Source organism: Megalobrama amblycephala, linkage group LG15 (genome assembly GCF_018812025.1).
Source record: "Megalobrama amblycephala isolate DHTTF-2021 linkage group LG15, ASM1881202v1, whole genome shotgun sequence".
NCBI lineage: Eukaryota > Metazoa > Chordata > Actinopteri > Cypriniformes > Xenocyprididae > Megalobrama > Megalobrama amblycephala.
In genome coordinates, this window is record NC_063058.1 from 13,034,992 (window position 1) to 13,309,490 (window position 274,499).

General features: G+C 37.6%; 3 protein-coding genes across 5 annotated transcripts in view; all 3 read right to left on the minus strand.

Moving 5' to 3' along the window:
- The window catches only part of abtb2b (ankyrin repeat and BTB (POZ) domain containing 2b), a 72,379-nt gene extending 53,760 nt beyond the window's left edge, over window positions 1-18,619 (minus strand). The window contains exons 1-3 of one of the 3 annotated variants that reach the window (XM_048158018.1): window positions 17,461-18,619; window positions 17,127-17,176; window positions 16,644-16,713 (exon numbers count right to left, since the gene is read on the minus strand). Coding sequence is in view for 1 of the 3 variants with exons in the window: in XM_048158017.1 (XP_048013974.1) it covers window positions 11,122-11,977 (856 nt within the window). In the remaining 2 variants the exon portion in view is untranslated. Of the gene's footprint in view, window positions 1-11,121; window positions 12,536-16,643; window positions 16,714-17,126; window positions 17,177-17,460 lie in introns of those variants that run through there. The other 2 variants (XM_048158019.1, XM_048158017.1) reach the window with 2 other exon arrangements.
- Window positions 18,620-20,939: 2,320 nt separating this feature from the next.
- On the minus strand, window positions 20,940-232,079 carry b4galnt4a (beta-1,4-N-acetyl-galactosaminyl transferase 4a). The gene is made up of 20 exons (XM_048158247.1): window positions 229,576-232,079; window positions 170,128-170,240; window positions 126,338-126,439; window positions 103,486-103,581; window positions 96,398-96,488; window positions 96,087-96,187; window positions 85,020-85,087; window positions 61,832-61,910; window positions 42,983-43,049; window positions 36,534-36,677; window positions 36,213-36,322; window positions 35,862-35,962; window positions 35,291-35,364; window positions 31,685-32,978; window positions 31,090-31,448; window positions 27,561-27,714; window positions 24,564-24,636; window positions 22,783-22,936; window positions 22,570-22,696; window positions 20,940-21,078 (listed from the first exon to the last, which is right to left on the minus strand). Exons 1-20 carry the CDS (start codon window positions 229,715-229,717, stop codon window positions 20,964-20,966), a joined length of 3,564 nt encoding a protein of 1,187 aa, XP_048014204.1. The 5' UTR covers window positions 229,718-232,079; the 3' UTR covers window positions 20,940-20,963.
- Window positions 232,080-258,656: 26,577 nt separating this feature from the next.
- Window positions 258,657-272,282, minus strand: tmem86a (transmembrane protein 86A). The gene is made up of 3 exons (XM_048158386.1): window positions 272,123-272,282; window positions 265,436-265,700; window positions 258,657-264,533 (listed from the first exon to the last, which is right to left on the minus strand). The coding sequence occupies exons 1-3, from the start codon at window positions 272,141-272,143 to the stop codon at window positions 264,112-264,114; spliced, it is 708 nt and encodes a 235-aa protein (XP_048014343.1). The 5' UTR covers window positions 272,144-272,282; the 3' UTR covers window positions 258,657-264,111.
- Between the last annotated feature and the right edge of the window lie 2,217 nt (window positions 272,283-274,499).

A 274,499-nucleotide genomic window follows, 5' to 3' on the forward strand; every position in this document is an offset into this window, starting at 1 on the left:
GAGCAGCAGCTCATTTGCATTTAAAGGGACACCCAGCTATAATAAATGATCTGTGGGTTATTTTGAGCTGAAACTTCACAGACACATTCTGGGGACACCAGAGACATTATATTACATCTTGTAAAAGGTGCATTATAGGTCCACATTAAACATACAGTATGACATGCAGGTTTATAAGACAAACTTACAAATGTTGTTGTTAGTTTGTTGTCTAATGCTATACATTTTTAAACATGACTCAAGTGTCCAATTGATTTTTGGGGTCACTGTATCCACTTTGCTTAATTATCTTTTTAAACAACATGAATTAGAATAACTCCTGCATCTTAATCATAAACACCCAACAATAGTGTAATAACAATTACAGACACATGAACCAAAAGCTCACTGTATCTTGTTTAAATGGATTTTGGAGACTATTTTAAGACTTGATTCAGCACTTTACAGACAAAAAAAAATGGCAGATGCAGAATTCAAACCCAACACAGGGGCCATTACTGTGCATATCTCTACAAGCAAGTTTCCATTTACTGCGAGAGCTACCATTTAGAGCAATTAAACGTTACAGTAATGTTTGCAAATGGCTGCTTATCGACAGCAATAAATCCTCCCTGCTGCATCTGAAGACAAGGCGAGAGATAGACGGAGTTTCATTGGATCATTCCAAATGTGAAACAATCAGTCAACGAGAGAGAGAAACAACCACAGGGATAAAAGAAAAAGTGTCTTGTTTGAAAAGAACATTTAAATATGGGTTATCTTATTCATAATTATCATGACAGATGTTGGCACTTAAGCCAAAACGATAAATCATAATATGCAATCGTTGATGGAAGCATATGGACATATTTCTACATGACATATGGTGCATATTATAAATATAAAATCTGCAGTTCTGTTCTTTGTTTATTATGGAATAATTAATTGATTATTTAATTTGTTTAATTTGTGCTGATAATCTCAGGATGCTGTTAAAATCCCAAAATATGGGGTATGCATTAAAATAAAAACAAATAGGCCTACATAATAAAGTTGTAGAACACAATGTTGTGGGAAAAAGAGCTTTGAATGCTATTTTTGTCACCATCAGCTATTTTCGTAGCTGTCTTCTGACAGGTAAATGTGCCTGTGACACGTGAAAACGGAAAAGCACATTTAGTAGAAGAACTATTCATCCATAATCACTCCATTTTACCCTTCTTAAGCGTTCCACTGCTGGAAAATGCAAGACTGCGTTTTCTCCTCACGATAATTCACCCCAACATTAAACTCCTGCACGTGTCATTGTTGGCCATTTTCCCATACTTCCCCTAATTTCCTGTCTGGGGTCAGTGTTGTCATGGCGACAAGCAGAGGATTGACCTATGAGAATGTTTATAGCTGGACCAGACAGAGGCAAGAGCGCCAAAACACAATGCCACGTGCTGACCGGCTTCAATCTGCTCGCTATTCACCCGCCTTTTTCTCCTGCTTTCCAACAATCCTCCAGTACTTTAAACAGGATTATGTCCCAAACTAAATCTTGTGATTCCATAAACAGCCTCAAGTTGTAGCACAGAGACACTCGACACCGCCATCGTTATTGATGCTGTAGTATTTGCATTAAAACCCACAATTCCTCAAACGTTTGTTAACAAAACGTTCTAGTACCGTTACAAAGAGATAGCGTATGATAATTAGCGTATCTACGCTTTCTGCAAATATGACTTGACTAGGCAAACAAGACATTCAAATGCTCTGAGTGAGCTGCCAACCTAGATACTTTTTCCGGGCATCAAAGATGGAGTCTTGACACAAAAGGATGTTCAAGAAATGAAGCTAACTCAGATACAATTATGGGTAATCCCAGAACCACCTCATGAAGTGAGGTCTTCATTTTGATTAATGGTTCACCTAATATTTGTGTGTGATATATATTTTATGCTTAAGAAAGAGAGTATCGTGTTGTTAGCTTAGCCACTCGCTAACATCAAACTCTACTGCAATCAATTGACCATTCGCAAAGACCCGCCCCCTTAGTTACTGTTGCTTTATCCGACAAGCCATGGCGCTGTCACGCCACACAGAGTGAAAAATACATTGCGGAGCAAAGAGGACACTGACAACACGCCGACAGACAAGACAGAGCAGGTTACTTATGATATTAAACAAAGTCCCAGCTTTCAAATTGTGTATTTTTTTTAAGAAAATCAAACAATAAAAAACGTTTTGTGGCTCTTTAATGTGTCGTGACAGATTGCTGTAGCGCCTCAGCTCAAGTGGCTCATGAACCGATCATCTCTTCCTACTAGTTAATTTATAGCATCAAATAAACATGCATGAACATCAGAAGGAATGTTGTTTCAAATGCGGAAAGATGTCAGTACACACCATTTTTCACGTTCAAGTCCACCAAGGTTAATCTTCTAACTCCTGACTACTTTGTCGGACAAAATGGCGGATTCGGCGTTATGATTGGTTAGATCGCCTGTCAATCAAACAACCGGCAAAGGGTCAATTGTGAGTCGAACCTCTAGTGCACTTCTATGTAGTTTCACTCTATATAGTGTGTTCCATTTCAGTCACTTAGGAGGTTCCATGAGAGTTTAACAACTCACAAGTTTTAGCTAATGACTAGATAATGAAGTTAAAGAATGTTTTTAACCCTCTGGTGCTTTTCTGTCATTTTTTGCCCCAAATATTTCACGTTTTGTTTTTATTAGAATTTTTTACTTCAACACAAAAAGTCATGGACATGATTCGAAAAGGTTAAATGGTCGTGAAAAAAATAGTCACACTTGTGTTCCTCGTGTTCAAAAATGACCGCATTGGAAATGAATGGGGGATGGATTTCATCTAGTGAGAACTTTTGGTACTGCGGCCAAACAAAATCTTACTGAAAGCTCATTTTTTGAGATATCAAGCTCAAATTTGGAACACAACTTGTTTAGATTCATGGCTTTGATTTTTTTTTTTTTTGCAGTTTTAGAGTAAAACGTGTTTGTGAAAATACATATCTCATATAAAAATTGAAAATATTATTTTTGTGCATTTTTCATTACAATAAACTTAAAATTCTGTAACTTTCAGGTAACTTTTTTTTTTTTTTTTTTTTTTACTTTTTCACTTCAGCAATAATTTGCCGAGTGTCCTCTTTAAAAAGAGACCAAAATTACGTCTGAATTCAAGATTTATAAGAGTTTAAGTTTGAAATTTCATTTTCAGGTTTATGCTCAAAATGTGAATAAATAAATTATAATAACGGCGTAAATATAATTTAGTACCCCAAAAATACAAAATATTAAATAAAAAACATTATTGAACTAAAATATAGTACATTTCATTTAATTGAAATAAAAAAATCGGTCATTTTTGACCGACACGCGAAGAGTACCAGAGGGTTAAGCAGCTCCCTTGAAATGTTTTTGAACTTGTGCTGTTTTTAGCTGCTAGTAGAAAAGTCTTAGCTTTTTGTACAGCTGGGCCTTTGGTTTTGGCTTGAAGTATGCATAAACAGTGCCACTGACCATGCAAGATGGTGTTTTCCTTATTACTGCCATCCTAAATCCATGAACGATAAAAATAACCTCCACAAGACAAGTGCACTAGCCTGCAGACTTAATATTCAAAAATGAAAGTATATTTCAGGGTTGAAATGTTTCCATCAGAGTAGCCAATATACGAACACAGTGCCAGAAATTCCAGTATCGCCCCGAGTCTTGTTTCACCGCAAATGACAAGGGACAAAGTTCACGTCCTGATCTGGGTCGAGTTCACAGATGTTCTCAACAGTGAGAAGCGAGTTTGAGAAAGCACTTGTTCGGGAGTCAAGTATGAAGATGTTTTCTCCATAAATCACTTAAGCACTCACTACACACTCAACTGCAATGTGAATATCAATAGCAACTATCATCCAGAGAAAACTATACATTTAGTCCACCTCCTGACCTTTATGTTCATTGGATTTTAAATGGGACGCTGGTACAGTGGGCGCCTTGTTAAAAGCATGTGCGTGTTCACAGAAACGGCTCCAGGAAAGAAGGACTAAAGTAAATAGAAAAGAGGCAGAGAGGGGAATGGAGTGCGTGTTGGAGAAAGTGGGAGTGACTTGAGTTGGCAAAGAGAAGTAAGTCTTAAAGACTTCCAGATGTGGGGCTGGTTGGCAGATGATAGAGAAGAACTTTTGTAGCAAAAGGACTATGAATTACTCTGAAAGTACCTAGCTCTGTAGTCCTGTGAGTAACGATACTTCTACCATAACAGTAACTTTAAAGGGAACCTTTCATGCAAAATTCACTTGTACATGGTGTTTAAACATAAATGTGTGTCGGCAGTTTACCATCACATCCTATAATGGTAAAAATCCCCCTTTTTTAATCCCTATAAATCATAAGCAGTGTTGCAGATTGAAGCTTTTTGACGTCACAAATGATTAGGCCCTGCCCACAACTGCTGATGGACTCTACCCTATTAGCATAGACCCCGCCCTCACTGAGCTGTACACTGTCTGCCATGTTTTTCTCATTGCCAGAGCATCTAACAGCAGCATTCAAGTAAGAAATGTATTCTTATTAAAGCTACTAAAGTTTTTAATCAAGAGCAGTGAGTGATTTTCAGTTTTTCTTTTGTTGTTTGATTCATATTAACAGCATATATAGCAGTAGGTATTGTATATTACGTTGCTGTCATATTAACACACAGATTTACATATAAAATGTCTTTACTTGCTGTTTACATTCACAGAAATAACTGACTGTGTTTATGTGAAATTTGTGTGTTTCTGACATACCGTTGTGTGTATTTGACAGTTTAAGCACAATAATATGTGAAAGAGAACTTAGTTTAATACTCACATGACGCGCCGTCTGACAGTCAGCTTTCTGTGCGCCCAGAAAACCAAATATCAGAAGTTTAGACTGATATGGCTTTAAAACACATGCAGATAATAACCTTTTATGATGACGAAGAACTGCAATGTCACGTGAGAGTGAACGCGAGGTAGGGCTGTCAAACGATTAATCGCGATTAATCGCATACAAAATAAAAGTTTGAGTCTGCCTTATATTTGTGGGTGTACTGTGTGTAATTATTATTATATATATATATATATATATATATATATATATATATATATATATATATATATATATATATATATATATATATATATATATATATACAAACACATTCATGTATATATTTGAGAAATATTTACAAGTATATTTATTTATTTATATTTTTATATAATTTATATTATATATAAATAAAAATATTTTGTACATAAATAACATATTTCTCTTAAATATATACATTCATTTGTGTGTATTTATATATATATATATATATATATATATATATATATATATATATATATATATATATATATATATATATATATATATATATATATATATATATATATATATATATATTAATTACACACAGTACTCACACATATATTATGCAAACTTTTACTTTGTATGCAATTAATCGCGATTAATCGCGATTAAGCCCTACGCGATAGAGATGATAATAAAAACCAAACAGATATTTTGTTAGTTTTTGGTATCCAAGGCACAAGCTGTAGGCTCCGCCCTCTTCTGGAAAGCGGGGCGGGGAGCAGCAGCTCATTTGCATTTAAAAATACATGCACGAAAACTGCATGTTTTTCCTTCCACTCAAAAATGGCCATTTACAACATGGTATAATAAATGATCTGTGGGGTATTTTGAGCTCAAATTTCACAGACACATTTTGGGGACACCAGAGACTTATTTTATTTTATCTTGTAAAAATGGTTCCCTTTAAAGTCACTTTACCACTTTCACCTGTTTGCCACCTGATGTCACCTGTTGGAGTTCGGGTTCCTTGACGCTGTCGCCTTTGACTTGCTTAGTTGGGGACACTTGACATTTGACTCGACATTCAATATTCAACAGTATTCTTGACATTTATTCAACAGTGCTTTTGATCTACCTGCATTGACACTATTCTTTAAGAGCTGCTGTGCAGTCAAAATTATATACCAGTTATCACTGTAAAGCTGCTTTGACACAATCTACATTGTAAAAAGCGCTATATAAATAAAGGTGACTTGACTTGACTTGACTTTACTTCATAATGTGATTTTGAGTGAAACAGGTTATTAAATTATTAAAACTGTAAGACGGGACTTCATCCATCAGGAACTAATCTGACTGTGAAAAGTGTTATATGACAGGTAGCTGCAGGGCTGGGGTTGAAAAATAAAAGGACTTGATGATGTCAGCAGAAAATAAAAGTTTTGATGTCATGCCAAACATTCCACTTTCCTTTTCTGAGTCAAAAAGATGTGTTGACTTTAAATCCAAGGGATCAAAAGCAAACTACGCAAACTTATCTTATAAGTGCATTGATCCAATGTTAATCAGGGCTGTTTAAAAAGCATTCCCAGGCACAATAATAGCAGCCAACAATGAATAATCTGGTTGCGGGATGCTTTGCGTACTAAAGTACTGTGAACAAATTCTGAAAGGCCACTGAGTCACAGCTTAAATCACCAATGAGCCACATTTAAGGCATTTGAGATTCAATCTACTGCACTTGACAGAGGAAACGCAGTGGATCAGATGCCCATTCATCAACAGAAATGGAACGCGAGGGTTTTGTGAAGTGCATGCACAGCACTTTGTTAACACGGCAGCCCTGAAAGCACATTGATCCATTGGGTCGTCTTTATGGACCGACCTAATTTGATGCCCACATGGTCATCCCAGAGAAAGTGGGCTGTGTAAGGATTATGCAGAGCTGAGATCCTGACTACCCATGCCAAAAAAGAGCTTTTTTGCTAATGTAGGCTAAATATTGCACCCACACTCCTCTGATCTTTCTTTTTTTGTTGTTAAATTTCCCACTGCTTCAATAATGTCATGGAAATCATTTTAATGTCAGCAGAGTTCTCATAGCTAGACTAGAAGCAATGTTTCGTTCACTTCAACCTGTAACATAGCTGAAATCAGTTAGCATCTTAGCTACACTGTTGGAGCATTTCAATGTTTCATTTCAACTCAAACTTTTGTAAAGAAACATTTGAGGAGTGATTTAAATTCAGAGATATTAATATTGACACAGTGGAGTGATTGAGGGAGAAAATTCCATAATTTTGGTGCAGCAACGCTCAATGATCTACCCCCCATTGAAGCGAGTGGGTAGAGCTGGTCTACAGATAGAGTATATTTGAATGTCATCACTCATATATGAATAGTAGTGGGCCTAGAACGGATCCCTGGGGGTAACCTTGCTTCAAATGGGCAGTAGGAGATCGAAACACCTGCACCAAAATGTAGAACTGTCTGTCTGAAGGCAGGAACACACCAAGCCAACGCAGACGAACTAGTGGCGACGAAAGCAGACTGCGGGGTTGGCTCACGTCGGCAGCGTCTGTGTCCAAAGTTGCCCTGACACACCAAACCGACGCTCGACAGCCGCCGGCCAAGTAGCACGTCTGTTCTGCGCCTGCGTAAGATGAAATGCCTTTTCGTACCAGCAGGTGGCAGTAGCTGAACAGCCAATCAGAATGATCAGATGGCCCGACGGACCGACGAGCTCCAACGCCGAATCGACATGAAGCAGACGAGGACCAACTTCTGCCGACGTTGCGGAACACACTGAGAAAACTTAGTCGGCCGACGAACAAAAACTGCCCGATGGCCGACCGCCGGCTCGGTGTGTTCCTGCCTTGAGAGATATGAAAACCAAGAAAGAGCAGCACCAGAAATACCCACATCTGAAAGGTGAGATATAAGTAGATCATGGGAAACAGTATCAAAGGCGAAGCTAAGGTCAAGTAGCAAAAGTATATAGAGAGAGAACCAGAGTCAGCAGAGAGCAGTAAATCATTCAGTACCTTTACAAGTGCAGTTTCAGTACTATGCAATGGTCGAAAACCAGACTGAAAAGGATCAAAGAGATTGTTTTCAACTAGAAAAGACTGAAGCTGAGAGGCAAGAGTGCTTTCCAGTAATTTGGCAATGAACGGTAAATTTGAAATCGGACAATAATTAGATCAAACTGAGGGATCAAGGTTGGGTTTTTTTAAGAACTAGGGTAACGGCAGAGGTAAGAGATGCATATGAAATGAGAAATAGTTGCAGAAATAAGAGAGTGGCACAATTTTAGGAGAGGAGTAGGTCAAGATGACAGGGTCAAGATGACAGGACGACAAATATAGCTTTCAAAATCAACTCAGAGATGGTTAATGTCTCAGAAATATATCAATAATACTTGATAAGACTACTAAACATTGTTATTGCTAAATATGAACAAACCGTTGAACAAATGAACATATGAACAAACCATTAACAACACCGTAATATTGTGGTGGTGAATTCTGCACAGACAAGCACAACTCTATTCAGAGAATATAAATATATGGGTCATTGATGAATAAGGTTTTTAAAAGTGTAAAATATATATATATATATATATATATATATATATATATATATATATATATATATATATATATATATATATATATATATATATATATATATATATAAAATGGAGATATGATTAATTTTGAAGTTTTATTAAGTGTTGTTGACAATGAGATTGTGGTTTTTATAATCAATTAACACTGCTTTTGTCATTTTTTACAAAATCTGTCACCAAAAAAGTCATTTGGTTTAATCAAAATTTCAGTTATACCGAATGACACTTTTGGTTATACCAAATGACCATATTTTCAAACAATGCTAACAGGCTGATATCTAGCTAGCTAGCAAAAGGACAATTAAACATTTTATATTTAGTACAAGTTTTTAAAATATTACAACATTTTTCATGTTTTATAGCGGTTGCACCGAATGACCTGATGTTTCAGAACATATGTGTATGAGAAAGTGAAAACATGAATTTTTCAAATAGGTACTGTGCTTCACGACTTCATGTGGTCCTGTGCAGATGTCTGAATGATGTCACATCCTGTCACATGATATTGACCGCATGACTTGATCCAAAATGGTCCCTTTATATCGGTTACTCCGAATGACATCAATGAAATTCATTTTTCTACATTCTTTCTCATAACAAAACATCGACTTCTACACATAATTTTAATACATTTTGCAATATGTTGATATATAAGGTTATAAAAATCATGCTAGAATAAAAAATATATACATTTATTACATTTTAAGATATTTTAATCACAAATGAAATGGCTGTATTCGCCTTTGGAAGGTTAAACCAAATGTGACACTTCAAAATCTTTAAAATGCCCTTATATGTAGCAAAATATAATTAAAAACTTTTGAATTCATTTAAAAAAGATACAGTTGTACTGCCTTACATACTTTGGATGTCATATCTTTGTTTTTTATTATTATTATTATTAAGGCCTTTGGACAAGAAAATGTCCCGTCACGTCATTGACCCATACAAGTATACATACTGAATTTCAGGTGCATATCAAACTGTCACGTCAACCACTAATATAAGTTTTGTCCTGAATGACATCACAACAGAGCATAATGAATTCATGAGAAATGGTAATGAAAGCAGGACAGTGGTACATCAGAACTGCTTGTTGTCATATTTTACAGAAATTGTTTGTTTTCCTTTCCTGGTTAGTTAAGATTGGTCTGCTCAAACAAGAAACTAAGTGCTAGTGAAAACCCCACGCTCTGCTGGTAAACCACAGACAAATCAAAATGAAAATACAACTTAGATGATGCAGAACTTGGCAGACCGGGGTAATTCTCAAAACTGGAGAAGAGGAAGTATGTACTGACCTCTTACAGGCAGAATGCTGTAATAATGTGACCTGTGATTTCTGCAAATTAGTTTTCATTTACATCAGACCAAATGGAAAGTTATCAACATTTGTGTGGGTCTACCAACAGATTAGTACAGATAATTCACACCAATTGTAATTTTGCCAGTACAATCATGTCAGTATTTTACCAACATACCATGTACAAGTATTGAAGGTACTTATTTGTCATAATCAACAGGTGTGGCAGTGTTTTTTTGAAGATGAGGATGTATGAAGTCATTTCCCCTCAAGTTCACACAGGTGTCCAAGCACAGGTGCAGTTCGTCATCGTCACATGAATTATTATCATTACTAATGTTCTACTGTTTCACAATCACAATACCCAGTTTGAAACTTTTTTGTATTGTCGAAAAATCTTAAACTCAACATACTCATTGTGAAATGTTTTGATTAAAAAGTGCTTTCTTAAAATTACTCAAACTTAGTTAAATACACACTGTCCAAATCAGTGTTATTTTAGTATCTTTAGTTTTTGTTAATATTTTGAATTAGATTTTATTATATTTTCTGTTTTCATATTAATTTTAAGTATTTTTTTTAAATATGTCTATATCATTTTTATTAAGTTTTAGTTTATTTTTCTACTTCAACTTTAACTAAAGAACAATGTGAAACGTTGTCTTGCCAAATATCTGAAATAAAGTTAGTAATAATAATAATATATATATATATATATATATATATATATATATATATATATATATATATATATATATATATAGCCAACAATACACTGTATGGGTCAAAATTATCAATTTTTCTTTTATGTCAGAAATCATTAGGATATTAAGTAAAGATCATGTTCCATATATTTTGTAAATTTCATACCGTAAATATGTCAAAAATTTATTTTTGTGAGTGGATATGCATTGCAAAGGACTTCATTTGGACAACTTTAAAGGCGATTTTCTCAATATTTTGATTTTTTTGCACCCTCAGATTCCAGATTTTCAAATAGTTGTATCCGGGCCAAATATTGTCCCATCCTAACAAACCATACATCAATGGAAATCTTATTTATTCAGCTATCAGATTATGTATAAATCCCAATTTTTAAAAAAGGACGTATATATATATATATATATATATATATATATATATATATATATATATATATATATATAATATGTGTGACCCTGAACCACAAAACCAGTCATAAGGGTCATTTTTTTGAAATTGGGATTATTGGGGTAATTCCCCACATACATATGATGGATCAACCCTTGTGGGGTTTCAACCACCTTTCAGCAAAATCTACCCACTAAGCCACAAAAAGGAACTGATGAGTGAAACAGTTTTGGAAACAGTAACAGAGAAGTACCTACCATTGGCGTTCTTCCCACAGATGAGATGCTCATAGTGTTGTAGGACACCCCATAGCTCGGCATCATTATTGATGACCCCCTCCAGCGCCTCTGCTGTCAGGACGCAGCCGGGTGTCGCGCCTTCCCTCTCCGCCATCAGCACGCGCACTCCCACCTCCTCCACGAGCGCCTCCATACACGCGGTCAGGCAGATGGCCGCGTACTCGTGGATGCGCACCGCGATCCGAGTGTCCACCATCCAGCGGAAAAACCGTCCCACGGAGAACACAAGCCCACATCGGGCTGACTTTCCCTTGCGCAAGAGCTCTCCAGCGCTCATGTTGTACATAGATATGGCCTTCACAGTGGCCGAGACGCAGTGATCCGCCAGCGCCCAACTGAGCACCAGGCGGATCGCGCTTTGCACCTCGAACCTGGTGCATCTGCAGTGCATGACACTGAGCCGCTGCGCCTCTCTGGAGATGCGGATGAGCGCTCTGCGCATCAGGGTGGCCAGTCTGCGCACAGCCTCCGCGGAGAGCGAGGCGCCCTTCCCCGCACCTTTACGCACGACCCTCCCCACATCCTCCTCCGTCCACGGGAACTCCTCCAGCTCCGGTAAGCGTGGGCACTTGGAGAAAATGTCCTCTGGATCCTCGGGAAGCACTGTGTTGACTGTATCCCAACTGTTGTTCCTGCTGTTCATGGATCCGGAGTAGTACCACCAGTTCCCCCTGTGAGGGGTGTTCATGAACGCCTGCGAGTTTGACTTGGACGACGACAGGCTTAAGGACTTACACGAGTCCCCTGCTCCGTAACCAGAGTCCAGAGTTAAATCCTCCAGAGTTTTCATGTTTGAGAGGTTTGTTCCTGCCATTGCTGCTGGTTCCTTGCGTTTTTTATAAAAAGGAACAGAGCAGAGGAGACTTTCCAGCTGCGCGAAACTCAAGCTGGTTCTACTGGTTCAGCTTCTCTTTGACATTCATGTAGCAGTTTTATGATACACTACTGACCAAAAATATCCGGCGTGAAAGTTTAAAATGTCCAAGTTACATCTTCTGATAAAGAAAATGTTTGGGGAAACTTGCTTACCTCACCAAATGTCCATTCCCGTAAGAGTAGTGAAGTGCGCAGGTTTTCTCGTTTAGCTTAAATATCCAGTTCTTGAAAATAATAGTCCGAACTGGATAGAAAGTTTAGGGTGGATATCCATTAATTGAGTCTAAATCGGACGCTCACTGTTAAAGTAATCCTTACAGATTGGCTTATGCAAAATGATGATGTTCCTTTCTCACCACACGCCTCTTCTTACTGGAAACTCATGACTGAACTGAAAACAGGCGAGCGCGAGAGAGTGTAGTGGTGTTTGATTCGCGAGCGAAACGATTCATTTGAACTTCTGAACGACTCGTTTGAAACGATTCGGAAGCGTTTGTGAATCACTCCAAACTCGCATTAGAGGCGACAAACTAGGCTACAACTCTGACATATTACAACCAACGATTTAAATTTTAGCTTTTAAGAGGTTTACAACAACGCTTTAGCAGGATATGCTACGTAAATATAAAAATACAAGCGAGTAAACAATAGATAGGATTTATTACCGCTACAGAAGCGAACTCAGCTGACAGAATCAAGTCACCGGTGAGTCAATCAATCAAAACTGGGTGGGTTTCTCAGAAACATAAAGTGAAGTCATGAACAGATTATTGTGTTCATATCGTTTTGTTGATTAGGCTATTTATAATCGGATATGGCGCTATATTTGAAACTTTTGATATAAATCATTAGACTAGGCTATTTACATTTTTATGTGTAAACATGTAGCCTTTCTTTAATAGATCTATATTCTACCTAATTTTCATTTTGCCTTCGTTTATACCATAGTTCCCACATCTCTTATTCATTTTCTATGCCTGCAAATAGCCTAAATTATTAAGAGAATATAAAATTGTATTGTATTAAAATCAAAATAGAGACCTGAAAGGATGTTGTTTCAAGTGACTGTGCTAATCAACAAGTCTTAGGGAATTTGCATTAATTGTGTTAGTTTGGGAGATTGCAATGACACACACACACACACACACACACACACACACACACACACACACACACACACACACACACACACACATTCATTATCTCATTTATCAGCTATGTTAGCTTCAGGCTTTTTATAGTTACTTTCATCAAGTCAAAGTGCATTGAAAAGATTGATATGTTTTCATACATTATCATTAACCATATGCCTATTTTTATAATTATTAATTTCGAATCAAGCATTTTGTATTCATGAACGTTTCAATAAAGTGTCAGGCCTGTGTTTTCTCTACATGTCTTGATGTAGGCTACATACACTCAAGAATCTCTTAGTGATAGATAGTTTGCCTAGTGATGAATCATGTGATTGCTGTAAATAACTAAAGGTTTATTCACACAAAGGATGATAAATATAACATGAAGGCCAGCTGAAGTGTCTTGAAATGCGCAGCATTATTCAATGTGTTGACGTAATTTCAACTGAAACAGGAAGACAGGGCGATGTATGAAACAGCCCCGCCCTTTTTTTAAATAGCCAATAGCGTTTCGTTTATATCACAGCTCAGTAAAATCTGTTTCCTTTTAATATCTAACAGTTTATCCTCCTAATACCACTGCGGCGGTTCACGTTATACTAACACGAATACGGACTTCATTCGCGTCAATGGAAATCATATCTGAATCGTTCCCTACTCTCTATATACTGTGTGCCATTCACCATATAGAAACTGGTAAATGTGTGAACAAATGGCCGATTGTCAGCCACAGCTTCAATGTCCGTTTATAGTGTAGGAGGAGGCGGGACTTCAGATTCTAGAGACCATTTGATTGGACAGAAGATTTGATGAGAAGCTGAAGTGCGATGTGATGTCATGAAAATCCGAGATCCATTTTAGCGGAAGTAAGAGACTGTAAGTTTTGAATGCTTATATCTCCTAAATGCGAATTTTGTCATTGTTTTGGAACACACCAGCTTATTCATAACATTAAGGCTAATTTATTCATACTAAAAGCTAAAAAAACACTTTCAGGGGGACTTTAATAATCGTTCTAATTCTATAAGAAAAGCCAAAACAACACAGAGAAACTATCAATCATTCAGAAAGTTTTTCTTCAGCTGATGAACGATGATCAGCCAATCAGAATCCACCCGACTTTAAAGAGCTTGAGCATTTAAAGTGGCAGACGACATAACTGCAGTGCGCGCTAACAGACCATTATCATTTGTTGGAGTGTGGACGCTAATATAGTTATCATTATTGGTGTGAATGGGCCTAAATCGTGAGGCATTATACACTCCTTATAAGGAGTCACTGAAAGCAGTCTCAAAGTCCTCCAGTATGATATTATTTGTCTTGACATCTGAGTAATGTTTACATTGTGCATAAAGCTGCCCCACCCGTGTACACTGCAGGCAGATTCTTTCCCTTTCTCTTATTTTTTCAGAGATTCACAATAGTTTTTTTCACATTTTCTGAGGTTCTCAAAAGCGGAAGTAATAATAGCTGGCTAAATTTCTATAGCAGTGAACGGGAGATATAATTTGCTATAGGAGCCAATCTACAGAATTGGTGTTGTCCCATAACCAAAAAACACATTTAAAAAGCATTTAAGTATTCAAATTTTAGATGTTTACTAAGATCCTTCTATTATCTACTGAATCCCACAATAACATTTAAAGGTGGGATAAGTAGATTTTGAAAAACGCTGAAGCGCTTGCCCAGTCATAAACCTTCATTCCAGTGATATTCTTTAGAGCTCTTTTATAAAGTGTCCCATCTCTCGGTCTGCAGTTCTTTTTTCTTTTTTCAAATCTCCCTTTTGCTCGTTCTCTATCCTCAACCGTCATACGCCCCCTAATGCTGATCGGTTACATGTTTGTTATTGGTGTCGGCCCGACTAACTTCCAAATAGTGTTTTTCTAAATTTACTTACTCCACCTTTAAAATATCAGTAAGCTATATATATATATATATATATATATATATATATATATATATATATATATATATATATATATATATATATATATATATATATAAATCATCATTTATTGGAGTACTTTTAATTGGTCTTTAATTTTTGCAATTTTTTTCCATTGTTGTTTTTAAATATATATATTTATAAAAAACTGTTTATTTTGTATTTTATTTTTAAATCATGAAACTTTATGTAAAAAAAAAAAAAAGTGTCCCGCATTTTCATGTCACTACTGAAACGGTGTATGTTTTAGTCCATTAGCTGAGACTGATTTTAACCACACTTCTACATTTTTGATCAAGAAATATTCCTCTCTCTCATAACCTCCCTTTCAAAGTCGATAGGTACCATCATTTTAAGTTAAATGTGTTCAAAAGTCTGAAAATCTGTGTGTAACTTTAAGGAACGTCACTACCAAACACCTTTTTTTCTGCAATTAAGCAAATGTTTTTTGGCGTTATTCCATAAAATTTAGTTTTTATGTGTGTACAACTGTTCTGAACTGTGCTAGCTAAACATGTGGCTGATTAGCATCTTTGAGCTAGGGTCAAAAGTACCTAAAATTGTCACTACCGAAACAGTCACGACTGAAACATGGTCAAGTTTCAGTTGTGAAATCATTGTTTTTGAGTGTTATTTGATCAAATTTAGTTTTTATGTGTGTACAACTGTTCTGAACTGTGCTAGCTAAACATGTGGCTGATTAACATCTTTGAGCTAGGGTCAAAAGTACCTAAAATTGTCACTACCGAAACAGATAAACGATAAAATGTTGTTGTTTTTTTCTGCGTACAACTGTGCTAGCTAAACGTGCTGATTAGCATCTTTGAGCTAGGCTCAAAGAAATTGTCACGAACAAAACATGTCATCATTGTTTTGGTAGTGACAAAAGGGTTATTTTATTATAAATATAATTGTTACTGATTTACCTGTGAAAGCTTAAAAAAAAAAAGCAAATGTAAATGTAAAATTGTAAATATATTTACAAGGTAGATGTAAACAAAATCTTGATAGGTCAGTGTAACCCTTATTAAATAGACAAATTTGGGGATAGGAAAAATATTCCAAAACTTTCTGAAAATACAATATGAGAATTAACTGCACAATTACTAGAAATGTGTACCTTGGATATTATACAATTTGCATGCATAAAAAAAAAATGTGGAAAAATACATTTTTTTCAAGACATTCCCAAGTCTGATTCCCAGGAGGAAAAAAAGTACATTTCTATAATTTACTTAAAGTGCTCTATTTACGTGCACTAATTTTGTACTTAATATACTAAAAATTCTTCTTTAGTATTTCTTAAGATCATCAACTGTGCTATTTTGAGACACCATGAAATATGAACTTAAATGTGATTTTAACATACTATTTCTGTATTTAAATAACATTACATTATAGATACATTATAGGTTCAACAAGTGTACTATAACTAAATGCTGTCTGTAGAATAGCCCATAAATGTATTCCCATTTGCCCCAGTAGCAAATAAATAAATAAATAAATATATACATACATACCTCCAAAGTGATGTCAAATTTTCGTTACACAGCTGTTGTACCCTCGCAGCATTTTTTGTAGGCCAATTTACTGCAAAGATAATGGCATATACCGCAAAGTATAACGTCATAGTTAAATGTAGGCCTATGGTTTTTTTAATGAAAATATGAAAAAAGATTTGTGATGCTGATAACTGTGGAATAGCTGTGAAAAGGGTCATAGTGTTAGAGAGAGCCCGCACAGGTAAAATCTTGAGTATTAAACACCCACAGAAAGATAATACCAATGGACCCATAATAATCACACTCAAATCATTACCTAAGACCTATTTTGGGTTCATGAATCAGAGTTTGACTGTTCTCCTTGCTTCATGTTCAGTCTTGTGTAACATATTGTACAATTATGTAAGTTGTACATTAACTATCTTGATTAAAAGACGAATGTGCAGTCAAAAAGATATGAGCAGTGGTTTTGATATGATTTATTAGTCTTCAACGACTGACCTGAATTGCAGATGTAACGCTGTACTTGTGCTCCCTCTAGTGGTTGAAAGCTGTTAAGAGAAATTATTAAAATAATTACATTGACATTTGGCAGCTACAGAATTTTATCTTAAACGTGTGTAGCCTATTATGATACTGTTAGCGCGATGATCTGCCTGTTGAGCTACAGGAAGAAAAAAAAAAAATCTAAAATCTCGTTTGAAGATTGTAAACAAACATAGCATAATCCAGATGTTTCAGCTTTAAACTTTATTTTTCAGAAAAATGAACCCAAAAGTGTTAAAATAAAATGCAAACATTCTGAAAAGTTTCTACACAATTTCACAGAAATTACCTTGTAATGCAGATCCCTGTATTAGGCGTAATGTATTAGTGTCTTGTCTTCGTTTTGTTTTAAATAGGCAGCCTGAAAATACATCGAACCAGCAGGAGGAGAAAGAAACTTCTCGATTTACTCTTTTGAAAAGGTGAGGTTTCAAAATCACAAAAGATGGTCTGACCTCTCGGTATTTCAGATATGAAATAAAAACACATAAAAATGTTATGTCAGTTTGTAAACATGAGTATGTTACACATGTTAGGTTACAGCATTGAAACAAATGATACACCATTTCATACACTCGAGCTGCCAGCGACAGTGTAAAAACATTTTCACCTACAAACCTTTCAGATAGGTAGTCAAATAAAATGCTGTCGATTATCACAGAAAACCATTCCGACTCGTTGCCCAGTGTGTAAAAACAAATAAAAATCGCATTTAAAGTAATGTACTTGTAATGTAAGTCTATAGGGCAAGATATTCCAGACGAATAGTTGAAACTGCAGCTGAATTTTTGTGTTTACGCGTTCACGTTTACGCTTTTCTCCAAAACGATTGCTCTTTAATTATTTTTTTTTTTCGCCGAAAAAAAGGTTTGAGCTGTAAAACTGTCTAAATAAATAACCCTTTAGCTGTTGGACTAGTTCAATGCGTCATAATTGCTATGGGTGTATATATATATATATATATATATATATATATATATATATATATATATATATATATATATATAAAACTTATATATATACAGCACTTCGCGGATAGTTACGTCACATTACTTTCTGGTATTTTTTGCGTAACGTACCATCTTTACCTCCTTTATATGGTTCTGACAGCACTCGAAATAAATTATTCTATCACAACTGTCTCATGTTAACATCTAGAATGTTTTAGCAAAGACTTTATAGAAAGACGGCGCACTCGTATTATTATGAATGGGAGAAAGTGCAACTGGCAAAATCAATGGCGGAATAAGTCCCGCCTTCTAATTACGAGCCAATCGCTGATTGGTAAAGTCATCCTGTCACTGCAGCGGCCGTTAAGCTCTGGTTACTATAGAAACAGGGGTGGGCAAACTCGGTCCTGGAGGGCCACTGCCCTGCATAGTTTAGGGCGATTTCAAAACACCGCTTCATGAAGTTTTGAAGCTTTATGAATCTTTTTTTTCGAATCAGTGGTTCGGAGCGCGTATCAAACTGCCAAAGTCACGAGAACTATTGAAATTTCGAAACACTTATGACGTAACAAAGCCTTGTTTGCTGAAATCACATGATTTTGGCGCTCCGAACCACTGATTCGAAACAAAAAATTCGTAAAGCTTTGAAGCTTCATGAAGTAGTGTTTTGAAATCGCCCATCACTACATATTGTTGAATAAAGTCGTTATTTATTTATTTATTTTGGCACACAACAAGTATTCTCGTCAATTTATAATATTAAGGTTGAACCACTGTAGTCACATGAACTGTTTTAAATATGTTTTTAGTACCTTTATATGTTTTTAGGCCTCACTGAGCCATTGGATTTTATCAAAAATATCTTAATTTGTGTTCCGAAGATGAACAAAGGACTTAAGGGTGTAGAACAACATGAGGGTGAGTAATTAATGACATTATTTTCATTTTTGGGTGAACTAACGCTTTAAGCCTACATTTTTAAAACAGCACTGCAGTGTCTTGCCCTATATATCTATTTTACATCTTTTATGTCTTAACACACTTAGGGCTTGACATTAACTTTTTTGCTCACCAGCCACTGTGGCTAGTGGTTTTCCAAATTTACTAGCCACTCTGCATTTTCACATTGATACCATAGGGGAAAAACTGCCATATAGATATTTTTAATGCCATCTCATAATTTGGCAGCAAGTATATTAGGCCGCTGTCACTTTAATACCTGATGCACGGATCCAATATACTGTTACACATAAGTTTTCTTTTTCAACTGTTTACGTTCACTTAAAACATAACTGACTGTTTACATGAATACTCATGAAGACCGGCATTTTAACATTATTTAGTGTGTATTTGACTGTTTAAGCACAATAACAGCGAAGAAGAACTCAAATTAGTTCGGAGAATCGGCTTTGTGTGCGCACTTTAGGTGTGAGCACAAAATCTGAGGAAATGAGTAAAATTATGCACAATACGCGCAATCCCATAACAAAATTCAAGCCCTGTAACACCAACAATATTCATCCGGAGCAAATGAAACTAGTGAGTGAGGGGAGGCGGGTTTGAGTGTTGACTTTCTGTCGGAGAGATGAAAGAGAGAGAGAAAGCGCAGCTGGTATCGTGTATCTATTCTGCGGAAAATGAGTATTGGAAGCGTTATTTTTCAGTATCGATATGTATCGGAAAAAACGATATTTTTGACAACATTACATTACACTTAATTTATTATTTTACAATTGAAAAATGTGTATTATATATAAAATTCAACCCGTCAAAGTGGCTAGTAGGAGAGACTGTGAAATAACTATTAGGAGTCAAAATTATTTTCTGTGGTAAAAGATCAACTTACGAGAGAGAAACACTCCTTTAAAACTGGGCCAAATAATAGGTGAAAAATTCAAGATAATTCTGAATATTTTTTTCCCCCCTAGTATTCATTAATCTCGATAAAACAATGCTATTTAGGGCCTACACAATCCAGACAGCTAAACATCAGGACTCCTTCCTAACCCTGTATGTACTGCCATGTTAAATACGTCAAAGAAAGGCACACAACTTCTGGACTTATACTCTGTAGAAATGGATACTGCATCAATGAAATTAAGTTTAGTCTAAAGTCCAGACTATAACAGCAGTCTGAAAGGTTTCCGCATCTGTGAAACTATAACCAATATAAATGAAACCTCTGTTGAAATCAATTCGAAACGAGGAAAGGAAGCAGCTCAGACAAACAGACAAATACATAGACAAATAATTTCATTGCTCAGCAGGCCGTTCTTGGTCCAGTTGTGTCCAGAAGTTCAGCAGGACTTCGAAAGGAAAAACCACGTGGCCGCCTACAGCAGAAGTCGTAGATCATTTCTACAGTTCAAGTGTAAGAAGGCGTCACATCTGAACAGGAAGTGACATTTACAGCTATGTAAAAGCGGACGTCTAAGTACCAGCGCACATCTAAACCTTCAGACGATCATTTCAGCATGTAATATCTCAAGTGCAAACCATATTTATGTGACCCCAAAAGTGCCTGAGCAGCTAGTTTAGAGTAAAATTCACCCAGCACTGAAACCAATTTCTATCTCCTTTAAATCTTCAATAATCTTTCAAGTTTTGCTTACCAAAAAAAAAGAAGTCCTGACCTAACAGACAGAGATACATACACATACACACTCAGTGAGTCTCTGTCTCTTTTGAGTGTCTTGAGTTGGGACAGCAGCTTGGCACATCATGTGTCCTCATATGAGACGGACCTCACGGAAAGGTCCCAGGTAGAGACACAACGGTTTGGTCCTTTTAAGGTCCCGTTCTTGTGCCGAGTTTGTTTGAAGTCTCTCAGCGAGGTTCAGTTTTATCCTTTAGGAGTTTTACTGGACTGGGAGTTCCACATGCCTCTTTTAGAGTGATAGTAGTGAAAGAAGTTTCTCAGTCTTAACCGCTCAACCTCCAGGCCGTTTTGTAGAACTCTGAAAGAGAGAGAGATTCATTTAATTATATAATGTAATTTCATTTTCACAAAATGTTTTTATTTTTATTTTTTATTATTGTTCATTTATTTATTATTTATAATTAAATGTTTTAATTTTAATATTTAATTAAATTTAGCAAAAATATATTAAATTATTATTATTAACAATGATATTGTTGAACATCCTTATCAAAGCTCTCTCAATTCAATTAAATCATAATTTTAATAATGATATTAATAATGCATTGTTCTATTTGTTATTATTAATAATAATAATTATTATTATTATTGATAATAATACTACTCACAATAATATTGTCACTGTATCTCACTGTTTTAGAATATCTCAATTCAATGTAATTTTATTAATAATTTTTTATCTAACATTATTATTATTATTATTAATAACATCAGTCAAAGCTCTCTCAATTCAATCATAATTTTAATGATATTAATTAAATAACTTCATTTATTATATTATCATATTATATAATAATAATAATAATAATAATAACAACAATAATATTGTTATTGTCAAAATATCTCTGTTCAATATCATAATTTTATTAATAATACAATTATTTTTATTTAACATGCTATTATTATTCTTATGATGATTAGTAGTAGTAGTAGTAGAATAATAATACACATAATAACATCACTGTCAAAATATCTTTTTAATTCAATATTATAATTTAAAAATAAAATAATATTATTAATACAATTATATTTATTTGACAATATTATTTAATAACATTATTATTATTATTATTATTAAATAACATCCCTGTAATCATAATTTAATTATATTAATAATAAAACAATTTATTATTATTAATACTAACAACAACAACAACAACAATATTGTCAGTCAAAATATCTCAATTTCATATCATAATTTTATTTTTATTTTTTTATTTAACACATTATTACATTATATTATTATTATGAATAGTAGTATAATAATAAAAAATAACAATAACAACATCACTGTCAAAATCTATTCCAATTCAATATTATAATTTGAATAATATTAATAAAATATTAACAATATTTTTAATAACATTAACAACATTTAACATTATTATTACTACTACTACTACTACTACTACTACTAACAACTACAATAATAATGTGAGTGTCAAAATCTCTCAATTTATTATTATTATTATTATTATTATTATTATTACTAACAACAGTGTCACTGTCAAAATCAATGTCAAAATTGTAATCCTAAAATTAATAATAAAAAAGTTTATTTTAATAATAATTATATTAATAATAATATCATCATCATCACAAATGATTAGGCTAATTATTGGCCGATGCCTCTTCGCGTGAGCAGCACGAGGCATGTCTGTGACGATGACGCAGGAGCCGGTCGGTCAATCAATCAATCAATCAATCAATCAATCAATCAATCAATCAATCAATCAATCAATCAATCAATCAATCAATCAATCAATCAGTCTTTGTAAAATCCTTCTACCTGTCCAGTAGTTCCCAGTCTTCTCCTCCCCAGCGGTCCTTAAACTCCTCTGTGTTCATCCCACCAATCTTGTCAAAATCTGATTTGTAGATCCCAAACAGGCCGAAGCCGTTTACCTCCCAGTAACCTACAGAGACAGAGACGCATGGTTTTCATCAAAGTACAATGTCACAGCTGTTGTGTTTCTTCATGTGTGTCAGAAGTGCAGTATACCATCAGGCTCTTGCGGTGAGCTCCCACAGCCCAGCCTCATGACAATAGGAGCGAAGGCCAGTTTGCCCTCCACACAGTGTTTCCTGATGTTCTCCAGGATGTTCAGAGGGAAGTGAATGTGCAGGTCACACAGAAACACGATACTGTGACTGTCCTGTAAACACACATGCAGAATCATCCCACACTGGTGCACTTGTGTCATCTTTGTTTTCTAAGTTACAAAACAGCAACTGCTATGAATCACCAGCCACATTAACACAAGGAGGATTACTAGAAAGGCTTTAAACCTCGTCCGACTTGTGTCCGTAAACAGTGACTCACTGGTAGTCACACTCACGTAAATTCTGCATCATGTTGGAATTACCGTAAAAAAAATGTTTGTCAGACCCATAATTTGCATTATATGAAAGGTTTATGCCAATTGATTGTAAAATCAAGACAACCACAACAGAATCTTGCTAGTAAAGCAACTAAATCCTAAACTTTTAGTCTTGATAATGTTGATAATGATGATCATAGATAGTTTTTTTGTTTGGATAAAATGAATGGAGAATATCATGTGATATTGATGTGTTTATTTTGAAAATACAATTCTCATTTAGTCTATTAAAGGATTAGTTCACTTCATAATTCAAATTTCCTGATAATTTACTCACCCCCATGTCATTCAAGATGTTTATGTCTTTCTTTCTTCAGTTGAAAAGAAATTATGGTTTTTGAGGAAAACAGTCCAGGACTTTTCTCCATATAGTGGACTTCAACAGGGTTCAACGGGTTGAAGGTCCAAATTACAATTTCAATGCAGCTTCAAAGGGCTCTACATGATCCCAGATGAGGAATAAGGGTCTTATCTAGCGAAACAATCAATCATTTTCTAAAAAAAAATATATATATATACTTTTTGACCACAAATGCTCATCTTGCACTGCTCTGCGATGCGCCACGCATTACGTAATCACGTTGGAAAGGTCACACTTGACGTAGGCGAAAAACGCCAACCTCCAACTTCAAAATCGTCCGTCATCGTTGTTTCACCTTTTTTTTGTAAAGGCTGTTTGACTTAGTATTTGGACGTTCGCTTTGTAAACATTTGCTCTGTACTTCCACCTACATCACGCATGACCTTTGCAACATGGTTACTCAATGGGTAAAAAATATATACATTTTTTTAGAAAATGAGCAAACATTTCTCTCTTATTCCTCAGCTGGGATCATGTAGAGCCCTTTGAAGCTGCATTTAAACTGCAATTTAGACCTTCAACCTGTTGGTAACTATTGAAGTCCACTATAAGGAGAAAAATCCTGGAATGTTTTCCTCAAAAACCTTAATTTCTTTTCGACTGAAGCAAGAAAGACATAAACATCTTGGATGACATGGGGGCGAGTAAATTATCAGGAAATTTTAATTCTGAAGTGAACTAATCCTTTAATAGGCTCTTTTATCCAAAGATTTATTTTACATGAAAACAGAACCCATGACCTTGGCAATCCTAAATCCATCAGTTGAGCTACAGGAACAATTTATTTGCCATTATGCACACTACGAAAATTAAACATTTCTGAGGATTTCTGAAGATGTGGTCCATGTAACACTTCACAGTTCAGTTTTCAGACCATACACAGTGCAAATGCAAAAATTAAAAAAAGAAACCAAAAGTCAAAAGTTTTCTGTTCTTTTTACTTTTGCTAAACTGTGACTTCAGAAATGATCATTTGAATTAATCCAATGTGTCGTTTTGGTAATTCTGTTGCGAGTCTTAAAGGTGTGAGTGTGTGATTACCTCTATGGTGTCCACACCGATCTGTAACCCGGCAGAACGTTCAAAGTTTCCTTCCCTCCTCAGATACTCGTATCTGTGTCCAAAAACGTCCAGAAAAAGTACAATAGTAACCTCTACTTGTATATGCCAAATACTTAAAATGCTTTTTGAATATACAGTATTATATTAGTTTATTATAATTATATTTTTTATTTTCATTTTTTTATGTTCATATAGTTCATGTAACATATTAATTTAAATACAGTGGGGATCGAAAGTTTGGGAACCCCTTTCAGAATCTGTGAACATGTGAAAATTTTTAACAAAATAAGAGGGATTATACAAAATGCATGTTTTTTTTTTTGTTTAGTACTGTCCTGAGTAAGATATTTTACATAAAAGATGTTTACATATAGTCCACAAGACAAAAAAATGTATTAAAATAACCCCGTTCAAAAGTTTGGGAACCCTTGGATCTTAATACTGTGTGTGGTTACCTGGATGATCCATTTTTTGTTTTGTGATGATTGTTCATGAGTCTCTTTTCTGAACTCTGTTCTTCAGAAAAAATCCTCCAGGACCTGCAGATTCTTCAGTTTTCAAGGATTTTTTGCATATTTGAACCCTTTCCAACAGTGACTGTATGATTTTGAGATTCATCTTTTCATACTGAGGACAACTGAGGGACTCAAACTCAACTATTAAAAAAGGTTCAAACATTCACTGATGCTCCAGAAGGAAACATGATGCAATAAGATCTGGGGGGTGAAAACTTTTTGAATTTAAATATGAAGGTAAATTGTACTTAATTTTTCTTCTGGGAAACATGCAAGTATCTTCTGTTGCTTCCGAAGGGCAGTGCTAAATGAAAAACAAATATATTTCAAGAAAAATGTGGACATCTTCATCCTGTTCAAAAGTTTTCACCCCCCAACTCTTAATGCATCGTGTTTTCTTCTGGAGCATCAGTGAATGTTTGAACCTTTTTTAATAGTTGTGTTTGAGTCCCTCAGTTGTCCTCAGTGTGAAAAGACAGATCTCAAAATCATTCAGTCACTGCTGGAAAGGGTTCAAATATGAAAAATGCTTGAAAACTGATGAATCTGCAGGACCTGGAGGATTTTTCTGAAGAACAGAGCTCAGTTTAACTGCTCAGGACAAACAAGACACTCATGAAGAACCATCACAAAACATAAAAACAGTCGTGGATCATTTAGGTAGCCACAGACAGTATTAAGATCCAAGGGTTCCGAACCTTTTTAACGGGGTTATTTTAATATATATTTTATATATATATATATATATATATATATATATATATATATATGAAGAGCTCTTTTCCAAAACGCGATAAACGCCAAATTAAAAAAAAAAATGAGTTTGTCATGCCATTTTGCTGTGCACTGAACCTATTCTCTGCTCCATCATGTTTCATGCCAAATTGCTATATTTCCTTGTTTAAAATGTACTGCAAGATGCAGTTTCTTTCCAAACCATTATAAGCGCCGAACCTGTTTTTAGCCTAAATGCGATATGTTCTCTCGACCAATCAGAATTTGGCGACCGTTCGATGCAATCTAACATGCCGGTTCTTTGAAGCGAGGGAGTTTGTTTGTGCCCAGTCTTCCAAATGAGTGCTTTCAACTCTGTTAACACTTTTGATGGCCTGGATGAGCCAGTGAGACCTACACCTGGGGACCGGAGTCCGGAGCCCCAACTCGGCTCGGTTCCCGAGATAGAGTCGTTTGAATATAAGGGTGTCTCGGCTCGGCTCGCCTCGTGTGTGTGTGTGTGTGTGTGTGTGTGTGTGTGTGTGTGTGCAAGTGTGTGACCGTATCAGGCGATCAAACAGTTCAGTAAACTGTTTAAAACATATAGTCACCCTTTCAATACTGAGATTCTAGATGTTTTTATATAAAAAGGCTAAAAAAAGGATGGATTTGTAGCGTTTTGAAACAAGAAAAAATAAACTTTGAATTTATAATCAACAAAATTGTTGTTTCATTTAACAATCATTGTTTAACATGTTCAGAATATTAACAAAATGTATAAGTCTAGGTAAAAAAAATTTCATGAAAACTATTAAAATGGATTTATAGCGTTTTGGAAAAGAGCTCCTCATATATATATATATATATATATATATATATATATATATATATATATATATATATATATATATATATATATATATATATATATATATAGAGAGAGAGAGAGAGAGAGAGAGAGAGAGAGAGAGAGAGAGAGAAGGTTTACACATAATGTGTCCATTATGCTTTTTATATATTTATGAAATTTTTTATGTTTAAATACACGGCTTTAACCAGCAGATGTCCTCAACATACTATGTTTTGAGTGAAAAACTAGTGTAGAATAACAGTGATTCTAGAGTATTAAGTTATAAATATGGATATTTTCTTACAAAAATGTATCGCTTTGCTTCAGAAGGCCTTTATTAACCCCATGGAGTCGTATGGATTACTTTTATGATGGATGGATGTGCTTTTTTGGGCTTCAAAATCTTGGTTACTATTCACTCCCATTATAAAGCTTGGATGAGCCAGGATATTTTTTAATATAACTCTGATTGTGTTTGACTGAAAGAAAAAAGTCATATTTACTGTACCTAGGATGGCTTGAGTGAGTAAATTATGGGATAATTTTCATTTTTGTCTGAACACAAACACTGGACACATGCTGTGTGATCTTAGTGTTTGGGATCACAGCATTTGAATGGCTTCAAGTACACAAGTGCAGTATTGGTGCATCCTTGGTAAAGAGAATATCTTGGGTCGCACTAGTTTTAAATCCAGTGTGTCATATATATTTTTAAGTAGACTAAATTATTCCATTTAGTCTCTCAAATAATGTGCTCATAATAATTATACAATAGTTTTCAAAATTCTGTTTAAATAGGTTTAGAAGTTTAGCAGAAGACATGTTAATTATCTACATTTGAACATTTCTATAAAGAATATTATAATTAAATTTGTGTATAAGCAGGTGTTTGTGTACCTTGGAACAGAGCTTTCTCTGAGGGCCTGTTCCACATCCATGTCTTCACTCTGGAAGTCCACGATGATGATGTTGAAATTGTTGTCCTTGGTCTCGCGGTGCAGGAGCTCCATGTCTGAAATGAACTGCTGAACCCAACGAGCCTGATTCTTCACTATAGGAAACACATCAATAAATACATTATTAATAATACATAACATTTATACATCAGTCATATCAAAGATCTTAACAGAGATTTGCTTTTTTATTTGCATCACAAAACAAGTCTGACTTGTATTTAAGTCTGTATCTGTATTTATATGACATAGCTGTCACTGTTGTTTAATATAGTTCTGTTTTTTATATCTATGAGTGAGTGCTATACAAAATGGTTCAGTTTGAGTTTGGGTTTCTGCTGAATAAATCAGAATTATAGATGTATTGTACTGCTTAGGCTAGTTGTGACAGATTCCACGCACAAGAATGGAATTACTGATGAGGCAAGGGACACTTTTTCATCACATATCTGCCAATCAAATGTAATCCACATGCAAAATTGTTCAAATTCATTGCTACACAAAAATAAATTGAAAAATCAAAAACAAGAGTGAAAAACAAATCAGGTCCCCACCTTGATTTGAATTTCAAAATATAGTGGCCCAAAAGGTATTTAGAGACTTAAAGGGGTACTTCAACACTGGCAAAATAGGCTTTCAATACAACTTGGCCGCCTATACAGTAGAAAGGAAAAATTGGAGCTACTTGACTAGAGAAAACAGAGAAAAAAGGCTGTTGCCTTCCCTTTTGCCAAATAGGTAGGAAAACTTCAACACCCATAATGCACTGGCATGTTGCCATCCAAGGCCACTTCCACCAGTCTGCTATGGATACGCTTACCAGAGTCAAATGCCGCCTTGCTTTAGTAGGAAATACTTCTTAGCAAACTTTTAGTCATAAATGTGTTGGCCTGTATTGTTCAAGAATTCATAGAAAAAACGTTTAGCGGTCCAGTGCGTTGTAGGCTGTGGCTAAAGGCTGCAAATAATAGTAAATATGTAGAGAATGCACAACAGAAAATATGAAAAAACCTCAGTGTTGTCAACATTTCAAACTGGATGACCACGAACACAGTGTTTTAGGCCAAACAGAGGAGAAAAACTAAAAAGAAACTGCCGTTCTGTCAGTTCCGCCTAAAGCAAAACGACATCCCGTCCAGGTAATCCTGTTGCCATAGTGTTCCATTTACCAAAATGTAGCTTAAAAAGTAGACATAGCACAAAACAATTTTCATTGATAAACCTTACAATAACTGTTTTGTTAATAACCCTCTGTCGATCCGACTGTCCGTGGGTGGGGATACAAAAATGCGGAATTATAATCTGTAGTTTTCACGAAAGCCCTGAAGCTGTCAGAAGTCTATTTTGCTGACAAATAAATGGGAATTTCTTGAGTAAACAATGTTCATTTATATATATTACCAACATTGTAACAATATAAAGCAGATTGAAAATTGGCAAAGTTACACTATAAGTCGCACTTTAAAATATATGAATGTCAATGCATTACATAACAAACTATCAAACAAGGTCGCATTTAAAGAAAGACTGCATATGCATATTTTAAGTTGTTTTAAGTTTAAGTTGTTGTTTTTTTTGCCGATATATTTATTTACCGTAACATAAGATGCTCATCAGGTACATGTTTTCAGAAAAACAGATAGATATCCACAGGGGCGCCATGAAGGGTTTTAAGGGGGGTATGCGAGACATAATTTTTGGCCCCCTTCTTCCAGATGAATGTTTTTTTTTTTTTTGACATTTAATAAGATATTAACATTTATATTATTTCAAGTAACATTCCCCCTCCACCCCCGAAACACGATTGTTTTTAACCCTTTGACATGTACAATCACACCGGTGTGATTAGAAGGTTCACTGATAATACAAACCTGCTTTCGCGCTTTGGCTGGTGCAAAAAAACAAAAAAAAAACAAAAAAAAACATTGGCTGGCACAGCCAAGAGACAGACGCGCTTAGTGCTCTTCATATAGGCTATCACAACTATTCAGTGTTTTCAAACACATAATGTTTATTTGAGGATACCTTGACAAAGGCTACTAGCCAAAACGTTGGTGAATAAACAAGCTTCAGTGAGTGTGCAGTTGTTTCCCTCTAATTAGACTTATTCGAGGTTTCAAACATAGACATTAAAATGAAGTACTGAAAAAAAGAAGGGAAAAAAAAGTAGTTTTAGTTTTGTAGTTTTTAATGTTTTTTGTTTACTCTATTCTTCTCTCAGTTCACCAGCCACTTAATCTAATTTCATGTACTTCGGGGAATATGGTAGAAATTTACGTGATGTAAATCCGACAGATCCTCTGAATCGCGATGCAAACTCACAGCGCGTGGCTATCGACAAATGTGTTTAAACGACACAACACATTCATGTCCACATATTTGACAATCAGAATATATCATACAATTCATTATATAGTTAAGTTATATATTCAATATTTTGAATAAAAAGGAAAAACTAAATAAGCATGAATACATTCTAATAATGTTCTAAATAAATAACGATCACCTCAAAAAACAACCCCTGGTGGCTAATATATAGAGCCCAAAGAATACAGAGATATCCCCAGCCAACACAACCAAATTCAGGAATAGTGATTCAAGGTTTCTCTGAAGAATAAAGTTAAGTTTTTCAATTGAGGTTTTGCAGCCACACAGAAGACCGCTTGCACTACTTGAATTAGGTCTTTCAACACATATCCACAACCAACAATCATCTCCAATATTTTATTTATTCTTATTTGTATAAGGGCCCATTTCGTAAGGGAAACTTCCTTTTAACGCCTTCATCCCGACTTTTTTTTAATTTTGACTTTTGTGTTCCTTCTTTCCATCTATCCTGTTCTTTTTTATGCAGTTAAAGGTGCTCTAAGTGATGTCACGCGTTTTTAGGCCAAAACATTTTTTGTCACATACAGCAAACATCTCCTCACTATCCGCTAGCTGCCTGTCCCCTGAACACACTGTAAAAAAACGCGGTCTCTGTAGTCGCCACAAGCTCCAAAAACGGCAATAAAAACAAACTGGTGCAGCCTGGACCACGAATCATAATAAACATGCTCCAGCCAATAACCGACAAGAATGATTTTAAATGCGCGTTCATGACTGTTTCAGGAAGCATGGAGGGGAGGGGGAGGAGGAGGAGGAGGAGGGAGGGTCTAGCTAGCTTCTGTTTTGTTTGACAACACTTCGAATGTCAACAGGAAGTTACTCCACCCAGGATCACTTAGAGCACCTTTAATACGTCATGAGCTATATTTTAAAAAGATGAGAGAGCATGCTCACGTTCACTTCTTACTTTCTATAATTCACAGATTTAAATTCTATTTCAATTCAATATTATTAGTTAAAATGTTTGTGTATGTAAGAAAAAAAAAAAATTACACATACACACACAAAAAAAAAAGCATCCTGGGCTCATATGCCTGGCATACTCTGCACCCCCCTAATGGCGCCTCTGGATATCCATTACTTACCTGGCACCACAAAATGCACCATGACATCCTTTCTCCACTGCAGCATCACTGGCTGGCACAGCAGGGGTTTGGCATACACCGTGCCCCACTGTGGGGTGGTGTGGGCCCCACGGGTAGGTGTGCGAGATGGGGGAGCAGGTGGGCTGGCGACAGGGGAAGAGGGAGATGATGCTGTGACCCCTTCTACATTCTCCAGACTGTCTTCTACCCGGCCATGGTGCAACAGCATGTAGATGTATTCGGAAAGACGGACCACTTTACGGCCTCTTTCCATTAGTTCCAGCTCTATCAGGTAACGGTTACCGCGTGCAGAGTCACGCCGCTTTTCTACGTTTATGATTCGGAGGAGAGTGTAAATCCTGAAAAAGATGGAGAGAAAAAGATCAATCAATGGAGCAGGTGGCTGTACGATTACTTGAAATGTATCATCCATGGTGCCTCTGGCTTAGGTTGGAAAATACAAATTTTAAATGTTATTGATGATAATGATATAATATTAAATATTACATCACCAAATAGTTGCAAAGTTAATAATGTATATAATGTCTGAATACCGATGTTTTACCAACTTATCGGACATTAAAATACTTCTCACCCTCCATTGCGTTCATTGAGTTTCTCCATGTACTGCGCAAGTACATCCACCACTTCGCTCTCAGATAGCTGCAGGTTTCCAGACACATTGCACCGAAGATCGTTCCAGTCAGAGCGCAATGTCTCAAAGTCCATGCTGTTGACGGAAAATGTCCTCTGCCAATTAATGGACTCCTCCGCCCACCCAGGGCGAGGCTCCACATCCTCATAGCTGTACTCCGATAGGCCTCCTTCCTCCTCTGGTTCAGGGTCTGTGTCTGGCCGCTGCTGTTGGGACTCAGTAATCTCGGAAGTGTGTAAGTAGGAAGTGACATGGAGAGGCTCGGTTGGAAGCACGTTCTCAGAGGAGTTAGCGGACGGAGGAGTGGGAGCAGGAGGTGGTCGAGAGGTTGTTATGGGCCTCAAAGGATGGGGGTGTTTTTCCCAGACACCTCGTATCCTCCTCTCAAAACGACTCGGGATTGCTGCTCTGTTTGGGGCCATAGGATTTTCCGCTGGCTTGCTGAAGTTGGGGCTAGCTGGAAAGACCTTGTTCTCCTGCATAGGGGACCGTGCAAATAACTGGGATGCACGTAGAGGTCCTTTGCTGAGCTTTGGTTTGGCACTGAGGTTCACCAGCTTTGTTGTTTTGCCATTCTGGTACAGGAAAACGCCAGGGAAGACCTCTCTTGGGTGGCGTGAAACAGGACTTTGCTTCTCCTTAGCAGGTCGAGGTCTTGTGACGTAAATTTTGTTGTCTTCCTTCTTGCGTTCCTTGTTGGTGTGGCTGTTTCCAGGATTGTGGCTGTTGTCATGAGCGTGATTGTTACCTGGGGAAGGGACGGTGTGGGCAGGACTGCTGAGGATTTGCTTGGCTCGGCTGTTGAGAGCTACCAATGAGGATTTCGGCGGGAATAGCAAAGCTGATCGGCTTATTTTGGGAGAACGATCTTCTGACCAACCCTCTCTGAAGTCCCGGCGGTCTCTTTGAACCCAAGTGAGAGAACGACCTCGTACCACACTCTCACTTTTTGGTAACCCCACCTTAGCCTGATGGTCTAGAGTGTCTTGGTCTGTCTTTTGATGTTGAGCCCCAACCACTTGCCTTGCACTTGTGAAAAAGTGCCTTTGCTCTCTCCTCAATGCTGAATTGTCTGACTCTACCTCGTTTCTCTCCAGCATTGTGGGAACAGGCTTATCAGAAGGGCTTAAGGTGTGACTTGATTGGCTAGCTTGGACAGTCTTCTTTGCTGACTGGGTGCCAACAAATTGTGCTTCATCATCAGGATCTGCCCCCTCTTCTTCTTCAAGAAAATCTAAAGCAAAACACCAAAAACACTGAACACTATGAGTATTACACTACCAGTGGAGTAAGGATAGATCATCAGGATAGACTTCTTTCTATCCAAGCAGAGGAGGAACTAAACTTACAGATTACTTTCTGGCAAATGACATCAAAGATTTTTAATAGATTTTGAATGTGAATGATAGCAATACAGATCAATGAATAACAGCTGTTGCATCTGTGAAGAGAGGTACTTTAAAGGCCCTGGTATACTTCAAACAAAGTTCTTTTCGTTCTTCGTTTAGGGGTAAAATGAAGTTCGAAATGCGTGAGCTGCGATATACTGTTATTGAACATCTGACGCCGCCCACACTGCTGAGAGCAACATTTAGATGAATGTGTAAATGCTGTACACTTTCTTCTCAGTAACAAAATAAAAACACAACAAAAATGAGAAAACTGCATGCATTTTTTTTATAGAAAGCATAAGAAAAGTGTCTGATCATAACATGGGTATGTTAGCACGAGCTCTGCAAATTAGCACTCTAGTCACGTCACGTTTATTTATATAGCACTTTATTCAATAGATTGCTTAAAAGCAAGCAGCTTTACAGTATAAAACATGACAAACAATGTCAGTGCCTCATTTCATCAGAAGCACAACTTCATTTTGTACTATAAAGCGCCTATCCAGAGTGTTCATGTTTTCACCCCCGGAGATCTTACCTCAACAAACTCAACAGATCAAATTAGTCAGAGAAGACTTCCATGCGGATGAAGGCGGAGCCTCAGCGCACACCTCCTATTATGTTATCATCACGGACCAATGGTGGCATGAAGGTGTTTTGCAGCTGAAGCAAACTTTTCCTGAAAGCAAACCGTTTTTTTGGCAAACCGTTTCGAACTTCCAAAAAGAACACAAAACGAACTTCGTTTTGGTCTGATTTTGTTCGAAATGACGTCACATCAGTTCGTTCTTCGATTTCGTTAAGTATATCGGGGCCTTAAGGCTGGTCTGGCCCCCTGGCTGTAGAAATTATACACTGCAGCTTAAATCAATCTAATGCATTCCTATAGACCAGGGGTGTCCAAACTTAGTCCTGGAGGGTCACTGTCCTGCAGAGTTTAGCTCCAACTTGCCTCAGCACACCTGCCTGGAAGGCTGAATCCCCAATGGCACATTTCTATGCACTTTTGGTCTTGTGGACTTACAATGGCTGCCGCGTACATGTGTCCGTTAAGTCCATGAGTTTGCGAGCTACGCAGAGGGCTTTACCCGGCAGTCAAAGCGGCATTACATCACGAAAGTGCGGACTCAGAGGAAGACCGCGAGTATTTAGGGTGCCATTTGGGATTCAGCCGAAGGTTCTAGTATGCCTAGTAAGACCTTGATTAACTGGTTCAGGTGTGTATATATATATATATATATATATATATATATATATATATATATATATATATATATATATATATATATATATATATATATATATATAATTATGTAATAATATTTTATTGAAAAATGCACAAAACATTAATATTTATTATTTTTATAGTTTATATCTTAATCTATGATAAATTATACATTGTTTACCAATGAGATATTAGAAAATGTGATTAGTATATTGGTACACTGAATACCTCCAGCACCAATGTACTATCTTGTACTATACCATTACTATGATTTGGAAAATGAGCCTATTTTCAAAAAAAGTGGAGTGTTCCTTTAAGTCCACGAGACCGTAGGGTGTCCCGTTTATCATTTTAGGTTTCAGAAGGGTGCTCGCGAGCGACCTCTCCATTATTATCACTATAATAAGATAAATTCCTATATCTTGCCATCACAGCTCTGAAGCAAATTAAATTTATATTATCAGCTGCATTTTACTAGTATTACAGCGTATTGCATTGCGTTTGTGTTTTAGTGTTATTATAGTCTATTGCATTTCTTCTGTATTGTGTGATATTTTCTTTAACACAAGGGAAGTCTGTTATTTAGCATTAAAGTGGGTGATATTTGTATTATCAGAAGGGATATTTCCCATTAAACCATGTATCTAAGTGTTTTTTTTTTTTTTTTTTTTTCCTGGTGTTGGTATGAATACACATTTTGTCAGCACATTGTTTAGCATTTTCATTTCACTGATGGTGTGACCAGGCCTTAACCCTTTGAAAATAAAAACAACTCCAGCCATTCATTTCATTTCTGGCTCCAACCCAAGGCCATTATCTCCTGATGAATATATCTGCCATGTTCTAATAAGGCAGCTTGTGACGGAACGATGCACTAATGAAGTGTTATTCCTCTTCTGGATCACTGATCACACACACATACAAACTCACCATCAGGATTAGGGAAGAAGAATGGCCTGTCATCTTCCTCCTCATCCATCTTCATGTATTTATAGAAGCCAAACCTTAGAGAAAGAGATAGAGAGAGAAAGATCAAGTCCATGAAAGAGAGAAATACAGTTTTAGAAAACTACATTTATTAATTTCTTAATTTCAAGAAATCTGAGTTAAAGTCAACATGAAATAAAAACAATACACATTTGCTTTCTTGATAAATATCCCTGCTGGTCGTTTTCATTATATTTCACCATATGTGTTTCGATATGTATTTTATTTTAGCAAAATATAATACATTTCTTCATCTCTGAAATGACTTTCTGCTGATGTAACCAAGACGTCACGGGCGGGGAAAAATATTAACCATTAATATCATAGCCTAACATCCAATTTCCAGCTGAATATTTTGTTCCACTTGTAAATATGTTATACAACAGACACTAAATGGGTTGTGAATGTCCTATATCACTCCTAATATGCATTATATACACTCTATATAATTACAGTTAATCAGCCTTTGATTGGAATTAGCATTAGTGTCATTACAATCTATACACAAGCTTACTTCTCCAGATAGATGGGCGACTCTCTGTAGAAGCACTTGTTTTCTCTTTCCATGTGGGTGAGGCGGGTGAAGTCATTGGGATAGACAAAAGAAAGATAAACCTGCGGACAAAACAACCAGGCATGATACCCTGAAAATTAACTTGAAATGTAGGGTATGTTCCAAACATCCCAAACGCTGTGATTGTCTTTTATGCAATTACATTTGTCAACCAAAAGGGGGCAGTAATCACACAGGAAATTTTAGTACACTGCAGCATGAAGTCAATAAGGCAACAGGTGCAAGTACATTGTTAGGCATTTTCTGCTATAGTATTTGGCATGTGTGTGTTAATGTGTGTGTTATACTCACAAACTGAAGGCCTTGATAGCGGGCAATAGGGAAGTCTTTGACCACGTATGTTGGCGAGTAGAGACAGGCAGGCAATACATTTTCAAGATGAGCAGGGTCAATCATGGGGACTATGAAGAGTATTGTGAGAGAGACAGTTCAATTTTACCAGAGGCACATTATCAAATTCATTATTTGTCATGCAGAATGCAAATGCAAAACACAAAAAGGAGAAAGACAATTTCAGTGGAAATAACCTCAAGAGCAACAGAAAAAGAGAGCCAGAAGAATCAAATCAAATGGGAATAGAAAGGGGATCTGAACAGAAAGAGAGAGGCTCACTGTTGAAGAAGGTGTCGCGGGGGTCCGGTTGCAGCATATCGGCGCCGTGTTGGCTGTGGGTGTGGGTCTCTGCTGGGACGGGGCTGTGGCTGGCCAGCGACTGAGGAATGTGATCCACATGGTTCATCTTCAAACTGCTCTCATCTTTCACAAAGAGAAAAATGAGAATGATTAATGGAGATGAAAAGCCATTGTTTATGAATAGGCATTATACAGAAAGACTTTTAAAGGCAACATGAAACAAGAACTCGGAGTATCATAGAGAATCGGGGTTGGGCTTTTTGGCTTAGGCCAGTAAACAATTACCTAGAGCCCTGGCAACTGTTTAGCAACCCCCAGAAACCCCTATTGACTGTCTAATAATGCTTTTGCAACCACCCAGAACACCTTAGAAAGCACCCATAATGCTCCAGCAACCGCCTAACACCATAATAACCACTTATAACACCCTACTAAGTGCCTAATAACACCCTACTGCTTAGCAACCCCTAGAAAACTGCAAATGCCTAACAATGCCCTAGAACCCATTCAGAACACACTAACAACCACCTAACAGCAACTGCACTGCAACACCCTTTAAACCACCCAGAACACCCTGACAAGTGCTTAGCAACACTGTAAAGATTTGCAACTCCCAGAAAACTCCCAACAATGGCCAGGGAACCACCAAGAACACCTCAGCAACTATCTAACAACACAATAATAACTACTTAACTCCCCTCCAAAAAACATAGCAAGTGCCTAACAAAGCCCTAGAAACCACAGAGAACACACTGACAACCACCTGACGCCATAGCAACTGCACTGCAACACCCTAGAAAGAAACCATAACACCATCAACGCCCTAGCAGCCACCCAGAACACCTTAACAATCACTTAACAATCTCCAGACAATCATCCGGAACACTGTAGGAACCGCCTAACAACACCCTGACAACTACCTAACAATGCTCTAACAACCACCCAGAAACCCCTGGCAACTACTTATCAACACATTAGTTACCGTGCAGAACACCCAAACAATTTGGCAACTGCTTATCCTCCTGCAGCCACCCAGAACACCTTAACAATCGCTTAGCAATGTCCAGGCAACCACCCAGAACACCTTAACAATCGCTTAGCAATGTCCAGACAACCACCCAGAACACTCTAGGGACCACGTAATGACATCCTATCAACTGCATAACAATGCCCTAGCAACCACCCAGAACTCTCAAGAACACACCTAACAACCCCCTGGTAACTGCTTACCACCCAGAACACCTTAACAATCACTTAGCAATGTCCAGGCAACCACCCAGAACACCTTAACAATCGCTTAGCAATGTCCAGACAACCACCCAGAACACTCTAGGGACCACGTAATGACATCCTATCAACTGCATAACAATGCCCTAGCAACCACCCAGAACTCTCAAGAACACACCTAACAACCCCCTGGTAACTGCTTACCACCCAGAACACCTTAACAATCACTTAGCAATGTCCAGGCAACCAACCAGAACACTTTAGGAACCACATAACAACAACTTATCAACTGCATAACAATCCCCTAGCAACCATCCAGAACTCTCAAGAACACACCTAACAACCCCCTGGCAACTCCTTACCACCCAGAACACCTTAACAATCACTTAGAAATGTCCAGGCAGTCGGTGCCGATGGCCTCATGGGCAGCACACTGACATGTAGCGGCAATGCGCTTTGGGCAACCCGAGTTTGAGTCCTGGCTAGTGGTCCTTTCCCAATACCGTCCCCCTCTATCTCTCTCCCACTTCGCTTCCTGTCTAATCACTGTCCTATCATAATAAAGGCAAAAACGCCAAATATAAATCTTTAAAAAAAGAAATGTCCAGGCAACCACCCAGAACACCGTAGGAACTGCCTAACAACAACCTGGCAACTGCATAACAATGCCCTAGCAACCACCCAGAACTCTTAATAACACACCTAACAACCCCCTGGCAACTGCTTACCACCCAGAACACTCTAGGAACTGCGTAACAACACCCTATCAACTGCATAACAATGCCCTTGCATCCACCCAGAACTCTCAAGAACACACCTAACAACCCCCTGGCAACTGCTTATCAACACACTAGTGACCATCCAGAACACCCTAACAATCGTATAGTAAACCTTGGCAACCATTCAGGATAGCTTTGACAAATTTACCTGTGCCTACTGTATGTGCTGTCTGTCTGTTAAAGCTCGATAATAATTCCTCGCTAATATGTGGGTCACTCCACATCAGAGGCACCACAGTGTCTGGGTGACAAATGATGGTGCCACCCTTCAAACGACTAAGACCCCTCCACACAAATGAGACAGGCTTTGATGTGCGCTTGAAACGCAAGAGAGAGCAGAGGTGGCTGTTGTCATACACTCTGCTCTTTAATGAGTGTGAGAGATGAACACTGTGAAGTGCTTAAGCTCTGCGTTATGTTCAAAAGGAGTTCACATGAAGGTCAAAGAAACCAGCAGCTGAATCCAAACAAGAACCAAAGCGAAGAGGAACATACTAAAGTATTTAATATTACAACACCACTAATGTACTAAACAAGAACTTTCCATTCAGGCCCTAGGCTATTTTAAAGCACCACAGCAGAACTAGGTGTTCAAAATATAAATTTCTCGCACATGCAAATGAGGCACTGACAATAGCCAGCGGTGGCATGCTCTATTTTGCAGAATGTTTTAGTTGCTCTTACCCTTTCATATATCAAAATGTCCCATGGGTCTTACACCCCTTTGTTTGTCAATCCCAATCTACCCCTATCAAACCCTGAGACGCTGTCAAGACAAACTGAATGAGGTTCTTTATTATGTTGCATATAATAAGCCTTGTATAATATACAATACAATCACAATTCTAAAGGGAATTCATTTCATAGTATTTGACACTTGATGCAAGAAAGCTCTTGTCAGGACTCAATTTTTCACACAAGGCATTCAAGCATAACTCTGACTCTTTTAGGAGAACTGATGGCTTTCACCAGCCCTGTTGCCTAGAGACACATTTACCACAGCCCTCCGTTTCCTACAGTGGTGCCTCTGAAGAACTAAATGTGTAAAAGAAAAGAAACTGTTACATTAACAGTTTACATGAAGTTTTAACAACCAAGAGGAAAATTTTAGTGCTCAGAGGTTACACACTAACTTTCCTTTGAGCATCCTTCCTTTCTCCTAGGATGTCTCCTAAAAATGGACACAAATGAGAATTATATTTAGGGCCAGATTTACTAAATAGGGCAAATTAACGTAAAAACGCAATCAAAGCACAGATGGGAGTGGAACGTTCTGCTGGTGATGTACTGACAATGCTCAAATTAAAGAACACAGACACAGCCAGCTCATTTCCATTACGACCAATGGAAATTAGCGTAGGGTCGCAAGCAAGCAGAGCTCATCAGGTGCAGGTAGTCTACTATAAACACAGGCACATCAAATTAAAATAACGTGGCTTGGCAAACAATACGTTGTACAATTAGCCAGCAGCTATGTAGCCCAAGACTGGTTGCCCACTAAAGCTAAGCAGAGTTTAGCCTGGTCAGTACCTGAATGGGAGACCTCCTGGGACAACTAGGTTGCTGTTGGAAGAGGTGTTAGTGAGGCCAGCAGGGGGTGCTCACCCTGTGGTCTGTGTGCCCCAGTATAGTGATAGGGACACTATACTGTCAAAAAAAAAAAAAAAAAAAGCACCATCCTTCAGATGAGATGTTAAACCGAGGTCCTGACCTCGAAATCCCAGGATGTCCTTCGAAGAAGAGTAGCGGTTTAACCTCGACATCATGGCCAAATTTGCCCATTGGCCTCTGTCCAACATCATGACCTCCCCATATCCCCATATATATATATACTTCATCACTCTGTTTCTTCTCCACCAATAAGCTGGTGTGTGGTGGGCGTTCTGGCGCAATATGGCTGCCATCACATCTTTCAGGTGGATGCTGCACATTGGTGGTGGTTGAGGCAATCCCCCCTATGAAAAGCTTTTTGAGTACCCAGAAAAGTGCTATATAAATGTAACAAATTATTATTAATTATTACTAAATACAGAAAAGTTTTTTTTTTTCGCACTTTTAGTGTACAGACGAAAATGTTGTCAAAAGGATCCCCGTTCACATGGATTCGTGAAAAGGACTAAAAACGCTGTATTCTGCTGCCAGGCCAGTAGTTGGCGATGTCACTTTGTAAATAAACACTACGCGCCTATAGACTGAACATGTCACCGTTTTCACAAATTCGCATTTTTGTAGTTTACACAGAGACAATAACAGTATCGTTTTCAAAAACTTGCACCTTGAAACCCATTTGCAAAAGTTTGCATTTTCAGACCCCCAAAACGCAGCTGTCATGTAAATGAACGGCCAAAACACATAAAAAGCTTTCTGCCACAAAAATAACTGGCCATGCCTTTTCATTGCTAATTTTTCACTGCGCGTCTTTAGTGAATCCTGACCAGTGTTAGGGGTAACGCATTGAGTTACGTAATCAGATTACTTTTCAAGTAACTAGTAAAGTAACATATTAATAATATATAAAGAAATGCAAGTTACTTTTCACATTTATTTACTTACAGCTCTCCCGTCCCCATGTTGAGAGAAATAAAGTGCAGAGGTGTTGTGTGCGCTGTGTAAACATGATGGTTATTGTAGTTCTAGACTAAATTTGCACATGCATTACTTGCACGAAAACATTCAGTATTCCTCAAAATGAATAAAAACAGTGAAATGCAATCTCAGAATTTAACGCAAACCTGTTATAATTAAATATTTTAAATTACACAAATATACTTTATGTATTTAATCTCACTTTATTAACCAATGTCTTTGCTGCTGACCTTCAATTACCTAATTCAACTAAACTAATAAGCGGAAATTACTTTAGATTTAGAAATAAGAGTGTTGAACTCTCTTCTCATGTATCCTGTTTTTCTTTAATCCAGAATGGCAGCACAGCTAAAAGGTTTGTTTGAGCTGTGCCCTCTACTGTACAGGGGTAAATATGCATTTCCTTCAGCCTGAGGCTTATTCATTTCACATTTTCCAAAAATATAACTTTTTTTTTTTTTTTTTTGTAACAATGTAACGCTTTACTTTTCATAAAAAGTAACTAAGTAATGCAATTAGTTACTTTTCTAGGGAGTAGCGCAATATTGTAATGCATTACTTTTAAAAGTAACTTTCCCCAACACTGATCCTGACAGTAGTTTTTTAACACCAAAATAGGGTTTGTGCTGGCGCAAGCGGTTAGTAAATCTGGACCATAGAGTTTAAAGTAAATTAATGTGTCTAAGCATAGCTCAGTTAACTTTGCCAAAGATTAATTTGATGAAAAGTAAGTTCAGACTAAACCGCCCATTTGTTTCCCTGCCTTCGGCCCGAGGCTCTAGGATAGGCTCCAGCATCCCCGGGATCCCACATAGAACAAGTGATTTGAAGAATAGATGGGTGGATAGTTCATATGGAGTTCTCTGAGACATGTGAGATGCCTTATGAAATTCATGAGGAGACGTGAATTTATTTAGGACTTTTTTCTCAGGAGAACCACCTAAAGAGCAGGATACTTCTGGAAAACTTTCAATTTGCTGTCCAATTAATATTATTGCTTTCTAGGAGAAACAATTAAAATATTATGGAGATCTCATTTGTAAATCTTTCCATCTTGAATGTAAAATCTATGAGGACAGAGTGTGTGTGCGCGGTGAACTGCTTGAAAACATATAAGCTCTGCTGTGTTACAAGATGGCATTTGTAATGAAGACACTTCCAAAAGGTTATCCTTGAAGGTCGGCATGATCACCATAGCAACGGTATGCAAGCTACGGATGTTAGCGCTCCATGCCTGATCTCCCTTTGAGAGCAAGATCCGAGTCTTTATAACCTTGTTCTTTTTCCTGTGCCCTTTCTCTCTTTGTCACAACAGCTCTAAGCACATTTTCAATTTTGCTTCACCTCAGGGCACTGAAACCAAAAACGTGTTAAGAGCAAATTATGTCTACTAAACTCATCAATTTTGTGGTGAACTCAGTAGGACGCTATTAAAAGTCTTTGCACATACAACTTTAGGGCATGGAAAACAACTTTAAAGTGTAATGCAGCTAATACATCTAGTCGTTTCAAGCCCGATGGGACACACTGTACCATTCCCTACACAAAGACCAGCGATTTGAAACAGCCTCGGGCAGAAGAAGTCACTGTCATCAATCTCAGTGATCCTGAAAAAGGCACTTTCTTCCTTCTCGACAACTTTCGAAGACACCATACGTTTCATAAACTGTTCACAGCAAAACCTCTCGAGCAACTCAAAGAAAACCATCAAAGACTAAAGGTCAAACTGTCACACCATCAAACTACTCAAACCGTTACAGTGTGGTGGCAGTTCGATAGCTAGTCAATGTTGGTTAGTTTTGAAATTGGTGGAATTTGTAAGAGAGGGAGGGTTACCTGTGTACAAGGAGATGTAGGCGGAATCAATGACCTCATACTTGAGTCCTGGCAGGAAAGGGCGCCACTGTAATAAAGACAAAGAGGGACAGTTAGAGAGAAAGTAGACTCAAGCCTCATATGGCACAGCCAACAGACCGTTCTTAAGGCCCTTTCACACTGAGTGCAACACGATAAAGCTAAGCGAATCGCAGACGAAAGGAGCTTTCAGACTGAATGCGAAATGGCTGATTACCTTCAGCTAATTCGCACCGGCATGATAGGTGGCGCTGACCAAGATTACATTTTTCCTCATGTATGTATCTTGTAGGTTTTCCCATTTGGCTTTAACCTCGTCCACTGCACAACATACAACAGTAAACTAAGGGGTTAGCTCACCAAAAAAGTGAAAATTATCCTATAATTTACTCACTCTCAAGCCATCCTAGGTGTAAATGACTTTCTTCTTTCAGTCAAACACAATTGGAGTTATATTAAAAAATATTCTTTATAATGGGAGTGAATAGAGTTCTTACTAGAACCAGGAAGTATGACCATATTAGCCTGGTTCTGTCAACACTGCATTGGCTCCCTATTAAACATTGTATAGATTTTAAAATCTTGTTACTTACTTACAAAGCACTAAATGGTTTAGCTTCCCAGTACCTAAGTGAGCTCTTAACGCATTATAGTCCTTCATGTCTATTGAGATCTCAGAATTCTGGACAGTTGATAATACCTAGAATATCAAAATCAATTGCAGGAGGTAGATCCTTTTCCTATTTAGCACCTAAACTTTGGAACAGTCTTCCTATCACTGTTCAGGAAGCAGACACACTCTGTCAGTTAAGTCTAGACTAAAACCACATCTGTTTAAACGTGCATACACATAAACCATTATCTACTTCTATAATTCAAATCATGTAAATTGTTAGGCTGCATAGATTATGTCAGCCGGAATCGGGAACACTTTCCATAACACCTGATGTACTCACTACATCATAAGAAGAATGGCGTTTTTTATATTTTTTAATATAACTCCGATTGTTTTTGTCTGAAAGAAATTCATATACACCTAGGATAGCTTGAGGGTAAGTAAATTATGGGATAATATTCATTTCTGGGCGAACTATCCAGCAAAAGCCATCATGATTACAACCTTAAGGGAACCCACCATGAGTTTGGGTCTGTTGCATCAGTCCCTTCTAACATACATCTAAGTGGGTAGTTTTTGGCCAGAAGAAGCTGCAAAGTGGACCTGACAGTCAAAGTCTTTCTGCACATTCAAAAGTCTGGCAACAAAAGACTAAAAAGAAACTATGCCATAATAAGACGTTTCTGATGAAAGTATTGCACAAAGTGACGAAGTCACCTTTCAACAAAGGACATCTCTGTAAAATTAAAATGCAAGTAAGGCCATCAAATCATCAAACCCTTTAGTGTCTGCAGGTTAACGGCTCATCGAAGTGTTGAAATGGTGTAGACAGGAAAAAAGTAGCGATTGAGTCCAATCCAGATGCGATGCCAAGTTTCCGACCTCACTGAAAGTGGAAATGTTGCACAACCGACAAAATATCGTCACATTGCAGTTGAGGCTAGTTAACATAGAAACTCTGATTATGATGGAGATGGGATTGCTTGCTGTTTGATCACATCTAACTGTTTAGGACCATGATGTAAAAGTTGTTGAAGTCAAACTTCACTGGAAGTTTTGAGAACAAAAATGGAATGGAATCAAAAAGGTCCATGTGGAATCATGGGTGTTCATGTATTCAGTGTTGCCAAGTCTGCGGTTTTCCCCGCAAAATTGGGCTACTTTAACACTGTTGCTGCGGGTTGAAGAAACCCCAAATAATATGATATTTAGCCTCTGGGATGCAAATTTTACCAGGGGAAACCCACAAAAAGAGGATTTTACCCCCCGGAACGCAATTTTTACTGGGGGACCTCCCCGAAACGTGATTGGGCTAGTTTTGAGCTAGTTTTTAGTAGCAATTGGGTGGGTTTCGTTGTGAAAACCTGGCATCCCTGCCTGTATTGATTGTGTAGAAAAAACTATTGATGAACAATGAATGCAACTATAGAAGATGGAGGGAAATCTGCTATTTATTCATCTACATTTCATGCAAGGTCACCCTCACTAAACAGATTCACCCATCCAATCACAACACACAGCAGGAAATGAGAGACACACTCACATCAACAGTAGCTTCTTCAGCAGCACACTTACAAACCATCCGACAAGCTACAATTCTTTTAATGACGTTGTGCAATTACCATGTCACTTCTGCTTATTCTCGCTGTAATGAGGGGAGACAGGCCATTTTCCACAGCCAAACACACACAGACTCGTAACATTATTGAGGAACGACCAGTAAAACGAAGATATATGGGTAAATTTCGTGAAAACAATTTCATATCATATTTCACAATTAAGCGCGTTTTACCATCTAATTTTACCCTCAAACTGTCATTATTCTCATTTACATTATTATTTAAAGGTACAGTAGGTGATCTGGGAATGCTAATGTTAGCCTGCTAACATTGAAAACATACGATCTCCCTGCAAATCGGCATCCAAAGCCACGCCTCCTCCAAAACACATGCACGCACACATACACAGCTGCTCTTGGCAAAGCGTCACAAGAGATGGCGTTAAACTACATCATGTCTCCAAAGCACATAACATACAATAATAATGAACATAAACAACTTAAGGCCAATTTACACGAACAGACAAATGCCAACAAACACTGACGAATGCCAACCAACAAGTTGGCCGTTGGATTTAGAATTCTACGGCCATCTTCACACTGCCCAAACAAACACCGACAAACGAGTCACAGAGTCTAACTGGGAAAAATTGAGATCCACAACTGTATACGTGTAACAATGTTAACAATATTGCCAGGCAATTATATTAATAATATAGTATCATATACATTTTTATTGTATTTAAGTATTGAGGCAAAACATAAAAGTACTAACCTGAAATCTGAAGCGCTGTAGCCCTCGATCTGATCGCAACCGATTGCGTTGCAGTTGGTAGCCTATACACCGGTTTTTAATTATTTTTTTTTTTTAGCGTGACCCTTTTTTATTGACGCGACCCATATGCGTAAACAACCATGTGTAGATAAACAGGCCAAAACGAACTCATTTAAAATGATTAACACCATACGTTAAACACCATTTCGTGATGTATTTGGATACTATAGGCTACTTATTTATTATATAAAGTACTTCACACGTGTTCCAGTATTGATGGAAAAAAATAATCCTCTTCACATGAGCAAAAATGTGCTTGGCAACACCACAGTGGAGCAGTGCTATTGCTGAACGGCACGGATTTCACTACGGACTATTTAAATTGAGCCGTAACTTTTTTTTATTATTATGAACAAGCTGCGATGTCACTTTTCCAGTGCTTTGTTGTGTGTACATGAGGCGCCGGCGCGATCAAACAGCAGTCTTTGCAGGGGACTTGTTTGTTGGAAAACTGTTCACACTGCTCAGACATTCCACGACCCAACAAACGCCAATTATACATGTTCAATTGGGTGAAAACAGACACCGACCAACGCCAACAGATGCCAACAGGGGTATCACACCTATCCAACAAACTCCAACAGACGAGTTTGTTGGCGTTTGCTGGCATTTGTCGGCGCGGTGTGAATTGGCCTTTAGAGAGCTTATACCTGACTGCTGCAGATTCGTTTCGGTGTTGATACTGTTGACATGGAAATGCATAATTCCGAGTCTAAGGACATGAACAGCTCCAGTTAGAACGTCATGGGTTGCCGTCTCTTAATTATGGTAGTTATGGCGTGAACGCAGCATATTTCGGTAGGAACTGAAAAAGCTGTTTGTTTGTGGTGCTCCGTGACTGACGTCTGTCTACATAAACTCTGCATAGCATGAAACGCACTGATGACGTATGATGCCTGTGCAAACAGGGTGCATGAGGGCATGAAAAAACATATGACACAGATGATATTGATTGCTATCAGGATATTGAGACTTTGAACCAGTATAACAAAAAATTTTTCTGTAGAGAATCACCTATTGCTCCTTTAATTATTATCATTTTTACATCAACATAAATTAAAATCTGTTCAATAAATTGTACCATCACATATAAATATATATAAACTAAATTAAAATGATAAACACACATTAAATAATATATTTTAATATCTTTTAATAATACAATTTCTTTCTTATCTTGACCCGAAAAAGACTCTTTTTAAAGACTAGTTTTGTGAAATTCACACAAGCATAAATTTAGAAACTAGGTCTAGAATAAAGAATAAAGATTAGAAGCACTCTAAGAGAGATTGAAGCAGCACCCACTAATATCACTTGAAAGTATGATAAAACCCATCGGCAGTTATAAGCTGCCTCTTCGTGATAAATGTAGGTGTCTGGGTTTGTGGACACTATAATCATTCCATATTTTCGAAAAGACAGAAAGACAGAGTGCATGAGAAAAATATGTTTTGTGGCAGAGAAAACAACAAAAGGCTTTGTCCTTGTGTGTTCGTGTCAGTTTTTGACCAAATGCCCTTACAATGATAGTAAAACTTACAATGTAAGAACCTCCCAGGTCCCTAGGAGGATAATAACTTAATAAAGGGACTAAATAATGTGTTCCTTTTTTAGCACTAGGGGACTATAGTAATTATGATGGGCTTAAATTAAACTAAAGAAGTCTATATGCTATGTGCCCATTGAGCTAAAGAAATGCGTGTGCTTTGAATTAGCCGTTCCTGTCTTCACGGTCTCATGTGTCTGATGACATTTTTTTCTGTGAAACAGAGGTCTGATTCACTGGCCTAAAACCTTCAGTGTGAAAAAACAAAAATCAATACAAGAGGGAAAACAACAAAATGTAAGAATATAGCCAGAAAAGTGCAAGTGTAGCTGACAGAATTTTATTATTCTCAGTGCCTGACAAATGCGTACAGTCACATAACATGTTTCTCTTATCAAGAGTTCTGGTAAAGATGAATTCCAGAGAAAGGCAATTCTTACTGAGAAAAAAAAAAAAAAATGTTATTTTAAATAATCTTAAAGGGATAGTTCACCCAAAATGAAAATTCTGTCATCATTTACTTGTTCCAAACCTGTATAAATTTATTTGTTCTGCTGTACACAATGGAAGATATTTGAAAGAATGTTTGTGATGAAGCAGATCTCGCCCAGCATTGATTTTTGTTCCTACTATGGTAGTCAATGGGGGCGAGATCTGCTTTGTTGCAAACATCTTCCTTTGTGCACAGCAGAACTTTATACATGAAAACAATCTTTTATTAAAATATTTTATTATTATTGGAAAAAAAAAAATTCTCCATTCCTCATGACTCAATCAAAGCTCATGGAGTGGCTCAACTCAAGATATTATCATGATAACTTTTCTTGGAAGCTCCACCACCATCATGTCAGCCTAGAGCAGACGGTCAAAGTCAGGAAATACATTCTGAAAATTTCATTTGGAGGCCCTTTTTTGTATTTGCTCAATGCTTTTAGTGAAATGAGAAGCAGCCAGCTGCAGCTAAATCAAACCTAAAGTAGTTTCGAGCACTCTCTCTATTCCGCTCTCTCCCACAGAGTGTGTGCTACGGACTGATGCTTGCTGATGGCTTCACACAGGGGGGCCGTAATTGTTATTTTTGGCATTTGGGATGATAATGTGATGACGTTCATATATTTTACCATGTTTATTCTGCTCTTTTCTAAAACGACAGAAGGTTTTGCACATCTTTTTATGAACTGTTTATGTTTCCCCCCACATACTTACAGCATTGTCTATATAATTAATGGGGATGAATAGCTTTTTTTGTTTTTTTACATTTTCATACGAGTAATACCAGTATTTGTAACATCGCATTATGGGAAACAGTACACAGTGCAGTGTGGTGTATACTGGACATTTTAACAAATATAGCAGAACATTTGAGTATTCAAAGGCAGTTATATAGTTCAAAGCTGCAGTCCGTAAGTTTTGCAATCTCTGTTTGAAACCTGCAATTGCAGTTATTTGCAGAATTATCATCTTTTTTGTGGGTTGTGCATCGGCACGGCTCCTCAGCGTGGATGAATCTAATGTTTGCTGTCAGTCACCACACCGGTGTGGATTCTGTACTTCAGAATCACAGATTGTAGTCTTGAAGTATGACTAAAATAAGAATTTTCACCAGAAAATGTCATTTAAAGAGTAACAAATCTGCCAATTTTGTTCTGACCAACTGAGAAAAAAGCATAAATCGTGCTGCCAATGGTGATTAAATCTAACAATCGTTAGAATTGTTAATGTTAACAACATTAGCATTGCGTGACTATGTGTATTTAGTGTATTGGCATTAGCTGTAGATTTCAATTTCTGTAGCCACTCTGCAGTTTGAACTCTTTTGCTTTTTGGCTACGGGTAAATCTCCAGTTGTCACTGATGATTGTCATTTGGACCTTTCTGGATTACAATCCTCCATAAAAATGATAAATTTAAATATAGCTGCAAGCAGCAATTCGGGGCCAAGCCCCAGAAGGGGCAGTAGCGCAATACGGAGCAGGTAGAGCAAAAACAGCAGAAATTGAATGTACATGCAAAACAGCTGGTTCAGAAGGACAGGTGGAAATGAAATGAAAATCAATAGAAGTTCAGATGAGAATGAACACAGAATGAACTAAAAACACTTGTATCTAATTCAAGAGGAATAAAGATTAGTACAATGCTTATTTGGATAAAAAAGGAATCAAAATGACTCATTACACACAATTGCATAATGACCACCCAACACGGGATTCAAACCCACAACCTCCAGGTCCAGTGTCCATTGCGCATCTCATTGCACCACTGTGCAGGTGATTGTTGGCACAACTGCCGAAGTTCATTAGTTCATATGAAAATGAACTCAAAATGAAGAATTTTAATAAAACTGCACTGAATGTTATATTTAATAACTTTACTTTAGATCATTCTGCAGCTTATCATGCTGTGGCGCAATACGGAGCAGGAAGAGGAAAAACAGCAGAAAATGAACAAACATGAAACAGCTGGTTCAGAATTATGGGCGAGAATGATCTCAGAATGTACAGAAGCTTAGATGAAAATGAACACAGCATGAAACAAAAAGCATTTATTTCTAATCCAAGAGGCAATAAAGGAAACAAAACATACTCTTTCATAAAACCACTCCACCCGGGATTCGAACCCACTATCTTTGGGTACAGGGCTCTTCGGGTACCTGGCTTTACACATTGAGCTACATCATGACACATGTGCAACATGCTGTGGAAGAGAACTTTTAGTGTAAGAAAGAATTTACAAAAAAAGCATTACTTAGCATGCTAACCATATTAGCATGCTAAGCTAACTTAATGCTAATGAAGCTCATGGTTAACTTGATAGCTGAAGAGCCACATTAAAAAGAATGACAACTGGTTAGCATACTAAGCAATTAGCATGCTAAGCTAACTAGCATAAGACAACAAACACAAGCAAGGTCACATTCAGAGACAAATATCTCGGGAACGGTAGCGAATATCAAAATTCCGTTCAGTCATTTCTATGCGGCTCGGTCCAAAGATCATCTGAGCTGATTGTGGACAAAATTGGACAAAATTTGTGGGAGGAGTAGCGAAAAAACTGTTTTTCATTTATTTCAATATGGCAGACAGGGACATTTAAGGAAAATGACAAATGACACATCGTTGGAATTGGCATTAGCCAGGGAATAAAATGACATAAAGCAGACAAATTTTGGATAATGTTTTCAAAAGTTATAAGCAATTTTGCAAAAATCATTATATCTGTGGAACACTAGGTGGCGCTGTGCTGAAACTTCTCATGTACCTTCAGGACACTCTGATGGTCATATGTACCAAATTTTGTGATGATATGTCAAATTGTTTAAAAGTTATTGCAATTTATGACAAAATTCAAAATGGCGGACATGCTTTTCATCCGATGTTGACAAATTCAATATCCCCGGATTCGGCATGGCCCAAGGAATCCATAGACACCAAGATCTTGATTTTCTAATAAAGTGTTCAAAAGTTATTGGCCAAAATAGCCATTTTTCAGATCTCATGACCTATAGGTGGCGCTGTTCCCAAATTCGGCATGGAACCTTAGATCATGGTCTTGATCAAGGGTACCAATTTTTGTTTTGATTGCTCAAAGTTTGGCTGAGATACAGCCTCTATAGCAATTTTGGGTCAACCTTGTTAACTTCGTGACATAACTTTTGAACAAAGATGAATAAAAAAAATCTGTTCAGTCATTTCTGTGCGGCTCAGACCAAAGATCATCTGATCAAAGTCTGGACAAAATTGGACAAATTTTGAAGGAGGAGTAGCGAAAAAATGGAATACTGTACTTTTCAAAATGGCCGCTACTGTAATGGGCGGAGACTTAATGTAAGACTTTGAATAGAATCAGCATGAAGAGACGAATCAGATGTACTAAATTGTATTTTTCTAGAGCAAATGGTTCAAAAGTTATAACCTTTAGAATGTTGAATTTTTGAACTGGTGGTGGCGCTATAGAGTTGGTCCTAGAGACTCCAAAATTGGTCAGATTTCTAGACATGACCATCACTACAAGTGTGCCAAATTTCATCATTTCCTCATGTTCCGTTGATAGGGCTGCCATAGACTCCCATTCGGAAGAATAATAATAAAAGGGAAAACGTACAATTACAATAGGGGCTACAGCCCCTTCGGGGCTTGGCCCCTAATTATCCCAGCTGCTGTGAGAAAAGGCTATAAATGATTCGCCACATGCAGCATCCTCATATGCCATATAGCCTACTAGCTGGGACTCCTTTCTGTTTACAGACGTAACGTAATGACGCAAAGACGAACGGCTGCATGCTCAAATTTCCCGTGGAAACCCACCAGTACCGATTTTATTATAAAACATTATTACAAGCTTACCGTTGTGAATCGGCCTAAGGTAAGGAGATAGTTTTGAACACTGGCTGGTTATGTACTTGCTCAAAAATTTATTTTGGATCATTTTTGACCGAAAAAAAGTTACGGACTACAGCTTTAATGTATAAAAACCTATTATTTCAGTAGTAGAAAAATATTAAAGGGTTAGTTCACCCAAAAATGAAAATTCTGTCATTAATTACTCACCCTCGTGCCGTTTTACACCCATAAGACCTTCGTTGATCTTTGGAACACAAATTAAGATATTTTGGTTGAAATCCGATGACTCAGTGAGGCCTCCATAGCCAGCAATGACATTTCCTCTCTCAAGATCCATTAATGTACTAAAAACATATTTAAATCGGTTCATGTGAGTACAGTGGTTCAATATTAATATTATAAAGCGACGAGAATATTTTTGGTGCGCCAAAAAAACAAAACAAAATAACGACTTATTTAGTGATGGCCGATTTCAAAACACTGCTTCAGGAAGCTTCGGAGCATAATGAATCAGCGTATTGAATCATGATTTGGACCGTGTGTCAAACCGCCAAACTGCTGAAATCACGTGACTTTGGTGCTCCGAACTGCGGATTCGACACACTAATTAATTTATGCTCCGAAGCTTCCTGAAGCAGTGTTTTGAAATCGGCCATCACTATATAAGTCGTTATTTTGGTTTTTTTTGGCGCACCAAAAATATTCTCGTCGCTTTATAATATTAATATTGAACCACTGTACTCACATGAACCGATTTAAATATGTGTTTAGTATATTAATGGATCTTGAGAGAGGAAATGTCATTGCTCCCTATGCAGGTCTCACAGAGCCATCAGATTTCAACAAAAATATCTCAATTTGCGTTCCGAAGATTAACGAAGGTCTTACGGGTGTGGAACGGCATGAGTGTGAGTAATTAATGACTGAATTAAGTGTGATATTATAGGGACAATTAAATTATTTTTGTTAAAAATAGCTTAATGTAGTAACTGAATAATTGTACGGAAACAAATTAAGATACCTGTAATCATATATACACATACAGCACACACACATTGTTATATATACACACACACAATATATATATTAGTGCTGTCAATCGATTAAACAAATTAACTAATTAATCAAAGATTTTTTCTGTAATTAACGCGATTAAAAACATTGAAGTAATAATAATAATTTCACTGTTACTCTCCAAATTAATAAATTAAATATAGATTATAAATTAAATATAGATTAATTCTTATTAAGCTACAATCTTCTCTGTTGTCTTTGTTCTTTGATTAACATTAATGACAGACTCACAGCAAATGGTTCATTAGGCTGCTTTGATTTGACACATCTCATTTTCTCACACCAAGTTCATTTAAAGGCCAGAACACACCAAGTCGACGCCGACAAACTAGTAGCGACAAAAGCAGACTGCGGGGTTGGCTCACGTCGGCAGCGTCTGGGTCCAAAGTTGCCCTGACACACCAAACCAACACTCGACAGCCGATGGTTAAGTAGCACATCTGTTCTGCACCTGCATAAGATGAAATGCCTTTCCGTACCAGCAGGTGGCAGCAGCTGGACAGCCAATCAGAATGATTAGATGGCCCGACTGACCGACGAGCTATGGCGCCGATTCAACATGTTGGGCCTAGTGGGCCCATGAACAAAAACTGCCCAAAGGCCGACCAGCGGCTTGGTGTGTTCCTGCCTTAAGACGTTATTTAACTCATTTAAAACTGCTCTTATGAGGATGCTCGACAAAACAGACATTTTGGCGTAATTCACTGTTATTGTTTGTTCAAGCTATATATATATCTCTAGATGGAACAGGCTGAAAGGTCTTTGACCCAATCTGCTTGCAATCACATCATTCTCTATAGGCCACAGCTGATTATTTCCGCTGTTTCAGTAGCCAATGAGCTTGCTGCTCAACATTCAAATGCTTGTCTATCGTTTGCTGTAGCAGTTTGCAGCGTGCTTTCAGAAACCCTCCACCTTCCCCAGCTCCACCTGCATAGATCTGATATGGGGGTGATTTATGTATGCTTGTACAGCAGCAACATGACTTGTTTGCTCACAGCAGATGGTGATGTGAGGCTTGCATGCAGCTGCTCAGAGTGTTTTGGGTGGTGTGCTGTGTTTGCTTTTCGCCAAACAGCTCTTGGAGTTCAGTGCAAAAAAGTCAATTTTGGTCTCATCAGACTATAGGCATCTTTTGCCAGATGGCATCAGAGTCTTCCAGGTGTGTTTTTGCACAGCGCAAACAAGACTGAGTGTGGCACTTTTCTCAGGAAAGGCTCTTTTCTTTCAGCGCTATGTCTGGCAAAGAGCAAACACATCACACCACCCAAAACACACCATACCCACTGTGAAGCATGGTGGTGGCAGCATTATGTTGTGGGGGTGTTTCTCTATAGTGGGGACTGGGCGATTGGTCAGGATTGAAGGTAAAATGGATACTGTCAAGTACATCCAAATTCTTGAGGAAAGCCTGCTTCCCTCTACTAGACAGCTGAAGATGGGCAGGTCATTCACCTTCCAAAATGACAATGACCCTAAACATGCCACCAAAAGAACAATGCAATGGCTTAAGGATAGGAAGGTGAATGTATTTGCGTGGCCAAGTCAGAGTTAGTTCACCCAAAAATGAAAATAAAGTCATTAATTACTCACCCTTATGTCGCAGTGCCACAGCCTTTGCTGTGCTCACAGAAAAGCAAAAGATGCTTGCGATGCTTTGCTTTAAGAAGTTAGGGGCCGTTCACATATTGCGTCTTTTTCACATGCAAGTCAGTTATTTCAAATGTAGCCACGCGGCAGGCGCGCTCATAATGGAAGCAACGCGGTCGCGACGCGCATGCAGTGCGTTTTCCAGGCGCATCGAGATGAAAAATCAGCAATGGCCTTTCCGTAACAAAACATCAAAATCTCAGCCGAACAGCTGATCATAGCTGTACAGGGTGTTTTATTTTTCATCTTATCTCCATACATATATCTAGTAGTAAAGCTAATGCAAGGGCTAGAAATCAATTTATCCTTTGCTGAAACTTCCCACTCCTCTTGGAGAGCGCAGTTCATGGTTGCATAGCAACAATCGATGCCACGGGAGCACAAGCGCTTTGGAAAGAAGGAGAAGTGGTGCGGCCGCACCTTCCACAAATTTTTAGACGCGATATGTGAACGTCCTTTAGGATTCTTAATTCTAAGTTCATGTTAACTTTAAAAAAAAATTTCAGTGACAGACAGACCTATTCTTCTGTTAATTTGAATACAGAAGGTTTTTATTAAAACTTGAAATGTGATCTTGTATGTACAACAAGGAAAATTATTGAAATTTGTTAATGTTTTTTAAATAAATCTTATTTAAATTTCAGTTTCATTTTGTTCAAAATATCGTGATACGCATCATATCGTGAACTCAGTATCGAGATACATAAAACAAAAACAAAAACTTTTTAACAATATCTAGTGATGACCGATTTCAAAACATGCCTTCAGAGCTTTATCGATATTTTGAGTCAAATTAGTGATTCGGACCACATGTCAAATCACCAAACTGTTGAAATCACATGACTTTGGCGCTCCAATCCCAGAAGCTTCAAGAAGCAGTGTTATCAAATCGGCCATTACTAGATACTGTTAAAAAGTCGTTATTTTGGGGGGTTTTTGGCGCACAAAAAAAATTCTCATTGCTTTATAATATTAAGGTAGAACTACTGTACACACATGAACTAATTTTAAAAATGTCTTTAGTTCAATTATGGATCTTAGAGGAAGTACCATTGCTGTGAATGCAGGCCTCGCTAAGCTGATCAAAAATATCTTAATTTGTGTTCCTAAGATGAACAAAGGTCTTACAGGTGTAGAGCGACATGAGGGTGAGCAATTAATGACATTATTTTCATTTTTGTGTGAACTAACCCTTTAAATACAATAGAAAATCTGTGGATTCACTTGAAGAGAGCAGTCCATTGCCGCTCACCACTGAATTTGACTGAACTTGAGCAATTATGTGAGAAACAATGGGCAAATATTCCCCAATCTAGGTGTGTAAAGCTAGTACAGACATATCCAAAAAGATTAATGGCTGTAATTAAAGCAAAAGGTGGCTCTACGAGTATTAAATCAGGGGACTGATGACTTTTGCAACCCTGTTATTCTAGTTTTTTTTTTTAGTTTTTTTTTTTTTCAGATCAGATACTTTTTCTTGCATTACTTTGATGTTGTAAGGCAAAATTTGTAAATTAAGTTGGAAAAGGTTGTTTTTTGGAATGGGTAACTATTTCAAAGGAGTACAATGATTTTCTATAGGCACTGTATATACAATACTGTCACTCACACACACTAACTATAACTATAAGTAACGTTGCACCTACATGTCAACTAACTTATATTAGAGTATTAGTAGATTGTCTGCTTAATATCTGCTAACACTTTATTTTGATGCTACCCAACAGATATTCTACTGACTATAAGTAACATTACTAGAATATGTCAACTTGTTCTACTAACCCCTTATTCTACTAACCCTATCCCTACTCATACTCAACTAATAATACTCTACTGAGAGTTAACTGACATGTAGGTGCAACATTACTTGTACTCATAAGAATGTCTAAAAGGGGGCCAAAACAAATAAAGTGTAACCAAAATAATTTAGTTGTCCTTATAATATCATGCCAAATATTTTTTCTCACACAACATAAATAGGTTTTGTCCTACATACACACACAGGTGTGTATTTTTCATTTGCGGTGGAGGATGGATGGGTAATGCCGCTTTATTCTGGGCTGGCTGGATAACAAGCAAGTGAAGTGATGTGATTTAGGAGAAGATGAAATGGACTATAAAAGAGCTAGGAGGAGACGGTCAGTCAGAAAGAGTGATAAAGAGACAGACAGTACGTACACTTGACCATGCACAATAAGTATGGATGCACTGATACTGCACTCGTGTGCTCGTATTCATTAAAATGCTCTGATACTGAAACCATGCAACGTGATGTGTACAGAACAGTGTTCGTGTCCAGACAACAGAACAAAAAGAGATTTGGAGATATCAGAGATTAAAAATGTCTATGATTGTTTTCTATATACAGTACAGTCCAAAAGTTTGGAACCACTAAGATTTTTAATGTTTTTAAAAGAAGTTTCGTCTGCTCACCAAGGCTACATTTATTTAATTAAAAATACAGTAAAAACAGTAATATTGTGAAATATTTTTACAATTTAAAATAACTGTTTTCTATTTGAATATATTTCACAAAGTAATGTATCCCTGTGATGCAAAGCTGAATTTTCAGCATCGTTACTCCAGTCTTCAGTGTCACATGATCCTTCAGAAATCATTCTAATATGCTGATCTGCTGCTCAAGAAACATTTAATGTGTACAATTGTACAAAATATTTGTGTACAATATTTTTTTTCAGGATTATTTGATGAATAGAAAGTTCAAAAGAACAGTGTTTATCTGAAATCTAATCTTTTGTAACATTATAAATGTCTTTACTGCCACTTTTGATTGATTTAATGCATCCTTGCTGAATAAAAGTATTCATTTCTTTAATTTCTTTTCAAAAAAATAAAAATAAAAATTCTTACTGACCCCAAACTTTTGAACGGTAGTGTATAATGCTACAGAAGCTTTGTATTTCAGATAAATGCTGTTCTTTTGAACTTTCTATTCATCAAGGAATCCTGAAAAAAAAAAGTACACAACTGTTTTCAACATTGAAAATAATCATAAATGTTTATTGAGCAGCAAATCAGCATATTAGAATGATTTCTGAAGGATCATGTGACACTGAAGACTGGAGTAACGATGCTGAAAATTCAGCTTTGCATCACAGGAATAAATTATTTTGTGAAATATATTTAAATAGTACACAGTTATTTTAAATTGTAATAATATTTCACAATATTACTGTTATTTACTGTATTTTTAATTAAATAAATGTAGCCTTGGTGAGCAGACGAAACTTCTTTTAAAAACATTAAAAATCTTAGTGGTTCCAAACTTTTGGACTGTACTGTATATTGTAATCATTATGTTCACAAAAAAAGTGATGCACAGTACCAGTCTAGGTAAAAATATCACCTCTATCATGTCTTAAACTGAAAAGTTTTCGGAGCATATACACTTGCTAAATGATAACAGAATGTGTTTGCTGGGTCAAACAAAGCATCGACTGGAGCATGTATGGGTGGATTGGACAGAATATTTATTTTCCTTTTCAAAAGTGTTTCAATGACTTAATATCACTGACAAATCAGGCATTTAAATTTCAGAACACACTTCCACAAACCAAAACATCAACTTTAGAATATTTCAAACTTCATTTCCATGGGCTGATTTGATCCAAAAATAAAATGTGGTTCCTTTGTTCCAACCACAGAAAAGTTCAGTATAGGTTACAATTGCATAATCTAAAAAAGTCTTTCCATGTGGAGATGTTGAGAATTAATCTGAGCAAAAATAGATAGATGAAGAGGCTCACGAAAAGACCTCGACTCAGTGCTGGTCAGGTTGAGAACACAATAAGAATTCACCCACTCTTAAAACCCCAAACAGAGGCTTTCAGAGGTATTCGGCTCTCTCAGACCGACTGAATGGAGTGTTATCAAAGCTGTGAGTGAAAGCAGATATGACCAAAACATTCAGTATCTTTAGCCTCTATTATCAATCCTCAGAATAGCCCGTGGACTGAAAAGACTTGTGTAATAACATTTATCAAATTGGACAATAACAGCTGTTTGGCAGTTCAGATAATGGATAGTGGAGGATGCATGATTGCGCATGTTTAGACGGAATAAACAGAATGTGAACTGAAAAGCACTATGTGGTCTGAAATGCATTAAAAAGCTGAAATGCATTAAAAGTGTTTCAAATCCTGTCCTGTTTCCCCTGTTTTGTGTTTAAAGGTGCCCTAGAACTTTTTTTTAAAAGATGTAATATAAGTCTAAGGTGTCCCCTTAATGTGTCTGTGAAGTTTCAGCTCAAAATACTCCATAGATTTTTTTAAATTCATTTTTTTAACTGCCTATTTTGGGGCATCATTATAAATGAGCCGATTCAGGGCTGCTGGCCCTTTAATTGCTCGTGCTTTCCGCCCACGGAGCTCGCGCTTGCCTTAAAAAACATAAAAAAAAAGTTCAAACAGCTAATATAACCCTCAAAATGGATCTTTACAAAGTGTTCGTCATGCAGCATGTCTAATCGCGTAAGTACAGTGTTTATTTGAATGTTTACATTTGGTTATGAACGAGTTTGATAGTGCTCCGTGGCTAACAGCTAATGCTACACTGTTGGAGAGATTTATAGAGAATGAAGTTGTGTTTATGAATTATACAGACTGCAAGTGTATTCACGGCTCTTGTCTCCGTGAATACAGTAAGAAACGATGGTAACTTTAACCACATTTAACAGTACATTAGCAACATGCTAACGAAACATTTAGAAAGACAATTTACAAATATCACTAAAAATATCATGATATCATGGATCATGTCAGTTATTATTGCTCCATCTGCCATTTTTCGCTATTGTTATTGCTTGCTTACCTAGTCTGTTGATTCACCTGTGCACAGATCCAGACGTTTATACTGGCTGCCCTTGTCTAATGCCTTTCATAATGTTGGGAACATGGGCTGGCATATGCAAATATTGGGGGCGTACATATTAATGATCCCGACTGTTACGTAACAGTTGGTGTTATGTTGAGATTTGCCTGTTCTTCGGAGGTCTTTTAAACAAATGAGATTTATATAAGAAGGAGGAAACAATGGAGTTTGAGACTCACTGTATGTTTTTTCCATGTACTGAACTCTTGTTATTTAACTATGCCGAGGTAAATTCAATTTTTGAATCAAGGGCATCTTTAGAGGGATAGTTCACCCAATATGTAAAGCGAAGCGGTGGGTTTTTGTAAAAAAAACTAAAATAACTTTATAAACTAAAATAACTAGATTCCAGCAGATGGTTGTACACATTGGTTTACGCCAAAAGTGTCACTTCTGATGCGATGTATGTTGTAGAATGTTGGAGTAGCGTAAGTTTAAGTGAGAGTAGACGTCTCTTGCGGTTCAAACAAATAGAGCTGGGCAACAAACTCAAGCTCCTCTTCTCTTATATTGAAATCTTCTGACATTTCTCTTTAAAAATTCTTGTTTTAGACTTCTAATTCATGACTGGTGTTTTGTTTTGCTCTATCCTCTGCGCTTCCATGTTTGTCATTGCGTCATGTGTCGAGTCAGAGGTTACTCTTTCACTGTAAACAGCATATGGTTGTTTACTGGAAGCTAATTATTATAGTTTATAAAGTTTTAAATATGGATATTTTTAGGGCTGCAACTAACGATTATTTTGATAAATCGATTAGTTGGCCGATTATTTTTTCGATTAATCGGATAAAAATCCTAATCCTATGAAAACATACAGTCATTTATTACACTACCTGTCATAAAGAGAGAACACAAATATTTTAGGAATCGATCAAAAACTTGTTTGAAACTAAAAAATGGTATTGCCATTTATTAGGAAAATAACAAACTGAAACAACGAAATAATTTGTAAATAATATTCACACATAATATCCAAAAAATCTTAACAGTTCATATTGACTGTATGGCACCTGAAAAAAACAACCTCTTACTGTCATTTCTTTATCCTGTAAATAGGCTATAAGAAACGTCTTACATTTATTTTCAATTAGTTCTCCCTTTACAGTTACTACCATCATAAAATACTTGAATGACATGTTGATTTTTAAATCTAAATTTAACTTTAAACAACAGATATTTCAGCAAAATGAATATTTTTGCGCTGAATATTAATAGTCTCCCTCTCTCCCACGTTCCGTCTGTCTGACGCGGGTGCGCGCCGGCGCTCATTCAGTAAAGTTTGAAGTTGAACGCAGACTGTGAGGACAATCCTTTATGCAAAATGTAAATGCTTGCGTGGATTTGTAACATTTACAGATAAGGATATAGCCGTAGAATTAACATTTTGCGCTGACGCACATGTATCTGTCAAAGCGCCTGACAGGGCAAGCCATTACGCTAATGCATTAGCTTGAAGTTTAAAATAAATAATTGTCATGTTTTGATCAGCTTTGATCTCGTACCTTTCCCGCAGCAGCTCACTCTGTTTCCTCCACTATGTTTAGATACATTTTGGTCCACAGAAATGAGTTATTCAATGCTGTAATTTGACTCTGAAGTCTTCCGTGCACGGGGGGCGGAGCCAAATAATCAATAACGAGAATTGTTGTCGATGATTTTCATTATCGATTTTATCGAATAGTTGTTGCAGCCCTAGATAGTTTTCTTACAAAAACCCATCGCTTCACTTCAGAAGGCCTTTATTAACCCCCTGGAGCCATGTGGTTTACTTTTATGATGGATGAATGTGCTTTTTTGGGCTTCAAAATGTCACGCCCCCTTCATTACCATTATAAAACTTGGAAGAGCAAGGATATTTTTTTAATATAACTCAGACTGTGTTCGTATGAAAGAAAGATAGTCATATACACCAGGGCTAGAGGGTGAGTAAATCATGAGATAATTTTCAGTTTTGGGTGAACTATCCTTTTAAGGACTTTTATTTTGATATGTATTTTCTGTTTACACCCATTAGTCCAGTGTTTCACTACCTGTATTTTGTTCCTATCTGCATCCCAATTCAGAGGCAGCATCCTTCAAAGGACATGCCTTCGAGGTCCGCAACCGAGCGTTGTTAAATGGGACGGTCTAGCCTAAGGAGGACTGCTCTTGTCGTCTAGTAACAGGTCTTGTCTTTTAATGGCTGTAATGTTGCTAGCTTTACTTAGTTCTGTTCCGTGTGTTCAGCTGTGTATATTTGTGTTATTTTATTATTAAAGCCTACTATCTGCATTTGGATCCAGCTCTTCCTTCATGTGCAAATTTAGCCAATTCAAAACTCACCCCGACTTCAACGTGATCCGAGCCTTTGTCGTCCTGCTTGTGGAGAATCTCAAAGTAGTATCGTCTGGAGGCCATGAGACTGAAAGGGAAAGAATGAACATGAAATCTTAATGTCTTTCATTTGTAAGTCCTGTATTTTTATTACTGCATTATCATATCATATTGTATCTTATCATATCCTATAATGTAACATTGTACCAAATCTTATTAAAAGCAATAAAGTGGATTATTACTTTTAGAAAATGGCAACATTAGCCATTTATATGTCCAAAAAAAAAAAAAAAAAAAAAAAAAACAACAACAACAACAACAACAACAACAACAACAAAAAAAAACCCAGCAATGTTCAATACAGTTACATTTATTAAGACTTATAATTGGGAAAATAGTCAAGAGTCGCAACACAAAAACGACTAAATATTAATATAGAATGTAAAACCACGTTTGCATGCATTTCACAATGCCTTCAAACTTACACTCAGAATTTATAGTCTGACCTATTTCAAGTCACCTTCATTTCTATAGTGTTTTATACAATACAGATTGTTTCAAAGCAGCTTTACAGTGATAAACAGGAAAGTAACAATTCAATGATGCAAAAACAATTCAATTCTGCCGTAAAGCAGCTCTTAAGGCCCCAATATATTCAGGGCAAAGTTCATTTTCATTCATCGCTTTGGGGTAAAAATAAGTTTGCAATACGCAGTGGTATACTGTTAGCGATCATCCCGACACCACACACACTGCTGAGAGTGACGTTTAGATGAATATGTAAATTTATGCCGTGTGCTTTCCTTTCAAAAACAACATAAAAACGCAAAAAAAATTACAGCAATAAGAAAACAGTAGTTAAGAAAGCATCATAGTGATGTGGATGTTTGCACGAGCTCTGCAAATGTGGCTCTGAGGCTCCGCCTACTTTGACATGGAAATCTTCTCAGGTTCATTTCTTCTGTTCAGTCCATCGAGGTCAGACGACCGCGAGTAAAAAAACTGGAGAGCCGCTTTATGGTGGAAAATGTATAAAGTGGTATATAAATAAACGTGACATGAATTTTCTTAAGTGCCGCTCTGTCACGTTTATTTATATACCACTTTATACAATAGATTGTTTAAAAGCTGCAGCTTTACAGTATTAACCCTTAAATGCATGACTGTTTTGCCAATCATTCTTACATATTCGGGTCTATATCGACCCGGATCTATATCTAACACGGAAGGATTTCTACCTGTCGCAATAATATAAAACTCCTCTGATATTAGAGTAACAATTACAGAAGAATAAAATAAATCGTATTTTGTTAACTTTTGGAGCTTGAAAGGGCTCAGTTTGAGCAGATATTTTATGCCATGACCACTGTCCTCATCAGAGCTCATTTCCCAGTAAATTCAGCAAATAATGGGCTAGTTTTATGTTTGAGGTCACGAATATGAGCCCATTCGCAATCTCAAACATATTCTCAAAACTATATAATTTTCAACATCTTCAAAATCAATATTTCGATCGCTAACAGCTTCACCAGATTCCAGTAACAGTTACAGTCATATTTGATTGCGTTCAGTACTCGCTCTGCAGTAAATCACTGAGCCATTTCATGTTTTTCTTATTATTTTGTTCTCCGTCTGAATGAGTCGTCACTTCAGCATTGTGTATCAGACATTGCCACCTTGTGGAATAAAGATGAATTGCACTTATTCCGTCATCTAAGATTCAATTATCGTTTGCGACCCTATACAATTTTTACAAAAAATGAATACAAAAATAGGCATTTTTATAATTTTATAATTTTTTTCTTGTTATATTCTTTACAATGAATTGATTGAGGAATACCAAGAAGGTTGATGTCTAACTTTAAAAAATGAAAGAGGAGGAGGGTAGTGAATGACATCCCGGGTCACTAAAGACCCGAGGTATGCATTTAAGGGTTAAAGGGTTAGTTCACCCAAAAATGGAAATTCTGTCATTTATTATTTACCCTCATGCCATTCCACACCTGTAAGACCTTCGTTAATCTTCGGAACACAAATTAAGATATTTTATTTGAAATCCGATGACTCAGTGAGGCCAAAGGTACTAAAAACATATTTAAATCAGTTCATGTGAGTACAGTTCAATATTAATATTATAGAGCAACGAGAATATTTTTGGTTCGCCAAAAAAAAAACAAAAAAAAACAATAAAACGACTTATTTAGTGATGGCCGATTTTAAAACACTGCTTCAGGAAGCATCGGATCATAAATGAATCAGTGAATCAGCTGTTCAGAGCGCCACCGTCACGTGATTTCAGCCGTTGGAAGTTTGACACACGATCTGAATCATGATTCGATACGCTGATTCATTTATGCTCCGATGCTTCATGAAGCAGTGTTTTGAAATCGGCCATCACTAAATAAGTCGCTATTTTGTTTTTTTTTGGCGCACCAAAAATATTCTCGTTGCTTTATAATATTAATATTGAACCACTGTACTCACATGAACTGATTTAAATATGTTTTTAGTACCTTTATGGATCTTGAGAGAGGAAGTGTCATTGCTCCCTATGCAGGCCTCACGGAGCCATCAGATTTCAACTAAAATATTTTAATTTGTGTTCCGAAGATTAACGGGTGTAAAATGGCACGAGGGTAAGTAATAAATGAAAGAATTTTCATTTTTGGGTGAACTAACACTTTAAACATGAAAACAGTCTCAGAGTTGCTTTCAATTAGAATTACAACTTAATTTTCTACTATAAAGCATCTCTCCAGTGTGTTCATGTTTTTACTTGTGGTCGTCTGACCTCTATGGACTGATCAGAAGAAATGAACCTGAGAAGATTTCCATGTCAAAGTAGGCGGAGCCTCAGAGCCACACCTACCTATTACATCATCGCCACAGACCAATGGTAGTTCGAAGATGTTTACCAGCCAGAGCGGACTTTTCCGGAAAGATCGCTTTGGCAAGCTGTTTCGAACTCCCAAAGCGAACACAAAACTAACTTCGTTTTGGCCTGATTTTGTTTGAAATTACGTCACACCAGTTTGTTCTTCGATTTATCTTTATATGTATATATATATATATATATATATATATATATATATATATATATATATATATATATATATATATACCTACAAAATAAAAAAAATACTGTCATTGTTCAGCTGAAATCAGTTCAGTGTTGATTCAGTTCCGTTCAATATCTGTGTAAAGATTACAAATTATGAAATGAGATCAATTTAGCTATAAAAACAGTGAAAACAGTCATGTCATTAGTCTGCATCACAAGTCAGATTGATATCATTTAGAATATTTAATCCAATTTTCTGGTTCCCATGGTCTTTGCTGAGGATCTGTGCTGATGGCTGACCAATATATTGCATTGTTTAGTATTATATATACATCGGCATAACATATATTTATTGTCATGTGTCACATCATATGTCATAATGTATCACATCATAGTTCATAATATTGTAGTGTTTTATATTGCGTCATATTTTGTAACACATCATATTATATATTATGTAATAAGTTTAATAACATATTTTACTGTATGTAGTATGGGACAACACTATATTGTTTTCTGTCATATATCAATTCGTTATGCATTTTTTCTGTAGCATATCATTTAATATCATATAAATAACATGTATATTGTGTTGTATTATTTCATACATCATTTTTGTGTAGCATCATATTGCAACATATTTATCATTATATCATATTATTTCATACTATGTCGCATGGGCTACACTACTGTTCAAAAGTTTAGGGTCAGTAAGATTTTTTGAAAACAGTCTTTTATTCTCACTTACATCAAAAAGAGTAAATATTGTGAAATATTATACAATTTAAAATGAAATTTATTCCTGTGATGCAAATCTGAATTTTCAGGTTAATTATTTCACAGTCACATATCACATTCAAATATGATGATTTGACGCTCAAGAAACATTTCTGATTATTATCAGGGTTGAAAACTGTTGTGTTGCTTCCTATTTTTGTGGAAACCTTGATTCCTTAATTATTTTAATGTATCCTTGCTGAATTTAAATGTATTGATTTTCACCTAACTTTTGAACGGTGGTGTATATCATATAATATTGTATAAGTATCATCTATCGTGTTTTAAATTGATATTAGAGTTTGAACACACCTGTGTTGGTTGTGTATGTGTGAGTTGCTCTCTGTGAATCTTATGCGCTCTGCTATGGCACTCATCTCATCAAAATCACATCTCCTCAAATGGGCCACATCTGCTGTTAGACCAGCACAATTAGAGCCCTGCTTGATTTCACACCTTATTACACCTCCAAATGTGACATTACAAACATCACTCAAGGGTGTGACTCGATCTGTCACTCTCCTATCAATACAGCACTGATGTCATTTACAGAGAACAACACAGTATTTAAAGCACAGCCAAAATCTTTGGGGTGAGGCTCCATATTATTATTTACATGCACTAATTATTTTATATTTGTTTTTTGGTGCCCTGGTAATTTGAGAGATGATATTTGCAACATGAGGCCCCTGATGAGTAAATTTGCTCATGCATATTCATGAGCGCTGCTAATGCATGAGACATAATTCTGCTCAGATGCTAACGCAAATGTCTTGTTTGCTCCAGTGGGCCTATGAAATACTGAGAGCAAATAGAACAGATGTGAGAAAGAGATAAAAATCAAAATGAAGAGAAATGGAGAAACCGCCTACATATAGCTGCTCTATAATGCAGGGTTCAAATTTTAATGACAGAGACCACTATATTATTATTTTCTATTATATTATATACAACAGTTCTTTCTGGTTCTCAAATCTGATTGGCTGAGAGCTGTGCGATATTCTCCCAGTATCAGCATTGGTACCGTTTCACCAATTGTATCACTCCGCTTGCGGAGACTGTCATGGCGGTGGAGCAAATCTACTATATTTTTTTATAAATACTACTGTTGTTTTGTCACAAAATGTAATGTTTTTTTTTTTTTTGGTGAGAATGTGGTTATATAGACCTCAAATATGTGACTCACATATAAACATAGCGCCTATTTTACTATTTGTTTTGACACTTTCGCAGATGCGAGCTCCAGGCCGTCAGCGGCTGTTCAGTGCTCGTGTACCCGCTGAGAACAGCTTAATCTCGGCCAGTCCTTCGGGAATTTGCCACTGGCTCTTATGTAGTTAGTGTTTAAAAATATAATTCATTTGTGGTATATCAAACGGGCAGTCTTTTGTCTTATTAATCTATTACTTGTTCCAGAGAAAAGCAATTTGGGTTAAGGGGAAAATTAAAGTTTATAACTTTATATTTAGGCTATATTTAACTTAAATCCTGTACTGGAGCACTACTTTTGTACATTTGACAGAATTTTTTGCTTGTGTTTATGTTTTTTATACAAATAAATGTGAATTGAATTGAATTGAATTCATTTGATCCACCTGTGTCTAGTTAATTATCTTATCACCTTGTTTAGTTCTCTTTGTTGGTCTCTTGTATATATACCCAGTGTTCTCCTTCACTCCTTGCCTGTTCTCGTTTATGTGTACACGCTGTCATACCTTGTTGGAATCTCCTTTGTTTTATTAAAGTTTTGCTCGTATCGTTATCTTCATCTCTGTCGTTCTTTGATATACAGCAACTGTAACATATATATGCAGGATTCAAATTATAATTAATAATAAAGACCACTCTAATATTATATATATAGTATTCAGACCCTTTGCTGTGACACTCATATATTTAACTCAGGTGCTGTCCATTTCTTCTGATCATCCTTGAGATGGTTCTACACCTTCATTTGAGTCCAGCTGTTTGATTATACTGATTCGGACTTGATTAGGAAAGTCACACACCTGTCTATATAAGACCTTACAGCTCACAGTGCATGTCAGAGCAAATGAGAATCATGAGATCAAAGGAACTGCCTGAAGAGCTCAGAGACAGAATTGTGGCAAGGCACAGATCTGGCCAAGGTTACAAAAAATATCTGCTACACTTAAGGTTCCTAAGAGCACAGTGGCCTCCATAATCCTTAAATGGAAGACGTTTGGGACAACCAGAACCCTTCCTAGAGCTGGCCGTCCAGCCAAACTGAGCTATCGGAGAAGATCCTTGGTGAGAGAGGTAAAGAAGAACCCAAAGATCACTGTGGCTGAGCTCCAGAGATGCAGTCGGGAGATGGGAGAAAGTTGTAGAAAGTCAACCATCACTGCAGCCCTCCACCAGCCGGGGCTTTATGGCAGAGTGGCCCGACGGAAGCCTCTCCTCAGTGCAAGACACATGAAAGCCCGCATGGAGTTTGCTAAAAAGCACCTGAAGGACTCCAAGCTGGTGATAAATAAGATTCTCTGGTCTGATGAGACCAAGATAGAACTTTTTGGCATTAATTCTAAGCGGTATGTGTGGAGAAAACCAGGCACTGCTCATCACCTGTCCAATACAGTCCCAACAGTGAAGCATGGTGGTGGCAGCATCATGCTGTGGGGGTGTTTTTCAGCTGCAGGGACAGGACGACTGGTTGCAATCGAGGGAAAGATGAATGCGGCCAAGTACAGGGATATCCTGGAAAATCCTGAAAACCTTCTCCAGAGTGCTCAGGACCTCAGACTGGGTTGAAGGTTTACCTTCCAACAAGACAATGACCCTAAGCACACAGCTAAAATAATGAAGGAGTGGCTTCACAACAACTCCGTGACTGTTCTTGAATGGCCCAGCCAGAGCCCTGACTTAAACCCAATTGAGCATCTCTGGAGAGACCTAAAAATGGCTCTCCACCAACGTTTACCATCCAACCTGACAGAACTGGAGATGATCTGCAAGGAGGAATGGCAGAGGATCCCCAAATCCATGCTTCTACTAAATACTGAGCAAAGGGTCTGAATACTCAGGACCATGTGATATTTCAGTTTTTCTTTTTTAATAAATCTGCAAAAATGTCAACAATTCTGTGTTTTTTCTGTCAATATGGGGTGCTGTGTGTACATTAATGAGGAAAAAAAATGAACTTAAATGATTTTAGCAAATGGCTGCAATATAACAAAGAGTGAAAAATTTAAGTATAAATTAATATAAATTTAAATATATATATATATATATATATATATATATATATATATATATATATATATTTTAATCAAAATATATTTATACACTGATGTTATTAAATACATATTTATCAAAATATGTATCATCAGGCAATTGTTACAGATCCCTTGTCTCCCGGACTCCATTACCCATGATCCTCCTGTTCTCCACACCTGCACTCACTTCCCTCGTCTTCTCCTCCTCATCACGGATTGCCTGCACCTGTTCCTGATCATCAGCACACCCTTTATATTGGACTCACTCCCTTCACTCCTTGTCTGTCCTATTGTTAAACTAACGTGTATTGTGTGTAAATCTCTCCTTCGTTTGATTAAAGTACCCTGCATTGTGGATATCCGTGTATGCTTCATCTCTACTACACCAGTACCGTAACAGCAATTGCCTGAAAACAAATTTAAATGACACTCTGAGATACAGTAAGACTGGCACTAAGGGGTCTCGTACCCTCATAATTTAAATACTGCAGTAATGTACTGTAAAATTATTGAAAGAAAGGAAACCATCATTTAAACTAGAAAGAGATGAAGAGACAGAAATGAGAATCTGATAAAGTGTGTTGAGTGAATGAGAAAAACAGGAAGTGTGATAAAGTCTGCGGTAAAAGTAGAAAATAGACCCTCTCAGAGGGAAAAGGTGAAATTCTCAAGAGCGAGAGTGGGCCGAGAGCTCTCAGATTGAGAATTACGGTCGGAGGAGGGTGTCGTTGACAGTGCAATTTCCTCGACTTCACACCGACTGATTCGCTCTGCCCGTCTTATATTCCACACTACAATCAATCACAGCAGGTGTGCCGGCATCGTGCCAAAACAAAGAGGACCTTCATAAAGTAGAGTGGAATGCAGGAAATAGGAAGATCTTTCACTGTTCTGTTCTGAAACCTATAGTGAGCTTCCCAGCTAGGCAACATTTTTAGGCCTCACCATCAAAAAGGCTTTAAACTATAAAAAGTCTAAGGCCAAGTTTATTATTAATCCTTAGAAAAAGGCAATCCTAGAACACATATACGAGAAGGTAAATTTTTCATCCAAGACTCCAGAGTAAAAGGAAGTAGAATTAATTCAGTACTTCAGTAACTTCACCTTCAATGTACAGGATTTTTGAGAAAGGGTGACAAATTTTAACAGATTTTGCATCACTGGTCATGTGAATTCACTGCATTAAACAATGGTTTGAAAGTGGATTCTAAACCATTAACAACAGATCTTTTTCAGCCCAAGAAATGTCACCCAAATTTCACTAATGTGACCACACCTTTACTCAGTATGTGTGCTATGTATTTTTTATGCTTCGTAATATACTGAACTGTAAGCTTAGCAACAATTCTAACATCATGCTGACTGAACACAACATAACACACCTATAGAATCTCCATTAATGTATTTTAAGTGATAACATGAAAGTCTACAATGAGATACAGTACAATGTTTTACAGTTTTTAGCTAATGCTAGGGAGTTAACTAATGCTGCGTTTAACGAATCAGAATTTGGATTTTCTCCACCTCCTACTTGGAAATAACGTCTAGAATGTAGCTTGAAGTCGGACATCAGACCTGTGAACTCGGGGCATATTGATGAACCCCGACCTCAGCGAGATGCGTCATTTGACGTCACTTCCAAGATGGGGGCAAGTTCTGCTTCTGATGAGCATAGCGTGGAGCTAACTTATGTCAAACGTTACAAAAAAAATAAAGCGACAGTTCACCCAAAAATGAAAATTATCCCATGATTTTCTCACCCTCAAGTCATCCTAGGTGAATATGACTTTCTTCTTTCAGATGAACACAATCAGAGTTATATTAAATATATCCTGGCTCTTCCAAGCTTTATAATGGGAGTGAATGGTGCCATTTTATTTTTAAGCTCGACTATGTAAAAACAGTTCAGTGACTATAAACAGCTTTTAACGGATTACATCATTTGCTATTCTTCGTAGGTTCACAGTTCATTATAAACGCTTGGAGTTTACTCTGAATCAGCGTGTAGGACTGTCTCAGAGGTGTGTGTGCGTGTGTGTGTGTGTGTTTGCTCATTCACACATCCAGGAGATGATGAATAGAGCCACAGTCAGGCTGAGAGAGAGAGAGAGCGATATAGAGGACAAGCTCCTAATTGTCTGACTAATTGCAAACTCTGACTCAGTCTCTCAGTAACTGTGTCGAGTCGAGCTCAGACATGAAGATGAATGTGAGGAAGAATCTAACAACCTCATTACCGTCACACTCTGTGCCAACAAGATCTGTCACAAGTCATTTTACTTTATTTTGTTGAACAGAACAACACTTCAGCACAGAAACAAACAGCAAAATGCTTATCTGGTTCCACAACGTGGCTTTGACATCAGAAGCAAGTGACAAAACAGAAAATATACAATACAGCATTTGAGCAAAATGCTCAAACTTCAGATTCTTCTCAAACAGAGCGGGCTAGTGCTTTTGTCAATAATTTAGATGGTCTGATGGGTGCTTCGCCTCCCTTAGCAGGATATGAAAAAATAGCCAGGAAAACACAGTGTCTGTACTGACAGCAAAGTCAGATGGGACCACAGTGCTACTGAAGTCTGACTTCACCAGAGTAGATGCTATTTTTAATTTTAAGGAAAAAAAAAAAAAATATATATATATATATATATATATATATATATATATATATATATATATATATATATATATATATATATATGAAATTAAAAATAGCATCTACTCTGTAAAATTATATATATATATTCTTTGCAATAATTGAATTAATTTATTGAGGCTTTTCATTATAATATCAGGACAACTGTATTATCCTGACATTTCTGACTTTATGCACCCTAAAAGTAAAAATGAATTTTAATTCAAAAAATAAAAATATTCTCGAAATAGAAAAGATGTATTAAAGTTAATGTATGTGAAATTAATTTTAATATATTTTTGAAATAAGTTCATGGAAAGGGACTAGTGACATCAATCCAAAAAAGAAAGTCAAGCAAGCTGAACATCACAAACATATATCAAGATATTAATTAACAATGACTTTAAACAAACTGAAAGCGAGGCTACTGAGTGACAACTTAATTTATAGGCTATATTTGCAGCCGTTACTTGAAACAGCATTGCCCCGTTTGCAAATGTTTTGATTCATAAAGTGATTTGGCAGACCTATACAACAGCGCTGTAGGCCTACAGTATGTATGCTTCATCTGAAATTGAGCTTGAGTTGAATCCAGGCAATTTTATAGACTGACTTGCTTAGGCTTTTAAACACAAGTCATTGCTGCAGTGTTGACACCCTTGACTTTGACTTCATCGTTCTAATGAACTCCACAAAGTCCCGGGCAGCGGCACTATCATTAAGATTCACACAGTTTCAGCTCTGTATATTTGTAGCATGCCGTATTAGTGTGAAGTGCGCGGTTTCTGGGATCTCAGCCACTTCACAGCAGACGTCAGACGGATGTCTCCAGAGAGAGTAGGAGTTCAGAATCCAAGGAGCATCAGCTATCATCAATTAACTGCATTACGGTTTAAACTTAAACAGCTCAGGGTCTCTGTGATCCTTTTGGTCTCTAGATATGGCTCAGATCCCTCTTTCAATGAAGGTCTAAGCGTTTGTCATTTTTATTGTCAATTTAAGACATTAGGGCTGAGGAAAAATATTGATTTTGCAATCCTCATTTGAACAATCCCTACTTAAGTTCTTAAAATCCCAAGGCCTGTTGTTAAAGACGCCCTGTGGTGAAAATCAAGTTTTTAATGTTGTTTATATGTTTATGTGGTGTTTTTAACATGCTTTAAGACAAACCATGTGCAAATTCATAAGTCAACAACATTGCTTAGTATTTAAAACTAGTCTCAAACCCATGGTTTGAAATCGCCAGTGTTTCTGACGTCACAAACTACCTTGTAACCAATCACGTCAATGTACAGGCAGGCTTTTGCATATCATTAATTGGCCGCGCAAGGGAGTCTCAAAAGAAGGTTATCGCACTATATTTTTCTGTTGATTTGAAAAATCTGATAGATTTAGCAATATGGTGGTGTATGATGCATATTATAATGTTATGATGAACTATATGCCTTTCTCCATTGACGTTCTGAGTTGTTCAAAGCGTTTCTAAGGAGGACACTGACTGATAGAAGGCAGCTTTCTGACTCGTGAATGTGAACATGGTTTGAGTAACATTAGCAAACTCATAATTAGCTGATTGATAATGTAGTCAAGCAAAACGCTAATCATATTAATTGCCGTTATGTGTCCGACGTTGTAAAAATGAATACCATTGTGCAGTGTTTACCTCAGTAAGTTGACCGAGTGGATCTCGTCTGAGCTCATGCGAGTGAGTGGAGGCGGGGCTAATTATCATATTCATAGATCTGTGTATATTAAATGAGGCAAGGGTGTAGAGTTACATTCAAGCTATTTTAAGGCATTAAGAATTTTTTTTCACAGGAAAAAAACTTTTAAATAAGTAATTTTGGTGATCAAAGATGAGTTTTAAGTGATAAAATTATTGACTACAGGGGGACTTAAATTTTTTTAATTAATATTTTTGCTAATTATCAAACTAGGTTTCCTGTATCTTTCCACCACCACAAGTTGTGAATGTTTGTTTGCTTTTTGTGAAGTTTAATGTGATGCAATACAAAGACTATGTACCACAAAATAATGGCATAATAATAAAATAATGGTGCATTTCAAGTGAAAGACCAACATACTGTACAACACGACCAATGTAGTGTGATTAAAAAACCAAACACTCTTATAGCCAGAATCAGAAACATACAGTGTGAACAGTATAGTCATGATTCACAAACAAATGACTCTTATGAAATGGTTCTTTTTAGTGAATCAGAAATATACCAAGTGAACAGAGCATTTCTGATTCAAAAACTTGTTACTCATATGAGTTGTTTCGTTTAGCAAATCAGAAATATACCATGTGATAAGAGCAATTCTGATTCACAAACTTGTTATGAGCTGATTCTTTTTTAGTGAATCAGGAATATACAATGGGATCAGAACACTTTTGAGTCTGTTCTTTTAGTGAATCAAAAAACCTACAGAACGACCAGTGTACAGTAGATTGATTCCTAAAACAAATGACTCTTTTGAGTCTGTTCTTTTAGTGAATCAAAAAACCCACAGCACAACCAGTGTACAGTAGATTGATTTCTAAAACAAATGACTCTTTTGAGTCTGTTCTTTTAGTGAATCAAAAAACCCAAAGCACACAACCAGTGTACAGTAGATTGATTCCTAAAACAAATGACTCTTTTGAGTCTGTTCTTTCAGTGAAACAAAAAACCTACAGCAAGACCAGTGTACAGTAGATTGTTTCCCGAAACAAATGACTCTTATGAGTCTGTTCTTTTAGTGAATCAAAAAACCCACAGCACAACCAGTGTACAGTATATTGATTCCCGAAACAAATGACTCTTTTGAGTCTGTTCTTTTAGTGAATCAAAAAACCTACAGCAAGACCAGTGTACAGTAGATTGATTCCCAAATCAAGTGACTCTTATGAGTCTGTTCTTTTAGTGAATCAAAAAACCCACAGCACAACCAGTGTACAGTAGATTGATTCCCGAAACAAATGACTCTTTTGAGTCTGTTCTTTTAGTGAATCAAAAAACCTACAGCAAGACCAGTGTACAGTAGATTGATTCCCAGAACAAATGACTCTTATGAGTCTGTTCTTTCAGTGAATCAGAAAACCTACAGAACGACCAGTGTACAGTAGATTGATTCCCAAAACAATTGACTCTTATGAGTCTGTGCTTTTAGTGAACCAAAAAACCTACAGTATGACCAGTGTACAATAGATGAGTCCTGAATCAAATGACTCTAATGATTCTGTTCTTTTAGCAAATCAAAAAAACATAGAGCACGACCAGTGTACAGTAGATTGACTCCCGAAACAAGAGACTCTTATGAGTCTTTTCCTTTAGTGAATCAAAAAACATTCAGCACGACCAGTGTACAATAGCTTGAGTCCTGAATCAAATGACTCTTATGAATCTGTTCTTTTAGTGAATCAAAAAAACCTACAGCAAGACCAGTGTAAAGTAGATTGATTCCCAAATCAAATGACTCTTATGAGTTCTAATTCTATGGGAATATGGAAGTCCACACTACAACTGTAACGTTGGAATTACTCCCATTTTTTTTTTTTTTTTTTTTTTTTGAGCTGATGAACTCTAAAAACACTGACAGCCAATTAGAGTTTAAAGAACAACATCTGCATGTTCTTATGAACAGAATGTTATCATCAGTCGGTGTGAATGCTAATATAGTTATCATTATAGTTATCGTTACAGTTATCAATCCTGGTGTGAATCAGTCTGAAACACCTCACTATATAATTTACAGCATCAGCAGAGAGAGAATTTCTTTGACATGATACCAAAACAGACACTATAACCAAAATATAGTACCTAAACAAATCACAGTTAAATCACTTGAATCGAACTGAGAGCTTGTGAATCTGATGCAAACTGAATCTCTATCGGTATCCATCCCCACAAGTCATACATTGATGTGGCAGGATTTCCAGGCAAAAATGACACAGCACTTTTGTGGAAATGCCAGACGCCTCATTAATTCTTGAATATGCCAACCTCTCTATCTTTCTGCGGTTAAAGGGCAGAAACAGATCTGTCGTGTTTAGGGGTGAGTCACATCCAGTGGAATCCATCTCTGCATCCTCCCTCCGGTCTTTGCCTTTCGACAGGCATTAAGGCCACCTGGTCTTCCCACACACCATTTGTCCTCCAATCACATCATTATCCAATCACATAAGCAGGACTAATCTAATGGAAGGCCCATCAGAGACTTCATGATTTAGGTCTCATGTTCGTCATCCTTATGATGAAAGTGTCTCTGTTTCCCGTAAAAGTACTTTGAGATGATCAAACTTCTAAGAAGATGAGAACATAGAGGAAGCTTTTAATCTATTTTACGACAAAGTAGAAATGTAGCACTTTTTTTTTTTTTTTAGAAAGGACAAATTAAGTCAAGTTCAAAATGACAATTAGTATTAACTCCGGAAACAAATGACTCTTATGAGTCTGTTCCTTTAGTTATTCAAAAAAGATACAGCATGACCAGTGTACAGTAGACTGATTCCCAAAACAAATGACTCTTATAAGTCTGTTCTTTTAGTGAATCAAAAAACATTCGGAACGACCAGTGTACAGAAGATTGATTCCCAAATCAATTGACTCTTATGAGTCTGTTCTTTTAGTGAATCAAAAAACATTCAGAACGACCAGTGTGCAGTAGATTGATTCCCAAAACAAATGACTCTTATGAGTCTGTTCTTTTAGTGAATCAAAAAACATTCAGAACGACCAGTGTACAGTAGATTGATTCCCAAAACAAATGACTCTTATGAGTCTGTTCTTTTAGTGAATCAAAAAACATTCAGAACGACCAGTGTACAGTAGATTGATTCCCGAAACAAATGACTCTTATGAGTCTGTTCTTTTAGTGAATCAAAAAAGATACAGCATAACCAGTGTACAGTAGATTGATTCCCAAAACAAATGACTCGGAGTCTGTTCTTTTAGTGAATCAAATGACTCTTATGAGTCTGTTCTTTTAGTGAATCAAAAACATTCAGAACGACCAGTGTACAGAAGATTAATTCCCAAATCAATTGACTCTTATGAGTCTGTTCCTTTAGTGAATCAAAAAACCTACAGCATGACCAGTGTACAGTAGATTGATTCCCAAAACAATTGACTCTTATGAGTCTGTTCTTTTAGTGAACCAAAAAACCTACAGTACGACCAGTGTACAGTAGATTGACTCCCGAAACAAGTGACTCTTATGAGTCTTTTTCTTTAGTGAATCAAAAAACATTTAGCACGACCAGTGTACAATAGCTTGAGTCCTGAATCAAATGACTCTAATGATTGTGTTCTTTTAGCGAATCAAAAAATATACAGCACGACCAGTGTTCAGTAGATTGATTCCCAAAACAAATGACTCTTGAGTCTGTTCTTTTAGTGAATCAAAAAACATTCAGAACGACCAATGTACAGTAGATTGATTCCCAAATCAATTGACTCTTGAGTCTGTTCCTTTAGTGAATCAAAAAAACTACAGCATGACCAGTGTACAGTAGATTGACTCCTGAAACAAATGACTCTTATGAGTCTGTTCCTTCAGTGAATCAAAAAAACATTCAGCACGACCAGTGTACAGTAGATTGATTCCCAAACCAATTGACTCTTATGAGTCTGTTCTTTTAGTGAACCAAAAATCCTACGGTACGACCAGTGTACAGTAGATTGACTCCCGAAACAAGTGACTCTTATGAGTCTTTTCCTTTAGTGAATCAAAAAACAGCACAACCAGTGTACAATAGCTTGAGTCCTGAATCAAATGACTCTAATGATTCTGTTCTTTTAGCAAATCAAAAAATATACAGCACAACCAGTGTTCAGTAGATTGATTCCCAAAACAAATGACTCTTCTGAGTCTGTTCTTTTAGTGAATCAAACAACCTACAGCACCACCAGTATTTTTATGCTGAGTATCAAGTTGTAAGCTAATTCATGATTGATTCTCGAAACAAATGACTGTTTTGAGTCTGTTCTTTTAGTGTATCAAAAAACATATAGCACAACCAGTGTACAGTATGTTGTTAATCTCCATGTTGTAATAACGTGGTGTGAACATATAGAAAGTAAATAGTTTTTTCTCAGAAAAGATGTTTCAAGAAACAGCTCTTGTTTATGCAGGTTGGAGTTCTTCAGCATAAAAGCATTTACTCAGCTCAACTCGACATAACCAGGCGAGTGCACTCTGAATGGATGCTGGCGGAGAAGTCTGTCTTTTCTTGCGTTTGCTAGATGCGCCGTTAGATAAGATGCCTTATCTAATCAATGCTTTGTAAGGGTGGAAAAGACTCATGTCTGCTTCTACAGGATGAACTATCCTGCTTAAAAAGCAAAGTGCTTAACCTCCGATCAATACACATCATTCCCCTTCTCTTTCTCTATATCTCAAACTCAATAACGGCATTGATTTATGATCAGGGTAATCATGATAAACGGCGTTACAAAAAGTCTTAACAATGCCTACACATTTGTCTTTTTTCACTCTCGCTGGTTCACTCACGCTTTGTGTTATTGAGATAATAGCTCTATTACAAAAAATAGGACATGAAGGTTTGTCTAAAAAGTATGAAGAAATTATGCCCTCTAAGATACCTTGTAAATTTTAAGGCATTGCATTTATCATTCACAGAAAATGCAGTCCCAGAATGCACTGCGATGAGCTCAATGGAAAAGTCTGTTGATATGTATTTTATTCAAGTATTATAAAGAAAAATCAAATCAAAACAAATGACTTATTTTTACTTCAATGTTGCCTGTGCTATGCATTTTTATGCTTCGAGTATCAAGTTGTTATGGCAGTGTTCAAAATTCAAACTCAACTGGACTCGATTGTGGTTCGAGTTTACTGTGCACTTCACAAGCAAAACATATTGTTGTTAGCTTAGCATCATGCTAAATAAACCTCAACTGGAATCAATTGGGGTTCGAGTTTACTGTGCACTTCACATGCAAAACATCTTGTTGTTAGCTTAGCATTGTGTTAAATAAACCTCAACTGGAATCAATTGGGGTTTGAGTTTACTGTGCACTTCACAAGCAAAACATATTGTTGTTAGCTTAGCATTGTGTTAAATAAACCTCAACTGGACTCGATTGTGGTTCGAGTTTACTGAGCACTTCACATGCAAAACATCTTGTTGTTAGCTTTACATTATGCTAAATAAACCTCAACTGAAATCAATTGGGGTTCGAGTTTACTGAGCACTTCACATGCAAAACATCTTGTTGTTAGCTTAGCATTTTGCTAAATAAACCTCAACTGCAATCAATTGGGGTTCGAGTTTACTGTGCACTTCACAAGCAAAACATCTTGTTGTTAGCTTAGCATTGTACTAAATAAACCTCAAATGGAATTAATTGTGGTTCATGTTTACTGTGCACTTCATAAGCAAAGCATCTTGTTGTTAGCTTAGCATTGTGTTAAGTAAACCTCAAGTGGAATCAATTGGGGTTCGAGTTTACTGTGCACTTCACAAGCAAAACATATTGTTGTTAGCTTAGCATTGTACTAAACAAACCTCAACTGCAATCAATTGGGGTTCGAGTTTACTGTGCACTTCACATGCAAAACATCTTGTTAGCTTAGCATCACGCCACACATCACGTTCTCACACAGTGAAAAATACATTGCGGAGCAAAGAGGACAGTGCCAATGTGCCAACAGACAAGACAAAACAGGTTACTTTTGGTATGAAACAAACAAATTCTCAGCTTTCAAATATTGTAATTTTTTAAAAGAATTTCAAACAATAAATACCATTTTGTGTCTCTTTAAAGGATTAGTTCACTTTCAAATAAAATTTTCCTGATAATTTACTCACCCCCATGTCATCCAAGATGTTCATGTCCTTCTCTCTTCAGTCGAAAAGAAATTAAGGTTTTTGATGAAAACATTACAGGATTTTTCTCCATTTAGTGGACTTCAATGGACTCCACTGTTGAAGGTCAAAATTACATTTCCAGTGCAGCTTCAAAGTCCTACGCCTTCCCTATTCTACTTACAAAAAAAATGGAACTGGCGCTGCGTTCGTTCCGTAAGTTGAATAGGGAAGGTGTAGGACATACAGCGTAAGCTTTTTGAAGAATACACAAGTGCAGTTTTTGCGGAACCACTTGGAAGACGATCATTTGTTTATATAAAGCATATAAATTTACATTTTTTTCGAAAATGACTTCAAATTTTTTTCGAGAATGTCTGGTATCGTTTAAAGCCCTTTGAAGCTGCACTGAAACTGTAATTTTGACCTTCAACCGTTTGGAGGCCATTGAAGTCCAGTATAAGGAGAATAATCCTGGAATGTTTTCATAAAAAACCTTAACTTATTTTCGATTGAAGAAAGAAGGACATGGACATCTTGGATGACATGGGGGTGAGTAAATTATCAGGAAAATTTTATTTGAAAGTGAACTAATCCTTTAATGTGCCTTGACAGACCGCTGATTGCGACCCCCCCAAAATAGGTTATCCCCAGGATATGCATGTGTATTATTACTGTTTTGTATATTGTCTTTTGTATTGTATACTGTTGTATGCATGCCTTATAATTAAACTATTAGATAATGTAACCTTCTTGGTATTAAAAATAATCCTCGTTTAACTCTCAACGTACATTTTATGCTTGTTGTATTAATCAGAGTTTGACTGGGTAAACCCAGCCTGATCTGCCGGCGATTCGATTTCGCCCGTCAACTCAGTCTGGAAACCCGTACATTCATTTCTACTGCTTCTGTTACACTTTTGCGGGAACCAATCACAGACTGGCTTTATCCACCTTGCTCACTATTGGCGGGTATAACACGATGACGATAGAGAAGCGACGGCAAGCACAACCGTCAATCCAATTCCTTTTAACCTCTCGACGATGCTGAATGACTTCTTTAGTTTAGCAAACAAATCGCTCGAGTGGGTGTAAATACCACTCACTTTCATGTTTTTTTTTTTTTGCACAACCTGCAAAAATCATTGCTGCTTCTGCAAACCGCTGATCAATGCTACAAACCAATACAAACTAAGCCTGTCTGGAGTTTTCGCGTCGCTCTGCAAAGTACGTCACCCGGATCGTTGATCTGATTGGTTGAAGGACTATCCAATAATTATTGAATAATTATTCAATAATGAATAATGCTCGTTGATCACGCCTCTTGTGCAGTAGAAAATACATAGCAAACTCCCCAGACCAATGTTCAATTTTAAATTGAGCTTGATCTGGTGATAGCCAGACAAAATCAGAGTATAAAGGGACACAAAACTGCCAGCCCACTCTGATCAAGCAAATGAGATTCTTCCAAACAAAGAAACTTTTACAGCTTGAAACTGCACCCTCTTCATTGGTCAAGCCAAATTTGAAAGTTGTGACCTCTTCAGAAGTTAAAAGGACATCATCTCAGAGACCCTCAGGCTCTTTTTGTTGTCGTTTGTGTGGAAAAGAGTCGAGACATCCGGTCTGACCGCAATGCCACGGGACCTCCCAGTGCCAGTGGGACCTCAAATGTACAACAAGCCATGTTGCCACTTTCTGCCTGGGAGAGAAAACTCTTCCAATAACAACCGAGTCAGACTAAAGTTCATTCTTCTTCACTCAACCCGAAAAAACCTGACTGCACCACAATCAAACTACTGAACCATCAAGACTTTCTTCTGAGACTGCATATCCGGACACTCGTTCAAAGGCATAGTGCAAGTATCGTACATTCAACTAGAGGTTTAGTATAAGATGTAGACCCCTTGTTAGCAAGGGAAACTTGCGGGTTTGGGGTCAGGTTCGGATTAATGTTTCATGAATAGCTTCGGGTTCGGGTCAGGATTGTTACTAAGAAAAACTATATAGTTGATAGACGATTAATACTGAATGTTTGTTGGACAAACAGGTTTACTGATTTTAATATTAATTCTGCTACATCAATTTCTATTAACTAATCCAAATATTTATAACTAATTATAATGAGTTATAACCTTATAGGATGGCAGTGAAAATCATATGGACAAAACAATGCAGCTGATTTTATTACACTGGCTGATATTCATCATGAACTGGGTTGTTCTGTGATATCTAATCTGAGGCTAATTATGGATCTCCTTGATTAAAATAAAAGTAATTAAGACATTATTAGTGAGCACCAGTCATAGATAAGCCTTGTAATTCATAGCACACATCACAAGAGATGAACAAAGAATCCTTGGTCTTATGGCAAACATTAGCAGCAAGTTTATTATAATAAAAGATTTCATGTTGGCAAATTTGCTTTTAATCATCTCAAAATCTGCTTAGTGTTTTAGTCTGTTTTCTTGCCTCCACTTTGACTTTCTTAAACATCTCCATTCAGTCTTCATTAAAAAAATACTACCAGAAGGTGCAGAATGAGGGTTAAATGCTGTGTTTTTACTCAGGTCTGGGATCATAGTGTCATTCCCAAGGGTGCACTTCCTCCATACAGGCCCACATCAAGGGCAGTAATAGGTGAAAGATTTACACACGAGAACACTGGATGAATAATGCAGAAAAATCAAATGCTCTTTACAGCCAGCGGTCAAGAGCAGGTGAGGTGTGCTGTGTTCCAGAGGTACAGTTGTGCAGGAAAAAAAAAAAAAAAATGCATTTTTGTTTTTGTTTTTTGGAATATAAAAATAAAATTGTGGTATAGTGTGGACAAAATGTCAGAATATTTTTGTGTAATTTGTATGTTTTTGTTTGTTTGATTGTTTTCACTTGAAAATGTCATTTATTTGAAATGTATAGATCTGATAATATAAAATATTTAAATAATATATTGTACTGTCTGGGAGTAAGATTTTTTAATGTATTTCAAAGAAGTCTAATATGTAAAACAATTGAAAGAGGGGGAAACTCACTTTATGAAATAAATGTTTTTCTCCAATACATGTTTGCCACAATTATTGGCACCCCTAGAAATTCTTATGAGAAAAATATCACTGAAGTATATTCCCATTCATATTTACATTTTTTAGCACATCAGGGTGACTAGGAGCATGGAATTGTGCAGCCATGATTTCCTGTTCCACAGGAGTACAAATATGAGGAAACACAAAGGCCAAATTCCCGTAATCATTCATCACAATGAGAAAAACCAAAGAATATAGTTCTGATGTGCAGCAAAAGATCGTTGAGCTTCACAAAATAGAAAGAGGCTGTAAGAAAATAGCTAAAGCATTGAAAATCCCCATTTCCACTATCATGGCAATAATTAAGAAGTTTCAATCAACTAAAGATGTTACAAATCTGCCTGGAAGAGGACGTGTGTCTAAATCGTCCTAATGCACAGTGAGGAGGAGAGTTTGAGTGGACAAAGACTCTCCAAGGATCACAGCTGGAGAATTGCAGAGATTAGTTGAGTCTTGAGTCTCAGAAAGCCTAAAAAATGATCAAACAGCACCTACTTCATCAAAAGTTGTTTTAAGAAAAATCCTCTGCTCTTATCCAAAAACAATCTCCAGCATATTCAGTTGTCAGACAAGACTGGAACTTCAAATGGGACCGGCTTCTATGGTTGGTTGAAACAAAAAAAAATGAGCTTTTTGGCAGCAAACCCACCAGATGGGTTTGGTGCACACATGGATAAAAAGTACCCTATGCCCACGGTTAAATCTACTGCTGGATCTTTAATGTTGTGGGCCTATTTTTCTGCTGGAGGTCCTGGACATCTTGTTCAGATACATGGCATCATGGATTCTAGCAAATACCAACAGATAAAAAATCAAAACCTGACCGCTTCTGCTAGAAATCTTATAATGGGCAGTGGTTGGAACTTCCATCAGGACAATGATCCAAAACAAACATCAAAACCAACACAAAAATGGGTCACTGAGCACAAAATGAAGCTTCTGCCATGGCCATCTCAGTCCTCTGACCTGAACCCTAAAGAAAATGAGTGGAGTGAACTGAAGAGAAGAAGCACCAACATGGAGCTGGAATCTGAAGGATCTGGAGAGATTCTGCATGAAGGAATGATCTCTGATCTCTTGTCAGGTGTTCTCCAAACTCATCAGGCATTATAGGTGAAGACTCAGCGCTGTTATCTTGGCAAAAGGAGGTTGCAAAAAGTTTTGAATAAAAGGGTGCCAATAATTGTGGCCAACGTGTTTTGGAGAAAAACATTTATTTCATAATGTGATTTTCACTTTTAATTCTTTTCTTGCAATGAAATGTTATAATTTTGTGAATTTTTTGAATGAAAGATCAAAAGGATAAACAATGCAGATTTATTTTCACAGCCGCCTTTGCTCATAATTACTAAGGGTGCCAATAATTGTGGAGGGCACTGTGTATATATATATATATATATATATATATATATATATATATATATATATATATATATATATATGAAGACTTCAGATGCAAAAGCCTCTAAGTGCCATCTGAAATTTTCTTCTAAAATGAGCATTTTTATCAAGCTTGTATGTTTAAGTTTAGTTATTTCACTTTAATGGCAATTAATAGGTCCTTTTCATTGCCATTATAGTTAAATAATTGAACATAAACATACAAGCTTGATAAAAACGCTCATTTTAGAAGAAAATTTCAGATGGCACTTAGAGGCTTTTGCATCTGAAGTCTTCATATATGTATATACACACACACACACACACACACACACACACACACACGTTTTTTTCCCCGTAATTAATTAATCTAATCCACAGCCCTAATATATATATATATATATACCCCAGATGTCTAATATCCTGTACTTACAAACTGAAATGGAATTCCTAAATATAATGGCTTAAATCATCTAGGCAGAGCATTATCTACTAGAGAGCAAATCTAAAAAGGTGTCTCTGTGGTTACTATCTATACACTCAGGTTCATGAAATGAGGCTGGATTAGTTTATGCATTATTAAATACACTCAAGATAAAGGCCAGGCTATGGATCACTTTACAGCCATATGGAAACAAACCCACTGCTAATTCCAGCAGATCCATTTAAAGCCATTATTAATGGCGCATTAGTGTAGAGTGCCGAATTTAAATGGTTTGCTGGCTGTAGCCAGCTTTTTATGGAAATACTAGAAATACGATATGCTAATCGACCGTTCATATACTGCTGATTTGAAGCGGAAAAGGTGTTTCTATCTTAGAAGCGACACAGCTCTTTCTTCGACGTGATATTTAAATCACAGAAGTTGTACGGCTGTAAATGATGTGAGTGCTTTGAGCGGAGCAGAGAAAGGCGATCATTAAAAGCCCGATCAGATAAAGGCCAGCAATTTCCTCCAATTACCAACCCAATCAACACCATCAGGGGTAAAATAACTGCATCAATAGACATGAGTGTGGGCGGTTTGTTTACAAAGGAGGAAATTGAGGCCCTTGATTGGACAATAAAACAGGAAGTGAAACACAGAAACATACACAGTATACACATTTGTGTACTAATGACCAAAATTTGCACAATATACCCAAGTATGTTGTGCAGTTTCCAACAATGCTTTAGACACATGAAAATGACAAAAAATTATGTACTTACTGCACAGACTTGGATGCCTGAGACCTGAACTTGGTAAACTCTCCTGGAGCAGTCCACTCAGATCCCAGCTGAAACACAGAACAGGATTTCTTGATTATTAATGTTGTAATGCATGGATCACGGAACGTACCAAAAGAAGGGGGGGCCCGGGAGGGGGTGGTAATAGAGGGGCGTGGTTTGCAGAACTTCGCACAGTGGATGAGAAGTGCCACGTTTTAACCCTTAAATGCATACCTCGGGTCTTTAGTGACCCGGGACGTCATTCACTATCCTCCTCCTCGTTCATTTTTTAAAGTTAGACATCAACCTTCTTGGTATTCCTCAATCAATTCATTATAAAGAATATAACAAGAAAAAAATCATAAAATTATAAAAGAATGCCTATTTTTGTATTCATTTTTTGTAAAAATTGTATAGGGTCGCAAACGACCCGAGGTGTGTATGAGTGTACACATTTTTTCTGCACAACAATAATTGAATCTTAGATGACGGAATAAGTGCAATTCACCTTTATTCCACAAGGTGGCAATGTCTGATACACAATGCTGAAGTGACGACTCATTTAGACAGAAAACGAAATAATAAGAGAAACATGAAATGGCTCAGCAATTTACTGCAGAACAAGTACTGAACGCAATCAAATATGACTGTGACTGTTACAGGATGAATCTGATGAAGCTGTTAGTGATCGAAATATTGATTTTGAAGATGTTGAAAATTATATAGTTTTGAGAATACGTTTGAGATCGCGAACGGGCTCATATTCGTGAACTCAAACATAAAACTAGCCCATTATTTGCTGAATTTACTGGGAAATGAGCTCTGACGAGGACAGTGATGATGGCATAAAACATCTGCTCAAACAGAGCCCTTTCAAGCTCCAAAAGGTAACAAAATACAATTTATTTTATTCTTCTGTAATTGTTACTCTAATATCAGAGGAGTTTTATATCATCGTGACAGGTAGAGATCCTTCCGTGTTAGATATAGATCCGGGTCAATAAAGACCCGAATATGTAAGAATGATTGGCGAAACAGTCATGCATTTAAGGGTTAAATAAGAAAAAACTTTTCATAATCCTCCATTATAATGCATTTTAATTCCCCCAAATCATTAATGTAGGCTACATAAAGACTTCATCTTAGTCTGTATTGTACATTTTACATCCTAGTCTGTAAGACTGTAGGCCTACTACTTTTTAATATTAGTGCTAATAGTGACCTACTATAAATTAGATGCCAGATATATTATATTTTCTTATAAGCTTAATGTATGACTGGATAATCTGTATTTTCTAGAGATAGATAGAGATCACGGTTCTCCCATGATTCTGAAAACAAAGCAGACAACCAAACAAAATAATAGGTTCTGACAAAATGTTGTTTTAATGTTATAAATGAGTCGATTTATACATGTCTATAAATGTTATGAGTCTATTAAAAATTTTTATTCATTTAAATGAATTAGTTATGTAAACTCCTTTGAAATTAATGAATGAAGGCTTGTTTCATTCAGAGTTTTTGAACGAATTTCATCATATAGTCATATTTCATCAATATACAACCTTTATCAAGCGTAACATTAGTTTCCAGTAGCGGCTCCTGACCGTAAATTTAGGTAGGGCAGATTCTGGGTCTTAGCGCTAGTTTATGCGCACTTTTGCGTTTGCGTTGCGTTATTCGGCCTGAGGGTGGCGCTCTAATGTTGATTGACACATGTTGTTTTAAAATATTACAAGTTGTCAGTGTTTTATTTGTTACACAATACCTAAAACTACTCAAAAATGTTCCCACTCAAATGAGGGAAACATATTTCATTTAAATGAATACGACTTTGCGAAAAGAAAAATATATAGGCCTATTATCGATTTGTTTTTGTAATTTGGAAAATTGTATACTCATCAAACAAAATGGAGTAAGTCTAATCCCAATTTTTCAGCCTTTAAAGTTTATTTAGAATCTGTAAAGTTTTTAAAAAAATCGAAAAGCCCAAACAACTGTGAATTACAGCACACTGCAGTTCCATTTTTCACCACAGATTTACATTGGAAAATTGTGGGGCGCTGTAGAGCTGAGGAGGACTACGAGACGACGTATCATAATACATGCCTGCCGGAGACATACGTTAAATTGTAATATCCTGCTCACTTTACGTCTTAAAACAGTCAAAAAAATCTGAAAAATATTTACAGTTTATTATTGTTTCAGCGTAGGTCTATGTTTGAATGAATATTTTGGTGGGACTTTGCCCCACCTGCCCTTACAGACGAGCCGTGGCTGTTAGTTTCATAGGTAATTTACTCATTTTGATTGCGAATGCCACAATATTGGTGTTTATATGCAGACTATAAACGTTTAGCCCAATATTTCGTATGTTTGCAACAAAGGAACAGCAATATTGTCAGCTGAAAACACTGTGAAGCTGTTTCATATAGCTTACATGAGAGCTACACTCTGTGGATCAGCGGCAGCGCGAAAGCAGGTTTAAATTCATATTCAGGCATGATCGTAACTTCAAAGGTTTAATAGACTGCGGAATTGTTGTCATTTAGGAATAAGATCACGAGTGATAAGATCATCGAGACTGCAATGGACCTGTAGCCTATGTATTTTTGTACCAGAACTGTAGCCTATATCATATTTGTACCAGACCTCAAAAGTTACCAGGGCCCAGGCCCGGGCGGCCCCCCTGGTTCCGCGATCCAGGTTGTAATGTAATTACAATGTATTTACAATGTAATTAACACTGGGCAGGCAATTGCCCAGGCGAATCTCAACATAACACCAACTGTTACGTAACAGTCGGGATCATTAATATGTACGCCCCCAATATTTGCATATGCCAGCTCATGTTCAAGGCATTAGACAAGGGCAGGACGTCGGGATCTCTGCACAGCTGAATCATCAGACTAGGTAAGCAAGCAAGAACAACAGCGAAAAATGGCATATGGAGCAATAATAACTGATATGATACATGATTACATGATATTTTTAGTGATATTTGTAAATTGTCTTTCTAAATGTTTCGTTAGCATGTTGCTAATGTACTGTTAAATGTGGTTAAAGTTACCATTGTTTATTACTGTATTCACGGAGACGAGAGCCGTCGCTATTTTCATTTTTAAACACTTGCAGTCTGTATAATGCACAAACACAACTTTATTCTTTATAAATTTCTCCAACAGTGTGTAATGTTAGCCCGTTAGCCACAGAGCACCATCAAACTCATTCAGAATCAAATGTAAACATCCAAATAAATACTATACTCACATGATCTGATCTATGCATGCAGCATGCATGACGAACATCTTGTAAAGATCCATTTGAGGGTTATATTAGCTGTCTGAACTTTGTTTATGCACTGTATAACTGCACTTATAGTCGAGAGCTTCGGGGGGGCAGGGAGCAAGAGATTTAAAGGGGCCGCAGCCTGAATCGGCTCATTTATAATGATGTCCCAAAATAGGCAGTTAAAAAAAATAATTTAAAAAATGGGGTATTTTGAGCTGAAACTTCACAGAAACATTCAGGGGACACCTTAGACTTATATTACATCTTTTAAAAAGACGTTCTATGCCACCTTTAAAAATATTACATAATTCATTGCTGCCCATTTGTCATGTAGAATACACCAACCAATTGTGATGTGCCACAATAAGCTCAAATTTCATTGGACAATGGAGTGGTAATTTCCCGTTGGTTGGTTGGATGGTTTGTTGGTTGGATGGAAATGTTTTTATATAATCCTCTCTTCACCCACAGGGCAACTGCAGAGATTACCACACCAAACCTCGGTAACTAATGAGTGCTCTTGGAGCAGTGATCCAGAATGAAATCTCCAGCTCTCCATCCCAGCATGCCTCTCTTTAATTGTCATGTGTGTCATGTGTCTCTCACTCTCAATGCTTCTGTTCACATCAAACGATGTAATTAATCATAATGCCTCCTGGATCATTCAAGATCCCTGCTGCCCTCAAAGACGCCTTTCATTCATAACACACACACACAAGCCAACCAAAAAAAGTCCCGATTCCCCCACACTTGCCCCTATTTTCGGCAAAAGGCGTGTTTACTGTCGCACACACCTTACGTGGCTTTTAGAATCAGCACACACGTGTGTGACTCAGCCAATGCTAATTACCTCCACTGCCAAACACAACTTGGCCTCTCACGGGTATTAGAGGACAAAGATGCGTTGTGTATTTGCATGTGTGTGTGTGTTTGTACGCCTGCCTTCAAAGCTACAGTATATTTCCACTTGAAGACGACTACTGTAAAATCTTTCAAATGCGAGGCTGAGAGAAAATATTGGGTGGAAACTTCTTGGTAGCACACTTGCTAACAACAGTTCTTTTAGGTTTAAAGGATTAGTTCACTTCTGTATGAAAATTTCCTGATAATTTACTCAGCCCCATGTCATCCAAGATGTCCATGTCTTTCTTTCTTCAATCGAAAAGAATTAAGGTTTTTGAGGGAAACATTCCAGGATTTTTCTCCATATAGTGGACTTCAGTGGGGATTACCAGGTAGAAGTTCCAAATTTCTCTACGCGATCTCAGACGAGGAATAAGGGTCTTGTCTATCAAAACGATTGTTCATTTAAAAAAAAAATACTTTTTAACCCTTAAATGCATGACTATTTCACCAATCATTCTTACATATTCGGGTCTTTATCGACCCGGATCTATATCTAACACGGAAGGATCTCTACCTGTCGCGATAATATAAAACTCTTTTGATTATAGAATAACAATTACAGAAGAATAAAATAAATCGTATTTTGTTACCTTTTGGAACTTGAAAGGGTTCAGTTTGAGCAGATGTTTTATGCCATCATCACTGTCCTCGTCAGAGCTCATTTCCCAGTAAATTCAGCAAATAATGGGCTAGTTTTATGTTTGAGTTCACGAATATGAGCCCATTCGCAATCTCAAACGTATTCTCAAAACTATATAATTTTCAACATCTTCAAAATCAATATTTCGATTGCCAGCAGCTTCACCAGATCCATCCAGTAACAGTTAGTCATATTTGATTGCGTTCAGTACTTGTTCTGCAGTAAATCGCTGAGCCATTTCATGTTTCTCTTATTATTTCGTTTAAATGAGTCGTCACTGCAGCATTGTGTATCAGACATTGCCACCTTGTGGAATAAAGGTGAATTGCACTTATTCTGTCATCTAAGATTCAATTATTGTTGTGCAGAAAAAATATACTTACACTCATACACACCTCGGGTCGTTTGCGACCCTATACAATTTTTACAAAAAATGAATACAAAAATAGGCATTCTTTTAAAATTTTATGATTTTTTTCTTGTTATATTTTTTATAATGAATTGATTGAGGAATATCAAGAAGGTTGATGTCTAACTTTAAAAGATGAACGAGGAGGAGGGTAGTGAATGATGTCCTGGGTCACTAAAGACCCGAGGTATGCATTTAAGGGTTAACCACAAATGCTCATCTTGCACTAGCTCTGCAATGCGCCATGTATTATGTTGAAAGGTCACGCGTCAAGGTGAGTGTGGAAGTACCGCAGTAGGGCGAAAAACTTCATCTAATTTTCTCCTTCAACTTCAAAATTGTCCAATATCGTTGTTTTACCTTTTTTTTGTAAAAAGAGTTTGGCTTAATCTTTGCTTAATCATTCTTAAAATTTGTCAGGCACAGAAACCTTGCACACTGAGTCAATACAAAATGGAGTCTTTAAGCAGTGAGGATGATTTTGTTGTCCTCTCTCTTCTTAAAAAGAGAAAGAGGAAATATTGGGTCCATCCAATCCTAAGATTGTGTAGAGACGAAGGAGAGTTCCACCTCCTTATCAAGAAGCTGCGTTATTATTATTACTTGTCATACAGTGTTTTGTGCTGCGAGACGAAGTAGATCAACTTGTCAGACGTTCGCTTTGGCGTTCGCTTGTACAGTGGCTCTGAATTGTCAAAACACCTCTCAAAATGCTTGCTACGAATGTAAAAAACGCAGAAAAAGGATCACGAGCCGGGACTCGAACTCGGGTCGCCCGAAGCGCATTGGCGCTACATGTCGGCGAGCTGCCCATGAGGCCATCAGCGCTGAACAAAATTTTATATGACAGAGGAAAGTTTCAGAGGCAGTGTGTAAACGTGATTGATACAACGTGAGGTCATATTTATTTTTTAATGTGCAAAAATTTTGAAATTTTGAAGGACCTTAATGGTATCATTTTCAAAACCTTGCCCCCAAAACGCTGTTGACGCATAAATGACCGACCATAACGCATAAAAAGTTTTCCATTTTTAGTTGTAAACAGCCGTAAAAAACGTGTGTACGGTCCCTCAGTGACAAATGCAATCTTTGTCACGGAATACACTAGTTTGTTTACATAGAGTTCACAGTTTCGTTCTCGTTTCCTTGTAATATCTGAGGTAAATTATATGCCCCAAAGTCACAGAAATAGAAACCGTTCCAAAATAGAATCAACTGTCACTCGTCATGTATCATCATAGCGGCTGGTTAGGACGAGTGTCATAACACGGTCTTGGTGAGGGGAAGATTTTCAGTGAATTACTTAAATATAAATCTCTTTTGCACAAAAAGCTTTTGTTTATCTTCAGAAGACTTCGAATATAGTGCTCAAGACGTGTGGCCCACTTTTGGGGTGCTTTTTTATCATTTCTGGAGGTTGACAGCCCTCATTTTCAATGTAACATATTTAGCATCTTGGGCATGGTATAAGAAAAATAAGTTGCACCGATTCGGAACAGCATTAAGGTGAGTAAAAGATGACAGAACTTCATTTTCGGAGTGAATTATTCCTTAAGATTCTGTAACACAATTTGTCTGGACAATGCAAGTGCAAAGGATAACCTGACAACTGTATTTTTTCATCTTTCAGAGATGGTATTTCTGCTGGTGTTACCCCACTGCTCCTCTCTCCTTTATACCATTCCATCTATTTTTGAGCCATGTGAACTTTCCCCAAACACAGAATTACATTGAAGAAACTCATTTTGTCTATCTGCGACCCTGGAGTATTGAATAGATGGAAAGAGGGCAAACTGAGAAAATACAGGAGCAATGGAGTCACACTGCTATTATACTGAAGCGAGATATTGCACTTTCTTCTTTGTGTCTTTCTTCTCTCTCAGCTCTTTTGTTCCCACTTCATTCACTATTTGTCAAGTAGTCGCCTCAAAATTGAGATGAATCTGTCTGCCTTATTCAGACGAATCTCTTAGAGTTGAAACATTTAAGTGTCGATATCTACACCCATATAAACAATGTGCTTCTCTGTTTCTCCAGCTTGGATGGATTTCCCCATCTACAGGTGACTGGAAAAGGTCTGTCACTTCCGTAAGGAGTCACTCGGAATTCCGGACAGGCTGTGATTCTTTTCTTAGACAAAGAGACGCCTTAGCGCCTCGGCGTTTCAATCGATCACACATCTCTGTGACAGGGTATCGAGTCCTTGCGGGCGTGTGAGCGCCTAGTCCCGTCTGAGCCAGACGTAATCGATACGCCAGTAAACCACACACTCCCTGTACACTCTCACAGGCTTCTGGCCGAGGCGCTAATTGTGTTTTACAAAGCCAATGCTCCCTCACATTGTACAAATCTACACTTCTAAGCACCAAGACCACTGGGGAATAAATCTAAGTGAAATCCACCATGCAGTAGCAGCAAGGCCTTCTGTTTGAGAAAATAGCCACCACTGTTCACAGTGACTCTACCATTCAATGACTACTGAAAGGAGTGTTGATTGATATTTACACTTTAAAGCCTATAAAATTGAATACAGGTTCTTGGGCAAGTATAATATACACAATAGGGATGTGGCCGAAGTCGAATACTTTATTTGGAAAGGCACAGAAAAAGAATAAAGCATTCTACGGAGCCCTTAAGTAAGCAATAAGGTAAGAGAGGCTGTGCTGTATCGTGAATAAGTCACGGCTGAAAAGCGGTTGAAAACAAACAAACAAAAAACGTGAAAACGGTTACCACACAATACAAATATTAAAGCCAAAAAATATGTATCAATGCAACTTTCATGAAGTTAAATCACTAAAAGCCTTCCTTCCGCCGGAAAAAAATAGTCCGTGACCGTGAACAGCAACAGAAGTTACATTATTACGCCATTAGATGGCGGCAAAGACTGTCTTTATGAGTGTGTCACTCAGTAGCAAAGACTTTTATTTTGAAAAGACTGAATTGTTGTGAACACGGAACAAGATGCAACTGACAAATGCTTTGATAGTGCTGTCAGTCACGGGAAAACCCCTTAACTGTTAAAAGGACAAGATAATACATCAGACAGATTTTTTATTATGAACACAGGACTGACCTGAAGGAAAATGCTAAATCTGAATGCAGGTAATAAACTTGTTCAATCGATCTCTTTCTCACAATACTCTTCTAAGCTTCAATGAACAATATCAACTGAGAATATACAGTTTATGTTGCTAAGAGTGGTTGCTAAGGGTGTTGTGTAGTGATACACAGAACTGTTGGGTGAAGCGGTCATAGCCGTGTTTTATCGTGAATAAAACACTGTTACACTTCAGTTTTTATATTTATAGCATGATACAGCAACATTACACGACAAAGAGCGTTGTTTTCCGGAATATCCTGAATAAAACCATCACGACTGAAAATGTGACACTAAGGACCATAGCGCATTTCACGACAACACAATCATGTTTTCGTTACTGAATGATTCAGTATTTTGAAAGAACTGGTTAAGTCAAAGATTCAATAGTTGCGTCCCAAATGACACACTATACACTATGCACTTATACACTATGTACTTATGCACTATGTACTCATGCACTATGTACTCATCTGTGTAGTGCGTGAATTGTAAAAGGTTATTTTGACATACATTAACAATGGAGTCTGATACCCCCTCCCCCTCCGCTACGCAATTAAAGCTGCGACAGTTGAGTGCATGATGTGTCCAACATTCCACACTTTGTTTTTTCCGTTAATTTAGTGCATCATCCGGGTATTTAAAGGTCCTCTAAGTGATGTCACGCGTTTTTAGGTCAAAACATTTTTTGTCACATACAGCAAACATCTCCTCACTATCCGCTAGCTGCCTGTCCCCTGAACACACTGTAAAAAAACGCGGTCTCTGTAGTCGCCACAAGCTCTGAAAACGGCAATAAAAACAAACTGGTGCAGCCTGGACCACGAATCATAATAAACATGCTCCAGCCAATAACCGACAAGAATGATTTTAAATGCGCGTTCATGACTGTTTCAGGAAGCACAGAGGGGAGGGGAGGAGGAGGAGGGAGGGTCTAGCTAGCCTCTGTTTTGTTTGACAACACTTCGAACGTCAACAGGAAGTTACTCCACCCAGGATCACTTAGAGAACCTTTAGGGGCCGTTCACACAGAACGCGTTTTTCTATTCCAATGCGCTACTTTCCCATTGTTTTTCTATGTAAACACGCGCTTGACGGACGTGCATGACCGTTACGCTCGCGCCTCGCGTCTTTTGCAGCACCTCACACACGAGCGCCGCGTTTTTAAGACGCCGTGTCAAGTTAAAAGAATTTCAACTTTTACACGCAGCGCAGCTCATCAATGTCAGTTCCAAAACAGTGGACCAATCAGAAGAACTCGGAGGCGGGGCAAGCGTTGCGAATTGGCATGACAACTGTTTTATATAATGGCAACATGGCGGCGGAGGCGCTCATTATTATCTTATTTTCTTTTTTTCCATGTCAAAACTTGTATCTGTAAATTCTGCAGTTTGCCTATTTCTATTATTTCCGTTATTGTCGTTATTGCATCACGTCTCAAAGGCGCGTCTCGAGACTCTCGCGTTCTATGCTGCGCTTTTTTAGACGCAAAGACGCGTTCTGTGTGAACGGCCCCTTAAAGTGTACTTTTTCATTTTGGAATTTTCAGTGTGAACACACTATTTGCACTATTTATACTTAAAAATGTCATAGAATATTACATAAGTACGCGAATTGGGAAGTACCTAATGATCCATTCATAAACAACTGCATCATTCTTGAATGAATCATCCGTTTGAACGAATCGTTTGAATGAATGACTCAATGATTCACTCATTAAGACGGTCACTTGCCGCCACCTACTGGTGGTTTAGTTTCATGTTTAAAAGTATCATTCTTTCCAATATTTCTTATTTGTATATTCAAAAAAAAAAAAAAAAAGAAAAGAAAAAAAGAAAGAAACAATCTTATAACATTATTTAATGCCCTTTAGTGTCTTATTATTCTAATTGAACAATCAATTTATTGATCCAATTTAATCATTAAAAATGAAAGATCAAGCATACATTTAATAAGATTAGGGGGAAAAATGCCCTTTATAAAAGGTAAAAAAAAAAAAAAAGAAAGCCCTCTGGGTAAATATCACAAATATGCAGATTTAAATATATCAAAGCTGAGTGAACACTGATGAGAATGTTGCTTCAGAATAAATTATTTTTACAACAGAAAAATCATATTTTTGCCCGACAAGCAACTTTTTTACTCGGAAAAGTGAATGACAAGGCTTAATGTTGAGCCCTACACACACATTTTAGTTGTGGTGCTCCTAAACTTTTGCTGGTGCTCCAAATCTTTTGAAGTTGGGAGCAGCAGTGCTACCAAGTAAAAAAGTTAATTTCGAGCCCTGTGCCCCCAAATTATATACAATATAATTACCCAACTATATAATTGCGAGAGGAGGCAAAAGCTTTGAAAGATATTTTTTCCTCACATCTCACATTTTTTCCATCACCATGTCCCTTTAGGGGCTCCATAGAATACATAATTTCCTTTCTGAATGAGGTATTTGGCTTCGGGCACATCCCTAATACACAATGTAATGTACAATATATATTTACTTAAGTAAAACACTTATATAATTAAATTATAGAAATTATATTAAAATGCATATATATATATATATATATATATATATATATATATATATATATATATATATATATATATATATATATATATATATATATATATATGTGTGTGTGTGTGTGTGTGTGTGTGTGTGTGTGTGTTATATTCATCGTAAGCATTAAAACATAGCATTCCCAATCTTAAATCCCTTACCTTTCCCACATAGGCCAGCAGACGTGCATTGAGAGGGCTTTCATCTGAACTCAACCAGAACTCTGAGTTATCATCAGAAGAAACCGCAAACTGAAAATCACCTGGACAAATGAGACCGACAGACACTGTAAGTGGCAGGTAACATTGATCCTTCTTGTATGTGTAGTAGTAGTATACACTTCTTTGATAACAGCTGTGTGTGTGTGTGTGTGATTGTGAGAGAATGTCCCTGTTCTACATTCTGTATCCCGTTTGTCACCATGACAAATATCTACTAGAAATGTTGGCTTTTAATACAAAAGAGCATTTACCATCCTTGTAAGGTAGAATGTATCCAAATATCCTCAGGCCGTAGTTCTTCCATTTGGGAGCCACAGCCAACTTCTTTACAGTAGTTCTCGTCTGGAGAGGTTAAATGTATGAATATGAAATTAGTATGTAAAATATCATTGTGGTGGGGTGAGTGAAGATATATTGGGTCATAATGTGTATAAAAAAAATAAAATAAAAAATCCAACCACGACCCATTATTGGATTTCTAGCAAAAGCGGTCAGGTTTAGATTTTTTATCTGTTGGTATTTGATAGAATCCATGATGCCATGTCTCTGAACAAGATGTCCCGGACCTCCAGCAGAAAAATAGACCCACAACATTAAAGATCCAGCAGTATATTTAACCGTGGGCATGGGGTACTTTTTATCCATGTGTGCACCAAACCCATCTGGTGGGTTTGCTGCCAAAAAGCTCTTTTTTTAGTTTCATCCAACCATAGAAGCCGGTCCAGTTTGAAGTTCCAGTCTTGTCTGACAACTGAATATGCAATTCTCCAGCTGTGGTCCTTGGAGAGTCTTTGGCCACTCAAACTCTCCTCCTCACTTCACATTAGGACGATTTAGACACACGTCCTCTTCCAGGCAGATTTGTAACATCTTTAGTTGATTGGAACTTCTTAATTATTGCCCTGATAGTGGAAATGGGAATTTTCAATGCTTTAGCTATTCTCTTACAGCCATTTTCTATTTTGTGAAGCTCAACAATCTTTTGCTCCACATCAGAACTATATTCTTTGGCTTTTCTCATTGTGATGAATGATTACGGGAATTTGGCCTCATGTTTACATTCCTGTGAAACCGGAAATCATGGCTGGACAATTTCATTTTCATGATCACCCTGGTGTGCTAAAAAATGTAATTATGAATGGGAATATACTTCAGAGATATTTTACTATCTCTAATTCTAGAGGTGCCAATAATTGTGGCCAACGTGTATTGGAGAAAAACATTTGTTTTATAATGTGATTTTCCCCCCACTTTCAATTCTTTTCCTTCAATGAAAGGTTAGATTTTTGCTAATTTTATGAATTAAAGATCAAAAGGATAAACAATGCAGGTTTATTTTTACAGTCATCTTTGATGAGTTTATGTTTAATCCACTGTATGTTTAGATTATCACAGTTTAAGATGGATTTTTTCCCTTCATATTTTAAGCCTGTGTCTGGGATAAGAGTAAAACAATGACATTTTTTACAATAAAATATTTAATGGGGAAAAGGCAAATATAACTAATCAAGACATGACAAAAAAAGTTTAAAACAAAATAAAATAAACAATGATAATTCTGATAGTTGTCAAAAATCAATCACTGATATATAATGATGCCAACTTATGTCATATTGTATTTCAAATGCCTGTGTGAGTTTTGAAGCCGCTCCTGCTGTGTCTATTCAGTTATACACAATGTGTGAGAGACCAGAATCTCTGCTATCTGTCATCTGTTTATAAAATCACAAAGACAGAAAGATGGAGAAAAAGAAACAGAGGAACAGAGAGAAGAGTTTCCGGAGCAGAGAGTAACTGTTTTCACAGTATGCGTCTGTACGTGCTTTTAATTTTGGGTGAGTTCTGTCAGACTTTTTGGGCTGTGATCTATAAAAACAGGCCTGCCAAAAAAAGAATAAATAAATAAATAAATCACAAGGTAAAAGTTGAGGTGGGAGGACTGTGTAGGTGGTCTGAACCAAACAGAATTCACAATGACAGTTCAGGAGAAGCGTACTGTATAATTCCACCCATTACAACCTGCAGGGGCTTTCAATTAAATGAAACCACCCACATGGTGAGAGAGGGTTGAGCTTTTCAGACACACCTTCCAAATCCTGATAATCATCAACAAAAAGGTGGTTCACGATAAATTAAAGGTATAATTCAGAATAACAGAATTGTGACATGGACAGGTGATAGCAAAATAAAACTAATCAAATAATTAAAAAAAAAAAAAATTAAAAAAAGCTAATAAATAAATTATGACATAATTAGGATATGGCTAGGTGATCCCAAAATAAAAGGCATCAAACAAATAAATAAAGTATAGACCCTTTTCACATTTACGGGTTTCTCAGAAGCGGAAGTCGTCATAGTTGGGTAAAATTCAATAGCGGTGAATGAGAGAATACATTAAATATATTTTTTTAGAGAGAAAGATGTAATTTTTACCGTCACTCCCATAGCCGCTGTATTAGAAACACCCTCACAGCAGCGTTAACTCGTTTTTTGTAATTTGATGCAAAGGTAATATAATGATAAGTATAGGCTTATAAATGTATATATGTTATTTTTTTTTTTTTAATTAAAATATAAAAAACTTTTATATATAACTTTTTATATATTATACTTTTAAGATTTATGATATTGATTACTGTTAAAACGCGTCATCACAGTCCATGAAAAGGGTCTATTGGGATATGGCTAGGTGATACCAAAATAAAAGTCATCAAATTTAATTAAATTAATTAATTAATTATGACAGAATTGGGATATGGCTAGGTGAGACCAAAATAAAAGTCATCAAATTTAAATTAATTAATTAATTAATTAATTAATTAATTATGACAGAATTGGGATATGGCTAGGTGAAACCAAAATAAAAGTCATCAAATTGAAGAAAAAAAAAAAATCAAATAAATAAATAAATAATGACAGAATTGGGATATGGTTAGCTGATACCAAAATAAAAGTCATCAAATTTTAATTAATTAATTAATTAATTAATTAATTAATTAATTAAGACAGAATTGGGATATGGCTAGGTGAAACCAAAATAAAAGTCATCAAATTGAAGAAAAAAAAAATCAAATAAATAAATAAATAATGACAGAATTGGGATATGGTTAGCTGATACCAAAATAAAAGTCATCAAATTTTAATTAATTAATTAATTAATTAATTAATTAATTAATTAAGACAGAATTGGGATATGGCTAGGTGAAACCAAAATAAAAGTCATCAAATTGAAGAAAAAAAAAAAAAAAAAAAATCAAATAAATAAATAAATAAATAATGACAGAATTGGGGTATGGTTAGGTGATACCAAAATAAAAGTCATCAAATTTAAATAAATAAATAAATAAATTCATTCATTAATTATGACAGAATTGGGATATGGCTAGGTGAAACCAAAATAAAAGTCATCAAATTTAAATAAATAAATAAATAAATTAATTAATTATGACAGAATTGGGATATGGCTAGGTGATACCAAACTAAAAGTCATCAAATTGTAGAAAACAACAACAACAACAAAAAAAAAAATATCAAATAAATAAATAAATAATGACAGAATTGGGGTATGGCTAGGTGAAACTAAAATAAAAGTAATCAAATTGAAGAAAACAACAAAAAAAATCAAATAAATAAATAAATAAATAATGACAGAATTGGGGTATGGTTAGGTGATACCAAAATAAAAGTCATCAAATTTAAATAAATAAATAAATAAATAAATTAATTAATTATGACAGAATTGGGATATGGCTAGGTGATACCAAACTAAAAGTCATCAAATTGAAGAAAAAAAAAATCTAATAAATAAATGATGACAGCATTGGAATATGGCTAGGTGATACTAAAATAAAAGCAATCAAATAATAATAATAAGTCCATAATTAATTATCAAAACTATATCATTTATAATCTCATAACTTCTAAACCAACAATTAAACTGTATATTTTACTTGTATTAAACAAATACATTTACACTTAAAGGGACAATTCAGTCAAACCTTTATGAACATAAAAGAAGATATTTTGAAGAATGTTGGTAACCAAATCATTTCTAGTCCCACTGACTTCCATAGTATTTTTTTTCTATACCCTCCTGAGAACCAGAAAAAAAGAAGAAAAAAAAAAGTAAAGTTTTGTGAATTTAGTTTTTTTTATTATTATTATTATTGTCATTATATTGTTTGGAGCATAAGAAACAAATGAAAAAAAAAAAACATTTTTGAAAAAAAGTATTTTATTAATATGTTATGCATATATTTTTGTTATTCAAACAAATAACAAGGCATGAATATAAAGGCAAAAACAATGTGTTTTTTTTTTCCATTCACCAATCAATTTTTAGGTTTGAGGTTTTTCTTTAACCAAACATTGTAAAAAGATATAACAGAATTATTTGATATACTATTTTACTTCATGCGCTTTGTGTGTAAAATGGCCATATGCGGGTTTTCCCATTCTGTACAATTCACTGATACATTGTATCTAATTTGCATATTAATGTGTTCTTGGAGCAACATGTAATGAAAAAAGAAGTGTAATAATGGGAGTAACAGTTGGCAACATTTTCATAAGAATATCTAATATTTCATAGGAATAGGAATATTTCATTTCTCCCAAAACGCCTGACTTGCATGCTTTAAGTCCTGGTGTCCATATAAAAATCGGTGTCCTGTTTTGTAACAGAAAGTCATATTCTGATTTGAAACCCCAAAACAATTTCCTGAGATGCTGATTTATGACAATTTGAAAATTAGTCTTATTTAAATGATAATTACAAAACATTATCATATTTCCATAAGGGTGATCACTAAATTAATGTCAGCCATTTTAAAGACCAAGGAGTGAACCTGCTCTATCTGCTTTAAAACTCTGACACATACGGCATCAGAGAAATTTGCTAAAATATAACGTCAACTAGTGGACAAAAGTCTATGCTTGGGTCACAGGAGAGTAATATGGAAGTTAATGGAGACCAGCAACTGTTTGGTTATCAACATTCTTCAAAATATCTTCAACAGAAGAAAGAACTGAAAACAGAATTTTCATTTTTAGGTGAACTATCCCTTTAAAGAACCAATGAAAAAGTTCAACAAGCACAGTTTCATTACTTGCATTAACTTATTTCCTATGAAACAGTGTGAACATTATCTATGCAGGGCATATCGAAGGGCTCATTCCATTTTTTTTTTTTAATAACAGCCAATAGGAGTTGGTATTGGGGGAAGGGCATTTGTATTTAGAGAGCATTTGATTGGATGGAAATCTGGACACACCCTTAAGTGCAGGATTAGTCATCAAAACAGACATGTCCATTTTAAATGCATATATGTCCAATAAAATACTTGTTTTAGATTGCATTTGTCCTTGCAACTCCTACAAAAATCTAATAACACTGGAGTTCTCTTCCACGAAAGAGAAATGGATTTCCCAACTGAGTGTAACATACTGACAAGTTCTTCTAAAGAGCAAATTCCTCCCAACGATCACATAGCCGCATGTTTACCCAGCTTTCTGCTAATATTTACTTTCCACCGTTTCAGTTACGCTTCACTAGGCTCCCCATGCAAATTCGTGGCCGCTGTAGTGCGAGACGTGGGCTTGTGTTTTAAAATGCAAATCTAACCAAACACAACGCTGTCACATTACTCTAAAACTCAATTATGTTTCTCATATCATCACGACAGCCGCCATTTAAACCAAAACAACATGCTTTCAAATATCCCTACTAAAGTTTATGGCACCAATGACCGTATATTGACGCATCATATCTCTGTTTCAGGGATATTTCCCCCTTTTATAGCATTATTCTGTTTCCATTTTGCTCTACAAACTCAATTATAACAGTATCTCATAAATCATACAAGCTAAACAGATACTCAATAATTTATGTGTTGATATTAATAATTAACTTAGTCATCTAAAAACAAATTGTCCTCTTTAAAGCTTCCTGCACTAAAAACTGGCCACAGGGCCAATGAAAAGAGTACAAACTATTTAAACATTTGAATTAATAAATATCTCATTGCAGCTTTACTGTACATTAGTCATATTTCAGAAACCATCGTTTCCAGAATAGATAAGCACAGCAACTGATGGTTTTCGCCTTAAAATATGTTCTCATTGTTTTTCCCTATAAACTTCTGATGTCTCTTGAGATGGGAGTTTGAGTTTTAGCCGCTCCAGGACAATAGACAAACCAATTTCATCTACCCATCACCCCAGAATACATGAATGTGTGATCTGGTCTATGGGAGATTTGAAGTATGAATATGAAAATATTCTCGAGAAAATAACAAAAAGACATATCCAAGTGTTCAAACATCCTTCAAGTTTTAGGATTTTTTTTTTAATGTTTTAGAAAGTACAATGAACCAAAAAAAGTAAGATTCTGCACTAAATTGAGGCCCTGTTTACACTAGTGCGTAAGTTTTGCTATGGTTACGCCTGTTGTTTACAGTACGTCGATGTTTTCGAACCTCAAAAACTTTTGAAAGCACTGCAGAGCCTGTTTTAGTTTGAAAACGTTTCAGTGTAAACGTAACAAAACGGAGACTTTTGAAAACAATCGCGTGGCTGCCCACGTTTGCTCTGCGTATCCTTGACGACCGTGTAAACAATAACATGAAGACTGAACTTTCCTGGCTTTGATGTCATTTTTAGCAGCCATTGTGCAGTTAAACTATGCATTTTTTAAATACTGCAGCCATCTACATGCGCAAGAGGCAACTGTTTACACTTGTACACGCATGCCCAGTGTGCATGAACAGTCATGTGACATGCGTTTTCAGTCATGTAGTGTAGACGGAGCTTGTTTCTGAAATGCTGTGGAAACGCTAGTGTAGACGAGGATCGTTTTCATTTTAAAACGCCATTTTAAAACGAAAATAATCACTAAATAAGTCGTGATTTTGTTTTTTTGGCGCACCAAAAATATTCATATAATATTAATATTGAACCACTGTACTCACATGAACCGATTTAAATATGTTTTTAGTACATTTATGGATCTTTAGAGAGGAAATGTCATTGCTGGCTATGCAGGCCTCACGGAGCCATCGGATTTCAACAAAAATATCTTAATTTGCATTCCGAAGATTAACAAAGGTATTGCGGGTGTGGATAATTCATTTTTGGGTGAACTAACCCTTTAAAGCACAAGATACTTGTTCATACTTGTTTGATACATATTCAAATGATGCTGTAAAATATTATCATTGGGTTTTGTTCTTTTTAGCTTGCTCAATACAGCAAAAGAGGGACAAAAATACCCAAACACTCAGATTTATGATGATAATATAAAGAAAGAAGAATAGTCTCAGACTTTTATATTCATACTCACATGGGGGTAGAGAGGAAAATGCAGGTTCTTCCTGAGCTGAGCGACTGAGGAGCCACACCAGTCTTCAAACACATGGAGGTTCGCTTGACCTTTAAACTGTCAAGAAGACACATGGAAGACCAGAATTAAAATTACTTTCAGAGATACTGGTGAAGTGAACGGAAAAACTGCTGAACCTCATATTGACCAGCACTCACTGTAATATATACTGACCTCAAAAGTTTTGGATCAGCATTTTTTATTATTTGTTTTAAAGAAATTAATAATTTTTTTCAGCAAAGGGTGCATTAAATTAATCAAAAGTGACAGTAAAGACATTTATAATGTTACAAAAGATTTCTATTTCAAATAAACGCTGTTCTTTTGAACTTTCTATTCATCAAATAATCCTTCAATCCAAATAATCCAACATTGATGATAATAAGAAACGTTTAGCAAATCATCATATTAGAATGATTTCTGAAGGATCATGTGACACTGAAGACTGGAGTAATGATGCGGAAAATTCAGCTTTGATCACAGGAATACTTTACATTATACAATGTATTCAAATTAAAAAAAATATTTTAAATTGTAATAATATTTCACAATAACATTGCATTTTTTATTTCGATTTTTCATCAAATAAATACAGCCTTGACGAGCAGAAGAGACTTTCAAAAAAATCTTACATTAGATAGCCTATATATTAGTATGGAAGCCCGTTTCCGCCACAAAAAAAAAAAAAAAAATTGTGAGTTTTTATCTCAGAATTCTGACTTTTTAACTTGCAATTGCGACTTTTTGTCTCAGAATTCTGACTTTTTTCGCGCAAGTTGCGACTTTATATCTCAGAATTCTGACTTTATAACTCGCAATTGCACTTTTTATTCAGAATTCGACTTTTTTTCGCAATTGCGACTTTTTATCTCAGAATTCTGACTTTTTTCTCGCGCACTTTATATCTCAGAATTCTGACTTTTTTCTCGCAATTGCGACTTTTTATCTCAGAATTCTGACTTTTTTCTCGCAATTGCGACTTTTTATCTCAGAATTCTGACTTTTTTCTCGCAATTGCGACTTTTTATCTCAGAATTCTGACTTTTTTCTCGCAATTGCGACTTTTTATCTCAGAATTCTGACTTTTTTCTCGCAATTGCGACAATTTTTATCTCAGACTTTATATCTCAAAATTCTGACTTTTTTCTCGCAATTGCGACTTTTTATCTCAGAATTCTGACTTTTTTCTCGCAATTGCGACTATATCTCAGAATTCTGACTTTATAACTCGCAATTGCGACTTTTTGTCTCAGAATTCTGACTTTTTTCTCGCAATTGCGACTTTTTATCTCAGAATTCTGACTTTTTTCTCGCAATTGCGACTTTATATCTCAGAATTCTGACTTTTTTCTCGCAATTGCGACTTTATATCTCAGAATTCTGACTTTTTTCTTGCAATTGCGACTTTATATCTCAAAATTCTGACTTTTTTCTCGCAATTGCGACTTTTTATCTCATAATTCTGACTCTTTTCTTGCAATTGCGACTTTATATCTCAGAATTCTGACTTTATATCACGCAATTCTGACTTTATATCTCAGAATTCTGAATTTATATCACGCAATTCTGACTTTTTATCTCAGAATTCTGACTTTATAACTCACAATTGTGAGATATAAACACGCAATTGCAAGTTAAAAAGTCAGAATTCTGAGATAAAAAGTCGCAATTAATTTTTTTTTTTTTTTTTGTGGCTTTTTTTTTTAGTGGCGGAAACAGGTTTCCATATATTAGGGCTGTCAAAATTGATTCATTTGTATAATGGGTTTATGTGAAGATTGTTTTAAGTTCACTTAAATTAAAAGTCGTTATTTTTTAAAAGTCTAATAAATGGTGAAATTGATAGCGTTCAGTTATACTGTAATGATGAATTAAATGCTGTCTATAATTAATGTTTTTAAAAAATGAATTTCATAGAGATGTCAGTAGCAGTATTAGTATCAGTGATACTGCCTATATATATATATATATATATATATATATATATATATATATATATATATAAATTAATGAATTAATAAATTAATAAAAGATGCCATTACAACAAATATTTAAAATATACTGTAAATATACAACTTTATGTTGTTTCTACATTAATTTGAAGAGTAACTGAAATAATTACGGCATAAAAATATTAAAAACTCCAATGTTTTTAAATTGCGACGTTTAATTTGTGTGTGTATATATATATATATATATATATATATATATATATATATATATATATATATATATATATATATATAGTATTATAAGTAATATAAGTAATTAGATACTATTTAACACAACATTGTTTAGCCTACATTACTTCTAGTGGATTGTATTTACGCTTCAAAACTCATAAAGGCAGCAAAAGATGCTAAATAGTGATAGATGCTATTTACACTAACAATAGCAGCATTTTCTTAGCTATATGCTATTTACACTAGGTGAAAATAGCGATAGGTTCTATTTACACCATGTAAAAGTATCAGTTCTTTGCAATAAGAGTAAATAGTAATTATATGCTTATCTATACATTATCTTGGCAAATACTATTTGCACCTCAGTATTTTTGTACATTAACAGGATGCAATAATATCATAGAGTGTAGATGATTATATTTTATTAAAATTATTAAATGGATGCTGCCTTATTGGGAGAATAAAAACCCTCCCTACACCTTTAAACACTTTTAATATTATTAAAAACCCGTTTGCAGTTTATTTCCACTTTTAGAACATTATTTTTATTTTTATTGAAAATAAATGCGAGCTTGGCAAAAGGCGGATTCAAAACCGCGTCGATCGCATTAAAAACCAGGTCTGCGAGCCTTAAGCCGCACACACATTTAACGATTGTAAGGCCGATTATTAATGTTAATTGATACTTATAACTGATCATGCTCAAATGCGTCCAATTCGAGCCAGTTGCGTTCAGTCGGCGATTACAGTCGGTGTTCAAATCCTGTTTGTAAGTATTTAAATCTGCTTCAGTCGCAGGAAACAATCGCTGTGTGTTGAGCACAGTCTTAGAATGTTTTAGCTAGTCGTTAAATGTGTGCCCGGCTTTACTCACTTATTGCTGTGCCACTAAAGACATTGAATTCTGTGCGTCTTTTTTAAAACTTGAGTGGCCCAACCAGACATTAGTGGGCGGAGCCAAACAAGGAACGCTATTTGCACTTACAGTAGTGTAAATAGACACTCCGATTCATAAAAGTTGTGTTCATTGGTATAGATTATCATGATGAACAAAACGTGTAAGAATCATATTCTGTTGCTCACAAAGCTTATTTTCTGCAATAATCCAAAAGCCAATGGAAAAAATCCTATTGGGTTTTTGTTAATGGAAACAGGCTGATGCTTAAAAAAATACATCATCTCTGCAGAACTCTATAAAGTTTTATATACATAAATATATATATGAGATTTATAGCTGAATGACACCAGGGACTGAGTCACCAAACTGCTGAAGGTCTGTGAGAAGAAGGGATGTAGATCTAATCCTGTCCCGACCGCCGCTGTGTGACCTCAACAGGACTGATCCGCCACATTTTGATCCACAGGGAGTTAAGCATTAATAAAACACAACAGCAGTTTAGATGACTGGTGTCCTGGCACGTCGTTCCACATGCTCAACGCAACGACTTCAGGCCCCCAAAAAACACAACAAAACACAGCAGAGAACATCAGAGGTGTTACACCCCGAAGCTAAAGGGAGGAAAACGAGAACATTTTCCAGCCTAGCAGAAAAATCTGATCGTTTCAGAAAGCACTCACGGCGCTCACTTCTGATGGGGCGCGTCACAAACGATTAGCATCAGTTAGCATGCTAAAGCACGGATGACCACGTACAATACTGAGAATGCCTGTTCTCGCCGATGTCAGTTAAAGCTTTTTAAGCCCGATAAATAGAACAGACATATTCACATTAGACAGCCGGCTACACTTTCAACCGAGTGTATTTTATTCTCGGTATTTGGTGCCTGTCAGAAGACATTAGACTCGAGCAGACAGAAGAGAACTGGGAGTTATTGTTTATTCCTTGCTGTTGGTGTGAAATTGATTCCTTTCTCTCCCTCGGCGAATTCTCTAAACGCGATCAATATGAGAAGATCAGAAGCACAATTCTGTTACACGCCACATTTGCACATACCGCAGAGACTCCAAATAAAGGCACCTTGGGGTTGAGGTATACCGGAGGAAAATTCATTCACTTTCATGAACTGGAGAAACTTTGGTTGCATCAGTTTGCAGTAAATCTTTGATGTACAAATGTTCCTGACCATCACGGTTGAGGTGAACTCGGTCAGCCCATCAGTTCTGTATTTTATCTAATAGTACTTTCGTAACTGACCTCAGGCACAGGAGGGATGGTTGACTTCTTGCTGAGAAAGCTTGAAGTAGTTGGTGATGCAATTTCAAGGCCTTTCCAGGAGTCATATCATGCAAAAATATCGTTACCTTTGAATTATAAGACTTTTTTGTGAAAGTAAGTTACTCTCATAGGGCCCTATCTTGCACCCAGCGCAATTGACTTTGTACACCGACGCATGTGTCATTCCTATTTTGCACCCGCGCAAAGCGCGCTTTTCCCTCCACAGAAGCACGTCGCTAAACTAGTGAATGAACTTGCGCTCCCTGGGCGGTTCAGCGCAAAAAAGGAGGTGTGTTCAGGCGCATTGCCCGCGCATTGCTATTTTAAGGAGCTGAAAATAGACTGCGCCATAGACCAACTCAAACCTGGTCTAAAGTCAATGGCGCAATATTTTTTTGTTAGAGCACGTTGGTAGAAACTGCGCCTCTGGGCGCGTCCACAGTGCGCGTTGACTTTGCTTATTACACACAGGGATGCGCATCACACAAACATGCCAAATATTAAAAACAAAAGGATTACAGTGTAAAAGAATATTATTGTGTACATAAATATAAAAATGTAATGATGAATAGTCATTGCGTGTATTAGAATTAGGCTACCTATTTTCAATTCAGCCTATTACTACTTATAATGATGAACGAAATTGGCTAATTAATTGAACAATCGTGCCAATACACACACACACATATATATTAACTGACTCATCACGTGTACGCCATGTAAATAGCAATCCGCCATGGCGCGAGCGCATCTCGCTCTTAAAGGGAATGGGAGATGACACTCTGATTGGTTTATTTCACGTTACGCCCAAACCACACCTATGAATAATGAAGCTACTTCAGACCAACCCATTTTAGATTTGCGCTGGGCGCAAGAGCCATTTATCCCGCCGGGAAAATAGCAACAGCGCCGAGACCCGCCCACAAAGTTACTTGTGCTTCGCGCTTTGACACTTGCGTTTCAGATCGTTAAAATAGGGCCCATATTCTCATATTCATAACTTATTTGCATTATGTGATTTTTTTTTTTTAAGTTGTGTACATTTTGGGATATTTTTTAGAAAACAAAAAAGGGTCTATACATAAAGTAGTATGAAATGAGCGCTGTTGAGCGGATTATTAGGCCCCATTTACAGTAGTGCATTTTCGTGCATTTTGACTTTTGTCAAGTCAAGTCAAGTCACCTTTATTTATATAGCACTTTTTACAATGCAGATTGTGTCAAAGCAGCTTATTTATAATTTTTGCTGCACAGCAGCTCTTAAAGAATAGTGTCAATGCAGGCAGATCAAAGCACTGTTGAATAAATGTCAAGAATACTGTTGAATATTTAATGTCAAGTCAAATGTCAAGTGTCCCCAACTAAGCAAGCCAAAGGCGACAGCGGCAAGGATCCCAAACTCCAACAGGTGACATCAGGTGGCAAACAGGTGGCAAATAGGTGTTAAAATGGAGAAAAAAACCTTGGGAGAAACCAGGCTTAATCGGGGGGCCAGTTCTCCTCTGGCGGTTCTTCTCTTTTGCTACAGCTACGCCTATCGTTTACACTACTCCGACCCTCGAAAACTGAGACTTTCAAAAACGCTGCAGAGCCCATTTTATTTTGAAACCACTGGGTTGTGTTTCAGTGTAAACAGACCAAAATGGAGAATTTTGAAAAAGATGTTGTGGCTATTCGCTCTGCATCTCCTTGACGACCATGTAAACAATAACATGGAGACAGAACTGCAATCTTTGCTAGCTTTGTTGTCATTTTTAGCAGCCATTGTGCAGTTCAACTCTGCATTTTCTAATACTCAAGCTACCTACCTACACAAGAGGCAACTGTTTACACTTGTACGCGCATACCCAGTGTGAATGAACGGTCATGTGACGTGTTTTCGGTCGTGTAGTATAGATGGAGATCGTTTTTGAAACGCTGTGGAAACGCCAGTGTAGGCGAGGATCGTTTTCATTTTAAAATGAATTGGCCATTGTGTTCACGCGCTCAACAGATATGTCTGTGATTGGCTACAATGATCAACACATCAAAAACTTGTTGTAAATAGACATCTTTGGCGTTCTTCAGCATTTGAAACCAGGCGTCTATTAGCGGATCCATCTATCAGCGGATACATTAGGGATCCGCTGATAGGCGCCTGCTTTCAAAGGCTCCCGTGTGTATCTGTGTAAACGCTCGGTGAAGAGTATCAACAATGTTTTTGAAGCGTTGATCATTGTAGCCAATCACAGACATATCTGTTGAGTGCGTGAACACAATGGCCAATCAGAGGTGTTTAAGAATCTGCTCACGCTAGGGGAAAATGCTGGTATCGTCACATCTTTCAAATTTCAGTACCGACTTGGTACCGAAGTCTGTACTTTTGACAACCCTATTTCAATGTATAGCTCCTTCAGAAATCTTCAAGGTTGTGACATAACAAGGGCTCCAAAAAAGTCAAACATTTTTGATCCAAATTACTTTTTTAGTTAATTGATTGCTTGATAATGATGGTTGTTCAAAGGTTTAGTTCCCATTTAATGGTGCAAATGTAATGATCCTGATTGTAGTTATGGCATGATATTAGGGGTGTGACGAGACCGGTATCTCACGAGACGATACGAGACTCGAGATTGAGTTCACGAGACGAGACAAGATTTTTACACACTATTTTTAAGAAATCAAAGGCGAAATACATGAAAAAATATTCTGCAGGGGTAACACTTTACAATAAGTCTCAATATTCAAAGTGCAAATAAGACCAAATTTTTCTTTGATACAGAGCTAAGAGATGGTTACAACTACACTGCCCAGCCTAAAATAGTTTTATATTGAGAGAGATTTGCATTCATCAGGGAGCCGCTTTCAAATGTGGGGTATTGAAATCGCGTTTGAATGTGTGTTCACGTTTACTTTCACTTTCAGTGATCGTGCGTAACTCTGTAAATATGGAGCGGCGGCGACCGTTATCCAACTGAATTAAATGTTTTTTTATTTAAATACAAAGCAAAACGACACGAGATCTAGTCACACCCCTACATTATATGGCAAAAACACATATTTAAACACGATTTCCACCTGTTGGAGTTTGGGTTCCTTGCCGCTGTCGCCTTTTGGCTTGCTTAGTTGGGGACACTTGACATTTGACTTGACATTTGACATTCAACAGTGCTTTGATCTGCCTGCATTGACACCATTTTCTTTAAGAGCTGCTGTGCAGCCAAAATCATATACTGTAAAGATGCTTTGACACAATCTGCATTGTAAAAAGCGCAATATAAATAAAGGTGACTTGACTTTCGACAGTGGTACTAGATTTTAAATTGTCTAAAAATGCTTCTCTCTCTCTTTTTTTTTCTTCCCTATCTGTTTTTAATGTATTCATTTATTTTGCATCAATTTCTGTTGCTGTTTGAATTATATTATAAATATAATTTTATAATATAATATAAAAAATATTTCAAATATATAATATAATATAAAAACGTTTGGGGTAATATTGTGAAATAATACAATCTAAAAGAGCTCTGGGTAAAGCAGTGCTAACTATATTGGACCGAACAACAAACCCAAGCAGTGAAATCCATGTTAAAAGACAGCCAATCATAACAGAGATCACTTACATAGAGATCTTAAAGGTACAGTAACAAAAAGTTAGTTCAATCAGAAAAACAAAAAACAAAACCTGTCATCATTTACTCACTACTAACGACTATGGACACTTTCAAAGATATTTAAGATATTTCAAAATATCTCATTTTGTGTTCCAGAGAAGAAAAGTACACAGGTTTGGAATGACGAAGCATTTTATAAGTGGACCTACAATGTTCAGGAAAAAAAATTCCCAAAAAGAGTAAAGGATATGGCCACTTTTCAACTGAATAATGACTTTTTTACTATTGTCTTTTTTGAGCTGCTTTACAGGTGAACTGAATTCTGTTTGCATCACTGAATCGTTATTTTCCTATTTATAACTTTTAAAGCTGCTTTAAAACAACCTGTATTGTATAAAGTGTTATATTGTATAATGTATTGCATAAAGTTATAAATATGGATATTTTTCACTTCAGAAGGCCTTTATTAACCCCCGGAGTCGTATGGATTTCTTTTGTGATGGATGTGCTTTTTTGGGGCTTCAAAATACCAGTTACTATTCAGAATATATTTTAATATAGCTCTGTGTTTGACCGAAATAAAGTAATTTACACCTAGGATGGCTCGAGGGTGAGTAAATCATGGGATAATTTTCATTTTTGGGTGAACTATCCCTTTAAAAGCAGGGATGAAAGCACTGACCACATGGTGATCTAAAACCATACCTATTTCCATCCTATCTTTAACAATGTTACACCCTCAGAGAGGTCTACACTCACCAGGGCCCTCATTTATCAATGGTGCATACGGACAGATTTGTGCGTAGTGAGTGTGTAAGAACAGTTTCACGCAAAGTGTGGGATTCACCAACTTGTACTTAAACGTAGAAATGTGTGTAAATATAAGCACACCTCTGAGCATGCTTACGCAGATAATCTAGTGGTAGAATAGTGACACTACACACAAAAATCATTTAAGAGTGTCACAGTATGCATTAAGCAATCCACATGTCCTGTGTTTCCTTTATTTATAAAACACTCAATGTATCAACTGTCTAGTTTTACACACAGTACGTAATTGGTGTCACTGTAAAAAAAAAAAAAAAAAAAAAAAAAAATTATGGTTAAGTAAATAATACAGAAAAACAAAACAAAAAAACAAATACAAGTTATTTAGTAGTACTCAATTTAAGCTTGTAGAAATTACAGTGTAAACATCAACATTATAAAATTAAGTTAAACTACTCAACTTTTCTGATACTGGTGTTCCCATCATGCACTGGGCCTTGAATAATTAATGAGGTCAATATTTTGCTGTTTTCCAACTATTTTTACACTGTTTTATCATTGCTTTTGTGGTTAGGTTTAGTAACTTAACATTTTGTGACATTTGGAGCTCATTTTCTACTCAAAATGCCACAATCACACTCAAAAATGTTCCATCGAATGTTACCGTCATTGTGTGTTGTGTACCAAGTATTGAGGTCTCTGTGTTCAACTATAGCATTACTTTTAATGTGTAGATATGATGTCTACACAATATCTTTCATATTATCTGCTTAGATGTTTCTAAGTAAAAGCATACACATCAACAGCATGGTTTCATTCAGTGTTATATTGTTTTGTGTAAAATATATTGCAAGAGAGTTTTAAACTAAATAGAAATTACTCAACTTTTTACTGATAAAGTTAAAGTTACTTTTAATTTTACTTATCTTAGCTAAATAGAGTAACCCATATTTGAAATTTACTTAAATAGTTTATGTGTGCAAAAACATTGTAAAAATTAAGTAAACTTTATCTTTATTTTATTTTATCTTGCATTATTAGAAGACTTTGCAAACAATGCACTCCAGAGAGCACGTTTTCCAAGATCATGCTGATCTGCTTGGCAAGAGCTCTCTTTGCTATTATTGCGGTGAGGAAAAAAACACAATCACGTGACTTTTAAAGGGAAGTTTTGTCACCATATATGGTTCATTGGAGGCGTTTCCGAATGCTAATGACCTTGAACGTGAACAAGCATGGCACTTACGCACATGTGGGATTTATCAATAATGATTGCTTACTCATGTGCGTAAGAACTGTGTGCGCACGTTTGATAAATGCAGATTTTCTTGTACTTAGGCACATTCTAAATTTCACTCGTTGGACAAAATATAGAACCTTTTCTACGCACTGTTGATAAATGAGGGCCCTGGAATTTCTACTTGGGGAAATTAAAGTTGCCAACATACAAGAATAGTCTAAAAATTATTTCTGTTTCTGCACATACACAACCACAGTGAATGATATAAGCATCAATAATAGGCACTTTGATTCGAATCTTGCAACTGTTTTATTGTGTATCCTGTTGAATTCAGTGAGTCAGTCTCTCATTTGCGCTGTGAGCTTTTATCCTCAGTACCAGCCCACAAACTAGGCCACAGAGATTAACCCTGCGATTCCACTGCTATAAATAAACATCATCAAGCAGAACATACTGTATTTTCATAGAGTGCCATTCTTGCTTAAACTACAGGGATTTTTATGGGGAGGTTTTGATTAAACTCATTCGCCTTCATGGGTAAATATGGCAGCTGTCTTAAACGTTTATATAATTTTTATGTAATATCTCCTGTGCACTTGATTGATAGCTATAAAAGATTCATTGCTATGCCAAAAAAGTTCTGAAATGCTACAGTAATTGAATATTCCAAGTCTTCTGAAGTCATATGAGAGCTTTGTGCCACAAACAGACTGAGATTTCAAGTCGTTATTCATTGATACTCTTTCTCGCCAGTGAGCCGTTAACTCCACAACCACTGCAACTGGATCAGTGAATCATTGAGTTAAACTTGAAGACCGCATCAATGAAAAGAATTGTTTCCAAAGTGTGACTCATTCAAATCATTCTTTGGAAATGGTTCTTTTCAACCATCAGCAAATCAGAGATTCAGAGCTCCTGCTACATGCACATTTAATCTTTCATAAAGTTTATTCCAATACATAACGTTTACTCCAATTCCAGTCTTGCGCACAGGGGGTTGTATGGATCGGTCATGGCTTTGAATCTGATTTAAGAACCTACTTATACAGTTCTTCAACAGCTCCATGATGTGACTTGGAGAGGCAAGACTGACCTTCTGAACATAGCCAATTCTTCTTATTTCCCTATAGGGGCTAATAAATCAGAAGTCTGGCACATTCACAAAAAACGCCTTATTTCCGCATTGAAAAATAAGGTGGATAGACTAAACACATAATACGCATGTGCATGCCGTCACTGTTTTCACAGATTCACGTTTTTGTAGTTTACGTGCCAATGACAACGATATGATTTTCAAAAACTCGCACTTTGAAACCCGTTTTCAAAAGTTTGTGTTGTAACGATCGGCCCTATCGGTCGATTTTACATTGATTAAAATGGGGTCAGATTATGCTGTGTGAGAGGTTTCGAGTGTTTATAAAGATGAGACAGACAACAGAAATGAATAAATAAAGTGTATTTATAATATTCACAAGGAACTTAAAACAACACAATAAAACGAGAATAACTTAAAAGCAGGGAGTACATTTGCACCATACCCTAAAACAGTACTTAAGAGTCCCAATGTGAAAGTGTCCACCGGTGTATATACAAAGTCCATGGAAAGTGATGTGATTTGCTGGAAAGGCAAATCCATAAAAATAACTCCACAGTCCAGCTAGTGTGTTTGCAATGAGGGGTTAATTGTTTGCCATGCTGCCTCCTTTATGCTGGCTTACTTCCTGGTTCCTGTCATGTGATCAGTCACATGACAGGCAGACCCATGCACATTTAAAGACATACACACATTAAAATAAGTAAGAGGAATATAATGGCTAAGACAATATGTAACCCAATTAAAACTCAAATATATATAAAACCATCATGTTATATATATTGAGTGGATAAAACACATGTCTTATGTGACAGTATCACAGTGTTTTCAGGCCACCAAAATGCTGTTGATGTGTAAATAAACGGCCAAAACGGATATTTTTTTTTTAATTTGAAAACGTCGTCATGTAAACAGCCTAAATAACTGCATTCTATTTTAATATATTTAAATATAAGTAAGCAATATGGTACGAGAGGCTGTGCTTGTTAGGCACGACCCCTTCAGCTGTGACTTATTCACGATACAGCACTGGCCTTGAGTACCTTATTGGTTTTATAAAACGGTTACCACACAATACAAATATTAAAGCCAAAAACATGTATCATTGCAACTTTCATGAAGTAAACTTTCACTAAAAGCCTTCCATACGTCTGAAAAAATAGTCCCTGACCGTGAACAGCAACAGAAGTTACATTATTACGCCATTAGATGGCGGCAAAGACTGTCTTTATGAGTGTGTCAGTCAGAGACTTTTACATTGAAAAGACTGAATTGTTGTGAACACGGAACAAGACGCAACTGACAAATGCCTTGATAGCGCTGTCAGTCATGGGAAAACCCCTTAACTGTTAAAAGGACAAGATAATACATCGGACATTTAAACAGATTTTTTATTATGAACACAGGACTGACCTGAAGGAAAATGCTAAATCTGAATGCAGGTAATAAACTCACTCACTCAATCTCTTTCTCACAACACTCTTCTACATAATACAGTAAGCTTCAACGAACAATATCAACTGAGAACAAACAGTTTACGTTGCTAAGAGTGGTTGCTAAGGGTGTTGTGTAGTGAGACACAGAACTGTTGGGTGAAGCGGTCATAGCCGTGTTTTATCGTGAATAAAACACAGCTATTGACCAATCAGAATCAAAGACAGGAACTAACCGTTTTATTAATGTATATAATTCTTTTCACAACAGAATGATGTCTTCAGGATTTCATCAACTGTTAATTGCCAATAAGTCTGATTGTATGACACCTGTAGAAACCATAAAGATGTCATTCAATACACTCAAGATTTGAATCTATTCTAACATGAATATTTGAAATGCCTTAAGTCAACTGAATTGTTTGTTGTGTGTTGTTTTTTGTATTCATTGATCGATCTCTCAAGCAATCACTCATCTCTGTCCTTTATGATGTCACATGGCCTCATATTGATTGATGATAGTAATCAAACACTCTCATTAATGCATTAATGGAAACCCTGCTGCTTCCCAGAACCGGCTAATGACCTGTATTTGGGAAGACAAAGAAAGAGAAACTGCTCCTCAGATTAATGTTACACAGCCTCTAGGGGCCTGCTGACATCTCAGCTAAAAGGGAACGTTCTCAGAACGTTCTGGCAAGGTTCTCCCAAAGTTATGAACAAACGTTCTTCCAATAACATTAACAGAATGTTTGTTCAAACTTATCTAGTCTTTAATAACGTTCTCAAAATGTTAGCACAAAAACATATACATCGTTCATAGAATGTTTTCTGAAATGTTTTAGTTTAGTTTAGTTTTTAAATGTTACTACTTGCTACAGAACGTTCAGAGAACATTCAAAAATAACGTTCCCATAACATTTGCAAAGTGATTAAATGGAATGTTTCCTCGCACATTTTTAAAACATTTAAAAAAGTGGATGTTTTGACTGTTCATAACATTCAGATATAAAGTTTTTATAACCTAATGGGAACGTAAGCGAAATGTTCCTAGAACATATTTTGCTTGTGTTAAACCAGGTTCACACTGTACGATTTCGGTCACGATTTGGCCGTCAGGGTCAGATTTTGTGAATCCTAAATGATTCCTCGAATCCTAGGCCAAAATCTGAAGTCTTTGATCGTTAGTTTGACATGTTCACCGACAGCCGTTTAATGACCACTGCAATCAAATTTTACCTCAGACAAAATTCTCAGACGCACACTTCTGTAGTGCGACTTCTTCTACGACAATCATCAAGTCAAAAGCCAATAGGAGCGCAGTAGAACCTAATGACGCCATTGGTGAGACAACAACAAACAACCATTTGCTCCACACACATCGTCTTCTAAATTTTTCCAAAAGTTTCTGGAAATTTACCAGAAAATTTCAGCCCCTTTGCAACCCTATTAGGGACTAACTGCTAATGCTAACCAGATCCTTTATTCTTACTGATCACTTTGTCACTGCAAATGCAGTGAACATCCCATGAAAGTTGTTGTGTTTGGGAATCTTTTGTAGGGTTCACATGCTACAAAATGACAGAGAATCACACACCGGACAGAAAAATCACACTGTACAATCTTTACAGAGCCAGAAAAGGTGGCTCTGTTCCAGCACAAAGAATAACCAGAGTAATATTTTCCCCAGGAGCCTATTGTATTTCTAAGAGCAAACCTCACATCCCATGAGTACGTCTAAAAAAGCATATGACCTTCACTTTTTTCTGTCAGTCTGGCGGAGGCCCATTGATCTAAATCCTCTCAATACCAGACGCTCCAAACACCTCCTGTCTCAAGCACAACAGCAACCCACGGAGGAATCACGTTCTACGAAAGCAGGTTTGTGTGTGACATAGACAAACGATCCACCAGCGCAAAGAATGACAAGCAATGCCACCATTTGTCACCCATAATGCCTCTGGGATCGGGCATCAGAGACGTGACATGTGCCACAACTGTGCATCTGTGGGCATCTAATGCAGAATTGCTCTCTCGAGTCGGTCTAGACAGTATGCTTCACTCCCATTTGTGGGATAGGCCACAAACAAACAACGAGCTGATCAGTGATGTCTCGAGTCACCCCACAGCAATTCCATAATGCAACAGTGGCCGCCCAATTTTTTTAGTGGCCTTTGTTTTGGAAGTACAGGGATTTTAAAAAAGAATTTTAAGCAATGAACTAAACCACCCAGCTACAAGGTGAATCACAACATTACAAACTTTGATTTGAAGCAAAAAGTATTTGAAAATTGGACAAAAAGACAAAGACTGTACTCAACAGCTTTATGTAGGAATGAACTATAATCTCATGAAGCGTTGCGAAAAACATAATTGAATTAAAAATGATGGAGAAATATGATACAGTAGTGGGCAAAAGTGATGTCTGGAGAGGATATTTTTTTAATGACCCACTAAGTTTGATTAAACCATCAAAATGAGGAAAATATTTGAGATATTTTAAATATGAGGGAAGAATATTTATCTGACAAATTTATTTGGCAAAAAAAAAAGAGGCAAACTACAGCTAAAAAACAAAACAAAAAAAAACATTTACAACAAAAGCATAGAAAAATAAAAGGTATATATTGACTACAACACAATCAGTTATTAATACTTCATTGGTTCTTTCTTGTTTTTGCAAGTGTTTATAATTTCTTTGTATGACTGGCCAAAAATTATGTCCGCATGTTTTATTATGATATCACAAATAAAACAATTGACTCTGAGTACAACAGCAATGTCTTTAACTATACAGAATCTTTAAGAATTTTTTAAATAACATTTGAATAAAGATGTACATTATCCTAGGCCGGACATTTTGGCCATTATTGTATATGGAGTGGGCGGGTGCTAAAGTGTTCTTTTGGTGCTATTAGTTTGTTTCAACACTCTTATTAGTGGAGGTTTTCACCAGGACTGTTGAACAGTTTGGCTGTGTTCAAAATTGCCCCCTATACCCTTAAACAGGGCACTATTTAAAGGTGCCCTAGAACTTTTTTTTACAAGATGTAAGGTGTCCCCTGAATGTGTCTGTGAAGTTTCAGCTCAAAATACCCCATAGATTTTTTTAAATTCATTTTTTAACTGCCTATTTTGGGGCATAATTAGAAATGAGCCGATTCAGAGTGTGGTGCCCTTTAAATCTCGTGCTCCATGCCCCAAGAGCTCGCGCTTGCCTTAAACAACATAAAAAAAAGTTCAAACAGCTAATATAACCCTCAGAATGGATCTTTACAAAGTGTTCGTCATGCAGCATGTCTAATCGCGTAAGTATGGTATTTATTTGGATGTTTACATTGATTCTGAATGAGTTTGAGGCTATGCTCCGTGGCTAACGGCTAATGCTACACTGTTGGAGAGATTTATAAAGAATGAAGTTGTGTTTATGAATTATACAGACTGCAAGTGTTTAAAAATGAAAATAGCGACGGCTCTTGTCTCCGTGAATACAGTAAGAAACGATGGTAACTTTAACCACATTTAACAGTACATTAGCAACATGCTAGTGAAACATTTAGAAAGACAATTTACAAATATCACTAAAAATATCATGTTATCATGAATCATGTCAGTTATTATTGCTCCATCTGCCATTTTTTGCTATTGTCCTTGCTTGCTTACCTAGTCTGTTGATTCAGCTGTGCACATCCAGACGTCCCGCCCTTGTCTAATGCTTGAACATGAGCTGGCATATGCAAATATTGGGGGCGTACACTCCGACTGTTACGTAACAGTCGGTGTTATGTTGAGATTCGCCTGTTCTTCGGAGGTCTTTTAAACAAATGAGATTTATATAAGGAGGAAAGGAGGAAACAATGGAGTTTGAGACTCACTGTATGTCTTTTCCATGTACTGAACTCTTGTTATTTAACTAACCCTAAATTAAATTTTTGAATCTAGGGCACCTTTAAGGGAACAGCCATTTGTACTGGTGTCCGAAACCAATTGGGGCTTTTGCACAAAATAGCTCTAGGAACTTAGTTCTAGGAACTAGCCACTAGGATAGTTCCCCAAGAACTATTTGCTCCCCCGGGCCATGTTCCAAGTTGCATTCGCACTGGGAATAGGAACTGTGAAGCAGCCGACAGCGGCGTCTTTAAGCGCGGCATTTACAAACGCTAAAAAATGGTGAATGGAGGATGTCGTGATCAGAGCTGTGTTTGCTGTGTGTCGTGGGTTTCGTGATAACGGAGATGGAATGTAAACGCATAATCTACGCGATTGAAAGAGCAAAAAGTGGGGCTAAGAGACAAAATCTCCTATGACAACTTTCAGTATTACATATCATCGAGGCAGAGAAAAGAACACAACCCTGCAGACAACAGGTAAATGCTGTTTTCACTGTTTTCCATTTTTGTGAAGTGAATATGTTTACACAGCTTTTTAAAAATGACGGGTGCCGATGTTTGACATAAGTTTGACAAATCAACGTACACTTACATCACTGATAGTTCCTATAGAGCTGGTTTAGACCCTACTCTGAAGTAGGAGCTAATTTAGTTCCCCCAAAAGGAGTTCCTAGAACTAAAATCATAGTTCCTGCGTGCAAACACAGCAAAATCCAGGTACTTCAGCCAATAGTTCTAGGAACTATGAAAAGGTTCCTCCGGTGCGAAAGCCCCTATAGTGGATGTTATATCGAGTGCACTCATTCAATCCCATAATGCACCGCAAAATAACGAGTGTACAACTGATGTATGCTCAGCGCCTGGAGAATACTCATAACGCACTGTGAGAGTTGCGCACTGAATGAGTTCCCATGTCTGACCAGAAGATGGCGCCTGCAGCTGAATCATCCATCCATTCATTTTTCAAACCGCTGGTCCAATGTGGCTACAGCTTAATATCATACAGGTATAAATTCATTTTTAATTGAATATTAAATGGTTTAATCAAGGTTTGTACATAGTTTCCATGAGAGAGTTCAAGATAAATCTTTTCATTACTACTGGACCTGCCAGTTTGCAAGATTCAAGTGATTATTAAACAGCAAGCACAAACTACGCATAAGCGGAAGCCATTCTCAGTGTATGGGGATGATTAGACGGCCATGATGGACGGAGGCCAATGGGTAAATTTGGCCAGAATGTCGGGGTTACACCCCTACTCTTTTCGAAGAACATCCTGGGATTTTTAACGACTTTTTAGTCAGGACCTCGGTTTAACGTTTCATCCGAAAGGCGGTGCTTTTTGACAGTACAGTGTCCCCATCAGCACCCACTAACACTTCTTCTAGCAGCAACCTAGTTTTCCCTGTAGGTCTCCCATCCAGGTACTAACCAGGCTCAGCCCTCCTTAGTTTCAGTGGGCAACCAGTCTTGGTCTACAGGGTGATATGGCTGATGGCTAAGTATATAAACAAAACTAGGGTTTTCTCATTCTTAGTGTATTTTTAATTAGCTTAGAGCAGGGGTTCTCAACTCTGGCCTTCGAGGTCCACTTACTTGCAGATTTTAGCTCCAACCTTGGACAAACTCACCTGAAATAATCCCAAAGACCTTGATTAGTTTGTTCAAGTGTGTTTGATTAGGGTTTTAAGCAAAAATCTACAGGAAAGTGGATCTCGAGGGCCAGAGTTGAGAACCTCTGGCCTAGATTTTGCAAACAAATCAATTAATGTGATGACTTAGAATACCATTAGTTGATTAGCCTGTTAGCTTAGTCTACAGTATTACCCTGTACAAAGGTACAATTAAGCTAAACTAATACATTTCACATGTGGAAGTGAAACCATTCTGGTCAACAATGCGCTAAATTAATTGAACCAAGCAGCTTTCTGTTAGAGCCTGAAACCGGGTCCCAGAGTGGATAAATCTGAAAAAGACACCTTTGCATTTTCGTGTGTACAGCCAATCCATATATTTTGTGAAACGATGATGTCATCACCCCACGTCTCAACCCTAGTCAGACACTGCTACGTCATGTAACAGAAACAACAACAACGGCAGACTACATGCTTGTGTTTGTGCCACGGAAGCTACTGAGCCTATTAGCTTTACTAAAGTAAAGGTGTATTACTAAGCTTTACTAAGCTTTACTGCTTTTTTTAGAACAAGGGGAAAAAAAAAGATTGCATAGGGAAAGTTGGCTTTGTGTGGATGTGGCCTTAGTCAACACTGTGAATCCATGTGAACCAGCTGCAAAATCTGTATGGGGACAGCTTTTGCTTTCATATAAAATTCCAGATCACATGGATTCCTATTAAAAACACTGGATTTGTCAGTGCCGATAGCCTTGTGGGCAGCACGGCGACATATAGCGCCATCTCCCACCTCGCTTCCTGTGCTCTCTACACTGTCGTATAATAATAAAGGCAAAATGCCAAAAAAAAAACTAAAAAAAAAACACTGGATTAATGTGACCGCACCTTAACATTATGCAAAGCTAGTATGTTTTTATACACATTACAAATTTATATTTGATCAGGCAGTACGGCTCCCCCTTGTACTGGACAAATGGACGAAACTGTTCATGACGCAGCATGTCATGAACTAGCCATTATATGACTAGCCAATTATATAGACTACATATATAGATTATATGTAGTTTTGCTACTATAGAAGATGTTTGTGTTTAAGTAGATGGGGCAACATCATAGATTTAATACAGAAATACCAGCTCTGGTCTTTGTGACTGTACTGTAATAACTCGATAGGAAGTTGCTGATGCTCACAATTTTCTCAACTCTCTAATGACACATAATGGCTTTGGATAACTGCTGCCAGCACTGTCATTTAGTGGCAACTGGGAGACTAAGGAGAGCTCCTCAAAGAAGGAAATAGATAGCGTCCTCAGAGTAGAAAAAAAGCAATGATGCTCTTAGCACAAAGGCAGAAATGTGGAAATAAATCCGAGCAGTAAAGGCCAGAGGTCAAAATCTTTTATATGAAACTGACGTATCATGCAGCCCGTTGCCGTTACAGTTAATCTATAAAGCGCCATAAATTCAAGGCACCTTCTATGGCTTATAGTCCTGCTAATGGCCTCTGTGCCCATTACCGTCAGTCCTCCATCAAACAATTCTCCTTAGCCTCGCACCCTCATCTCTCTACATGAAGGGTTCAAGGTCTGCCAATTTCTTTTTTCATTGCTGTCTCTCATTGGTTGAGTGAATGGCCAATCAGAGCAGCTGAGATACCTCTTGTACCGAGTTTCAGGAATTAATTGCTCTAATTTCAAGTGATACCAGCCTCTGTTTGCTTTGCTAAGCTGTGAACATCTGCCTGAACTCAGGGGCTGTTATTCGGCCGGCTATCACCTGTGTTCACTCCTATAAATAACACAGCCTGTGAGACCTGTCAGGGACCGGCCATCCATTCTCCCAGAAGCAACTGTGGCTGACACTTAACACAACATTTAGTGGCTAACACAGGAGAAAAGCAAAAACTACAAACATATAAATAACATTACTAGTACATATACTAGTAGTACTAGTACATTTTTGATTTTCAGCAGTCAGAGAAAATATAGGGATGCAAAATATAGCAGTACCAAATCGGTTATCGGATAATACTACTTTTTTTTTTTTTTTGTCGGTAATGTTCCATGTTGGTTATATATTTAGAAGGGCAGCATGATATTGAAAGAAAATGCGATATGTGATAACTTGTTAAATAATGCGATATTAGATATGCAATACGATAATGATTTAAGTGTGTAAAATCAATTTAAATTAAAAATGATATGTTAGTTATACAAATGAAATAAACAGTGCTTTTAGTTTTTCCAGGTAGGAAAGTTATTCAGTCAAAAGTCTTTGGGCTCTATCATACACCCGGCGCAATGCGACGCCAAGCGCGAAGCAAGTGTTGCTAGTTTCAGCCCGACGCAGTTATTATTTTCACGTCCTGAGCCACGTTGTTTAAATAGCAAATGCACTTGCGGCCATTTGTTCGCCCATGGGTGTGCTGGTCTGAAAACGAGGTGTGTTCGGGTGCATTGTTGGCGTGTTGCTATTTTGAGACAATTGAAAAAGACTGCGCTTTTGACCAACAAAAACCAGGGGCCTGTTTCATAAAACAAGTTTATCAAATAATGCAGGTTTATTTCAGTAAGCCTGATTTATTGTCAGTTGATTTAGTTCAAAATAATCAGGCTAACTGAAATAAGCTTAGCTTATTTGGTAAGCTTATTTTATGAAACAGGCCCCTGGTCTAAAGTCAATGACAGTATTTTGTTGTTATTTAAAGAGTGCGTTATAAATATGCGCCAGTAGGCGGGTGCACAATGCTCATACACTCTGTTTACACACAGAGGGACACGCAGCAGCACACAAACATGCCAAATATTAAAAATAAAAGGTCCCCTTACATATTAAGTCGGCATTTTGCACCGGCACGTTTCTACTGTAGCCCTAAATGGACAAACTGCTCAACAGAGTGCATTTGCTTGACTGGCTACTCTCTTCTGTCTCAGATGACGACATCTTTGTCCTGTGTTGGCCACCGTGGCTTCTCTATATTGCAATTCGCAACCTCACCGCTAGATGCCGCTAAAATTTACAAAATGCACCTTTAAAAAAAACTTGATTTTCAATGAAAAATTGGAAATGTTGCTTTGGCAAGTTGAAGAAAAACTGAAAATAAAAAGCTATAGAAACATAAAAAAACTAATTATTACTTAATTACTAAAATTACTAGAATTTAAAATGAAAACTGAAAATATAAAAACAAAACCTCATTCAAAATATACATAAATACTGTAATATATAAAAACACTAAAATATCACTATCAAAAACAGAAAAAATAATAATGAAACAGTAGAAATGTCATCTAACACTCACTAAAAGTTTAAAATACTAATAATTTGATAACATTGTTAAAGGTAATCTTTAGCAAAATTCAAAATGTATCAATTTTTCATACTGTAGTGTACACTAATGCACACGTCATGATGTTTAAATTCACTTCTAGCACTTAAAACTATTATTTGTATTTCTAGTGTGTATTGTTTTTAATTTTATAGCATATCATTTTAATATTGGCAATAACATTTAAAAAAACAAATTAATATTGGTGCATCCCTTTAAAAATAGGCTGAAAATATGAACAGAAATACTTTACTTATACTGATTTTACTAATACTTTAAAATCTGATAACTGCAGTGTGCACTTTGAAATGATCCAAGTTTAATCATATTTCATGATGTTTTCTTGCCATATGAGCCCTGACACAAGTCAGCATTCGAAAAAAGTTTGTTCAGTGGGGTTCAGGTCTGGGTATGTGAAGGTCAGTCGAATTTCTTCATAGACTCAGCATTTCTGTATGCACCTCGCTTTGTGCACAGGGGTATTGTCATGCCGGAACTGCCGGAACGGCTTGAATCCGTCTATACCGGAGGCACCGAAGCGGCACGTCACCTCCGAATGTTCACTTACATGGACAATCAGCTGCAAAGCTTGATACTAGACTTCAGCAACAGTAAAATTGATAAGTACCTTGGTATTTTACTTTATTTACTGTACCAATAGCTGTATATTGTTACCTGGCTAGAGAGTTTGAGAGCCCTGCATTCACTGGACCTGAGGGAGCAGATGGCATCATATCCCTAATGCCCAAACCACTGCCATTCGCCCACAGATTTTTCCCACCTCTGTGCTGTTAGTTTAAAATGGTACATCTAATTCACCTGCCCTCATTCATTGTGATTTATATAGCGGCTCTGACTCATTATTTTGCATGTGGTGGTTTGGTTTAGCAGCCTCATGGTTTGAAATGCCCACCGTTCAGAGCACTCAGTTAAATCCTGTGCGTTCTCAAATAAGCAGCTTAGGAGAAACCCTTTTTACTTTATCTAACGGAAATAATTATGACAATAATGTCACTTTAATGGAGTCGGATAAACCATCCAATTTAATACACCAACTATTTGGTCCAGTATATTGAGGCAAAAAAAGCAGAAATAGATTATGATTTTCCAAATTTGCATTTCCTTTTATCCAGTAGGTTGAGCAGCATTTCAGTCCAGTAATTAACTAAAATTACAAGAACAAGCACACTCAGACTTTGAATACTAATAGGCACCCTAACTTAAGCCCAGAACATGCAGGCTAAATCTTGGCGGATATTACAGCTGATATTAAAATCTGACAGTAATACAATTTGTTCATTACACAAAATTACACGTTACAGAAAATGTTCCAGGCCAACATGTGCTTATTAAGAGCTTCACTGAAGGTTTGAGAAGTTCTCATTATGAACTTTCACAGCTGACAAACAAAAGAGAGCGATAATGAGTCATTGTCACACGTAAACTGACAAAAATAAAGCAATGCATGCTCATACCTCTGGTTTCCATGGCAACTTTTTGTACTTCTGTGTGAGCAACTTGCGGATTTCAGCTTGATCTCTGTCATGAACGGTGCCAGCGTTGCGCTCATCTTCCTGCTAGAGAGAAACAGAGATGTCAATGGCAACATTGCACTTTCAAAAATTATGACATTATTAATCTATGAATAAATCGTCATGGTATTTTCTATTTATATTTCACATTTACAGCATGTTATTGAATATGGCAATTATATTTGGCAATTATTAGGAGTGTGACGAGATCTCATGACACGAGATCTTGCGATGTGACAAGATTTCTCGTAGAGGTGAAAAGGTGTCTCGCAATATCGCCATGAAGAGCGTGAGGGTGAAATTAGCATAGAATATGCCACCGCTACATTTACAGGCACCTCCTCCACTGTCGTTTGAAGCTACTGTAAACCTCTGCTCTGCTCATCCAGCACGAGCTGCAGAGTCGCACACAGTGCAGCAGGAATCACAGTTCACTGATCACGTGACGAGAGTAAGGCGAGATGACTGACAAGACCATGGCAGAGGATTTGTTGCGCAACAGAGCCTAAGCATCTGATAAATGTCTTATCTTGTAAAATGTGCGCTCAATACACAGAATACGTGCAATCGCGAATTCGAAAAATGCGAGCTCCCTGATGCGCGCAAACTAGGTTACATACAATAGCCTGTCTCCCGATACCAAACCTTCTTAGGCTGGGCTGTTTAGTTGTGACCACCTCTTAGCTGTGGTCTCCATTTTGGTCTCTGTTTGAACTTTGAATATTGAGAGAGTACTTTGATTATGGTTGCACTTATTGTTTGCACGTAACACTCAGGTCGGTGGTCGCGCCAGCGATGCTACCTTGGTTTTTTTCTTACCAGTGCGAAAGAGACTCATAATACTCTATCAATTTTGGGCATACAAATAAGAGTTACATTATTAAAAACTGTGGACTGACTTCTTTTATTTGTGTACACCTACTGGAAAAACAAAATGTTGTGCTTTTTGCAAAATAAAGAAACCAACATGATGCGCAAGCCGCAGTCTTTTTCTCAATGAAGTCCATTCTGATGATTGTTCGAAAATTAACTGTAACTTAGTGAATGCCTATTACATAAACATGAGACATATGTCTAAAGAAACGTTGAAATGTTAGGTTTTTAAGTCAAATCTGTTTGAAAAGAGAGAGATGTCAGTCATTCGTGAATCAGCTCATTATCTGCTAATGCCCACCGAGCGCAACCTATTCAGACGCAAATTCTGAGGCAATATATGCAACAGAGTCAACGCCTGCGTAAACTGCTTCTTGACCCAGTGAGGAATAATTCTGGAAGAATTTACCTCAGAGGAAGACTACAACTTTCAATTTCATTTCAAGGATCAACTTGATCAAGCCGATGATTGTGAATGGTACGTTTATTTTTTTAATATTATTAAGTTCTTTATTCTAATTGTGATATAGTGTCTGTGAATATTAAACCATAAAAACACTGTTTAAATATGAATCCTGCAAGTTTCCATTTAAATTTCCATTAGAAACAAACTCAGTTGTACACTTGGAGTGTGTAGATTGTCTGTCATGTTCATTGGCTTAAGAAATGCATCTTTTTTTTTTGCAAGCTTCAGTCGGACAGGATGTCATTGGCAGGGAAACAGACTGCTCTTCTCTTCCTTTTAGCTCTCAGTTCATTTCTCTTCATATTAATCTCCTTCTTCAGTCATGTGTCACATGTCAATGTTCAGCGCTAATTGAAAATTGCGCTGAAGCATCACAAAACCCGATTAGGAGTGGCTTAAAGTCAATACTGTTGAAGAGAAGTCACAGTAATAATAGCCTTTATATATTGTGTTAGTTATTATATATCTCATTTGACAGCTAGAATGACTATGTTCACAAACGCATACTACACTTACTATTTTAGAAGTTAATAAGTATGTATACTGTGAATGCATATTTTCTGTATGTAAAAAAGACCTGAATGACCTACTACATTTGCTAATATGTACAATTAAGCATATTGTTCTAGAAATTGAACTCCCATTCCCAATCATGTTAGCCACAATCACCTTACCTTTTCATTATTTCATTGGAATGCAAAATAACAATTTTTATCCCAAGATGACAACTGGATGTGACTGTGTGAATTATGCATTTAATGAAGCCATGTGAAAACAATGTAGCATACTGATTAAAAGAAATTAATACTTTTATTCAGCACAGATTAAAATTGATCAAAAGTGACAGTAAAGACATTTATAATGTTCTTCTATTCATAAAAGAATTCTGAAAATACACAGAGGCTTCCACAAAAATATTAGAAAATATTAGCAAATCAGCATATTAGAAGGATTTCATCCTTTATTGCAATCACAGCAGAACTGATCTGAAGTCAGATCTCATCTCAAGACAAAGGGACAAACATGAAGCAAGTTCTGAGATGGATCCTAGACATCAAGATGGGTTTGCAAGTACGAGCCCAGAATATAAACGAGGTTAATTAATTCTCCTCGTTCAGGGGTAAACAGACTCGCTCTTAGAGCAGGAGACTGGGGCACATTTTTCACGTCCGGTTATCCACCAGAACGACAAAACACAGCCCCTCCACAAATCAAATTTTAATTTTCTCTGCCCTGTAACGTGGAGGATAATGACCCAAGCGATCGGTTTCATCAGTCATCTTCATCTCTGCTCTGATGAACTACAAACACTAGCTAGAGTAAAAAAAGGTAAGGTGTTGAAATGATACCTGCAAGGTTAATGCATTCATCTGACGAACAAGAGTCTAACCTCATGCTACATGTTTACAAAAACTTTGCCTGCCATGTGATTTGTCTTCATGCAATGAAGAAGTACAAGTATGGGTAAAAATAAATGAGTAAAAAAATAAATGAGTAAAAAAAGGAAAAACAAATAAAGTCCTAAGAAAAGGAAAAGACTTGGGCTGTACCCTAAATCATATACTACAGTATGCACTGAAAGTACATTCTTGGATCAAAAAGAGTGTCCTATAGTGATTTGACCTCATGTGCTGACCAAATTCTGCAAAGGAAATTCCTGTCCGTACTATTTAATCGACAATATATTCATGATACATTAACATTTAGCTCAATCTCAGGTTCACCGATTCTGTTGACCAGTGAAGTGAGTCTGGCAGATGTGTCGATATACTGGACTTCAAATTGAAACAGTGTAAAACAGTGGTAATTGTTAAATGGTAATTAATAAAGTAAACAGGAAAAGATCTAACAAATATGAGACGAGCTCGAATTGTGGGGGTTCACAAGTTGTAATTTGGGAGTTGTCAATTTTGCAAGGAAACAAGCATGTACAAGATTGTACAGGAGGATAGATGTGAAATTACAATACTGACTGATGGATGAAAGGGATGGATGGAGGTGTGTAGAGAGGGATGGATAAAAAGTGGATAGAGGGAAGGAAGGACAGATGAATGAAGGGAAGAGATGATGAAAGAACAGATGGATGGCAAATGATAAAAGGTGGGATGGAAGGAGGGATAGAGCAAGGGATGTGTGGAAGGAAGGATGGATGGAATAAGAAAGGGAGGGATGGATGCAAAAAAATGGATGGATGGAATGAGAAAGGAAGGGATGAATGCAAGAAAAAGAATGGTTGGATGGAATAAGAAAGAGGGATTATTGCAAGAAAAATAATGGATGAATGGAATGAGAAAGGGAGGGATGATGGATGCAAGAAAAAGGATGGATGGATGGATGGATGGATGGATGCAAGGATGGAAGGAAACAATGAGAAAGGGAGGGATGGATGGATGCAAGAAAAAGAAAGGATGGATGGAATGAGAAAGGGAGGGATGGATGGATGCAAGAAAAAGAATGGATGATGGATGGATGGATGGATGGATGGATGGATGGATGGATGGACGCAAGGATGGATGGAATGAGAAAGGGAGGGATGGATGCAAGGATGGAAGAATGGATGGATGGATGGATGGATGCAATGAGAAAGGGAGAGATGGATGCAAGGATGATTGATGGATGGATGGATTGGATGATGGATGGAATGAGAAAGAAAGGGATGGATGGATGGAACGAAAAAAGAATGAATGGATGGAGACATGAATTAATGGATGGATGATGGATGGATGGAAGGAAGGAATGAAGAATGGATGGATGGACTGAAGGAGAAAGGGAGGGGTGGATGCAAGGATGGAAGAATGGATGGATGGATTGGATGATGGATGGATGGATGGATGGATGGATGGATGGATGGATGGATGGAATGAGAAAGAGGGATGGATGGAACGAAAAAAGAATGAATGGATGGAGACATGAATTAATGGATGGGTGGATGGATGGATGGATGGATGGATGCAAGGAATTAAGAATGGATGGATGGACTGAAGGAGAATGTGAGGGATGGATGCAAGGATGGATGGATGGATAGATGATGGGTGGATGGATGGAATGAGAAAGGAAGGGATGGATGGGATGAGAAAGAAAGGGAAGGAAGGAAGGAAGGAAGGAAGGAAGGAAGGAAGGAAGGAAGGATGGATGGATGGATGGAATGAGAAAGGGAGGGATGGATGATGGAAAGAAGGAAGTGTTGATGATGGATACATTAATTAATGGAAAGAAGGATGAGAAAGGGAGGGATAGATGCAAGGATGGATTGATGGATTGAATGAGAAAGGGAAGGAAGTAAGGAAGGAAGGAAGAATAGATGGAGACATGAATTAATGGATAGATTGATGGATGATGGAGGGAAGGATGCAAGGAAGTAAGAATGGTTAGATGGACTGAAGGAGAAAGGGAGGGATGGATAAAAATTAAGGATGGATAGATGCAGGGAGAGATGATATTACAGAACATAGATGGAAGAATAGACCTTATGTAGCTCTGCCCCTTTTCAGTGCTGCACTAGTTGTCTTCTGGTTTGTATTTCCACAGGATAAAGGTAAGATCTTATGGATTTATGAATGAACCACTCGTTTTAAAATCTTCCCGGTTCATGGTAAAACATGGTACTCATGGTAAATCAAGAAATTATAGCATGATTAGTTTTCTGTCGATGAATGTATCCAAACAGTTGCTCACCTGTCTAATAAAACACATAATATATTAAAGCGTCTATGGTGTTTCTATGGTTTCCACAAAATTAAACCTGAAATCGAGAATAACGCTGGTATGATGGCTTGAGGGTGAGTAAATTATGGGATCATTTCAATTTTTGGATGAATCATTCCTTTAAGGGGTTGGGGGTGATTTTGGGGGTTTTTATGAACGCACTGACAGGGGACCCCTGGCAAAGTTTAGCTTAGGGCCCCCAGAAGTCTAGGGCTGGCACTGCTGAAAATGTCTGAAATCATTCGACTCCTTGTTATTAAGCCTCAACATACTCGTTTTTAGGGAATGTTTTCTGTATGTCATGATGAGTAGTTCCCAACCCTGGTCCTGGTGTATCTCCAGCACTGCATATTATTGATGTCTTTCTTATCTGACACGCCCATATGAGGTAATAGAGTACCTCAGGAATGACGTGTTTTTGTAGGCCAACCCAGAAGTTAGCGGCGCACGGGTTCCCTCGATGCATTTTTCCCATAGACTTTTGGAAAATCGCAGAAAATAAGCTCTGTGTTTAACAAAGGGTTATGACACTTACACGTTTTGTCTATCAAGATAATCTTTACAAGTTAAAACAACATTTATACATTTTGAAGCCTAAATAAAGTCGTCAGATATAAAAAGCTAACAGTAGGCTATAAACGGACTACAGCACACCATGGTCGCGGGTCAACATCGTCACCACCAAGCTTCCTCAAACTGTATTTAAAAAATAACGTTATTTAAAAACATGCTCGCTGATTATGATCTGCCCTGTGTATGAATACTTATCCACTTTTCCATGAGAAATGCTGACGTCATGATGACGTCTAAAGTCCCCGCCAAAGGAAGTAGTCCCTTTTAGCACTTTGTAAGCAACCGCCGTTTTTAAGACACAGTAAAGGTTTTTAAAAAAAATCACAAGCGGGTTATAACTGGTGTGTTTTATGTCATAGATCAAAACGTGAAAATATTTAGAGGCTTTGTTAACCACAGACCTTATTTCAGGCGATTTAGCAAAAACCCATTCAAAATACCAATTGACTTCGGGGCGATGGAACCGATGGAAGCCCTAAAATGCTAACTCGCTTCCGGGTTTTGCCTACAAAAATGCATCATCCCTGAGGTACTCTATAGACTCTTTATCAATGAGCTGATGAGTTCAATCAGGTGTGTTTAATTGACCATTCGCAAAGACCCGCCCCCTTTAGTTACTGTTGCTATGTCCGACAAGCCATTCCGGTCTCTCGCCACACATCATGTCATTACGCAGTGAAAAATACATTGCGGAGCAACGCGTCGACAGACAAGACAGAGCAGGTTACTTTTAATATTAAAAAAAGTCTCAAATTTCAAATTTTGTCATTTTTAAAGAAATTTAAACAATAAATACCATTTTAATATGCCATGACAGATTGCTGTAGCGCCTCAGTTCAAGCGGCTCGTGAACCGATCATCTCTTCCTACTAGTTCATTTATAGCATCAAATAAACATGAATGAACATCAGAAGGAATGTTGTTTCAATGGTGGAAAGACATCAGTACACACCATTTTTTAAGTTCAAGTCCACCTACGTTAATCTGCTAACTACCCTGACTGCTTTGTCGGACAAAATGACGGATTCGGCATTATGATTGGTTAGATCGCCTGTCAATCAAACTCCTGGCGAAGGGTAAATTAGGCAGATGTCTAAACTGTGCAGTGTTGAAGGTACTCCAGGACCAGGGTTGGGAACCACTGTCATAGATGATTAGTCAAGATCCTGCTTTCACCTACTAGACGAAATGAAATGGGCAAAAAAAATAAGAATAACTTTAAATAATTACTGTACTATATAAAAATGATTAACATAAAAATAAGACTCTCACATCAGTTCTGTTCTGTAAAGATGGTAGGGTGCACTACCAGCAGGTGTAAATCTCACACTGGTGTTTTCTCCTCCCGCAGTTGATCTGGTATCAGTCAGGGGCGCGTGGGGGTGAGGAGAGTGACAGGCCAGCGGGAAGGAGGAGACAGGGGACAGCAGGGGTGACGGAGCTGCCATACACGCTCATATGAGACAGGTCTGATCCAGCACAGGCTGTCAGACTACGACTGTCACATCACAGCTGTCACTAATAATCAGAGCGTGTTCACAACCAGACGAGCTTATGCTGTAGGTACAGCTGATAAAAGCTAGAGACGCTGCGCTGCGTGGAGAAGAGCTAACGAACAGATGCTAATGTTCTTTTCACAGTCTGAATCTAAATTTGAATGTGTTATGTTGTTCCGAACCGTTACATCTGAAAAATGGTTCTGTCTTCCATTAAGTTGATTATTGATGCAAAATGACCTCCAGATTGTTTTGAAGGCAATTTCCAGATTAAATTTTTCATGCTAATAAAATTCAATGAACCAAGCATTACAATGTTGCAAGTCCACTTGTTTCCTGGCATGCAGTAGCTTGCTGACATTTGCTCCACCAGAACCTCATAACTCAGCTGTTGTGGCGCTTTCCATAGGGACCCCTAGTGTCAGTAACCGAGACATTCACTATACTGAAATGGCATCCACAGTCACCAGATCTCAATCCAATAGAGTACTTTGGGATGAAATGGTGGAATGGGGGATTTGCATCATGGATGCGCAGCCAACAAATCTGGACCAAAATCTCTGAGGAATGTTTCCAGCACCTTGTTGAATCTATGCCACAAAGAATTAAGGCAGTTCTGAAGGCAAAAATGGGGTCCAACCTGGTATTAGCAAGGTGTTCCATAATGAAGTGGCCGGTGAGTGCGCACAAACACACACACACAATACTGGTCAAAAGTTAGGGATAAGATTTTTTTTTAATAAATAAATAAATAAATATATGTGACCAGTGCTGGCAAAATAAGTCGGAATGCACATGGGCTAATTTCAAGGCAAAACAAGTCTCATTTCACAAAAATGAGTTAATTAAGCCCTCATCTAGTGATCCAAATGCTTCAAATAGCAATTAAACATCTAAAAGTATCTTTGTATGTTTTCTGAGAGGAGTACCTTTCCTTTGTCGGTGAAAAATTGTGTTTTTCTCTGCTTGCTTCACCACCCGTGCTTCCCCCTTAGCAACTTCCTCATTATTCCAAGTTTGGAATTGTTTTAATGCACAGCATTCCATCTTTGTGAATATTCATAGCAAATTTTTGATGGCATGAGTCTTTCAATCTCATGCTGATGTAAACAAATTGATCTTACTTGCGCTGTCTGACAAATCCAAAGTGTGCGCACAAAGACGCCTCATTCAGCGCTTGATCCCAATATACACATATAAACAGAATTACAGTAGGCTACTTCAAAATATTGAAAAAAGTTGATTTCTGAACCTTCAGAAAACTTTAACTCGATTTTTCTCAAAATTGACTTTGCTGACTCTATCGACTTCAAACAGGTGTAGCTCAGTCATTTGTTCTCTGATTCCAACAAATTAGGGGTGTAACGGTACACGCACTCGTACCGTAAATTTTCAGTGCGCATCTTTCAGTTCGGTACATATGTACCGACGAATACAGAGTTGTAGCACATTAACATATTTTAACCACCATTAACCACCAAAAATCGCAATTAGCTCTGTGTTTTGTTACTTACGATAAGAAACACAAAGTCTCGTCCCTCAAATTTTGTCCATTTTATCAGGAAATTCAAACAATAAATGCCGTTTTGTTGCTCTTTGATGTGGCGTGACAGATCACTGTAGGCGCCTCAAAGTGGCAGCGCGGAGCACGAGTGAACGCGATCATCTCTTCCTTTTTAATACTAGTTACAGGATAAACTTAAATGAACATCTGAAGGTATGTTGAAAGCTACAGTACAACTTACTGAAATCTCGTGTAATCGCTCAATCAGTGTTTCAACCGTGGAATGAAACAGCTTGTGTCACGTAGCATTTACTTCAGAAATGCCATTCAGTGTCGACAGCTTGTTAGTTCGATAGAGAAATTAACTCTTCCGCTACATAATATATGCACTATATTAGCCTATTTTCATTATATTTTACTTAACCTCTCTTGATTATTTAATGTATATGTTTAATGTATGTTTAAATCTGTCATGAAAACAAGTTATGATGGCTACTGTGTAAATGAATATGTTTTAACATTGAATTGGAGTAGAAACAGATTTAGAAGCAATGCAATATACATCCGCTTGCTTGATAAATAAACTACAGCTCGTACAAAATGCAGCTGCTAGAGTTCTTACTAGAACTAGGAAGTATGACCATATTAGCCCAGTTCTGTCATCACTGCATTGGCTTCCTGTTAAACATCGTATAGATTTTAAAATCTTGCCAATTACTTACAAAGCACTAAATGGTTTAGCTCCCCAGTACCTGAGCGAGCTCTTAATGCATTATAGTCCTTCACGTTTATTGCGATCTCAGAATTCAGGCCAGCTGATAATACTTAGAATATCAAAATCAACCGCAGGCGGTAGATCCTTCTCCTATTTGGCACCTAAACTCTGGAATAATCTTCCTAGCATTGTTCGGGAAGCAGAAACACTCTGTCAGTTTAAATCTAGACTAAAAATGCATCTCTTTAACCTGGTATACACATAAACCTTTATAAATTTATATTTCAAATCCATTAAAGGATTATTAGGCTGCATAAATTAGGTCAGCCGGAACTGGGAACACTTCCTATAACACAATCTGCATTGTAAAAAGCGCTATATAAATAAAGGTGACTTGACTTGACATGTTTGCATACAAGTTTTATGTGAGCAATCCTGTGACCTCTGCGGGACTATCAATGCCTCACTCCAGCATGTTCTGTCGGGCTGTAAAACAGCACTGACGCAGGGTCGGTTCAGATGGCGGCATGACCAAGTGCTCAGGAAGCTGGCAGAGGTGCTGGAGAAATGTCGTCAGGAGGCAAACAATCAGAGTCCACTAGAGAGCCGATTCAGGATCCACTTCCTCAAGCAGGGGGAACCCGCGATGCATACCAGCAAGAGACCACCCGCCAAGGTATTAACATCAGGGGCGGGGTGGAAGATGGAAGTAGATCTGGGAAGGCAGCTTCAGTTTCCACAGGAGATATGCAGCACCACATTGAGACCAGATGTGGTGCTGTGGTCTGCAGTTGCGAAGTCAGTGATACTGATCGAGCTTACAGTGCCATGGGAGGAGGGACTGGAAGCTGCATATGAGAGAAAGAAAGCGAAGTACGCAGACTTGGTTACGGAGTGCAGAGAGAGTGGATGGAGTGCGAGGCTGTACCCGGTGGAGGTGGGAGCCAGAGGCTTTGTGGGCAGAGGCTTCATGCCTCCTCAAGGACCTGGGGCTACGGGGAGCCACACTGAGCAGATCCACCAAAGAGCTTTCTGAGGAAACGGAGAAAGCAAGTCACTGGCTCTGGCTGAAACGACGAGACTTGGGGAGTAACATCTAATTAGGGTTTGCTGCAGGGGGTGTCAGGGAGACGTCCCTGTGCACTGCCCCACCACCAGGAGACGTTCTGGGTTAAGGGGCGAAACGTTAATGAACGGTGGTCCCCAGCTGAAGACCCTGCGGCAAATCCAGGTGGTATGCGGTCAGGCTTAGGCCTGCCTCAGGGAAGAGGACGCCCCTGCCATGCATAGTCAAACACAGGCACCGTAGGAGGTGCGACAGGCCTAAGGCTCAGCAGAAAGACCATCTCGCTGTAATGAATAATGTGAGAGTTGATTGTTATATATAAAAATAAATAGCAACTTAATTTAAGAATTTGGGCTCTGTTGCTAATTGTAATAAATATTATAGTAATAGTCAAGAAAGTGCTCCCTATCTATAGTTTACATTATTAGCAGAGATAGATTTTTTATCCTTAAGAAAATTTTAATTATAATTGAATTTATTTTAAGACAGGGACACAATTTGTTCAGTAAACCGCTGTTTAATAAAAAATTTAAAAAAAAAAAAAAATGGAAAAAAAGCTATTTTATATTCAGTGTTCTCCCTACTGCTGTACCGAATCTGTGCCGAACAGTGATTTACGTACCGAGGTATGTACCGAGCCATCATTTTTGTGTACCGTTAGACCCCTACAAAAAATCATACATCATTTTTAAGTTTTTTTTTTTTTTTTAATAGAGATTGTATAAAACATTTAAACAAAATAAGAAAATTTGGACATCTTCATCCTGTTCAAAAGTTTTCACCCCCCGGCTCTTAATGCATTGTGTTTCCTTCTGGAGCATCAGTGAGGATATACAGAGTGGGGTCATTTTTATGAAATTCAGATATATTTTTGTCTTGTGGACTATATGTAAACATCTGTTATGTAAATGATCTTATTCAGGACAGTACCAAATAAAAACCAACATGCATTTTGTATGATCCCTCTTATTTTGTTAAAATAATGAACATTTTGCAGATTCTGCAAGGGGTTCACAAACTTTCAAGCAGTACATTATTACATTCCAAAATATTCCTTTAGTTCTGTATTCTTTTTAAAATGATTTTGAAATTAATTGGCACGAAACTTTGTCATTTCACAGGTGGCGGTCAGATAAACAAACCTTGCTCTGGAAGGAGCCAAAATGAAATTGAGTCTCTGGTCAATGTTTTTCTCATTCACTCCATCGATATGGATGCAGCCAAACTGGAAACTCAATGGCCATAATCTGCTCAGTGCTCATAAAGCCGGGCTCAACAGCGGCTCCTGGCACAGCTACGGGCCTGATTTATTAACTCTCTAATAGGCTTATGGCCACCACCCCATCGCGGCCCATGACATTTGTGCTGAGCTGCAATCTCTTGCCTCCGTGTGCTTGTGTCACAGAACTGCGGTGTCTCACGACTCTGATTCTAATACTTCCTCCGGACAGGGGAGTTTTAGGCTAAACGTCACTCATCCTCTATTTTGATCCACTCACTTGCAACCTAAAATCAGTTTTTGGAAATTACTGTCATTTATTAAATTACACATTCTTTTTTGTGTGTAAAAAAAAAAACCTGTCAAGAATATGCCCAGGTCACAAATTCATAAGTAAAAAAACAAGAAATTATATTTTGCTAAAAACAAACAAACCTGTTTTTAGACTACATGAAATGCCTTCGGCAACTAGGTGCAGTTATCTTTTTTGTGTTGATGTATTTCCTGTTGAAACAGGAAGTTGAGGCGAGCCATATCAAATTGCTTATCCTTATTTTAAAATAAGCTGTAATCATAGGTGGAGAGTGTGTAAGGATGGACAAGGCTTAGCCTTCCCCTGGCCATGGACTTGAGACTAGTGTGAAATTTGAATTTTCTCACTCAAACTACTGCCTGCTGCTGCTTCTGATTGCTTTTAGAGGGAAAAGCTTCACATAACTGCTGGTCTAGGATTAGTTTTCTCTGTAATAATGGCATATTGGCAAAACAGAACTGCCAAGCGATCCAGGCGTATTTGTGTTTGCGCTCTGGAGAACGTCAAAGGTTTCTATTTGCAATGTGTTTTTGTAGCTTTGAGCAATGTAGACAATCACAAACATATCTGTTGATTTCTTGAACGCAATGGCCAATCAGAGGTGTTTAAGTTAGCACTAGATGCTCACAATTAACTTGTTAACCCTTAATCGACAGTAAGAATTTTAAAATTTTAAAAGTAATTTTTAAAGCAATTTTTCAAGACATGTTAAAAAAGCATTTGCTCCATGGTTAAAAAATACACAACACATTTAAAATTGCATTTTTGAAAAAAACAAAAAAACAAAAAAAACAGATAAGTTGTGCATAAGTGACATTTTATTATTACATTCGGAAATAACATAAAATACTGGTAAAAAAGCGAAATGTTTACAAATATTATAAACACTATAAACATAGCTATAGTTTATTGAGTTCCCCTCACTCCACAATAAATCCTTTCAATTTAACGGTATTCAGAACTTAACAAGAATAAAAAAAAGTAGCTATATAAACGTCAAGCCAAGACAAATTTATTTAAAGCGAAACTGCAACAGAAACCGCCATTGTGCTCACATAGCTTACCACTCTCATTCGACAAAAATCCATATGTTTCCATATTCGCCATGTATTTGGATGCTATACTATTACTTTTTATGTAAACTATACTTTGTACTTCACCCGTGTTCCAATACTGACATAAAACATCATCCTTCACTTGCGCAGAAATGTGTTTGGCATAACACCACAGTGGTCACGCTGAACGGCACAGTACTACAGGCTATTTTTGAGCAGTGTAACTTTTTATATGTTTGGTTGACAGTATTTTATTTTGATAATGAACAGGCTGCGATGTCAAGTTAGAAATGCTGTGATATGTTGGATGTTTGTGCGTGAAGCGCCTGTGATATCACTTAAATTGTTTCCTTATAACAGCGGAAACAACTTAAAATACTCATTTGTGTCATTTGTGATCATACAGATAAGAGGTTTCTAATGTAACAATCTTGTCGGTTAACAGTTAACAATCGTTAACAGTTAAAAGTTAACTGACTCCGGTTTAAACAATGTAAGGCTGAACACCGTTACTGACAATCGTCATTTTGGCTGCGTTAGATTCTCCAGTTTTGTTGTTGTTGAGCAACCGAAGCTCCGCCCTTTTCTGAAAAGCGGGCGGGGAGCATCAGCTCATTTGCATTTAAAGGGACAAACATAAAAACGAGGGGCCCTATTTTAACGATCTAAACGCAAAGTGTAAAGCGCACGGCGCAGGTGCACTCAGGGCGTGTCCAAATCCACTTTTGCTATTTTAACGACAGAAAAACGGTCCTTGCGCCGGGGCGCATTTTTGAAATGTGTTGTCCCTATTCTCTTAATTAAGCAATTAATAAGGCTGTGACTTAAGTCACTTGTTGTTCTTGTGTTTTTTCTTATTTCTTCAGTGATTCTGCTTGTTAACAGCAGGTGTTCATCACTAATGCGCAATCATTACTTAATTAATTGCTTAATTATCTCATTAAATTTAACTCTGCTTCAGTGTTATTTTAACACTATTTAGAGAGGGACCATATGTACTCTGAGCAGAGTTGATTTAACTCTGGGGATTTTGCTGTGTAACTGGCGCAAATGCATTTACTAATTTAAGGACGTGGAGCTGAACAGGAAAACGCGAACGGCGCCGGACGCAAACTAGCAAACACACTTGTGCTGCGCCTTGCGTTGCATTGCGCCGGGTGTATTATAGGGCGCAGCGTGTTTTTGCTCACACCAAAATAGTGGCAAATTTGACAAGCTATAATAAATGATCTGTGGGGTATTTTGAGCTGAAACTTCACAGACACATTCTGGGGACGCCAGAGACTTATATTACATCTTGTAAAAGGGGCATTATAGGTCCCCTTTAAACAAAATAATAATTGTGTTACAATATTTTTACTGAAATACAATAATAGCCAACAGGCTTTATTATGTCACAGCCATAAACAATGTTTTGCTACTTTAGATAATCTACAATTTCTTTCTTCTTTGATTTTGAGGGGAAATATGACAAATCTCAGAAATGTTTTGTGAAACTGTATTTGACACATACAAAAATACATAAAAGTCTCACAGTGTATGCACACATGTTACCATTATTATTAAGCACTTTCAAAAACAACCTTCTGTGCTTTATTGATTTCCTTTGTGCCATGTGTGCACCGCTTCAAATGTGCCTGCTCTAAAATGTATAAAGGGTCCCCACAATACAAACCCATTTAGCCTTGGCTGTGTCCTTCTCATCACGTGGCTTGTGCAATTATTTTCCCATCTTTTCCCGCTCTGTTCATTTGGTGTGTCCGTGTGCCATGAGCCACACATGATGAGTTTTATCATTATATTAATAGGTGAGGAAGGATGACAATCCAATGAAGGGGAGACATGACTCAGAGAGTTTGGCAGTAACACCGTGGAACAGCGTGGCAATGACCAGTAAACAAATACGACACTTTCAGGTCACATAACGTGTTTGTGTGAGGAGAGTGGGTACATTTGGAATGGCACTTTACCTTTTTGCAATATGCAGTGCGCATGCTGCGCACAGTATGCAAATATTCTGTATGCATATACAAAATACCCAACTGACAAAGTAGATTTCCCAAAATATGCAGAATACAAATAGAGCAGACTGCAGGATACAATCCCACAATTCATTGAGCCCAAATTGAATTTTATTTCCATTGTGAAATTAACTGTTTTATATGGTTTTAGTCATAATTATCTCTTCTTGATTCAGTCATACTGATATCACGATTTGTGATGTTCATTAAGGTGCCCTAGATTCAAAAATTGAATTTACATCGTTAGCATGTTGCTAATGTACTGTTAAATGTGGTTAAAGTTACCATTGTTTCTTACTATATTCACGGAGACAAGAGTCGTCGCTATTTTCATTTTTAAACACTTGCAGTCTGTATAATGCATAAACACAACTTCATTCTTTATAAATCTCTCCAACAGTGTAGCATTAGCCGTTAGCCACGGAGCATACTATCAAACTCATTCAGAATCAAATGTAAACATCCAAATAAACACTGTACTTACGCGATTAGACATGTTGCATGACGAACACTTTGTAAAGATCCATTTTGAGGGTTATATTAGCTGTGTGAACTTTGTTTATGGTGTTTAAGGCGAGCGCAAGCTCTTGGGGTGTGGAGCATGAGAATTAAAGGGGCCGCGTACCCTGAATCGGCGCATTTATAATGATAGGCAGTTAAAAAAATTAATAAAAAAAAAACTCTGGGGTATTTTGAGCTGAAACTTAACAGACATATTCAGGGGACACTTAAGACTTATATTACATCTTTTGAAAACATGTTCTTCGGCACCTTTAAATAGTCATTTTTAATCTGACTGAAAATAACTTTAGTCAACAGCAAAATTACAGAATTCATTTCCAAAGCCAAATTCAAATTTTGAATCAATATTATATTACTGTTCAAAAGCTTGGGGTCAATAAGATTTTTAAATATATCTGAAAGTCTCTTATGCTCACCAAGTCTGCTTTTATTTGATCAAAAATACAGTAAAACAGTAATATTGTGAAGTGTAAGTTTGCTTAATTCACTAAAATTCTTCTGCATTTGTATTCTACTACCAAAATAATAGTAGCTTATTTCAGATTTCTACATCACCAACAAAATAAATGGGTTTCTTTTCCCTTTATTTTCCAATTCTTACTATTTACATTAATACTCTATGACTGCATTTTATTATTTATATAAATCACACTAGATGAGAGACACTGAGCTAGAGTGAGATTCGAGTGCCAAAGTCACGTGATTTCAGTAAATGAGGCTTTGTCACGTCATAAATGTTTCGCAATCCGAACCACTGACTTGAAACAAAAGATTTGTAAAGCTTCGAAGCTTCATGAAGCAGTGTTTTGAAATCGGCCATCACTAGATATTGTTGAAAAGTCGTTATTTTGTTTTTTTGGCACACAGAAACTATTCTTATTGCTTTATAATATTAAAGTTGAACCACTGTACTCACATGAACTGATTTAAATATGTTTTGAGTACCTTTCTGGGCATCTGAAAGTGTTAATTATCTTGCTGGCAATAGAGGCAGATGAGAGACACTGAGCTAGAATGAGATTATTTTGTATGGGAGTACTACCCATGAAAAAAGTGAGGGAAAAAAACAGTTCAGTCTCTATAAGGACTCTTTAAATGATTAGTGATTCCTAGCAGACACCATAACGCACCAGATCATCAGATCAACTGTAAATACACCCGGTTAATCTTGCTCTACACTCTCAGGTCATTTCTGAGAACTGCAAAGCACAGGTCATTAAAAACACTCATGCTGTTTTGTATCTTACAACTCCTACTTTCAGATGTAACCTCCTGTTGGCAGACACTTGCTGTGTGGGTTAGTAATCTATGTGGTGTAAAACGGGCAACAAATCTTTGGATGTTTAACTGCCTAAGCTTAAACTAAACTTCAAAATATCTTAATTTATAATCACCAAACAACTTTTTTACAGCTATGATGCTGCCATAGAATAGTCACAATCCAATCAAAGTTGCGTTTTAAACTCACTTTCAATTTACACCCGTACACTAAATTTACCTGCAGCCAAGTAACTTTGCACAACCCACCATTTCCCACATTGCGACCTACAGTTTTGAGATACCCTGTTCTAAAACTAGCTATTATCTCATAAACTCTTGCACCTGGGCAGCTCTTAAGACAGCTAACATATGGACAATTTACGCACCCATAAAGACAATTGTAAACGTCTAAGACATGAGCTGTGGTCTGTAAATGGAAAATTAAAGGTGCCCTCGAATCAAAAATTGAATTTTCCTTAGCATAGTTGAATAACAAGAGTTCAGTACATGGAAAAGACATGCACTGAGTTTCAAACCCCATTGTTTCCTCCTTCTTATATAAACCTCATTTGTTTAAAATACATCCGGAGAACAGGCGAATCTCAACATAACACCGACTGTTACGTAACAGTCGGGGACTCCGCCCCCAATATTTGCATATGCTCATGATCCAGGCCAGGCGGAACCGCCCAGCGGAATCATCAGAAGTTCTGCAAGCAGAGTGAAGAAACAAGCCAAGCGAGTATAACAGCGAAAATGGCAGATCATGGAAATAAATGTTATGTTCCAGGCTGTGAAGGGGATGTGAAAACTTTTCATAGTCTTCCTCCAGAAAAAAACTGTCAAAAGGCATGGCTGATGTTTATCTATAACCGGATACCGGAACAATTTAACTCAAAGTTGTTAGTTTGCTCTGCCCATTTCACCACGGACAGCTTTTCTAACCTGGGACAATATCAAGCAGGCTTCGCTCAGCGTTTGACACTGAAGAAAGGGGTAATTCCAACTATATTCCCGCAAGCAGTAAGTAGTGCTTTTATCCACATCTTGGCTGTAGAAACTATTTCTGATTAAATGTAAAGTTTCTTAGTGAGCTAACAACATTAACGACCATGTACCCAGTGTTGTCTAGATCTAATGCAAGATGCTAGTACAGTAACAAATAGCAAAGTTTACGTAACTACTATTAACGGTGAGGTTAAAATTTATTACTGTCTTTGTTATATAAATCTATAACATAACCGTAGATACATATGCCAATTCTCTTTTGTCGGATATAATTATAATTTGACCTATATTTAACCAACAACACATTACACCGAAGCTAACTATGTTAGTTTATTTGCTTACAGATAGCTACAGATACTCGATCCTTCTAGCTAACTTTCTACACCGTTCAAACTGAAACGATAGTCATTTGACAAGACATTTAGTCACTTTTTTTCAAATATTTTTATTTTTGAGAACTTGTATGACTTGTATGCGTACACCTGTGGAAAAAGATATTTATAGACGATGTAAGTTTTTGTTACTAATAGCTAAATCGTAATCACACTACGGCAGCTGAGTAGTAAACATGACACTGCTTTTTTGGAATGTCTTCTATGCTTTACTTTGGTTGGCTAAATAAATCAAATTTAAAATCATATCGGTAATGTCAATATATTAGAAACAAATTTTCGTTCGTTGTTTAGAGTTGTTATTGCAAAGTGAAGAAGCTATCATTGTAAAACCATACAGCGACACATTATTACAATTATTTTTTTTTACAATGCTAAAAACAAAGTTGCAAATACTGACGTTATGAGTTATAGTGTAAAGTTAACGCTATATGCTAGTTCCATTGACGTAACAGTTACGTTTTGCAGGTGCATACTGAAAATAAAGACTAACTTACCACTCAGAAACGTCTATGGCCAATCGCAACAAAATTGGTTGTTCCTCTACATCTGCATCTTCGTCAGAAACAGGCTCAAACATATAAGGTTGAATACCAAAACTCTCCATCGTTCACGCCGTACAGTACAGATTTGTTCGCTATCAGTGTGAGCTACTGGAAGGAGCCGAACAGTGAAACAGCCAATCAGAGCGGAGCACCATATTACTATTCATGAGCCTTCCAAATAAGGCAAAAACAGACCTTTTCATTCTAGGGGCTATTTGTGGGGTTATAAATGGAGCTGTAAAACCATATCTGGACAATTTTCGGCCATAAAAAAGCCACATACCCTCTATGTAGATATCAGGGAACAATTTAAAATGTTTTTTCAAATCACTCAAGGGCACCTTTAAGAAATCATACTTAAACAAGTCCTCTTACTGAAAACTAAAAGCACCATCTATCAAAACAAAGCACTGAGTACTTCGACAAAACAATAGAATACATTTCATATAATTTATGAGCATAATGTTGGCAGTAGAACAGCCAGGCTCAATTACGCTGGCCTTGATCTCTGGAGAAACTATAAGCTGAATGAAGCTTTTGGCTCCGAGCAAAAACAGAAATCTACAGCCGAAGCCTGTTCTGTTCTTAATATTAAAAAGTCGTGGAATTACATGGCATTTCCAAACCACAGCAGTGATAACATGTTAAAAAGCTCTGTGTGTTTAAGTAGTTATGAATATTTGTAGTTTAAAATTAGTTTAGAGTATAAAAAAGAAAAAACAGGTAAGTTCAGAACTATTAAAGTGTATTCATAGAGCTCTAAATAATTAAAGGGTTAGTTCACCCAAAAATGAAAATTATTTCATTAATTACTCACCCTCATGTCGTTCCACACCTTTGTTCTTCTTCAGAACACAAATTAAGATATTTTTTGAAAAATTCCAATGGCTCAGTGAGGCCTTTATTGCCAACAAGATAATTAACACTACAAATTAACCCAGAAAGGTACTAGAAACATATTTAAAACAGTTCATGTGAGTACAGTGGTTCAACCTTAATATTATAAAGCAACGAGAATCGTGCGGCAATAAACCCCAAAATAACGACTTTTCAACAATTTCTAGTGATGGCCGATTTCAAAACACTGCTTCATGAAGCTTTACACAGCAAAATCTAATCTAAAGTTAAATTAACTCTGCTCAGAGTACATATGGTCCCTCTCTAAATAGTGTTAAAATAACACTAAAGCAGAGTTAAAGTTAATGAGATAATTAAGCAATTATTTAAGTGATGATTGTGAATTAGTGATGAACACCTGCTATTAACAAGCAGAATCACTAAAGAAAAGAGAAACACAAGAACTACAACTGACTTCAGTCACAGCCTTATTAATCGCTTAATTATCTCATTAACTTTAACTCTGCTTCAGTGTTACTTTAACACTATTTAGAGAGGGACCATATGTACTCTGAGCAGAGTTGATTTAACTCTGGAGATTTTACTGTGTATGAAGTTTCAAATCAGATGTTCGGAGCACAAAAGTCACTTGATTTCAGTAAACGAGGCATCGTTACATCATAAGTGTTTCGCAATTTCAATAGTTTACGTGACTTTGGCAGTTTGATTCGCGTTCCAAACCACTGATTCGAAACAAAAGATTTGTTCAGAATTTGTGTTCTGAAGAAGAACGAAGGTTTTACGAGTGTGGAACGACATGAGGGTGAGTAATAAATGACAGAATATTCATTTTTGGGTGAACTAACCCTTTAAAGAGGTTCTACTTGTTCGTTAAATGTTTCTACTTTTCGTTCAGACACTACGTATGGACATACCCATTTTCATAACAGTTAGCCATTTTGATATGACATTTTTAACTGCAAAATGGCTGTTGGCGGCCATGTTTTCTATTGGTTTGAGTCATATTTAAAGAATATGTTAGCTAAAGATAATGTGCACCAGTTTTCAACTTTATGAGTCAAACGGTTGCAGGGTTAGTGGTTTTTCATTTATAGAGCCTCCTATGGGTGCAATTTAATGTATAATGCATATAATCACTATAAACTCACAGCATGCCTCCAACAGTATGCACACTTTGAAGTATTTATATGCTATATAAATACAGGAATCATTAAGAAACACAAATTCTTGTCAATGTACCAGCACGGTATGTTTTTGTGAGACAAAGAAGAAAAATTTAAGTGAAAAAATAATTGAAAAGGGGCTTGCAGGCATAAAGTGCAATCAGGCTAACAATGCCCATCAAAGAGATTGTCGAAAACACAAGACTTTAAAGACGAGAGTGTAAATTAAGAATGCCAATATCAATTGGGCCAACGTTCGCAGCAGGATGAAAGGAGTGTGAAGGACACAGTCGAACCCTCTTGAGCACTTCCCATGATGCATTGATCATTAAGCTAATCACGATAGTCTTTCACCAGCTGAAGCGAAATTTAACTATGAGGTCTCAAAGGACAGTCCATTGAGAAAATCAGTTATAATGATGAAAATAAACAATGTTACAAAACAATGTTGCATTGTTATTTTACCAGTCAATAAGGAATTCATAAAAATTTTCTATGACCCTTGAGTTGGGTTTTTAGTCTATGTTTTCCCTTTTCACTCTTAAAGGTGCCCTAGAATTAAAAAATGAATTTATCTTGGCATAGTTAAATAACAAGAGTTCAGTACATGGAAATGACATACAGTGAGTCTCAAACTCCATTGTTTCCTCCTTCTTATATAAATCTCATTTGTTTAAAAGACCTCCGAAGAACAGGCGAATCTCAACATAACACCGACTGTTACGTAACAGTCGGGATCATTAATATGTACGCCTCCAATATTTGCATATGCCAGCCCATGATCGAGGCATTAGACAAGGGCAGAACATCTGGATGTGCACAGCTGAATCATTAGACTAGGTAAGCAAGCAAGAACAATAGCGAAAAATGGCAGATGGAGTGATAATAACTGACATGATCCATATCATCATGATATTTTTAGTGATATTTGTAAATTGTCTTTCTAAATGTTTCGTTAGCATGTTGCTAATGTACTGTTAAATGTGGTTAAAGTTACCATCGTTTCTTACTGTATTCACGGACGTTATTTTCATTTTTTAAACACTTGCAGTCTGTATAATTCATAAACACAACTTCATTCTTTATAAATCTCTCCAACAGTGTGTAATGTTAGCTTTAGCAACGGAGCACCATCAAACTCATTCAGAATCAAATGTAAACATCCAAATAAATACCATACTTACGAGATTAGACATGTTGCATGACGAACACTTTGTAAAGATCCATTTTGAGAGTTATATTAGCTGTGTAAACTTTGTTTATGCTGTTTAAGGCAAGCGCGAGCTCAGCGGGCGGGGAGCGTGAGCATTTAAAGGGGCAGCAGCCTAAATCGGCTCATATTTAATGATGCCCCAAAATAGGCAGTTAAAAAAAATTAACAAAAAAAATGGAGTATGGGGTATTTTGAGCTGAAACCTCACAGACACATTCAGTGGACACCTTAGACTTGTATTAAAAAGACGTTCTACGGCACCTTTAAAAATAAAGTTGTTTTTCTATTGGCATCAATGATTCCGTGAAGAACATTTAACATCCATGGAATCTTCCGAGTGTTCTTTATGGAACCTTTATTTTTTTTTAAGAGTGTTCTTATTATCACTTGCCTCTGACTAGAAATAGCTCTTTAAATGTTTTATTTAATATGCTCCACCACAAATTCCTTTTTCAATAGGGAAGACGTCAACACAAAAAAGGAAACAATGTTCATTGAACCACTTCATAGGGTTTTCATTTGGGCTCAAGGTATTAGAGCGCCTCAATATCAAACACACATACATACACGCACACCCAATCTGTCCACTGCCATGGCATATGTTGACTATTAGTCATCAGCTCCACCTCTGAAGGCGTCCCATCTATGACAACACAGTTCCATGCTTGCTTCTATCTTGCAAAGCCAGCAGGTACAAAAATCTAATTAACAGTCATAAACAGAACAACAGTACTGTGCAACTTGCAGCGGACAGCTGGTGCATGGTGCTGTCATTTATTGGGAGGCTTGGACCCCTTTTTCCATTTATAACAATAGAAAAGTGTCTGCAGTCCATTTGTAGTCTCGGACAAAGGGGCTAAGAGGGTGAGCGGGGGAAATCGATGCTTTTGCAGGGGAGATCAATCATGGGGCCGGCAGGCTGATAAAAATCAATGTGAAGTGAGGGCCATGGGTTGTTTTTCAATAGGAGACAGTGCATTATGAACTGCAAACATAGAGACAGTAACCGTGTTGGACTAGCGTGTTTCTCAGGAGAGAGCCTGCAATGACCTCTGAATCTGAGGAGTAAGCTAGAGATGATTTTGGAGTCAGATGGCATGTTTACAGGCCACCCACAGTCCGTTCACTGGTGCATAAAGCAAACAAAAATGGCTGAACAATTAGCAACTAGCATACGCAAACATACAAATACGCATGTTCTTCAGAAGTATACTTCAACTTCATTTTCAAGTATATCAAGTATACTTAAGTAATGTTCAAGTATATTTTTTAAGTATACTTTATGTAGTAAGTATACTAGTATCAATGTACTAGTAGTAAACTTGTAAGTGTACTATTTTAATACCGCTTGGGACTAAATTGGCCAAACTGAAGTATATGTTTAAGTGTTTACTTAAGTACACAACTTCACAGCTACATTTCTCATTTGTACTGCATCTGTACTACAAGTGAACTTATAAGTATACTAGTAGTTTACTATTATACTAGTAGTACATTTTTAGTAGATATGGAAGTATACTCTCAGTATACTGCTAGTTTAGTTCAAGTATACTTGTAAGTTTTCGTTAAGTGAACAGGACATCACACTTATCGTTTACATTTTATATATTATTTTTGCACTTTAAGTATACTACTATGCTCCTATTTAGGTATTATTTTTTATACTTGAAATACCTTTAACTGTACTTTAACTCTTTCCATTTTAAAAGCATTATATACTAGCTTCATGAATCATTTTTATCAACACTTAAATGTGGGTAAGTTTCTTTTTTTTTTTTTTTTTTTTTAATTTTAAACAAAAAGCTGAGAAAATTTCATTTTTGTCTAAGACTATGTCCGGCTGGGATTCAGAACGATGATCAAACACAGGTGGAGTAAACACCCCCAAAGCTTCATAGTTCTCATTCAGTAACGTTAGGCAGTTTTGAATCATACACTGTTTAATGTTTGATGATCGCTTTATTTTATATTTGCGTGAATGGTCTTCTATCACTTGTTTCAGCTTCTTCTTCTCCTGCAACTTGATCCAGAGATTCTGTGCTTTTTCAGAAGATGTGTAACAGTGCCCCCTACTGTATAGCCTGAAAATTTAGTCAATGGCAAGGAAAGAGGGAAGCAGATTTGAAGTAAATTCCTATGTACACTACCAGAGGACTAGCCTACACAAAAATTCAGATACTCAGAATTAGGAATATATCGGTTTTCTTTATAAATCAATATTTTCAAACAATGTACTTTTATACTATTCTTTTATAAATATACTTTTAAGTATATCTCGTCCAAGTATAGGCCAAATATACTTAGACTTTTCTGTCAGTATAAGTCAAGTATACTTAAGTGATTGGGTATAAAAAGAGCCTCTCAGAGTGGCAGTGTCTCTCAGAAGTCAAGATGGGCAGAGGATCACCAATTCCCCCAATGCTGCGGCGAAACATAGTGGAGCAATATCAGAAAGGAGTTTCTCAGAGAAAAATTGCAAAGAGTTTGAAGTTATCATCATCTACAGTGCATAATATCATCCAAAGATTCAGAGAATCTGAAACAATCTGAGGGTCAAGGCCGGAAAACCATACTGGATGCCCGTGATCTTCGGGCCCTTAGAAGGCACTGCATCACATACAGGAATGCTACTGTAATGGAAATCACAACATGGGCTCAGGAATACTTCCAGAAAACATTGTCGGTGAACACAATCCACTGTGCCATTCGCTGTTGCCGGCTAAAACTCTACAGGTCAAAAAAGAAGCCATATCTAAACATGATCCAGAAGCGCAGGCGTTTTCTCTCATTTCTCAAAGCTCATTTAAAATGGACTGTGGCAAAGTGGAAAACTGTTCTGTGGTCAGACGAATCAAAATTTGAAGTTCTTTTTGGAAAACTGGGATGCCATTAGGGCTGCACGATTAATCGCATGCTATTCTCACGCGCATTTCGTCAGTAAAGCCGGTTCCCTGATTACCGCTAAATCACCATCACCTGCTTTCAAATGAAGCGGCATTTAATAGACGGAGCCGTAGGTCACTGAAAAGCCACGCAATATCGCGTTCATATCGCAGATGAATCGCCTGCGATAATGAACGCGATATTGCGTGGCTTGTCCGTGAACTACGGCTCCGTCTATTAAAAGGCGCTCCGTTTAAAAACAGGTGATGGCGATTTAGCGGTAATCAGGGAACCGGCTTTACTGACGAAATGCGCGTGAGAATAGCATGCGATTAATCGTGCAGCCCTAGATGCCATGTCATCCGGACTAAAGAGGACAAGGACAACCCAAGTTGTTATCAGCGCTCAGTTCAGAAGCCTGCATCTCTGATGGTATGGGGTTGCATGAGTGCGTGTGGCATGGGCAGCTTACACATCTGGAAAGGCACCATCAATGCTGAAAGGTATATCCAAGTTCTAGAACAACATATGCTCTCATCCAGATGTCGTCTCTTTCAGAGAAGACCTTGCATTTTCCAACATGACAATGCCAGACTATATACTGCATCAATTACAACATCATGGCTGCGTAGAAGAAGGATCCGGGTACTGAAATGGCCAGCCTGCAGTCCAGGGCCCTCATTTATCAACAGTGCCTAAGTACAAGAAAATCTGCATTTATCAAACGTGCGCACGCAGTTCTTACGCACATGAGTAAGCAATCATTGTTGATAAATCCCACATGTGCGTAAGTGCCATGCTCGTTCACGTTCACGGTCATTAGCATTCGGAAACGCCTCCAATGAACCATATATGGTGACAACACTTCCCTTTAAAAGTCACGTGATTGTGTTTTTTCCTCACAACAATAATAGCAAAGAGAGCTCTTGCCAAGCAGATCAGCTTGATCTTGGAAAACGTGCTCTCTGGAGGACATTGTTTGCAAAGTCTTCCAATAATGCAAGATAAAATAAAGATAAAGTTTACTTAATTTTTGCACACATAGACTATTTAAGTAATTTTCAAATATGGATTTAAGTTACTCTATTTAGCTAAGATAAGTAAAATTTTAAGTAATTTTAACTTTATCAGTAAAAAGTTGATTTAGTTTCGATTTAGTTTAAAACTCTTTTGCAATACATTTTACACAAACAATATAACACTGAATGAAACCATGCTATTGATGTGTATGTTTTTAGAAACATCTAAGCAGGTAATACGAAAGATATTGTGTAGACATCATATCTATATATTAAAAGTAATGCTATAGTTGAACACAGAGACCTCAATACTTGGTACACAACACACAATGACGGTAACATTCGATGGAACATGTTTGAGTGTTATTGTGGCATTTTGAGTAGAAAATGAGCTCCAAATGTCACAAAATGTTAAGTTACTAAACCTAACCACAAAAGCAATGATAAAACAGTGTAAAAACAGCTGGAAAACAGCAAAAAATTGACCTCATTAATTATTCAAGGCCCAGTGCATGATGGGAACACCAGTATCAGAAAAGTTGAGTAGTTTTACTTAATTTTATAATGTTGATATTTACACTTTAATTTCTACAAGCTTAAATTGAGTACTACTAAATAACTTGCATTTGTTTTTTTGTTTTTTTGTTTGTTTTTCTGTATTATTTACTTAACCATAATTTTTTTTTTTTTACAGTGACACCAATTACGCACTGTGTGTAAAACTAGACAATTGATAAATTGAGTGTTTCATAAATAAAGGAAACACAGGACATGTTGATTGCTTAATGCATACTGTGACACTCTTAAATGATTTTTGTGTGTAGTGTCACTATTCTACCACTAGATTATCTGCGTAAGCATGCTCAGAGGTGTGCTTATATTTACACACATTTCTACGTTTAAGTACAAGTTGGTGAATCCCACACTTTGCGTGAAACTGTTCTTACGCACTCACTACGCACAAATCTGTCCGTACGCACCATTGATAAATGAGGGCCCAGATCTTTCACCCATGAGCAAGTCTCCTCAAACATTTGGCACATCCCACTTTTTTGAGATGTGTTAAGAATTTAAAATCAACTTTTTTTCCCTTAAAAGATACATTTTCTCAGAAGATGCTATGTTGACTGAATAAAAAGAAGACCTAAGACCATTTGTACTACTTTTTGGACGGGTTTGTATATACAACTAGAAGCATGCATTAGCACATTTTACCAATTCCAATCCACATCAATCTTAATAACTACAAGTTTTTAATCATTTATAATGATATATAATTGGACTGGAAATGAAAAACATTCCTATTCCTGAGCCAAAAAAGAGAAACTTGAGCAACTTGAGAAGGACGCAATCTAATCAATACTAGAAATTCAAAGTAAAGCATGACCAAGGGACAGCAAAATGCTCATTGGGTCAGCGGGGTCAGACAAAAACAGGTGGAAAAGAAAAGCAGTTAACTGCTGATATAAAAAGAAGAGGGGATGCCACACAGTGGTAAACATAGCCTTGTCAAGCTGAAGTGTTATAAAATACAACTTTTTTGAGATGAGAGTGTTGATGCCATGAAATTTAAAATCAACTTTTTTTCCCTTAAAATGATACATTTTCTCAGTTTAAATATTTGATATGTCAACTATGTTGTATTCTGAATAAAATATTGAAATTTGAAACTTCCACATCATTGCATTCTGTTTTTATTCACAATTTGTACAGTGTCCCAACTTTTTTGGAATCGGGTTTGTATATACAGTATATATATATATATATATATATATATATATATATATATATATATATACATATATATATATATATATATGTTCTCATATCATATATTTTCTCATATACATACATTCTAATGTCACAATAGTGTCAAGGTTTACTGGGTTTTAGATGATTACTTCTTATCGCTGCTTCCTGATGGTTTAGAGGACAATTACTCGCCCCCTGTTGTTTCAAAGAGTAGTACAACCACAGTGCGGAGCCAGGCGAAAGTATAAACAAGGAAAAGATGCTGCCTCCATAGGCAATTCACTAGGTCTTGGAACAGAGTAACTGTCTCGACTCACCTTGAGCTCTAAAAAGTTTCATGGTTCAAGTGCTTAAAATTTACCAAGGGGCATTTGTTGAGATGGTTCAGAGATCAAGAACTTAGTTGTAGACTGCAAAGAATTTTGATACTCAAAGTTGAGTCTGTCGAACTTTAAGACAAGTCTGAAAAGTCAAGAATAAAAGGTGGAATGAAAGTGAGAATTCAGTAACCAAGTATGCATTCAGTCGGACAACTTGAACCGGAGGTGAAAAAAAAAAAAAAATCCAGATATAGGAGCAAGAGATGGAGGTGGACACTGATTATGCTATGACTTTGTGTAGGTGGACAAGAAATTCAAGCAACCAATGCCATTTCCCAGACAAATATTGCATGGTTGAGGTGTAATTTATGTGGGAAAATATTTGTGGCACAAGTTTAGGGTTTATTAAATATTTAAAAATAAATAATTACATTTAACAATAGTATTTAATTTAATATTAAGTTTGGGAGGTTTTCTAAATAACGCAATTACTAAATTGTACATATTATATTAATGTAGTTCACCGCCGAGATATATAAGCAATATCACACGAGTAGCCATGTGATATCACTCTATACCAGCACTGGAGCTCACATTTCCAAAAGCGTCTAAACAAATTTTCAAATAGACGCTATATGTTTACATATAAATCGCATATCTGAGGTATTAACAACTACATTCTCACCTAAAAAAGTCTTAAAACTACATTCCGTTACAAAATAACAGCAATATCTATGAAAATATGGTGGGTTTGCTTGTCCGCCATGACGCTTGCTGAGAGAATGCTGAAAGCAGAGTGAAACAGTTCCCGTGGCGATACTGGTAGAATATTGCATGGCTAGAAAGACCTCTCAGCCATACAGATTCGAGAACCAGAATGAACTATTGTATAAAAGTTCATATGACGCATAATGAAAAAAGATTTAGTGAGAGCATTTAAAAAAAAATATCAAACCGCAAATGTTGTTCAGTAGTGAGACAAAACAAAAGCAAAAAAAAATAACAATGAGAAACATGCTGTCTTTGAAATATAAGGGGGAAACATGAAAGCATGCAACTGTCCCACAGGAATGAAAGACAATGCAGACCTTAAAAACACGCATGCAACGGCAGAGCAAAGGAGCGAGAGAAAAATAAACGATTAAACTGAGATTTTCACATCAATTATTCATCATGCTGAAGGCCTCCATGCTGCAAGGCTGCCAAATCTCATGTCAACGTTTCTTTGCCTGACACTTCAAACAAGTGAGACTACCAGAAAAAAGAAATCCTTCACTATTTTAGTTTCTTTAGAGAGCACTTTATCTTCCACCATCTATATCTGACTTGTGCCCAAAAGCAGAGAATACAAGTGATAAAATTCTGCTCTTGTTAAACCTGGATAAGGCAACAATGTTAGCATCTCCAACAATCATTAGCATCTCCAGCTCTGTGTTTGTTGGTTCAATCTGCTGAATTTGGTCATGCCGAAAGATAACAAATGCAGCCTTGCACTGAGCAAAATATACTTCTTTCAAAAACATTAAAAAAAAAAAAATCTTACCTACCCCAAGCTTTTGAAGAGTAAATGTACTTTTACGGCACATAAAATACTTGGGAAGACAGTGTAACTATCCTGACTATTTCAGCTATGGCACATTAGCTAAAAACAAGCTCTTATAAAGACACTTCACATCTCTGACAGAGTCATCACTAGAGCTTCAGCCTTAATCATTGACCTTGTCCTCTGGTTAAGCCTAAGAACCTCTTCAGAAAAACCAAACCCCATGAGGATCCACCCACCAGGGCCCTATAGTAAATTGGTTTCAGCGCCTCAATCCCATCCTCATTCTGGTCATGAATTAGAGGAGGAACAGGGCTCTCTGGGGTGCCTGCAAGCCATAGAGCTTTCATACACAGCATAGTGTGACATGAGAGCTGCCCACTCCATCCCTGAGGAACCTCCTGGACGACCTGTGCTGTCTTTCCCTTGGTTTAGCCCATTAGCTGCAGGGTTTGTGAAGCACGGAACGAAGCAAGAATTTGAATCATGAGGAGCCGATCAGCCCGGGGATCCAATGCCTCCTGTGACCTTTGAAATAACCCCCAGTAAGGGGTCAATCAGAGCTAGAGACATCTTACAATTCCTCATTCTTCCTGATAAATTGGAAACTTCAGTAGAAATGGATTGGATAAAGGAATATAGGGCACCTAAGAAGCAGAAATATTTTCAGAGCAAAAGAATGAATGAAAGAGGGGGTCACTGGTTTAAGCACTCCAATCTTCTCAAATCATTTCTCTAGAATGAATCAATTATTCCAAGATCTACTACTAGAATCCAATGGAAAAGTCTTTTTCTGCCCTGTGGTATGTGGGTTTGTGAATAAACAAGATTGCATCAGATGCTAAGATCTGTCACCATAGTACTTGTGTTAACCAGGGTGGAGAAGTATTCATATACACAATTTGTTACCAATTTTAACCTCTAAAATATTAGATTAATGTTTGTTATAAAAAGGAACAACAATCCTCAACAATCTACTTCCAAAATTTCAGAAGCATAACTGAAGATGAATCTCTGCAAAGGTTTTTATTCATTCAGATGGCCACAAAACATCAGGGTTTCATCAGTTTTAAATGCCGAAATATTGAAATGTGAAAAAAAATCGTTTTTTCATTACTATTATGTGAAAAAAATAATGATGCCACTATGATGTATCTCTACTCTTAGGGTATCTTTGGGGAAAGCTACTTTTAAAAGTAACGCATTACAACATTGCATTACTCCCTGAAAAAGTAACTAATGGCATTACTTAGTTACTTTTTATTAAAAGTAAAGCGATAGATTACTTTTACATTACTTTTCTCATCTGGGCTGGGCTTGCTTGTTTGTTTTTTTAATAACAACAAAAAAAGTTCTATTTTTGGCAAATGTTAAAGCCTTTTCACACCAAAAGTGAAATGAATAAGCCTCAGGTTGAAGGAAATGCATATTTACGCCTGTACAGTAGATGGCGCAGCTCAAACAAACCTTTCAGCTGTGCTGCCATTCTGGATTGAAGAAGAATATGATACGCCTCTGCACTTAATAAATTTCAGTCAATAAATGTGAAAGTAACTTTGCATTATTTATTAAAAAAAAAAAAAAAGATATTTTGTTGTAAATTGAAAAAGTAATGCATTACTTTACTAGTTACTTGAAACTCAACACAGTAAAATCCCCAGAGTTAAATCAGCTCTGCTCAGAGTACATATGGTCCCTCTCTAAATAGTGTTAAAGTAACACTGAAGCAGAGTTAAAGTTAATGAGATAGTTAAGCGATTAATAAGGCTGTGACTGAAGTCAGTTGTAGTTCTTGTGTTTCTCTTTTCTTCAGTGATTCTGCTTGTTAACAGCAGGTGTTCATCACTAATGCACAACCATTATTTAATTAATTGCTTAATTATCTCATTAATTTTAACTCTGCTTTAGTGTTATTTTAACACTATTTAGAGAGGGACCATATGTACTCTGAGCAGAGCTGATTTAACTCTGGAGATTTTGCTGTGAAGTTACTTGTAACTCAAGTAACTCAAGTTACTTGTAATGCGCTACTACAAACACAAAAACTCAGGTTCACTGGAAAAAAAACGTGCCTGAGGCGACATTTGTGCAAAATTGTATTACGTTGCTTCCTGCATGTTTCGCAATGTTTTAAAAGTGAAATGTCCAGTGAGTGGCGCTAAAACTGTGTTCAGTTTTATGTTTAGGGCTGCAACAACTAATCTATAAAAATGAAAATCGTTGACAACAAATTTCAGTAACAGTTTATTTTAGGGTTTTTTAAGTTGCTTATCAGCATGCATATTACTAGAATATTGGCTGTTTATTAGTACATATAAAGCACATATTAATGCCTTATTCTGCATGACCTTATTGTACATTCTTAATCCTACCAAATATCTAAACTTAACAACTAACTCACTAACTATCAATAAGAAGTAAATTAGGAGTTCACTGAGGGAAAAGTCGTAGTTAATAGTGAATATGTGTTCCCTATACTAAAGTGTTACCCAAATGTCATTATCGATTAGTCGCATCAAATTACAGCACTGAATTATGCATTTCCAAGTCCATTTCAAATTATTTAGTACAAAAAATCCTCTTATTCTCAATGCTTGTTATAACTGAGCCAAACTTGCACTCTGAGTGTTTCATAGTGTGGTATAGTAGGTATGCTTGCTTTGTGGCAGTATAATCTCACAATTTAAACAATCACATTTAAACAAAGCCTATTGAACCCCCATGACATAATTATCCTCTTTCCCACAATACAGCTAATAAAAATACCATTTAGGCAATTAGTAAGATCTATTGGTATATGTACAGCTCATTAAGAGGTGTCGGCCCCATATGAGCTGTATTGACCTCACAGCAGACAGGCTCAAATATTGATTTAACATGTCATCCATGCTGGCCAAAACTATATTGACTGCATGGTCGCCTTTACCCGCCATCGATGGTGATTGACTAACTACTTTTACAGCAGTGTGCTCGAGGAAGACTGTCTAGTTAGAACAGCAAAGGGCAACCTAAAAGCATAAGTTTATTTATTGGGTGGGCTGGAGCTGGAAACATTGGTCAATGCCAGAGTGACAGATGGTGTGACAGGCCACCCCGTTGCCTGTAAAGCATAAGCAAGGCTGAAGAGCTTTATTTTTATGGCAACAAGTTTAAAGAGTCAAGCCCAAAATATTCACTGCAAAAAAGCTTTGAGTGGGTAAAAAGACACCAAAGTAATTAAAATCTGTTGAACCCTGAAAATCAGCTTCCAATACAAGGAATCATATGAAATTCTCTCAACAGAGCGTACAATTTGTCCACGTCACTGCACACAGCAGAAACCTTTAATTGGAAACACAACTATGGATATATTGCATGAGGACATGAATAACTGGAAGAAATGTGTGACTATGATTTGGTTCTAGTGACATTCTAACAGTTTTGTGTTTTAGGCTTAAACCCTAGGGAAAAGAGAATCATCAACCATCTCCCTTGTGCCCTTGGTCCAGGTGGACAATCCCCAAGGAGATCTATATTACCAGGAGAAAGCAATCATGCGCCGATGGGAGTGGCAAGTTTTGCCCATGATCTACAGCTGATGCGCAAATTAAAGAACACAGACGCAGTCAAATCATTTACATAATGACCAACGCAATCTACTAAGAGCAGTGCAAATTTGCGTTGGGTCGCAAATAAGCAGAGCTGATGCTCATCAGATGCGGGTCAACACAGGCGCAACTTGTTACATGTAATCTGACAAACACGTACACATACAGGCCAACATGGCTTGGCAATCGATATGTTCGGAAAACATCTTCCTCTGGCATTCCAAAGAAATCAATACGAGTAGAAAATATTTTCTCCCTTGTACCACATGCTCTCTGTTATATGCTGTGTTTCCTCCTAGCAGCAACAATTGCAGCCATGTCGCAAAATGGGTTAAGACATGTTTTACTGGGGGTGTTAAATAATGCCGCAAATACCTGTAAATTTACTAGCGCAAACATTAGTAAATTTTTGATATTCTTCTCATTGTTTCCCTATAGCGGCTAATAAATCAGAAGGTGGATAGACTAAACATGTCATATGCGTGTGCATGACGTCACCGTTTTCACAGATTCGCATTTTTGCAGTTTACACGGAGATGACAATGGTATCCCAGACAGAAACATAGTGTGGCCCAGATCTGGCCCATGTCTGGTATATGCACAGTAAAAAATTAAAGTTGAGAAAACTTAAAAGTTTTTGGCAACCAGCTTCAGATTTTTGCAACTTGTTGTCTAACAAGTTCAATTTACAAGTTGAGAAAAATCAAAAATCTCCTGAAGCTAGTTGCCTTAAACTTTTAAGTTTTCTCAACTTTTTACAGTGTGTGGATTACACTATGTTGCTGTCAAGGATCGTTTTCAAAAACTTGCACTTTGAAACCCGTTTTCAAAAGTTTGAGTCACCTTTCGAAAAGTGTCTCATTCCCTGTTCTCAGGGAACCATGGTTACATGCGTAACCTGAGATGTTTTCAGGCCACCAAAATGGCATTGTTGTGTAAGTGAACAACCAAAACGCATAAAAAGTTTTTAGTTGAAAACGGAGTCATGAAAACAGCCCCTAAGTCTATTAGGGAACCCAAAATCTGAAGATTTAATTCGGGGTGCCCAAGCCTGCTCATGCAGAGTTTAGCTCCAACCCTAATGAAACACACCTGAACCAGGTAATTAAGGTATTTTTGAGTGTTAGAATCTTTCAAGCAGGTGTGTTGCAGCAGTTTGTAGCTAATCTCTGCAGGACGTTGGTCCTCCAGGTGCAGGATTGGGCACCCCTAGTTTAGTTCATTACCACTGTGCTTTTCAGCTATTCAGGGAACCCAATTTGGTCCAGGTGTACCACTCCATAAATTAATGTACCATACACTTTGGATGACACTTACAAGTTCCGCTGAGAGTTGCACCAAATGACTCTTTAAATGTCTACCTTCAAAGTCTTCCAATTTAAATGCCTACACCTTGTCTTGAGGACAAATCCGTGTACATTACCTCAAGTTTCCTAGCTGCTTCTCTCCCTCACCCTCTCTCTCTCTCCCTGTAAATCTTGACTTCCAGATTCATTTGGTCTATCCTGCCTCCCTGTATCTCCACTGCCTCTGCAGCCATGAATCTTGTAGTTACTTGTGAACCCAGAGACCACCCTATGCCACAAATTCTGGTTGTGGTAGACACTTAAACGATCAATTGCAGTTAGCGCCTAAGTGGGCTATTACTTCTTCTACAGCCCAGTGGCATCATCAACCATTAACAATGGCAAGGATTTGCAGGCAATTATAAGAAGATGGTGGCCACAGACTGAGTGGAACTATTGTCTATTAGCCTGGAGACAACAAACCTCTTGCAATACCCAAGAGTTCTGCTATTCTTTTGGGCTATATAATGTGTATCCAGTACTCGACAAAGTGAGAAGCTCTTACAGAAAGTCATGAGGTGGTTTTGCTGCCTTTTTGCCTGATGCTGAGCTCATGTATAAAGTCTCACCTGAAATAAGTCCTCAGGGTCATTAATATGGATAATACCCACAACCAACCTCCAGTTCCACACTGTACAGTGATGCCACATAAACCCTTGGAGATATTATTATAGGCAAGAGTAAGGTCAAAAGAGTAGAACAGAATATAGTGTCATCATTTATCCTCGTCCTTCCAAACCTGAATGACCTTCATTCATCCACAAAACCCAAAAGGAGAAACAAATGCTTCTGTTTTATTCCTGACAAGGGAACCATATAGTGACCATATGCTTTCAAGATCAAAAGAGGAAGGGAGTATAGCACACAAAGTCATAAAGACTACCTTTATGACACTTTAAAGGAGCTTGGCAAACTGTGGTCACAGTAAAACTATTTTTTTATCAAAATTACTCCTTCTGTGTTCCACTAAAGAGATAAAGTGATATAGGGAACACCATTAGTGGGAAATTTATAGAACTTTCATTTTTGGGCAAACTATTCCTTTAAAATATGTGTTCTAACAAATTTGTGAGCTATTCAAAGTAGTCCAAAGGAAGAGAAGCCTTTTGCGTTGCAGCAAATTGTGAGAATTGTGACTAAATGAGTATACACATAGGCAAAGCTATTAATCACCTCTCAGGCAAGCTTGTAAATCACTTAAATCCTTAAATTAAGATAAAAAAAAGTTTAGATTCCCTCTAATTCAGTCTCTGGTGTGCTCTGGAAAGGAGTCCAAATGTCTCTGATATTTTACACTCATCTGTCATTTTAGATATCACAGACTTTCTGATGGCCTGTCAGCACACAACTGGTATAGCCTGAAGAAGTTTGTTGGACTATGCACGTGTTACACATACAGTATTAGAAAGAAAGATTTTTTCTCATACATTATCAGACAACAATTGAACAAAAATCCAACAGAGTCCAATACATCCCTGAGGCTCCTGTCATGAGCACATAAACACACACACACACACACACACACACACACAAAACAATACTCTTCACCCTGAGTCTATGTTATTGGTGTAAGGTTGAATATGTTCTCCCAGCACTGAGTATTCAGTGTTACCATGGAGACCAGTATCTGACAATACAATGCTACACAGCCTACAGTTCTTTGCTGAAGGATTCAGACCTTTCACCACTTCTAATATTAATTAATTTTAAACAAAATTACAACAATAATCTAACGTGACATTGGTCATATCTGCATGTGTACTGTAGAATTGACTAGATTAGTAAATTAATTCAAAGCTAGAATCTTAATGAAAAAAAAAAATGCGAGGAAAAAAATTGTGATTACTTCTTCACAGATACTGCAACTTCAGTTCTCTTTAGCATTCACACTGAATCTGAATTTCAAAGTGGATTCAAATATGGTAAAGTGTTCTTTAAAGTTAGCCCTATAAAATAGTTACTGTATGTAGTTATGAAACTCTAATTATATAAAAAATAAATTTGTTTATGCCATGAAGGTGAACATTGTATGCAGATGATTGCTTCTTACTAAACAAGGTCTTTGCAAACTTCTGGTCATAATTGTACAACATTCTTAAACTTCTGACTGAAAGAAAACTGCTTAAGGACAAACTTTTCATGTAAAGCCTGTGTGTGACATTGAGATTATGAAGCAGAACTAAACAGCAGTAATGTATTCACAGCACAGCACAGGAAATGATAGATTTATCTCCACACACATAAATCACTCCACCAGCAGAGCATCTGTCACAGACTCTCTGTTTGTCCACATCATCTTCTGCAATCTCCATTCCATTATGACTTGATAAATCCTACCCTCGCAGCTTTAAAGCCATAGAATTAAAAATCCCATGCTGTGGTTTGACAAACGCAATTTGCTTTTGTCTGTTGACATATTTCCTATCTAAACAGGATTCACACATCCTACAAGTTAAAGGGATAGTTCACCCAAAAAAGAAAATTATCCCATAATTTACTCAACCTCAAGCCATCCTAGGTGTATATGACTTTCTTTCTTTTGCAGACTTTCACTACATACATTTTTCTGAGTTTTTTAAGCTCCAAAAAGCACATCCATATATCATAAAAGTAATCCATACGGCTACAGGAGGTTAATAAAGAAGTGAAGCGATGGATTTTTGTAAGAAAAATATCCATATTTAAAACTAGAATCACTGGCTTCCGGCAGACGGCCATACGCAGACTTGATTTGGTCGCGTCAATTTAACTGCCTGCTCGAGCAAATGGTTGAGCACATTTTGAGTCACTATATTTCATTGAGAGGAGTACCTAACTTAACTCAAGCTGACTGAGCCATCTCTACCATCTGGTTAAGGTACGTTATGCCAAAAAAATCCACTAGATGTCAGTGTCAATCAACAGCACTTGTCACAACACTTCTTCTAACATGGATGTCAGAAACAAAGAAATCACTCCTGCCATGTGAACCGTTCTTTACGGAAGAGGATTAGGGCCAAGCAATAATAAAAAAATAAAACCATCTCGAGATTAAAGTTGTTAAATTTCGAGAAAAAAATCGTTAAATTTCGAGAAAAAAGTCGAAATAAAATGTTGAGAATAAACTCGTTAAATTACGAGAAAAAAGTCGTTAAATTTCAAGAAAAAAGTCGAGATAAAATGTTGAGAATAAAGTCATTAAATTACGAGGAAAAAGTCGTTAAATTACGAGAACAAATTCGTTAAATTACGAGAAAAAAGTCGTTAAATTTCAAGAAAAAAGTCGAGATAAAATGTTGAGAATAAAGTCATTAAATTACGAGGAAAAATTCGTTAAATTACGAGAAAAAAGTCGTTAAATTTCAAGAAAAAAGTCGAGATAAAATGTTGAGAATAAAGTCATTAAATTACGAGGAAAAAGTCGTTAAATTACGAGAACAAATTCGTTAAATTATGAGAAAAATGTCGTTAAATTATGAGAACAAATTCGTAATTTAACGAATTTGTTGTCGTAATTTAATTACTTTTTTCTCATAATTTAATGGGTTTATTCTCAACATTTGATCTCGACTTTTTTCTCGAAATTTAACGACATTTTTCTCATAATTTAACGAATTTGTTCTCGTAATTTAACAACTTTTTTCCTCGGAATTTAATGACTTTATTCTCAACATTTTATCTCGACTTTTTGCTTGAAATTTAACGAGTTTATTCTCAACATTTTATCTCGACTTTTTTCTCGAAATTTAACGACATTTTTCTCATAATTTAACGAATTTGTTCTCGTAATTTAACAACTTTTTTTCTCGTAATTTAATGACTTTATTCTCAACATTTTATCTTGCCTTTTTCTTCGAAATTTAACGAGTTTATTCTCAACATTTTATCTCGACTTTTTTCTCGAAATTTAACGAGATTTTTCTCGTAATTTAAAAACTTTAATCTCGAGATGGTTTTATGTTTTTATTATTGCTTGGCCCTAATCCTCTTCCGTAGTTCTTGGTGAAATTTTGCAAGGTAAGCAATTTTTTTTTTTTTTGACATATTACACTGTAAAAGCCCTAACTTTACAAAATTATGTTACTTGTTGCCATGAAAAAACTTTAGTATGTTTTTAATAATTTTTCAAAAACATGCTCAACCAAACGATTGATTTGTCACTTTATGGTAAACGCAGAAAAGCTAAGGTAATCTTTTCAGATCATCCATTTCTGCAGTCAGAATGGACTATTTGCTGAGAAATATAAACTTCTGACCATTCTTAGCTATGAATATGACAGCTATTGTTATTTCTTCATGAATATGCTTAGATAATTTCTTAAATATGTATTTTTTGCCACTTTTGCATATTTTTTGAAGTAAATATAATGAATTCATTGAATTAATGTGTGGAAATCATAATTATCAGAGGCAATTACTTCTTAATTGACAAATGCTGGTGTACTAACATTACTAAAATTGTAAGAGATTGTTATTTATTTGTTTGTTGTTGTTTTTTTTTTACAATTACTAGATGGATTTCAACAGTTTCTATGGTACAAGAACGTGCAATCTTCAGGCCCTTGTCCCAGAAAACCCCCAAGATTCTGATGCTGATCTCAGTGATGTTGATGACCCAATAGAGGATCCGGATTATCACCCCATCCGAGAAGAGAAATGTTCATATATCTAAAAAAAGAAGGAAAAAGAAAAATCCTGTTGCACCACATTGATGGCGTGTTTCTTGATTCATAAAAGCCTACAATAATACTATCTTTTGCTATTTTGTTTTTAGTTTTTGAATGCAGAAAGAATGTAACATGTCTTTAGTTTTGTTACTTTTATTTATTTGTGTTATTTATTTTAGTTTATTGTTAAAAAAAAAAACTATTTTCTGTAATTTCTGTAATGTTCTGTAATTTCCTTTGTTAAAATGAAAATCTGAAATATTTTATGGAATATTTCAATAAATAAACAAGATTCAATATATAAAACTATTTTATTTTGATTATGTTTTAAATAGAGGTGTCCTCGACTACAGATTTTCATAGTCGAATCCGATTCGAATCAGATTGCCTATATTCGACTGATAGTCGAATCATATATGTTGGTGGGGGGTGAGCTTGAAAAACAGCAGCCCACTAGATAGTGCGCACAGATTTTGAAAGGTTCGCACGCTCAACTGTGCACGAGATGGAGCGGGACACGGAAAATGAAGTAAGGCCTATACCCGCGGCTTAAGACAACTTTTATTTTCTTTCACACACAGCACAGAGAAACAACTTTCTAATAAAGTGACCAAACTACCTGTCAAGTGATAGACGAAACTGACAATGACTTTATCTTTTTTAAACAAATGAAAGGCAATGTGGATAAACATTCACAGCCACCATGTACAGAACACTCTCAAAGATATAGAAGAATATGAATAAAAACATTTTGGATCAATAAACCTTAAAATATATATAAATAACTGCCGAAAGGCCACACTGCAGATAGATATACATTTCATATGTCGGCAAATCAAATTAAATCGGCTAAACTGTCTGTGCAAGCAAGCTTTAACTAACCAAAAAACAAAAAATTCAATTAATTTAATAAAAAATTATAATTTTTTTATCAAACATTAATTTACAGAATTGAATTAGAACAGAATATACCGTTCTAATAAATAAAAATAGCCTAATTAAAAAAATGAAATATGATCAAGTCAAACTGCAAAATGCCTGAAGTGCAGGGGAACATATATTCAAAACACAAGCCACAAATAGTCAAGTTAGATAACCCAGAGTGATCAATAAATAAATTAAAATTAAAGAAATTATTAAAACAACGAAAGTATAGCCTGAATTGTCAACTTTGTCCTTTTAACTGCAGAGACAATAAACGCTAAACTGGAGTGGCAGTCCGAAAATAGTTTGAAATCACTTGTACCTACCCTACCTGATTGAGAGACAAAAATCCAGTCTTTCACGCGATCTGCCTGTGTCCGTTTGAGTCTTTTTTTCAAATAGCGCGCTATAGTCAGCTCGTTGGCCGGCAGAAGCGCGCCGCAGTGTTTGTCGTTGTTGAGTTCTAGGACATGAGCTGTTGGCACAACTTGCATCATACATTTTTTGGATCATCTTTTACCATTTCAAAGTGCATCCAATTCTACACTTTATCCCAGACATTGTTAAAGATTTAATCCCTGCCGCAAAGATGCTCCTCTGATGGTCACGGATCATGGAAGTGACACTTAAAACTGTCACAGGGGTGGTTGGATTTATTCACGCATATTAAAAATTTTTATTAAAAGCTTCTTTCTTTTATAGTATTAACATAATAGGCTGTATATTAACCTATTGGAAAGGAACCGGTACATCTATGTAAAATCAGATATTGAGCGCCCCCATATCTCATTTCATAAAACCTCTGCGAAGATTCGACTGTGAGATTGATAGTTGAATCAGGCTCCTCCTATCGAAGATTCGAATCGTCGACCATTCAGGGTCAACCCTAGTTTTAAAATAAATTAGTATTATAGTTCATATTTTCTGATTTTCATACTATGTCTATGCATTTTATTATTTTACCTTTAAGTGCCATATCAATCATTTGGTAGAGGCCAATATTTTAAAAATTATGGGATGTGTTGAAAAAAAATACAGTGAGTGTGGTAACTACTGACATAATGAGATAAAAAATACAAACAAAAAAATTTTCAAATGACTTTTTCTTGGTGGGGCAGAAAAAAAACAACAACGCTTTATATGTTGCTTATGTGTCGGAAAACACAAACCACAGAATGGACCACTTTTGGTGTTATATGCGATGGGAGATCCTCCTAAATGAGGTGCCGGATCAGATTTCGGAGGTGCCGGATCCAGCTTGTTCCGGCACAAATTAAGCCCTGGTTATGCCTACGTCATACGTTGGGTCAGAGGTCAACCTTCCACCGAAACTCAACTCTCTCGTGAACACGCGTGCGGCTGTTGCCGAAAGCCAGTGATTATAATTTATAAAGTTATAAATATGTATATTTTTCTTACAAAAAAACACTTCAGAAGGCCTTTATTAACCCCCTAGAGCCATATGGATTACTTTAATGATGGATGGATGCATTTTTTGGAGCTTCAAAATCTCAGGCACTATTCAATGCCATTATAAAGTTTATAAAGTTATAACTCTGATTGTGTTTGGCTGAAAGAAGAAAGTCATATACACCTAGGATGGCTTGAGGGTGAGTAAATTATGGGATAATTTTCATTGTTGGGGGCCTTCCTTTGATTTTGTTAACCTGTACAGTAGCATATAGATGACTGCAAAGCTAGCAGATATGGACTAAAAGTCACAAAAATCTCTTTTTGCGGGTATTTGTGGTTTGCTTAGTTTATATCGGTATATGGCCGTACAACTGATTTTATTTGACAGAGGGTTTACTGGTCCTGTGAGTGATGTGGAGAGCATTTGGACTAGCTTGTGTGTGACACTGATAGTACGCAGTGTGCTGTGCTTCAGATGAAAGGTGCTAAAAGCCAGGCCCCTCTGTGCTGTGGGAGGAATGGAAATGCAGCGAAGGCTTTTTTGAGAAACATCTTGGATGAGCGCAAACGCCATCAATCATTTAAGCCAGTATGAACTGTATCTTATTCCCGAAAGTATATTCTCATCTTTTAGAGGTTGAAATGACCTGATATGTCCTCAGTAAGTGAAATAAAGTCAACTTTTTTAGGACGCATCCATGGATTTTCTCAGACAGAAACAAGTCGACATCCATCTCAGCATGGTTATGGTATCTTTGTGTCGATATTAAGGCTGCTATTAAGATTACTTCTTCACAGATACTGCAACTTCACTAAGAATTCAGTTTTATGTTGCATTCACACTGCATCTGAATTTCAAAGTGGATTCAGATCTCTTTCTGGCCTGTAGTCCATTATTCTTCAAAAGAGTGGCGATTAAAGCAAAACAGGATATTTAACAGCCTTGGTGATCATTTTAAAAAGAGTATGTATTATGGAAATAATATACTTTAATAGAATACACATGCGATCGGACACTTAATTGCATGTTAATTGCAATTAAATGTAAATGTATTAAAATTTAAATTTATATCAAATGGAATAAGTTGAAGTTCAGAGTGCTTCTTTGACCCACTTCAGCAGGACTTTTTTATGTGTAATTTAAAAATTAATCGTATTTAATATTTAATATTGTATTTAAGATATGGTAAAGTCGAGTGTTCTGCCGAATGTACTGACAAGCATTTATGGTAAACTAAAATATATAGTACTTTAATGTAATTTCTAATGAAACTTGTGTGTTATGTATTTAAATATATTTGTAATTGGGTCATAAAAAAATCACCAAGGAGATATAATTAATTTTGAAGTTTTATGTTTAACATGTTTTATGAAGTGTTAACAATGAGATTATGTATTAAATTTAACCAAAATTTCAGTTTAACCGAATGACACTTTTGGTTATACCAAATGACGATATTTTCAATGCAAACAGGCTGATATCTAGCTAGCTAGCTAGCAAAAGGACAATTAAACATTTTATATTTATTACAAGTTTTTAAAATATTACAGCATTATAGCGGTTGTACCGAATGACCTGATGTTTGAGCAAGTGAAAACATGAATTTTTCACATAGTTAAAAGAGAGTTAGTTACTTTGCTTCATGATCATGTGGTCCTTTGCAGGTGTCTGAATGATGTCACATCCTTTCACATGATACTGACCGCATGACTTGATCCAAAATGGTCCCTTTATATTGGTTACTCCGAATGACATCAATGAAATTCATTTTTCTGGACATTCTTTCTCATAACAAAGCAACGACTTCTACACATAATTTTAATATCATTTTGCACTATGTTAATATAAGATGTTTTAAAATCATTCCAGAATAAAAAATATATACATTTATTACATTTTAAGATATTTTAATCACAAATGAAATGGCTATATTGGCCTTTGGACGGTTAAACCGAATGACCTTCAAAATCTTTAAAAAAAACTTTATATGTAGCAAAATATAATTAAAAACTTTTGGATTCAATAAAAGAGATCTAGTTGTACTACCTTACATACTTTGGATGTCATATCCTTGTTTTTATTATTATTAAGGCCTTTGGACAAAAAAAATTAACCGTCACGTCATTGACCCATTATGATACATATATGAGTAAGTGTTAAGTTCTTAACTGTCATGAAAGTGTACTCACTTTAAATGGCCTCATTTCATTAATATTATATTACTATGTACACTACAAATACACATTCAATAGAATTAAGTGCACTTCTTTTTATGCCCTATAATTGTGTTGAAATTTTAAATTTTGGTGGAAAAACAAATATAAAATCTTACTGTGTTTTCCTCCTCCTGGCTGTTGCTGGCATCTTCGCTTTTGCGGTACTTATCGGATGAACGAGAGTCTCTCTTACGGCTGGTATCAGTTCCCTCCATTGGCCTCTCACCATCTGTAAATGAGACAACGATCGCACACATTCAGTTTATATTTCATCAGCAGTATTATTGGTTCTATATCATTACCATTTATATTACATACAGCACACTGAAACTAGGAGCTGTCATTATAGAGACTCTTCTGAGCAGTTAAAATAATTCTGAGAGAGAGAAAGCAAGAGAACACATGGAAAGGGCAACAGCTGGGATTCAGAATTAACACTTGCCAAGTGCCAAATGCAAATAAAATTGCCTTTGGCAAAGAAAATGAATAAATAAACACCTCTCATCCACCTGGATGCCAGCAGCTGTGTTGGCAAGTATTATGAAAAATGCCTGAAGAAGGTGTTTGACAAAAATGTTGTTTATCAAAAAATATTTGCAAGCTACAACACTGATTGCTTATTGTATTATTTTCACTATTTTGGAAAGGAATGCTACTGACCAGCCAGCCAATTATCTCACAGAGGTAAAATTTGACTATAAGCACAAGATCTGATCCACATAGCAGCTTATTCTAGATAAGAACCGCCCACTCAGACAAGAAGTTTCCTCATCCAAAGTTTCTTTATTGTTTTGACATGCTAATACAAGTTAGCCAGTGACACTTATATTGGAATTGCAACATAATGTACTTGAGTGACATGAATAAAATCAAATAAAAAGGATAATAGTACTCCACTAACAAAAAGTCCAGCAACTTACATCTCGGAAAATATTGTTAGTTAGTCACAGAAAAAAAAACTAAGTCTGTAGCCATGTTTCCATTACAGATTTGCACAAAACTTTTGTAATATTTTCTAAATATCAATAAAAAACTATTGCGAAATGACGGCATTCCCCTTAACTGATGGTATGCGATTAAAACATCTTTTTTTTCCTCTCGCGATAAAGAATGTTGGTAGGTTTAACTATATCGCAGGCACTGCACTAGGCATTATTTTTAATCTAACGAGACATAGGCACATTATCCAAGCATTCATGGCAAGGAAAGTCCCTTATACTTGGGATCGGCCACGTATGAGGTGTTTCTGGGTGTTTCTCCCTCCTATCTGCTTCGATATCTTGATAAATTCAAATTGTGGCATTTGTTTGTTGTTTAGAATCCAGTAGTCCTGTAGTACATTTGACTTTTATGAGTTTAATGAAGAACTCTCTTCTTCTGTCCAAACGTACCGTGCCATCTTTAAAGAATGATCAAAGTTTCCATTGCAGTTTTGCGAAATATTCCTTTTTCGAATTGCCTGGAAAAACTACCTCATGCAAGCGTAAAAACTTTTTTGCAATATATGGGAGTTTTCGTGAAATTTACGTGTTTCCATTGGGCGTATTTTCAATTCGAAATTTCAACTTGCTTTAAAATGAAATAATGCAGAATCTAATTTTGTAGCCTGTAAAGGGGGCGTCAGATGCCAATTTTCCACAAGTTAGTATGATTCTTTAGGGTCTTCATGAAAAGTCTATAACATAATTTGATTAAAATTTCTGAATGGTTGTGTAAAAAAAACGTTTTACCTTGTCAAAAACAGCTCTGTTCACAGCGAGCCGTTTCGGTGCATGTCCCTTTAAATGATAATGAGCTACTGTTCACCCCACCCCTATCTTCCGTGGGCGTGCTGTAAACACTATTTGGCAGTGAACGCACCATTCTTATTTATGCAGTTATAAATGCCCAAAAACGATTAAAATAAATTTGAAAATGACTTGTTATTCATTAACTAACACCTTATTGTAGTGTTACCATGTTATATTTACATAAAATGTACACAGTTTGTAATAAGACAAACTGTTTTGCATTGTTCGTCAAGTTTATAACAATGCACCTTAATGCATTGTTCATTATAAATGTGCAGTTATGAATTACAGTGAGAAAGTTCTAAATAGAAATGACGACATATATGTTTGTTCGACTGTATTATTTTGATAATAAACAAGCTGCGATGTCACGTTTGCAGTGCTTTGCTGTGTGCACGTGAGGCGCCGGCGCGATCAAACGGCAGACTTTGCAAAGGACTTGCCTCATCGTCATGGCAACGGTTCGTGGCCAGGTCAAGTTACGTCAGAGTTTGTTGGAAAATCATATCACACTGATAAGACATTCCCCGACCCAACAAACGCCAATTAAACATGTTCAGCCGGGTGAAAACAAACTCCGACCGACGGCAACAGACGCCGACAGGGGTATCGCATTAGCTGCGTCTCATTTCGGAGGCTGCGCCCTGATCCAACAAACTCCAACAGACGTGTTTATTGGCGTTTATCTGTGCAGTGCGAAGTGGCCTTTAACTTTAGCCGCGTTCATCGTGGAACTTGCTAACTAGCACATTAATAGGAAAGGCGATTTGCAAAGATTCATTAAAAAAACCTATAACGTCAGCGCCGATGGCCTCATGGGCAGCGCGCCGACACGTAGTGCCAATGCGCTTCGGGCGACCTGAGTTCGAGTCCCGGCTCGTGGTCCTTTACCGATCCCGCCCCCCTCTTTCTCTCCCACTTCACTTCCTTTCTAGTAACTGTCCTATCATAATAAAGACAAAAAAATGCCAAAAACCTATAACGTTTACTCATGTCTTCAGGAGGTATTGATCAATCCTTCAGGAACTTTTTAGCAAAACAAACTTTTTAGCAAGATCCGGGGGCGCATTCCCTTCAAAAACATCACTATAGGGTGGTTGTGTAGACACACTGCCAACACACATTTATGTCCAAACACCATGAAAAAGTGAATTTTGCATCCAATGTCCCCTTTAAGAAATATTCACACTATGTCCAGTATTTTGACCAGCATTTGTCAGATATGGCAGTAGTTATTTTTGGACCGGCTTCAACCCAGAAACAAGTGCCACTGGGTCAGTGACACACTTCGCATGGATTATGGGATTGTCCTCCATTGGCCGCCATTAGGAAATGAGGATCACTCAGGTGACATGGCAAAAAATCTAGAAGGATATACTCGGAGGTGTGCTAACATCGACAGATGGATAAAAGATATTTTCAGCAGTCAGACTAGGAGTGAGACTACAAGGTAAATATGGCAAAATCCGCCTTGACAGAAGCTCCTTATAAAAGGAAACTGTGTGTCAAGAGAATAAAATATCATTGCATGAGTGTTATTGCCTGTGGGGTGATTGCGACTTTACCTCTTTACAAACACAGTCACACATACCAGGAGCTAAAACAGTTTAACAAATGAAGTTGTACTGTAACCAGAGGGAATAAAGCTATAAAATATAATGAATGCTTCTCTTATAATAAAAGATGCTCTTGATAACTAGTGACTATAGAGGAAGGGCGGTTTGCGGTCACAGCCTGGAGGTCTAGGAGACATTATGTATGCACTTGCATGTGCATAGATGTCTGTGTGAGCTGCTAATAATGTAAGATTGAGCCTCAAAAACTCAGGAAGGGTTTAAATTTACCCACTGGATGCCTGGAAGTATTTGGCATCATTGATTTTCATTCATGTTCTTGCAAATATGACGACTTTATACTGACGCCTACTGGTATGGATGCAAGATTATGCAAAAATAGAGTTTTTTTGTTAAAGATGAGTGTACAAATACAAGTACAGTTGTATTTGGTTATCCAAGATTCATTTATTCTGCAAAAGTATCTGATAATAGGGGGTTACAAAGATTTTAAAGGTAACATTTAATGGAAGCCTGGTCATGATTTCAAAATGGCCGCCACCATAACGGAGTTATGGTTTAAAGGTGCCGTAGAACGTCTTTTTAAAAGATGTAATATAATTATAAGGTGTCCCCTGACTCGCGTTTGCCTTTAACAGCAAGTTCACACAGCTAATATAACCCTCAAAATTGTTCTTTACAAAGTATTCGTCATGCAACATGTCTAATCGCGTAAGTATGGTATTTATTTGGATGTTTACATTTGACTCTGAATGAGTTTGATGGTGCTCCGTGGCTAACGGCTGATGCTACACTGTTGGAGAGATTATAAAGAATGAAGTTGTGTTTATGAATTATACAGACTGCAAGTGTTTAAAAATTAAAATAACAACAGTCTTGTCTCCGTGAATACAGTAAGAAATGATGGTAACTTTAACCACATTTAACAGTACATTAGCAAACATGCTAACGAAACATTTAGAAAGACAATTTACAAATATCACTAAAAATATCATGATATCATGGATCATGTCAGTTATTATTGCTCCATATGCCATGTTGTTCTTGCTTGCTTACCTAGTCTGATGATTCAGCTGTGCACATCCAGACATCCTGCCCTTGTCTAATGCTTGAACATGGGCTGGCATATGCAAATATTGGGGGCGTACATATTAATGATCCTGACGTTTATGTAACAGTCGGTGTTATGTTGAGATTCGCCTGTTCGTCGGAGTTCATTTAAGCAAATGAGATTTATATAAGAAGGAGGAAACAATGGAGTTTGAGACTCACTGTATGTCATTTCCATGTACTAAACTCTTGTTATTTGACTATGCCAAGATAAATTCAATTTTTAATTCTAGGGCACCTTTAAGTTTAAAAAATTACTAGTTTTAAGTTTAAAAAATTACTTAAAGACGATGAGTATAGGTGTACTACACTCCTCCTTTGACATTTTTTCTACCCAGAGTGAGGTATCAAAAGTCAAAAAGATCAAATTACAAAGCTATCGCAGGTATACAAACTCTGTGTCATATAAGTGTTTGAAAAATGAAATCCTGAGTTGCCGAGAAACTGTCAGGGCGACCCCAGGAATTCACTAAGTAGATTAAAAACATGAGGATGAGCTTCAGTCACAGCGTGAGTCTCCCTATCCCACACGGTCTTTGTTGTTGCAGTACCTTGAACAAAATATGCCACAATTTTGATTGTGGCTTTATCACTTCATTACCAAACTCCCTTATTTGAGCATCCTTGAATCTGTGAATTTAACAGTGATCTCCACCAAAAAACACTCATTGACTGAAAATTCAAAAGTATTAAATTAATTCCAAATGGAAAGCCTTCAATAAATGTCATACTCTCAATTGAAGAGGTCATGAACTGAGAATTCATAGCTGTGGAGCTGTCAATCAAACAGACTTTATCTGGATACTTGCCAAAAATTCTCGTTATGTAATCAATGACATAGTTACACTGTACAACAATGCTCTTACAGTCTAAACATCATGTTTGCATTGTTAGCAATGAAGAAAGCATTCGTGAGAATGCAGAAATCGCATTGCAATAATGAGATCACAGCATTCATGTGCTCAACAGACTGTCCGTCATTGGCTATAATGCTCATTGCTGCAACCTTTCATGTGATGGGATCTAAATATAGTGCAATAATCAGCGCTTTTCATGATTAGTTAATCTTGTCAGCAGTAAAAGTATAAACGTAGAAAAAGTATTTGAGAGGGATCCACATATAATGCTTATTTCATATGCAAAGATGTCAGCCAATCACAGCAGTGGGCGTTTGCACTGAAGTCTCACAGCACACACGCCCCTTCAAACAGAGCGTTCAAATCAGAGGGCTAAAATCAGGAGACAAAATAGCCATTTATTTCTAAATTATGACCATTTTTTTTTATGTAAAAATCATATTAACATTACAAGTGCTCCTTGCATCTCCTCTGCATCAGAGAAACCAGCAGAAATGACATTTTAACATAAATCAACAGAGACAGGTGCTGTCCTCCAAAGGCACTGCCTTTTATGCAAAAGTACATGCTTAAATATTCATGAGTTGCAAAAATGAACTTAAAATAAATGGAATTTGCAGTGCTGTATGTGATTGGATTTTGAATGGTTTTAACTTTTACCCACTCAAGTCCCTCAGCATGTACCTGAGAAAGGTGTGGATATTGTGGATAAAACACAGAGAACAAACATGTATTTTCAGTGCTCACAAACTGGTCTTCATATTATCAAATGCATGAACTGACCCAAGAAAACTGCACCTTTCTCTCTCTTGAAACCAACATGGAAGTGACTTAAAGGATTAGTTCACTTTCAAATGAAAATTACTCCAAGCTTTACTCATCCTTAAGCCATCCTACGAAGAAAGTGTAAACTGGTGTCGCGTCAGTTAAGCTTTTTCCGTAAGTTGAACAAGGAAGGCGTAGGACGTAGCATAAGCCTTTTTTTCAACAGCAAGAGTTTTACACTTTCTTCGTAAGTTGAATACGGAAGGCGGTCTGGCAGAAGCTAGATATTTTACTTCATAACTTGTTAAATATGGATTTTTTTTTTTTTTACACAAAAACACATCGCTTCGCTTCAGAAGGACTTTATTAACCCCCCGGAGCTGTGTGGAGTACATTTATGATGAATGGATGCACTCTCTTCAGCTTATACTGTTCGCCAGAGGAGAACTGGCCCCCCAACTAAGCCTGGTTTCTCCCAAGGATTTTTTTTTTTCTCCATTTTAACACCTATTTGCCACTTGTTTGCCACCTGATGTCACCTGTTGGAGTTTGGGTTCCTTGCCGCTGTCGCCTTTGGCTTGCTTAGTTGGGGACACTTGACATTTGACTTGATATTTGATATTCAACAGTATTCTTGGCATTTATTCAACAGTGCTTTGATCTGCCTGCATTGACTCTATTCTTGAAGAGCTGCTGTGCAGCAAAAATTATGTACCAGTTATCAATGTAAAGCTGGTTTGATACAATCTGCATTGTAAAAAGCGCTATATAAATAAAGTTGACTTGACTTGACTATACTCGTTGCCATCGCTCATTGCCATTATAAAACTTGGATGCGTCAGGATATTTAATAATAGTGAGTAAAGCTTGGGCTAATTTTTATTTGAAAGGGAACTTATCCTTTAAACTGCAATTCATCGACTGGCCACTAGAGGCAGGCTCCAAAATGTTAAAATGCCCAACTTTACAGCAAAAAAAAAATAATAATAATAATTTACAGCAGATTGTTCAGAAGAAATATGACGCAAACAATGGACAATATATCAATATTTCATGGATTTAGCGTTTTTGTGGGCAAAAGGTGCTGTTGTTTTTCAATGGACACTCATGGACATTTTACCCAGTGCGACAGATTGGATTCATTTCGCTATCGCTATTTCATTACAAAGGTATGAAGTCCCGTTTCGATTTTCCAGACACAAATTACAATATTACGGTTATCGTAAAACAGACACCGTAGATTGACAATAAAGCCTTAAAACTTTCAAATGATGTATAAATTGTTATTGTTATTAATATTTTAGATAGTATCTAATGCCGCGTTTCCACCAAAATTACCCAGAACAATTTGTCCCAGGAACTTTTTCCCCCCAGACCTATTGCTAACTACGTTTCCATAGCGGTCTAAAGTACCGTCAAGATAGTCCGGTGACGTAGGACTGCACGTGACTTTCTAGTTCCCACTGGATTTCGTCCTTCGCATATAAGCTCAATAAAGGCTGAACCTCATTGTCAGTCCATCTGTCATATTTTTTAAACTCCATTGTTGATTCGAATAGCAAACAACTCTTACTCCATGTACCGCAAAAGACTTGAAATAAAATGCATGGAGTCTACCAATCAAATGCTGCATGAACTCAACCAACCAGCATGTTCAGCTGCAACTCCCACACCCGAAAGTTCTGGAACTTTGAAAAAGTACTTCCTAGTGAGTAGGTACTTTCAGAGGGGGACTTTTTTTTACCCGGAACTTCATTTATACCCTGGTTCCTGCGGTCGAAACACACCGAGTACCACCCTAAAGTTCCTAGTTCCTGGGTAAAGTTCCTGTGGTGGAAACGTGGCTTTAGATAGATCAATAGCTCCTTAGCCTGAGCTAACTTGATCACGTCGAGCTATGCGGGAGTGGTTTCAGCAACATTCAGCTCCACCCACGTCCCGCCTCTTTGCCCATTTTCGGTTATCTGGGAGTGACACGCGGTGACATGCTGCCAAGATGGCGACGACCAGCTCCGCCCACTTTGGGCTTCAAAAATGCTCTTCAGAAACCTACGGGTGATGTCAAGGACACAACATCCATGTTTTCCATCAGACATTGCTGAATATGAATCCAATAGACAATCTGAAAATTTCAGTAGTAGTCAGTTTTACATCAAAGTTCTAAAAGCCTATAAGCAGATTTTGCCCATAACATCCTTCTCTATGGTTTCTGTAGCTCGACTAGTAGATCATGCTACTAGCAACACCAAAATCAAGGGTTGGATTCCCTGAAAACATGCAAAATTATATATATATAATACCATGAAAGCACTGCAAGTCGCTTTTGATAACAGTGTCTTGGTTAAACATCATGTAGTTACATAAAAACTGATGGCTTGTGTTGCCTTCATAAACATACACTTCTCCCTGCAGAGTAGCACAGCTTGATGTGCAGTTTATTTAACATTATAGAACTGAGTCTGTGTGAGGCACACTGGTATTTATGAGCTTGAGCATGGTGTGTTCATATGTTTCAGAAAAAGAAAAATGGATTTCTGACCTGGTTTCTCATCTGGTACAGCTGTTAATGGGCTTGATTAATTCATTTAATCAACAATAACTTGCAAAACAATCTAATAAGTGCATTGGAAACACACTGTGAAATGCAAGGATTGACATCTGGGTAATTCACATCCTAACAATGAAAATGCTATCATTCTGGCACTTTAAAGATCTGCCCTGTAAGCTAGTCTGTGTAACAGCAATTCCAATAGTATAACGTCTAGCGCTTCCTTAGAAGCCAAGCATATCACAAGGTGAATCGTTCATTATCGCAGATGAATCGCCTTCGATAATGAACTTGATATTGCGTAGCTTGTCAGTGAACTACGGCTCTGTCTATTAAATGCCGCTCTATTTGAAAGCAGGTGATGGCGATTTAGCGGTAATCAGGGAACCGGCTTTACTGACGAAATGCGCGTGACAATCGCATGCGATATATCGCCCAGCCCTAATTCCAAGAAGTATCTAATAAATCACAAACTGTTACATGTCTTATAGACAGGTAGATGAGTGTTGAGAGCTACTTTTGCAAGCCATTTTTTAGTACTCTGGCAATTCTAGCACTTGGACGCAAGCTTTATTGCTGGAATGGAGGAACGGTGCACAGTGAATTTCTCTACCAAATACTGTGAGGATTGAAAGAGACTTCCGTATTATCCAAGATAATGCCAGTGTGTGACGATGTAAAAGGGGTGTACATATCACATTTGGCCACAAACATAGATAAGGAAGGGTAGGCTCTATGAAAATCAAATACTTACAGCATAACAGACCAAAATAGAATAAAAACACAAATAAAGTTGATGCTTTGCTGCTTGGACCCCTAAATATCTTATTCAGATTCCCAGCAGACATGCTAATTAACAATGAGCTAAGTTTATTTCATTGTCACTGTACTAAACATTTAATACAGTGTTTAATAGGAGATAAAAAGGCAGTAAACAAATGAAAAGTGCTGTTAATGTCACAGCGGACGCTAAACATCAGGATTGGGGCATGTTTTAATTGCACACATCAGTGGAGATACAAGCTATAATTAGTCAATTAACTTTACAGTGAATTGTGATGGTAGAATATGATTGCGGAAGTCAATCATACGTGTGCTTCAGGAAAAGTTGTAATGAAGTAGTAAAGCAGAGAAATTGCATTTTCAAGTTGTTGTTTTTTTCTGAAGTGATTCCTAAATATACAGTAGTACTCCAATAGCCATGTTTTGTCAGAGCTATAGCCTAACACTAGCACACATGCTAGCTAACACATTGGCCTACTAGCTTAGCATAGCACTAACTGGTTAATAAAAGCTCTTGTTTAACCCTTAAACAGGCAAGACTGGAAAATGATCAGCAAAAAATCATTTCATGTCACTTTTTATATAATTTTGCAAACAAAATTTTGTAGCGCAAGTTTTTGAAAATGATAATGCGCATGCGCATTCGTCTCCATGTAAACTACAAAAATGCGAATTTGTGAAAACAATGACATCATGTACATGCGTATTTCGTGTTTAGTCTATAGGTGCATAGTGTTTCTTTACAAAGTGACATCGCCAACTACTGGCCTGGCATGCAAAATACATTATTTTTAGTTATTTTTGCGGATCCGTGTGAATGGGGATCGTTTTGATAATGTTGTCATCTGTACATGAAAAATGCAAAAGATATTGCACAACACCAGATATACAGTTTTTTTTAGATAGTCACCTGAGCTGTAAATGTCATGTGACTAGTCACTGTAGATCCATAGGAAATTGACATCCTGGCAATGCTGATTGGCTGATGGCACCACAAGAACATGCCCAAAACCTTTAAAGGATTAGTCCACTTTCAAATAAAATTTTCCTGATAATTTACTCACCCCCAAGTCATCCAAGATGTTCATGTCATTCATTGTTCGGTCGAAAAGAAATTAAGGTTTTTGATGAAAATATTCCAGGATTATTCTCCTTATAGTGGACTTCAATGGACTCCACTGTTGAAGGTCAAAATTAGTTTTAGTGCAGCTTCAAAGGGCTTTTAAACGACCAGACGAGGAATAAGAGTTGTATCTAGCGAAACGATCGTGGGACATTGAAGGACATGAAGAAGGACATGGACATCTTGGATGACATGGGGGTGAGTAAATTATCAGGAATTTTTTTAATTGAAAGTGAACTAATCCTTTAACTATCCTCAAGATTTGATGCCAAAGGCATGGTTGGAGCCATGCTGCTCACATGGGGGACAAAGGTTTGAGTCCAGATTGTGACATGATCCCTTTTAGGGATGGGTACAGGACCTATGTTCGAGTGATTGCAAAGAATGAATAATTGCATGACTTCAACTATTTATAATTCAAACGGCATTTAATTGTTCTGATCATTGACGTTTTGGGCAGTACCTTGTGATCCGAGTTGAAACATCAACTGTACATGAACACTGTACATGGTACTGTTCGGTTCAAAACAGCACTCAATGTTCTGTTTGCAGAGGGTGTAGCCTACATCCTGGATGTGTTCTTTCTTGTGTTCAAAAGCAGCACAACTGATGGAATGTAATGTAACAGAACACAAGGGACACAAAGTTAAACTAAATTTATTTTTAACTTGACAAGCCATCTTAATAACTTATCTGACGTCTATGTGCTTTGACCAACACTTAAAAATAGCACAGGCAGACCTCGCTCCATCAAACATTTCCTCCAGAGAAAGAACGGGTGTACTGAGTGGTAGTGCATCCCTTTGCCAAGTCCACTGCTTCGTCCTGCTGCTTCCGTTTCCAGGAGCAGACTCTGATAATGCAGCGCAGCAGGCCAGAAGAGTGAGCTCCTAAAATCTCCTTAATTTCCTGTAATCTGGGTCATAGGCAATGGGCCAGGAGTGCCACATTTCCCTGGGCAGTACACATACCTCACTACACACACTTGCACAGCTTAACAAGCAGCAACACACACCCACATAACACATGCTTGACTGTGCCCATTCACATCTCGCCGGCCCTCTGAGACGCAGTAAAGAGGGTCAGTTTGCTGGAGTGCAGATATGTCACTCTCAGCGTGCAGTTTGCCATGGCTCTTTGGATAGAGTGGATTAAATTAATTGAATATAAGCAGATCAAGCCAGTAAGCTTGATTAAATAACGATTAGTAGCTTGAAAACACTTTGCTGCTCTGATGGTGGAATGGAAAAGTGAATGGGTTTTTTTCAGAGACAAGCAGAGCAGATGGCTGATGTGTTTGTTTATGCTGTTTGTTTAGTCTTGCCAGTGGCAAAATTATGGTTGATATGCTCTTTGGGGTGAAGAAGAACAAGGACTCTCTGCTCCTCTTGTCTCTTTAAGTTTTGTCCCAGCTTCCTTTCCCGCCTCTAGTCATCTAGTCCCCTTTCCTCATTCCCGTCCCTTGTCTCTACTCTTTGCATATCCTCTTATCTCATCTCTCTCTTCATCTTTCGACTCCTGTCCTCATGTCTCATCTTAGCTCCTTAAGGTCTGCTTCCGGCATGGGTCTGGCTCACTTTCGGTAAATAGCTTTTGGCCCAATATTGGACAGTAATTCTATGCAGTATATGACCAGTAAGACAATAAAACATTGTAACTCATGGTACATGTTGCCTGTTTTAGGGTTAAGGGACTATTTACACAACACCATTTTCAACTAAAAATGGGAAACTCTGAATGCCTTTTGACAGTTCATTTACACAACAACTGCCTTTTTGGGGCCTGAAAATGTAAACTTTTGCAAACAGGTTTCGTAGCGCAAGTTTTGAAAATGATAATATGCATGCATGTTCATCTTAGCTCCTTAAGGTCTGCTTCCGGCATGGGTCTGGCTCACTTTCGGTAAATAGCTTTTGGCCCAATATTGGACAGTAATTCTATGTGGACCAAACTCTCATCCGAAATTCAACCGGATTCAGCCCAACACAAATTTACTATCTGGGATTCTTCTGCTCTTTTATCCATCTCTTCTCCTCATCTCTCTTTTTCTCTTTTATGTTTCTCATTTCTCCTCTCATCTTGTCGCTTTTTATCATCCATCAACTCCTTTTGGGACTCCTAACCTTTCCTTCTCATTTCCTCATATTTGAACTCTTCTACTTTTGGACTTCTCTTAACGCCTCATCTTTTGACTACTGTCATCGCCTCTTCTGTTGTCCCATCTCTTTTCCTCATCGGTTTCTCATTTATCGTGTTTTGACTTCTCCCATCATTTCTAATCTGAGCTCCTCTCCTAAACTTTCTACTCATCAATCGGATCCTCTCCTCACTTATCGTCGTATCGTCTGAGCTCCTCTGATTATCTTTTGACTCTTCTCCTCCCTTGTGCTCATATTGTCTCAGCTCCTCTCCTCCTCTTTCAACTTCTCCCTTCTCTTCATTTCATCTCAGTTCCCTACCTCACCTCATCTTTTGACTCCTCATATTGTCTCAGTTCCTCTCCTAATTTTTCAATTCCCCTCCTGTCTTCTATTTATCTTGACTACACTCATCTCCTCATCTTTAATCTTGCTCTGCTTATCTCATGTCTTACCTACTCTTCTTTCCTAATCTTCCTCTCATTTTCAGAATCCTTTCAACTCCTCATCTCTAGTCTCCACATCTTTTGACTCCTCTAGGCCCTGTTTACACCTGGTATTAAGATGCATTTTGGTCAATCGGATCACAGGTAGACAACGCTAAATAAATAGGTGTAAACGGGGTCTAAAAATGTTTTGAGCTTGTCCACTCTTCGACCACTTCCAGTGGTATTGCTTTCAGACCGGATTGCTTTCATAGTGTAAACGCTCATGTGGTCGAATGCGTTCAAAACAGCCACAAAAGACTGCTTACTCTCCAAGTAATGACCTAATGCGTAAACATAATGGGAAGTGCGTTAGCCAGATGGGATTTAAACTTTGTTGGATGAAAACCCAAACTTGGTTTGAAGACAAAAAAAACATACCATTCCTGACACACACTCACAGCATTCAGCTGGACTTGCGGCTGTCAGAGCAGAAACGAAAGCCGATGCTCTTTGTATGTTTTTCCGTCGTCTCCTTGCGCTTTCATATGTAAATTGTTTAAGTTTATTTCGTCCATTAGATCAAAAGATCTGAAAAAAAAACAAAAAAAAACGATACATTTCTGCACCCATAGACCCTCCCCTTGAAGAAATCAGGACAGAAGTGGTTGTAAGTGAAAAAAAGAGATGGATTAAAATGCACGTATTTGATGCACGTACGCACAATCTTCCGCTGACTGGGATTTATAAAGGGATTTGTGCGCAGGTTCAGAATTTAGCTTTTGCGGGTATGTACACTTTTAGGATGAAATCTACGCAGTTTTATAAACGAGGCGCCAGGTGTAAACAGGAACGTGTCTCCCTCGTCTACTTGTAATCCGATTGACTAAAACGCATCTTAAAGGATTAGTTCACATCAGAATTAAATTTTCCTGATAATTTACTCACCCCCATGTCATCCAAAATGTGTATGTCTTTCCTTCTTTAGTTAAAAAAATTAAGGTTTTTGAAGAAAACATTCCAGGATTTTTCTCCATATAGTGGACTTCACTGGGGTTCAACGGGTTCAAGGTCCAAATTGCAGTTTCAGTGCAACTTCATAGGGCTCTACACGATTCCAGTCGAGGAATAAGGGTCTTTCACATTGGAAAGGTCATGTGTAACATAGACTGAAGTACCTCGGAAGAGCGAAAATTTCCATCTCATTTTCTCCTCCAACCTCAAAATCGTCCGACATCTTTGTTTTACCTTGAGCGTTTGACTTATGGTGCGTTCACACCAGACGCGAATGAAGCGTTAAGCGCGAGTGATTTACATGTTAAGTCAATGCAAAGACGCGAATAGACATCCTGCAGCGCGAATGATGCGGCACGAATTGAGCGTTTCGGGCATTTGGCGTGCGTAACCATAGACTGTAAAAAAAATATGGACGTAGTGTCCGTGACGTCACCCATAGTGTTCTGAACAGCAGTTTTGATGCAAAAATGAGGCCGCTGCCATCTTAGCAGCACGTGACTGCACGTCACTCCCGGATAACTGAAAATGGGCAAAGAGGCGGGGAGGTGGTTTGAGCTGATGGTTGCTGAAACCACGCCCGCCTAGCTCAATGTGACCATGTTAGCAGTCAAAGCCAAGGAGCTATCTATCTATCTAAGATACGATCTAAAATATTAATGAAGATAGGTTTTATCATTAGAAAGTTCTAAAGGTTTACTGTCAATCTATGGTGGGTTTTTTTGTTTGTTTTTTTAAGATATAGATGCTCCAACACCAGTGTTGGATGTGCAAATAACAACATGGAAAATCAAATGGGACTTCATACCTTTATAATGAAATAGAGATCGCGAGATGAATCCAATCCGTGGCACTTGGGTAAAATATGAGTGTCCATTGCAAAACAAAAAAACATTTCACATTTCTTATGAATGATCTGCTCTCTGTCATCGTTCTTCAAGAAATAATGCAATCTGAGCAGCGTTTATGTTGTAAAACTGTATACAATCGTATCTAACAAACAAATGAGCCTGTGTCCAAAGTATATTTTTTCAAAATAGTGCAGCAGTTTTAGTTATAATATCCAAGCAGTGCTGTCGGATTTTGATATCCTCCCGCCATTGTCATTGTAGTAAATCTCACAACCAAAACTTTCACCCAATGCCACGATCCAACAACGTGTGTTCTCTTCCGCATGCATGCACATCTACACAGACACACATCAGTCTCGAATATTATGCAGCAAGCCATATTTTATAATTGTATAAAATAATCGAGCAGAAATACGGCTGAGATGCCAAATTCAGCGGTTGGAATTAGCTGAGGTAAAGTGACGGCTCACAGACAGCAGCGGCATCTACCTGTCACTCAAGTGACCACGCCCTTAATTATGCAGAACTTTAAGGCTTAGTATAATTTAAACAAATGAGTTAGAAAAAAATTCACCCCCCTCAGAGTTGTCATGAAGGGCAACATTAGCAGTATAGACCAAAACCACAATTTGAACCAACTTGTAAATATGTTTTTTTTCTGCTATAAACTTGGCCAATTTAACATGGGACTCAATGAGATTCTGCTCTCTTTTGGAGCCTGTCCCTAGCGGCCAGTTGATGAATCGCAGTTTAAGTCACTTCCGTATTGGCTTCACGAGAGACTGGGGGAGGTTGCCGCTTGTGCGTAACGCGTGATTTGCGCGAAACGCCCAAGTTGAAAAATCTGCACTTTGGCGAAAATTCGCACCGCGTTAACCAATCAGGAGCTTGCTCTAGTTGTGACGTGACGTAGCGAGCTGAGGCAGAAATCCGAAACAACAATGGAGGACAAAATCATCGTACTGTACATCTTCATACTTTTATAGAAACAGGAATAAAAAGGATCTTGCTTGAAAGAAAGTGAGTGAGGAGGTCGGACAATCTGGCAAGTTGTAAAAAACGGTCTTTACTCAATTTGAGCTATATAAATATACATATTGAGACTACAAGCTAGCTAAAGCTGACCAATTAAGCTTATTCGCTGTAATTTACAACTATTTCCCCACTGACAAGTTGTGTTTATTCAGATGAAGTATACAGAAAGAAGTGGAAGAGTCTGGGACACATTAAGGAGCGGGAGAGCCCCTGTCATGACGCGAATTCGCGTCTGTTGTGAAGTGAATTTCACGCGCGAATGAAGCGAGTAAACTCAAAGTGTTCAAGCGTCCAACATGGGCGATTTATTCGCGCAAGTCGCGTCTGGTGTGAACGCACCATCAGTCTTTGCATATTCGCTTTGTAGACACTGGATCAGTACTTTCGCCTATGTTATGCATGATCTTTCCAACGTGATTACGTAATGTGTGGTAACAGAGCAGTGCAAGACAAGCATTTGTGGTTAAAAAGTATATACATTTTTTTTTTTTTTTTTTTTTTAGAAAATGACTGATTGTTTCACTAGACAAGACCCTTATTCCTTGTCCTGGGATCATGTAGAGCCCTTTGAAGCTGTATTGAAACTGCAATTTGGACCTTCAACCCGTTGGTAGCTGCTGAAGTCCACTATATGGAGAAAAATCTGAAATATTTTCCTCAGAAACCATAATTTCTTTTCGACTGAATAAAGAAAGACATAAACATCTTGGATGTCATGGGGGTGAGTAAATTATCAGGAAATTTTAATTCTGAAGAGAACTAACCCTTTAATACCAAGTGTAAACAAGTAGAATCCTTTGTTCTTTCATCTTAACTCATCTCTGCTCCTCATTTCTCATTCCTTCACCTCTTCTCATCTCTCATAGTTCAATGTTTATTGTTCACTTATGAAATCAATCACTCACTCAATGCTTGCTTTGCTTCTCATCTCTTGTCTCATTTCCCTCTTTCAAATTATTTCCTAATCTTTAGCCTGTTTCCATGCTGTCTTTACTCTCATATCATCTAATCACCCCTTCTCATTTTTTGACTCATCTCTTGATTGCTCTCCACTCCCAATTTTTGACTCCTCCCTCCTCATCTCATCTCTCCTCGTGTCTGCACTTTATCCCTTTTTCCTACCTTATTTCTCATCTCCTATCTCTTTTCACCTCATCTTATCTTTCCTCCTTCCCTCCAAGTTCAACATCTCTTCTCTCATTTTCTTTCCACCTATCCTCTGTGAAGATATATTTCTGATCATTCATATGGATTGGCCTAATCCGCTCTTGTTGCTAGCAGGGCTTACCATTGCCATTACCAACTCAATCCCCAGCAACCAAGACTGGGAAAGCAAAACATTTCCATCAAATTCAATAAAACCTGCCCTCCGGAGGGCTGAGGAAGGCTAAACACTTCCCACCAAACAAACTAGTCCTCTCACAGAAGGGAGGAAGTCTCATCAGTGTGAGGTATGCACAGCACAGACGCCCTTACATACAAACACACATAAACACAGTTATGGCCGGACCAGTACTTGGCACTCAGATGAGTGTTAGGTTTGTTAAGGCACAGGACGGAGGGCCGGACTCCAAACCCAGTGAATAAAGTCCAGCCTCTCATCACCACACACAAAGAGACCCATTTATCTCCAACCCACTACTCATACAGACAGAAGTGATTTTAACACTTTCTCTCGCACATAGCCACATTTACCATTCAGTGTTAACACTCTGAGGTCTAAAAACGCGCCGGCGCGTTTTGCAGGTTTTTTTTCACATTGCAGCAAAACAGACTTAAAATACTCTGTCATTTTTTTGTCATAGAAACATAAGTAATACATCAATTGAAACTATAGAATATCTCCTTTTATTTGTATACACTCAGAGTAAAAACAAAATGTTGTGCTTTTTGTAAAATAAAGAAAACTAACATGATGCGTGATCTCTCATCTCCCTCTGAACGAAGTCCAATCTGATAGTTCTCAGAAAATGAAGTGTAACTTAGTGAATACTAATCAAAAAAAATTCATACTTATGTCTAACAAAACGTTGAAATGTCAGGTTTTAAATCGTGCAAGTCAAATCGAAAACAAACATTCTGTGTTTATGTAATCTGAATGAAAAGAGAGCCATGTCAGAAGTCCGTGATTCAGCTCATTACCCACTAATGCGGCCACACCCACGGAGCCAGCGCTATTCACAGGCAAATTCAGAGACAACACATGCATTCATCATCTCAATCGTGTATTTATTGCCTTGAAAATTGTTTATCTGGATGAAAAGGCCATGGTTAGCGATCTCTGGAAGACATTCAGTAAATTCCTGTTTGTTTTCTTCTATTGATAAGTTTTAAGTGAGTTTTTGTTTCTTTAGCGCCCTCCGGCTGTAGTATGAATTGGTAAACACCATTCATGGAATATCGTCTTCTTCTTAGGTGAATTTGTGGACTAAAATGCACAGAGCGCCCTCCGGCTGCAGTATGAATTGCAAACACCAGCGCTCATAGAGATAACAATGAATATTAAATAAAAAATAACTCCTCTGTATAGAAAATTGACATAAACATATGAGAATCCTATATTTCTCCAAATGTGCATGCTTTTAAACTAAAAGCCTATATTCAGACTCTTTGCATCACAGAAATACATTATATTTTAAAGTATAATATAAAACCATTATTTTATATTGTAATAAAATTTTTCTGTATGTTTCATATACCATGATGAGCTTGAGACATCACAGAAGTTTTTTTTCACAGCCTACCTGACTGAAATGCCTCATTAATATGCAAGTCTTTTCAGGTCATTACTATTCAATTCTTTTGTCTTCACAGGTGAGAATGAGCCATTATTCATGGAGATTCACGCCTCCTCGCATACCGTGTTTCTTGGCAAAAAGTGTCTTACAAAAACTAAATCAGTATATTGTTATAAATGAAAGAGTAGTCAGCATAATTTTTACATAATTTTGAAGCAAAAACTCTAGTCTACAACCTTCAATACCCAAAAGTCTTGTGAACACAGATTTAATATACTTTTATTGGCCTTATATCAGTGACTTAAGTTTTTTGTTTTTTCAGTAACCACGCATAAACGTTATTCCTTCAAAAACACAAACATGTACACACATGTTCCTCACATATTATGGTAGCCTAGTTTGTGCTGAATACAGTGTAATGACACTTGTGTCATTAATATGTTTATGAACAACTGAAAAAAGCACAAATGTCAGGGCATGTCAAAACTTCTCCAGGCCCCAAATCAGCCTCAGACTCCAGAGGGTTAAACAGGGAAAGAAGTGTGTCTCACACTTCCAAGTGAAGGTAAGTGATGTTAAAGAAGTAGTACACACATACACACACACAATAAAAAGTAATAAATTGCTAGTGAAAAGTATGAGAAAGGATATAAGCAGTGTACATTCTTCCAAATTTCTCCTTTTGTATTCCACTGAAGAATAACAACATTGCACAATATTTTTACATTTTTTTGACAATTGCAATTTTTTTTTTTCAGCTTAATTTCAACCTTAGGAGCCATTCGCAGAGAACATGTTTTACATAAAAAAAAACAATAGAAAAGCAGCTCAATAGAACACACACGCACACACAAAAAAACAAGTTCTGTGTGAATAGCTCTTTACACCGTTGTTACCTCACTTCACACCACAACTCCAACAGCTTGTGTTGGTCTATGCTGGAAGTGTCAAATCCAACATTCCAAATCCATTTGTCCTGTTGTCGGAAGTTGCACCAACATATCGAGTATGTCAGAAATAGAACAAGGCATTTGTTTACTTCCGGTGAAGATGTGTTGTGCTGCACTGCATCCAGTTTAGACAGTACAATCTCTCTTATTATACTGGGGTCTATTTGTTTTTCATAATAAAGCGAATGTAAGAAAGGTGTTTCAATGTGAGTGTGAATGCAGCAACATCCAGAGAGACAGTCCAGATGTAGTGTCTCCAGGCACATGTGGTAGCACTGAGCTGTTCTGTGAAGGTTAATCATGCCTTCGCTCAAATCAAGCAGCCATAAAGGAAAGGCGTATTTAACCAGAGAAAGTATAAAAGAAATAACGTAAGCTGAGTCCTTCTCTCATCTGTAAAGCAACAGAGCTGTCATGGGGTTAAAACTTAAAGGGGACATCGGATGCAAAATGCACTTTTCATGGTGTTTGGACATAAATGTGTGTTGGCAGTCTGTCTACACAACCATCCTCTAGTGATAAAAATCCACCCAGTGCTTTTCCCACAAATCATAAGCACTTTGTCAGATCAAGATGTTCTCAGATTCATGGCAAAGTGACGTAAATTTGCACAGGCCCCTCCCACGACTCTTGACGGACACTGGCGTTTTAGCATAGATCCGCCCTGAGTGAACTCTAAACAGTCCGCTATTGTTTTGACGCCGCGCAGGTGTAGACAAGAATGTCTCCAAAGCAACTGAGGCGTTTTGTTATTGGATATAAGAATGAACATAGCAGTCGTCCTTTACTCTCGACATCTGAGCCGCTGAAGACGCAGTGGATTAATTTTGTTTTTGAAAGGGAATGCGCCCCCGGATCTACCTATATGTGTTTATGTCTGCGCTAAAAAGTTCCTGAAGGATGGATCAGTACCTCCAGAAGACGTGAGTAACGTCAAAGACTATAGAATAACACAAGACGTGTCACTCGTATTGTTTTGAATGGGAGAAAGTGTAACGCGCAATATGGCGGAATAAGTCCCGCCTTCTAAATAAGAGCCAATCGCCAACTGGTAAAGTCATCGCGTCACTTCAGCGGCCGTTAGAATCACTGGTTTCTATAGAAACAGTCAGACGCGCACCTCCGAAGAGACGCGCATTTAGGTCTGCGCATGCGCATTAGCTTGATCCAGCCTGAAAAATAGTTTTTTTTGTCATGATTCGAGCGTTTAGAAACTAAATTTATGAGCCGGTTGTTGTTAGATTTCATTGGTGATTTCAAATATGAAATTTAATCGTAAGGTTGGCAAACAGTTTTGGAGAATTTGATGTTTCCCCATTCAAAGAGATTGCACGATGCCCCGGATGCCCGAGAGGCGTTTCAAAGATGGCCGCCGAGTGAAATGACTTGTCTTAAAGGGACTTTGGTAACGTTATAGTTTTTTTTTATGAATCTTTGCAAATCGCCTTTCCTAATAATGTGCTAGTTAGCAAGTTCCACGACAAACGCGGCTAAAGTTAAAGGCCAGTTCACACCGCACAGATAAACGCCAACAAACACATCTGTTGGAGTTTGTTGATCAGGACGCAGCTAATGCGATACCCCTGTCAGCATCTGTTTTCGTTGGTCGGAGTTTGTTTTCACCCGACTGAACATGTTTAATCGGCGTTTGTTGGGTCGGGGAATGTCTGATCGGTGTGGTATGATTTTCCAACAAACGACAACAAACTCTGACGTAATCTGACCTGGCCACAAACCGTTGCCATGACGATAAGGCAAGTTCCTTGCAAAGACTGTCGTTTGATCGCGTCGGCGCCTCACGCGCACACAACAAAGCATTGCAAACGTGACATCGCAGCTTGTTCATTATCATAATAATACAGTCAAACAAACATATATGTCATTATTTCTATTTAGAACCTTCTCACTGTAATTCATAACTGCACATTTATCATGAACAATGTATTAAGGTGATTGTCTTATTACAAACTGTGTACATTTTATGTAAATATAACATGGTAACACTGCAATAAGGTGTTAGTTAATGACTAACAAGTAAATTTCAAATGTATTTTAATCATTTGGAGCATTTATAACTGCTTAAATAAGAATGGTGAGTTTAATGCAATATCTGCCAAATAGTGTTTACAGCCCGCCCACGGAAGATAGAGGTGGGGTGAACAGTAGCTCATTATCATTTAAAGGGACATGCACCGAAATGACTCGCTATGAACAGAGCTGTTTTTGACAAGGTAAAAAGGTGTTTTTTTACACAACCATTCAGAAATTTTTATCAAAGTATGGTATAGACTTTTCATGGAGACCCAAAAGAATCATACTAACTTGTGGAAAATTGGCATCCGATGTCCCCTTTAAACAATTTAGCCTCAAAATACAATATGAAATGCTAGAAAAGGGAACAGGTCTGTGCCGGCATTAAGATCATACACTATGATCAAAATTCAGCTAATAAAAGCATCACAACATCACTAGCCAAACAGCTATTTAGTCAACGCCGGTGTAGCAAACTGGTATGTAATGCCCACTTCACAATGCAATCATTTTTTCATTGAACATTTCACTCAAAAATGTCACATTTAGCAGTTTCAAGTCAATTTTTGCACAAAACAATACCCTGATGATCGTTGCCAACAATGCAGATGCTAATAGCAACTAAAATGCTAACCTGTTACCTGTCAGAATATCCTAATTGCTTAGAGCTTGAGACAAGACATTCTGTCACTTACTTTGAAAAACATATCAACAAAATAAGAATTCCTAAATATATCTTCTTGTTTCTATCCTTACTATATAACTAGCACAATTCATGAACTTGTGTTGCAGGAGGAAATCAAAAAAGGAACAGGGGAAGAATGATGTTTCTGAGTACAGAGAGATGATTCACAATTGCAGAGATGCCTGTCCCCCTTTCTGATTACTCGATCTGCCACCGGCAATTAGCTTTTGATTGCTGAATTGCTTGGAAAATGCCATTGTCTCCTTCTCACTGATTACAATGATTTTAGAGTCATGATGATGTTCTTCATCATTTTGTATGGAGTATGAGGAGAGATCACCAAGGTACTGTAGTTGACAGAACTCTTTAAGCTCTCTTGGTGCAAAAGACGGAAACTGGGAGTTAAAAATAGTGCTCTTATTGTAAGCAGGGATGAACGTTTCTATGGTGTGAAATCCATGACTCAAGGTGAAGTGAAAGCTTAACTTGGTGCCACATGACACAACTGATCCCAAGCAATACACTTGGTTTACTGATATCCAGATCAGACAAGGTCAACATTTAAAGCATTACAACAGTGATTCTGTCCAGTTCCATCCATGGAGGGTTTCTAGTTACTAAAATACAAAATGGCATGTTTTCTAATATCGTTTCCTAATGAGGTATGACGCAATAAAGCAACTAGACACAGCTGCAACGAGCTAGACAACATTTAGCAGACAATGGTCGATGGTCTGTTTCTCTACTTGTGTTTTGTAAGCCCTGTCCATTTTCAAAAAGTCTTTTTGTCCATACAATGAAAGCCAGTGGGGTCCAGTGTTGTTTTCTCATCAAATTCTTCCAAGACCAAATTATCTGAACTATATGTAAACCTCAACTAGCTCTAAACCAATGTGTACAATCCTGCTCCTGGAGAGCTAGTTTAACTCCAACCTGCTCCAGCACACCTGCCTTGAAGTTTCTAGGGCTGTGTCCGAAATCAGCCCCATTCCCTTATATAGTGCACTATTTTAGGGGAAAGCAATTTGTAGTGATGTCCGAAACCATAGTGGATATTATTGAGGGCACCGCTGCTGAAAAAAAACAGCATATGCTGGTTAAGGTAAGTTTTGGATCTGGTATGCTGGTTTGAACTGGTTTATGCTGGTCCAGGACCAGCTCAGGACCAATTCAGGACCAGCATGGACCAGCATGGACCAGCATAAGACCAGTATAAAACCAGCATAGGACCAGCAAAAACCAGCTCAAACCAGCATACCAGCTCCAAAACCTACCTTAATAATGCACCTGACCTCAATTATGAGTGTACAACCAAAGTACATATAATGGCTAGCCGCTAGAGAATACCCATACATTGTGAGCGTTGTGCCGAATGAATTCTTTCATCTTGCCAGATGATGGACTCAGTGTTCAAATTTGTTCAACTGATTTCATTCACTCATTCAGTGGACTATATTAGTATAGGAAATAGTGGGTTATATTAGTGTAGGGAGTTGTGAATGAGGGTATAGGGAGTGATTCTGGATACAGCCTAGTACTTCTGGAGTGCTTGATTAGCTGGGTCAGGTGTGTTTAATTAGGGTTGAAGCTAAACTCTGCAGGACAGTGGCCCTCCAGGAACAGGACTGGACACTAGGGGTTGCACAGACTAATCAACTAGTCGACTTTAAAAGGAACATTCCACTTTTTTTGAAAAGAGGCTCATTTTCCAACTCCCCTAGAGTTAAACAGTGGAGTTTTACCGTTTTCGAATCCATTCAGCTGATCTCCGGGTCTGGCGGTACCACTTTTAGCATAGCTTAGCATAGTTCATTGAATCTGATTAGACCGTTAGCATCTCGCTCAAAAATGACCAAAGAGTTTCAATATTTTTCCTATTTAAAACTTGACTCTTCTGTAGTTACATCGTGTACTAAGACCGACGGAAAATGATAAGTTGCGATTTTCTAGGCTGATATGGCTAGGAACTATACTCTCATTCCGGCGTAATAATCAAGGAACTTTGTTACCGTACCATGGGTGCAGCAGGAGCAATGATATTACGCAGCACCTGTGACCCCCTGCTTGCACAGGGAGCGTGCCTTGCAACCATGGAGACATTTGTGAGAGATGGCAGCAAAGTTCCTTGATTATTACGCCGGAATGAGAGTATAGTTCCTAGCCATATCGGCCTAGAAAATCGCAACTTATCATTTTCCGTCGGTCTTAGTACACAATGTAACTACAGAAGAGTCAAGTTTTAAATAGTAAAAATATTGAAACTCTTTGGTCATTTTTGAGCGAGATGCTAACAGTCTAATCAGATTCAATGAACTATGCTAAGCTATGCTAAAAGTGGTACCGCCAGACCTGGAGATTGGCTGAATGGATTTGAAAACAGTAAAACTCAACTGTTTAACTCTAGGGGAGTTGGAAAAAGAGGCTATTTTCAAAAAAGTGGAGTGTTCCTTTAATGCTCTGCCATGACGCTTTAAGCTTGATATCAACTAGTCACCGATCATGGCAAAACAGGATAAGAAACTTTTGAAGTCCACATTTACAACAGATAATGACAAATGAATGCACACTCTGAGAGTGCTCCACTTTTTAAATGCACTTTTTAAACAGCTTAATGTACATGTAAGTTAATCTGTGTTCAAAATAAATGAAGAGTTTGGTTCCAAAATGCTATAAATCCATTTTGATTAATTTGAGTAAAAAGGTGTTTTCTTTACCAAGAATGTGGCAAGATGAAAAGTACTATTTTCTGTTGCTAACTTTCACATAACATCTTTAGGTTATAACAACATTAAAAAATCCAGATATTGGTTTTCAAAGATTTAAATATAAAAACTGATTATTTTTCCCCCAAAATGCAATAAATCCATGACACATTTTTCCCCAAAATGCAATTAAAATGCATTTAATCCATTAAATCAATATAAAAGTTATTTTTCATATTGAAACTGTTGTAAATACACAACAAAGTAAGTTGATCCACATATATGACAGCCTCTGAACTTGGTCAATACTAAACTTATATTCAGACACTGGACTAAAAACACATTCAGTCATCGCTCCCAAAATGAATTCAACAGGTCATCTTGTTAATGCTATAAATTAATTATGTCTCCGTTTGTCATTACCGATTAAAGAGTATCTGGCACCACCGCACGGTTAAAATAAAAACAGCACATTTGCCGAGTACATTTAAATTGACTGCAACTACCCAGGGGTGTTGCTATACAATCATGTTATGTTTTGTTTTTTTTCTATTCAGATGTTTAGAATCAAAACTAGCAATGCCAGATTCGAGAATTAATCATTCTTGGTCAAACAGCTTTTAAAACCTGTCCAAGATTCAGTTTTGGGGACCGTGACAGAAGTTTGATACTGTTGTGGAACAAGCAACAGACACCGGAATTTTTCCTCCTCCCGAGTGCCTCTTCTTAATCTCCTCACGTAAATGATTAGATTTTGATGGCTTACGTTTCTTACCCCCCGCAGAAACCACCACAGGTTCATCAATGCCGCCAAAATGATCCATTTTTCTGTTTTTGTTGATCACAAAGTACAAAGTAGATAAGGAAAACTAGGATGGCGGGTGTATTCAGAGTACTGCCATTACTGTTTACAGTGCGTGGAATGGTACGCTGTGATTGGTTGAGCGGATATATCGCATTCTGCAGAGAAGGGAGACTGGCGTTTGTCACGGTTTAGAAAGAAAGAGAGAAAACATGACAGAATAACACGGCGGATATCGCATTTTGAGTAAAATTAAAAATTGTCGATACAGATACAATACTGATTTTGGCAATAACTCAGTTTTTTTTTTTTAAAAATGCCGTTTATCACGTTTTGGAACCAAACTCTTCAAATGCATTGCTACATTGTAACAGTAGCGCGCACATCGTGCTCCGATCGCATGCAGAAACATTCAGTAGTGCAGAAATGTATTGTCAACACTGTTATTGTTACGGTTCGATGTTGTAAAGATGAGGCGTTTACGGATTTCCACAATCAATGGGTATTTATTAGAGAAACAAGGAGACAACATCTAAACACTTCATATAACATTTAGGACAGACAAGGAGTGCAGGGAGTGAGTGCCATATAAAGGGAGTGATGATAATAGAGTCCAGGTGCAGGTGATGAGTGATGAGGAGCTGACGAGGGAAGTGAGTGCAGGTGAAGAAACAGGAGGATCATGGGAAATGGAGTCCTGGAGACGAGGGAACTGTGACAGTTATAAATAAAATAGCTTATAAACTGAAAAGTTCTAGCATATATTTCTTAGTAACTAAACTCACAGCTTCACTATTAGTAGAGAGACGTTGCCAGGTAGAATTCATTCACAATCGCTCTCACTAATGCATTCATATCAATGTAATCTTTCCTGTGCTACTTTATCTGTATCTGATTTAGAACGAGCACAATATTTGAGAATTATAATGACCCAAAGACAAAAGAACTGATAAATTAAGCTGTTATGTACAATAGCCTTGTGGGTAGCACTGTCTGGGACAAAGTTGGGAACTGAAGCATAAAAATGTAAACTCCATTAAGTGTCCTGGGCTACAAAAAACAACTTCTGAGCAATAAAATCTTCCACTGGTGACTGCTGTATTTTTTTTTTTTTTTTTTTTAAATACAAATCACACACATTGATACACAAGCATAATAATATAGATGCAGATTTATGGCTGTTATGGCAGGTGTTTATTCCACTGTCTGCCTCTTCTTTCTCTTTCGGTCTCTCTCCAGAGACTGTTTTGAGCACCTGTAGACAGCAGCTGTCATGGTAGTCTCACACATCACATTATTAACGAGGCCCTGTCCTTCTACACACCCTGCTGTCACTGGACTCATACACAACCACACAAATGTGCTCTCACTTGTTCAGGTACATTATGAACACCAGGCAAATGGTAAATCTTGCTTTCCTCCATTTCTTCCTGAAGCATCTCCCTATATACTTCCTCTTTAGGCCTACCGGAGTCACAAGTGTCACATCCTGTTGGCAATTCAATCCAAACATCATCAAAAAATAAATAAATAAATTAACAAGAACAACTACATTTTTACATTTTCTGAAGAAATTGTGAGTAGTGCTAGGCTGTCCAAAAGCCATCACCATCATCCTCATGTGTCGTGGGTGGTTGCCAGCACATTTCTATGTGGTTGTTACGAGGGAAGTTTTGGTCATTTCTAGGGTATTGCTATAAAGGTGCTAAGGTATTCTGAGAGTTTTTTAGCATGCTGCACGTAGTTCTTACCAAGTTAATTATGACACAAATACAAATGGAAATGCTTACCATTTTGAAACGTCCTTTAAAAACCGTGCTTGCAGAGGTTCTGCTTGACCCTCTTCATCATTACTGGTATCTGGGTCTGATTCGGGCTCAATTTGATATGGCAACATAGTCGCCATTATTTACATTTCTACCGAAGCATGTAACAACTAATGGTAAGGGGCGTGGCGTTTCCGGACACTTCAGCGAATCACAATACACTGGGCCAGCTAACTAATCTGAGCACATTGCGTATTTCAGAGGGAGTGGTATCATAGAATCAGGAAGCCAAACTAGCCGTTCAGATGACAGTGGAAACAGAGGTAAAATATATGAAAAATATGGTGTTTTTAAAAAAAAAAAAACGAAGCATTAAGACATGTTAAACTGCGCCCCATAAACACAATCAAGCCTCTGATTGGCCATTGTGTTCACGCACTCAACAGATATGTCTGTGATTGGCTACAATGATCAAAGCTTCAAAAACCTGTTGTAAGTAGACATCCTTGATGCTCTTCATCGAGCGCTTACACAGATACACACAGTGGAGCCTGCTCTTGTGTGTTTCTGTCTGAATGCTTGGTGAAGAACGTCAAGGACATCTATTTACAACATGTTTTTGAAGCGTTGATCACAATAAGAGTGAACACAACGGCCAATCAGAGGTGTTTAAGAATCCACTCAACAGCGCTCTAAATGCTAAGGGGCAAATGCTGGTATCATCACACTTTTAAAATTTCAGTACCAACTTGATAGTCAGTAGTCACTAATTTAGAGTAGGCGCAAAGGTGTAAAATATAACGGAAATTGATGATTCAATGTGTTACCAATGGCAACAACTCCTCCAGTGTGTTCCCTGCTTCTCAACTGGCAAGAGATCAGCAGATCCCAAGAGAGCTGTGTTTACTTCATACAAACACTTTATCACTCTCTCTCTCTAATGGAATAAAGCCCAGTACAATTTGTCCTTCCCCTGTGCATTCGTCAGCTCTTGCCCTCACTGCCACACAAAACTGGCACTGTTATGCCCGATGATCTCTCTCCACCTCACATTCAGTTTTAGTGGTGTTTACCCAGGCAAGCCTCTCTATTGCTCATACTCAAGGTTAGCGGTATCAAAAAACTTCTGACCCTAAGTATTAACCTACAGCACGTACAGTAACCTAACTTTGTTTGCGCTGCAGACATGATTGAAATCTCACATTGTGCAGCTTGTTGAGTAGAGATGTGGTATTGCTTTTCTAAGCAATATAATTTTTCCATGGTGGACAAGTAAGGGGTTGACTTACACTGAAGGAGGAACTTGAGCCATATCTACAGATCAGACTATCAGAGACTAGTAAGCAACCAACCAATGTTTACTAGATCAGTATATTGGAAGCAAAGGTTTGCAAATCCTCTAAATTTCTCAAATCTCAGCTCTGTAATTCTCCTTTGTTGAGAATGGTCTACCTTATGAAGGAAGTGTTTAATGCTCAAGGCTGGTAATTGGAAGATTTCTGGTTCAAACCCTACCACTGACCAAACCTAGATAAAAAACATTGTTCAAGACCCAATTAGGGGGCTTGTCCTAACCAGCTGCATTGCAAAAAAAGATACCAGCGACAAGTATTTTTTCTGTCCACACTAGGGCTGCACGATTAATCGCAATTAAATTGCGCTTAAACCGATCTGGCTTAGTCCGATTATGAAATCGCAATGACTGTGATTATTTTTTATGCGCAGCTTGTCAGTGAAGCACGGCTCTGTGATAAATGCTGTAGTAAATACTGCTCCATCTGAAATCACTGTGAGTTTGAGTCGCTTATAACGTCCATTTGAAAAAGCAAATGTCTTTCTAAACACGAGAATCATTTATGAAACTCATGTCCAACAAAGTAGAACATTTACTAACATGTTTTTACTCCAAACTCACTTCATAACGTCAGCTGAGTGTTTGAAATAACATCTTTCTGTGAGATGATATGGCTTCTTACACAGAATAAGGCACACAACATATTATTTCATAGTATTCTATACAGTGATAAAGGCTATGTTGATTAGCATTGCATTATAAATATACTTCATTATAAAAATACAGAGAAGGCTTGAAGAACTTGGATAAACCATAAGCCACGTTTCCACCGCAGGAACTTTACCCGGGAACTAGGAACTTTGGGGTGGTAGTCGGTGTGTTTCGACTGCATGAACCAGGGTCTAAATGAAGTTAAAAAAATTCCCCCTCAGAAAGTCCCTGCTCACGAGGTAGTACTTTTTGAAAGTTCCGGAACTTCCGGGGGTTGGACCTGGATGCTGATTGGTTGAGTTCACGCAGCATTTTATTTCAACCATTGTTTTTTGAAAGTCTGTTAGGGTATGTGCAGTAAGAGTTGTTTGCATTTCGAATCAACAATAAGTTTAAAAAATATGAACAATGAACTTACGACGAGGTTCAGGCTTTATTAAGCATGTATGCGGAGGACGAAATTCAGTGGGAACTAGAAAGTCACACGCAGTCCTACGTCACTGGACTATCTTTATGGTACTTTAGACTGCTATGGAAATGCAGGTAGCAAAAGGTCTGGGGGAAAAAAGTTCCTGGGTAATTTCGGTTGAAACGCGGCTTATATATTGTCGTAGTCGAGTGTTTATTAGTCATGTCTAATCAATCAAAGCGTTTCAATGTTCTGTTTATTAAGCTAAAGTCATAGTATGATGCCCATAGGGATTTCCTGGAACGACACGCGTTATCTTACTTTTGCGGGGCATATTTGGAGTTTCTGCACGAAACTGCACCCTCTGGCTTTCAGATGGATCAGCATTTACTACTGATCACAGAGCCGTGCTTCACTGACAAGCTGCACATTAAATAATCGCCTTTGCCAAATCACATGTGGTTTCATTTCGATTAATCGTGCAGCCATAGTCCATACCTAATGTCAAATGTTCATGTGGAGCAGTACTTTAGCCCAACAAGTTTTTGTTGTGCGGATTAACCCAGCCCACTCTACTACTTTTAGCATGTGACATCTGTGTAGAACACGGTGTAACCTTAACCCTAAAATCCATTATGTGTTTAGAATTTTATATAGTTGTTTATGTTAGAAATGTCAGTCGCATCTGCACGGAAACCATAATGCAGCCTGTTTTATGCAGTTGTTGGGCTGTATTGGAAACCATACACTCCAAAAGTGGGAAACTGAATTATCTGGAAGAGCGAGAACTAGAGAGCGGATCTGTTTATTTAAGGTCAAGAAGTTCACTGGACCATTCATACATGCAGACATATCACCGCATGCTCTCTTGACAGAGGGTTCGGAAGCAGACCCCTACTGATCCTGTAGAAATACTGGTACATTTTATTTTATTTATTGAATATTGACTCAGTTGCAAAGTACCAGTATGTTTGACATCACACCAATACAATATTGGCCAACACCAGCCAAAAGATATTGTTAATACTTGTTATTTCTGCCATTTTAACATACTGGCTGATTAATTGGTCAATCACTAATTATCATGTTATATTTGCAAGATTTTGGATTTGAGATTTTTGTGATTTTAAGAGTATTTTTTAGTCTTTTAAATGTTTAATTATAATTAATTAATTTCAGCAGTTTTGAAAAGTTTGCTTTCATTAAATTATATTGTGTATTTTTCCTTTGCTGTCTAAATTTCAACATGTTCTCCAACCAATAGGTCGTTTGTCACTTCCCTGAAATACAATCCAAAGGAGAGTTTGCTAAAGTTGCGCCCCTATTAACAACAGGAAACTTTCATTTTAATGCACTGTTCCCTTTTATCTGCATCATATTTCGGGTTTCGCGTAGCTCAATTGGCAGAGCATTGCAATATATAACAATATGCAATCATGTGATCATGCGATCGTGGGTTCGATCCCAGGGAACGCATGTGCTCAGAAAGTGCATATGCACTATAAATCATTAAGGGTAGGTTTAGGGGTGGGATAGGTGTAGTCATTAATAAAAACAATGAGTTTTGCTAAATGGAAATAGGACAAATGGTGTAAAAAGTCCACACACTGCATCTAAATGAACACGCATTTTGATTGGTAACGACAGTCATATGTCATTTCATGACGACAGACGTAACACGACACTGTCATTATTTTTACGCCAGCTAGAGGGCACATGACTTTAAAACGTAAATATAGGTCGTAATAAGGTGCTTGAAAAACGACCTATAGGGTCATTTTTTTTGGAGGACAGTCTGCTTAATTTAGATATCAGCCATTGAAAGTCTTGTTGCCATCCTTAACCCCATAAAATATACTGTATCATATTTTATATGCAAATTTCTAAGGCCTCTAAATTATCAAAATAATCAAAACTTTGCTGATTGCCTGCTGTACAAATCTACTATATATAATTAGTATAATTCTAAAAATGTCCACCTTCAGGTCGCGGTATCCATCTCTTTTCTAGTAAGTAAATGTAAACGTATACATTTTTAATAATATTTCAAGATGAACTTAGGTTTACTCGATTATCCATATGTCATTTTTTAGAAAAAAATCATGTTAAAATGTAAGTATCAGGCTTTTGGGGAATACAGTTGAGGTGTTTTTTCCCTCAAGTATGAGCTTCATATTCTCCTATATCATACAATATGAACCATAAAAGCCTGGTGTATCAAATATGATACTCAACAAAAAAACATATATGCAAACCTTTTTTTTTTTTTGTCTAAAATTTAAATAAACTAAATAATTTCAAACATTATTACTTTTCTGACTATTATTTCATATGTCAGGCTTTACAGGGTTAAAACACAGTGCCACAGTCTGAATCCCAGTGAAATGCACAAATCTCAGCCATGACAAAGAAGGATTTCTACTGCCGCTGTCTCCCTGTGGCTGAAATGGCTCATTTACGAGAGAGAGAGGAGAGGACGGGGTGGGAGGTGAGCTAATTGATGTCCCTTCATTCCCTACAGAGCAGCTCTGGCCTGTCTATCACGCTGTCAGCCTGAATGCATCCTGGAGAAAAGACTAGACAAGAAAAATAGAGGTTCTTTCCTTCAGCCTCGGCAGTCTGGAACAACCCCTAACAGCAGGACAGGCCATACAGACAGGCAATTCTGCTGTTAGACTTCATACAGCAGTCACCCAATTATTCTCCACGAATACTCTTCCTGAAGGACTCAACTAGAGGCTCCGCATGCAACACACACGGACAAAAAAAAAGATCGCTTTACAGGGTCAACTGACTGAGAGGGTTTATATGGAGCTGTTGGCCTAATCACACCAAGTCCAAGTGGCTGACATATAAAACACGCACGACAAGGCAGAGAACGATGAATCTCTGACTTGCTGTACACCAATGATGTTGTTTCTTTCTTTTTTTTTTTTTTTTTTTTTTTTAAGTATTCATATACTGAACAATTAATCTTTTTTCAGAGAAAAACAATTAAAAATACAATTTGTACATAGGGCCTCATTAATGAAAGGCAGGCAAAAACATCTTTTTGTACAAAAAAAAATCATAACTATTTCTTACATTGTGTAAGTAATTGAGTGGTATAAACATTGTGTGAATAACTTAAGACAATAGTGTTGTTATTCAGCTCGAATCAGTTAAATAACAAAATTTGAATGAGTTGATTCAGCTTTAAAGCATTTCTACAGAAGATAATAGTATCATCATCCAGCTCAATTGACCCTTCGCTGGGAGTTTGATTGACAAGCGATCTAACCAATCATAACGCCGAATCCACCATTTTGTCTGACAAAGCAGTCAGGAGTTAGAAGATTAACCTCCAGGGGTGCAAACACATGTATGGTCAAAAAAGAGAGAGGTAATCGAAGCCCCCGCCCAGCGGCAAATATCCAGATACTTACATTGCCACCAACCCCTGCCATCCCCAGCCCACCCCATAGGCACAGACTAAAATGAAATTCTGAAAATCAAAATACACAGACGCTAATTTGTAATATTCAATTTCATTTTTTATTCCGAAACATAAACTCTCATTGAACTATCTTCTTGCTTTACTCCAACTTCCTCTTCTTCCTGGCCACCTCCTGCAACGTATCCAGGGCCTTGTGTCTGGCTGCATTAATTTTCTTATCAACATGTTTGAGACGTGGAGGACCTCCTTAAAAATAGCAAAACCAGCTGGTGATCACCTAAGCCCACTCAACAGTTCCTTGAAATTGGAACTAGAATTAAATTATATAGTTTGTATATAAACACTGATGTCTACAGAAGCAATCAAAATAGAGAAAAGCACCTTTTGAAAGTAACATGGAGCATGAAAGAACAATTATATCGATTGCATTGTTACACCGCTAGGTGGCGACAAGTGACTTAAATGTATTTGTTATTGAATCATTCAAGAGATTCGTTCAAAAAACAGTGATTCATCCATTAATGAAACAAGCAAAGTACCGGTATTTATTATATTAATATATTGCTATATAATACTAAATAAGATATACATATTTTCGGCTTTTCAATAGCAGCCGCAATAGGAAATCATTAAAACGAGGCAAAAAAAAGTGCTGCGTTAAATGCGTTTTTTTTTTTAACGCGTTAAACATTTCAAATTAATCGCAAAGATTAACGCGTTAATTCCCCCAGCCCTAATTAATATTAATAAAACATCCTAACCATCAGCATTGGCGTGTTCTACCTCTTTTACTGACGGCTTATAAAATGAAACAGGTAACGTTAGCACCACAACCATTATTTGCACTCGCACAAATTAGCAGTAACTTACTCCTGAATATATTTTTAGGTTAACGTTACCGTATATATCGACGGATTACATTTTTCACGAGCACATGCGACCAAAATGGTTGTAATTTCGAGCCTAACAACTTTTTCTATGTAGCTACAGTCATCCATAATTTGATCTGCTAGCTAGCACTAACGTTAGGTCTTTACATGTGAACTTGATGTAGCTAAATCGTACTGATAGCAGGTTACACACAGACACACAACATATTACCTCGGCCTAGTTAAAATGTTTAATAAATTACATGACTAGTAGATTACATAACATTATAAACCAAAAATATCCTTACCTCCAGTCATTGATGATCTCACCAGTTTTCAGTAAAAGGGGAAGGCGCGGCGCCGAACTCGGGTCTCAGGGAGAAATAATGCTGCAGTGGCAGATATACCGCAGCGAGAAGAAACATAGTGGTTTACACCAGCGCGCATACCGGTGCTGTTTTGGCGCGCAGTGTTCTGATTTGCTCATTTACTTTTTTGGTGGAGGCAATCCTGAATTACTGATGGTGAAATTATAATCCGACACTCTCAGACTCTCAGACTCTCAAAATGGTGTGTACTGACGTCTTTCTGCATTTGAAACAACATTCCTTCTGATGTTCATTCATGTTTATTTGATGCTATAAATTAAACTAGAAGGAAGAGATGATCGGTTCACGAGCCGCTTGAGCTGAGGCGCTACAGCAATCTGTCACGACACATTAAAGAGCCACAAAACGGTTTATATTGTTCGAATTTCTTAAAAAAATTACACAATTTGAAAGCTGGACTTTGTTTAATATCATAAGTAACCTGTTCTGTCTTGTCTGTCGATGTGTTGTCAGTGTCCTCTTTGCTCCGCAATGTATTTTTAACTCTGTGGCATGACAGCGCCATGGCTTGTCGGATAAAGCAACAGTAACTAAGGGGGGCGGGTCTTTGCGAAGGGTCAATTCAGTTAAAATTTTTTGTTCTCATTCAATAATGACAGTGCAGTAAAATCGATAATGCAATATTACTTATACTACAGGGCTGTTGAATGCTTGAATTTGATTGGTTGACGAATGTTCTAAGGTGTGCAATTATTTTCAGGGAAACGCACAGCTAAAGTAGTTCCAAGCAGGAATTGTCCGGCTGCATTACAGTTCCATATCACTTCATCAAATGATTTCAGTTATTTCAAAGGTCCTTACAGCCTACAACAGGAAAATAACCAAAACCCATAATGACACAGACCAAGCAAATAAATATGGTAAACAACAGGATAAAAACAACAAATTATTTTCATGTTTTTTTTTTTTTTTTTTTTTTATCCAACAATATTACATTTTACTATGTACGGAATGCACATACTCTCTTTCTCTCGCTCCCTCAAACGCACACACATACAGTACAGACACACAATCGCACAGAAAAGTGTTATCAGCGCTGCTCTGATGATTTTATCAGTAAAAAAGTTTAACAACTTAAAGGGGACCTATAATGCCCCTTTTACAAGATGTAATATAAGTCTCTGGTGTCCCCAGAATGTGTCTGTGAAGTTTCAGCTCAAAATACCCCACAGATCATGTATAGCTTGTCAAATTTGCTCCTATTTGGGTGTGAGCTCAACAACAACAAAGCCGGAGAATCTCACGCAGCCAAAATGATGATTGTCAGTAATGGTGTTCAGCCTTACATTATTCAAACCGGAGTTGGACACTGATGGAGAGACTCAGTAAGAATGTTACAACTTGTAGAATGCATCTGGATGTTTCTGAACAGTTAGTGGATAAATTTATGTAGTTCCTGTGGAGTTGATTCAACTCATCGACTAGCATGTGCCGTCATGTTAAACTTTTGTGCAAAACCAGCTTTGAATTGACCCTCGTTTGTAAAGCAGTCCGGCGTGAAATATTCCTCTTCGAAGCAGAATAATTTTTTTCTTTAATTGTGTTGCCAATTAAAATATTAAACATTAATCATATCTGCAATACATCTATGTTGGGTTCTGTTCTGTTTACCCTAACACCGTGTCTACACTGGGCGCGAGCGCCACGATGCATCGCAACAAAAGACAATAGAACAAGTTATAATCAGTTATGTTGTTTACACTGGATGCAGCGTGGCGCGAGAGACAGAACTCTGACAGTAAACTGATGCCTCGTTCTATTTATGACCTACTGACACGAAGGACAAATGCTTTGCGTCCAATGAGATTTTAGCTGTTGCAACGCAAGCGACAATAGTCGTGTCTGGTGTAGACACGTGTAAAAGGGGGCAAACTTCAGTACACTGAACCTATAGCAAATGTTGTAAAGCTCAGTGTGCAAATGCTAATTTTTTTGTGTGGGATGTGAGCAGGTGGTGAGACCGAGCTGTGCATCTGAGGAAGGAAAATAACAAATGCTTGCTAAGGTCAGGCAGTAAAATAAGTGTTACTGCTCAAAACCGTGGTTTAGCCACAGGGGACGAAAACACTTTGTATTCATACTGGCAAACGGATCACACAAACAACAACAAAACAACAACCTGAGCCAAACAACTCTGCCTGAAGATGTTTATAAAAGACAACATGGTGAGGAGATATACACAATGTTTCAGTGCATATCTCTATAGATTGGTGGTTCTCAACTTTTTTTTTTTTTTTTTTTTACATGCTCACTCAATGGATGGACGATCTGACAGGAGTGGCCTGACATCTACACCTACCAGATAGAGAAACCGAGCGTGTATAGTAAAGAGAAACTGAAGGCATATAAGTCTTCAGATGCCTATAATTATGTACTAACACGGTCAAATGCAACTACTTGACCGTCACACACCTGACACATAACATGGGCTGTTCCATCTCTCTACAATTGCACTTAAGGCAAAAGTAACAAACCATAATTCATACCAACAAAAGACAATAGTTTATTCAACCTTAAAGGATTAGTTCACTTCAGAATTCAAATGTCCTGATAATTTACTCACCCCCATGTCATTCAAGATGTTTATGTCTTTCTTTCTTCAGTCGAAAAGAAATTATGGTTTTTGAGGAAAATATTCTCCATTTTTTTTCTCCATATAGTGGACTTCACTGGGGTTCAACGGGTTGAAGGTCCAAATTGCAGTTTCAGTGCAGCTTCAAAGAGTTCTACAGGATCCCAGATGAGGAATAAGGGTCTTATCTAGTGAAACAATCAGTCATTTTCTAAAAAAAAAATAAATAAAAATGTATATACTTTTTAACCACAAATGCTCATCTTGCACTGCTCTGCAATGCGCCGCGCATTACGTAATCATGTTGGAAAGGTCACGCATGACGTAGACGGAAGTACCGCGGTAGGGTGAAAAACTCCATCTCATTTTCTCCTCCAACTTTAAAATCGTCCGACATCGTTGTTTTCCCTATTTTATTTGTAAACACTTGCTTTGTACTTCCGCCTACGTCACGCGCAATCTTTCCAACACAGTGCTTCCCACACATAGACTTTACTTGGGCGGGCCGCCCAGGATTATTAACGGCCGCCCAAGTATATTTGGACATTTATGCTTTTATTATTTTTATCCTTGTATACTTTTGTATCCACCCAAGATAATGAAACCATCCGCGATCGATTAACTAGTGGAAAATATGTGTTTCATACCTGCTCGTTATGTGTGCGTCAGAACTGTTCCCTTTCGTGGGAACTATCGACGCTACGTCAGATGACGTGATGGGGGTTGAGCATGCACAGGCGGCTCTCGAGGGAGCTGTCTGTGTACACTGCGATCGGCTCACCCTCAGAGTGCTGCGATCTCGCCGGGCGCTCTTTAAGGAGGGCGCCGAGGCGAGTGTTCCCCGCGGGTCTGGTCCCGCTGCTGCCGAGGCACAGCGAAGGCTGCACTCGTGGGGTTCACAGATGGATCTAGCAGAGGGGGAAGAGACGGGAGCTGCCCTATCGCTTCCCTTACCTGCTAGACCCAGTGTCTCTCCTTTGGTGGCGGAAGCACGCGTAGCGGTTTCTTCCCCCCGAAGAGAGGCACCAATGCTTAACATATCTTCCTCCGAGGAGGTTGATGTGGAGAGCGTCGATGAGGAACCGCCATCCTCATCCCCTGCTTATGAGGAGCTATTAGAGGTAGTGACCAGGGCAGTAGAAAAGTAAAAAATCGACTGGCCCGCGGAGAAAGCTGAAAATAAACCAAAAAGTAAGCTTGATGAAAGGTTTCTTCCCGCGCGGTCACTACCTCAGCACCGGGGTCTGCCGTTTTTTCCCGACCTCCACACCGAGGTGTCGAGGTCGTGGAAGCGGCCAGTACAATACAGACTGTACAGCCCACAGACATCACTATATAGCAATATAGTTGGGCTGAAACGTCACGGCTATGGGGCGATGCCTCGGGTCGAGGAGACACTCGCGAGCCATCTCTCGCCCGAGTCCACATCGTCCCTTAAGACCCCGACGCTGCCCACCAAGCCCCTAAAGACAACTTCCAGCTTGGTGGGCAAGGCTTATTCGGCGGCAGGTCAGGCGGCGGCATGCCTTCACACTATGTCTATCTTACAGGCATATCAAGCCGACCTGCTGGGGGAAATTGATGACAGTGGGGAAGCGTCCTTTGAGGCTATTCATGAGCTCAGAAAGGCAACAGATCTAGCTCTCCGGGCCACCAAGGAGACGGCCAAATCCATCGGCCGCTCTATGGCAGCCCTGGTGGCCACGGAGAGGCATCTCTGGCTCAACCTCTCAGACATCAAAGAGAGAGATAAAAACGTTCTCATGGACGCGCCGCTGTCTCCTGATGGCCTGTTCGGCGACGCAGTGTCAACTGTCGTCGACAGGTTTCAGGAGACACGAAAGCAGACAGCGGCATTCTCTAAAATTATTCCCCGCCGCTCTCATCCCCCCGAGGCTGCTGGGCGGGAGCAGCCTCGGCCGACAGCCAGCTCCTCAGCACACAGGGTGCAACAAAAAGCCAGTGTCGCCTCCCGTGCTCCCCCACAAAGATCTGGGGGGCCGGGGCGGGTGGCACAGGCGAAGCCTTCCGGAGGTAGGACGGATCTGAGGACCGTCATTATCTCCCGGAAGGCTTCAAAGAAGTGGTCCTGACCTTTATAGTGCAGGATCTCTCGAGGGCAGCCCCCTCCGGGGGGATTCGGATATCGGGTCCTGTCAACCCTGCCACCCAGCGTGCGTCAGGGCACAGCGGTCTCCGCCGATCCTCCGAGGAGGGTCGGCCAGCACGTGATTCGCCTGTCTGCCGGTGCGCCGCGTCAGATGGACGAGCCAAGTGCTCAAAAAACACCAGAGACCAGTCTCGAGAGACTGGTTCCCTTAGTAGAATATTTGGAAGAGTGGAAAAATCTCCCGAATGTTTCGAAGTGGGTGCTGCTCATGGTAGAACAGGGCTACAGAATTCAGTTCGGTTCACGACCGCCCAAGTTCAATGGGGTGCTTCCTACGGTGGTAACCCCAGAGCAGTCTCTGGTGATGGAGCAAGAAGTAACGACGCTTTTGCAAAAAGGGGCTATAGAAAGGGTTTCCCCTCCCAGCAAAATGTCGGGCTTTTACAGCCGCTACTTCATTGTTCCGAAGAAGGATGGAGGGTTGCGTCCGATAATAGATTTACGTGTGTTAAATCGATCAGTAAGGAAGTTGAAGTTCAAAATGCTTACACTCAGACAGATCATCCCTCAGATCAGGTCCGAGGACTGGTTTGTAGCGATAGATCTGAAAGACGCATACTTTCATGTATCCATCCATCCTTCACACAGGAAGTTCCTCAGGTTTGCTTTCGGGGGCGAAGCTTACCAATACAGGGTTCTTCCGTTCGGCCTATCCCTCTCACCCCGCACGTTCACGAAGTGCGTGGATGCAGCGCTGGCTCCGCTGAGACTCCAGGGCATCCGCGTGCTGAACTATATCGACGATTGGTTGATACTAGCTCAAACAGAACAATTGCCAGTTCAACATCGAGATGTTGTTCTGTCGCACATGAAAAGGCTTGGGCTGAGGCTCAACGCCAAAAAGAGTGTGCTGGTCCCGAGTCAGGTTGCAAACTACTTAAGTGTAATCTGGGATTCCACCACGATGCAGGCGCAGTTGTCCCCTGCTCGTGTGAGTTCCATTCTCGGGGCCGTGAAAGGGGTGAAATTAGGCCAGTCACTCACTGTAAAACAGTTTCAGAGACTGTTGGGTCTGATGGCAGCTGCATCCAACGTCATTACTTTTGGCCTCCTGCACATGAGACCCTTACAGTGGTGGCTCAGGACCAAGGGATGCCTTCGTGCTCTGGTCATGTGGAAGAAGCCTTGGTTCCTAACCCAGGGACCCATGCTGGGGACTTCTGGTCGTCGTGTAATGCTTACGACAGATGCTTCTCTCACGGGCTGGGGGGCGATCATGAGTGGTCGCTCGGCTCAGGGTCTTTGGGAGGACCATCAGCTCTCCTGGCACATAAATCGGCTGGAGATGATGGCGGTGTTTTTGCACTGAAACACTTCCTCCCAGACCTGAGAGATCACCATGTGTTGGTCCGTACGGACAACACTGCGGTGGTCTCGTACATCAACCATCAGGGGGGCTTGCGGTCTCGCCTATTATCAAAATTGGCCAGTCGCATCCTCCTCTGGTCCCAGGGAAAGCTCCTCTCGCTGAGAGCAGCTTATATCCCCGGGCGGTTGAATGTGGGAGCGGACGCCCTGTCGAGGCAGGGCGCGAGACCGGGGGAATGGAAACTCCACACCGAGGTGGTGGAGTTGATATGGAAAACTTTCGGTCGAGCTCAAGTCGATCTATTTGCCACAGAGGAGTCAGCTCAGTGCCCTCTGTGGTATTCACTTCAGCACCCAGCACCTCTAGGGCTGGATGCCATGCTACAGACGTGGCCGAGGCGTCTGTATGCTTTCCCCCCAGTCTCAATGCTCCCGGGAGTTCTGGAGAAGGTTCGCCAGGAGAAGGTCGACCTAATATTGGTGGCCCCTTACTGGCCGACCAGAGTATGGTTTTCGGACATAATGTCTCTACTTCACGGCTCCCCCTTAGAGCTTCCTCTCAGGCAGGATCTCCTGTCCCAAGTGGGCGGCACGATTCTCCATCCCCGCCCAGAAATGTGGAAACTGTGGGCCTGGCCCCTGAGGGGGCGAGGCTCATAGGTACTGGTCTCCCAACCGAGGTTGTGGAGACCATCCTTCACTCCAGAGCTCCCTCCACGAGGAAGTTGTACTTATATAAATGGAAATTGTTCTCTGTGTGGTGCGAACAGCACAATTTGGACCCGGTCCATTCTTCAGTCTCAGACGTGCTTCGGTTCCTTCAGGAAAAATTCTCTGAAGGTTTAACCCCTTCCACGCTGAAAGTATATGTAGCCGCTATTTCGGCTCATCATATCCCTGTAGGGGGCTCCTCGCTGGGTCGAGACCCCCTAGTAGTACGCTTCCTCCGTGGTGCACTCAGGTTGAGACCTGTGGTGCGCACGAAAACTCCGACCTGGGACCTCACTATTGTGCTCCAAGGGCTGGCTGAGGCTCCCTTCGAGCCAATAGAGGAGGTGTCAGACAAGTTCTTGACTCTTAAGACCATTTTTCTTCTGGCCGTCTCTTCTCTGAAGAGAATCGGTGATTTACAAGCGCTGTCAGTCGCTCCATCTTGTCTTGAGTTTGTGCCTGGTATGGTGAAAGCCTTTCTGCATACCAGACCGGGCTATGTCCCAAAGGTTCCGACGAGGGTCCCAGGTCCCATCGTACTTGAGGCTTTCTGCCCGCCTCCTTTTGCAAATTTGGATCAGGAAAGGAAGAATCTGCTTTGCCCTGTAAGAGCATTAAATGCGTATGTTCACAGAGCTGCCCTGTGGAGAAAAACAGAACAATTGTTTGTATGTTATGGGTCCCCTAAGAGGGGGGGCCCAGCATCTAAACAGCAGATGAGCAAGTGGGTGGTCGAGGCCATCTCACTTGCATATGAGACGGTGGGGCGCCCGTGTCCTCTGATGGTGCGTGCTCACTCCACGAGAGGTATGGCTGCGTCCAGAGCTCTCCTATCTGGTGTCTCTATGGACGACATTTGTGGTGCGGCTGGATGGTCATACCAGCACACCTTTATCAGATTTTACAATCTTCACCTTAACATCACTCCGGGGGCCAGGGTGCTACAAGATAGCAGCCAGGCACTCTGGGATACGGCGTAGTTGGGATTGCGTTCCCATCACGTCATCCGACGTAGCGTCGATAGTTCCCACGAAAGGGAACGTCTCGGGTTACGAGTGTAACCCCTGTTCCCTGAGTAAGGGAATGAGACGCTACGTCACGTGGCCGTATCTCCTGCATACCTGGGGCGCTTGCTTCAGACAACCTGCAGAAGCTGGCGTGCTTTGTGTTCAGGTGTGCTTTATAGCTTCCTGATCCATGACGTCACCCGCCTCTGACGTCGCGTCTTTTTATTGGTTGGATACAGAGGTGCTTCACGAACACAAAATACAGAGGGTTCCCATCACGTCATCCGACGTAGCTTCTCGTTCCCTTACTCAGGGAACAGGGGTTACACTCGTAACCCGAGACGTTTTCACAAAGAGCGCTGCATGTTGCAAAGTCACAAGGCGGCGCTGTTGCGCATTCTACAAGCTCGCGCAACAGCGCTTCAGACTGCTTCAAAGTGATTCTCAATCAACGAAAAGCGTGCATTTATTGCCAAGCGATTGCTAACGAACTCAAGTTGATGAATTATGACAATGTCTACTTTATGGCCTTTATATAATATGTTTAAGAAAATGAAAAATCAGCCTGCAATAGTACATACATTTCAAAATAAGAGTCCCAGTGAATTTTGGGCTTGTTGATAATTAAAAGTCGCACGCTAAGTTTTTTCTTCTTCTTCTGGGCATTATTGGTATTTTGGTTACACATTAAATTGTATTTAATTTTATTTTAATTTAATTCATAGTAAATTATTGTAGTCTCCTCCACAGGAAGAAAGGACTAAGAACATTATTTGACACATATATTATTCATTATTTAAATTTTACTAGTAAAATCTGTGTCCCATTCACTGAGAGAGACACTATATAACATAGCAAGGAGAACATAGGAAAAGGAGAACCATTTAAATGCTATAATTTTGAATAATTTACAATACATAATAAAGCATAATATTAGTATGTAATTAAATGTAACAGTATGCTATATGTAATTAAAATTAATTTCAATAAATAAAAATACTGTATAAAAAAAAAAAAAAAAAAAAAAAAAAAAAAATCACACATTATTTGTTTGTCACATGTAGTAGACCATTTTTGTGCCGTGGGTAATAGGAGGATTTTTCACCCGGCTACCACCACAAATATATTTCAAACCTGTGGGAATCACTGCAACATGATTACGTAATGCGTGGCGCATCGCAGAGCTAAGAGCAAGTCATGTATTTCTGGTTAAAAAGTATATAACTTATTTATTTTTTTAGAAAAAGACTGATCTTTTTGGTAGATAAGACTCTTATTCCTTATTCTCTTCAATCCCTGCTATCACTTCTGAATACTCAAGGTACTTGAGCACGTCTCCAGTTAGAACATATTCACCATTATTGAGTTTTCTATTTCCTCAGCTCATTCACCTCTACTCTGCAATTAAATTGAATCTTTTAGAATGCATTCCCAATGAAAACCTCATTTCTTTTACTCCCGTCGCCAAACATTGATTTCATCTCGACAAATAAGACCAATATCAACCATCATATCCACCCAAATTTATTTGAGCACTATTATTGCCATCTATTTGTGCTGTGTCTCAGTGAAATAAAATCTCAAGCTATAACCCATTAAATCATTTTCAATAAGCCTCCCATTTCACCAATGTAAACAAAAGCTAAAAACGGTGAACTTTAAGAACCTATTCCAAGGGCTATAAAACAGAAAATCCCATTCAGAAATATAAAAACCTCTCTTTTACCATCAGGCCACATGAAAGGATCAAAATAAATGTGAAGCATCTTTTGAGTCCCATTGTGAGCTGATGAATGACAGCGGAGTGTTCATAAATGGATGATGCTTTTATTGTCCTCCAAAGAAGGTCGCTGCATATCTCAAGGGCAAAATCAATGAACTTAGTGAACAGGATTACGGGAAAATAAGGTTGAGAGTTGCAACATCTCAGAACTGTTCTGTGGTTTAACAGTATGAGTACTGCTATCATGATATATTACAAAAACAGAAAATCTATTCTGTAAACCTGAAAGCTCCAAGTTCAGGATCATCAATTGATTATCCACCTCAGGGCTGTAGTCTAGACTGCTCAACCTCTTCACCCGTTCATCTCTTAAAACTGAAAACTTTAAACTGAAGAATTCTTCCTCGGGCTATACAACCCTTACCCCCAGCATTCCCTTATCTGCGAGATTCAAGCTCCTGGATATACTTTGCGAATTTAAAGCTTCAGCATATACAGCAGATTTAGTTTGAGAAAGTGAGTGATCCTTCCACTAAAACAAGCTTTCTGTGGCCACGAGTCAGTGACTCCCTTGTTGAGAGACATTCAATTATTAGCAGCCAAAACTAATTACATTTAACAGCAGCCATCCACCAAGATTACAACAGACAGGGGACAAAATGCTGAGCATTACTTAATGGGTGCTGTTAATCTCGGATGAGAAAAGAGAGTCGGATCTTTAAGGAAGGACAGGATTTATCTGCCATTGGTTTCTGCTGTTGATTTTTTTTTTTTTTTTTTTTTAGTAGAGGGCAATCTCGTGGCTGCCCCTGGCCTGCAAAGTGCGATGGGGTATGTGGCAAGCAGGGTGGGGCCGAAAGCTGTGGGAACGGAGCACCACACCGGTCTCGAGTGTCACGGAGGTGCCATCAAAAATATCAATTTACACCATGTACCAAAGTGGAAAGCAAGTGGCTTTTCAGAGTGATTTACTGTGTGATTGAAGGCAATTGAAGAAGAAGGCTGCTTTGATTGGTCAGAACAGTCTGTTGTGATTGGTCGACTCTGCTCTGATTGGTCAGATGGCCCAAACACATCCAGGCCCTAGCTACAACTACAGTGTTTGAGGGTGGTTCGCCGGCAGCCAATGAAGACCATGGTGGGCATTATGCAAATTTGTTACAAACCTACATAGGTTTGTGTAGAAACTAAGACTGGAATTATTGGCGGCTCGTTTCAGGCAGTTCAGAATCGGTTCTTTCTTTTGGAAGACAAAAAGGTAATATTCAAAAACGCATAATGGGGCACTTTAAGTCACCAAAATGACATTTCATAAAGCTATTTAAAAGACCACTGTCTTGAAATGAAAACTTGAATATTATACAAGAAAAAAATGGTACAAATTGTGCTCAGTGTTGGCAAGGCTGTGAAAACTGCTGTCAGGACAACTCTAGATAACATATCCTGGCTGATTTATCACCAAACCACTTCCTTTAGTCATCAGGGAGATATAAGCTGACTCACAAAGTTTGCTTTCCAGGAAAATGAGTTTCAGAGTCGTATGTTGAATAGGGTTTGTATGGGAACAGTCTGCATGGCTTAAAGAAATGTTAACATCACAGATATTTCAGCACCTTTGACATTTAGGCAATCTCAGGGGCCACAGTCTATCCCAGGAACCAAGAGAACAGCCCTCAAATACAGAAAGAGAGGTCAGTTTTGTCCCTTTTGTTGGGAAAGAGTGAATCCCTTTGCAATTTATGCATAGTTCATAACTACAATGACACGCTTGTCTGATAAACAAGACAAAAATGAAATACCACAGGAAAGATGAATCTAGCATTGCATACTGACAGTTTCTAATTGCCTACTTAGTCAACAGAATGAGATTGGGCTGTTAGTATCAAACAAATTTACCCGTCACTGTGGGCATATTTTGCAGATACCAACAGAGTCGAATAACAAAGCCTTCAAAAATCAAATCTGCTGCTTAATAAAGCAATAAAGCCACACTGAGAGCAAAACATTTGACTAGAAGAACTTAATTAGATTGCAAACAGCTAGCATGGCAACACCGGTCCCACTTTACAAAACAATTTAGTAGTAAAAACAAGTCAACGTCAACACATTTCAAAAGATTTGTCATTTGTGATGTACATAAACATGATATACAATCTGTCAACATATTTAAGTCATATTTCACCCCCAAAATCTGAGTTAATAAATTAGAAATTACATTTTCCATACATAAAATAAAGCACACGTTTAAAACCACTAAGATCAAAGAGTTTTTCTGAAAATTAGAGAAACTAACATTTCTCGCTCTATTTTCCTTAGCATAAATGCACAAAAACCAAAACTTTAATAAAGGATTAGCTCATTTTCAAATGAAAATTATCCCAAGCTTTACATATTTAACTTCCGCTAGACCGCCTTCCATATTCTACGTACAAAGAAAGTGTAAAACTCTCGCAGTACTTCCGTATGTACGTCCTACTACGTCCTGCTACTTCCATATTCAACTTACGGAAAAAGTGTAATGGACACGATGCCAGTTTACACTTTCTTTGTAACTTAAATATGGAAGGCAGCCTCGCGGAAGCTAGATATTTTACTTCATAACTTGTTAAATATGGATATATATATATATATATATATATATATATATATATATATATATATATATATATATATATATATATATATATTTATATCATCACAAACGGCCTTTATTAACCCTCCGGAGCCGCTTGGAGTACGGTTATTATGGATGGATGTGGATGGAAGCACTTTCTTCAGCTCATACTCGTGACCCCTGCTCACTGCCATTATAAAGCTCGGATGCTTCAAGATATTTATTAATATATCTCCGATTGTGTTCATCAGAAAGAAGAAAGTCATATACACCTGATGGCTTGAGGGTGAGTAAAGCTTGGGATCATTTTCATTTGAAAGTGAACTAATCCTTTAAGTATATTATTATATTAAAGGTGCCATCGAATTGAAAATTGAATTTACCTCGGCATAGTTGAATAACAAGAGTTCAGTACATGGAAATGACATACAGTGAGTCTCAAACTCCATTGTTTCCTCCTTCTTATATAAATCTCATTTGTTTAAAAGACCTCCGAAGAACAGGCGAATCTCAACATAACACAGACTGTTACGTAACAGTCGGGATCATTAATATGTACGCCCCCAATATTTGCATATGCCAACCCATGTTCCAGGCATTAGATAAGGGCAGCCAGTATTAACGTCTGGATGTGCACAGCTGAATCATCAGACTAGGTAAGCAAGCAAGGACAACAGCGAAAAATGGCAGACTGAGCGATAATAACTGACATGATCCATGATAACATGATATTTTTAGTGATATTTGTAAATTGTCTTTCTAAATGTTTCATTAGCATGTTGCTAATGTACTGTTAAATGTGGTTAAAGTTACCATTGTTTCTTACTGTATTCACGGAGACAAGAGAGCCGTCGCTATTTTCATTTTTAAACACTTGCACTCTGTATAATTCATAAACACAACTTCATTCTTTATAAATCTCTCCAACAGTGTAGCAATAGCCGTTAGCCACGGAGCCTCAAACTCATTCAGAATCAAATATAAACATCCAAATAAATACTATACTTACGCGATTAGACATGCTGCATGATGAACACTTTGTAAAGATCCATTTTGAGGGTTATATTAGCTGTGTGAACTTTTTTATGCAGTGATAGAGTTGAGAGCTCGGGAGGGGGCGGAGAGCGCTTGATTTAAAGGGGAAGCAGCCTGAATCGGCGCATTTCTAATTATGCCTCAAAATAGGCAGTTAAAAAAATTAATTAAAAAAAATCTATGGGGTGTTTTGAGCTGAAACTTCACATACACATTCAGGGGACACCTTAGACTTATATGACATCTTGTAAGAAAACGTTCGATGGCACCTTTAATATATTTAATAGACAGATGGATGGACATGATGGCCTTGACATGTTTTTGAGAGATTCACCCAAAAACTACACAGAAAAACAGAACAGAATAAAAAGCCAGGGTGTTTTGATCACATCAGAAGTTCTCTGAGCAATTTTACATCTGAATGCAGGAGACGATACTGCTATCTCAGATCAGAGATGGACGTTATAACTGCTGGCTGACAGGCTCCTCTGAGACTCGGTGTGAAAGTCACCTTATATGCTGATCTTGATCAAGCCTCCCCTAATCAGATCCTAACAAGAGGACTTTACAGGGAATTCAGCTGAAAGTCTGAAACAAGAGAACTACAACACTTTCTAACAGGTTAGCGAAACGCTGGAAAATGTTCACAAAGCATACGTAAATTTGACATTAGAACTATGCAAGCGAGTCACGTAAGAGAGAACGATCACTAACTAAACTGAAAACTGAAAGTGTGTACGCATATTTATTTATTTATTTATTTATTTATTTTTAAAGGGTTAGTTCACCCAAAAATGAAAATTCTGTCATTAATTAAATAATGTCATTACATTAATGACATTAATGTCCCATGTCGTTCCACACCTGTAAGACCTTCGTTCATCTTCAGAACACAAATTAAGATATTTTTGATAAAATCCGATGGCTCAGTGAAGCCTCCATTGACAGCAAGATAATTAATGCTTTCAAATGCCCAGAAAGCTACTAAAGACATATTTAACTTTTATTTTTATTTATTTTATTTTTATATTTACAGTGGTTTCACCTTAATGTTATGAAGCAACTAAAATACTTTTTGTGCATCAAAAAAAAAAAAGACTTTATTCAACAATTTCTAGTGATGGCCGATTTCAAAACACTGCTTCATGAAGGTTTACGAATATTTTGTTTCGAATCAGTGGTTCGGAGCGTGAATCAAACTGCCAAAGTCACATGATTTCAGTAAACGTGGCTTCGTTACGTCATAAGTGTTTCGAAACTTTTCGAAATTTCAATGGTTCACGTGACTTTGGCAGTTTGATACACGCTCTGAACCACTGATTCGAAACAAAAGATTCATGAAGCAGTGTTTTGAAATCACTAGATACGTCGAATAAAGTTGTTTTTTTTTGTTTTTTTTGGCACACAAAAAGTATTCTTCATAACATTAAGGTTGAACCACTGTAGTCACATGAACTGTTTTAAATACATCTTTAGTAGCTTTCTGGGCATTGAAAGTGTTAATTATCTTGCTGTCAATGATATCAAAAAATGATATCAATTCAACGATAAAAATTCGTCAATGATATCAAAAATATCTTAATTTGTGTTCTGAAGATGAATGAAGGTCTTACAGGTTTGGAACGACATAAGGGTGAGTAATTAATGACAGAATTTTCATTTTTGGGTGAACTCTACGCTTTAATGCCGGTTAAAAGTTTGGAATCATTACGCTTTTTTTGCTTTTTTTAAGTTGTTGAAAGAAGTCTCAGTTACACTTTACATTTATGTTCTGAGTAATAATTAACAACGTATTTAGGGTTAGGATTTGGTTTAGGGTTAGTTGCTTATAATTACTATAAATAACAAAACACATTGTTAAACAAAAACAAGTGGGGATTTGTAACTGTTAAGCAGGTGGACCAAAGCAGCCTTTGCTTTAAATGCAATTTTCAAAGCACACCGCACCTGTGGAAACTTGTTTGTAACCTGTAAAACATCATTCCCTGAGGCATCACACAGTAGATTAACCACTACTGACTGTGATTTGAACCGACTTATGTATTCAGAGCCACTCCTGATACACCTAAAGGGAGCTCAACATCTGTGGTTTCGCGAAACATTAACCAGTCACATTTAAAAGTGTCCTTTTATGCCCATGTCCCTTCTTGTGCTTCCAAGTGTAAGTTAGTAGGGGAGTTTCAAACCAGGATGGTGTTGGTTTGCCCCTGGCAGACATGAAAACGTTTGTTCTGCTGTAAGCCTGAGGGCATTGTTCTCAAATGGGCAGAATAAAAAAAACAATGAAAGCACCCAGAGTCTACACAACTCTGCTCACCAGAAGATTTCGGGTGCACATGAAGTCCATGTGAACCTACGGCTGACGGTGGTTAATGCTTAAAGACCTGGGAAGAAAGGTGAAGTTTCCGAATAGATGGTGTTTATAGAGTAAGATGTTGAGGATTAATTCTGCCAAAAATGAAAATTCATCCTTTTCTCATCCTCATGTCAATCCTAACCATTTAATACTTAAAATACTCAATAGGTTTCATACTCGTGAATGTTTCATAGTTCCTGCTCTGTTCGTAACCAACACTTTGCTTGGTACCACTATGACAAAGTAGATACTGGAACAGCTCACCAATGAGTGTGACTGACTGTTCGCATCACTTCCTTTCCTTGTCATCTCTTGCCAACGTGGGTGCAAAGAGCAAACTGTTAAGGTGACCTTTGCACACACAACCACAATAAAAGCCCACTCAAGCAGCTTCAGGCCTTTGATGATCGATTGTAATCCAGCTTTACCAGATGGATCGCTTACAGTAATATAACACCAACTTCAATGTGAGGCATCTCTTCAGTCAGGACATTGAAATATGAAACACTGTGAGAGCGAGAGAGTCAGAATGCGTATGTGCGACTGATAAAGCTAAGTGAGCCCTGTACTTTCATGAATCATGACAAAATATCTTAAAAATTAAATATTTTAAAGAATGTTTTGATTATAAAATGAAAGTCAACAAGGTCCAAATATTTTGGACAGTGAGTCTATGTTGCCTTGTTTTTACAACACCTGTTAAGTACTCAATGGATGAAATACATTATTATTTTCAATAGTCATAACTGTAGACCATTTTTTTGTTTTCTAAAGGTATACTTGAAAAATTCATGCTAGATTACTGAAAAATAAGCAATTTTTAATTAATTTAATTATTGTTTTATATTCAGATACTCCATTTGTTCATTATTACTTATAATAATTGAAAAATACTTCAAGGCTACTGTTTTAATTTAGTTTGTTGACATTAAAATGTAACTTTTGTAATATTTGTAACAATGTAACAAACAAGCATGTTCAAATACTTAGTTTCTTTGTTAATTATTACTGACTGGATTATTAACTTAAACATTCCTTCAAGTTTTCCAAGTAATTTACAATAATCAAAAAATACTTCAAGGCCACTGTTTAATTTAGTCTGTTAACATTAAAATGTAACTTTTGTAACATTTGTAACAATGTAACAAACAAGCATGTTCAAAAACTTACTTAGTTTCTTTGTTCATTATTACTGACTGGATTATTAACTTAAACATTCCTTTAAGTTTTCCAAGTAATTTACAATAATCGAAAAATACTTCAAGGCCACTGTTTAATTTAGTCTGTTAACATTAAAATGTAACTTTTGTAACATTTGTAACAATGTAACAAACAAGCATGTTCAAAAACTTACTTAGTTTCTTTGTTCATTATTACTGACTGGATTATTAACAAACATTCCTTCAAGTTTTTCCAAGTAATTTACAATAATCAAAAAATACTTCAAGGTCACTGTTTAATTTAGTCTGTTAACATTAAAATGTAACTTTTGTAACATTTGTAACAATGTAACAAACAAGCATGTTCAAAAACTTACTTAGTTTCTTTGTTCATTATTACTGACTGGATTATTAACAAACATTCCTTCAAGTTTTTCCAAGTAATTTACAATAATCGAAAAATACTTCAAGGCCACTGTTTAATTTAGTCTGTAAACATTAAAATGTAACTTTTGTAACATTTGTAACAATGTAACAAACAAGCATGTTCAAAAACTTACTTAGTTTCTTTGTTCATTATTACTGACTGGATTATTAACAAACATTCCTTCAAGTTTTTCCAAGTAATTTACAATAATCGAAAAATACTTCAAGGCCACTGTTTAATTTAGTCTGTTAACATTAAAATGTAACTTTTGTCACATTTGTAACAATGTAACAAACAAGCATGTTCAAAAACTTACTTAGTTTCTTTGTTCATTATTACTGACTGGATTATTAACAAACATTCCTTCAAGTTTTTCCAAGTAATTTACAATAATCGAAAAATACTTCAAGGCCACTGTTTAATTTAGTTTGTTAACATTAAAATGTAACTTTTGTAACATTTGTAACAATGTAACAAACAAGCATGTTCAAAAACTTACTTAGTTTCTTTGTTCATTATTACTGACTGGATTATTAACAAACATTCCTTCAAGTTTTTCCAAGTAATTTACAATAATCGAAAAATATTTCAAGGCCACTGTTTAATTTAGTCTGTTAACATTAAAATGTAACTTTTTGTAACAAACAAGCATGTTCAATAGCATATTAGTTTTTGTTGTGGTTCAAAAATTAGTCAATGCAAATATGATATTTAAAAAAAAAAAAATCATGTCCATTCATAACGCACAAAATGTCATTATTATCTAAGTACGTCACTGTACACTTTCATTGCGCTTGTATCCAAGATTTGAAGAAGGACAAAAATTGCTGTGTGCTAGTTGCTGCTTTATCGATTAACAAAGACAAACCGGCATCCCACAGGTTTGGTAATTCATGCTCAATTTCCCTATTATCTAAAGCCCATGGTAAATATAAAGGAAATTCTAGCATAATCATACTGTGAATCTGCACATTAATGCAGTTTGAATCTATTAAAGTCATTACCCATAATAAAAGGCGGCATGTAACTTATAATGCATTCACTGTCATAAAACAGTCATTCACTAATATAATGTTACTGTAGCTCTTCCTGTTAAATTACATAGTGCTACATGTAATACATGTTTTCATGTTACAAAAGACCAGAAAGGCTTTAGGGTACCTTTTCAGTAAAATGATACTTCAATTACACATCAACGTAATTAACTCTGATTTTATGGCCTTGACAGCCGACATGCTTTACTACAGCCAGATTATGGTGGGAAATGGCTGCTTTCCATTCACAGTCACACACGCACTCGTATCATATGACCTTTCCCAACAGCCCTTTCTGTGCCTGTAACCAACCTGCCACTCTTATCCCACTCCTTCTCAGTTCAGTTGTGTGTATTTCTCACACCCTTTCATTCAGCATTCAGAGGGGTTCTGGTTAGAGGTTGCCCACCGATGCCAAACTGGGATCAGTTCCCTTGGATTCCTAAACATAGCAACCTGAAGCAAAAAACTCATTTGAAATCAGCCCCAAAAGGCTTCCCTTTACAAACATTGTGCTTGGGTGATTCCACTATGCATTACTTTCATGTTCCCAAACTTTTAGTTATTAAACGTATCCGTTTTTTTAAATCACAGTTAAACACTAAAGTGTTTTTTATGTTAAAACATTTTTCCCTATCACAGTTTAATATGCAGAAGTCAACCTTAAAGGGTTAGTTCACCCAAAAATGAAAATACAGTCATTAATTACTCACCCTCATGTCGTTCCACACCCGTAAGACCTTCGTTCATCTTCAGAACACAAATTATGATATTTTTGATAAAATCCAATGGCTCAGTGAGGCCTCTGTTGACAGTAAAATTAATTTACACATTCAAACGCCCAGAAAGCTACTAAAGACATATTTAAAACAGTTCATTTGACTACAGTGGTTCAAACGTAATGTTATGAAGCAACAAAAATACTTTTTGTGCTCCAAAAAAACAAAATAATGATTTTATTCAACAATATCTAGTGATGGGCGATTTCAAAACACTGCTTCATGAAGCTTTACGAATCTTTTTGTTTCGAATCAGTCGTTCGGAGCGTACATCAAACTGCCAAAGTCACGTGAACCATTGAAATTTCAAAATGTTTCGAAATTTCGAAGTTTACTGAAATCACATGACTTTGACAGTTTGATACACGCTCCGAACAACTGATTAGAAACAAAAGATTTGTGAAGCTTCATGAAGCAGTGTTTTGAAATTGCCCATCACTAGATATTGTTGAATACAATCAGTTTTTTTGGAGCACAAAATGTATTCTCGTCGCTTCATAACTTTAAGGTTGAACCACTGTACTCACATGAACTGTTTTAAATATGTCTTTAGTAGCTTTCTGGGCATTAGAAAGTGTTAATTATCTTGCTGTCAATGGAGGCCTCACTGATTTTATCAAAAATATCTTAATTCTGAAGATGAACGAAGGTCTTACAGATGTGGAACGACATGAGGGGGGAGTAATTAATGACTGTATTTTCATTTTTGGGTGAACTAACCCTTTAAGTAAGCCACTGCAGGTTGATTTCCCTGAATAGTACTATAAACAAAGTGGGACTATCAAAACATTGCTCTGTTTGTTTGAAAATCCTGACCAGCCTGACTCAGCAACACTGACTCAACCAATGGCAGTCAGTTCTTTTTTGACCAATGACAGATGGGGGCGTGTTCTGAAACAAATCTGTTTTGGTATCTGTAGTTGGGCAGAAATTACACACTTAGGAGTGAATTTAAATGAATAAAATATTCACTAAAAGTTTAGTTTCAAAGTTTACTTTATGTTTTGTTTTGGTTTAGTTTAGGTTTTTCCCATGTTCACAGAGCATCTAAAAAATGTTTTTTGGTGGCATAACAACAGCATATAGACATGAGCAAATATTGTTCAATTTAAAACATTTAATTATGTTAGATAAAATGACAGCAATCTGTATTATAAAATAACATTTTAAAAGATGATTAAAAATATTGTAATTAACTTCCTGACCTCATAAGCTAACACAAAATCCCACACTGAGCAATGGCTAACTTTAGCACTTCATTTCCATCCTGTTAATTTTTTTGCCACCATGTAAATTGGTTACAATTAATGATGTTTAAGTGCCTGAGCTTGACCAGAGCATTTGTAAGTCTAGTATATGGTTATTGACAAATAAGGTTTTTAAAAGTGTAAAAAAACATAATGGAAATATAATTAATTTTGAAGTTTTATTAAGTGTTAACAATGAGATTATGTGGTTTTTATAATCAATTAAAACACTGCTTTTGTCATTTTTTACAAGATGGACAAAATTTGTCTCCAAAAAAGTCATTTGGTTTAACCAAAATTTCGGTTTTACCGAATGACACTTTTGCTTACACCGAATGAGGATGGCTAACTTGCTAGCTAGCAAAAGGACAATCAAACATTTTATATTTAGTACAAGTTTTTAAAATATTACAACATTTTCCATGTTTTATAGCGGTTGCACCGAATGACCTGATGTTTCGGGACATGCGTTTGAGGAAGTGAAAACATTAATTTTTCAAATAGTTAAGAGAGAGTTAGTTACTGTGTTTCATGACCATGTGGTCCTTTGCAGGTGTCTGAATGATGTCACGTCCTGTCACATGATATTGACCGCATGATGATCCCTTTATATTGGTTACTCCGAATGACATCAATGAAATTCATTTCTCCGGACATTCTTTCTCATAACAAAGCAACGACTTCTACACATAATTTTAACACCATTTTGCACTATCTTGATATTTTAAGATTTATATTTTTAGATATTTTAATCACAAATGAAATGGCTGTATTGGCCTTTGGACGGTTAAACCGAATGACCTTTTGACATTTCAAAATCTTTAAAATACATTTATATGTAGCAAAATATAATTAAAACCTTTTGGATTCAATAAAAGAGATCTAGTTGTACTACCTTACATACTTTGGATGTCATATCTTTGTTTTGTATTATTATTAAGGACTTTGGACAAAAAAAAATAATCCATCATGTCATTGACCCATATGCTTTTATAGCAAGTACATCTATATGAATTACAACCCAAGTGCATTCATTTTAAAAACTTACTGAGTTCAAAAGGTACTGCATAACAGGAATGACCCGCTTGCTACTTCAACACATTCCTTCACACTTGGTTGCTTAAAAAGACCCATGTTCACAGCAACCCATCACATCTTGACCCAGCCCTATGGAGTCTGTAATTGGCAATAAGGTGACCATTGTGAGCCCTCAGGCGAAAATAAACCAGCCTATTTGTGCAAACATGCATTTTCACAGCCAACATCTCTGATTAAAATGTCAGTAACGTCACCCGGCGAGCCCCACAGACTTTTTAATTTCGCTATAGATGGCTTGGTGCGATGCCATGTTATTTTCCAGACATCTTCTTCGTGCTAATACAGGATTTGCACAGCCTTCTCACACTCGAGTGATTCCAATGCTTTTCTCCTTTGCGAGAGGAGTGATTTGGTGGCCCACTCAAAGACTAGAGCGCCCAGACAGAGGCTGATGCTCCTGGGTTATGATTGAGGTCAGTTTGGGGCAGTCAGGGAGAGATGCCAAGCCACACAGAGCTTTTAGCAGCTGTTAATGAGAAAGAGGATCCTATTCTAGAGTGGCGGACATAAAAAAGATGTTGTCAGATGGGCTCTAGGGGTCCGACCCTGTGTTAGTGCACTGCCAATATTAGTGTTCTTAATATAAGCTTTAAGGTTCAGTCACATTAGCGAAATTATGTGGGAGAAAAGGGTCTACTGTTCATTGTCAATAGTATAGTGAGTGCTGGTCACACAGAAGTCATCTTCAAAACAAGCCGCTTTCTGTGGGTCAATGTGTCAAAATCACCAAAACTGAACAACTTTCACCCTCAAACTCCCAATCGCATGGATTTCTACAGAATTCATCTGTGAGAATTCGATGAACAATAGTAAATGTGATTATACCATTTGCGACAGGAAGCTCACGCTCCAGACTGTCGTGAACGCGTGAACTGCATAGCCAGCAATGACATTTCCTCTCTCAAGATCCATTAATGTACTAAAAACATATTTAAATCAGTTCATGTGAGTACAGTGGCTCAATATTAATATTATTAAGCGACGCTAATATTTTTGGTGCGCCAAAAAAACAAAATAACGACTTATTTAGTGATGGCCGATTTCAAAACACTGCTTCAGGAAGCTTCGGAGCATAATGAATCAGCGTGTCGAATCAGTGGTTTGGAGCGCCAAAGTCACGTGATTTCAGCAGTTTGGCGGTTTGACGCAATCCGAATCATGATTGACTCAAAAGATTCATAACACTCCGAATCTTCCTGAATCAGTGTTTTGAAATCGGCCATCACTAAATAAGTTGTTATTTTGTTTTTTTGCCGCACCAAAAATATTCTCGTCGCTTTATAATATTAATATTGAACCACTGTACACAAATGAAGATATTTTTAATGAAATCCAAAAGCTCTCTGACTCCTCAATAGACAGCAATTTAATTACCCAGAAAGGTAGTAAAGACATCGTTAAAATAGTCCATATGACTACAGTTCAACCTTAATTTTAGAAGTGACGAGAAAACAGTTTGCCAGACCGCCTTCCGTATTCAAAATTCTGTATTCATAAGTTAAATAAGAAAGGTGGTCTGGAGGAAGCTAGATAATTTACTTCATAACTTGTTAAATATGGATATTTTTTCTTACACAAACACATTTGTGAGAGATCTCGGATTTCATCAAAAATATCTTAAATTGTATTCCGAAGATGAACTTACGGGTCTTACGGGTGTGGGACGACATGAGGGTGAGTAATTAATGACAGAAATTTATTTTTGGTGAACTAACCCTTTAAAGCTGCAAGAAGCGCCCAACATTCCACATTTAATTTTTTCCGTTAAATAAGTGCATCATCCATGTATTTGAAGTGCACTTCTTATAGTTGGAATTTTCAGTGTGAACACACTTCTTGCACTATTTATACTACAAAATATAGCATATGAGCATAAGTATGCGAATTTAGACGCACCTTATCAACAATTAACACTGTTCTTTGGAAAATGGAAAAGTCTCTTTCTCAGCACTAGTATCACAGAAATTACACACTTTTCCTTAAAAAATGAAAAGCTTTTCCCACAGTATGTGGGAAGAGTTGTGACACTGATAACCCACGCTTCATTAACAAACAAGTCAAGTTCTTTAATATAAGACAAACAGGTTTTTTCTGTTTGTTTGGTTCACTGCCTACATGTTTATTATAAAAAATCCAGTTGCCATACCACTACCAATATATAATGACTTAATGAGCGGTTTTCATGAGCAAGTATGTGTTTGAATTTGAGGTAAAAGATTCTCACAAGCACATGGCTCGAGCAAACGGGTCATTGACGAATAAGGTTTTTAAAAATGTGAGAGAAAAAAAAACTATAAAGAGATATAATTCACTTTGAAGTTTTATTAAGCGTTAACAATGAGATTATGTGGGTTTTATAATCAATTAACACTGTTTTTGTCATTTTTTACAAGATGCACAAAAATTTGTCACCAAAAAAGTCATTCGGTTTAACCAAAATTTCAGTTTTACCGAATGACACTTTTGGTTACACCAAATGACAATATTTTCAAACAATGCTAACAAGCTGATATGTAGCTAGCTAGCAAGAGGACAATCAAACATTTTATATTTAGTACAAGTTTTTTAAATATTACAACATTTTCCATGTTTTATAGCGGTTGCACCGAATGACCTGATGTTTCGGGACATGCGTATGAGCAAGAAAAAACATGAATTTTTCAAATAGTTAAAAGAGAGTTAGTTACTTTGCTTCATGATCATGTGGTCGTTTGCAGGTGTCTAAATGATGTCACATCCTGTCACATGATATTGATCACATGACTTGATCCAAAATTGTCCTTTTATATTAGTTACTCCAAATGACATCAATGAAATTCATTTTTCCGGAAATTCTTTCTCATAACAAAGCGACGATTTCTACACATCATTTTAATAGAATTTTGCACTATGTTGATATATGATGTTATAAAATCATGCCAGAATTAAAAATACATACATTTATTACATTTTAAAATAATTTAATTACAAATGAAATGGACGGTTAAACCAAATGACCTTTTGACAATTCAAAACTAGATCTAGTTGTACTACCTTACATACTTTGGATGTCATATCTTTGTTTTTTATTATTATTAAAGCCTTTTGACAATAAAATGACCCGTTATGTCTTTGAGCCAAACACACTTTACACTTAACCATAGAGCTGAGAACCATAATTTTAGCACTCTCTAATAAAACCAATATAATGCAACCTTAATTTAATTCAAAATACAATATTTTAACTTTCCTTTAAAATGCAAGGCATACAAACTATTAAAATGCCAATTTTCATCTGCCAACTATTAAATGTGCTGGACTCTGATGTACTGTCAGTATCAGTGCTGGTGCCCTAGTTGTTAATTAAAGTTAATAACAAAATTGATAATTCAGCAGTTCCTTTATTCATCCTGCTCTTATTCTCATCCGCAGCTTCATTTCTTTTATTCTTCATAACAAGAATATTCAAAAAGCCCCTCAGAAAGAAAATTATATCAGCAATAAACTCACTTCACACATTAAATTACCCTAAAACATTTCACATCTTACCTTTCCCATAGTTGAAGTGGAGTTTGATGGATTTGCCCTGGTTGATGTGCAGGTACGTAAACCACACGGCAAAAGTAAGCAGCACCAGCAGTAGCAGAAGTTTGAACTGCTTTCGTATTTTCTTCACAGGGAATCGCAGCATTTTCGCAGCTGCAGCATCATCAGCAGCAGCAGCAGCAAAAAGAGAGTGTCAGCTGCTCCTCAGTCTGGCGCTTCACAGACAGACTCCTGATGTCACAATGTCATATTTGCAGCAGCCTCAGATCTATTTTGCATCTAAATTTCTGATATCACAATGTCATATTTGCATCAGCAGCAGAATAAAAGTCCGAGCCGCTCAAATTCGTGACAATGTCATATTTCTCCAAAAAGCAGCAGAATCAGTCTTAGCTGCTACTTTGTTTGCAGCATCTGATCACAAAGTCATATTTACAATCGGTGTCAGTCGCTTGGCACATTTCAAAAAAAAAAAAAGATTCCTGATGTCACAATGTCATAATACAGCAGCAGAAAAATGCTGCTTCTCAGTTTGGCGCGTTTTAAACACTGAATTACTGACAGTATAGTTACTTGAGTCTTATAGGAGCATCAATAACAAGACTGCAGCTGCTCCGGAAATCTTCATTTAAGTCCCATTTAGTTTTAAAAATAGGTAAAAATGGAGAATAGTCCAGGAAAATTTTTTTTTTTTTTTTTTTTTTTTTTGTAGGCGTATAGGCAAAGAAAAGAGCAGAGGGCTGTTAATCTTGTGAAAGCCGCTCTGACAGCAGTCCAGCCACTCCAGAAAGGATCATCCTCTGGATTTAAAGCTTTCGCTCAAATGACCAGCCTAACTTTTTAACACTACGTTTTCGCATTTATTTAACAAAAAACAACACAGTCTAACTGCAGAACCCTCAGTTGCAAAGTCGCCCCTTGCTAGGATGAGGTGCAAAATGCATTTTAGATTTGTTTGGATACCTCAAACAGCCATGATAACAATAAACCATTCTTATAAACCTGTAACTTAGCCATATCAATTAACAAACACGATAAACTTAGCCATATCAATTAACAAACGCGATATTTAGCATGAATTTTCCTATACACTGGAAAGAACTGTTGGTTTAACTTAAAAAAGTAAGTTGCCTGGTTGCCTTTTTTAAGTTCACTGAAATTAAAAATTTGAGTTAATACAAGAAACAGAAACTCAAAATATTATGTTATCTTGTTAAGTTGATTTGACAAAAGATTGTGTCACAAAAAATAATTATATACAGTGCTTACATCTTTGATTTAACTCGTAACAATAATTTAATTTATACTTTTCTTTATGAATAATTATCTTCAAAGTGGTCAATTATGTGCAATGAACTTATCACTGCACAGTATAAGTGATTTTAGCACCACTTTGAATTGACTTCAGAATTAAGGCAGCAATTTTTTACAGTATATATCTAGATAATTAAAAATAAACAATGCATAAGACACTTGATGTAAGCAACAATTTCTAATTAAATACGAGCAGATGTATTGATTTAGTATGCAACAGTAAATTTGAACATCACGCGACTGCTACCTTATCCCACTGCGATAGGAAAAAAAACACTGAAATTAAATAAATGCTGCTTTATAATCAGATATTATGTCGCGGAGCTTAAACACTAATAACCATGAGTGAAGAATCCCTTTTATAGGTGATGCGTTCATGCACCTGCTATCCATCCAAGTCCACGCGCAACTTATTGGCTCTTTCAAAAAATTTTAAATCAAAACGCGTGCACCTAAACGTCACGTCCCGCGTTAACAGACAATCCGTTTGCATAAAAACAATAACAATGGTCTATTGGCGTCCGTAAGCTCCAATACCGCTAGCTGCATCTGACATTTTGATTCCACTAGTGCGTTTCGCAAAACAAACGCTTTGTTTCATCGATGTGATGAGATGCGTCAGTCTCTGCGCGCGGATCCAGTCCGTGTGGATGCTGTCAGGATAAACTATTTAGCAATGAGTCTCATAAATCCCACAAGCTCCGCTTCCAGTCCTGCGATGTGATCGACTCTCGATCCCCGCGTTCAACTGAGCATCCATGACTCTGCCGGGGAGCGACATTACGAATCCTACTATTGTACTGGCTGAGCTTATGAATTATTAAACAGGGCATGTTGACGTTACATGGAGCATCTTATCGTTGTGTTGATTAATATTCATAAGCTAAGGATTATCAGTCAGGCTTACTGGCCGAACGTTCTATTTACGTAATTAATATTCATGAGCTCAACCGTCACCATAGTACTATTCGGGTATTCGCTGCTGGGCAACCGAACTTGGGTGGAGCCGTTATGGGCAGTACCCGTGTCCAACCATCGGCGGAGTTCCAGCGGAATACATTATTATTGGAACAGCTCCAGTGACGAAACGCATAAATTAATCGTTTGCTGTGGTGATCTCACCTTGTTTATTTGATGTTTTCATTATTTGGCTGACTAAAATGAGAAATTTCTCATGTGAGATGTAATGTGTTATTCAGAAAGGTGCTTTTTAAATAAGATAAATGAAAAAAATCATTTAATTTATATTTAATTTACTGTTTTTCATATGATTTATTTAGAAAAATGTTTTTTTTAATAATGATAAATTATTTACTCAAATTAAATATTTGACTTTTATTTATATTATTTATTTATTGTTTGTTTGCCTGACTTATATTTAGAAGGGTGCATTATTAATAAATGATAATTGAATAACATGATCTCAAATGAATGTTTGTCTTATAGAATATTTATTTATTGTATACATTTTAAATATTGTAAAAAATAATCAACATTTTGAATTTAGTTTTTGACATTTTACTAGGGTCATGAACTGCATTTTTTTTATTATTATTATTATTATTATTATTATTATATTATAGTGTTTCCTGAGGTGCACTTATATGATTTTTACATCAAAAATTGTCATAATTTTGAAATAAAAGGCCATTTTCTACCTTGATTTTAGCCCTCTTGAGTTGATCGCTCTGTTTGAAGGGGCGTGTCTGCTGTGAGACTTCAATGTAAACACCCACTGCTGTGATTGGCTAACATGTTTCATATGAAATTATTACATGTGGAACTCTATTGAAATTTTTTACTACGTTTTTACTATGCTATCACAGCTGTCGAGATTAACTAATCGTGAAAATGTTGATTAGAGCATTTTATACTACTGGGCTGTTGAATATTCAAATCTGACTGGTTGACAAACATTCTAAGGTGCGATTATGTTCAGGGAAACGCACGGCTAAAGTAGTTCCAGGCAGGAATTGTCCGGCTGCATTACAGTTCCATATCACTTCGCCAAATGATTTCAGTTATTTCAAAAGGTCCTTACAGCCTACAACAGCAAAGGAAACAAAATCCACAATGACACAGACCAAGCAAATAAATATAGTAAACAATAAGATAAAACGATAAATTATTGTCATGGTTTTTGCCATAAAATACGTTTAATTGACCCTTCACCGGGAGTTTGATTGACAAGCGATCTAACCAATCAGAACGCCAAATCTGCCATTTTGTCCGACAAAGCAGTCAGGAGTTAGAAGATTAACCTCGGTGGACTTAAACTTGAAAAATGGTGTGTACTGACGTCTTTCCGCGTTTGAATCAACATTCCTTCCGATGTTCATTCATGTTTATTTGCTTCTATAAATTAACAAGTAGGAAGAGATGATTGGTTCACGAACCGCTTGAGCGGAGCCGCTACAACAATCTGTCACGACACATTAAAGAGCCACAAAACGGTTTTTATTGTTCAAATTTCTTAACAAATTACACACATGTAACACTGACGTGTTGTCAGTGTCCTCTGTGCTCCACAATGTATTTTTCACTCTGTGTGGCGTGACAGCGCCATGGCTTGTCGGACAAAGCAACAGTAACTAAGGGGGGAGGGTCTTTGCAAAGGGTCACTTAGGTCCTGAAAACACATACTCTCTTTCTAATGCTCTCTCCTACTCAGTGTTGCCAAGTCTGCGGTTTTCCGGCAGAACTGGGCTACTTTAATACTGTTGCCGCAAGTTGTTTTTCATGCAGTAAATACTTAGCCTACAGTTTCGATATTAGAAGAGACTCTGCTGCCAAACACTGTTGAGAGACGCAAAGACTCAGGTAGGCTAATTCACATATGCTTACTCTCTCTCTCTCTCCTGGAGAACACATGGCACCAGGATGCACTATGGGAGGAAGGCAAGCCGGCGGAGGCAGTGTGATGCTTTGGGCAATGTTCTGCTGGGAAACCTTGGGTCCTGCCATCCATGTGGATGTTACTTTGACATGTACCACCTACCTAAGCATTGTTGCAGACCATGAACACCCTTTCATGGAAACGGTATTCCCTGGTGGCTGTAGCCTCTTTCCGCAGGATAATGCGCTCTGCCACAAAGCAAAAATGGTTCAGGAATGATTTGAGGAGCACAATAATGAGTTTGGGGTGTTAATTTGCCCTCCAAATTCCCCAGATCTCAAACCAATCGAGCATCTGTGGGATGTGATGAACAAACAAGTCCGATTCATGGAGGCTCCACCTCGCAACTTACAGGACTTGAAGGATCTGCTGCTAACATCTTAGTACCAGATACCACAGCACACCTTCAAAGGGTCTAGTGGAGTCCATGCCTCGACGGGTCAGGGCTGTTTTGGCAGCAATAGGGGGACCAACACAATATTAGGATGGTGGTCATAATGTTATGCCTGATTGGTGTATGTCCCTCAAAAGTCTAGAAAAGCTTCCCTTCAGATGGACAGTTGGATTAGTCACATTATGATTTTACGAGGTAATTTAAAGTCCAGCATTTCTAAACTCCTAATGCACATTTTAAGTATTCTGCATATTTCCTGGCTTTGATCATTTACAGCATAAGCACAAGACTCATCAAATCTGTGAATAATTATGCCCCTTTTCTAATATGCATGAAGCTATAAGCCAGTTGCAGAGCTTATATGGTGAAATATTACTGGTTTTTCCAGCAGTGATCTATTCCTTATTCAAGGAGCTGTCAGAGGTGGTACAACCTCAGTAATTTCTCTCCCAATGTCTTATTCATCCTCTTTCCCTGAGAGGCCATGGCCATGTGTGGTGAATTTGAGCATAACTAGTCTAGGCCGAGTAGGGTGACAGCCAGGTTTTAAACATGTAGCTGTCATCATAGCTGATTATCATGACACAAGAGCTTACAGCTGAAAGAGAGAAAGACTAAGCAGGATTCTTCCAATGGAATGAGATTTTCTTCCGAAGATATGCTCTTATATAGAATGGCCTTTTCCCTTCTACTGTTTGTCTTCTTTGCTGGTGTGACATTACAATAAGATGACCAGCTTCAACTGAAATGTCAAGTGGATTAAAAGGAAGGCCTTTTCTTTAATGTTGTTCTGAATCCAACACCCGTGTTCCTGCAGTTACAGGTGTAAATTACTGGTCTTTTTTTCCAGGAGTGAATCATTTCCACCACATCTTTAAGGTTTGACTCCACTGACTTCCACTTCCAAGACACAAACAAACCAGAAAGCATCGGGGAGAGTGCAGATGAAATCTCATTAACATGTTAATGCGCTTAATGGCTACGTGTTCCTCAGCCTAATACAATATTTGCCCATGTGTCAGGCTGGCAAATCACATTCTGTTGTGATTTATGCATTTACAAAATGTTACTAATCTATATTACTATTCATGGTAATATTAACACATTTCAGTTTAGATTTTTAGGGTTAGGGACAAATAAGAGTGTCTATAGTCGCGTTTCCACCACAGGAACTTTCCCCAAGAACTAGGGACTTTGGGGTGGTACTCGACTGCAGGAACTAGGGAAAAATTTCCCCCTCAGAAAGTCCCTGCTCATGAGGTAGTACTTTTTCAAAGTTCAGGAACTTACGGGAGTGGGACTTCCGGGCGCTGAACATGCTGATTGGTTGAGTTCACGCAGCATTTTGATTGGTTGCCCATGTGTCAGGCTGGCAAATCACATTCTGTTGTGATTTATGCATTTACAAAATGTTACTAATCTATATTACTATTCATGGTAATATTAACACATTTCAGTTTAGATTTTTAGGGTTAGGGACAAATAAGAGTGTCTATAGTCGCGTTTCCACCGCAGGAAATTTCCCCAAGAACTAGGGACTTTGGGGTGGTACTCGACTGCAGGAACTAGGGAAAAATTTCCCCCTCAGAAAGTCCCTGCTCATGAGGTAGTACTTTTTCAAAGTTCAGGAACTTCCGGGAGTGGGACTTTCGGGAGCTGAACATGCTGATTGGTTGAGTTCACGCAGCATTTTGATTGGTTGACTCCACACAGCGTTTTATTTCAACCACCATTTTTAAAAGTCTGTTGCAGTGCATGCAGTAAGAGTTGTTTGCTATTCGAATCAACAATGGACCTTAAAATATACAGCCGATGGACCGACGACAAGGTTCAGGCTTTATTAAGGTTCTATGCGGAGGACGAAATCCAGCGGGAACTGAAAAGTTTCATGCAGTCCTACGTCACCGGACCTAATGTTCATGGTACTTTAGACTGCGATGGAAACACAGATAGCAACAGGTCTTGGGGAAAAATTTCCTGGGACAAATTATTCCAGGTAATTTCAGTGGAAAGTTAGGATAAAGAAAAGTCTTTTTAAAAATCTAGTTTAAAACGTGTCAAGTTCTTGGAAATGGCATCAAAAAATCCATATCGGTCGATCGCTATTTTGTCTTTCTTTTTTAATTATCAAGGACAGTTGTATCACCCTGAAAGAAACTCATGTAATTGACCCTTTAAGGACATTTTCAAATATTTGTGCACAATAAACACTTCTGGCATTGTGTTATGTTGGCATTTGATGTCCAATGTAAATCTGGGTTCTGAGCAATTCCATTTGATATCTATCACAATACATATTTTGTATGTATTATATGTAGAATATATATTTTGTCGAAGAGTGACCTCTAACCTGACGCATGATGTTTTGACGAACGTGGAAGCGCAGAGGATGGAGCAAAACAAAACACCGGTCACAAATTAGAAGTCTAAAATGATTTAGAGTTTTTAAAGAGAAATGTTGGAGGAGCTTGAGTTTGTTGACCAGCCCTATTTGTTTGAACCGCAAGAGGCGTCTACTCTCACCTTAGCTACTCCTACATCCTACGTCATACGCCAGAACTTGACTCTATCGTGAACGTACAGATGGACGTTACAGGAAGCTAGTAATTACAGTTTATAAAGTTATAATTATGGATATTTTTCTTACAAAAATGCAACACTTTGCTTCAGAAGGTCTTTATTAACCCCCTGGAGCCATGTTGATTACTTTTATGATGGATGTATGTGCTTTTTTTGGGCTTCGAAAAATGGCGGCATTCATAAAGCTTGGAGGAGCCAGGATATTTTTTTTTTTTTAAATAACTCAGATTGTGTTTGGATGAAAGAAGAAAGTCATATGATGGCTTGAGGATGAGTAAATTATGGGATAATTTTCATTTTAGTTCAATTACAGTCATAACTTATATTGTCTTCTTGTTTTTATCCTTTATATTAGTACAAGCCAGTTTACCGATGAGATTTATAACATTTATTGTACTTCACACAAAATATGAAGCATCTGTTTTCACTCTTGAAAATCACTGTAAGAGCTTAAAACACAGTGCAAGCTTGCATTAAAATATTATCCATAAACTCTCTCTCTCTCTCTCCCTTGCATTATCATCAACATATACAGTGAAGTATACAGAAACACTCATTACAACTAACTAAATATATAAAGACCTTATGCCTTTTCGGGTGGTGCTTAATAAACTGGTAAACTTTATATCCGTAAATCAACTCCGATGAACTGTAATAAAGTGCTCTCACCTTCATTACTGCCGTATCCAGTATCACTCTGGAGACTGTATGTTTTGTATTGTCCCTTTGTATTGACATTCTTCACAAAGCAGTCCGGTGTGAAATGATTTGCGCAGACATAAACAAATTTCGGTAGAGTTGAGGGAGCATTTTCTTCGAAAACAAAATGAATCCACCTCATCTTCAGCAGCTCAGATTTAGGGAGTAAATGGAGAGAGCAATGTGGATTAATCCATCCAGCTACAGAACACCTAAAATACTTGGGAGACATTCTCGTCAGTGCAGCAATGGCGGACTGTGTACAACTGTGAACTCGCTCAGGGCGGTTCTATGTTAAAACGTCAGTGTCTGTCAACATTCGTGGACGGGGCCTGTGACTAATGTGACGTCACACTGCCAGTGATATAGAAACGGCTTGTTCTGAGACACTGCTTATGATTTATGGGGATTAAAAAAAAGGAGCGGTTGGATTTTTATCATTATAGGGTGATTGTGTACACACACTGCCAACACACATTTATGTCCAAACACCATGCAAAAGTGAATTTTGCATAATAGGTCCCCTTTAAATTAATAATAATAGTAATAATCATAATCAAACTTCTATTTGTAATTCCTAATATATAGAAATACGTGCTGTGTATATATATATATATATATATATATATATATATATATATATATTTGGAAACATTATTTTTTTTTGACACATTCCTGGATGTATATAGTTCTGTCCCTCTCTCTCTCTAAAATAAATAAAAAATACTACAAAATATTAAAGTAGACTTGTTCTGTTTGCACTTGTCACCATTTTCAAAAATAAAAAAAGTTTGGATGTTTTATGACTCGATGCGATTAGCAAAATAACACAGTAGGATTTTAATTTGCATGTTTTTCTGCATGTTAATCACTTTGGTTAATCCCTCTAATGACCTGCTTAATCATCAAGGGCATTTGCAGACAGTGTTCATCTCCTGCATCCATATTTGAGGTTTGTGAATATATAAGTGACTGACAATCCTGTCACCCGTCAGTTATTCAGGTAGAGTCATAATAATCCGCTCTGGATAAAGAAGCTCCATTCATACGCTCTTGTGTATTCCTGTCATATCTCAAGGAAGGAGAGTGGCGCGTGAATGCAATAAACCAAGATTTAGCTGAATTCAAAGCATGGATGAGACTGTCAGACACAAATGATTATTTGTTCATGCCGTGCAGCGCTGCTGGAGCTTTTCATCCATAGCAAGTGAGAAACAGAGCAGGTCTATGAAGGATAGACGTCACGTTCACCTGGACAGAGGAAACATCACTCACAGCTGTGAAAGCAGCACCTGTCTCATTTTTTCTCTTCCTCATTCCTTTTGATGTTAGAAAATAAGGCCTCGTTTCAACACGGGTTACAAGTGATCAAAGATTAGAAATAGAAAAAGAGGGAAAAATTAGGAATTTTGTCTTATCTCTGTCACAGCTGGTTGCAGCAAGGGAGAGTAGAGGCAGGAAAACCCTGTGTAACCCGGGGAGAAATCGAGTAGTATAGTGGGTCATACTTAGGTCAGTGATTTGTTCATTTTTATTTATTTATTTTCTTTTTTTTTTTCATATTGTACATTGTTCCAGTTCTGTACAAAGAAATGTAGATTATTATTGTTACTTGTATGTAACGTGAATATTCTGTGGAGTTGTTGCGTGGTTGTGTTGCGCATGTGCAAAAAGGGAGGAGGATGTTGTCAGGCGGAGGAGACGAACGGCGCACGGAGAGCACGACGGATAGAGATAGTGATATGTGAATAACATATTTTTTGGGTAACATCTGATAGTTTAGGGTGACTAATCCTAATGAATCATCCGATTATATCTCCACACTGAGCGGTGCTTTGACGAAAAGCTCAATTCAGTTGTTTACGGACAGTTTGGAATTTAGGCACTGGCCGCCGAATATTTAAGTGAATATTAGATCATAAAAGAACTCAGGTTAGCCTTCCCCCATAAGTTCACTGATACGGGGGCGCTACAGAAAATGGAGGCACTGCTGGGATAAGGGCTTCTGGTTAGCTGTTTCAAGTGTTGCGTGTGGCTATAGCAACAGTAAAATGGCAGACAGATTAGAGCTAGTAACTGAGCTTAAAGGATGGTGTCGTGGTGAGGGTCTAGATGAAGCTCACTCACTTATGGTTATAGTGCCTGAGGATGTTGAAATCGCTCAGATTGAGGATACACTACATACAGTGAAATGTCTTGGCCGTGTTCGTGTACGAGGAAGGACATTTAGTGTTAAACATAACAGGATAATGGCTTTGTGTGAGTGTAAAGAACAGTTTAAGGCTGAAAATCTCCCACATGAGATATCGCCCATCAGTGGTGGGGAAGCTTGGCCTGTTGTTATAATCGGTGAAACTCCTGAACCTGCTGATGAGTTCAGTCGCAAACTGTTGAGTTTGTTACAAGCAGAAGGAAAGACAGTGGAAGATCTTCGTGACTTCTTTAAGTGTTCTGAACCGACTACCAGCACTACGACGTCCTGCAGATAGTAGGTAATTTGTTGGAAAAGACTGCAAAGCCGCCACTTGATATGGGGAGCTATCGTCGTCTTCGTCTATTTTCTGGTGTGTTGCCAACTCCATGTGGAGAAGAACAATTTGATAACTGGCTAGAGCAAGCTCAGTTAATGGTTGAAGAAAGTGAATGTGCAGATAAAGAGAAAAGACGCAGACTAATGGAGAGTCTTAAAGGGCCAGCTCTTGAAATAGTCAAGTCTGCAAGAGTCACTGACCCTGATATAAGTGCTGCAAAGTGCTTAGAAGCCCTTGAAAATGCTTTTGGGACTGCAGAGTCTGGCGAAGACTTATATTTTGCGTTTCGTATGTTACGACAACAGCCAACTGAGAAATTGTCTGAGTTTCTGAGGCGGCTGGAACAGTCATTAGTTAAAGTGGTGCAGCAAGGAGGTATTTCTGTTACCTACATGGATAGAGCCAGGCTAGAACAGGTGCTGAGAGGAGCAACTGCTTCTGACCTTATGCTGGTTAATCTTCGCTTAAGAGAGAGAAGAGATAAACCACCTACTTTCCTCCAATTGTTGAAGGAGATAAGGTCTGAGGAGGAATATGGGGCTTCAAGGAAAAAGGTTAATCCTTCTGTACAATGTGTTCAAGCTAAACAGGAAGTGGATGTGAAACAAGCTGAGATTCAGAGTCTAAAGGCTGAGGTAAAAGAGCTTAAGACTATGGTTGCCTCTGTGGTAAGAAAACCTACACCGGTAGCACAGGATTGTGTCAAAAATAAGCCGGTAACAATCACACCTTGTCAGAATCCTCTGGATGCTGAACTGATAGCCTTAAAGAAACAGGTGAAAAGGTTACAACAGAAAGTTAGTAACAGAGAGACCAAAGCTGATGTCACAGTTTCAAAGGTGGAAGTGTCATCTAAGAAACGACAACCTCAAAAAAACCAGAGGAACAGTTTTGCTATCGCTGTGGGGAAAATGGGCATTTTGCCACTAGGTGTCCAAACCCAGAGAACCTGAACAAGGTGATTACAAGACTGATTCACTCTTTGAAAATCAGTAGGAATCAGCAGCAGATAGGTAGCGCTGCTAACGCAAAAGTTGACTGCTCTGTGAAGAGGAGTCTGGTAAAAGCTGAGAATTCTGCTGTTATTACAGAAGGGTTAGTGGGTCCCCCTAGCTTGATTCCATTAAAGGTTAATGGACACCCCTGCAAAGCATTGCTTGATAGTGGTTCCCAGGTGACCATTATTTTTGAACAGTGGTATCAGGAAAACTTATGAGATGTCCCGATACAACCAGTGTTAGGTCTAGCCTTATGGGGTTTGAGTGAGTCAGAAGTCAGTTACCCTTATAGGGGTTATGTGGTGATAGACCTGGAATACCCGGAGGAAGTGGTAGGCAGTAACCAAACTGTGACTGTCCTTGCTTTGATTTGTCCAAGTGTCAAGAGTGCAGACCAGTCTCCAATTATTTTGGGGATGAATGCTAGTCACGTCAGGCGCTTAGTGCAGCAATGTCAGGAGAGAGGGGTTAATCTTGCACAGACATTAGGCATTAAAGTTGGTAATCACAAGGATGATGCCCCCTCAGTTGATTGTGAACCTGCTGAGGTGAATGATGAACAGGATGTCGGGTGTGTAGTTTGGAATGGATCTGATTCACTGATTATAGATCCTAAAAGAGAAGCAGAAGTGGTGTGCAAACTTGGGCTGAACCAAAAGGTTGATAAGGAAATACTGATGGTGGATTCGTCAATTGAATCTCCATTACCTGGCGGAGTATTTATTCAGCCTATGGTCATGCCAGGGCAAGCGGTGGACTGTGACAGTTTCCGGGTTCTAATTAAGAATGAGTCCACTACTCAAGCATCCATTCAGACGGGAACAGTGGTTGGACATGTGTATCTGGCAGACTCTGTTTGTACTTTATCCCCCTCAGACAAAGCTGTATTTGATCCGAATTTGATTGATTTTGGAGATTCCCCGATACCTGAAGAGTGGAAAATCAGGCTTAGGCAGAAGATAGCCGACCGAGCTCAAGTGTTTTCCACAGATGAGTGGGATGTTGGGTTAGCGAAGGGGGTTGAACACCATATCCATCTGTCTGATCCTCGTCCTTTTAGGGAACGATCTCGTAGACTAGCTCCTGCAGATATCGAGGACGTCAGAAAACACCTCCAAGAAATGCTACGGGCAGGGATCATTAAGGAGTCAAGAAGTCCCTATGCATCTCCTATTGTAATTGTGAGAAAGAAAAATGGATCTATTAGGATGTGCATAGATTATAGGCTGTTGAATAGCCGTACTGTGCCCGATCAGTACACTACTCCCTGCATAGAGGATGCCTTAAACGCCCTGTCAGGTAGCAGGTGGTTTTCGGTGCTCGATCTCAGGAGCGGCTATTATCAAATCGCCATGGCAGATGAAGACAAAGAAAAGACTGCCTTTATCTGTCCAGTTGGGTTCTTCCAGTTTGAGAGGATGCCACAGGGGGTAACTGGAGCCCCTGCAACTTTTCAACGGGTAATGGAGAGAGCCGTCGGCGATATGAATTTGCTGCAAGTACTAGTTTACCTCAACGACTTAATTGTCTTTGGCCGATCGCTTGAGGAACATGAAGAGCGATTGCTCAGAGTGCTTGATCGTCTTGGAGAGGTAGGGTTGAAGCTCTCACCAGATAAGTGTCAGATATGTCAGACACAGGTGAAGTACTTGGGGCATATCGTGTCGGCCGACGGTGTTTCTCCAGACCCGTCCAAGATTGAGGCGGTTACAAAATGGCCTATGCCTACTAATTTGAAAGCGTTGCAGTCATTCCTAGGCTTTTGTGGCTATTACCGTCGGTTTATCGCTAACTATTCTGCAATAGTGAGGCCCTTGACCGACCTCACTAAAGGATATGCACCGAGACACAAGACTAGGAAGTGTCCCAAGACCGAACCTAAATTGTATCGCAAAGATTCTGAGCCCTTTGGCGAGAGATGGGATCAGTCTTGTACAGATGCCTTTCGTCAAATTATTGATTGCCTCATGCGAACTCCAGTATTGCCGTTTGCCGACCCGCAAAAGCCATACACCTTACATGTTGATGCAAGTCAGAAGGGACTTGGTGCAGTCTTATATCAGGAGTATCCTGAAGGTATGAGGCCGATTGCATTTGCCAGCAGAAAACTCAAGCCATCAGAGGAAAATTATCCAATCCACCAGTTAGAGTTTTTGTCTCTAAAATGGGCGGTTGTTGATAAGTTTCATGAGTACCTTTATGGGGCAAAGTTTACCATTCGTACAGATAACAACCCCCTTACCTATGTCTTATCAACCGCCAAACTCACCGATGGCTTGCCGCGTTGTCTGCTTATGATTTTGATATACAGTATCGCCCTGGCAGATGCAACGTAGATGCAGACCTTCTGTATAGATGTATGCCCGACGAAGAACACGAATCCGAATGGGTTACTATACCTGAGTCAGGGGTGAAATCTGCTTGTCAGAGAGTTGATGTAGTTTCAGGTTTTAGTTCCCCTCGGTATGTAGATTTGTTGGGAGCATCCCCAGATAGCATCCCCGATCTTTATGCATTCCCAACTCGTCTGGAATTGACGCCCCTTGAACGATTGTCTAAACCCGACATTAAAAAAGCACAAGCTGATGATGAAATAGTAGGACCAACTATTCAAGCAGTGAAACAAGGGAAGTGGCCTGGAGCCCTTAAATCTAAGGGAAAGTTGTCTATCATGAAACGTGAGATGAGCAAGCTGACATTGAAAGATGGCATAGTCTACCGTATGAGACAGAGATCATCCGGTGAGAATGACTTTCAGTTGGTTCTTCCCAGTAAATTTCATAGCATGGTGCTTGAAGCAGTGCACGATGAGTTCGGACACCTAGGGGTAGACAGAACTCTGGAGATGATCAGGAATAGATTCTTTTGGCCTAAAATGTCAGAATAAGTCGAAGAATATATAAAGAACTGTGGAAAATGTGTCCTCCATAAGTCTCTGCCAAAGAAAGCTGCTCCATTACACCAGATAATTAGCAGTGGCCCCATGGACCTGGTGTGCATGTACTTTCTCTTGATGGAGCCTGACTCAAAGGGGTTCAGCAATGTTTTAATTGTCACGGACCATTTTACAAGATACTCTCAGGTTTTCCCTACCAAAAGCCAGAAAGCTCATGAGGTCGCGAGAATTCTTGTTGACAAATATTTTGTTCATTATGGATTACCTGCCAGGGTCCATTCTGATCAGGGTAGAGACTTTGAAAGTCGTTTAATTCAGGAGTTGCTGAATTTGATGGGAATCCGTAAGTCTAGGACTACACCCTATAACCCCCAAGGTGACCCACAACCCGAAAGGTTTAATAGAACCTTACTGAGCATGCTTGGGACGCTCAGTCGAGAGAAAAAACAACGCTGGAGTGAGCATGTTGTTCATTTAGTGCATACCTACAATAGCACTAAATGTGATGCCACGGGGTATTCGCCCTATTATTTAATGTTCGGCAGGGAGGCAAAACATCCAGTTGACATGTGTTTTGGGGTACTGTCTGATGCAGATGAGGTTAATCACTCTCGCTATGTGGAAAAGTTGAGAGAAAATTTGAGAGATGCGTATCGGCTTGCGGTGGAAGTGGCAAACAAGAGACATCAAAGAAACAAGAAATTGTATGACCGACGAGTTTCCTTTCAGGCACTTGAAGTGGGCGATAGGGTGCTGTTAAGGAACTTGGGACTAAGGGGAAAACATAAGCTGGAAAGTAAGTGGGCTCCTGATCCCTATATTGTGGTGGAGAGGTTGTCTCATGTGCCAGTGTACAGAATCAAACGTGAGGATGGAAAAGGTGGGATTAAGACCATCCACCGAGATCATCTCCTGTCTATTGGAGATCTGGTCAGGGTCCCTACAACTGATGTTGAACCTGATTTTCCTGTGAGACCTGTAACTCGGTCTGCTGTTCGCCAAAAGAGAGAAAAAATGTCTCTAGAAAGTGAGAAAAGGGGTCCAGAGTTGACATATTTCTCTGATTCTTCTTCGGACTCTGATCTCTTAATTCCCGAAAGAAATGAAGCTCATCGTAAAGAAGTGTTTCGCAGAGGAATTGATCAAATTAGATCCGTGATGAACAGAGAGAAGGTGGTCACGCCAAACGAACAAGATTCCTCTGAAATTAAGTTATCTGCTGATGAGGCTTCGGGACAGGAGGAATGTTTTGTTCAAAGCAGTTGTGAGAGTCAGTGTGAAGAACCTGAAGTAACAGGAGTGGCGGATAAAGACCCAGCATTAACTGCTGAGCCAGTCCGTAAATTGTCGAGAGAACCTTATATTCGATCTAAGAGACTGATAACACCAGTGCAAAAGCTTACTTATGATGAACCAGGTAAATCTAGAGATGAACCACTAACTATTATTCATCGAGGCCTGGTCATTAAAATTGGCAAAACCGAATAATGTGCATCCTTTACTATACTTCTAAATGAATCCGAATGAGGACATCCGGGCTATTTAAGAGGGGGAGGGTGTAACCCGGGGAGAAATCGAGTAGTATAGTGGGCCATACTTAGGTCAGTGATTTGTTCATTTTTATTTATTTATTTTCTTTTTTTTTTTTGATATTGTACATTGTTCCAGTTCTGTACAAAGAAATGTAGATTATTATTGTTACTTGTATGTAACGTGAATATTCTGTGGAGTTGTTGCGTGGTTGTGTTACGCATGTGCAAAAAGGGAGGGGGATGTTGTCAGGCGGAGGAGACGAACGGCGCAAGGAAAGCACGACAGATAGAGATAGTGATATGTGAATAACATAATTTTTGGGTAAAATCTGATAGTTTAGGGTGACTAATCCAAATGAATCATCGGATTATATCTCCACACTGAGCGGTGCTTTGACGAAAAGCTCAATTTAGTTGTTTACGGACAGTTTGGAATTTAGGCACTGGCCGCCGACTGCTACCGCATGTGCTGCGTGTGACGAGGGACTGCTTGTTCGTTGACTAATCGGACCGGAGCTACAGTCTGGGACATTCATCTGCATCAAGAAAACTGCATCGAGACTGTGACAATGCGTGCGATCGGGGGGACACTGATGTTGCGCAACACACGAGTGGTGAGCTCATTCATTTTGTTTATTTTGCTCCACGGAGTGAAGTAGCCACGAGTTTTCGGCTGCAACGAACCCAAGCTTCAACTCAGGCTTGCAACAAGGACTCTGGTATTTTCAGTGTTTAATTATTTGACTATTGGATTTTTGCCGGCTGCTAGTTTAAGTAGGAGTTAACTGCCACTGCCAATCATCTTTTGATTGTTTACCAAATCATATTCTTGTGTTTATTATTTTATGTTATATTCAGTAAAAGGCTTGCCATTTGTTTAATTGTTGTTGCAATTATTATTTCATTTCCATTTACTACTGGGGGTTTATTCATAAATACCAGCAACCTGTTTAATCCTTTACCCTTATTCTAATAATCGACATTTAAGTGAATATTAGATCATAAAAGAACTCAGGTTAGCCTTCCCCCATAACTTCACTGATACGGGGGCGCTACACCTGCTTAGGTAAAAGACAGATACCTTACAGCAAAAATGACCCCAAGTTACAAGTCACCAATTCTAACTTGAGTAAAAGTCTTACAGTCTTACAGTATCTGATTTTATCAGTACTTAAGTATTTTACTCATACTGAACTGAACGATGCACTATTCCTCAACACTTAAAGGGTTAGTTCACCCAAAAAATGAAAATTCTGTCATTTATTACTCACCCTCATGTCTTTCCACACCCAAAAGACCTTCATTCATCTTCAGAAGATGTGACTACAGTGGTTCTACCTTAATATTATAAAGCGACAAGAATACTTTTAGTGCACCAAAAAAAATAAAATAATGACTTTTCAACAATATATAGTGATGGGCGACTTCAAAACACTGCTTCGAAGCTTTACAAATCTTTTGTTTTGAATCAGTGGTTTGGATCGCATAAACAAAGCCTTTTTTACTGAAATCACGTGACTTTGAAAAGAATTGAGCCATTGCTGTATATGGTGTGCTGTCAGCACACCTAAGGAATCACCATTGAGCATGCAGCCATCATTCCTAGCACTTTCTGAACCTTGTGAGCTGTCATAAACTTCCCCATCTGGAAGTGACTTAATGTCCTCTCCAAGCTGTCTATTCTTTGGGGAGTGAGATGATTTTCCATTGTTATGGATTTGAAATTGTTATGGGAAGCCAGGAAGCCTTCCCCCATAACTTCACTGATACGGGGGCGCTACACCTGCTTAGGTAAAAGACAGATACCTTACAGCAAAAATGACCCCAAGTTACAAGTCACCAATTCTAACTTGAGTAAAAGTCTTACAGTCTTACAGTATCTGATTTTATCAGTACTTAAGTATTTTACTCATACTGAACTGAACGATGCACTATTCCTCAACACTTAAAGGGTTAGTTCACCCAAAAAATGAAAATTCTGTCATTTATTACTCACCCTCATGTCTTTCCACACCCAAAAGACCTTCATTCATCTTCAGAAGATGTGACTACAGTGGTTCTACCTTAATATTATAAAGCGACAAGAATACTTTTAGTGCACCAAAAAAAAAATAATAATGACTTTTCAACAATATATAGTGATGGGCGACTTCAAAACACTGCTTCGAAGCTTTACAAATCTTTTGTTTTGAATCAGTGGTTTGGATCGCATAAACAAAGCCTTTTTTACTGAAATCACCTGACTTTGAAAAGAATTGAGCCATTGCTGTATATGGTGTGCCGTCAGCACACCTAAGGAATCACCATTGAGCATGCAGCCATCATTCCTAGCACTTTCTGAACCTTGTGAGCTGTCATAAACTTCCCCATCTGGAAGTGACTTAATGTCCTCTCCAAGCTGTCTATTCTTTGGGGAGTGAGATGATTTTCCATTGTTATGGATTTGAAATTTTGCCCCTGAAAGTTTACCCGCTGTTAAGGCTGGAGACTGCTTTTCTTGCAGTTCACTATGAACCCCAGGAACTGAATATGGGCTAGCACCTCCTTGTACTCCGAATCACCTGGTCCAGAGAAGGAGCAAAAATTAGCCAATAATTCAGATATGGCACTATTTTGATACCCCGCAAATGAAGGGGAGCCTAGCTAGGGCGGCTGAAACCATACAAATAAAGACTCTAGGTGCCAATAACAGTCCGAATGGTAGAACCCGGAACTGAAAGGCTTGGCCTTAAAATGCAAATCGGAGGAATGTCCTGTGCTCTGGACAAACTGGAATGTGAAAATACTCATCTTTTAAATCTAGGGATCTGAACCATTTTCCTGCATTTATGGACTGCATTACCATGTTTGTATGAATCATTTTGAATGGAAGAATTTGTAAATATTGGTTGAGGAGCCTGAATTCGAGAACTGGGCATTGACCACCATCTTTTTTTGGAATTATGAAATAGGTTGAATAAAACACAGTCTGCTGTTTGTTGAAGAGCACCTTGAGATAGCACCTTTTTTACTTTTTCCCTCAATACAGGCTCCAATAGTGGGTCCTTGAGGATAGTCATCCGGACCTTTGAAGGGGGGCATCAAAACTGCAGCTGATACCCATGAGCTATTGTGGATAAAACCCAGGGGTCTGACACCACTCTCTCCCAACTGGCCAGCAAAAGTTGTAAGGAACCGTCAACGGCCGGGCCATGACCCCTATGCAGGCCCACAGTCACATCCTGCACCCCTCCGTGAGTTTCTCCGTTGACCTCCCTCCTGGGACTGAGATCTCCTCTGGGGATGTGTAGCAGAATTTTGACTTTGGACATGAAAGCTCTGCCCCTGAACAGTAGAAGCATCACCACTCGTGTACCTAGACCAAGAAGATTGCTGCGGCCTCTCAGTTTCTCTCAGTCTTTTATGTACCCTTGATCTTTGCAGATAGGACAATGCACACAGCCGTATTGTGCCATCATCCCATTTCACAGTGCGTTTTCTCTGGCCGTTACAGTGGATGTGTTAAAGCGGACATAAGGCCGTGATATTAGAGGTATACTGCCCTAATGAAAGATAAATTGAGAGCAAATAGATCTTTATTAATGTGCATCTATACTTGTTTTCTTCATAGTAAAATAACATTGAAGCACAAAGGAAATAGTATAGACCTTATGTAGTCCCACCCTTCATTCATACAGCATAAAGGTAAGATCTTAAGGATTTATGAAAGAATCACTCATTTTAAAATCTCCCTAGTCTACTGACATTTATGACATCTGCTTCAAACATGCCCATGATATCTTTTAACTCTATAAGTAAATCCACTAATTTATCTAATTACTCATCAACAGCGATGCAATAGAAATATGCAGAGCTACCACAAAAAGAGAAGTTCAAAGACAATTCTGAAGAGGAGTGCTTGTTTCTCTGGCGCATATGGTCTATACATAAACTGAAAATTGTAACATGTGAGCACTCCAAAATGAATGCGCATGTGAAAAGTTTCTCTTGCACACGTGAAAGTCTGTATTTTTTATTTTTGCAAAGGACCCTTTGTACCATTTACGTGTGTAATGATTTGGTGGTGGAAACACAGCATTCAGCAGAGAGTGAGGATCCAAATGCAGTTTATTTACAAGAATACTCCAAAAGTCATAGTCCATACCAGGCAGAGGGTCACAGCACATGTTATCAGTCCAAACACATAACATCTACAGAGGTAGACAGGAATGAGAACTCCAAGAAACTGCTCAAGAAAGTGGACCATCATGAAAACCAGATTAAGCTTTTAACCAGGGGTGCGTTTCCCGAAGCGAACTATGGTCGCAAGTTCGGTCGTTACCAATAGAGTTCAATGGGACTTACGACCATGGTTCACCAACGATGCTTTCGGGAAACTCACCCCTGATTAAGTTAGCCATTACTCTTTCTCCATTGGTAAGAGATACAGACCCTCATCTCAATCCCTGGTAATGATATGATTAACGAGACACAGCTGAAACCAGTAAACTAATAATGAGCAGTGGGTTCTGGGAAATGGAGTCTGGGTATAACAGTCTTTAAGGGACAAGGCTGCCATCTGCTGGTACATAATGGCATCAGCACTGACAGGTGTAACATAGCCCCTCCTGCCGGGGGCAGGAAGGTGGGCCAGGACCATGGAGCAGAAACAGATGCAGGAGGAGAAGCAAGGCCAAGAGCCAGAGACCAGCAAACTGGATGTGGGGAGATAAAGCCGGGGATGGCCAAGGTGAAGCAGCTGGACAGCAAATGACCATGGAGAAGCCCGCTGGACAGAAGGTCTCGAGGGTGGAGCTGATGACTACCAGAGCCAGGAAGACAGGACCAGAAACTCCCAAGGCTGATCAGCAGCAAACCAGGGCCAGGCAGACTTCTCAAAGCTGACAAGATATTCATAATAGTGACTGGAGTAGCAGAGTTAACTAACGTAGACACAAGGCAGTATTCAAAAGGAAGTTTTCGTAGGCAGGCGTAGGTACAGAGTGCACAGACTCATTGACAGGAACAGATTCGTAGACTCGAACAGGCTCAGGAACAGATTCATAGACTCGAACAGGCTCAGGAACAGATCTGCAAACTAGGACTGGCTCAGGAACAGACTTAGGAACAGGAAAGTGCTCTGAATTATATGCAGCAGTCTTGTTCAAAGCAGTTTTGACAAATGTCGGCCAAACACACCATAGCACCACTGCCATCACTGAAAGCTCTTAGAATGGTCAGATGAATTCAGGAACCAGAGAAACGCCAATAGAAACACTAGATGATAATGGCTTAGGAAAGCTGGCTTTCTGACCGTTCTCAGAGATGAATCCACCAAATTTGATATCAAGCCCCAACATAGATAGGATGCCTTGGCAGGGATGGTGTCTGTGACGGCTGAAGACTGTAAGGTCTCATCCTTAATAACTGTAAGTTTTGGATTTGCGATCCTGACTGCTGGCGGCTCAGGCATGGCTGATGGCTGGCTGTTCTGACGTGATTGCGCTGATGGCTCAGGAACGGCTGCGCTGACGGCTGGCGGTTCTGACATGAATGTGCTGATAGTTTTGACGTAACTGCTCTGGTGAGCATTGTGAGCACATGTATTGCCAACATTAGAGTGGGCACAGAGGGAAATCGCTGGCTAAGCTCCATGACCATCGGAGCTTGCCTCCTGTAGTTCCCCCCCAAAAAATGTTTAAGCGAAGCGTCCCCATCTACCACACCCATGGTAAATGGGGACCTGCTTAATCTCAACGCATAGTCCAGAAAGTCACTGAACGAACTTCGAGGAGCATCACAAATTAGCTTATCCTTAAGAAGAGGGTTGAGCCCGTAACAGAAAAAAGTCTATGAGAGCATAATCCGGTATTTCAGAAACATTTGCAAAGTCCAGGAATCTCTGAACATGTTCTTCAAGTGTGAGGTTATCTGCACTAGTTCAACCATAGGATCCATAATGATGAAGTCTTCTGTAATGATTTGGTGGTGGAAACAGCATTCAGCAGAGAGTGAGGATCCAAATGCAGTATATTTACAAGTATACTCCAAAAGTCATAGTCCATACCAGGCAGAGGGTCAAAGCACATGTTATCAGTCCAAACACATAACATCCACAGAGGTTGACAGGAACGATAACTCCAAGAAACAAAGAGACTGCTCAAGAGTGCTGACCATCATGCAAACCAAATCAAACAAGACTTCATACTGAATACAGGGGAAAAGGCATTTAAATAGACAGGGTAATGATATGATCAATAATAATGAGCACTAATAATGAGCAGTGGGTTCTGGGAAGAAAAACAGAGTCGATAGAGACAGTAAGGGACAAGGCTGCCATCTGCTGGTACATAATGGCATCAGCAGCTGACAGGTGTAACAACCTGACACCATTTTCAACTAAAAACAAAAAACTTTTTTATGCGTTTTGGCCGTTTATTGAAACGACAATGGTGTTTTGGGGACCTGAAAACACAAATGTTTGAAAACGGGTTTAAAAGTGCATGTTTTTGAAAACTATACTGTTAACGTCTCTGTGTAAACTACAAAAACACAAATTTGTGAAAACGCCAATCTGCCATTGTATGCCAAACATACTATACAATTCAACTTCTTACAACATTACAATAACAAAATTAAATATGATTTTATGTCTTAAATTCAAAAAAATTAAAATCTATTAATGAAAGTTCTTTATAATAAAACTACATTATACCCACAAAGTAAAGGTACGGTCAGGTAGAAATAGCTAGTGACAGCTGCATGTTGTTCCCATCAACTTTCATAGTTCTTTTTTTTAAAAAAAAGGTGCTTAGACATTCTGCTAAACATTTCCTCACAGGAGAGTGGATAATGCTTAATTAAAAACACTTAAATCAAACATAATAGCATGAATAGCACTATTTAACACTGCGATCACATTGGCTTGCTCTTGTAACACTGTAAAGCCCGGAACACACCAAGCCTTTTCTCAGTGTGTTCTGCACCATCGGCTGAAGTTGGTCCTCGTTGGCTTTTTTCGGCCGATTCGAAATGTTGAATCGGCGTCGGAGCTCGTCGGTCCATCGGGCCATCTGATCATTCTGATTGGCTGTTCAGATATTGCCACCTGCTGGTAAGGAAAGGCATTTCATCTTGCGCAGGTGCAGAATGGACGTGCTACTTGGCTGTCGGCTGTCGAGCGTTGGTTTGGTGTGTCAGGGCAACTTTGGACCCAGACGCTGCCAACGTGAGCCAACCCCACAGTCTGCTTTCGTCGCCACTAGTTCGTCGGCGTTGGCTTGGTGTGTTTCTGCCTTAAAGGATTAGTCCACTTTCAAAAAAAAATTTCCTGATAATTTACTCACCCCCATGTCATCCAAGATGTTCATGTCTTTCTTTCTTCAGTCGAAAAGAAATTAAGGTTTTTGATGAAAACATTCCAGGATTATTCTCCTTATAGTGGACTTCAGTGGCTTCCAAACGGTTGAAGGTCAAAATTACAGTTTCAGTGCAGCTTCAAAGGGCTTTAAACGATACCAGACGAGGAATAAGGGTCTTATCTAGCAAAATGATCAGTCATTTTCGATTTTTTTTTTTTAAATGTATATGCTTTATAAACACAAATGATCGCCTTGCACGTGTTTCCGCTTTCCGTATTCTTCAAAAAGCTTACGCTGTGTGTCCTACACCTTCCCTATTCTACTTATGAAACAAATGCAGCGCCAGTTCTGTTTTTTCCGTAAGTTGAATTGGGAAGGCGTAGGACATACAGCGTAAGCTTTTCGAAGAATACGGAAAGCGGAAACACGTGCAAGGCGATCATTTGTGTTTATAAAGCATATACAGTTGTATTTTTTTTCGAAAATGACTGATCGTTTTGCTAGATAAGACCATTATTTCTCGTCTGGTATCGTTTAAAGCCCTTTGAAGCTGCACTGAAACTGTATCCTGGAATGTTTTCATCAAAAACCTTAATTTCTTTTCGACTGAAGAAAGAAAGACATGGACATCTTGGATGACATGGGGGTGAGTAAATTATCAGGAAAATTTTATTTGAAAGTGAACTAATCCTTTAACAGTTGTCAGTATAAAACCATAAGTATTATATTACACTGAATAATTATCAATAGGGGCTAGGTTCGACTCTGAGGAGGATAGAAATTAATTTTGGGCCAAATGGTATGAAACCAGCTAACAGCAGGCACATTTATTGTACACAGATCCAAATGTGAAATATGATCTCCTCAAAATTCTGCTCATGTAAAATTCCAACAGCTTTTTACCATAAATAAGAATGTTGCTCAGCTGGTTTTCACATGCATGATCAGACACGGCAGATGCTCAGACAGCACTGACTGAAATGATGGATTTTATAGAAAAATGATAAACAAATGAAATGTACAGCTGAATGCAATGCTGAAAATAATAATAAAATGATAATGTGAACTCTAGTTCCAAAGAGTTTTTAAGTTAAATTAATTGCCTGGAGAAAAAAGAAAAAAAATCCCCCTCCACACCCCATTACATAACACAAAATCCATGTTTGTGGCATTGCATTCACAGAGATAAATACAATCTAAACAAATTGTTAAATACACATCCAGTTATCTTTTCAGACATGTCTGATGTGTGCTTTAATCTCTAAACACCACTGACCCCTGCTGATCATCTGTGTTAATGCAGTTTTGAAAGATCCAACTGTCTTAGGCAATAATGTACAGTCGCTACAATTCTTTTCTATGCATTCTCTGTTATTGCCAGTGTTGGGTAAGTTACTCTAAAAAAAATGAATTAATTACTCGCTAATTACATCTTAAACAGTGTAACTAGATTTCTGTACTAATTACACACTCAGGTTTTGCATTACTTAATACTAATTACTTTCAAAATCCAGTCTAGACTGAACAATACAAGGATATACATGAAACTACTCGCTTAATTCTTTCACATAAATAGCTTAAATTATTCTTGAACTGACCAAAGTATTTAAAGGGAGACGCTTACAGTATAAGTAATTAAATTACAGTAATTAATTACTGTATGAATTACACCCAACACTGGCTATTCAACGCTGGATTTGTACAAAAGATTAACATGACGGTACATAAATTTATCCACTAACCATTCAGAAACGTCCAGATGCATTCTAAAAGTTCTTCCTGAGTCTCTCCATCAGTGTCCGACTCCAGTTTGAACAATGTAAGGCTGAACACCGTTACTGACAATCGTCATTTTGGCTGCGTGAGATTCTCCAGTTTTGTTGTTGTTGAGCAACCGAACCACGAGATGTTGAAGCTCCGCCCTCTTCTGGAAAGGGGGCCGGGAGCAGCAGCTCATTTGCATTTAAAGGGACACACACAAAAACGACAAAACTTTCCAAATGAGGAAATAAATATAGAGAGATTGATTACGTTGGTCGGAATAGAGAAAGACGTCACATTTGCCGTCACTCTCTCAGCCATTGTATTAGAAAAACTCACACAGCAGCGTTAAAGGATTAGTCCACTTTCAAATATAATTTTCCTGATAATTTACTCACCCCCATGTCATCCAAGATGTTCATGTCTTTCTTTCTTCAGTTGAAAAGAAATTAAGGTTTTTGATGAAAACATTCCAGGATTATTCTCCTTATAGTGGACTTCAATGGCCTCCAAAAGGTTGAAGGTCAAAATTACAGTTTCAGTGCAGCTTCAAAGGGCTTTAAACGATACCAGACGAGGAATAAGGGTCTTATCTAGCGAAACGATTTTTTTCCGTAAGTAGAATTGGGAAGGCGTGGGACATACAGCGTAAGCTTTTTGAAGAATACGGAAAGCGGAAACACATGCACAGCGATCATTTGTGTTTATAAAGCATATACAGTTATTTTTTTTTTTTCGAAAATGACCAATCATTTCTCTAGATAAGACCCTTATTCCTCGTCTGGTATCATTTAAAGCTCTTTGAAGCTGCACTGAAACTGTAATTTTGACCTTCAACCGTTTGGAGTCCATTGAAGTCCACTATAAGGAGAATAATCCTGGAATGTTTTCATTAAAAACCTTAATTTCTTTTTGACTGAAGAAAGAAGGACATGAACATCTTGGATGACATTGGGGTAAGTAAATTATCAGGAAAAATTTATTTGAAAGTGGAATGATCCTTTAATTATTTTTTTTTTTCTTTGACTGCCAAGGTAATATAACACAAAGTATAGTTATAAATGTGTATTACATTTAAAAAAAAATGAAAATATGAATTTGCAATGGTGATAACTGTGGAAATGCATCATCACAGTCCACAAAAGGGTTCATTTTGGTACAGATAAAGAAGACCAATGTCAAAGAATGTTGGGAAAGAAATGCTCAATATACAGGCTAAGGAAAGCAAAAGGTGAAAGCTGGGATCAGTATCCCTCAATGACCCCCTGAGAACGAATGACTGAGACAAGAGTGATATTTTATTAATGATTAAGTTTAAAGCTGCCATTGAGAACTGGAGGCTACTTCAAGGTTACATTTATGAACTCTTAGTCACGCCAGAAAATGTGCCTTTTACCACATGACATTTATTTTCCTTGCTTCGGGGGATTTTTAAGAAAGGTTAAACAGCCTCACAGATCATTAATTGTCAATAAAGGTTTTGTTCACATGATTTAACAATTATTATCGCCACAAGAAAATCAGTGCCTTAATTTCCATAATTGCAGCCAATACAGTTTGTATGATTAGTTGGAACTTTAAAGGATCCCGAGGCACTGGGGTAATCGTTGCCAACATGTTCTGAAATGCATTTACACGCTGCAAAGCAATTTTGTAATACATCAACAAAGTTATTGGGTGTTGGCAATAGAGGTGTTTAAGAATTAACAGAACAAAGTGAAACAAGTCTTTAATGATTACATAAGGTATGAATACACAAATGTTGCTGCATTACTCTTTATGACCACTTTTGGTCACCAGTGCTCTTGTTGAAATTCATATTCTGCAACCGTCAGCCGTAGCGCAGGATGTCTTATCAGAATGCAGCTCACTTGCAGCTGACCTGGACTCTTGTCTTTAGAGTAGTGTTTCCACACAGGAAATCCAAATCTTGTGCCGTACACACCAGTCGGACCTTATAATGGAGAGGACAGACTGTCCTGTTTTAGTTTGAATGTCTATCAATGTCTTACTTTTCCTGTCAAAATCTTTTGAACTGTAAAACAGACGCAAACAAATGTATATAAGGCCCACATCATGATAAAGATATTGTTGTCTGGGTATAACCAGTACAAAGTCCTCAGTTTGGGTTTCACAACATTCAAAGCGTATGTAATTCAGTACGAGCTCTATGATATCCGGTTGACTGCTTTGTCTGGTCATTGCACTGCAATGTCGCATCTGTGAATGTTAGCTGAAAAGTGATCTATCCCCCTCTAGACACTTATCTACACAATAGTGAAAGGAATAAATAGTTGGCAAAAGATATGATGAGGTTCTAAACCCATCTGACTTTCTTTCCTCTGTGGAACACAAAAAGAGATGTTTAGAAGCATGTTCAAGCTGCTCTTTTCCATTCAATGGAAGTGGATGGGGACTGGAACTGTCAAGCTTAAAAAAAGGACCAATAAATAAATAAATCACCAAAACACTGTCCCCTGTGTTGGGGAAAATTACTTTTGAAACAGTGGTGAACTGGCAACAGGGTCGGCCAAGGCTCATTGATGCACGTGGGGAGCGAAGGCTGGCCCGTGTGGTCCGATCTAACAGACGAGTTACTGTAGCTCAAATTGCTCAGTTAATATTGGTTCTGATAGAAAGGAGTCAGAATACACAGTGCGTCGCAGTTTGTTGTGTATGGGGCTGCATAGCCGCAGACCAGTCCATGTTGTCCCCTGTCCACCGCCGAAGCACCAACAGTGGGCACGTGAGCATCAGAACTGGACCACGGAGCAATGAAAGAAGGTGACCTGGTCTGATGAATCATGTTTTCTTTTACATCACGTGGATGGCCGGGTACATGTGCATCGCTTACCTGGGGAACACATGGCACCAGGATGCAATATGGGAAGAAGGCAAGTGTAATGCTTTGGGCAATGTTCTCCTGGGAAACCTTGGGTCCTGCCATCCATGTGGATGTTACTTTGACATGTACCACCTACCTAAGCATTGTTGCAGACCATGTACACCCTTTCATGGAAACGGTATTCCCTGGTGGCTGTGGCCTCTTTAAGCAGGATAATGTGCCCTGCCTCAGAGCAAAAATGGTTCAGGAATGGTTTGAGGAGCACAACAACGAGTTTGAGGTGTTGACTTGGCCTCCAAATTCCCCAGATCTCAATCCAATCGAGCATCTGTGGGATGTGCTGAAGAAACAAGTCCGATCCATGGAGCTCCACCTCACAACTTACAGGCCTTAAAGGATTTGCTGCTAACATCTTGGTGCCAGATACCACAAAACACCTTCGGGGGTCTAGAGGAGTCCATGCCTTGATGGGTCAGGGCTGTTTTGGCAGGGGTGGACCAATACAATATTAGGAAGGTGGTCATAAAGTTATGCCTGATCGGTGTACATGTAAGTCTAGCATGTATTTATATAGAAAAACAATGAAAAAGTACCGCATTGGAATAGAAAAACGCATTGTGTGTGAATGGCCCAATATTTGTTCATTAATGACGTCATCGTCGACTAGTCAACTTTAATCACATAAATGTCTACTTTAAAAAATCTGAAGTGGTTCAACCCCTACTGTGCAGTAGAGGGAGCAGCTCAAACAAACCTTTCAGCTGAGCTGCCATTCTGGATCGCAGCAGAATAGGGGGAAAAAAAGAAACACAAATGTGATGTTTACCTTAAGTCATTTTTGTTTATTGGTATGGTAAAATTGGGCCATTGAAGGTCAACAGGAAAGATATTGGTTAATAAAGTGAGATTAAATACATAAAGTATATTTGTATTGTTTAACATTTAATTATTTCAGGTTTGAGGAATACTGAATGTTTTCATGTAAGTGATATGAGTAAATGCATGTTCACATTTAGTCTAGATCTACAATAACTGTCATGTTTACACAGCGCACACAACACCTCCGCACTTATGATTTCTCTTAACGTGGGTACAGGAGAGCTGTCAGTCAATAAATGGGAAAACAAAGTAACTTGCATTACTTGTTTGAAAAAAGTAATTCAAATATTTGAAAAAAGTAACTTGAATAAAGTAATCTGATTACTTGCAATGTGTTAACCCCAACACTGACTGTCCCTTTAAGGGTTCATCATCTTCTGCAGGTTACAATTGACAATAATGAGACAAACGCACTTGTCTTATGTTTTCAGTTGCATTGCAGTTGCATTTATTTCTTACTTGGACTGAATCACATTCATAGCAGTATCACTATAGTAAAGGAGCAGTACGGTCCTTTAACACAATAACTAAAGGAATTAAACTACTGGACATTAACAATAAGGCAAAAAATTGAATAGACCTCACATCTACTCAGCAAAAAATAACAGCATTCGTTCACAACATAATAATAACTTCACAATGTTAAGGGTCAACTGTAAAAATATATAGATATATAGCAAGAGAAAGAGAGAGGTACTCCAATAAATAAGAGTTTCCCTTATTTAGTAATATTGTTCACAGACTTCAGACCATAAAACCTCCTCAAGGATTTATTTTTCTATTTTTTTAAAGATTGCAATCACAACTGCACAGCTTTCACTACCAAAGTATTGTCACTGCCTTACACACAGCATAGTCAGAAAATGTTTACATATATTCGATTCTAAAAACTATAGCAATATTGGTCCACCTTAGATGCTTTGTACTTTTTCGTAACTAAATGTTAAGATGTGAGATCCAACATAAGAATACACTTGCAGTATGTGCATTGAGTACTGGACAGCAGTTACAGTCAGCTATGGTAAGTAATAATGTTAATACACTAGTATCTTATAAGACTTTCTCATAAGATGGAATTGACCATTTACTATATTTTGATGTTAGTAACAGCAACTACCCTTGGATTTACTCTTAAAGGCAGAGGTGATACAAAGCAAACTTGGTAAAGTTGTGATTGTACGTAATGTTGTACGTAAGGTGTGTTAAAGCAAAAAAAAAAAAATTACAAAAAAAACAGAATAAATAAGAGAGAAAATGTTTCTTTTTCCTCAAATGTGATGTCTGAATATGCAAAGCTACCTAGAAAGCATTTCAAGGCATCATAGATGCTTCCATCACGAAGTGTACATTCTAAGATATCTCATTTAGCCACATTCTAACACAGCATTGCAAGTATCCTTTACAGAGAATGCGATCCCAGAATGCATTGCGCGAAAAATCAATCCAAGATGGAGGACGAGTCAGAAGAAATTTTAAATATAAATACTTAAATTTCACTTAATACTGAAAACACATCGATAAACACTAGTTAAATAAAAAGAAGAAGGTCTATTGTGAGCGTAATGACATGCTATTGCGTTAGCTTAGCAACATGCTAATGCGAGACTCCTGTCAGTCACTGATGCTCAGTCTAACATCAGAGAAGGTATAGCAGCTGATTAGGACAGCAGTTAAAATGGCAGATAGCAATTGCAGTGTGCGCTTATAGTAAACAACATTATCGTCCATTGGGGGGGTGCTAGTTATCATTTTAGTTATCTTTATAGTTTTAAGTAGCTAGCTATAAACATGCCATTTATTTATCTAATTTTTAACTAAATTGCTCAGTAAGATGCTATTCAAACTGTTGACATTAACCCTCTGATGCTCTTCGGTCATTTTTGGACAAAAAATTATAAGGTTTTTTTTGTTTTTTGTTTTTTTTTAGAATTTTTACTTCATCTGAATATTACAAAACTTGGTAAAGGTTTTAGAACTTGCTATGTGAACACACACACACACACAAAATCATGGACATGATTCAAAAAGGATAAATTTAAATTTAAAAAAGGATACATTTTTCATAACAATAAACGTCAAATTCTTTTTTTACTTCAGCAATAATTTGCCAAGTATCGTCTTTAAAAAGCGACCAAACTTAAGTCTGTGCTCTAAAGCATTCAAGATTTATGTTTAAGTTGGATTATAATGGATTAAATGGATTATAACTACTGCATAAATATAATTTAGTACCATAAAATCCCCTAAAAATACAAAATATGAAATAAAAAACATTGAACTAAAATATAGTGCATTCATTTCATTGAAAAAAAAACATTGTCATTTTTTGACTGCTACACGAAGAGCACCAGAGGGTTTATAAAAAAATAAACAAAATAAAAACTGACCGACCGTAGAGGAACAGAATTTATAACACCCCTAGTGGTGACGCTGAGAATGCAACACGCACTTGCATCATGTTACGAATTGTCGCCTGACATGTTTAGGAACGCAGTTTTACACAAAATCGGGCTTTAGTAATTGCATCCAGCATGTGCGTAGACCGTTTCAAGCCTCAAGCTCATAAAGAGAATATCAGCAATGTTTAAAAAGATAAAATGGAAAAGTGCAGATATTTACATCCCTCAGTGGTGTGCTTTGAACCAAGTGGATTATTCATCATTATCTTTAACAACAGGACTGCTATACCTAAACACATTCATCAATACTGAACCCACTGAACACCCAGCATTCTGTTTCATCCCCCTCGACCCAACACAAAAGCATCAAACACCCGAGTGCTGACAAGCGGGGGTAAAATGATCGCGCTCACTGCCATTTGAATAAGGTTTGCAAGCTAAAGCAAAGCCAGATGGAAAGGAAATCTTCCCTGTGCCAGTGACTGTCTCCACACTTCTCAAAAGACAGCATTTCAGTGAGGGAAACAGAAGGCACCTGTTCTCCTCTACGGAGTGCGCATTTACACAATAGAGAAGGAAATGACCACGCAAGGTCGATTTCTAACCATCTGGGAGGTGACAGCAGGTTGTAAACAAAGAACAAAAGAAATGCTAAGTATAGAATAGGAATATTGACTTTCTAAAGGCTACTATGAGAATTAACTTTGAATCACTAGAAAAGTCTGTGTTCGCCCCTAAAATGGGAACGCTTACTGGGGTTTTTCCATGGAAATCATCATACGAGAAATTATAATTTCATTCAATATATCGTTCTGCCGCAGATCTTCACAACACATTACTGATTCGTAGTGTGACACACAATGGCGACATGATGTTTTGATGACCTTGCAAATCATGTACGGTTTTTTTCTGCTAAGCTGAAATGTTTTGCTGACAGTGTGACCCATGAATAGGGAACCTACGAAACTTGGCATTGAGCAAATGTGTCAAAAATAGCCACACTGTTTCTCAAGGGTGAGAGTGCTTGTTGATAGCGACAGTAGCATTTTCACTATGTGCGTATCAGTATGATGAACGCAATAGGCCATAGAGAACAGTAGATAACATATTTAATTTGATGTGAAGGCTTGTTTTACTTGAGAAGCAAAATGTAATTCATTGAATTCAAATTTAATGTAGAAAAACTGAACTTACAAAGACTAAGTTTTTTGTCCACTGGAAATGTTCAATGTTTTGTTTGCTGAACACACCAGTGTACATGGATGTTGCCGTCTCGTGCAAGACGACCAGGTTGAGGATGCCATATCACTTTAAAATGGACCACTGTTGAGTGATCCGCTGTGTTTGCATTCAAAGCTCATTTCCACTCACACCTGAGGCACAACAGCTGAGTACATATCAGACCAAGCAGTATTTTCCATCATGGCTGATGACGGTTCCCTCATTTAGCATCAGTGCAGGATCAGCTGATGATCCCTTATTGAGATTTATGAATAAAACAATGATCAGAATCAACTGATAATAAAGTACAGTACATGTGCTATCTCACAAAGCCTGTCAGAAAAATGTCCAGGTTATATTTCACCAACCAAAACCTAATATTTAGATTTAAATATTTTGCATAAATGAAACGAAGCCTAGTTTAGTACCAGTTTTCATTGATATTGATATTTAGTATCTCAGTTAAGTTCATATTAACTATATGGATTAATTACCATTAACGTAATGTGAAAAATACATATTTATATTGTAAAATACTTGCATGATTTTAGTATATGTGGTCCCATAAAAAATAAAAAAAAACATTGGGTCGGCAGAGAAATATTCTCATTATAGTATTGAAAATCTAATGAGAATCATCAATGAGAATTATTAACAAGAGTAAAACGTCTGGGTGCATTAATCATTTTCACATTACGGTCAGGAGAATGCCGTGAAAATAACACCTTCATGATCCTAAAATAGACATTTTCTTTATGCAAAATATGCTTTTTAAATCTGTAGTTAAATATGACTACAAATATGATGTGATTCACCCTGATTCAGCTAATACAGCACAGTACCAAACAAGAAAAACACTGTACTGTGGAATATTCACACGCTGTGAAATTTTCACTCAATCACGCTGTGAAACATTCACACATTTTCAGGTGGAGGAATAGATACGAATGAGATGAGAAAAGAGTGAGAATTCGTTTCAAAAAGTACTGGCTTACAGATAAAATACCTCATCTAAAGCGCACAACGCAGAAGTTTATTCGCCCACCACAGGGCTTCCCACTTTCCCTTGAGTAAGACGCTTCCTACTGGCAATAGACATATGAAAGTGGTTGGAAGCTCGATACATGAGTATCATCTGACATCACGCCCTCTTTACAAACATTATCTGATACTATACAGACAAAACGAACAGTACAACTTTGTACTTATTTGCCATTTCCTTGTGGTAGAGGTATTGAGCAATGCTGCTGACTTGGCAGAAACCCAAGGAAAAGATAACAGAAACTGTCACCGAATCACCTCCAAGAAAGAGACCACCTTCCCTTTTTATGAGAGTCTTGACCTGTGTTTTCAAATACATCTCAAATCTTAGTTAAGGATAGCCTCATCCAAGAGACAATGCTAGCACTGGTTGCAGTCATTTGGGCTTGATGGCCTATTTGAGCCAAGACAACTACTCCAGCACATGTGTTGTGTACTAACTCAACACTAAATCAACACTTTAAAATGTGTCAGTGACACAGGATAAGCATTAAGGTATACCTCACAATACTACAGCAAAGATTGTGCATTGATTTTCAATACAGCAGCACTACGCTAACATATCTGCTTTAGTATGAAATGATTTTCATGCTGCCCTCTGATTACGTTTGGGAAATCTACGGTGAGACGGGGAAACCAGCCCCTAAGAAAAACCTGAACCATTTGTATTGTTTTCTGGTCCATTCTGCAGGCCTGAAAGTAGGTTCCTGATGAACACTAGTCACTCAGGATTCTCACTTTGTTCACAGTACTAGCCATTAAGGACTATCTGAAGTGGACTTGATATCAGAGACAATGAGAAGACACTGGGGTAGTCTCGGTTGAAATGGAGAAGATACTAAGGTAAGGAAGTAGGGTAAATTGAGGACCTAGTAACCAGAACTCCAAAACTGTCTTGACACCAAAATAGTGGTAACTACTAGAGGAATGTGGTATGGTAAGACTAAGGAACTATGGTAAGAGACCTGACTAAGTCAAGGGGCTAAAGACCAAGACTATCAAACCTTGTACATGAATCTAGCAAGAATTCTCCCATTGGTCTGGTCTTACATGGTTTTAAACTGACGATTCCTCAACTATAACCAATATATCCCGGTCATGCTCAGACAGGGGAACTGTGGATGGACCAGAGGTGTCTGGAAGTGGAACTTGAACCTGTGCAGCTGCTAATGATGTGGAGTCATTAGGGGATGGTTTGTTAACGTGCGATTCTTCAGGCTCTTTTCCGATCGGCATCTTGGCATTCCACAGCCGACAGTGCGATCAACATCTGGGCTGCATAGTAGGTCGCCATTATGATGGCTCGAGAGTGGGGCACAGGGAAGCAGAACTTGTTGACGGCAATGGTGAGGTCAGATACCATGAAGAGGACGGCTCCGAGGCAGGCCGACAGTTTCGTCCAGGTCCAGAGGTCATTGGCGAGCTGGACTCCAGCAATGGCCCTCCAGCCCATGAAGCCGATGAGAGCGATGTAAACGGCCACCAGGTAGGTGAAGGGACCAGAGAGGTAGGGGTAAAGAAGGGTGTAACTGAGGCCTGAGATGACAGCGATGACCAGACCTGCTCTCGAGTTGAGGGGCTTCATCCCAAAGGCCGAAGAGTAGAGAATGTGGGTGATGGCGAACATTAGCAATCCTGTTAGGCAAATACAATTGAATTGAGTATTCAGTGAAAGCATCATAATAAAAGCAGGGGTGTCCAATCCCGCTTCTGGAGAGGCACCTTCCTGCAACACACCAGGCTAGAACTTTCGAGTAATCCTGAAAACCCTGAATAGCTTGTTCAGATGTGATTACTTAGGGTTATAGATAAACTCTGCAGGAAGGTCTCTAGGATCAGGGTTGGACACCCCTGAATGAAATCATTTATTATAAATATATTTCGTACAGGATATTAAGAAACGCGTTAGTCTTGGTACCATAACACTGTTGTTTGTTCCAAAGGAAAACTTGAGTAATTATGTGGTTCCCAAGGGTATGTTTGGAGAGAATGGTTTGTCCCAACCCTCAACCCTGACCTAAAAAAAACCTCATTCAACCTCTGAACTACTTTCTCAGTACAAGAGCTGCTGAACATAAAACTTCTTGCTTGGTAGTGGAGACTTGCATAAAACAGTCTGCTTTCAAAAAAGTTGCATTAACTAATTGAATCAGCATTTGGAAGTGCTAAAAAGTTAAATACAATGTTATACTGACACAGACCCTGAAAAAAAAAATCAGCATATGCTGGTTAGGTATGTTTTGAAGCATGGCAGCTGGTTTATGCTGGTCCTTATTTGGTCATGAGCTGGTTTAAGATGGCCCTGAGCTGGAGCTAGTTGCTTATGACCAGCTTAGGACCAGCTCATGACCAGCTGTGATGCTTCAAAACATACCTAACAAGCATATGCTGTTTTTATTCAACAGGGAGAGCTTCTGATAAACAGAATTATTTGCGTCCTAAGGGTGATATATCTTTCCCTTCTCATCAACCCACATAGCAAATAACTCTTAATCCTTTTCTAATCAAATCAGAGGAACACAAATGAATTAACTCACCGTGACTAAAGTAGCCTTGTTCTTGCCAGATGAGAAATGCGTCACCCAAAGCTGAAAAAATAAGTCCTGCCAGGATTTTCCTGGCACTGGAGTGGGCACCTAAAAAGCTGATGCCATGAGCGAGCAGAAAAACCCAAAGACAGAAGATGGGCAGACATTTGATGAGGGCACTGTACCAGGAGGGACTCGAGGTGGGCAGCCACAGAACAAAGTAGACGCAAGTGGCTTTGAAGAACGGAACAAGCTTTGGACCCTCGCTCTTGACCTGTAGGACAAAAGAGAGACTGAAGTTGTATTCATGGGAAGTGAAACACACCATCATGTGAGTCAGAAAGACTGACACAGAGCTTCTCTTACATTTAACAATTGAAGGTGATAAAACACTTAACAAGAAGCATATAAGTGAAATGTGATCCATGTGTTTTCTTGGAAATGTGGGATATTATGAATAAGAACTATGACAATAGCTAAATCTCAGAAGTATACCCAACCCAAGAGAAATATGTCAAAGTTTTACCGGCCCATGAAAACAACGCAGGAAGAATTTTGCATATTTCGACCCACACGATGAAGTACTGACTTACACCCCAATCTATTTAAGAACATACAGCTCCTTTTGTGACCCATTAGGGTCATATGAGTCTGATTGCACATCCTCCCCGTTACAAAACTGGGTGATTCTAGACTTCACACCACACTGAGCAGTAGCTGTCATAAATACAATTTACAATATGTTTAATCTTGAAATGAAGCCATCAAAGAGTGGGCAGATTTCTTACAGAAATGTATGTGTAACTAGTACATGTAGAACTGGATTCTATCATGTTCTCAAGTAGGGTTGTCAAAAGTGCTTTAGTACCAAGTTGATACTTAAATTTTAAAAACGTAACGTACCAGTCTTTCTGCAGTACCGTGTATTGATTACCAGATCATTTCGGTATCCACCGATAGGCGCTGCTTTCAAATGGTGAGAGCGCTCTGTGAGGAGCATCAAAGGTTTCTATTTACAATGAGTTTTTGCAGCGTTAAGCATTGTAGCCAATAACAGACATGTTTGTTGAGCGTGTGAGTGCAATCACCATTCAGAGGCGTTTAATTTAGAAAGAATCTGCTCAGTTTGTTCGGCATGAGATCTGCATGCTCGCAAATCATTTTACTATAACAAACTATAAAGACGATGTAAATAAGAGATTTATTGTGCAGTATAGACAGATTTTTGATTATAATAACAGGAATTTTCACTCACTAAACTGAAGGGAAATCAGCTTCATTGATTATAAAAGCAGCGCTCTTTGCTCACTTTCGGTGTATTACCCATTCATAATTTGAATAAAGTTTTATTTTTCAAGCTGCAAAGGTATGGGAGAGACATATGTATTAAAATGAGGGGTTAAAGGGTTAGTTCACCCAAAAAAGAAAATAATGTCATTTATTACTCACCCTCATGTCGTTCCACACCCGTAAGACCTTCGTTAATCTTCGGAACACAAATTAAGATATTTTTGATGAAATCCGATGGCTCAGCGAGGTCTGCATTCACAGCAATGACACTTCCTCTCTCAAGATCCATAAAGGTACTAAAAACATATTTAAATCAGTTCATGCGAGTTCAGTAGTTCTACCTTAATGTTATAAAGTGATGAGAATATTTTTGTGCGCCAAAAAAAACCAAAATAATGACTTTTCAACAATATAGTGATGGGCCGAATTCAAAACACTGCTTCGGAGCTTTACGAATCGAATCAGTGACTCGGAGCGCCAAAGTCACGTGTTTTCAGCAGTTTAGCCGTTTGATAGGAGATCCGAATCACTGATTAGATTCGTAAAGCTCCGAAGCAGTGTTTTGAAATCGGCCCATCACTATATTGTTGAAAAGTTGTTATTTAGTTTTTTTGGCACACAAAAAGTATTCTCGTCACTTTATAATATTAAGGTAGAACTACTGAACTCGCATGAACCGTTTTAAATATGTATTTAGTACCTTTATGGATCTTGAGAGAGGAAGTGTCATTGCTGTGAATGCAGGCCTCACTGAGCCATCGGATTTAATCAAAAATATCTTAATTTGTGTTCCGAAGATGAAGGTCTTGCGGCTGTAGAACGACATGAGGGCGAGTAATAAATGACATTATTTTCATGTTTGGGTGAACTGACCCTTTAAATCTGAAATTTCATTTTTCTGCTAACTTTTTATGTCATTTTTTAATGCGATGTTTAACTGAACAATATTTGAAGGCTACCATGCTAACGTTTTAACGTTTTATTTACTTATAATCATTAATAAAATTAACTAATTTCATGTATTTATTATTTAATTTTCAAAAAGTTAAATACAAAAAAATATTACAGTATTATATTACCAAAAATGGTACCGATAACTGCGAAATTTGATTTGTTTTGGTCCTGACTACTGAAATTTTGTTACCTTGAGAATCCTATTCTCCAGAAAACAGGGTTTTGCTATGATGTTCTGAGAGGTTGCTAAAACATTTCTAGATGGTTTCTAGGTTGTTCTGGGTTGGTTGCAAAGGTGTTGCTAGGTGGATGCTTAGGTCAATAGAGCCCAGCACCAAATCTCTATGATATTATGGTCTCTATGACTTTGGTTCCTCCTTCACTGTAAGTCTATTGGATTTTTTGCACATTTGCAAAAAATTTGCAAAAATTGCAGGCTATGTTCTTTTGAAAAGTAATATCACAAGAACAACCCTCTAACAGAACTATGAACAATAATAACCTACATTAACTGAAGGGGGAGAAGAAAAAATACTTTTCTTGTCCTAATCTTGTCTTAGCCCATGTCAGTTGGTCTTGGCTTAGACTTGGAATTTGTAGTGTAAGTCTTTGCCCGTGGGGGGAAGTGGAAAAAGGCTATTGTTAGCAAGTGTATATTTTAATCAGATTCTGGTGTACCCCGCAGTCTGAGAAAGGTCACACTGAAATACAGAGACTTCTAATTTGTAGCCAGCTGATGTGAAGAGATGGTCGGCACACAGCATGAGCTCTTTATAATGCAGACTTGAGGTGCAGTTCTTTAAAATGGAGGTGGATGTGGTTATGAATGTGGGCTGGTAAATGAAAGGTTGTAGGTGTGAAACTCACAAGGAATTATCCATTAACTATAACCATTGTGCTGATGGGACTTTCCCAGTAATAATTGTATGTTAATTCACTTGGAGAAATGCATCCCCTAAAACAAAGACAAGTCACTACATAATTATGTTACTAAACTCTGCTTCATTGATTATAAAAGCAGCGCTCTTTGCTCACTTTCTATTAACCATTCATAATTTGAATAAAGTTTTATTTTTTATGACACTGAGTACACACTGCAAAGGTGCGGGAGAGACAACTGTATTCAAATGAGGGATTAAATCTTAAACTGCAATGTTTGACAACTGACGAGACAAAAAAATATCTGATTTTTTTAATGCAATGTTTATTTAACGGAACAATATTTGAAGGCTATATGCTAATGTTTTAATGTATTATTTACTTAAATTTATTTATTTATTTAATTCACTTGGAGAAATGAGTCCCCTAAATGACTATTTACTAAAAATTCCAAATCATGTTACCTAAGCACAGCATTTCATAGACAAATTGAAACTAATTTTGTTTACTAAATAAAATAGATAACAAAATACAGTTCATTAGGTACCTTAAGGTGCCTAAATTTGCTTAAGGTAACTACAGACTAAAGTGAATTATTGAGCTGTTTTAACTGAAAGCATATATTAAACATATATTAAAATACGTCAATACCATTGTTTTGTTTCAAGGTGAACACTAGTAATGATTTTTTTTCCTAAAGCACGTTTATAAAAGCTACTTAAAGGGATGGATCACCCAAAAATGGAAATTATCCCATAATTTACTCACCCTCAAGCCATCCTAAGTATATATGACTTTCTTCTTTCAGTCAAAAACAATCAGAGTTATATTAAAAAATAATCTGGCTCTTCCAAGCTTTATAATGGGAGTGAATAGTTACCCTATCAGCCATGATTTAGAAGCCCAAAAAAGCACATCCATCCATCATAAAATTAATCCATACAGCTCCAGAGGGCCTTCTGAAGTAAAGTTATGCATTTTTGTGAGAAAAATATCAATATTTATAACACTGGCTTCTGGCTTCAGCGGCGGAAGTGTGAACTTTGACCTGACGCATGACGTACTGACGAACAGCAATATGGATAGAGCAAAACAAAATACCTGTCATGAATTAGAAGCCTATGTTGGAGGAGCTTGAGTTTGTTGCATTTTTTGTGAACCGCGAGAGGCATCTACTCTCACCTAAGCTTACGCTACTCCTACATCCTACGCCGGAACTCGACTCTATCGTGAACGCGCGGACGAACGTTATCGGAAGCTAGTGATTATAGTCTATAAAGTTATAAATATGGATATTTTTCTTACAAAAATGTATCGCTTCACTTCAGAAGGCCTTTATTAACCCCCTGGAGTCGTATGGATTACTTTTATGATGGATGGATGTGCTTTTTTTTGGGCTTCAAAATCTCAGTTACTATTCACTCCCGTTATAAAGCTTGGAAGAGCCAGAATATTTTCCGATTGTGTTTGACTGAAAGAAGAACGTTCTATACACCTAGGGTGGCTTGAGGGTCAGTAAATTATGGTATAATCAATGGGATAATTTCAGGTGAACTATCCCTTTTAATGTCCTAATTGAACTAAATCCTGGCTTAAAGGTGCAATATGTAATATTTTCTGTCTGCTAGAGGCCTATTCAAAACAAAGGCGTAGCTTGATGACACCAAGTTTGAGCGAGGAATCTTGGGATATGTGGTCTTCACCTCACGGCCGGGAAGAAGTCATGTTCATGGATGCGATTGTTAACGTTACTGTAGTATGAAGCAGAGCAGGAGCGAGTGTTGTGGGAGCTGAACGAGGCCGCTGGAGCAATTGTGCAACACACACCTCACAAGCAGCAGAACTTTTATTATGACACAGTCACCGGCGCTGCTTCCGCTTTTCCGGTCATGAGTATGAGGTAACGCAGCTCTGTTTATCATATTAGATACATTTGAGTGTGTTGAAAATGATGTTATAACGTTACTCTGTGCGTTCGCTCGGCGGCTGCTGTGAGACACTGTTACACACTGCAGTAAGATAGATCGATATTAGACTATCATATTAAATGCTGGATGGCTTGTGTTGATAAATGACATGCAATTAATTTTAAAACATATTGTATGATGGAGAAAATGCTGTATTACTGTTACTAAATATAAAGCTGCATCTGATTATGCTATGTTAGCTACTTGACAAAATAGTGTTTTTCTCTGAGGCATGGTAAAGCATGGTACTCACAAAAAGATTAGATTTAAACAATAAGACTAAACGTGTTGAGCTATATAACAATAATTAGTTTTCTGTCTATAAATATATCAAAACAGTTGTTCCCTTGCCTATTAAAACATGTTAAAGCATCTTTGGTGTTTCCATGGTTTCTACAAAATAAAACCGGAAAGGTAGGGTAGCGCGTGTATGACGAAATTGACAGGCGACTCCTCACACGTCCCAGACCCTTGGTTAAAATTGCAATTTTCAAAGGATTTACAAATAGTTGCAAACATTTAAGATATATTGTATATTGTAAGTACTCAAGTGAACAAATATATAACATTGGCCTAGTGGTTTTTGGATATTTTACTGCAAAATTCTTACATATTGCACCTTTAATCTAAGCCCTGTCTATGAAACCAGGCCTACATGGGGTAAGTTGTCACAATAAGAATCTGCAGTTCAATATGTTTTTCAGAAAAAAAATGAAACAGTAAAACATATATGAACCTCAAAACAATATGAAATGTGTGTAAAAAGTTATATATAAAAATATCAAACGACTGTTTTGCCAAGTCAGATTAATAAATTGTATAAAACTGCACACTTAAAACACATGTGACAACTTGCCCCAATTTCACATTTATGAAAAATAACATGAGAACATATAAATAACCTGGTCACACACCATATAATTCAAAACCCATTAGTGAAAAGAGGTGTTGAAAACATTTTAAACAAAAGGTTTTGCTGAAACAGTGCAACTACATCAAGAGAAACTGCATGAACTGGGATCTCTGACTTTCTTTTCCAGTCAGAATGTCTGTATGAAAGAGGAATAAAGGTTTGTCACGAGTGTTTCCATTGAATAAAGCCCTTTGACAGGAGATGAAAGCAGAGAAAATGGGGAAATACTGAGAAGGCAAAATAACACTGCATAGCGAATTGCACAGTGCTTACTTAATTATAGATCAATGGAATCTTTGCATAAATAAACCAGCTCAATTCATGATCATACATCGCATTGTTTGCAGAGGTAAAGCACACAAGAGCATGCTGGACATAATCACGTGCTCATTGTTATTCCCAGGATAACAGACTCAAGGATGCATGGACAAAAATATACATATAATACAAACAATGATGTCAGCACATCCTTAACAAGTCATAAGCATCATTTTTAAAATATCTATCATGTTTATATGACATAAAAATATAAAGGAGGTGTAAGCAATACATGAATATGAAACGAAAATGACCACTTTTAAAACTTATGAATGCATATGCAATGCCATTTTCAGTTATCACGTCTTTATGAAGTGATTAAGTCGATTATACACGGGTGTTTTAATGAAAGGCTTTAATATGTAACAGACTTACCACAGTGACAGGAGAAACCATCTTTGTCTGAGCTTGAACAGCCAGTGGAAAGATGAGCAGATCAGTCGTCGCTAACACAGCACACGCTAGTATTTACGTCCCTTTGTATGTGCGATTTGTTTTTGTCTTGTGTTTGGGACAGGCCATCATCAGTGGGAGGAGAGAAATCAGCTGTAATGTGGGCGGGGCCTGTGGGTGAAAACAATCCCCGTCCAATCAGAACGCGTGGAAGTGTTGACATTACGGCGAGCCTCAGCAAATGTGGACGTGTGGGAGGGATTTACGCGCGAGATTTGCATGAAGCACATTTAGTGACTGTTTCTTCCTTTTCTCGCGTTTTTAATTGTATTTTGGTTGTCAGTAACTATTTCTGATATATAATGTGAGTTCTAGACGAATTCAGGATGTTAATAAACGATATTTAGGTGCGTAAACGTCGCTGAACTGTTCCGTGGATCTGTATCGACATCTTGTGGTGGGTTTACAGAAGCAATATTGCGTCACTCTTCAATATTTATCTTTCCTGAACAAGTCGATACAAGAGTGACACAGAAAAACCTGGTTTGATCTTAGATGGAAGAAGTAGGCCTATATTTGAGTCATCAAAAAATTTTTCATTAAGAACAAACCTACAACTTGAAAGATATGTTAATCCTCCAAAAACATATTTTCCCACCTCAGGCACAAAATCTTTATTAATATTATCATTTTTATTCAGGCAAGGAAGCCATTCTTGTACCACCCCGTCACGGACAATATTGGAGTAGTAAAACAAGAAATAGATTTTTAAAATCTTATGTTTTCCTAATAGTAAAATGTAATTTGTAAAATGTAAAAGTAAAATTTAATCTTGAAATATGAATTTGACGTTTCAATGGCCTCATTGTTTGTACTTAAAAAATGAATTCACTTAAAAAATACAAATAAAGTTACATTTATCTGATTAGTCCACACAACAAGAACATCATTCAACATTAAAGGATTAGTTCACTTTCAAAATAAATTTTCCTGATCATTTACTCACCTCCATGTCATCCAAGATGTTCATGTCCTTCTTTCTTCAGTCGAAAAGAAATTAAGGTTTTTGATGAAAACAATCCAGGATTATTCTCCTTATAGTGGACTTCAATGGACTCCAAACGGTTGAAGGTCAAAATTACAGTTTACAGTGATCCCAGATGAGGAATAAGGGTCTTATCTAGAGAAACCATCGCTCATTTTATAAAATTTATACGTTTTTAACCATAAATGTTCATCTTGAACTAGCTCTCTTCTTCTTCTTCTCTATTTGAATTCCAGCAGTGTAGACACTGCTAAGTGTATTACTGCCCTCCTCAGGTCAAAGTTTGAACTAATTGTTATATACTTGCACTAGCATATTGACTATGACAATTTAGTTTAAACTTTGACCTGAGGAGGGCAGTAATACACTTAGCAGTGTCTACACTGCTGGATTTCAAATAAAGAAAAAGAGGAGAGCTAGTTCAGTAAAGATGAGCAGTAAAAAATATAAATTTAAATTTTTTTTTTTTTTTTTTTTTGAAAATGAGCGATGGTTTCTCTAGATAAGACCCTTATTCCTCGTCTGGGATCGTGTAGAATGTTTTGAAGCTGCAATGAAACTGTAATTTTGACCTTCAACCGTTTGGGCTCCATTGAAGTCTGCTATATGGAGAAAAATCTTGGAATGTTTTCATCAAAAACCTTCATTTCTTTTTGACTGAAGAAAGAAGGACATGGACATCTTGGATGACATGGGGGTGAGTAAATTATCAGGAAATTTTCATTTGAAAGTGAACTAATCCTTTAATTTATGTAATATTTCATTTTCTTTCCATAAACTTTTAACAAAATGACCCTGTGAAGGGGTGGTATGGACAGTGTTTCTTTATGTGATCTGCAGGTTTTAAATTTTAAAAACTGGGGGAGGATAGACATTCAAATTGAGTAAAAAGTGAGTGAGTGAGTGAGTGAGTGAATGAGTGAATGAACCTAACAGTGTTGCCAAGTCGCGGATTTGGGCTACTTTTACACTGTTGCCGCGGGTTGTTTTTCATGTCCACGGGTTGAAGCGAGCTCAAATAACATGATATTTAGCCCTTGGAATGCACATTTTACCAAGGGAACCCTGCCAAAAAAAAAAGTTTTACCCCCTAGAACTTGATTTTTATCGGGGGACATTTTGGGATGAAATTTACCACCCCGTCATGTGGGTGGTAAATTTCATCCCAAATTGTCCGCAAATCTCCCATTTGCTCAAGTTTCTCAACTAGCATACATGCATTCAATCTGAAATATAATTTTCTTTGTATTAATAATGTAAAAAAAATAAAAATAAAAAACAGTTTTCCCTCTCTATTTTGCATGACGGGGTGGT

Coding starts and splice junctions, on each gene's coding strand:
- b4galnt4a (XM_048158247.1), bottom strand. CDS start 229,717: ATGCTGCGATTCCCTGTGAAGAAAATACGAAAGCAGTTCAAACTTCTG. Junction 43,050..61,831: donor CGGATCACGTTGAAGTCGGG/GTGAGTTTTGAA, acceptor TCTTTATTACAG/TGGCGCCCTTTCCTGCCAGG. Junction 21,079..22,569: donor GACTGGGAACTACTGGACAG/GTAGAAGGATTT, acceptor TCTCTCTTTCAG/AGTTCTACAAAACGGCCTGG.
- tmem86a (XM_048158386.1), bottom strand. CDS start 272,143: ATGGTTTCTCCTGTCACTGTG. Junction 265,701..272,122: donor TGGTTTCTCCTGTCACTGTG/GTAAGTCTGTTA, acceptor TTTGTCCTACAG/GTCAAGAGCGAGGGTCCAAA. Junction 264,534..265,435: donor ACAAGGCTACTTTAGTCACG/GTGAGTTAATTC, acceptor TTTGCCTAACAG/GATTGCTAATGTTCGCCATC.